This window comes from Dermacentor andersoni, chromosome 3 (assembly GCF_023375885.2).
Source record: "Dermacentor andersoni chromosome 3, qqDerAnde1_hic_scaffold, whole genome shotgun sequence".
NCBI classification, from domain to species: domain Eukaryota; kingdom Metazoa; phylum Arthropoda; class Arachnida; order Ixodida; family Ixodidae; genus Dermacentor; species Dermacentor andersoni.
The window spans coordinates 201,343,343-201,631,700 of NC_092816.1; the positions used below are offsets into that span (position 1 = coordinate 201,343,343).

General features: G+C 47.7%; 1 protein-coding gene across 1 annotated transcript; it reads right to left on the bottom strand.

Annotated features, from left to right (window-relative positions):
* Positions 1-28,698: 28,698 nt before the first annotated feature.
* LOC126524069 (uncharacterized oxidoreductase TM_0325-like) lies at positions 28,699-239,644 on the bottom strand. The gene is made up of 9 exons (XM_055067266.2): positions 239,494-239,644; positions 174,656-174,795; positions 157,467-157,559; positions 154,510-154,597; positions 142,405-142,445; positions 95,364-95,433; positions 83,845-83,881; positions 79,697-79,760; positions 28,699-29,011 (listed from the first exon to the last, which is right to left on the bottom strand). The coding sequence occupies exons 1-9, from the start codon at positions 239,642-239,644 to the stop codon at positions 28,823-28,825; spliced, it is 873 nt and encodes a 290-aa protein (XP_054923241.2). The 3' UTR covers positions 28,699-28,822.
* Between the last annotated feature and the right edge of the window lie 48,714 nt (positions 239,645-288,358).

Below are 288,358 nucleotides of genomic sequence, written 5' to 3' on the forward strand. Positions count from 1 at the left end.
GAGTTGCCAATTCTGGTTGGGTATTGTGGATCCGCGACCAAGGTAAGCCCGCAGGCTGCTATCTGTGCCGCGAGGGCCTTGTCCTTGGCCGTATCTTTGATGTAACCCCAATCTTGGTGGTGTGCGTTAAAGTCCCCTGCTATGATAACCGGATGATCGCCTGCAATTTTACATGCCTTCTGGAAGAGAGCGTTAAACGTCTCCCTTCTGTCGGCTGGCGAGCTGTACACGTTCAGAATGAAAACGGATTGGTTAAGTTTAGCGTTTTGGATGAGCTCGATCATGATGTGTTCGACTTTAAGTTCGGTCTAACGTCGGGACGTAAATGGGCGAGACTCTTTGAGACAAGCGCCGCTATTCCTCTTTTGACCTCCGAAAAGTGCGCTTCTGCAAGGTATTCGCTAACAGCGATCACATCGGTGAGTGTTTCCTGGAGGAGGATTACTGACGGCCTTTCGTTAGCAGAGCAGCTAAGTAGTTGTTGCAAAACAGCCTTCCTTTGGCGGAAGCTGGCGCAATCGCATTACCAGATAACTAGATTGCTTGAGTTAGCCATTTTACTTACGTAGTGGGGGCGTACCGAGCAGCGCAAGCTGTCTGTCGGATTCTAAAATTTGGAGCCTCGCAGTGTGCTCGTGCAGTTGGAGCTTGATGGGGCCAATTTAGGCAACTATGTCCGATCTTAGCTGGTCTAGCAGTTGCTCGATGCCCGAGACATTAAGCGTCTCCTCTTCTTCTTCTTCTTCGTGATTTGGGAGAGGGAAAATATGCTCAGTTCTGCAGCCCATATGGGAGCACGGCGCAGCGTAATGGGGAATGGGGGCGGGGAAAGAAAGATGAGAGGATAGAGGGGGAAAGGGAGAGTAGGTTTCAGGCAGCAGACGTCAGCATCATCCAGGGGCGATGGCCGGCGCTCGGGCAGAGGCCGTGCGAGGCCGGAGTCTATTGGCGATCTAGGAGCCCGTTTGTGTACACAGCGTCTCCTCGTCCATGGGCTCGGGGCTCGCCCTGCGTTTAGCGCCTCTGTTGAGAGAGGCGGCTGCTGCGGCAGCTTGGCCGCCTATCGCGCGTTCTCTCTGCTGCATTTCCTGCAATAATGACAATTTCAGATATTTCCTTTCTAAGAGACGCGTTTGCGCGCTCGAGTGATTGAATCTTGCCTAGCGTTTGCTCTTGGAGTTGCCCTTGTTGTTCGGGGCCACGCGTCTCACCTGTTTTGGCTGCCTTGTCCGCGCAGGTGGGTTGTGAGTTGATCCGGACCCGGGATCTGCTCTTGGATCTCGATCTAGAGCGTTCTGCGGTGGCGTTTCTGGGAGCGCCCGTAGTTAGCGTGGTGGCTGTAGCTGGGATTCCTCGACCCCCAGCGTTGCTCGTTGCGTTCTTCATCTTGTTGCCGCGTTTCCTTCCTCTTCTGTGTCGCCTCCTCACGACATAAGGAACTTGATAACTGTTTTTGCAGGTTCGGTCGCCGGTGAGGTGAGCGTCTCCGCAGAGCGCGCACTTGGGTTGCACACGTTTGTGTCCATTTGTGGTTTGCAAAGTTCCGCAATTTTCACACACTTTTTCAGTCCGTCTGGGGCAAACGTCGTGCCTGTGACCGACTCGTCCACAGTTGCGGCAAGTGTCTATTTGACTCTTGTACAGCGTGCAGCGTACCATGTTGGGGCCGGAGCGAACATAGTTGGGCACTTTCATGCCGTTGAACAGTATGGTCATGGTAGTCGACTCTTTTATGCGCCTGACTCCGAGCACCATCTGGTTTCCGTGTGTGACAAAAAGGCTTTGCAGTGCAGCTTCGGGCAGATCGGCATCGACGCCTCTGACCACGCCTCTACAGGTTTTACCCGGAGACGTAATGTAAGCCGCCATACGGTGCCGTTTATCCGCCAAGATGATCTCCCGGACTTGGGAGTATTCATTGGCCTTCGATTCGGAGGGTGTGCTTATAACAAAGATATTCTGCATTGCATTCGCACACGCGATATCCTCCTCGGCTGCCACCGGGGGCAGCTTGGCCGCCATTAAAATGGCGTTCGTGACTGATCTGACTGCACTTTCGCACGTCCTGCTAGAAAGTGGGATTTAGGCAGGCGTGGTTGCCTGGAGGCTGCGGCAACCATGGTTAGCTGGCTGGCTTGTTTGGCGCCAACACGGGCGCCTTTTCGCTTTGCCTTGCGCGTCTCGTTCTCGACGCAGGTTTTGTCCGCGTTCCGCTTTCTGTGAGCGGTAATCTAGTCGTTGGACTCGGCGTCTTCTTTGGAGATTTGCTCGCCCTCTACCATTCCCTCGTAAGGCATGGCGGAATGTTCTAGAACGTTCTTGAGGGTCGGCTAAGCGAGCGGCCGCGCCGTCCCGCCTTCCCGCGCTACGGCGGAGCCGATGTCCTGCTAAGCCAAAATAGGCTTAACCCTTGGTGTCGGAGAAAGGACCCACAAAAAAGGTTCCAGTGGACCTACCGTGATAGATGCGCCATCCTATTGCTCCTTGTAACTTCCCGGAGTCGTTCCAGTAGAAATTGTGAGGAAAAGGTACGTTGGAACAAGTAGGTCAACTTCGTTTGGCGGAGCTGATACAGATACGAGCGCACGTCACGTCGCCACCTAGCGTCCACCTCTTCAGGGCCATTCTCTTCATCGGCCCATTCAGCTAAACCGGGCGCAGAAGTTTGCCGCATTCTGCTACAACCACGCATAATAAATATACTCTAGTAGCGGCTGCAGCAGAGGCGCTGGTAAGCGGGCTGCCCGCGTGGCGGTCTGACAACCCCCCCCCCCCGCCCTCCCCCTGCTCCCACTGCTAGCATATAAGAAATTTTGGCATCTAATAAAACATCAACAAGTATCTGCGGATGAGGAGCTGTACAGGGCTGTTGCTGCAATATCAGCAGCGATATAACATATAAATTTATTAAAATGCACGTCTTATGGTATGACCAAAAGAGACTATTTACGGATTGACAGACTACTTCCCCTTGGCTAGCAAGTTCGCCAGGCTGGCCTTGACCTTCGTGTCATTTGTTCCGAAGGTGCTGCAAGTGTATGCTGCAAATAAGTGGATACAACAATGTGAGGCAAAAATAACAATTATGTATTATTTGTATGTTCATTAAGCAGCTTAATATATTTGCTGAAACCACTTAAGTCGGTACTCCATGGGGTTTAACTATGGCTGATGACTGCTTGTCAATGCAAATCAGTACTATTATACAATGCTTTGTTTTATGGTAGGATGAACTATTAAACAGTTACAATTGCTGCTGGTGCTGCAGCAACAGTATGTTCCTTTTATGACAAGTTCATATATGCCACATGATTGTACCTATCCCAAATAATCCCTATATCAATTGCTAACACAACGTTACCCTGAGCCTGTGCATTTTTGGCTGCTAACTAAATATGCCTGCGCAGAATTATATGGTCGGAAGAGTGACCACAGTATTGACAGTATCATGCCAAAGATTGTAATTTATCTCCCGGAATATACATTTCAAGGCATTTCTCATACTCCTAAATGAATGTATCATTGGCACTAACATCAATAGAACGCAAATGGATTCATTGTATCGATATGGTCACTTTCTTTATTATATATAGTGAGGCTTCTGGGCATGCTGACACGGTTGCAAGAAAGGTATACCACATGAGCACTATAAATACCGCGTGAGCACTTTCTATGTCAAGGCACGATAGATATGCACCACTTAAACTATAGCTAGAATGAATGCTATCACAGTAAATTGTTTAAGGTGGTCGCAAACATGAGTGCTTTTTGTAGAGTTTCGAGGTTCAGCATTATTAGTTATTGCAAAAATAATAAGTAAGACATGCCATGTGAGTATTCTTCACGTTTATTTATTCTTTTCAATAAATGACACCAATTTGACTCAATCTTTTTTTGACGTGGAACGTTTCAAGAATATGCTTAATAGAGAGATTCTATGGAAACTTTACATTGCGTATAACTAGATAGCCTATCTATGTTGACATTTTCCAATTCCCTGATCCTTTTCCAAGTCCTCCCTAGCTGTTTTCCTTAAAATTCCCTGGCGGTCTAGACACCGCTAGCTTAAGTGCAATAAAAGAAATATTGTGGTTCACTGCTTGCCAAGTTCTGCCAGTTCATAATATTTAGATAAAAGGAATAACACGTTAGTCACTTGACATGCAGTATTACATTCAACTGAATTGAATTCCTTGTTTAATAAAGCTGACAAGGGCATGGGCAAGTTCGTAATTGATGGCCGCACGAGCGCAGCATGAAAGACAAGGACACAGAAACACACGTAAAGCAAATGTAACAATGTGAGGGAAAACTATTCAATGAGTTATTTTTACGGTTCAATAGTAGTTTTATATATAATTTGCTCTCATCACCTTTGTCTCTAGTAAGTATGGCTTTCCTCTGACAAAAGACTACATGCGAATATGAATCAGTACCATTATAACGTTTCATCGTGTTACAGTATGATGAGCAGTTAGAGAACCGTAATGGTCGCTGGTGCCAGCAACCGTACGTTTCGTTTCAGGACACTTTCATATGACACACAGTGTGCTTATCAATATGAGGAAGAAACGCGAGAACCCCAAGCGACTCATATAGTATTAATTGCGGAAACAAAGATACCCGGCTGGACTGTTGCCATTTTTCGGCTGGTACTGTAATATGCCCATGCCGAACAACCATGCTCGGAATATTGACTGCAGTTTTGAACGATCACGTTAAAAAGTTCAACTTATTTCCGCTCATAGCAGTCTGCAATGTCTTTTCTTTAATACACCGACATGAATACATCATTTGCCGAACTTTCAGTAGAATTCACATTAATGTGTTGTGTTTATTGGGACACTTATAAACTTATCAGTGTTGATAAGGGTAGAACAAGTGTAACGTCTACAAAATTATTTTGATAATGTGTGAGTTATCTATTAGGCAAAGACCACCAAATGAATATTCTGGCTTTTCAGTGTGTCCAAGACCACGGCACTAAATGCAACAGTAATGAAAACTGGAGCACTTATTACGCAATGCAAGGGCTTCATACCATGCACGATTGTCAAAATGAGAATTAGCGCCAGCAGCTGCCGTTACAAGAAGCTGATAAAAAGTACATAACAGCACGTAAATCGCACAACGCCGTAGGATCGAAAGGTGCTTTGCTCTTTTCAAATTGCGCGGAAAATAACTCCTGCTGCTAAACTGTTCATAAAAGAGACCGGAATAAAAAATCTTCCTACTATCGTCGAACCCAATGCCTTGAGTTTGAAATGTGTAAAGGTGCTTGCGCAAGAGTCTAATTTACTGGTTGTAATTTTTCTGCTAAGTTGAGCAGCTGCAAGTGACTGAGCTGATGACTGGTTTCGTGCTCCGAAAGCTTTTGCGGTTGCATACGTTTATATTGGCTGCCAGGAGCCTCATAAACATCGCTACTTTTACCGTACGAAAACGACAGCGCACGCACTGCTTATACATGCCCCGCAAGCACGGCCATTCCTCTGAGTACCCTAGAATTTATTCAACTATACGTGTCTGTTTGAAAATTCATCAAGCTAACACAATTTCGAGGTATTTAGGTAAAAAGTACGTCACAAGAAGTTTAATAAACATGCGCCCAGCGTTCATGGCGGCCCGATCGAGCGCTTGGAAAGGAGAACTAAGACAATGGCTGCTCAAGACACACAATCCGCTTGGTAGCTGCTCAGTATCAAGGTGAAACATGGTGTATATTTTTATTTAAGCACAGAAACAATGACGTTAAAATCACCAAGCGTGAGTGATCGCTTGCCGTAAAACATTTCATATAGTAGAAGTGAGAACAATAGAGCGTTTTCAAATCATGTAAACGAAAAATCCACACTATGCTCGAGTCGCCTACACTACATGGAGCCGGTTCGCGCTACAAAATGAGCTCATTTAAACATGAGCTATTGAAGGAAAACGCCGTTGCTAAAACTTGCCGTTCAATGTAGTTGAAGTGTGATGCCACAAAGCAAACACGAATCGACAAACTCCAATATACAGGCGGACACTGGACACCGCTGCAAGATGCCTTGACGTATCTGGCGCAGTGTTGCCAGGTCGGACAACGCGGCGTAGCCCAAAGCTAAAGAAACTGTAGCGCAAATGTAGCCAAACACAAAAAAGAGCAAAACAAATTTGTAGCCAACTATAGCCATTGTTATTTTCAGTTTTATCTGTATATACATTTTCAGATTCAACTACGGTAATCCCTGTTTGTACAACGTCCCGTCGTAAAGAAATGTCCCTGATGCCGTGACCATAGAGTTTCTCACTACATTACCTAGAGGGAAATCTGGCGCTGCTGCGCTGTGGTATGCATGGGAATGCCGCTTTTCCAGTCAAGTCCTAGTCTCTCGAGCCAATTTCGCCCCATCAGCAGTGGGAGCTGTTTGCCGTGATCTTTGACAATGATAACTGGCAGTCGAAAAGACTGGTTTCCGGTCGAAACGAAAACGTTGCATTGCCCCTTCACTGGAATGGGTTCCCCAGTGTATGTTCTTAACGTGACTCGCGATGGCTCGCACTTGACATGAGGAAATGCGTTCAGCCTAACACTCTCAGGAATTAGGGTTACAGCAGCTCCCGTATCCATCTGCATGCAAATATCTTTCCCCTCTACATTTACTTTCACTTCATATCCAGAATGGACTGTATTAATAACATGGTACACATCTAATTCAGAGTCACTATCAGAGCAGTCCACCACGTTCGCAGTCGTTAGTTCTCTGCGCTTACTGGGACACATCTTCTGTAAATGTCCAATTTGTGAACAGCTGTGACACTGGACATTCTTATACCAGCAAACACTAGCGGTATGCGCTTTGCCACATCTTTCGCAGGCTCGCTTGCCGTCCTTGAACTTCCGAAGCTTCCATTTCATTTCGAGTTCCAGCGCTTACCGTTTGGGGTAGCCAGCGCGCCAGCCATTTTTCAGTCATTCATGGGTGAGGTGCTCAAGGGCATACCGCATGTGGGATGTTACATAGATGACGTCATCGTGTCGGGAAAAGACGTCACAGACGGCCAAAAGACGTTGGAACTAGTCTTGCGGCGGCTTAATGATTACAACGTGACTCTGAAAGAAGAAAAGTGTCGTTTTTTTCACTACACTGTGACTTATCTAGGTCACACTGTGTGCGCTGACGGTATCTATCCCACGGAAGAAAAGATAAAGGCGGTCACGGAAGCGCCAGAGCCCACTTGCCAAACTGAGCTAAAGGCTTATCTAGGCATGTTAAACATTTACGCAAAGTTTTTAAGCAACATTGCCTGCGTGGCAGAACCATTGTATCGTCTGTTGCGCAAGGGCGAAAAGTGGTTGTGGACACGGGAGTGTAGCGAAGCTTTTGCTGCTGCGAAGCAGTTACTTGTCAACAGTACTGTGCTCACTTTTTACGACGTAGCGAAACCAATTGCTCTGTCGTGTGATGCTTCGTCGTATGGGTTGGGTGCTGTTCTTTTCCATGAGACTGCAGAGGGACAAGAGAGGCCAGTGGCGTTTGCGTCCAGAACACTTACATCAGCTGAGAAGAACTATGCTCAGGGTGAGCGGGAAGCATTAGCACTGATGTTTGGGTTAAAAAAATTTCACCGCTACTTGTATGGAAGAGAGTTCACTCTTTACACAGACCATCAGCCACTGCTCGGAATATTAGGCCAAGACAAATCGGTGCCTCCACTCGCTGCAGCTCGAATGCAAAGATGGGCAATTAGGTTGGCAGCTTACAGGTATAAACTAAGATATCGGAAAGGAAGGAACGTTGAAGTGGCTGATGCTCTGTCCAGGCTACGACGGCCTTTTGTAGCGGCCGATGAGCCTCCCGAGTGTCTCTTGCTTTTTGACAGCATGCCATTAAAATCGGATGATGTTGCTAAAGCTACCAGACGTGATCCCACCTTGTCTCGCGTGACGCACTTCATTCTAAATGGCTGGCCTTCGCAGAGCTCCGAAGAGTTGAGACCGTTTTATTCACGTCGCGATGAGCTATCAGTAGAGCAAGAATGCATAACATGGGGTTCAAGGGTGATCATACCTGATAAGCTTCGGCTAATGGTCTTGGATCAATTGCATGAAGACAACCCGGGAGCTAGCCGCATGAAAGCGCTCGCAAGAAGTTTTGTGTGGTGGCCGGGTCTCGACCTGTCGATTGAGAGCTACGTTCGACAGTGTCGGGTGTGTCAGGCTGTTCAGAACGCGGCTTCACCGGTTCCTTTGCAACCATGGAATTATCCCAGAAAACCCTGGCAACGCGTACACGTCGACTATGCTGTAAAAGGCTGCCAGGCGTTGTTAGTCCTCATCGACGTGTTCTCGAAATGGATCAAGGTCTGGCCTGTGTCAACTACTGCTGACAAAACCATTGAGAAGTTACGTAGTGTGTTTGCCGCTTACGGTATGCCAGAGGTACTTGTGAGTGATAATGGACCACAGTTCATTTCTGAAGAGTTCTCAACGTTCTTGAGTGTGAATGGTGTAAGGCATGTTAAGACGCCGCCGTATCATGCGGCTTCTAACGGAGCAGCCGAGCGTTTAGTGCAGACAACGAAACAAGCCCTATTGAAGCAGGTCTTGCATGACGAACTTAGCTATAAGAAGCATTCCTTCTTGGAGCGTTTGGACAGCTATCTTATGAGTTATCGGAATACTCCACACAGTAGGACTGGCCAGACTCCGGCAGAATTATTTTTGAAGAGACAGCCACGGGTGAAGCTCTCTCTGCTAAAACCAGATTTTACGCACTCCATGCGGGAGCAGCAACAGCGCATGAAAGAACACAATGATGTGTCGCGTGGGGCTCCTCGATGTTTTGCTGTGGGGGACGCTGTATGGGTGAAAACTGTGCGAGGTGAAAGAGTGTCGTGGGAGGATGGTGTCGTGACACAGGTTGTTAGTCCCGTTACCTATCTGGTGAAAGTATCGCAGGCGGTGCGATTTACGCATGCGGACCACATCAGAGCCCGCTACGCAAGCCCGGGTTCCTCAAGCTCCTCGCCAGTACAAACTGCTCCTACAGCCTCGGAAGACGCAGCTCATCCGTCTGTTCCGATGTCTAGGGAGCCAGTCGCCACGCCACCTGTCGCGGTTCCAGGCGCGACAGAGTCTGCAAATCATCAGCTTCCAGTATCCGAATCGCCCACGCCCGGAACAGCTGCCCCCGGCTCTTCGAACCAGCCAGACCCTGCATCTACAGCCGAGCTGCAAACTCTTCGTCGTAGTGCACGTGTGCGACATCCCCCGAACAGATACCAATCCAGTGACTTTCGGAATTAATGTAAGGGGGAAGAAGTGTTATAGCGTGACGTCACATATCACTGCGGAGCAAGTGCGCGCATTCCTTTTGTACGGATCACGTGATCCCTTGTCTATATAAGTGCACTGTGAAATAAACGGTCATCCTTTTGCCTGTTGGAATGCTGCTTGTCCGCTTTATCGCAGCCGGTTTAATGTGACTTCGGATTGGCATCGTTCTCGTAGAGACAGGACACTTTGAAGACGCGCTTGGCAAGTACCGCTCCGTCTGTCACAATGATTCATTTTCTACTAAAACAGCACGTGAAAAGCTGTTTTAGATTTATTATTACGCGAAAACATGTTTTTTGGGTGTACGACTACATGTTACGTAAAAAGTATCAGCGGGCCGCTAAAGTTGGAGGACAGACGATAAGGTTCGCGCTAGCTTTGAAACAGTTGTTCGTCTGTCCTTGCTTTTCTTCCCTTGGTCATGCATTGTGGGTGAGTAAAGATGTAATATGCGTGAATGGAAAGATTTTATGAAGATTTTACTTTGAGAACGCGTTATTTGCGCAGCCATATCCACGTTTTAGACGAAGCCTCTTACAACACCAGCCAACACGAGCCTCGCAGACACATATACTGTCACTCCCATAACGGCACGGTGCCCCCTTAAGAAACTCCCATAGACGGTGGCGCCAGATTACCCTCTAGGTGTTATAATGAGAAACTCTATGGCCGTGACGGTCGACCCTTGACATCTACAACAGCTACATGGTGCTTGCACACAGAACACTTTTCTCTTGGCCCCGAAAACTCAACTCCTAGCGTATCGCTGCTGAGGGAGAACCTATAGGATTGAATGTCGGTGGAAACTCAAACAAAAAACTTGGAGGAGGCTTGGAGGACAACTGGGAAGAAAGTGTTGTGAGACGTTGATGGAAATGAACTGATCATGATTTATGGTGATAGAAACAGGCACGCTGTTCGAGACTGAAGTAGGGATTATAATTTTAAACTGGCAAAGAAAATCTCAAAGGCCAGCAAGTGGCGGGGCCTGACAATAAAACATTGGTACTTCCGATGTAGTCTATGAGACTACTGTAAGTCGGCTGCTTTTAAGTACAACATAATTATTGCTTAAAATTGCAGTTGCTATAATATTAGACACTTGCGCTTTATTCTATGCTTCGGAACTCAAAAGCGCACGTAGGGCTACGGCCACACGCTGAACTGCGTATCACGCGTAAAATCGTCGTTTCGTTTTCAATCCGATTGGTTTTGCTTTGACGTTTAAATACCAAGACACTTGGGCCGGAAACAATGAAAACACGTAACAATCACCGCAGAAGTACTTAACACTTCGGCAAACATGAATAGCAGGAACGTCAAATTGCTAGACAAAATACTTTGTCGCAATTACGGCCGCACTGTCGTCTGCCTCCCATAATGCCGGCGTATAATCATTATCGCGCTCACCTACCACCGCTTTGAGCATGGCTTTGAGCACGTTGCCAGTGAAAGACTACATCTTCACTGCATATAAAAAAATTCTGATAAAAAATGTTCCATGGCGTTTTCCGCGTTACCACTTCTTGATTACACACTCTGACTGGTAAATTTTCCCTTGCATAAAAAATAGGTACCATGAAAATTGCTTCTCAGCTCTTTAATATTAAGATTTAAGAGTGGAATGTGATAGCACTCAAAGATCCCTGACTGCTTCTCACGCTTCCCGGCAAATGCAGCGTACGCAACCATAATGTTTGCCTGCGAACGCTGGAGGCGAACAATATGCACGAAGGCGAGCTTTCTGGTTCTTTTTTTTTCCACTCGCACGGCAGGCGCCGCCGCTGCTGCGGAGGCGAGTGCCATCCGGATGGTGCTGCATGGAACTGAGCGGGGGGCGCCGCTCCTGTTTGGCAGTAACCGCTTGTCCTCGTTTTTTTTCCTGTGTCCCCTGTCCTGCTTCGAGCTGCACCACTCAGTCTCATGGAAAACCAACTAGCCCAAACCATCGCCCCCCTATAAGACGTCGAACGGCAGCTGGAAAAGGGGTACGTGTTCGAGGTGGGGCACGTGTTCGAGGTTTCGCGTAACAAACATGTTTTCTCGTATAATCAAATTACAATTCGACGTTACCATGTCTGTAGGTTGAGTGTAAGTCGTACTTTACGAATATTCTGACGCGTTTTACTTTGAAAAAATCGATTATTTCAGTAATGCATATGCGCCAGCCGAAGGGCCTACGTGGTTAGGGATCAATTTTCTCACTCGGACAACGGCGTCGACGCCGGATTTTCTGCGACATGGGGCCCTTAACGCCTGTCGCGTTAAAGTTCATTTCGCATGCAAAGGAAAATGGCTGTAAAGAGCTTACCGTGAGAAACGCGGAGTAGGTCGAAAACTGTGCCCAGCGCGATACCTCAAACAGATGCCTTCGCCCTGCACACTGGAGCGTGTCATCTACCTGTGCCTCCCTTCTTTCATGTCGGCGCCACGATCGCCCAACTATATTGCTCTCCGTTTCTCAGCATAACCACGTTAATTAGTACAGTGTACTGTGAAACACTCTCCACTCCCAGGTTCATCCCGATGCCCGGTGATTGGGTGTCGGCATGAAACAAAGATGAGAAGACATTGCTGGAGTAAATGTTAGCACGGTGAAGCGCGGTATAAATTTAAGTGCGTCAAGGATAAAATCATCGGCTCAAAGAACGATGCACTGAGGAAAGGGGGGGGGGGGGGTCATTTCGCAGACACGCACTGCCGCGCTGCTGGCTCAGCCAGCTAAAACATAGCCTTCACGATTTGTTTCTACTCTATGAGAGTCTCCTCTGGAGCGTGGATTAAGGTGCCACTCATAGCCCAAACAAAGCCAAGTCGCAGATTTTCAGTAGCCCAAATATAACCCCGTAGCCAACTCGCCCAAGTCGACGCCAAAAATTTTTTTCTGTAGCCCAATTTGGCTATATATAACCAAACCTGGCAACGCTGATCTGGCGCATTTTTTTAGAAATAAAATTCGTTCAGACGGTGCGCCGCCGGCGCTGCTATTGCGCATGCGCAAACGCTCAGGGTGACGACAGCCTGAGCACTCCGAGAAGTACGAGCGCCTCCTCGCTTTTTTTTGCCTCTCTCTCTCTCTTTCTCTCTCTCTGCCTGTCATGGGCGCGAAACGGTTCGGTTTCGCATTTTTCATTTTTTATTCATGAATGAAGAAAAATGCGTTGGCGCCCTTTATTACAAATGCAAGGGGCTACTGTATTGAGTTGGAACGTGCACTTGGATGAATGCACTGTTTGCAGAAGCCGTTACAAGGCCCGTGAGGTGCTTGCCTTATCGCCATCGACGATGAGCGGTACAGTGCATTTCTGATATCAAAGCGGCGCCACCTTTGCTCCGCCCTTGCGGCGCTCGGTTTCCATGTTGTCTGGACACAGCGCTGACACTCGACGAAAATATCTCGAATTCGCTGCTGCCTTCGAGACATTTAGTACATTAGCGTGCTTTAAAATGTGACTGCACTGAAATTCGCCTTTTATACAGCCTCCTCCAAGATACAATCAAACATATTAATTATGAAACAGTTTTATGACTCTTCCGAAGCTCATGATATTAGCGAAAAGTATGTCCGCCTCACCTAGGAAGTCATCTGCATAAACGTCATGTTTGTTGCGCCTAAAGCCTTTGTATAAAAAATCTGTATTGTAAAAAAAAAACATTCTCTATAGTGTGTTATGCGCAGAAATCATAAGAATCGCCAAGTATTGTAAGGCGAGACGACTTAGTGTTATTCACCAATGTATGGAAAGCTTAGCGTTGGCTGTACCGATTTTTATGCTGGTACTGGCTCCTAAAATAAAAAAACTAAGCATCATCCCGTTCCTAACGCGAGCATTTGATTGTTGGGTAACTTCATATTTCATAGCCTTATATTGCACAAATTAACGATTATAATGTCACTTTGATACCCAAGAATGTTGTTCTCGGAGGCGCATGATCACGATTTTGTCTAGCACATATACGCTACTGCTATAGCGAGAAGACGCGTGTTCTCGTCTGTATAGTGCACTACGACAAAAACCTATGCTGACTCAACTCCAGTTGACATCTGCACGGCGTGAGCAATGGTTCGTTCGGTACACGATATTTGTGATTAATCAAATGCATAAGTACTATGGCGCGAGCGGTTGAAGAGCATATATATATATATATATATATATATATATATATATATATATATATATATATATATATATATATATATATATATTTATATATATAGATATATGTATATATATATATATATGTATATATATATATATATATACATATGTATATATATATATATATGTATATATATTGCTACGGAACAGCCGCCACAGTGAGGCTGCACTGAGGAGAAAGAGGACGACGTGGGCCCGCTTGATATAGCGTCGCCATTTTGGCCTTCCGTTACTTCCCTGTAATTAAATTGGATATAGTATTGGGCTCCAGCTACACGTAACATTAATTTGGTGGAGGTTGACGTTCCCCGTACCCGTCATGGAGTTTCGCAGCGGTCGCAACGGCGACAGTGCAACTTCGGCTCCTGCTGGCGGCACTTCATCTACGCAACCGTCTCCGCCTGCAGCCCCGACCTACGTCGTCGTTTCCCCCCTCGAGATCCTGGTGTTTTCAACGGAGTCGGTGGCCCTGATGTTGACGACTGGCTTCGCTTATACGAACGTGTCAGTACCAGTCACAGCTGGGATCCGACTATTATGCTTGGGAACGTTCTTTTCTACCTTGACTTGCATGGTTCCAGGCTCACGAAGAGATCTCGAGCTGGGATCTCTTCAAAGAGAAGCTTCGCGAACTTTTTGGCAATCCGTTCGGTCGCCAAGTCAATGCGAAGAAAGCCCTTGCCACACGTGTACAGACGTCGACCGAGTCCTTCGTGTCGTACATTCTCGACGTCTTGGCCCTTTGTGCCAAGGCTGACCCGACCATGTCTGAGGACGATAAGGTTAATCACGTTGTCAAAGGCATTGCTGACGATGCCTTCAATTTACTGGTGTTCACGAACGTCACCAGCATCGATGCGATCCTCAAGGAGTGCCGCCGTCTTGAGCATGCTAAAAGCCGCCGGGTATCCCAGCACATCACGCGACTTCCCAACACAGGTGCTACATCATCCTGTGACGACCTCTTCCACCAGCCGTCGCGATGTGACAACTTGACCCGCATCATTCGTCGTGAGGTCGAAGCGGCACAACTGGCGGCCCCTTCATTCCCGTCACTTGATCATTCACCGGTAACAATCTCCTTGATCCAGGCCGTCGTCCGTCAAGAGTTGTCCAACATCTGCCTGCAATCCATTCGTTCCATACGCTCGGAAGCTCTTTCTTCCCACGCGTACCCACCGCGCTCTTCTTCTGCCCTTACGGACAGCGCAACCCCACCGAATGGCGAACAGTGGACGACAGGCCAATCTGCTTTATTTGCCGACGCATTGGACATGTCGCTTGCCACTGCCGTAGCCGCTGGACTTCTCCGATGCGCTATTCTCCTGATTACCACCCTCGCCCCTCTAGCGCGTCCTTTTCCTTCGCCCCTTCTATGCCCGCTCCATCATCTGACCCTGCGACACCTCTGACACTACCCCGCTACTCCCGCTCGCCTTCTCCCTCCCGTCGTCAATCTCGTTCACCCTTGTCACGCCGTGCTCCTTCTCCAACCTACTCGCCGCACCCCCGACCGGAAAACTAGACAGTGCAGCTTCTGGAGGTGAAGCTGCAAAGACGACATTGGCACGAAATCTTCGCTTCACCTTACCCACGAACAAGAATCTTTTAGACGTTCTCGTCGACAATGTTCCTGCGTGTGCGTTGATTGACACTGGGGCGCATGTGTCCATTATGAGTGCTGCTCTTCGCCGTCGGCTCAAGAAGGTTCTGACGCCCACCCCGAACCAAATTGTACAAGTCGCCGACGGAGGGACTGTCGCTATTGTTGGCATGTGCTCTGCGCGACTCACCATTGCTGAGAGACAAACCGTCATTCTCTTCACCGTCATCGAGCATTGCTCTCACGACCTCATTCTCGGTATGGATTTCCTTGCCCAGCATTCGGCCCTCATTGACTGTTCGGCCGGATCACTGCGCCTTGTCTTGCCTCTTCTTGCCGACCCTGTGGACCCGCCTCCAAGCCGTTTGAGCTGCATGGATTTTATTCGCCTACCGCCTCAATCTGTGACACACGTCGACTTGTTGTCTTCACCAGCTGCACCTGACGGTAATTACGTGGTCGCGCCAATTCCGGCAGTTATACTTACACACGGTGTTACCGTGCCGCACACTGTGCTGACAATTACTGGCAACCGCACCTGCCTTCCGCTTGTCAATTTCGCGCTAACCGCGCATGTTCTGCCTCAGGGGATTTCATTGGCTATAATTAGCGCTTTGCAGGATGATGAGATCGAGCCATTCACAGTGGAAGATCGTCACAGCTCAACCCATACGGTAACGTCATCGCACGGTACTGACGTCGACATTGAGAAGATGGTTTCCTCTGACCTTACACCTGTTCAAGCTGAATCCCTTTGCCGCGTTCTTGAAGGTTATCGCGACATTTTTGACTGACAATCGACCTTTAGGTCAAACGTCCGTCGTGACCCATCGCATAAACACTGGCAATGCGAACCCTATTCACCGACGTCCATATCGTGTTTCTGCGTCTGAACGAGCTGTTATCCTACAGGAAGTCAAAAAGATGCATGCAAAGGACATTTCGAGCCTTCCTCCAGTCCTTGGGCATCTCCCGTCGTACTTGTCGAAAAGAAAGATGGAACGTGGCGCTTTTGTTTAGATTATCGCCACCTGAACAAAATCACAAAAAAGGACGTGTACCCTTTGCCATGTATTGATGACGCTTAGACTGCTTGTACGGTGCCACCTATTTTTCTTCTATCGACTTAGGGTCCGGCTACGGGCAGATATCCGTCGACGACGTGGACCGAGAGAAGACTGCATTTATTACCCCTGACGGCCTTTATCAGTTGAAGGTGATTCCTTTCGGTCTCTGTAACGCGCCCGCCACCTTCGAAAGAATGATGGACTCTTTGCTTCAGGGGTTCAAGTGGTGCTATCTGGACGACGTCATCGTTTATTCGCCCACATTTGACACGCATCTAGACCGTCTTTCAGCGATTCTTGACGTGTTTCGCCGCGCCGGTCTCGAGTTGAACTCGTCAAAATGTCACTTCGCTCGCCGCCAAATCACCGTCCTTGGACACCTCGTGGACGCCAGACGCGTGCGACCTGATCCGGACAAAATTCGAGCCGTTACGAACTTTCCTGTTCCGAAGCCTACCAAGGACGGTCGTAGTTTCATAGGGCTGTGCTCATATTTCCGACGATTTGGGAAGGATTGTGCGACTATCCCACGTCCCCTTACCGACCTCTTGAAGATAGATGCCCCATTTTCTTGGGGACCTGACCATGCCGCATCTTTTTCGCAGCTCACTACTCTCCTTACCACGCCTCCAATTCTGGCCCACTTTGACCCGTCTGCCTCAACGGAAGTTCGAACTGATGCCAGTGGTCACGGCATAGGAGCAGTGTTAGCACAACGCCAGCGTGGACATGACCGCGTTATAGCCTATGCCAGCCGACTTCTATCACCCGCCGAGCGCAATTATTCAATCACAGAGCGCGAGTGCCTCGCTCTTGTGTGGGCTGTTGCGAAGTTTCGTCAATACTTGTACGGACACCCCTTCTGTGTCATCACTGATCACCACGCGCTCTGCTGGCTATCCTCACTCAAGGACCCCACGGGACAACTCGCTCGCTTTGCATTACGCCTACAAGAATATACCTTCTCCGTGGTATATAAGACGGGACGCTTGCACCAGGATGCCGATTGTTTGTCCCGCTACCCCGTCGACGAACCTGCTGATGCGGACGCCATCGCTTGCGTTTTCTCTGTCTCGCAGTTGCTTGAAATCGGCAACGAGCAACGCCGCGATCCTTTATTACGCGCCCTCATCGACTATCTGGAGTCAACGCCTGGCGACGCCTCTCTCCGGATGTTTCTCCTTAAGGAGGGGACATTATACCGCCGCAATCTCGATCCACACGGCCTTGACCTTCTGCTCGTAATTCCATCACACCTGCGTTCGACTGTCCTCCAACAACTTCACGACGCTCCATTGGCTGGACACTTGGGCGTCTCGCGCACATACGACCGTGTACGCCGTCGATTCTTCTGGATGGGTCTCGCCCGCTCCGTGCGGCGCTACGTTGCCGCTTGTGAGGCCTGTCAGCGCCGGAAGAAGCCCTCCACACCTCCAGCTGGATGTCTCCAGCCGATCGACATCCCACCGGAACAATTTTTCCGTGTTGGTCTTGACCGTCTTGGACCCTTTCCTCTCTCAGGCTCCGGAAATAAATGGGTCGCCGTCACTACTGATTATGCGACGCGGTACGCAATCACCAGAGCCCTTCCGACAAGTTGTGCTATTGACGTTGCTGACTTTCTGCTCTATGACATCATTTTAGTGCATGGTGCTCCGTGCCAATAACTCACTGACCGTGGCCGCAGCTTTCTGTCGGCAGTCATCGAGGACATCCTCCGCTCCTGCTCGACAAAGCACAAGTTCAGCACGTCCTACCACCCACAGACCAACGGCCTCACGGAGCGCCTCAACCGGACCATCACCAACATGCTTTCAAAGTACGTTGTGACCGACCACCACGACTGGGATCTTCACTTACCATATGTGACGTTCGCGTATAATTCATCGCGTCACGACACCGCCGGCTGTTCACCATTCTATCTCCTATATGGCCGAGAACCCGTGCTGCCCTTGGACACTTTGCTGCCCTCGGCCACACGTTCCGCCACTGAATACGCCCGCGACGCCATCGCACACGCCGACCACGCGCGCCAGCTCGCCCGCACCCGTCTCGAGGCTTCACAGGAGCATCAGAGACGCCTCTATGATTGCCACCATCGCGACGTGCACTTTACTCCGGGTTCTCTGGTGCTTCTCTGGTCCCCCATTCGACGTGTGGGCCTTTTACAAAAGCTGCTGTCGCGCTACACTGGCCCATACCGTGTGGTGCGACAACTGACCGATGTCACGCATGAAGTCATCCCCGCCGACCTGTCAGCGTCTTCGTCGGCTGCAAGTGACATCGTTCACGTGGCGAGACTAAAGCGATCCCAGACACCTTTCACCGCGGATGTGTAGATTAAGCACCGGGACGGTGCGTCTACCGCCGGGGGTGATGCTACGGAACAGCCGCCACAGTGAGGCTGCACTGAGGAGAAAGAGGACGACGTGGGCCCGCTTCATATAGCATCGCCATTTTGGCCTTCCGTTACTTCCCTGCAAATAAATTGTATATAGTATGGGGCTCCAGCTACGCGTAACAATATATATATATATATATATATATATATATATATATATATATATATATATATATATATATATATATATATATAATTAAGAAATAGAGTATGACGTACGTTGAATTATCACGGTATATTTCACTCATGTTTCGGGTGGTGGACCAGCTTTCCTCAAAGTAATACTTTGGTGCTAATAGAGTGAGCTTTAGAAGTCTAATTAAAATAAATTGCGGCGCTTGCTTGCTCGCAGAGAGATTAGTACCCTAAGAGATGTTACAATAGATTTACTCACGCTACACGCATACATAATACTTGATAACAACGACCTACTAAGTCACTCAAGTTAATCCGACGGTTGGTTTCCAGCTCTGTATTCAGCACAGCGGCCCAGTGATAATGGGTAGGCGGAAAACGCTTAGATACAATCAAACAATCATACATAGATAGATAACCCCCAGGAAGCGCGTCAAGTAAAAAGTAATGCTAGCACAATAACCTATGATTTGATCATTTCCGTGACTTTGACAAAGGCTGATCCACCAGCCGAAACATCAGTGAAATATGCTCTGCTAATTCAACATACGTCGTACTCTTTTTCTTCATTTTACTGCCGGGGGCAGTGTGACTTCCTAACACACACACACACCCACACACACACACACACACACACATATATATATATATATATATATATATATATATATATATATATATATATATATATATCGTATATAGTTTCTTTATTTCATTTATTAAACACAAGTAATTTCCCCTATGTTTTCCTTGGTGTCAGCTTTTGTTGTCTTCTCATGATAGGACTAATCAAAATCTGGACCCTCGGTTAACCCCCTCTCTTCTCGTTTCTATATATAGATATATATATATATATATATATATATATATATATATATAGGGTGTCCCTGCTAAAGTTAGGCAGAGTTAACAAATATTCGAATGCGCTTAAGCTGAGCCAAACCAAGAAGAAGAACAAGAAGAAACTTTAGTAAAGAATAGTCCGGCAGTTCTTGATGTGGTGGCCTCAGGTGACGGCTCGAAGTTCTTGGACTCGAGCGGCATCTTTGGCTTGCAGGACGGCCCAGAGCTGGTCTGCCAGCTCTGAACTTCTGATAGCCGCCTCCCAGCGGTGGCGACGCCTACGGAGAAGGTCCCCGGCGGCTCCCGCATCCGGGGCGGCGTCGGGAAGAACGGAGCTCGAGCCTTCTCCTACTCTTGCAAAAGCCGCGATTCTGGACGCGTCGCCAACGGAGCTGCTTTGATTACCGTTGTTGCCGGCACACTCCCAGAGCATGTGTCGCAGCGTTGCTCTGTGTACGCATGTTTTACACGCGTCTGTTGGATACAAACTCGGATAGCAGTGGTGTAAGATAGCGGGGCTAGGGTAGGTGTGTGTCTGGAGCAAGCGTAATGTTACGGCCTTGTTCCTGTTCAATTCATCGTGCGGTGGCGGGAATGTGCGTCTTTCAAGTCTGTAGTGTTGGGTGAGGTCTCTGAACGTGGTTAGGCGATCGCCCCACGCCCAGTGTGTTTCTTGTTGCTGTGTTTCTGTTGTAGTGTCCCGATCCGGTAGATCCGATGCCCCGCTCTCGGGGGCGGAGGCGGCCACATAATCAGCGGCGGCTCGGCGTGTGAGACCTCGAACCGTGGCGTGGGCCGCCTCGTTTCCCGCGAGCGGAACATCGGTGTGTGCCGGGGTCCAGAGGAGGAAGGCCGTAGCATTTTGGGGTTGCGAGGGCGAGTCGCCGTCGTCAGAAATTTGGAGTATGCGGGCCGCTTCCCGCGAGACACGACCACGCGCGAAGCCGCGGATTGCCGCTTGCGAGTCGCTGATCACGATCGCAGCGTTCGGCACCGCGACGAGTGCTAGGGCTATCGCGGCTTCTTCGGCCGCCTCCGTGTGTCCCGTGGTCACCGTGGCGCTCGCGAGGCACCTACCGGAGCGGTCTACAACCGCTATCGCGTGCGCGCTTCTCCCTCCTCTATATCGCGCCGCGTCTACGTACACCGCCTCGTTGCTGTTACCAAACTTCTTCTGAAGGTCGCTTGCTCGTTTGTTGCGCCTCCCGGCGTGGTGCGTCGGGTGCATGTTTTTGGGAAGCGGCGGGATGATCAGGCGGTCGCGAACAGAGGCGGGAACCGCCGTCTTTTCTCCATGCTGAGTGTGGTACGCGATGCTGAGCGACTCGAGGATGCATCGACCTGCCTTTGACCTTAATAATCGTTCGTATTGCGCAATGTCGTGCGCCTCGATTAACTCGTTGAGGGAGTTGTGAACTCCGAGCTCTTGAAACTTGTCGGTGCTCGCGTTGAGTGGAACGCCGACCGCCCTCTTGAAAGCCTTTCGGATCATGCATTCCCGATCCACCTCAGGTAGGGGGCAACATACGTTATGCGGCTTATCGCGTACGCCTGCACGAGACGGATCGCGCACTCTTCACGCATACCATTGCGTCTATTCGTGATGCGACGCAAGAGTCGGATCGTGTCATCTACCGAACGACGAAGTATTCGCACCGTCTCTCCGTTATGGCCGTTTGCCTGCAGGTGTAACCCTAGGATTCTAATTTTCTCTACGTGCGGTATGGGAGTACCATCTGCCAATGTAATGCGTATTTTGGAATATTCCCGTTCCTCTTCGCGCAGGGTTTTACGACCTCTCCTTGTGGGTTTGCAGAGTAAGAGTTCGGACTTGGTTGCCGAGCACTCGAGGCCCGTTCCACGCAAGTAATTCTGAACCGCATCTACTCCTGCCTGTCGCGTTCGCTCGACGTGACCGTCACATCCTCCTCCGGGAACCCAGAGGGTGATGTCATCCGCGTAGAGACTGTGATGTAATCCTTCTATTTCTGTTAATTTCTCGGGTAGACCGAGTAGAACTAAATTAAATAGTAATGGTGACATGACGGACCCTTGCGGCGTGCCGCACGGACCCGTCTCAAATTCCGGTGATTCCTCGTCGCCGACGACGACGCATGCGCGCCTACCCGTGAGGAAATCTCTAACGTAATTATACATTCTTTGGCCTAGTCCTAATGTTCTAATTGTTTTTAAGATCGATTCGTGCTTAACATTGTCAAACGCCTTTTTAATATCTAAGCCTAGAATTGCTTTAGTGGAGCTGGTAGTGTCGTCAACGATCTGGTGTTTAAGCTGAAGCAATACGTCCTGTGCTGAGCGGTTGCGGCGCAATCCTAGCATGGTGTGCGGGAACGCGTCATGATCTTCGAGAAAGTCGGTCACGCGGGTGAGAACTGCGTGTTCCATGACTTTCCCGACGCAAGACGTAAGCGAAATCGGTCTTAGATTATCGAGCGTAACTTGCTTGCCAGGTTTAGGAATCATGATAACGCGGGCCCGTTTCCACGCTTTGGGAAGGGAACCCTCTCGCCAGCACTCATTGACGTAGGCCGCGAGTCGGGAGATTGACTCGTCGTCTAGGTTTCGGAGAGTCTTGTTGATAACCCGGTCCGGGCCGGGCGCCAATCGAGTGTTGAGTTCGAACAAGACTAACCGAATTTCCGATTCGATAAATTCCGCGTCCAGTTTCTCGTTTGTGACGCCGTGGTACTCGGCGTGCTGGATGCTTTCGGCCTTCTTAAAGTAACGGTCACGTATTGCGTCGAGGAAGCTATCGCCTTTATAATCTCTTACGAGTCTACGAGTCTAATGGCCTTGAGCGGCCCGAGTCTCCTCCGGATCTAATAGGTGTCTAAAAAGGCGCCAAGCGCTCGCCCCGGTCATCTGCCTCTCGAGGCCGTTGCACGTGTCTTCCCATTGTGCCCTGCATACCTGAAGCGCGTGTTCTTCAATGCCTCTGTCTAACTGTGCTATTCGTTTGTGCAACGCCTTATTATGTCTTTGGCATTTCCATCTCTTTAGGAGGGCTCGCTTTGCTTCCCACATGCGTAGGAGCCTGCTGTCAATTATTTCGAGGTTCGCCTCGGGCGGAACGTCGCTCGTTGCTGCGCCTACGTCCCTTCTGAGCGTCTCACTCCACTCGTCTATGTCCGTAATCGGCTCGTCGCCTCACCCCGCTTCTTTTCGCTTCTTGCGGAACGTGTCCCACTTCACGAGTTTGAGCTGACGACCTTTGCCCTCACGGTTAGTACCACGACCGCTCGGGCCCGTGCCTATCGTGATCTCGATCAGCGCATGGTCCCTCCCCAAATCTTCCTGGGTATTTTGCCAGTGCGCTGTTGTTACATTTGAAACAAACGCAAGGTCTGGTAACGTATCGGCACTCACGCTGTTCCCTCTGCGTGTAGGATCGGCGGGATTCGCGATCAGTGCAAGCCTTTGGTCTTGCGAGTCTTCCCAAAGGTGTTTGCCCTTGGGTGTTTCTCGGGTGTAGCCCCAGGCTCCGCGGGGCGCGTTAAAGTCGCCCACAACAAGTAGAGGCTCGCCGCCGGAAGCCGCACGCGCGCCCCGCAGTAGGTCCCCGAATCTGTGCTGCAGCGTGGGTTTACTATACACGGTAAGGACGAAGAGTCCTCGGCCGCTCTTAGGAATTAATTCTACGAACACGTGAGGTATATTTACGCAGGCAAGTTCTCGCTGCGCCACAGTGACATTACGTCGAACGAGCACGGCGGCGACCGGCAACGGGAGCGGCGGGGGAGACGGCCGGCGTGGCACCATCGCCCACGGCCCAGCGCCACCAGCCACGCGGGGTGTAGCCCGTTTCCTTCTTTGCCTGTTCTCCGTCGCGGTCGCGTCTATGGCTTTGTAGCCAGCTAGTTTAACCGGATGGTTTGTCTCCTGTAAAATGATCACGTCCGGTTTCGTCTCGCGGCTGCGTATGAATTGCTGGAGATTACCCCGCTTCCTCCTGTAGCCCCGGCAGTTCCACTGCCAGATTGTGTATTGTTGTTTCCCAGTGTTAGTGTGCTTCGTTGCGTGTGTAGCCATGGTGATGCCTGTGTTTAATTTAACCCGTCACCATCGAGGCGACTTGGTTGCTGCTGCGGTTGCAGCTGCGGTTGCGTCTCTACGTCTGTGAGCGTGTTTTGCTGCTGCTGATTGTGTTGTTGCTGTCTAGCGTACGGCTTGCTCATTGTTCTGATTGGTCTGCCTGCAGCTGGCGACAGCCTCGTTTCTATTTCGTCTATGCGCGCCAAGTGCGCGGCGAACATTTGTGTTATTTGTTCAGAGAGCTTAGCTAGCGCGTTATTGAACATTTCGTTCATATGAGCCGTCTGTCTTGTAAAACGTTCCTCGAGGCTCTTCTCGATGTTGTCTACACGTTTCTGTAGTTTCTCATAACGGCCGCATCCCTGTTTGCTGTCGGGTCTTGCGGGATCTAGTGCGATCCTTTTCGCGGTAACTGGACGATCATCGCGTTCATCCGCCGTCTCCCTCGAGCTTCCCTCGTTGTCCGTGTCCATCCCGGCCGGCTCAGGTCGTGATGGAGTCGGTGATCGCGGTGCCGAGGACGGCGGCATCGTCGTTTGACGTTGCGATGGTTGCTGCGGTTGTGGAGCCTCGCCTTTCAATTTGATATTCTCCTCTCTAAGGAGCGCATTTTCGCGTTTAAGCTCGGCAATTATTGATTCTAATGGCTCTAAACGTTGTTTTAGGACTCGCTCTATCGCTCGCTCGAGCTCGTTCCCACCGCCGCCGCCGACGGTGGGCCCACCAGAGCGGCCCGCTGAAGCGCCTCCGCCGCTGGGAGAAGCGGCGACAGCCGCCCAGCTCACCTGTTGCCCAGTGCTCCTGTGACCTTGCTGCTGCCACGGCTGCTGCTGACTTTGTTGGTTGATGTGGCCCACAGCTGCGGTGCCCGGACCGCCGCCACCGCGCGTCATCGACGTGCTTCTCGGCCTCTGTGCTCGGTTGCGAGAGCGGGATCGAGATCGGGATTTTCCCGCACCGCCCTTCCCGCCGCCGCTAGTCGAGCGTCCTCTTCGGTTGTCGGTGACTGAATGACGGTCTATCTTTGGAAAATTGAGGTAGTAGCCGGCGTTGCCATTGCAGTCGCTGCTGCTGTTGTAACCGCTTCCGTACGTATGGTATGGTATGGTACTCCTTATGCGATGGCGCACACCCACTGTGGGGGATTGGCCAAGATTTGGGTGAAATTAGGCTATCTTTATTAAAAGACTGAAATTGGTAAAGCTAACTGGAGAAAATGAACAAAAATAAAATGTTTAACGTACGTTGCGGCTGCTTCTTCCTCTTCTTGTCTTTTTCGCTCTAGTTGGCGACGCTTGACTATGTATGGGGTCTTGTATCTCGCCTTGCACCTGCGGTCTCCCGTGAAGTGTCCCTTGCTGCACAGTCGACACTGCGGCTCGCATTGATGGTCAGGCGACGAATTGTTGCGTCCGCATCCACGCCAAATCTTGTCGTTGGGATTGGGGCACACGTCGGCGCGGTGTCCCAGCCTTCCGCACTCGTAGCACACGTCAATCTGCTTCCTGTAGAGGGAGCATCTGACGAGCATAGGTCCGTAATATACGTATCTCGGTACGTGGAATCCGTCGAACAAAACGATTATGTTGTCCGTGTTGCTCATGCGTTTCGCGTGCAGCACTCCGGGGTTGCGCTGCGTCACTAGATTAGCGATGACGTCTGCCGGGCTCTCGCTCTTGGAAATGATCCTAATCAGGCCCTTGGAAGTGTTCTCCGGGGCGGCTTGATAGGTATTCGCCTCAAACTCTCGGTCTCCGATGCAAAGCTTGCTAATTGCTCCGTAGCGTTTGGCTCTGTCTTCAGACGGTGTGCTGAGCACCACCACGTTCTGTTTAACGTTGAGGCAGATGCTATCTTCCCCGGCCGCTTCTCTGCCTACACCCGCCGCGTTACGTAGGCAGCAGTAAATGCGATCCGTCCCGTAATCGCGCACGTTGAAGCCGCCTCGGGGGCGTAAGACGATTTTGTAATCGTCCGGCGGTAACTCTGGCATTCGGCTTGCCATGGCAACCTGCTGCACTTGACGGGCGTACTTCCTTTTGCACTGCGCTGTGGTGACTCCCGTAGTCGATGTGGCTACCGTCCGTCGCTGCATGTGCACATGCTGGTTATGCGCCGACTCGGTCGCACCGTCGGCCTGTTTCTTCCTCTTGACATCGCACCACCCCGCTCCCTCGCCTAAATCTTCCGGCCTAATATCTGTTCCTTCTACCTGGACAACTTCCATTTAACGTCAGGAAAGGCGTGGCACTTTGCACGGTAGGCTTGGCACGCCCCGCCGCCGGGGCGGCCGGGAAATAGTGGCCTACGTGGAGATAGGCTTAGCTCGTCCCGCCTGCGTGGCGGGACAAAAGGCGTTGCTTATCGGCCAGAAGATGGGCCCACCTGGCGAAACTTGGTGTCGGAGGAGTCCTGAAGAGTCCGCCGATCGCTGGTAAGAAGAATTACCACGAGAAGCTCGATAATCCGCCAAAAACATAGCAAAATAGAGGAGCCGACACGAAGCACGCCTGCACTCTGTGGTCTTCTTCTAAAGTCGAGCCAAACCAAGGTAATGTTGTTTCTTGTCACTTAGGGATGCTCAAGCTATTTTTTCACTCCGCCTAATAAGATACTTAGTATTAATTATTCATTCAACTTCTCAAATATTATGCTGAGATGTAAAGTGTCCACGAAAAAATTGTAGAGCGACATGAAGAGCTACCGATACAGCTTTTTGTTGCGCAATAATTGCTTCGTAAACGTGTTTTTGTAAGCCTGAAGCAAGAATACACGCAAAGTGCCTTGGGCGAAAATTTTGCGTGCGTTAGCAGGCTTCTTTTACGCTCGGAAAAAGAATTATGTACCGCGTATTGGGCAACAGAAAGCTGTATCGGGAGTTCTTCATGGTGCTCTAAAATTTTCTCATTGACGCTTTTTCTTCTACATATACTTGAGAAGGTGAATAAATAATTAAGACAAATAATCTAATTACGCGGAATGAAAAAAAATATATATGAATATCTACATGCGACGGCAAACAACATTACCTTTGTTTTGTCCAGCTATGTGGAATTCCCATATTTTTAAACTCTTGCTAAAGCCAGCTGGGACACCCTGTAAACTGCTGCAGGAATAAAGCAATAAAGCACACCCACGAGTGTAGAATAATTCATATATATATATATACAGGTGATATATATGGCGCTCAGGCAACGGCCAGAGTCTTCGTCCTTCCTCAGGTTCCTGTCACCTTCTTCGTTCTCTTCACACTAACAATAGGTCATTTATGGCAAGCTTTAGAAAGTTCACACGCGCCTTACGAGACTGCAACTTAGAGTATGTTTACTGTGAGCTTAGGTAATTATTTAGCAATGATTCATTACCCACTCTTAAGTATCGCTGTAATGTAGAATTTGTACAGCCCCCAATATTGGCAATTGTCCATATAGTTTCTTTCCGTTAGGTAGCTACTGTGGCTTTAATTTCTCCGTGCTGCAAAGAATGTGCGCAAGGTTTAACAAAATAACACGTGACTAGGCAATAATCGTCGTCTACCTTGAGTGCCTTTCCTTTCTTTAGTGATGCGCTACAAAAGATCTACTCACGCTACACGCATACAGAAGACGTGATAATAACAAGCTACAGATTGACCCAAGTTGGTCCGATGGTTGGTTTGGAACTGGGCATTTAGCACAGCGGCCCGAAACGCTGCCCATGCGACCAAAAACTACCCAGGTAGTTTATGGTCGAATGGCTAGGGGGAAAACGGTTAGATACAAACAAACAATAATACATAGATAGATAGCCCCCAGGAAGTGTGTGAAGTAAACAAAGGATGTTAACACAATAACCTGCCATTCGTTCATTTCCGTGAATATTCTGGTTTCTGCGCTTTTGCGCCCAACAGCGTCACCTACGCAAATCCTCCGAGACCACAACAGCCACCGTTGCCGAATCTCTTCCGAGAAATTAAAAATAAGTTGGCTATTTCGATAACGTCTAAATGAGGTTTCGCCAATTTTATTCAAGAAAGAACATTTTCTGACCTAAGCGCTCTTTGTAGTTTTCCGGATGATGGAGATGTTTGTTGTACGCAACTTCTATTTTAAAACACAAGTGCAAAGCTTTGTACATTGACAAATCATTTAGAATTTTCTACTGGCGCGGTTGATTCCCGTGACGCCATAGGTGAACAAATTTAAGAATCATCGGCGCTTGATCGGCTCAATAAAAAGAGAAAAGTTCGTTCTTTAGAATTTTTTTGACGTCCTTAATGTTTCAGTCACAATAACTTTTTTTGCTCTTTCTTGTCAGTAGCTATAATTTCTGCTAGAAATAAGGGTAGACAATCAAATTAACTATTTTTTTTCAGGCGATTACTCCTGAAGTTGTAAAAAAGTCACTTTTTTGACGGTGCTCTGGCCTAAATTAAGCTTTAAGGCCCTCCCTTTAAGGATACTTGAGATAGCTCCCTGTTTGTACCAATATTTTAACTTGTAATCTAGAATGTTGAATTTGAGTAAATTTTGTTTGAGGCGAGAAAATGTTTAGAGAGTCCACAGCGAATCTCACGGGCAGGTGCCACGGAACTGTGAATTCACTGCAATACACGTGCGGGCGGCAGTTTAATTCTAGCCGTACGTATTCTATGCATAAAATATGGGCGCATGCTTTTTATGTGCGGTAAATAACGATAAAGTATCCCTTTACACTGTTTGAATGTTTATTCTCCGCCAACTACGTTTTTGGACGGCGGGTTTAGTAGCCGAACAGGAACCTTCTGGCACACGAGAGTTACGCGAGGATCGCTCTACATAGCACTAACTCATGGCGTGTACTGCCGAGCCTGTCTTCCCTGCAGACCAGAAATAAAAGGGTGTATACGTACCCATCCCACACCCACGTAGATGGGCGCTAGTGTGGACTAGCACCCTTGCACACTAAGTTTATTTTGCTGGGCACCCTTCGTCTTGGGCGCTATAATTGCACCCCAGCAGGGTGTACGCAGGGCGCTATAATTACACCCATATGTAGGGTGTATGCAAGAGCGTCCTTAGGGTGTCCGTCTGGCGACAAAGTGATTTACACCCTTAAGGGTGTTAAATGTTTATTGTGTAATCGAAGAAAGGAAACAGTTTGTGAGAAAATTCAGTCTTATTTCGTTCTGTACTATAGCACTAGTTTACTGTGCTCTCTGTTGCTAATCCTCGAAACTCGGAGACGTCGCCGGAGCCAGTTGCTTTGTTCTCGTGCAGTCCGCTATTCCTTGTGCCAAGGGTTCGCCCCCGTGAGGCTGGACAAGAGTGTCAGGCCCCCGTCCACGAGCATCGTGATCCCAGTGACGAACGAGGCATCCTCAGAAGCCAGGAAAGCGATGCAGCGAGCGACCTCCTGTGCTGTTCCGATTCGGCCTAGCGCATGTGCGCTGCTTGTCATCTTCTCGAGCTTCTGCACAAATTGTTCTTCAATGAAAATTAACCTGATGAAAATGAATGAACGCGCACATGAGTTGAGACACAATGCAGGCGCTGACCGTTAATTGAAGGATTTGAAACTAACGGGTTTTTCAAGCATGCGGGTGCATCACAACAAATATTTGGCGTTTAAATATACGAAAACTATAGCGCCGGGAAGTGAAAAGCCAGTCGCCTGAAATAAAAGAACAGGGGCACTTGACAATGCAGGAGCGCGAAATCTGTGTAATTACTTCAGCTCTCTTTCTCCTTCTCTCTTTCTGTTTTTTGGTCACAAGAGAGATGCTCGACTAAAATGTCCAACTGCCTTTATTCCAAATCCTACACCAGTGACAAAGAGAAGAAAACGAAGAAAGACAACATTAACCCGATGGAAACTTCTGAGACAATATTCGTCTCCTGCGGGTTATACTTAAAGCCTCCAATAAGCGAGTCTCTCTTTAACTGTTTCGCTCCTCACTCTTCAACACTAGGGTACGTGCCGTGACTAGGATGGAGTAAGTCTACCGTTTAGGCTCCTGGTGATGAACCAAACCTGGTGAAAAGCGTCACTTCCAGCGCATACATAGACAGGGGAGAGACAAAAAAGACGACGAAGACAAGCACTGACTTCCAACTGATTTTCATTTTCAGAAAAAAAAAACGTATACATCCTGAGACACCAAGACAAAAGCGCCACCTACAAAGCATCAACCCGACATGAATATGCATTCAAAATTCATGACTTAAGATGAACGAAAGCGCATGTGTGACCTCAGAAAAACCAGTTGTTTGTCTGTTAATGCAATTGATGGCTTAGTAACTGAGTCACCATCGGCAATCGCTTATTCGCATTATCGCATTAACAGACAAAGAAATGGTTTTCTGAAGTCGCACATGCGCTCTCGTTCATCTTCCGTTGCGAATTTTGAATGCATACTCATGTCTGGTTCACGCTTTGTAGGTGGCGCTTTTGTCTTGGTGTCTCAGCATATATACGTTTGTTTCTGAAAATAAAAATCAGTTGCAAGTCAGCGCTTGTCTTCGTCGTCCTTTTTGTCCCTCGTCTATGTATGCGCTCTAAGTGACGATTGATACCATGGAATACCAACTAGCCCGCACCCAAACCTTGCCTGGTGAAAAGCCGATAAGCTTTACAACGCAGACGAGGTTCTGCTGTTCGGTTCTGCATCGCACCCCCGAGTTTCACCACTGAACGACTTAAACAAAGGCATGGCACCATCATAGTTTCCTTACACAAATTTTCATCGACATGAAAGGGCTGATGTACGCTGCTATGATCTCAGCCGGTGAATGGACTAGCCCAACTCAGTCTTCTTTCTTTTACTTAAGAAGGCCGCACCCGGTGAGCTGGACAATAGAACATGTAGCCGATGCTGATCTAGATGACACATTCAGACACGCGGACCCAGTGTGATAATTCTGCAGCTCTAACTAAACCTTTAGCCGAATAACAGTTCTCAGAGGTACCACCAGCGTGTTGACATACCAAGAAGATAGTCTTGTGCGAACGCCAGGAATATTTCAATTGACACAACCGAAGCAACATGCCCAAGTATTTTCGCGAGGTATTCTAGGGTGGCCAGTTTTATGGTCAGCAATTCGAATCATTAATTCAATCGAGTCTTGAAGGCCGGCTCTTAGAAGTGAGCGTAGACAAAGTAGCTGTGTAACTACCTGGCTGGAAGAGCCGAAATTGTTATCTCAGGGTTACCAACACGAGCTACGCAACAGCCCTGTTAGGATTTGGTTTGCTCACGTTAATGCGGGATTCTTCGCGCAGTATTGTATTCACAGTTGCACCATTAGAATTGTCCTGGCCACCACTGAGGCGAATACAAAGTGGGGAAGAGTAACAACGAAGCCGATTGTTAACGAAACAAGTATATAATTAAACAAAGAAAAACACAGACAAACCAATTAACGAGATGCCATGACTAACAAAAACGTTCATACTGCTCTAGACGTTCTCACAATAAACTAAACAGTTATTTAAAACTGTAAGGTTCGTGACCGGTCAAAGTTACTTGACATGCGTTGCGGTGCAGCTGCAGGGTGTCGGTCGCGTGAGCATCCGTCGCTGCTTACTTCATTAGGAGTGGCTGCAGCATTAGGATGGCTACAGGAGGGGTGTGGTAGAAAAATTTTGCCTTGTGCACCATGTCGCCAGCATCCATGAATACCAGGGGGTGGAGGTAGGACCGTGTCCGGATCGTCGCTAAAGTCTTGAAGTTCGGGCCCGCAGCCCGACAGCCTCGCTTCCTCAGCCCGGCACTCCTAATGTCCTGAGGTTCGAACCAGCAGTCCGACAGCCTCGCTTCTTCCACCCCGCTCGCCGGGCTTCCTCTTGACAGAAACCTCCCGTTTTCTTTCATCTCTTCTTCTCCTCCTTCTTCCAGAACTCGTGTGCCTTCGTGACTGGCTGTTGGCTGCTGTCGTGACTGGCTGGCTGGTGACTGGCTGTTGGAACCTGTAGTACCTCTACAAGTTCTGGTGAGCTACATTCAAGGTCTCTTCTAGTCAGCTCCTGAGGTCGAGGACATATGCGTGTGTTTTTTTATTATCTTCCTTGCGCCCGTTTCTTGTCGAGAGATCTTTGAGTATGGACAGGGGTCCTCGTACTTGACGTCCGTATATCAGTTCAAATGGTGAAAAGCCAAGGCTCATTTGTGTAACCTCACCATACGCAGAAAGATGTGGGGCGAGATATGGATCCCAGGTTTTTGGTTTTTCTTTGCATAGCATCCGCAGCATCACATTAAGGGTGCTGTTAAAGCGCTCCATCATTCCATTGCACATCGGGTGATAAGGCGTGGAGCTCCGTTGCTTCATCGCGAGTAAATCATTTCTTTCTCTAATAAAGTGTGACGTAAAATACGATGCCTGGTCACGAAGAATCTCGCGTGGGAAGCCGATCCTTGAGAACATCTCAACCAGCCCTCCGATAACCGTTGCTCAATCAATCGAAGGTAAAGGAATGGCGTCCGTATTGCGAAATCCACAAGAGTGAGTATATACCGGTTGCCCTTACTCGATGTTGGACTCAAAGGGCCAATGATATCTACCGCGACCCGCTTGAATGTGGTATCAATAAGAGGCATTCATCCAAGCGGAGCCTTACCCACTCTATCCTGTGGAAATGTTCTTTGGCAGGCATCATGCGATCTGACAAATCGTTTAACGTCCTCTTGGACGCCAGGTCAATAAAATGATCCCAGGACACGTGTCATGTTTTTCCGAATGCCTTGCTGCCCAGAAAATGAGTTGTTATGCGCCATGTTAAGGACATCGAGGCGCAGGCACTTCGGTACCACTGCTTGTTCCATTACATTTCCCGGGAGCTTTTGACAGGATCGGTACAATACGCCCTTACCCACGTAAAACGAAGGGGCAGTTGCACCTTTTCCCAGAATATCTTTCAGACTTTATTTGTAAAAATTTCAAGTGTTGCGTCTTGCTGCTGTTTTGTTCGAAACATTTTTGTCGATAACTGCAAAGCTCCAACGTCTACTGGAGGATTCGAGATCTTGGCACCACCTATAGCTTTCAGAGAAACACCATCTTCTTTCAATGTGTTTATTCAGGTGCTGCACATGCTGGAAATGTAAACGAAGACGCTTTCCTGTTGGGATCTGGTTCCATGGTTTGGCGTGATCCAGCAGCGTTTGTAATGATCACATCATACAACAATCTACCCATGCACTTTGCGACCGAAAGACCGGAGAAGTAAGGTGATGAAAGGTTGACCTCCGCTTCCGGAATTTTAATGGAGATACCATCAGCCAGTAGTATAGACTCAGGGCCTAAGATTGCTGCGTCCAGTACGATAGCTCGCCGAACAACTATACTGTTGCTTCCTGATGATGATGATGTGTAGGGTTTTGTGGCGCAAGGGCCAGGTTTGGCCAAAGAGCGCCTTGACAAGTGGTAAAGTTGACGATGTATTATGGAAGATGAGATTTAGCTGTAAAGTGGCCTAAAATAGTCGCTGTAAAGTGCGTAAAATCTACTTGCTATAAAATTATGGCGATGACTAATGACGTATACTATGAACAATAAAATCGATCGTAAAAGAATGACACAGAATAGAAAATATATGAGATAATAAAAATACCTGGAGCACGGTTGCCTCACCGGAGCCCTTGAAACACAAGGGCCTTGAGGCACGTGCTATACAAAAGAACTATCACAGCGCCATCCTCCGAAGAGAGGAGACGCTACGAACATGTGAGGCTAACAACATGCAACACAACATCTTTCAGAAAACTTAGGACTGCATTGGTGTCAAATAGCGGTTCTGGGCCGAGTAACATTGCAGGATGAAGGGGGATCTGCTGCCGGTATGCTAGTGGAAAATGTTTCTTTCTCTCAGATTCGGCTGCCCGACACTCCAGGAGGACGTGGAGGACGGTCAGCCTCTCCCCGCATCTACCGCAGGTTGGAGGATCATTTTCAGTGAGTAAAAAGTTGTGTGCCAAATGTGTGTCCTATTCTGAGGCGACAGAATAGGACATCTGTTCGCCGTGATTTTGTTACGGAGGGCCAAGACCCTAAATGTGGCTTTATCACGTGCAGTTTGTTATTTACTTCTGCGTCCCACTTACGTTGCCAGTGATTTCGCAGTTTCCTTCTTAAAAAAGGCTTCAGGTCTGTGACAGGGACCGAAGCAGCAGGATTAACTGTATGCAATGAAATTGATGTGGCCATCTGGTCCACTAGAACGTTACCCTGGATGCCCCTATGGCCAGGCACCCAGCATATAATCACATGCTGGTTAGATACATATGCTTTACATAACACGGAATAGAGTTCAATTATAACAGGATTTTTGTGCTTACAGAACGATATCATAGCCTTCACAACACTTAGGGAGTCCGTAAAAATAACTGATTTTTTGAGTTTTGATTTCCTTATATGCTTCACTGTCGACAATATTGCGTAGGCCTCAGCCGTAAAGATACTAGTTTCCGGATGCAGTACGTCGGATTCCGAGAAGGATGGACCGACGGCTCCATAGGACACCCCGTCGTGTGACTTTGATGCGTCTGTGTAGAACTGCGTGCAGGAGTATTTGTGCTGGAGTTCCCGGAAATGCATTTGGATTTCAATCTCTGGAGCGTGTTTTGTAACTTGCATGAAGGATATATCACATTGTATCAGCTGCCACTCCCAAGGAGGTAGCAGCTTGGCTGGATGCATTAGGCGGAGCTCGAGGAGCGGAACATGCATTTCTTCACTAAGCTCCCTCACACGCAGCGAGAAAGGCTGTCTTACAGAGGGACGATTGCGAAAGAGTGTAGCATATGTCATATCATTAACGGTATTAAAACACAGATGTTGAGGATTTGAGTGGACTTTCAGAAAATATGTTTGGCTGATGTATGTTCTCTGCAGATGAAGTGACCACTCATCTGATTCTACATATAGACTTTGTATGGGACTCGTTCTGAAAGCGCCAGTGGCCAGTCGGATTCCTAGATGGTGGACTGGGTCTAGCATCTTTAGCGCGCTCGGGGCGGCAGAGGTATATGCTACAGCACCATAATCCAATCGAGACCGAATGAGGCTCTTGTATAGGTTCATTAAACATTTCCTGTCGCTACCCCATGTAGTCTGGGATAGAAGTTTCATTAAGCTCATTGTTTTTAGACATTTTTCTTTCAGATATTTAATGTGTGGAATGAAAGTGAGTCTGTTGTCAAGTATAATACCCAGGAAGTTGTGCTCTTTGTTGACAGGTATTTGGTGTCCAGACAGTTCTAAGGAAGGATCCGGAAACAGGCCTCTCTTTCTTGTAAAAAGAACGCAAGAGCTTTTGTGAGGGTTGATTTTAAATCCGTTTTTGTCTGCCCACTTGGAAATCTTGTTCAAGCCCTGCTGCACCTGTCTCTCGCATACTGAGAGGTTACAAGATTTGAAACCGATTTGAATGTCGTCAACGTAGACAGAATAAAAAATGGCAGGTGGTAGCGAAGCACGAAGCGTATTCATCTTCACGATGAAGAGCGTACAGCTCAGCACTCCTCCCTGTGGTACACCTGTTTCTTGTGTGAAAGGTCGCGACAATACGTTGCCGATTTTCACTCGGAAAATGCGATTCAGCAAATAGCTTTCAATTATTTTCAGCATATTGCCACAGATGCCCATTTCCGACAAGTCTCGCCAGATGCCGTAGCGCCATGTTGTGTCATATGCCTTCTCCATGTCAAGGAATATTGACATGAAAAACTGCTTATGTACAAATGCATCCCGAATATATCCTTCAATGCGTACAAGGTGATCTGTTGTCGACCGGCCTTCTCTGAAGCGACACTGATAGGGGTCAAGTATATTGTTGAGTTCAAGGAAATGAATGAGTCTGCGATTAATCATTTTTTCAAAAACCTTACACAGGCAGCTTGTAAGAGCTATCGGACGATAGCTTGCCGCCATGGATGGGTCTTTCCCCTGCTTCAAAACAGGGACCACATTTGCTTCTTTCCATGCAGTTGGAAAGTATCCTGCAGCCCAAATAGTGTTGAAAATTGTGAGTAGTGTAACTTGGGTGTCATTGTGTAGGTTTTTGATCATTTCATACATGATTCTGTCAGAACCCGGTGCGGAGCTCTTGCATGATCTCAAGGCAGCTCTGAACTCGGCAATACTAAAAGGACAGTTGTATGGTTCATTCTTTCGACATTTTCTTATGAGTGGCTTACATTCCTCTATTTGTTTCTATTTGAGAAAGGATTCTGAATAATTTCTTGGACTTGACACGCTCTCAAAGTGCTCCCCAAGTGAGTCTGCCTGATCTTGCAGTGTATCGCCCTGTGTATTTACCAGAGGGAGTGCGTACGTTGGTCGACCTCTTATTCTATTTACCCGGTTCCAGACTTTGGCCTCATCTGTAAACGAGTTAATACTCGATAAAAAGTTCTGCCAGCTTTCTCTTCTGGCCTGCCTGCGGGTTCTCCTGCCTTGAGATTTTACTTTCTTAAAGTTTATAAGATTCTCTGCAGTGGGGGAAGCGCGTAGCAGCCCCCACGCTTTGTTCTGTTTCTTACGAGCGATCCTACATTCGTCGTTCCACCACGGGACACGCCGTCTGCATGCCAAGCCACTTCCTTCAGATATGCATTTAGATGCGGCATCTATTATGAACGCTGTAAAATACTCCACAGCCGCATCAATTTCCAAAGAAGACATATCAGCCCATGAGACACAAGATAGAGTTCGAAATTTCTCCCAGTCGGCTGTATCTATCTTCCACCTAGGAGCTTGTGGGGGAAATTCATTTTCTTTAGATGTTCTTAGCAGTACGGGGAAGTGATCGCTCCCGTAAGGATTGCTCGTAACTTCCCATTTCAGTTCGGGCAGTATAGACGCGGAAACTATACTAAGATCTATTGACGAAAAGGTTCTGTTTGCAAGAGAGTATTATGTAGGTTCCTTCTTATTGAGAAGGCACGCTCCAGAAGAAAAAAGGAAATGTTCAACGAGACGACCTCGCGTATCGATGCGAGAGTCTCCCCACAAGCTGATGTGTGCATTGAAATCGCCAAGAACAGCATAAGGTTCTGGCAATTCATCTATGAAGGACTAAAATTCAGGTTTGTTTAATTTGTAATGTGGGGGTATATAAATCGAAGAAATAGTGATGAGTTTGTTTTGCAGGACAACTCGAACCGCCACTGCTTCGAGGGCCGTTCGTAGCTGTAAACGTTGACACGCTGTGCTTTCTTGAATTACAATGGCAACACCGCCCGATGATGCGATAGCATCGTCGCGATCTTTGCGAAAAGTAACGTGCTGTCGAAGAAAGTTTGTGTGTTTTGGTTTTAAGTGGGTTTCCTGTAAACACAGCACTTTTGGATTGTGTTTGTGGATGAGTTCTCGCAAATCATCAAGGTTTCTAAGGCGACCTCTGATGTTCCATTGAATGATATGTGTATCCATATTTAAAATAAATTGGTGCTGTGTTTACGGAAACGGAAGGGATGCCTTAGATTACAGAGCCCTTTCGAGGCCCTGTGATAGGGGTTTTGTTCTTTCTGGAGCGTTCGAGGGAGCCTCGCCGCTCCTTAGGCGCTTGGTGCGCCTTGAGGACAGGTGTAGTGTCCATTGCCTCTTGTGAGGCGCCGGACACGTGCTCTTGCGAGCGAGATGTTTCCCGAGAGAGTCCCGCCTTGGAGGGCAAGACTCCTGCACCCACCAGCCCGGATATCTATGGGCCTCCCTGAGGGATCTGGCTGCGCCGGCTGTTGCCAGCGCTGGAAGGGGCCGGGGAGGTTGGGGCAGCCTCGGCTGCGCCCACCTTCGGGGTCGATGGCCCCGTCTGCTGTGTTGGCGTAACAGCGTTAGCTGCAGCCGCCGAGGGGGCGGATGGCGTCACTGCCGCCTCACTGGGTGTGGGTCGGACAGCCGCCGGAGACCATTGTGGCGCTGCCCCCTGACGCGCCACATTGGCAAAGGTTTTCTTGGGCAGGTATGCTACCCGCCTGCGTGCCTCTTTGAACGATATATTTTCCTTAACTTTAATTGTCACAATTTCCTTTTCTTTTTTCCACGATGGGCAGGACCGCGAGTACGCGGCGTGCTCCCCATCACAGTTCGCACAGTGGAGAGAGTTTTCACATGTTTCAGATACGTGTTCGTGGGCGCTGCACTTCGCACAGGTCTGGCGGCCTCGGCAGTTCTGTGAGCTGTGGCCGAATCGCTGGCACTTAAAGCATCGTAGGGGATTTGGGATGTATGGTCTCACTCGGATTTTCACATACTCTGTCTCGATAGTGTCGGGTAGGTTGCTTGAGCCAAATGTAAGTATTAGGTGCATTGTATTGATTTCTTTTCCGTCACGTCTTATTTTAATTCTCTTAACATTGATCACGTTCTGATCATTCCAGCCCTCTAGAAGTTCAGCTTCAGATAATTCGAGCAGATCAGCATACGATACAACGCCACGGGTAGTATTCATGGTACGGTGTGGGGTCACTGTGACTGGAACACCCCCAAAAGATACAAGCTTGGACAGTTTTTCATATTGTTTCTGGTCGCGGAGCTCTAGGAGAAGATCTCCGCTAGCCATTTTCGATGCTTTGTATCCGGGACCGAAAACTTCTGTCAGAGATTTCGAGACAACGAAAGGTGAAATCATTCTCACCGTCTTCTCAGGCTTATCAGAGTGGATGACATGAAAGCTGGGAAAGTTCTGTGTACGATTGCCAAAAAACTTAAAGACATCTATGGTGCGCCCTCGTTTCTGAGGGCGATCAGGAAGTTTGGGGAAAGAAGTTTCCATGAAATATATAAAAATTCGGCAACAGCGCCGACCGCCCACCACGGAGCCCAACGAGGGGACGCGGCAGAGCTTGCATGCAAGTCTGCACGACGCCAGTCGTACGCCGCCACTATAACCAAATATGGTGTACCCAAGGTTGGATAGCCACACAGGGTTAACCCTTGCCGCCAAGAAGAAGGAAGTAAATAGAAGAGAGAAGGAGACTGGAAAGGTGGAAAGTAAGAGAAAGTCGAAGGCTGGGGGGAGAGAGAGACAGGAAAAGGCGACTACCGATTTCCCCCGGGTGGGTCAGTCCGGGGGTGCCGTCTACGTGAAGCAGAGGCCAAAGAAGTGTGTTGCCTCCGCCGAGGGGCCTTAAAGGTCCAAACACCCGGCATCGGCTCAACCCCCAGGATCCCCCTTTCCCCGGACACGGCTAAGCCGCGCACGGCTACACGCGGGAGGGTCCAACCCTCGTGTGCTCGGGTCCGTGGTGTCGCAACACACCAAACGCCTGCTGACGCAGACGCCCCTGCGGGGTACTGTTGCTGCCTGTATCTCCCAGCACCCACACAGTCTGTTCAAAAAGCTCCCGTTTTAACACTGGCGTGTCAAAACATTTCTTCCGCGGGACTCCCAAAGCAATGGACGAAGGCTCTTCATCTCACTGTCCGGTACCGCTTTCAATGTCTTCAATATCATCCTTTTGATGGCCAGGAGGTTTTAGCCAGCATACTGATGAGCGCTTGGCACCAGGTTCATTCCGCTTGCATCATGGTACGTCGTGTCCATATTTGCGGAAATATTCGCAATGTGGGCGTTTTATCTTCGTACGGAAATCGGACGTCTTGTGTCCCATCTTGTCACATATGAAGCAACGGACTAGCGACTTCACCGCTTGCTTATCCTCCGTGCCTTTTCCAGGTTTTTCGTTCAAGCTTCTCCTTGAACACCGGCGCATTACGCTGCCTCCGAGCCCCTAAATAGTGATCTACAACTTCCGAGGCCTCATCCACGGTCTTGTAGTTTCTCTCGCGAAGGAAAAGCGCCAAACGAGTATGGCAGTTGTTCAAGAATGGTTCTGCGACTATCAAGTCTCGAACGGCATTGAATGTCTTCCCTTGGTTTGCCATTTCCACCCAGTGGTAGAAGTAGCTGAACAGCCGAGTAGTATACTGCTTGCCGGTTTCTCAATAATGCGGTTTAATTTGCAGAAATCTTTCTGGTTAACCCTCTGCTGTAAAGCAAACCTTTTCGACAGGGCTAGTTTTGCTTTGTTATAATTCAGGGAGTCTTCGGGCGACAAACGACCAAATACTTTCCGTGTTTCTCCGCCGAGGCACAAGCAGAGATCAGTGGCCTTCTTTTATTTTGGCCAGCCCTGTCCCGTGGTTACATGTTCAAAGCGCTTTAAATATGCGTTGATGTCATCTCACGAATCACTGGTCAATGGGGCAAGATTATGTGGGTTGATGGAAGTTGAGACCTCTGCTTGGTTCGTATGACCTCAAGCATTCCCATTTCCTCTACTTTCTATAGCCTGCAAATTTTGTTCTTCTAAATTAGGCCGCTGTTCGACCGCCTCTTTTTAGGCAGCCCGATCCTCACGCGCCTTCGCATCCTCCTCACGCGCCTTAGCTACTTGCTTGAGCGCCCAATTTCTTAATTCCGGGCCCTGCAGACCCAAGCGCTCAACCAACGTAATAAGCTCTACTAACCTCATTTTCATCATTCTCCGTTCAAGCAGCTATATAAAAATGTTTCGTCCTGTCGCAGCGGACGCCGATTTGTTAGGATTTGGTTTGCTCATGTTAATGCGGAGTTGTTTGCTCAGTGGTGTATTTACACTTGCACGATTCGAATTGTTCTGGCCGCCTTTGAGACGAATAGACAGTAGAGAATAGACAAAACAAAGATGCCAATTGTTAACGTAGCATGTACGTACTTAAGACAGGGCAAAATACAAACACACTAAACGAGACGCCATGACTAACAAAAACGTTCATGTAGCTCTAAATGTTCTGACACGAACTAAACAATTGTTAAAGCAGTAAGGTCCGTGGCCGGTCACAATTAATTGTTAGGCGTTGCGGTGCAGCGGCAGGGCGTCGGTCGCGTGCGCGTGAGTCACTGCTTGCTTCTTTCGTATTAGCCGCAGCTAAGCAAAGGTGTCACAGAAGGGGAGTGGTAGAACATTGTTGCCTTCCGCGCCATATCACCAGGATCCGCGAACACCACAGGCTGGAGGTAGGACAGTCTGGACCGTCGCTGAAGTCTTGAAGCTCGGGCCCGCTGGTTGCGAGCTTCACGTCTCCGCCCGGCGCTCCTGACGTCTTGAGGTTTGATAGTATCGCTTCTTCCACGCCATATACCGGGCTTCTCGAAAGAAAAAAAAAACGTTCCGTATTCTTTCTTCTTTTCTTGTTCTCCCTCTTCCAGAACTCGTGTGCATTCGTGATTGGCTGATGACCGAGGTGCCGCGTCCTGCGAGCTCGCGCCGAATACCACTATAGTTTCTTTTCTTTTAGAGTCGCTGGCCGTCCGCCGCACCAGACACGCGCACATTAGTCTTTATACATGGCAAGCCCTTAAAGTGACAGATGGGTGAGTCGTTAAGGGTTCAATTCTTTTTAAACGGCGCTAAATGAAGGTACATATTAATGCTTGTGTTCAGAGCGTCATCTTAGGCTCATGTCTTTCTGCGGCGCCGTTTTGAAGAAATGAGCACTTGAACTGCCAAAGCAACGATACGGACAGACCTCGCCGATATTTAAGCATCACGTGAGCATAGCTTTAAAGCTATGAAAGGTAATTTTATCTTACCACTAGAACCGAGTGCAGAGATTACATGACTCATTTATAACTCACGTGACATGATTTAAGAACCTAAGCGCTGACAACAAGCAGCAATAATTAGGGCCTTGGTAGAAGAGCTTGTGATGAAGTTCGAAAAGTGATTACTTCTCGAGTGTGCGCCAAAGCAAGCAAGAAACGACGAAATTTTGGTTGTTCTAGCCTGTATCAGCTTGGAAGTAGGGAGCAGGATAAACACTGCCATCATACATTCTGACCAAAATTAGGCGTTATGAAAGTCAACCATGTCAAAAAGACAGGAGAACCATCTAGGGTCCGCCTCGGTGCAGACAGCCATGAATTCCCGGCCCATTTGTGTTTTATGTAAATCTTAGGACCGCGCGACCAAACCCTCCACTGCTAAGTTTATTTCAGAAGATAAAAAAAGGAAGGGTGGAAAAAATCGATGTTCCTTGAGTTGTGCCAGAACATTTCATCATGCGAAATTGCGTTGACTTGCCTGTGACAACTCTAAGGGATGACCCATAACACCAGCGTACAACCCGACCCCCCCCCCCGCTCTCTCAGATACAGACAGAAGAAACGAGAATTGAACACAGTTTGCAGTTGTCACCAGATATTTCGATGAGCATGATTTTTTTTTAAAATCTGCCCAAATGTGGCCAAGCTACAGCAAACCGACTTCTCCAAATTTTATTCGATGGAGGAAGTCAGCGCACGTTTTACAAATTGTGTATGTTAAAAAAAGTTACAAGGCAAGTTTCTGAATGAGAAAAAGACCATCGCTGGATTCGGAAGCATTCCGCTAGATAAAAATTATACAGAAAAGTACGGTGCAGACTGCCTTCAGTCATTATGAATTCCGTAGTATGTGAGTTCTCTCCACTGACTTATGATAGGCTTATGATAGCGTCCTTCAGAGCTCGATACTAAATAGCTTGCAGGCCATAGGCGTACAGGGCTATCTTCTGCGATTCATTTACTCACTTATCAGTGATCGTAAAATTCAAGTGCAGTTAGGAAGTATCATAAGCACCGAAAGGGCGGTATCGCGAGGTGTACCTTAGGGAAGTGTTCTTTCCCCGACGCCGTTTGTCGTTGTAATGGCTGGTCTTCTCGTTGAAGTGCAAAAACATTGCAGGCATATCCATATCTCGATATATGCGGACGACATTTCTAATTGGTTAATCGGATATCAACACAAGCGTTTAGCTCTGATAGCTCGAGAGGCATTACTTTCAGTTCAAAATTACCTTCAAGGTGTTGGGTTGACTCTCTCGGTGGAAAAATCTGGCTTCATCATGTTTCCAGGTAGAGGAAGACGGTATGCGCGGCTGAAGGTAGACCTTGATCAATCTTGCCTTCGTCAATTGAAGTACATTATTGTAGACGCCACTGTAGACGGTAGTCAATAATTGAAGTACATCATTGACTACCGTCTACAGTGGCGACGAGCTGTGGACTCTATTGTGACATCACTATCTCCGCATCTCAATGTGATTCGTAGAGTTGCAAGTGAGCAATGGGGAAATCACCCTTCTTCAATGATCAGGCTGCACGATGCACTAGCTACGAGTCGAATAATGTACCAGCTCTCTTTCATTTCCCCCTCACTATCACAGCTGGAACGACTTGAGGTTTTGCACAGAAAGGGCCTAAGGAGGGCTCTTGGCGTTCCGCAGACTGCTCCTAAAGATGCAGTACCTTATGAGTCTCTATCGAGACCTCTTAGCCTAGTCGCTTCACAAAGGTTATTGATGCAAATTGGCCGCCTCAAACAGACGATAGCCGGGCGAGCCCTTCTACAGAGCCTTCAAAAGAGATCTGAGTCCCGAGCGTACTTGGCTCTTAATACTCTTGGTTACCTGGGTCTTGACGCTAGAGGCCTAACTAAGAGGTTGAAACCACCTTGGTCTTTCGCGAGCCTCGATTGTTCGTTGACAATTCCTCACGTTCGCGCTAAGCGGAGTTCTCCTTCGGCGGCAACGCGTTCGCTCGTACTGGAACATCTTGAAACTGAATATGCACGTCATCGTCAAATTTTTACTGATGGCTCTGTGGACAAGGTCAGAGGTCATTCCCTCTTTGAAGTATAATTGGTCGGTTCACTTCACTGCAGTCGTGTCCTCCACAACGGCCGAAAGCGTTGCCATTGAGGCAGTTCTGAAGAAGCTACGATTTTGTATGTCCTCAACCTGTTGCCATCCTTACACATTCGAAATCCGCCCTTCAAAGGTTAGGTTAGGAGCAAGGGTTCCCTACTGATGCCTTATGTCTAAGCTCCCTACGCTCGGTGCACAATCTCCATATCAAAGTCTTCTCCATACGATTCCAATGGGTGCCTTCGCACATAGGTATCATAGGCAACGAGATGGCGGACAGCCGCGCCCATGGAGCGCTGTCTGGGAATCCATTGAGAAAAGTGCCTCAAGAGGACAAGAGACTCATCAGAGAAGCGGTGTCGTGCCACTTCAGGTCGTTGTGAAGCTCATCTCACAAGCCATGTGTGACCAAGGGTCTCAAAAGAAACCAAGCCACTTTACTGCTGCTCCGCATTCGCACGGGCTCTGCTCGTACCCCTGCGTGAATGTACAAGACTGGCCTGGCGTCGTCTCCATTATGTTCAACGTGTGGCGTGTGCGGTGACATAGAACATTACCTTATGTGCTGTACTCTGCATAACGCGGAAAGGAGTGTGTTATTCGGGTCCCTCAAGAAGACAGGAGTTCCTCATAGTTCTCTTCAGGACATTGTTTTCTCGCGCGGGAACCAGTTAGATAGGAAGGAGGTTTCTCGCCTTCTTTTAAAGTACGTGCAGGACACTGACTTGGCCTCCACATGGTGACCTTAGGAGTGACTATGTGTAGTTGTGAGGTCTGTGTCTGATATATATGGTTTATGTATTTTAAGTGTCGCTATGGTGGAGCAATTGCCGGCAGCAACTGAAGGCTAATCCAACCAGTAGCCTTCAACCACTCAAGTCAACTCAACTCCACTGAAACCCCCGGGCGATGGAATAAATATGCATGATCATGAAAAACATTTATCGGGTGTCTGGAGGATCCTTTGTTGTAGTCCGTCATGGAATAAGTATACTGTAACTCGACAAAGCTCACATAGTTCACAATTATATAGACAATCCCGCAGAATGCCCCAAAGCAAGCGGACATCGTCTTCTAACTAGTGTGGGGTTTGACTTCAGGGATTTAAATTTCACAGTACTGCCCGAATTCAAATAACTTCCCTCGGGAATGCACTCTGATTCTGCTAGGTCAATGAAGTGTATCGTGTTTGTATAAAGGTATAGCATAAATACGCGACATCAAAGCAGTAACAGGAAAAGAAAAAAAAATCAACCAGCTACCTCTAAAAAAATGCAACGTTCCAAACTCAGGACACTGCATATGCTGCGCATACTTTTGTGTTTTTCATTTGGTGGTGTAGCAGTTTGCTGCGCAGTCGGACCACACTCGCTATCATGTTGTGCATACCACAATACCTTCATCCGCCGCCGGCCTATATATTTAATTTGTACCGCCGGCCTTTATTATCTTAAGTTGTACAATGCTTGGACCAACACAAACGGCATAGCGTGCTGATCTTCTCCCACTGCAAATATTAACCGCCTGCTACACAGCAAGGGAAAGCACTATCAGAACAATAGAACGTATATAGACTAGTGCAGCGACATCAAACCGGTTATGCAGAAAAACCGGTTATCCGGTTATTCGATTCACCGGTTATGCGAATTTTAATTCCGGATAACTGGAGCGATCGGTTATTCGCTTAGTAGTAACCGGAAATTCGGATAGCTGGATATTCGGATACAATGGTCTTTGTTCATCTGTACTTGTGCCCAAATTACCTCTCTTTCTCCCTTCTATTAGATTTGTACTTATTTTTGCAACCGCTCGTGCGAGCCAGATATCCTGTCTCGTTAACCTGCTTACCTTTCGTTTTTAAGTTTACCTTTCTGAATTGCTGTGCTCGCAAAAACAGTACTACAGGTTTTCTCCCTGAAATTATTCCAAGCGCCAGCTATATTAGTCTAAGCGCCAGTCAATTTAATCCCAGCACCAAATAATTTATTATACGCACCACATATTTTAATCCTAATGAGAGTGAATTTATTCCAAAGTAAAGATGCATTTGCGGAAGTGTTATAACAGTTCAAAACAATGACTAAATGTTATAATTTTGCGCCGACCAAACATAACTGAAGAGCTTTCTTGATGTGCTTTGTCATGGGACTAAAGAAATGCCTTTCCCGCGCGATATATCATCGAAATATTGCACTTATATGGACATCATATTATGGTATAGTAGAATGGGGTAGTGTGTCGTCCGTACAGAAACAATGGGAGAACCGGGGACGCTTCTGCAATGGCGCCACCAGTAGGACACTGCGATCGACCAGCGTGGCTAGCGTGCGAAAGTTAAACATCGTGCGCAAAATTTTCTGCATTTCTAAACTAAAATGGTCTCAAAACAATTGAAATCAGTATAATTCACAAAACATAAACAGTACAAACTGCTAATACACATCAAAACGGGGTCTAAGCTTGCACGTTTCGAACCGCAGATAATGCACTATTCCTGATCGTCTGCTCAGTGCTTCGGTTGCAGAAGACAAGCAAACACTCGTCTACTCGTTCCATTCGTTATGCACGGATATGTTTTTAGTATTTCAAAACACACGGCGATAAGAAGCCCGGATTGAGCATGTGCACTTTGCCTGGTGGGTCGCATAGAATTCCTATCATGTTGCATCAACCAGAAAGGCGGTCACCAGGTTTCATCAAGAAAGCGCACACACACACACACATGCACGCACGCACGCACGCACGCACACACGCACGCACGCACACACACACACGCACGCACGCACACACACGCACGCACGCACACACACGCACACACACACACACACACACACACACACACACACACACACGCACACACACACGCACGCACACACACACACACACACAAATATATTTAACAAGACAGCGTTTCCCGTGCACATAAAGAATGTACGAACGCGGCTCGAAAAACCACAGCGAGCAATCAGAGGGCTATGCACGTACAGGCGCCGACAAAAGTGGTATATTCCACGCAGTGGGAGCCGGAGCAACGGCAAACTGCATCGCAACGCCATCTACAGGCAGCATCTGGGATCATGTCTGCCTATAATAAAGGGAGCCCATTGGCTGGTTCGATCCCAGATGCCGCCTGTAGATGGCGTCACGATGCAGTGTGCCGCTGCTCCGGCCCCCGGTGCGTGGAGTATACCACTTTTGTCGGCGCCTGTACATGCATTACTTCCACGACAACCATCACTGCCACTCCCGGAGGCCCTGTGTTGCACCATTACTTTTTTTCCTTTTGCCAGAATTGACTCCAAGCTGCAGCGACAGGTGGCGCTGCAGTAGACCGGCATGCAGCCTGTAGGATGGGCCACACAGCAACAAAGAAGGCCAAGCGGAAAGTCAGAGAGGCTGAAATAATCTCATGGGTGGCAGCAATGGTAAAGAAACCTGTCATGAGTAACTACTTAAGAGGAAAAAAACTAAATGAGGAAAGAAACCATTTATGATAACTCAAAGGGAAGCTCATTACTTTTCGAAGCGAGATCGGGATGCCTTAGAACGCGCACCTATAAAGCGAGATATAAAACGGAACAAGAAGCATGTGCTTGCTGCGGTAAAGCTAGGGAAACTATGCAGCGTGTTTTATTAGAATGCGAAGATGTCTACCCAGCGGTCGATTTAGGCACCACTGGCCTCCTTGAAGCCCTTAGGTTCAGCGGGAGCAGTGGCAAAGCAAACATGTCCGCAATAGGCATTAGTAAGAGCCGATTGGAGGATTGGTGATACAAAAGTAGGCAAACGACAAAAGACGGAGACGTACAAAAGGACAGTTCGCAATAGGGGATCCCAAAATGTGGGCGTGGTAGTTCATAGTGTTTTTTTTTCTTTTTTCATTGTTTAACCTAGGTAGGACATTAGGTAGCAACAGCTTGGTGGCGCCACCCACCGCCCCGTTCCAAAGGGGACGCTCATAACATCCATCCATCCATCCATCCTGATAATGGTTCTAGGACTTACTTTTGGAAATGAAAAAAAAAAATAAAATTATGTGATGTTACGTGCCAAAACCACTTTCTGATTATGAGGCGCGTCGTAATGGAGGACTCGGGAAATTTCGACCATCTGGGGTTTTTTAACGTGCACCTAACTCTAAGTACACGGGTGTTTTCGCATTTCGCGCCCATCGAAATGCGGCCGCCGTGGGTGGGATTCAATCCCGCGACCTCGTGCTCAGCAGCCCAACACCATAGCCCTTTTGGAAATGTGGTTTTCAAAACAGCGAACAGAGAGTACCAGTACAGGACCAGGAAATACCTCGGGTAAGAGAATATAAAAACCGTATTATATGGATAAACGAAGGCACTACATACATGGAAACACATGAAAAAAGAATATCAGTAAAGGGGAAGAGAAATGCTGCCATAATGAAGTACAGAGTGCTACGGGGATACAAAAGGTACGAGGTGTCCCGGGGTACGTGAATAGGTGTAATGGTTCCAGGACTTACTTTAGGAAATGCGGTTGTTTGCTTTAAATCAGGGTACAATCAGGACTCGATGGGAACAATACGTCAGCGGGACGCCTCGCATTGGGCGCTCACGGGAAGACTACAAACGAAGCTGTGCAGTGAGATATGGGCTGGGCTAGTTTCGAAGTGAGGGAAGCTCAGAGTAAAATTGATTATGAAAAACGACTGAAGAATATGGAAGAAAGTGGGAGTGGGAAAGTGGCTGGGAGAGTGTTGAGGTACCTTTACAGGAAAAACATTGATTCGCAGTGGAGGCAAAGAACTAGGAAGCTTACCAGCAAGTATGCGGCCTGTAGGGCGGGCGACACAGCAACAACAAGCGTCAAGCGGAAAGTTAGAGATAGTGAAATAATCTCACGAGTGGCGGCAATGGAAAAGAAATCTGGCACGAGCAACTACTTAGGAGGAAAAAACTAAACGAGGAAAGAAACAATTTCTGATAACTCAAAGGGAAGCTCATTACTTTTCGAAGTGAGATCGGGATACTTTAGAACACGCACCTATATTTTGAGATATAAGAATCAAGAAGCGTGTGCTTGCGGCGGTAAAGCTAGGGAAACGATGGAGCATGTTCTATTAGAATGTGAAGACGCCTGCCTAGTGGTCGATTTAGGCGCCACTGGCCTCCTTGAAGCCCTTGGGTTCAGCGAGAGCAGTGGGAAAGTAAACATGTCAGCAGTAGAGATTAGTAAGAGGCGATTGGAAGATTGGTGGAAGAAAAGTAGGGAAACGAGAAAAAACGGAGACACACAAAAGCGAAGCTCATAATAGGATATGGGGTAAGAAATTTTCGTTGTGGGTGTTCATAGTGTTTTTTTTTTTACTTAGGTGGGAGATTAGGCCGTATAATAGCAAGAACTTGGTGGCGCAACCCACCTAGGTAGGAAATTAGGCAGTATAATAGCAAGAGTTTGCTGGCGCAACCCACCGCCCCGTTCCAAAGGCAACACTGGCCTCCTTGAAGCCCTTGGCTTCAGTGAGAGTAGTGGAAAAGTAAACATGCCAGCATTAAAGACTAGTAAGAGGTGATTCGAAGATTGGTGGAAGTAGGGAAACGGCAAAAAACGGAGACGTACAAAAGCAAAGTTCGCAATAGGGTCTCAGAAAATTTGCTTGTGGGAGTTCATACTGATTTTTTCTTCTTTTTTAACCTAGGTAGGACATTAGGTTGTATAATAGCAAGACCTTGGTGACGCAACCCACCGCCCCGTTCGGAAGGGGACGCTCATAATATCCAGCCATCCATCCATCTATCCGTGCTCCAGCACCCCCGGCCATCATCGGAAAAAGACGCACGTTTTCACCGCCGTATGACACACGGCCTTATTCCGGTATGGTGGTTGTGGTGGTGGTAACAACTTTATTAACAATCCGGCCAATTTGTGGCCTGGGCCTAGGCTGCCCCCGAGGAGGTCCGGAGATCCTGTCTCCTCGCCGCCTCACGGGCTTGCTGGATGGCCCATAGTTGATTTTCGAGGTTTGAGCTGCGCAACGCGGCCGTTCATCGCGCCGCAGCTTCATCTGGGGAAACTGCATTCTCTTTGCATATAACCTCACATTCCCAGAGAATGTGTCTAAGAGATGCGTGAGCCATGCTGCATAGTTTGCAGTTATCATCTGAGTAGATGTCCGGATATATCCTCCTGAGATGGACGGGGTTGGGGAAGGTCTACCTTTGTAGCTGCCTCCAGTCTACCGCTTGGCTCCTGTCGAGTTTGGGGTTAGGGGGCGGATAAACCCGTCTTGAGTTTTGATAAAATTTTGTAATATCACAGTATCTGGTCATTGTGTCCCTCTCTGTCCATGCCTCCGTTGGATTTCCAACCCCAAGAGAGGATCCTTCTTCGCGGGCGCGGAATGTGAGACCTCGCGCTACGCGGTGGACCTCTTCGTTGAGGTTGGGTACGGGGGTGTCGGGGGACCTGTGAGCCGGGGGACCTGTGAGCCGGGAACCATATAATGTGTCGTTCCTCCGTCTCCTCAGAGGTGACATAGTTCGCGTTGGCTTTGAGTATAGCCTCAGCCTTTAGCGAAATTCTGCCTTGTGCATAGTTTCTGACCGCCGTCTGCGAGTCACTGAGTACGTATCAACTGGGGTTAACGATGGCTAGGGCTATCGCCACCTCTTCCGCTACCTCGGGGTTTTTTACACGTATGCTACAAGAACTGACCAATTGTTTCTCGGTATTGAGGACGGCCACTGCAAAAGCACGTCGATCCTCTTATTCTGCCGCGTCTCCGTACAGCGCTTCCTTCTCCCTACCGAAGGCTTGGAGTAAAGCCTTGGCTCTACTCTCTCTTCGACCCTGATTGAATTCGGGACTCATGTTTTTGGGTATATTAGCCACCTGCAGCTTTTCCCTGATCGCGCTTGGGAAGGATGTCGTGTCGCCGCGCTGCTTGCAATAACTTATCCCGAGTTTGTCCAGGATGATCCTACCCGTTCGTGTCTTCGCTAGTCTTTCGAGTTGCAAGATTTGGTGTGCCTAAATTAATTCTTGAAGCGTGTTGTGGACGCACAGCTGTAGTAGAAGTTCCGTGCTGGTGTTGTCTGGAAGGCCCAGTGTCATCTTGTGTGCTCTTCTAATGAGGGTGTTCAGTTTCGCATATTCGGCCGCGTACCAGTTGTGGTAGGCGGCCACATAGGTAATGTGGCTAATGACGAAGGAGTGTATGAGTCTGACGACGTTGGCCTCCCTCATACCCTGATGTCTGTTAGTGATTCTTCTGATGAGCCTCATCGTGTTCGTGATCTTAGTTTCCAAATGCCTGAGCGTTTCTCCATTGTTGCCGTTCGATTCTATGATGAGTCCGAGCACGTTAATCTGCTTTACCCTGGGTATTTCGTGTCCTTCTTTGGTGCGTATGCAAATTTCTTCGTATGCAGCATGCTGGATGTAAGCCTTGGGGGGTCTTCCCCTTAGCGTCGGGCGGTAGAGGAGAAGTTCCGATTTTCTTGGCGAGCAGACGAGACCGGTTCCGACGAGGTACTCTTCCACCACCTCGACCGCGGTCTGTAATCGCTGTTCGATTTCTCCGTCGCTTCCCTCGGACACCCAGATCGTAACGTCGTCCGCGTATATTGTGTGATGCACTCCCTCGATGGCGTTCAGGTGCTCGGGGAGGCCGATCGTAATGAGATTGAAGAGCATCGGCGAGATGACCGAGCCTTGAGGGGTGCCAACGCTGCCTATGTTCCTGTCTTCGGATGCGAGTTTGCCCAACGTCAAGGAGACTTTCCTGTTGGTGAGGAAATCCTGAACATAGCTGTACGCTCGGTTTCCTAGATTGAGCGCGGCAATGCTGCGTAGTATGGCTGCGTGAGCTGCATTGTCGAAGGCTTTCTTGAGGTCTAATCCTAGAATGGCCCTGGTACCTCTTGTCTTGTTGTCGGGTATCTGGCGCTTGATTTGCAACATTACATCCTGCGTGGAGAGATGAGCTCGAAACCCGAGCATGGTGTGTGGTACGCTTCCACGTCATCCAAGTGTGCGTTGATCCGGGTGAGGAAGGCGTGCTCCATCAACTTGCCGACGCACGACGTAAGGGATATTGGTCGAAGGTTGGCCAGATTTGGGGGTTTCCCTGGTTTGGGGATGAGCACCATTCTTGCTCTTTTCCTCTGGTCAGGGATGCATTCTCGGCTCCAGCAATCGTCAATGTACTTGGTCAGTTCGGAGATAGTCTCGTTGTCCAAGTTACGAACGGTCTTATTAGTTACGCCGTCCGGTCCAGGGGCCGACTTGCTGTTGAGCTTTTGCAAAGCGGCCCGGATTTCCGCCTCGCCAAAGTCTCTGTCCGGAGAGAAATAGGGATTTCCCGTGTATTCCCCGTGTTGAATAGTCAGGCTCTGCGGGGCGTATCTGTCACAGAGTTCGGAAACGATTTTTTCCTCGTCCTTGGTGTGTGTGTGTATTAGCTTGCGCATGGTTTCCCTATGTGTTGCCTCGGTCTTGGTCGGGTCTAGCAGGTGTCAGAGCAGGCGCCATGTGTGACCGGTGCCAATCTGTCCGTCCATCTCGTTGCAGATCTCATCCCATTGTTGTTTACTAAGAGTTTTGCAGTGTTCTTCTATTTGTTTGTTGAGTAACGCTATGCGTTTCCTCAACTTCCTATTGTGTCTGTTTCTGCCAGCTGGCTTGAAGCGATCGTTTGGCCTCCCACATGTGCACCAGGCGGTTCTCGATCTTCTCCACGGGAAGTTCTGGCGTCACGGTCTTTGTTACTTCATTGATGTCAGCCATCACTTTTTCGGCCCATTGTTGAATGTCTGTGATGGGCGCGTGCGTCATTCCGGCTCGATTCTTGAGGAACTGGTCCCAGTCCGTCCATTTGAAGGTTTTGTTGGGTTCGAACTTTAAATTCTCCAATAATTTCGTTTCGAGAATTCTGTGGTCACTACCAAGGTCTTCGAACGTGTTATTCCAACTCGCTCCTCTTGCGTCCTTCACTAATGTTAGATCGGGCGTGGTGTCTCTTGTCAGCCCTGTTCCCATTCTGGTGGGGGAGCTGGGGTCGGTGATGAAGGTCAGGCCTGTTTCCTGTATATCCTGCCATAAAGCCTTGCCTTTGGCTCTGGTATAGGCATAGTCCCACGTTCTGTGCGGGCGTTAAAATCTCCCCCAATTAGTAGGGGATGGGAGCCCGCAATGTCGGTGGCCCTACTAAAAAGGGTTAGAAAGCGCTGTCGTATGTGCGCTTGCTTGTTGTATAGATTGAGGATAAACGTGCTGCATTGGCTCTTGCTTTTAGGTATAATTTCTACGAATACTTGTTCAATCTGCGCTACCTTAATGTCGTGACGGACGACCACTAAGCTTTTCCTGACCAAAGGAGTTACCGCTTGGTTCTCCCCGGATGTGGGACCGATGGCTTGGTAACCGGGTAGTTTTGCTAACTCGTGTGTCTCTTGTAGCATTATTACATCGGTTTTCGATTTGCTTTTAAGGTGTTGTTGCAAAACTGCTTTTTTTGCGGCCTAACTCCTGCAATTCCACTGCCATATCGTCAGCGCGCCTCTTTTACCGTGCTTGCCTATTTTGGTCTTGTCGTGGGGTGGAGGTCTGAATGAACCCAGATGCTCCTGCGGTGTTTACAGGGGTGTCGTAGAATTGATTAGATGCGACCCCAGTTATGGGGGTCGCTGCGGTGGTAACTGGCTGCAGCTTGGCTACTCTAAGACTTAGGTTGGCCATGTTGCTTTCGAATTTGTCAAGTCTTGACATTATGGTCGAGACCGCCAGCGTGAGGTTGCCGACGGCTTGCGCTTGTTCTTTGAGTACACTTTGCATTTCTGTTAATTTCTGCCTTAGGTCTGCCAGTTGTGATCCGGTTTGGCTGCTAACGGCTGGAGCCTTTCTCTTAGGTGGCGGAGGGTTGTCGTCCTCCTCCAAGGTATTATGAGGAGTTATCGCAGCTGCACCTGCACTACAAGTACTCAGACAGGGAGATATATCCACCCTTCGACTATTGTTAAGTTCCTGGATTTCTCTCGTGAGGTGTGAGATTAATTCTCTCAACTGCGCATTTTCCCGTCTCATTTCTGCTATTTTTTTAGAAGCTGCAGTCTCCTCAGTTCCGCCGCGGCGCGACGAGCCTTTGACCGCGTCTGCCCAGCTCACGTTCTTGGTGGCCCCTTCTACCGCCGGGCCGCCTCCACTGCGGCGGGAACGCGAACGCGTACGGTTCCTGGATCTGGTTCGGGCCGGTCTGGGTGTGCGGCTCCGTGATCCGGACTTTCTGGTTCTCGAGCGGGCCCTCGAGCGTGAACGGGGCCTGGTCTCTCGGGAAGGGCGTCCAACTGATTCCCTCGTAGCCTCCGACGCTAGAAATTCTTCCTGTTGTCGATGTCTTTCCCGGTATGGTATAGTATGAACTTTATTTAGGTTCTGAGGGATCAGTCTGGAACTGATGCGGGTCGCTCCCACGTCGGTAAAGAGAGGCCGAGCCCGTCTGCCGTCACACGAGCCCTCTGGACAGCCCTGAGTTGGTCCGCCAGCACTTCACTGTGCAGTATCCGCTGCCACTACTTTTCACCTCGAGAACCATCACCGGCCAACGCCAAATAGCGCCAAAGTATGTGTTCTAAATCTAGCAAACCCCCACACTTACTACAATAGACTGAAACCCCGCAGTCCAAATTAATTTTATTCATCATGACCTTGTTAGGGTACGTCCGTGTCTGCATAAGCCTTAATGTAACCACCTGTGGCCTATTTAATTTAGTATGTGGCAGGGGGAATGCCTTGCGTCCTAAGTAATAGTGCTTGGTGAGTTCGTTGCAGGTTAACAGTTGGTCCCTGTACTCAGGAGCGGGAGAGCCAGCCCTTTCAGGGAGTACACGGCACACTAATCATCGTGCCCCCCTGTGCGCCACCTCGTTGAGGTTACGCGGGGCTCCCTCGACTGTCCCCTTGGGCGTTGGGAACCAAGTAACTGTACGCGAAGTGATATTTCTACCCTGCAGCAGTCTGTTAGCTAGTTCCGCAACAAGTCCTCTCGAGAAGGCTTTAATCGCAGATCGCGAGTCACTAAGCACCAAAACTTTTATTGAATCAATTAGTGCTAGAGCAATAGCCACCTGTTCGGCGACCCCCGGATGTTTGGTATAAATGGAAGTGGCATTTCTCACGCCCTCTTTGCCATCTACCACCACCGAATAAGCATTTTTCCCATCAATCCATGTAGCGTCAACAAACGAAGACTCCTCCTCCTGATCTATTGCCTCTCGCAACAAGGCCATAGCTGTCGGATGTGCACGGAGTGCACGGAATGTGCACGGGGTGCACATTCCGCGGAAACGGACGAATCATGACATTTGCCCTAAGGTTCACGTACAACTGGTGTAGGGGCGCACTATCGTGCGACACAGCAACCGATTCTTCAATTGACTTAAAATTATTCTAAAGTACGCTGAACCTCGGCAATTTAATCTAAAGTATTGTGCCAACCCAGTCGTAACAACATATCGTTTACCGTAGTCATAGGCAGACCAAGCGCAGCCTTGACAGCTTCTCTGAATAATGCTTCCAGTTTATTTTTCTCCCCCTATTCCAATTTAGCATAGCTGCCACACACGAGAAGTGACACATTATAAATGCGTGAACTAAGCGCATCGCACCTTCTTATCCTAAACCCCTATGCCTATTAGAGATCCTTCTTATAAGTCTTATGGCCTCCTCTGTCTCCTTGGTAATACGCTGAATGATTGTAATGTTCAACCCATTCGCTTCAGGTACAAAACCCAGGACCCTGATTGCTTCAACTTTGGTTGTCAACGACCATTGCCTAGTATGGATTCTAATGCGAGGCTTAACTTGCGGTACCCATCCCTTCGGCCTACGACCTAGCTTCTTAGATTTGAAGATCAGCAACTCCGACTATTTAGTGGAGCACTTGAGCCCCATGAGACCCAAATACTCCTCCAAAAGCGTTCCTACCTTCTGAAGCCTACCCTCATACTCTTCATCACTACCACCGACACTCCATATAGTAGCGTAATAGTAGCAGCCAATATCCTGGACAGTGTCCAGTGTATTAGCAAACTTCGACAACGCCAGATTGAATAACATAGGTGAAAGTACAGATCCAGGCCATGTACCACAGCAACCCAATTTAAATACTTCCGACTTTATCTCCTGAAACCTGAGACATGTCCTTATATATATAAGGAAAGCCTTGACAAAGTGCAAAAGCCGCTGCCCCATATTGAAGTCCGATAGCACCCGTAGAATGAAAGAATGCCGGATTTTATCGAAAGCTTTTTCCACATAAAGTCCAATTAGAGCCTCAGTATCCCTTGTCCTCCGGTCAAGGAGCTGATGATGAATCCTGATCATAGCGTCCTGAGTCAAGAGGCTCGGCCGAAGTCCTGTCATCGAGTGCGGAAAGACCACATTGCCCTCAACATAACGCGTTAGCCTATTTAAAATGACATTCTCAGCGACTTTCCCCAAACACGATGTCAGGGAAATGGGTCTGAGATTTTCAAGCCCTATGGCCTTCCCCGGTTTGGGTATCAGAACAGTAGTTGCCAGTTTCCACTCTTCCGGGAAAGAGCCTTCCTTCAATCGGCTATTGATATCCCGCGTAAGGAACTCAATTGACCCATCGTCTAAATTCCGTAACATTTTATTCGTAATGCGATCCGGCCCTGATGCGGATCGACCATTAAAATTCTTCAGCGCGATCCTTATATCACTTTCAGTAAATTCCTCATCCATAGCTGCATTTTCGTCCCGACTATATTCCAAAATCACGACAGGCGTACCACGCCAGGTCTCCAACGGAAGGTACCTCAGCCAAATCCTTCAGCAACTCCTGCTCCGTGGAGTCCCGACACGCCTGATGGACCAGCTCACCCATCACACTCATCTGATTAGATTTTGTGTTTGTCTCATCTAGTAAATGTCTGAGCAAACTCCAGGCGCCTCCCCTCCTAAAGCAACCATAAATAGAATTGCATCGTTCATCCCACTGCTGCTTGCACAGTACCCGACAATTGTATTCAATTTCCTGATTAACCACTGCTATACGCTTTCTAAGCCTTCTATTCAATATCCTACCCTTCCATCTCGCTAACATCGACTGCTTTGCTTCCAACAAATGCGCCCGGCGGCTATCCATGTGTTCCGTATGAATATCGCTCTGAACCTCTTTAGTGGACGCCTCAACGTCACTTTTAAGCTGACTAGTCCACTGTTCCAAGGTCAACTCATTTCCCTCATCTTTGATTCTCTGCGTTCTTCGTTTCCTAAAGGCATCCCCGTCAACCATCCTAAATATGCGCTCCTTTTTATTAGCCACTAGCAAATTATTCATAAGTATGTAAGGATCGCTACCAAAATATATATTAGAATTGGACCAGGACGAATCCGCAACCCCCCGAACAAAAGTGAGATCAGGTGTCGAATCTCTACATGACGACGTGCCAATCTGGTGGGATACGAAAGGTGTGTAATCCGAGGTAAATTCGTCTAGTACCTGCTGCCATACTCTCTCCCCCTTAATAGTGCCATAAACATACATCCGCGCATGTTATGGCGCATTGAAGTCCCCTCCAATAAGCAAGGGCGCATCCTTAGCCAGATTGGTTACCGTGATCAAGAGAGATTTCAAACGCTGCTTCGTGTCACGGGGGCTACTGTACAGGTTAAGCAGGTAAACGCTCCTCTGACATGACCCTTGCCGACTTAAAATTACCTCCATCATAATATATTCAATCTTGCAATCCGCCATGTGAAGATCATGTCTAATATACGCCAAACTCCTATTAATGAGAGTAGCGAGTCCTCTGCCCTGTTCATTATCCTTAACTTCCGCTTTGAAATCCGTTAAGGTCGCGTTATACGTCAGTGTTTCCTGTAACATGATAACTTCAGGTTTCACACCATGCGTTCTAATAAACTACTCCAGAGACGCTTTCTTATGATAGAACCTCCTGCAATTCCATTTCCAAATACTAAATGAACTATTTAATAGAGCCATCTTGACCACGGAAATTCGGTGAATTAATTTTGAGCTCCAGTCCACTCGGCGACTTACCCTGCTGGGCTCGCGGCCGAGTGCACTCCCGCTCCATAACAGGGACCACCGCCACGTTTAGATAAATATTAATTTTGCCTAATCTCTGATCCGTGATATTTTCCCGCTCTTCTATCAGCTCCAGTCTACTAATGCTCTTATTTACACTTTCTTGCAATGTCGCCATCATTGCTTTAAGCTCGGAACCGACTTTGCCCTGAATCCGCACCGTCGAGGATATATGGCCCTCTTTTTCGGAGCAGGCGTCTCCTCGTCCGCCATGTTCTCTTCTGCGACCTCCACAGACCTCGGTACTTCAACCGAGTCATCATGTTTCCTAGCCTGTCGTGATCAGTGTAACGGAGAAGAAAAAGAGGAAAGGTGGGGGGAGGAGAGGAACAAGAAGTGAGAATGAACAAGGATAGCTACCTTGTTATATTGACGTATCTCAGTTTTATTACAAATTTCGCGCTGCCAAGGAGAGGATTCGAACCAGTGTTGTGCACCTCATCCGCTTTGTTTCACCGAGTACCATTTGCGTGGACATTATGGAAATCTGCCCGGATGGCGACAGACACACGAGTGGGGCAATCCTTTTCCACGGAGGACGGTTCACTGTTGCGGGTGGGCACTGATCCCTTTTTCAAAACGCTCACGAACGACGTTTTGCTATGGTCGGTACAAGGTAACTGTGTACGACCAACATGAGTGAACAAGGACGAATATATGAGAGATTGCAAGGCATTTTTCATCATATAATGGAACTCGAGCAGAGAAACAGTGAAAACCCGCAACAAATACTAGAGCTCGTGATGAAAAAAGAGCTCCAGCATTCTCGGAGCCCGTCGTTGGAACCGGTAAAACCGTATATTTACTACGGTTCATCAGCTGCAAACACACAAGCTTGGTTGAGTTTTTTGAGTACGCGGGCGACCAAAATGATTGGCGACATGACCTTGACAAGGTTATGAGTATGTGCTTGTACCTAGGAGGCATAGCAAAAACCTGGCATGACTTGAGAATCACCCAAAGAGCGCACCGGGCGTGGGCTGAGGGGAGAGACAGTTTTTTGACGTCTTTCTCTAAGAATAAGCTCCAGAGCTCGGACAGCGCTATAGCCTTCGAATATAATTCCGGCACTCTGGTAGAATACTTTTCTGAGAAGAGAAGGCTTCTACATATTGCTGACCCCACGTTATCGGACTCGTCGCTCGTACCTCTGATTATATTACGATTGCCGAAGAGCATAGAGCACAAGGTGCAATTACGAACTCCACATACTCTTGATGACTTGCTAAAAAATATGAAATATTTAGGCGCTTTGCAACATCAAGAGAGTGCTTCTAATGGCTACAATACTTCATCCAATGAAGATTAAACACTGCGGTGTAAAAACGGGACCAAGTTGATATCGGGAGATCACCCTTTCTCATTTAACCACACCATCTTTCTTACCGATCGTGCCAAGCTGGCGCACATTTCTGTGCAAGCAAGTGTGAGGGACGTCAAGGCTTTAGTAGATATTGGAGCTTCGATAACAGTTGTAAACAACAGCGAAATTCTGGACTTAAGCATAGCGGAAGATTAACCTGTGGCTATGTATGCTTACGGCGGCAGGAAACAGACGTATAATGAGTGGGAGAAAGTGTTGATCACGGATAAAGGAAAACAAACAACTTAACTAAGGCTCTCGACTCAATAGTGTAAAACATCAGCTGCTCTTGTCTCGCCCAGTGATGCAACAGATACGACCTAACCTCTACTGGGATGGGGAAGTCACTACTTGAGATGACCGTCAAATGTCTTCGGTTTCACTAGTTGATCATCAACGAAAGGCCACTGTAGCAGCGGACGTTATGAAGCCATATCCAAAGATAATATGCGTCGGGGGCTATGTGAAGGCCACATCAAATTTTGAAGTACCATTTGAACTTCGCGACAAGACTGTAGTGAAACGTAAGGCTTACAATGTCGTGAGAGAAGAAACATTCGCAAGGAAGAAATACAGAAGATGCTTGACGCCGTTGTAATCCGCCCATCAACCTCTGCCTTCGCTTCTCCGATCACTATTGCTCCTAAAGGAGATGGCACATTTCGTCTCTGTACTGATTACATGCAGGTCAACAAACAGACTGTCTTATTTCCCTTTCCAATGCTACTTATCGACGGAATCATTAATGAAGCCGGCAGCTGTAAGATCTTTTCTCGCTTGGAGCTGTGCAAAGACTTCTGGTAACTTCCACTGTCAGAGGAGACTAAGGACTTTTCCGCCTTCGTGACACCACTCGACATATACAAATATAACAGGCTACCTTTTGGCTGGAACAACTCACCTGCATAGACCCAGAAGATGATGAACAATGTTCTAAAGCCATATATCGGAATTTTTTGTAATGTTTACATTGATGACATTATTGTGGATTCTAGGTCTGAGCAGGAGCACACCGAACATCTGGTGAAGGTCTTAAAATCACTCAGAAATGCCGATCTGAAGGTAAGTGAAAAAATAGTGATTTCTTTCAGCCCAAGGTCTTTTTCTCGGTAGAGCGTTCGACGGTGCTACCAAAAGTACCAAGCAAGAGTCTGTAGATCGAATTTCTACACTTAGGAAGCCGTACGACCTTCATTCGCTGCGAGTTTTTCTTGAACTAGCAGGCCACTTCAGGGCTTTCACCAAGGATATTGCAAAGATTACAAAGTGCCTGACCAAGTTGACAAAAAACGATGCTCCTTTTATTTGGCCCGATGTTTGTGAAGTAGCCTATCAAGAACTATTGCGCCGCATCTCGTATGACCCAGTACTAACTCTACCTGACTTCAGGCTGCCGTTCGAAATGAACAAAGATGCATCACATTATGATAGAGGGGCAGTGCTGTATCACAGGGAGTGCAGTTCTGCAATAAATCAATAACTTCGTGTCATAGGGTACTATTCCCACACCTTTGACACTTGTCAGCTACTCTACGACGGAGAAGAAGGCCCTTACCATCCTCATGGCAGTGCGATACTTTAGATCGTACATAGGCGGCAGAATATTCCAACTGTATACGGACCATCAGGCTCTGACCTATCTCCTCAGTCAGTCGGAGCCAAGAGGAAAGCTGGCGCGCTGGATAAACAAACTGCAGCAGTATGACTTTGAAGTCATCAACCGGGCAGGCAGCTGGTTGACGGATGCAGATGCGTTACACTGGCGGTCGAAGTTACACATGTAGTGTTAAACATGACGAAACTATGGGAAGGATCCGAAAGTCTACAGTTTGACAATGAAAGGTTTGTGGTGGCGGAGACTCGTTCCAAAAGTGCTCCACATGTACCATGACACTCCCGACTCTGGCGTTCATGATGGTTTCTGGCAAACCTATAATAAACTTCTACGGAGGTTCACATGGAAAAATATGAAGAGAGACATAGACAAATATGTTCGGTCATGTCACTTGTACCAGGTCATGATGGTGTGTGGTGTTTTATGGCGCAAGGGCCAGGTATGGCCAAAGATCGCCAAGCTCATGGTAATGAAATGAAAGTGAAGCAATAAATTACGATCAATGATTGTAATAGGGCTGTAAAGGGGCCTAAAAGACGGTCACTGTAAAATGTGTAAGAGCTACATGTAATAAAACTATGGCAATGACTATGAAGCGTGTGAAGGACGCGAAAGAAGCATTGTAAAAGGATCACAATTTGCTAAAATTGGTCATTTAGATAAAAAAAAAATTTGAAGCACTACTACCCTAACAGAGTCCTTGAACCGCAAGGACCTGAAGGTGTGTGCTGTCCAGTACTATAATAGTAGCATCCTCTAGAAAGAGGATGTGCTACGATAATATTGGGCTATTAACATGCAGAACCACATCATTCAAGAAACCTAGGACAGCTTTGGTGGTAAAAAGGGGTTCCTTACTAAGAAACATTACCGGGATCGAGAGGGATACAATACCGGTATGCTAGAGGAAAATGTTTCCTTCTTTGTCTTTCGGCTTCCCGACACTCCACGAGGACGTGGATGACGGTGAGCCTTTGACCACATCAACCACAAGAAAGCCTTAGGAGCTATGCAAAGGGGGAAGGCAGCTGGGGAGGATCAGGTAACAGCAGATTTGTTGAAGGATGGTGGTCAGATTGTTCTAGAGAAACTGGCCACCCTGTACATGCGATGCCTCATAACCTCGAGCGTACCGGAATCTTGGAAGAACGCTAACATAATCCTAATCCATAAGAAAGGGGACGCCAAAGACTTGAAAAATTATAGACCGATCAGCTTACTGTCCGTTGCCTACAAAGTATTTACTAAGGTAATCGCAAATAGAATCAGGAACACCTTAGACTTCTGTCAACCAAAGGACCAGGCAGGATTCCGTAAAGGCTACTCAACAATAGACCATATTCAACACTATCAATCAAGTGATAGAGAAATGTGCAGAATATAACCAACCCTTATATACAGCTTTCATTGATTACGAGAAAGCGTTTAATTCAGTCGAAACCTCAGCAGTCATGGAGGCATTACGGAATCAGGGTGTAGATGAGCCATATGTAAAAATACTGGAAGATATCTATAGCGGCTCCACAGCCACCGTAGTCCTCCACAAAGAAAGCAACAAAATCCCTATAAAGAAAGGCGTCAGACAGGGAGATACGATATCTCCAATGCTATTCACAGCATGTTTACAGGAGGTATTCAGAGGCCTGGAGTGGGAAGAATTGGGGATAAAAGGTTGATGGAGAATACCTTAGCAACTTGCGATTCGCTGATGATATTGCCTTGCTTAGTAACTCAGGAGACCAATTGCAATGCATGCTCACTGACCTGGAGAGGCAAAACAGAAGGGTGGGTCTGAAGATTAATCTGCAGAAAACTAAAGTATTGTTTAACAGTCTCGGAAGAAAGCAGCAGATTATGATAGGTAGCGAAGCACTGGAAGTGGTAAGGGAATACATCTACTTAGGGCAGGTAGTGACCACGGATCCGGATCATGAGACTGAAATAACCAGAAGAATAAGAGTGGGTTGGGGTGCGTTTGGCAGGCATTCTCAAATCATGAACAGCAGGTTGCCACTATCCCTCAAAAGGAAAGTGTACAACAGCTGTGTGTTACCAGTACTCACATATGGGGCAGAAACCTGGAGGCTTACGAAAAGGGTTCTGCTGAAACTGAGGACGACGCAACGAGCTATGGAAAGAACAATGATGGGTGTAACGTTAAGGGATGAGAAAAGAGCAGATTGGGTGAGGCAACAAACGCGGGTAAACGACATCTTAGTTGAAATCAAGAAAAAGAAATGGGCATGGGCCGGACATGTAATGAGGAGGGAAGATAACCGATGGTCACTAAGAGTTACGGACTGGATTCCAAGGGAAGGGAAGCGTAGCAGGGGGCGGCAGAAAGTTAGGTGGGCGCATGACATTAAGACGTTTGCAGGGACAACATGGCCACAATTAGTACATGACCGGGGTAGTTGGAGAAGTATGGGAGAGGCCTTTGCCCTGCAGTGGGCGTAACTAGGCTGATGATGATGATGATGACCACAGGCAGAAGGTTCGTTGCCAGCAAGCAGAAAATTGTGAGTGCCATATGTGTGTCCTATTCTGAGTCTACAGTATAGGACATCAGTCCGTCTTGTTCTTGTAACGGGGGTCCAGAAACCTTTCCTTGGGTTAATCAAATGGAGCTTATTATTTGTTTCATTTTCCCACATGCGTTGCCAGTAGCTTCGCAGTTTCGTTCGCAAAAAACACTTGAGGTCTGTGGCAGGAATAGCAGTGGTGGTATTATCAGCTTGAGGTCTAACTGATGTGGCCATTTGGTCAGCCAGCACAGTACCTTCGATGCATCTATGACCAGGGACCCAGCATATTGTCACATGCATACGAGACGAATAAATATTGCGCAAGAGAAAGTAAAGCTCGATGAAAACATTATTTTTGTGTTTTCTTAAGGACATTAGTGCTTTTACAACGCTTAACGAGTCCGTGAATATTATCGCTTTCTCTAGCTTTAATTCCTTTATGTGTTTCACCGCAGACAGTACTGCGTAGGCATCTGCAGTAAAGATGCTTGTATGTGGGTTCAGTACACCTGCTTCAGAGAAAAAGGGTCCAACAACCGCGTAAGACACACCAACATGCGATTTTCAAGCAACGGTGTAGAATTCCGGACAACAGTACTTCAATTGGAGTTCATGTAAATGCATTTGTGTTTCGAGTTCTGGTGCATATTTGTAGCTCTTACAAAAGATACATCACCTTCTATCACTTGCCAGTCCCAAGGCGGTAGCTGCTTCGCTGGAGGCATCAAGCGGGGTTCGAAGACTGGAACATCCATTTCCACGCTAAGCTGCCTCACACGGAGTGAGAAAGGCTGTCTCACAGAGGGTCGATTGCGGATGAGTGCAGAACCTGTCGAATCGTTACTAGTTTCATAACACGGATGTTCTGGATTAGAGTGCACTTGAAGGAAATATGTGAAGCTGGCGTAAGCTCCCTGCAGATTGAGTGGCCACTCATTCGATTCTACATATAAGGTTTGAATGGGGCTAGTTCTGAATGCGCCTGTGGCCAGACGGATACCCAGGCGGTGGAGGGGATCCAGCATCTTTAGTGCACTGGGGGCGGCATAGTTGTATACTATGGCGCCACAGTCTGACCATGATTCAATAAGGCTTTTGTAAATATTCATTATACACTTCCTATCGCTACCCCATGTTGTGTGTGATAGTATTTTGAGTAAGTCGATTGTTTTTAAACATTCAGCTTTGACATATCTTATATGTGGGATAAAAGTAAGCTTACAGTCAAGTATTATACCCAGAAATTTGTCTTCTTTGTTGACAGGTATTTCTTGTCCACACAGTTCCATGCACGGGTCTGGAACCAGGCCTCTCTGTCTTGTAAAGAGAACACGCGAACTTTTACGGGGTTGATTTTAAACCCACTTTCGTCTGCCCACTTAGATATCTTGTTCAATCCCTGCTATACTTGTCTTTCGCACACTGCAAGGTTACAGGATTTGAAACCTATTTGTATGTCATCTACGCAGACGGAATAAAATATAGCTGGTGGTAATGAAGCGCGGAGTGTATTCATCTTAACTATAAAGAGCGTGCACCTGAGCGCACCTCCATGGGGTAAACCTGTTTCCTGTATAAGTGGACGTGAGAATACATTCCCGACTTGCACACGGAAGGTACGATTCGACAGGTAACTTTCAATAGTATTCAGCATATTTCCACGGATGCCCATTCCCGACAAGTCTCGCAAGATCCCGTAACGCCATGCTGTGCCATACGCCTTCTCCATGTCGAGGAATATTGATAGGAAAAACTGTTTATGTACAAATGCATCACGGATCTTTCCTTCAATGCGCACAACATGAGCGGTTGTCGATCGTCCTTCTCTGAAGCCACACTAATTGGGATGGAGCATATTGGAGAGTTCAAGGAAATGTATGAGTCTGCGATTAACCATTTTTTCAAAAAGCTTACAAAAGACAATTTGTAAGCGCTATCGGACGGTAACTTGCCGCCAAGGAATGGTCTTTACCCTGCTTTAGAACAGGAACCACAATCGCTTCTTTCCATGTGGATGGGAGGTATCCCGCAGCCAAAATAGTGTTGAAAAGTGTGAGTAGTGTAACTTGTGTGTCAGTACGTAAGTTTCTGATCATGTCATTCATGACTCTGTCAGGTCCCGGTGCAGTGCTTTTGCATGTGTTCAATGCAGCTTTCAACTCGGCAATACTAAAAGGGCAGTTGTACGGTTCATGCTGTCGACATTTTCTTATGAGTGGCTTACATTCTTCTTCTTGTTTATATTTCAAAAAGGTTTGCGAATAATGGTTTGAACTCGATACACGCTAAAAATGCTCCCCAAGTGAGTCTGCCTCATCTTTCAGTGTATCACCTTGTGTGTTTACGAAAAGAAGTGAATATGGTTGTCGCCCTCTTATCCTATTTACCCTGTTCCAGACTTTGGCCTGATCTGTATACGAGTTGATACCCGATAAAAATCTCTGCCAACTCTCTCTTCTAGCCTGTCAGCGCGTTCTCCTGCTTGCGATTTTACTTGCTTAAAGTTAATCAGATTCTCCGCAGTGGGAGAGGCGCGTAGCAACCCCCACGCTTTGTTCTATTTCTTACGAGCGATCTTACAGTCGTCGTTCCACCACGGGACATGCCCTTTGCATGCCAAGCAATTTGTGATATGCATTTAGATGCGGCATCTATTATGAAGGCTGTATAATACTCCACAGCAACATCAATTCCTAACGAGGACATGTCATGCCATGAGATACTAGTGAGAGTTCGGAATTTCTCCCAATCAGCTTTATCAATCTTCCACCTAGGTGCCTATGGTGGATTTTCGTTTTCTTTAGGTGTTCGTAGCAGCATGGGGAAGTGGTCGCTTCCGTAAGGATACTTTGTAGCTTCCCTTTCGAGTTCAGGCAGAATAGAAGGAGAAACTATACTGAGATCAATTGAAGAAAAGGTTTTGTTTGCAAGACAGTAATATGTGGGTTCTGTGAGAAGGTTTATTGGTGGCGCCTAATGCGAAGGCACAGCGACCGGGAACGGCGAGGCAGCCCGAAGCACTGTCCAAACGGACGCCAGCAATCAACAGCGCGAGCGGAGACGAGCCGCGTGTTGGCGATGCGGCTGTGCCGCGAGGCGCGTCTTCTTCTTCACAATCTCCCCCCGGACAAAAAGAGCCATCCTGGCGCCTTAAGAATCGCGAGGTAGAGGGTCGTGGTAGGGCTTGAGACGCGAGACGTGGACAATATCACGTCCACGCCGGCGCAAGTCTTCAGGTGGTGACAGGGGCTCAATGAGAAAATTCACCGGGGACGTTTGTTCCAAGACTCGGTAAGGCCCTTCGAATTTTGGGACGAGTTTGGAGGAAAGCCCCGGCGTTTGGAAAGGGACCGACAACCACACAAGAACGCCTGGAGCGTAGGTGGTGTTTGGACGCGTGTCGATGCGGTTTTCTTTCTGGCGCTGCTGTTGCTCTGCCGTAAAGGAGCGCGCTAGCTGGCGGCATTCTGCGGCTTGTCGGGCGACGTCGGACACAGGTAGACACTCGGAGGCGTCAGGACGGTATGGAAGGAGCGTGTCGATGGTATGCGTGGGCTCGCGGCCATACAGGAGGAAGAAAGGTGAAAATCCCGTAGTGGCCTGGATTGCGGTGTTGTACGCGAACGTGATGAATGGAAGGATGCGGTCCCAGTTACCATGATCAGATGCCACGTACATAGAGAGCATATCACCAAGTGTGCGGTTAAATCGCTCTGTGAGCCCGTTAGTCTGTGGATGGTATGCCGTGCTTGTCCGATGAATAATGTGGCATTCCGAAAGCAAACTTTCGACGACTTCGGAGAGGAAGGCGCGACCTCGATCGCTGAGGAGTTCTCGAGGTGCGCCGTGTCGAAGCACGAAGCGATGTAGGACGAAAGAGGCTACATCCCGCGCTGTAGCACTTGGTAAGGCAGCAGTTTCGGCGTAGCGTGTCAAATGGTCAACAGCAACTACGATCCACCGATTGCCGTCTGGCGTCATAGGAAGCGGGCCGTATAGGTCGATGCCGACGCGATCGAAGGGTGCGGCAGGGCACGGGAGCGGCTGCAAGGCACCAGACGGGCGTAAAGGCGGCGATTTGCGGCGTTGACAGTCAAGACAGCACCGAACAAACTTGTGTACAAAATTGTACATGCCGCGCCAGTAGTAGCGGTGGCGAATTCGTTCGTACGTCTTGAAGACTCCGGCGTGGCCACACTGCGGATCGTTGTGGAAGGCGGCACATATTTGAGACCTTAAGCTGCGGGGAACCACCAGGAGCCACCGACGACCTTCAGGGGTGTAATTGCGTCGGTGCAGCAGCTGGTCGCGAATGGCAAAATGAACTGCTTGGCGTCGGAGGGTTCGGGATACAGGGATGGTCGACGATCCAGAAAGATAGTCGAAAAGAGAAGCGATCCACGGGTCACGACGTTGTGCGGTGACAAAGGAGTCCATGTCGAGAGATGACACGGAATGTGCGGAGGTTGTTCCGCAGGCCGAGTCTGGAGGTAAAGGTGAACGAGACAAGGCGTCTGCGTCGGAGTGTGTGCGTCCGCTGCGGTATACGACACGAATATCGTACTCCTGGATGCGTAGTGCCCAACGGGCTAGGCGGCCAGTGGGATCTTTCAAGTTGGCGAGCCAACAAAGCGCATGGTGATCTGTGACCAAGTCGAATGGGCGCCCGTACAGATATGGTCGAAACTTGCCAAGTGCCCATACTAAAGCCAAGCACTCTTTTTCGGTCACGCTGTAATTGGCCTCAGGCTTCGTCAGCGTGCGACTCGCATAGGCGACTACGTATTCGGGGTAGCCCGGCTTTCGTTGGGCGAGGACGGCGCCGAGACCAACCCCGCTGGCATCTGTATGTACTTCAGTTGCAGCTGACGGGTCGAAATGGCGAAGAATAGGTGGGGAGATGAGAAGACGACGCAGCGTCGCAAAGGCGGAGTCACATGCAGGGGACCAGCAGGAGAGGGCGGCGTCGCCGCGTAGAAGCTGAGTCAATGGCGCCATGATCGATGCGAAATTTCGAACAAAGCGCCGGAAATATGAGCATAGGCCCACGAAGCTTCGAAGTTCTTTGATGGTCTGAGGCTTCGGAAATTCAGCGATTGCTCGAAGTTTTGCAGGATCGGGTAGAACGCCATCCTTGGACACAACGTGGCCTAAAATGGTAAGCTCTCGCGCGGCGAAGCGGCACTTCTTGAGGTTGAGTTGAAGGCCAGCGTTCGTTAGACAGGTCAAAACTTGTCTGAGGCGGAGCAGGTGAGTAGGACAATACACTCGACGATGTAAACAATGCCGTGAATAAGCACACGTACAGTACAGGCTGCGTGCGGAGTGACGTGCTGCGCGCTTGCCGTACGAAGCGACAGTCCAGAAAGCGGCGTGGTTACCTTGCGCAGCGAACGGCACAGTTTGGCGGCTATCACAGAAACGGCTGCGCCGGTATCCACAAGAGCGAATGCAGGAACACCTTCTACACAAATTTCGACCACGTTAGCAGGAGAGGCGCGAGGACTTAGACAGTTCGAATGGGGCGCAGTTCTTGCCTCTTGAACTGCGACGTTCAGTTTTCCTGGTCAGGTGGTGCGGGTCGCCGACGCATTGGGGAGAGCGAGCGTCGGCGAGGGGATGGCGAGCGACGTGAAGGAAATTCTGGGATGTCAGCACGAGCGTACGGTTGGGGGGAAGGAGCGGCGTATTGGCGAAATGGCTGGCTGCCGTACTGGAAGGGCCGCGAGGCGTCGCCGAACGCTTGAGGGCGACGGCGGCAATATCGGGCGACGTGTCCGGGAGTGCAGCAAGAATAACAGATAGGTCGATTGTCGGGTGTCCTCCAAGGATTAGCTCGCGGTGTGGTCCAAGATGCAGCATGGGTTGCCGGTGGCAGCGGTTGGGACTGGGTCGCGAAAGACGACTGTGGAGGCCTGCGCACTGCCTGCGCGTACGTGAGAGGCGCGGCCACAGGCAAGACTGGCTGCGCATAGGTGAGAGGCGTGGCGACAGGCTGCACTGGTAGCGTAGAGTTGAGATTCGCGGCTGCAGGCGGCTGATGGTGTGCGGAAGGGACAACTTGGGCGACCTCTTCTGAAATGAGGGTGCGGAGCGTGTTTGGAATACGGGAGGTGGGCTCCTGAGTGAAGGGGACTAAAGAAAGTTGGCGGGCAACTTCCTCACGCACGAAGTCCTTGACCCGCTGAAGAAATGAGGATGGGTCGTACATGTTGTCAAGGCTCGCCAACAAGTCGTCGCTTCCCAGAGGACGCCGAGTCGAAGCCCGTTGCTTCCTTAACTCATCGTAACTTTGGCATAGGCTGACAACTTCAGACACAGTGCGCGGATTCCTGGCTAGGAGCATCTGGAATGCGCCGTCATCGATGCCTTTCAGTATATGGCGAATTCGCTCAGCTTCGGGCATTGCGGCGTTGACTCGTTTGCAAAGGTCCACGACGTCTTCGATGTAGCTTGTGAACGTTTCTGCCGTCTGCTGTGCTCGGGCGCGCAAGCGTTGTTCGGCGCGCAGCTTGCGAACAGCGGGTCGGCCGAACACTTCCGTAAAGGTTGTCTTGAAGAGTGACCATGTGGGTACGTCACTTTCGTGGTTGTGAAACCACAGTTGGGCAACACCAGCCAGATAAAAGATGACGTGCGTTAACTTGGCTGGATCATCCCACTTGTTGTGTGCGCTCACCCGTTCATATGACGCAAACCAGTCTTCTACGTCTTCGTCGTCTGCACCGCTGAAGATCTTGGGGTCCCGTTGTCGTGGAACGCCGGTGCAGGTGACGGACTGTGGCGTCGGTGCCGTTTGGGATGAGCTGTCGGTCATGGCGGGTGGTAGCGTTCTTGATCTTAGCTCCAGGGTTTCAAGCGACGGGGTTTGAGTCCCAGCACCTCCACCAATTGTGAGAAGGTTTATTGGTGGCGCCTAATGCGAAGGCACAGCGACCGGGAACGGCGAGGCAGCCCGAAGCACTGTCCAAACGGACGCCAGCAATCAACAGCGCGAGCGGAGACGAGCCGCGTGTTGGCGATGCGGCTGTGCCGCGAGGCGCGTCTTCTTCTTCACAGTTCCTTCTTATTTAGAAGGCACGCACCCGAAGAGAATAGGAACTGTTCCACAAGGCGACCTCGCGCATCTATACGAGACTCGCCCCACAGGCAGCTATGCGCATTGAAATCGCCAAGAACAATTTAAGGTTCTGGAAATTCATCTATAAAGTACTGAAATTCATGGTTGTTTAATTTGTAATGTGGGGGTATGTAAAGGGAGCAAACGGTAAGAGTTTGTTTAGGAGAACAACATGAACCGCCAGTGCTTCAAGGGGCGTTTGTATCTGTAAGCGCTAAAACGCAATGCTTTTCTGAATAACGATGGCAACAACGCCCGATGATGCGATAGCATCATCGCGATCTTTGCGAAACGTACTGCTGGAGAAAGATTGTGTGTTGTGATTATGGGTGTGTTTCCTGTAAACACATCACTTTTGGATTGTGGTTGTGAATGAGTTCTTGCACATCATTAATATTTCTAAGAAGACCTCTGACATTCCATTGAATAATTTCCGTATCCATATTGGAAGGACGTTAGTGCTGTGTGTACAGGAACATAAGTATTAATTAGAGAGATTTCAAGGATTAGATTACGGAGCTCTTTCGAGGTCCTGTAATTGGGGTTTTGCTCTTTCTGAAGCGTTCGAGGGAGCCTCGCCGCTCCTTAGGCGTTTGGTGCGCCTTGAGGGCAGGTGTAGTGTCCATTGCCTCTAGTGAGGCTCCGGACACGTGCTCTTGCGAGCGAGAAGTTACCAGAGAGAGTTCCGCATTGGAGGGCAAGACCCCTGCGCCCACCAGCCCGGAGGTCAATGGGGCTCCCTGAGGGATTTAGCTGCGCCGGCTGTTGCCAGCACCGGAAGGGGCCGGGGAGGTTGGGGCAGCCTCGGCTGCGCCCACCTTCGAGGTCGATGGTTCCTTCTGCTCGGTTGGCGGAGGAGCGCTAACTGCAACCGCCGTGGGGGCAGATGGCGTAACTGCCGACTCACTGCTTGTGGGTCGGACAGCCGCCGGAGGCCGTTGCGACGCTGCCCGCTGACGCGCCACTTCGGCAAAGCGTTTCTTTGGCAGGTATGCTACCCACCTGCGTGCCTCTTTGAACGATATATTCTCTTTTACTTTGACCGTTACAATTTCTTTTTCTTTCTTCCAGGAGGGGCACAACCGCGAATACGCGGCGTGATCCCATCACAGTTTACACAGTGGAGAGCATTTTCACAAGCTTCAGAGGTGTGTTCGTGGGCACTGCTTTTCGCACAAGTTTGCCGGCCTCGACAGCTCTGCGAACTGTGGCCGAAGCTCTGGCATTTGAAACATCGGAGTGGATTGGGCACGTACGGCCTAACACGGAGCTTGATGTACCCGGCCTCGATTGACCCGGGCAGGACACTTGAACCAAAGGTGATTATTAGGTGCTTGGTTTGGATCTCTTTACCATCTCGCCTCATCCTAATTCTTCTGACATTGATAATATTTTGCTCACTGAAGCCGTCCAGAAGTTCCGCTTTAGTAAGCTCAAGCAAATAATCATCCGACACAACATCACGGGTGGTATTCATTGTACGGTGCGGGGTTACGGTTATGTGGGTCTCCCCAAATGACACTTGTTTGGGTAGTTTCTCATATTGTTTCAGATCGCGGAGCTCCAAGAGGCCACCGTTTGCCATCCTCGACACCTTGTAACCTGGACCAAAAACATCAGTCAAGGACTTTGAGAAAAGGAATGGTGAAATGGTTCGCACTGCTTTGTTTGGCTTTTCAGACTGAATAACGTGGAAGCGGGGAAAATTCTGAATTTGTTGTCCAAAAAACTTGAAGACATCTTCGGTGCGCCCTCGTTTCTGAGGGCGATCAACAAGGGCGGGGAAAAAAGTTTCCATGAAAAAATGTACACATTCGGCAACAGCGCCGACCGCCCACCACGGAGCCCGACGAGGGGACGCGGCAGAGCTTGCACAAGTCTGCACGACGCCAGTCGTACGCCGTCACTATAACCGAATGGGGTGTACCCAAGGTTGGATAGCCACACAGGGTTAACCCTTGCTGCCAGGAGAAAGGAAGTCAATAGAAGAGAGAAGGAGACAGGAAAGGTCAAAAAGTGAGAGAAAAGGCCAAGATTCGAGGAGGGAGAGACAGGAAAAGGTGACTGCCATTGTCCTCCAGGTGGGTCAGTCTGGAGGTGCCGTCTATTTGAAGCCGAGGCCGAAGAGGTGTGTTGCCTCCGCCGGAGGGCCGTAAGGGTCCAAACACCCAGGATCAGCTCAACCCCCAGGATCCCCCTTTACCCAGACACGGCTAAGCCGCGCACGGCTATACGCGGGAGGGTTCAACCCTCATGTGCTCGGGTACGTGGTGTCGCAGCACACCAAACGCCTGCTGACGCAGACGCCCCTGCGGGTGGTGCCAGGCCCATAAGGCAAAGTACCGGGCATGGCCGGACGAACTCATGTTACCGCGTCACTCAGACGCACCTTTCGAAGTAGTGCATGTGGAGTTTGCCGAGTTGAAAAAGAAGAGCTAAGGTGTGCGCCACACAGTCATTTCTAGTGGCAATCGACCAATTAACAAGAATGGTAGCTGCACGCCCTGGAAAAGAGGATACAAATAGTGTTATTGCGCTTCTCCACCGAGCAATGTTTTCGAATTTGAAAGTCATAGTCTGTGACAACGGACGCGCTTTCATGAGCAAGAAGTTTGAGCAGTGGGCAGATAGTCGCGGGGTGATTCTGCGTCGCTGTTCTCCGTATCACCTCCAAGCCAATGGATTGGCAGAGAGAGTTATCCGTGATACGAAGCAGTTTATGTCCATGTACCCGAATTTCCGAGGAGGATGGAAGTGCTACCTAGAAGCAGCCGTTGCACACCATAACCGGACACATACCAGAAACCTTAGATGTAGCTCCCATTTTGCCGCGAATGGTGAAGTGCCGAAACTGTCCTCCGACCAGGAGCTTGGAATTTCCGACAAACTTCAGCTAATTGAACGAATCTAAACCACCGAGGAGCGCGGCAGGTATCGCGAAGCGATGAAACGCCAGTTCGACAAGAGGCATCGGGTACATATACCTGATATTAAGTTAAACGACTTTGTTCTTGTCTGGAAGAGACTACCAGGAACAGACGTAAAAATTCTTGGTTCGTTCCAGGTTGTGAATGCATGTGTGCAGCAAGGCGCACTCAAGACTGTTCGGTATATGAACAGGGGGCAATTAGATGTTGCAGCTGTAAGCAACTTCCTTCCGTATAACCCCAGGAGGGATGAGGCTTAAAAGAGGAGGAGGGTAAGGGATAAGAAGGAAAGTTGGGGGAGGAGAGGAAGAAGTGAGAATAAACAAGGATGGCTGCCTTGTCATATTGATGTATCTCAGTTCTATTACAATCAGGTCATGAAAAATGTAGCTATTAGATGCCTTAGCTAGCATGCATTGAAACAAAGGGGCATCCAGCAACAAACTGTTGATTGGTAAGCTGATAACAGGCTGAAAGGAGCGTCACGTGACATCTCATTTTGTTTTCTACGGGACCCGTTGACATGAATATCAAATGAACGAGCTTCGAACAATCTCTGCGATTACCACATAACGCACCTGAGATCACGTGGAAGAGCGTGTGACGGGATCTCACGTAACATTCGCCAGCATATTCCTGATTCTCATTCATATTGTCATGCATATCAAACGAGCGGGCGTCGAAGGAGTTCTGTGATAGTACCCACGAAGCGTATGCGAGATCACATGGTGAAGGATGTCACGGGACCTTGCGTAACTTTCGGAAGACCGCATGTGATGAAAAACAAAGTGACATGGGCGTCAAACGAACGGGAATCGCAAGAGCTATGCGATGGTACACACGTAGCGAACGTCAAATCACGTGGGAGACGTGGTCCCGTGACCTCACGCATCTTTCGCTGGCCCATGCCTCATTCCCAATCATACTGACGACGATATAGAAAGATGGAGCTTCGAATAAGGTCTGCGATGGCACGCACTTCGCTTACTTATTACCACGTGAAAAAAGCCACCTGACATCACGTAACCTTGACATCACGTAACCACCTCACGTAACCACCTGACATCACGTAATTACCAACCATGCTGACATGGATATCAAACTACCGGGAAAATTAAAAGCTATGTTGTGGTGTACACGTAGTTACGTAAAATAACGTGGGAAAGGGTGTCACGTGACCTGACGAACATTTCGCTAGCCCATGCATTATTCCCAACTATACTAACATGGATATCAAACGATCGGGGTTCAGCCAAGGTCTGCAATGGTATGCACTTCGCGTACTTTAGACCACGTGGAAAAGAGTCACGTGAGATCACGTAACTTTAGCCAGACAATGGGTAATTTCCAACCATGCCGATATGGATATCAAACGAACAGGAAAATTCAAAGCTATACAATGGTACACACGTAGTAAACGTCAAACCAGGTTGGAAAGGGTGTCACGTGACCTTACGTATCTTTCGCCAGGCTCATGGGTCATTACCAACTTTACTCACATCAGCCCACAAAATAATAATATTAGTATTACTAGTTATGGAAATATACAAACACACAAACAAAACTGAAAGAGAGCAAGCTGATAACTGCGACGGAGAGGGCCACTACGCCTGCCGAGTTTTTCGGGAGGAGGAAATGAAAAGAGAAGAGGAGAAGATAGAAATTTAAAAATAGTAGGAAAGAAAATACAAGAAAAGCAATTGACGGAGACACAGAAAACACAAAGGAATACGGGGAAACGTTACTCACTGGTGTAGTGGTGGGAACGTAGGTCACGTCGTGTCAACACACTGGTCAACGAAATGGCGAACCCGCAGAAAGGAGATCGAAGCTGTACCACTCCCTGCCATAGAGGGAGAGAACGTAGGACAAAGGAGAGTGGGATGGCACTGGTGCATAATCCCGTCACACACCCCCAACAGACAAATATTTTCATGTTGAGGAGCGTGACGATCAGGCACGTCGTCCCAGGCGCTTGGTATCCGTTGGAATCATAGCCGCGCACAGTGAAGCCTAACAACGTGCGTAATAACGTGCGCAATAAATGCACGGAAATTAAAAAGCCAGTGCGTCTTTCGCCACGCAACACCACGGAAACAGAGGGCCAAAAAAGTGCGCCACGTGACATCACGTAACTCTGCATTGAACTGAGTGCTCAACCGATTGATCTAGACTTCACGGCGATAGGAATTTACCTTGAAAGCCATGTGGTACCGATAGAAGAAATAAATTGGTAAAGCTTGCCATACTTTCTTTTGTTTCGTCGCACACACACACACACGAAACCTGAAATACTTACCAATTGTTGCTTCGGTCGTTGCTATTCACACATTAACGATGCTATCAAATTATTGTTATGGACTCGTTGATGGAAACGCTGGGCAGCTTTGTGCGTTATCACTGGACAAAATTTAAATTATGGGGTTATACGTGTCAAAACCACTTTCTGATTATGAGGCACGCCGAAGTGGGGTACTCCGGAAATTTCGACCACCTGGGGTTCTTTAACGTGCACCTAAATCTAAGTACACGGGTGGTTTCGCATTTCGCCCCCATCGAAATACGCCCGCCGGGGCCTGGATTCGATCCCGCGACCTCGTGCTCAGGAGCCTAACACCATAGCCACTGAGCAACCATGGCGTGTGGAAAAAAATTCTTACTATGTGAAAAGACGTACGCGCCTTTCGTACCCTGGGTGAGCAGAAACACGAATAGGCGTGATAGAACACAGCGGTCGCTTCCATATATTTTTTTTAAATATTCGCCATATGACTTTGATTCGAACAAGTTGAGTGCCAGTTTTCACCGGAATTCGCCACTCGACGGAACGGAATATGTGAACAGAATAAAATCGGCGAGAATTATCTTGGTATTATTTCTCTACTTCCAACAACGCAATGTTTGAACTCATGTGGCATTGTACTATATCTTTACTTATATTTTTGAAATAATTGTGTTCGTGATTTTTATCTATACGCGCTCTTAGCGATGCACTGAGGTACGCAAATAGCAAGAATGTGTCATATCATAGCATATTATGCACATGAAAAAGGCACAAGTCAGAGAATCTTCTCACCTGCATCACTACGCTTTCTCATGACAACTTTTTCGGGATTTCTCCACAGCACATGCGGCTCATTTGGGGCAACTTGCTAAGTTAACCAACGTGCTGTTTAGTGCCGTTTATGCAACGGTCAACCTCTCAGGCGCTACCGAACTTTAGCAAATATGTTTACCTAGCATGTCTATATCAATTTATTATCACTTACCACGACTGCCTGAGCTTCCTAACTACTTCACTTCTCAACAACGAAAACCTATTTCAGGGGTGAGGGTGATGTTTTCGAATGAAAGTGGAAGAAATAATAATAAGTTATATTAGCACACAATGCATTCGCGATGTCTGTAAACATTTCCCCTGAAGATCCTGACTAAATGTGCAGTAATTAGGTACAATGTAGCACAGCATCCTGATGAACGAGACTATTACAACTATTCGATAGCATAGTTAATGTGTGAACAGCAACTACTGAAACCACAATTTTCAAGCGTTTCAGTCATCCTGTCCGTGTGCGAGGAAAAAAAAAAGATGATGGCAAGCATCACCAATTCATCTCTTCTATCAGTACCACATCATTTTCATGATAAATTCAGCCCACCGTGATATCCACGGCAATCAAGTCAGCAGTTAATCATGTTCAACGCAGATTAACGTTAAGTCACGTAACGTGCGTTTCACCTCCGTTTTCGTTGTGTTGCGTGGCAAAAGTGACTCTGGCTCTTCGATTCCCATTCGTTAGTAACATACCAGTAGTTCTGTGAATCACCTAATGACTTGAGAAAGCCCCGTCAGGTCACATAACACTCCTTCTCACGTAGTCTGACGTGCCCTTCGTGGGAACTATCGCAAGGCCTCTTGGAAGCCAGTTCGTATGCTATCCATGTCGACATGGTTGAGAAGCATCTATGGGCCTGCGAAAATTACGTCAGGTCACGTGATGCCCTTCACCACCTGCTCTGAGGTTCGCTACGGGGGCAGCACGGCATAGGTTTCACGATCCCAGTTCGTTTCATATTCATGTCAGAGTACAGTAAACCCTCAGTTGTACGAACGTCGGTTTATCGAATATTTCAGAATAACAAACTTTTTAAAATCCCGGCAGTTTTCTTTTAGATTCTATGTAAAAATGTTTCACTTAAACGAATTTCGGAACAGTCAATATTTCAGTTTAACGAACTCACTCAGAGGACCAAGGCTTGCACTGCACTGCACTGCACTGCAGGCGCAACCGATGCCCGCCCTCATCAAACCACCGCTCCTGCGGTAATGTAGCGTCGCTGGCTCTACAGGGCCCCTGGGGCAAAGCGGTGGCGCGGAAAACAAACGGCAACGAGGCATGGCCTCCGAGATCGCCCGCACAAAACGAGTAAGCATGTAATCTCGGAGGCCATGAACACCGTAACATCGCTGGTGCTTACAATGCCGCCAGAGCAAAGCGGCGATCTGTCACACCACAAACCACGTGGTGTGTTTTTTTTTTCCGACCGGCTAGTCGTGGCATGGTCGCCGTCTCTCTTTCCAGTCTCGTCGGTTCCGCGTGTGCACACAAATGACCCACGTGGCGTGTTTTTAATTGATATGTACAGATTCTATTTCACACATTTCTAATACTCATTTCACACATTTCTAACGCTATGGATGCCGTGTCTATTGGTCCATAAATTGCACTTCAAACTTTTGACTCTGTATGCCATGTGTTATGTTCTTCTAGTGAATATTTAGTTTAGTGAACTTCTAGTTAAGTGAACTATTTCCTTCAGTCCCTTGAAGTTCACTCAAGTGAGAGTTCAGTATATTTGGAAATTCCCCATGGTCTGGTTAAAGTTACGTGACATAAAGAGTCACAAACAATGTGACTCTTTTCCACGTGGTCTGAAGTAGGCGACGTCCATACCATCGCAGATGAACTTCGAAGCCCCGTCGTATGATATCTATGTTAGTATGGCTGGGAATCACGCATGGGCTAGCAAAACATACGTGAGGTCACGTGAAACCCTTTCCCAGGTTGCTTGACGTTCACTACGTGTGTACCACCACATAGCTTTTGATTTTCCCGTTGGTTTGATATCCATGTCATCATGGTTGGTAATTACCCATGGTCTGGCTAAAGTTACGTGATGTCACGTGATTGTTTTCCACGTGGTCTGAAGTACGCGAAGTGAGAAGCATTGCAGACCTTGTTCGAAGCCCGATTATTTTGTATCCGTGTCAGTGTAGTTGGGAGTCATGCATGGGCTAGCGAAAGATAGTGAGCTCCCATGATTCCCTTTCCCATATGATTTAACGTTAACTACGTGTACACCTTCACAAAGCTTTTAATTTTCCCGGTCATTTGATATCAATGTCGACTTGGTTGGTTATTACCCATGGTCTGGCTAAGGTTACGTGATGTCAAGTGACTCTTTTCCACGTGGTCTGAAGTACGCGAACTGCGCACCATCTCACAACTTGTTCGAAGCCCGATCATTTAATATCCACGTCAGTATGATTGGGAATGACGCATGGGCCAGCGAAATATACGTGAGGTCAGGGGACAGCGTCTTCCACGTCAGGTTACATTCGCTGCGCGTGTACCACCGCATAGCTTTTGCGATTCCCGTTCGTTTGACGCCCACGTCACTGTTTTTTTGGGAATCACATGTGGACTTCCGAAAGTTACGCACGGTCACGTGACATCCTTCACTACCTGATCTAGCGTACGCTTCGTGGGTACTATCACAGACCTCCTTCGACGCCCGATCGTTTGATATCCATGTCAGTATGAATGAGAATCAGGAATATGCTTGCGAATGTTACGTGAGATCCACTAACACCCTCATCCACGTGATCTCAGATGCGTTACGTGGTTATAATGGCAGAGTTTGTGCGAAGCTCGTTCATTTGATATCCATGTCAATGAGGATTGTGGAAAGCAAAATGAGGAGAGGTCCCGTGACGCGCTTTTCAGCCTGTCTTTATCAGATTACGAATCAACAGTTTGTTGCTGGCTGCTCCTTTGTTTCGGTGCATGTCAGCAAAGCCATCAAATAGCTACTTTCTGCATGATCTGTTAACGGCGGTAATATAATGTACATATTAATGCGAAATTGCGATGATATATCGCGCGGTAAAGGCAGTTCTGTAGTCCCATGACAATGCTCTTTAAGAAAGCTCTTCAGTTATGTTTAGTCGACGCAAAATTATAACATTTCGTCATTATTTTGAACATCCTAGAATACCTCCGCAAATGCATCTTTGGATTAAATTATTTGGCACTGCCGGTAGTTGAATCAAATTCACAGGCGCTTGGACTAATATAGCTGGTGCTTGGGATAATTTGAGCGGAAAAATCAAGTAGATTACATCATTCGAAAATCCGGCTTACCGGTTATTCATAGCGAATATCCTCAATATCCGTTGAATAAAATCCGGATAACCGGATAACCGGCTTTCGAGACCAGGTTCATTTCCCTCCGCTTACACCGGATAGCCGGTTTGACGTATATTTGCAAGCACTGCTACAGAACGCTGCAAGTGCGCTAGAGGACGAAGAATGTCATTTAAGCTCCGCCTACAATTATTTAACGTAAGCATGAATTATGCTATCAGTTTCAACATGCTCGTATTAACGCGGGACAATGGGCGATGAATTTCGTGGGCTGCTCGCTCTTTTTGTTCAGGCCATTCACACCGAAGTGGAGCGTGTAAGCGGCCAAACGGATTTTCAACGCGGCGAGGCAATGAGTGCACTGCCGCAATTTGAGCTAAAGTAAGCGCACATGAAACAAACCTCCATCTTTTCCTGCGCGTTGTCTCCAGGGCGCATCGCAAAGGTTGTCTTGATCACACCAGGGCTGCGAAAAGTTTACAGATATTTGTTGATTTTTTTTTAATTCAATAACTCACTACAAAATTTAAGTTCAGTTGGTGGTTGCATTCACTCGTAGGGAAAGTGTTACATTTCATTCATCCTCATATGAACAAAAATGGGCTTTTATAACACTCAGTAATGACTGTAGGTTACATGGAGATAAACTTTGTTTTTGTAGGCTTTTTTTATCTACTTCTTCAAAAACTTTTATATCGGCTCAGAACTTATTTATTTATGCGTAAAAAGCGCACGCACTCAAACTTATAGACGACCTGTTTTCTGATCCACGTGTTACACCATTGGCAAACTGCTATTCTTCCCCTTCTTCCCCTTAAGCTAACCTAGAATGTAGTCCTATACTCCTTTCCTTTCTAACCTATACCATGCCCTTACTTTCAACGCTTCGGCTACTCCTTTTCGTTTACTGCTTGTTGCGGGGTCGTTGCCTTCTTCAGCTACTTCCTTCAAAAATTTTAGCAGCATAAGTTAGTGCTTACATAACGCCTAAATACATTTCTTTTCAGACGACGTAAGTACCCTGCCGGCAATGCCCTTGTATTGCCTGGAATATCCTCGGCACACTTTCAGTGCGAGCAGCATTTGTTTGGAGCGGCACTTGCTTTTCAGTATGATATGTGTATATCTTCTTTTTTATCGGTCACTGGGTATAGTCCAAAGTTTAGATGCCCTAATACGCAGTATGGTTTTAGAGAACTTCGGCCATTGAGTGTGTCCTCCTGGACTTGCACCACTGGCTATGTGCCAGTGAGTATGTGTCGCTCCTTCCCGTCCATTTGTGTGATTGGAAACGGGTCACTGCAATGGCTCTGCGCAGGTCTTTAAAGAATAAAACATAAAAGGTAGCGCGCAGAAGGAACCTCGCGACTCCACATTTCTCGTCAAGCTCTTTAAATAACCGCAGTCCACTTCTACATATTGCCAACTCTCTCTGTCTCATTACTTTCAATATTAAAATAATTGAATCGGATTGAATTGAATTTATTTTTATAACAATACAATGTATTGCAATTTAAGAAAAAAGCACACAGCAACTTGACGGGCCTTAAAACCCTGTCTGGAGCAGCAGCGGCAGGCACAGGCACTGATTCAGGACCGACAACACAAAGAATACATTACAATACGATACAATGTTGGCATCAATTTGTGCCTGCAAAATAGAATATTTCAATATAAGAAGAAACACTACGAACTACCAAGCAATCCGCACTTTATACATGAAAAAAAAAAAAGCACCAAATTGCACAAACCAACATGACACAGCAAATTTGGTGATGATCAAATTTCGCTGAAAAACTCATAAAAACGCGTAACAGGGCAGGAAGTGACATCGATTTTATTGCGCATGAGTGTCTTTAACAGGCATGGTAAGCGATGATGGAGCATTTTAAAAGCATAGTTGGTTCGAGGGCGTGGCACATGCCATTGTTCGGGTGATCGTGTGTTGTATTCTGTTCTGTTTCTAAATGCGTTAAGGATGTCTTGTATGACTAGTTTTGTTTCTCGTCTTTGCAGTAGGCTATTGACAGCCTGTAAATCTTACAGAGAGTGCGGCGTAAGTAATTTCAGCTGTTTGAAGAGGTGTCCAGAATGAGCATCTGCTGGAACAATACAGATGGTACGAATTACCTTTTTTCAAGCAGGAATAATCTGTATAAGTTGGTTGCAGGTGTGGTACTCCACACCAGACAGCTGTAGTGAATGTCACTCAGAGATCCTTTTATATGAGAAGTTTGATTTTGTGGGGCAGTCGTTTTAAATTGAACAGTGTTTCAGCCACTTGCGCGAGCTTTCCTGAAAGGAAGTCTATGTGATCAGTCCGTGACATATGGCCATGAAAAAACGCACCTAACGTTTTCGCAGACTGTGCAAGCTCAATTCTTGAAGAGTCCATTTATATGTCAGTCCCTAAGTGCAGTCGTTTATTCTTCGCTTAAAACAAAATCGCTTTTGTTTTATCAGTGTTAATTTTTAAGCCATTTTCCTGTAACTATGTATGTATTTTACCAAGGAAAGAATTTGCAGTCGAATTAGGTTTACAATATTGTTTGACGAAAAAAGCACGGTAGTATCATCTGCGTAAACGATATATTTTGGTTTCCACACGAAGAAGGTCATTTACACATACATTGAAAAAAATACGGCCGAATATGCTCCCTTGGGGAACTCCAACTTTTACTTGCTTGATTTAGGAGCAGACGCCGTTTATTTCGACAAGTTGACTCCACTGCTTTAAATGACATTGGGCTATATTTAATGTAATACCACGAATACCGTAGTAGTCCAGCTTCGTTAATAAAAGTTCATGATTAATAGAGTCAAACGCTTTGCTGTATTCGATTAGAACCCCAAGCGTAAGCAGCTTTAATGTAATGTTTATCAATATCAATTCTTTTTGTTCCAGTAGAGCAAGCTGGGTTGACCTCCCTTTTCGAAAATCATGCTGACAGTCACTTAACAGGCTGTGTTTTTCTAAGAAACTTGAAATATTCTGAAATATTATTTTCTGAAATCATTTTAAAATGTTGGAAGTATAGAGATAGGTCTGTAATTAGATAACTCAGTTGTATTAACCGTTTTAAACAGAGCAAGTACTTGAACGATCTGCATTTTGACAGGAAACACACCAGATATCAGACAGAAATTATAAACGTACGCTTAAACAAGTTCTACGATGCCTAAGACGTATTTTACAGCTGTCATCTGTATATCATCAATGTCACACGATATCGTATTACGTAACTCGGAAAATAAATTAACTCAGATTAATTACTAGGATATAGCAAAATGCTGTGAGGGCATCTGACCTGAACGTAGTGGTCCGCATTTCTATCAACACTTATGCCGCCTGCACTGATAAAATAATTATTAAAACAGTCCGCAGACTTCATTAGGAATACTAATGCCGTCTTTGAAGATCTCAATGCATGTATTTGAGGCCGACGCTCGATTTATCATAATGTTTCGTTTTTCCAAGTTCCTCAGTTTGTTTTTCAATGATAATTATTATCGCAAAGATAAACCATACACCAGCACCGGTTACACACTCATCATGGGAAGCATTTTAGTTCCGTTAACATCTTCAGTAATCTGAATAGGACGGTTACTCTGTCATTGTCCTGTTTTTTTTTTTCTGGAAATGAACTTCTAATACCGCGGGTTCGCTGCGACTTCATGACGCACATAAACGTACTCTTGAAATTTGTCTATTATAAGTACCAATCATTATCTTTCTTTTTCTTTTCCCTTAAATGTTGCGCATTATCTACACGATTATGCCATCAGGCTTCGGCTGTTATAAGTTTCAAACCATTCCTTTCGAGTAATCTGCAGTTTTGCTGACAAGGAGGACGTCACCACAAATGTGAAAGCTAATGTAATATATTTTGGTGCTCGCTTTCAAGCCTTAGCAATGTAACATCTCGAATACATCTTCAAGTCACGCAGTGGATCGGAGTAGGGAAAGTGTGGTATTTCTAACTACCTTTATTTATTTCTCCATAATTCATTTAAAGATTATAAAGCTTTGTAACCTGTAAATACTATGCAAGATATAGTATATGTATGCTGCCTCGGTAATATTATTACGCAAAGCCCCAATGAATACTCGAACACCCTACTAAATTAAACGCATTATCATAACCTATGAAGGTTACGTAACGGGGTTGATAATACTTGAGAGGCTTCTCGTTTATCTGAGTCACAACATGGATGTGCTCCTTTCTGGAGTATCTCTGCAAGTATTCAAAAGATCTATGATGTTCTAATCAATTGCAAGGACGAATTTCATCTAATCCTGACGCTGGAGATAACATTAAGCAGCCACCCAACGCTAAAGTTGTGAAGAAACAGCTTCCTCAATTCTGCCCCATGTTACCCGATTTTCTGGGCTGATTGAAGGGAACTTTTTTTTAGTATTCTGAATGCAAAAAAAAATAACAGTCTTTTGGGGCGACGGTTCATGAGAATGTAATATTTTCTTTATTATGGAGCACTTTAGACACAGTATATCTGGTATATGCGCGAAAGCGTAGTTTCATTTCACTTACTTGATCGCGTTCACCCGCACACCATATGGCGCGTTCTCTGAAAGACAGAGAAAGATATATGATGACGATTGCAGTTTCTCGTCTATAACTATACATACCCTAAATTTATTACCGATATTATCGATTACATCGGCGTCGAGAAAAGAGAGATTCGGAACATAGATGAACAGCTCACGTGTATCTGAACTTGAAAGAGAAATCCAAGACTCTTAGTTAGTTCTACGCATGTTATGCAAGAAGAGCTTTTTGAAAAAAAGAAAAGCCCCATTTTCTCGCGTCATCAATAATAAGCACCGCACTGAAACACAAGCTAGGAAATGCAAAAGGGATATAAAACAAAACGTTGTGGATTTCATAGGTTGTAGGAAACACGGCCAGAATTCACAAAGCAACTAATGAGGAAGTTACGGTGCAAGAAAGATTAAAAATATGCGTATTCACAAAGCTGAAAACGCTCGTAAGATCAGGAAGCTTACGATGCCCACCGCCATAAAAACCAGCGCTGTAGTCGAAGACAGACGTGTGTATACAACAGTAGCAGAGGTGTGAACTTCCGTTATGCGTCAAAAGGAAACTTAAGTTTATTTTTAAAATATCATTTGTCGCCGATGTTGCTAATGCAAGAAGGAAATTTTATGATAAGTGGTGTGGGATTCTCCTCCCGTGCTCTTGGGACAAAGGAACGACAACACAGTAGTGCAAACAATCACAAGTGCATTTATTGCACCTTTCATAGATCAATGCCTGCTAGCCAAGTTGCTATCCACAAAACATGCCGATGGGCGCGCGACAAATCTAGGAAGTCCGACTCACCGCGACCAGATAGCGAGCGAATATGTTCGCCCCCACGCTGGATCCCAACGCCTGGTCGTTCGCGCGTACGGTCACGCGAACGGTGGCGCGTTCGAACGAGGCATCACGAGACGATCTCGCAGACCATGCATCGGCGCAAGCGCGGCACCTCCGCGCCGCTTGACGACCTCGAACCAAAGAGGAAGCGTCTTGTCTTGCCCGCACCCAAGTAACCCCACCGCGAGGTGGCGTTAGCAGCGCAACACTCGCGCCATCTCTCGCACTGCGCTGCAACCACACCGACCGCCGCGAGCATCACGGCATCACGCAGGCCACGCGGCGAAGCCGGATTGGAGGAGACGGGAGCTATGCAGGAAAACAAGATAGCAGGGGACGCGTGAGAGTCACGCATCGCCACATCCCCCCAACCTTAAATCACTACATATTCCGGCCAAATATGTCACACGGTCTAACGTCAACGCGTGCTTCGCGAACATGATAGGACATGCAACAGTGGCCGCACCGAGGAAATGTCCCCACGCTGTCCATAACATGCGAGCAGACATTGTCCTTGGGGTACACCGCTGGCGTCCACTGGTCACAGCAGCAGCTCCGCCGACTCGACGGCATGATTCCAGGCCAGGACTCCGGAAACGGCGACGCAGTAGCCGGCACGAGCAAGCGTCGCTCGCGCCGATGCGCCCTGCTGGCGAGCCGTGGTAGCTGTCGGTGATCGCCGGCTCTTTTCTCCGCCGCCGAGGGTTGCGAGCTGGATACAGGTGGCCGCCGAAGTCGCTGCGCCGAACTCGCCCCAGCATCACCATTGCTCGGCGTGTCTCGATCGTAGTCCGGGGCAGCAGCGCAGACGATGTGCAGGTGACAGCAAAACAGGGGTGACTCCAATCACGCTGCGTACACTCAACACACTCGGCAAACACTAAAGTAGTGCAAGGGAGAGGAATTCTGCATGCGCATTGCCCATGTGGTACGATGTTCAACTCGGCTAGCAAAAGATCGGGCAGCTACTCAGATGCTAACTTCACGTGAACGAAGTTCGCTTCCTTGAGTCGAACAAGTAATTTCAATTCGTGCGAGGCTAACTAGAATGAGGAAAGCAAAGTGCAACACTTCAACGCCACGGTCCACCAGATTGTGTCCCTCCACGTGCGCCAGGCAGCTTCGTTAAGCCTTAGGGGTCAAGCGTCGCTACCCTGACAACAACCGGCATCCAAAAAACAACACCCAAAATGGGCGCAGAAAAGGCAGCCGCGAGGAGACCTCAGCTCTGTTAGGTGGTCCTACCCCGCTCGGTGCACACAGCATCCGAGTTGACGGCGCCCACCATCCCAGACGGTGTCGGAGCGCCCGGTGCCAGGCCGCAATACCAGCCAGCCCGTAGTGGCACCCATGGCCCGCGGCCACCCGGCTCCCAGAGCCACGACTTCATCAGAGTCAAAGAGATAGAAGAAGCTATTTACACAAGAAATTCGGACCACCCACGAGGCTTCCGTACTCACTCGCTTGAGGCTTGCCAATGCTCCGCGGGCGCTAAGCCTCGCTCTCCCAGGATGCAGACCGCGTGGCTCTCGTACCGACGAATGTTATGAAAAAATACACTTGCGAAAAGGCTTAGCATATTGACAAGTTCAAACACACTACAGCCACCGTCACCTCGCTCAAGAAAACACGCCGCCGACGCTAGCGATCAAAATCCACGATAGACCTACGCTTCATTTCAAACAAAGGTCTCGAACGAAGCAAAACTGTTAAAACTATAGTCCGATGCCCCAAGGGCCCCTCGTTGGGCAGCCAGGTGTGGGGTTCTCACACCCATGCTCTTGGGACAAAGGAACGACAACACAGTAGTGCAAACAATCACAAGGGCATTTATTGCACCTTTCATAGATCAATGCCTGCTAGCCGAGTTGCTATCCACAAAACGGGCGCGCGACAAATCTAGGAAGTCCGACTCACCGCGACCGGATAGCGAGCGAATACGTTCGCCCCCACGCTGGATCCGAACAGCTGGTCTTTCGCGCGTACGGTCACGCGAACGGTGGCGCGTTCGAACGAGGCCTCACGAGACGGTCTCGCAGACCATGGATCGGCGCAAGCGCGGTACGTCCGCGCCGCTTGACGACCTCGAACGAAAGAGGAAACGCCTTGCCTTGCCCGCACCCAAGTAACCCCGCCGCGAGGCGGCGTTAGGAGCGCAACACTCGCGCCATCTCTCCCACTATGATTCAACCACACCGACCGCCGCGAGCATCACGGCATCACGCAGGCGACGCGGCGAAGCCGGCCTACAGGAGACGGGAGCTATGGGGAAAACAAGATATCAGGGGACACGTGAGAGCCAAGCATCCCCACATCGGGCAGTAGTGTCAGTAAAATAATCATGCCGATATGGGCTCGTCGAGTTGCCCTTGCTAAGCAACCGAACGCGCTGCTCCAGCCTATTGGCTGGGATGCCAAAACTTGTATTCTAAGCATGAGAGGTGCTTTTTTTGTTGCAGACGCCAGAAAAAAAGCGTGCAGGGTAGCTTTACCTCGTGAGTGATCTAGGCATGCATCGCTGCAGAAAAAAAATGTTTTCAATGCTTTTTTTTGCCTTAATATTGTTACAGCTTACATAGGCGCATAAGTTCGAGCAAGTCGTGCTTGCGCAGGCTATCTAAAGACAACTGGGCTCCAAGTGCCGTCAAAGAGAATTCGCGAGGACGTAATTGCAAGTAACGCGGAATCTATCCATGATTATGAACCAATGTCGGTCAGTGATTTGACCTGTTTTCTGCATCACTAGCTGTGTTGTACGTTAACAATAAGTTTTCCCACGCTTACAGGTTCTACTTTTTCTGTTTGGGCGCTTGCGGTGCAAATATTTTTTTCAGGCAAGATGTAAAAACAAGCCTAAACATTCGAAATTATCAAAGCTTGTTACTGTAACAGAATTTTCTGTCAAATCTTGTATCATTAGTCAAAATCTGCCATTTATTTGCCTGTCTACGCATAGCGGGAATAAATTCTGTTGCCGTAATATCTGCACCCGCTTTTTGCGATGCTATTTAAGCAGTGAAAATTTACATGCATGTTGGTGGGCGGCAATTAAGTTATTGATACGAAAGCAGACATCACTGTGGTGGAACATTAAAGGAGAGAAATCGAATTAAATCACGTATGCGGTCATGGCGCGGATTGATCGATAGCAGAAAACGGTGCAATAGAACGCACCACTGCATGAATCATCCCGCAGCCAATTCTTAGGATGCAGAGCGTGCGAATTTACTTCTGGTTGAATGAGAATTTGCGAGGGGGCAATTCCTCTTAAATAAATTTATGCCATTTGTTTCCGCGAAAGGACAAACAATCAAGCTTTCATGTTACAACCTTAAGGGTAATCTAGAAAACATCACATAGCAGCCCATACAGCTCTAATGCAGAGATCATGACCTGAAACTCAATGTTTATTGATCGAAGTTGTTATTGAACCATTGGATGGTCCAGCGGAAAGTGAAAGCTGGATCTAATAGAGTGTGTCCCAATGCTCAGTACTTATGCATGCGCCTTTCCACTGACCTGCAGTTTTCTTCTGTATAACGCTCACCTTAGTTTTACGTGTAATGTTGATTGTTCCTTTACACAGCAAACAGTTTAAGCAGACTGCACAAGCAGCAAGAGCGGACAACGGCCAACACCGTATTTAGTTATCTAGAGAAACTTATACTCAATCTCTGGTTGCGATGAAGTGTAAGCAGCATGATGTGATGCAGTGACGTCAATCACGGGAATTCCGGACGTTTCAAAATAAGATGTGGCTGTGACTCTGTAGTGATGCCTGTTCCAGTGCTATTCCTCCACGTTCCGCCCTCTCTGTCCAGCCTTCTCAAGGGAAGAAACACCCAGTGAACTTTTTAATGCGGTTAGAACGATACTGGTTTGGGCTAGTTCATTAAAATTCATGATCATTGTTACTTGCGCACCGCTTGGAACGAGGAGTGGGAAACGGCAGACACAAGCGCGAACTTCCAAGTAGTTTTAATGGTAGAAAGTCAAGTGGTTTTATATAGCGAAGAATTATTTGACTCAACTTTTTAGTAGGTAGGTTCCTGTCTCGTCTCGCTTTAAGAATAATTAAATAATGACTCACACATGTGGGAATCGAACATCTGCCGTCCAACACAGCAGCCGAGTGCTCTAAGCAATAGGCCTCGACTGTTCTTGAGTTCTTCATTATTTGGACAACAATCGCAGGCATGCTTCTCGAGGTCCAAACCAACCAACTTTTTGAAACACTCGGCGGGTTCATCCCAGCATATGCCACTTTGTCCTCTTCGTTCTTCGTGATAGCTGGCGCTTTGGCACGCCCTGTTAACTACACTATGACAGGGACCGGCCCAGTAATCTCCTCGCAGCAGCTTACGCTACATAGAAAGTGCATGGCGTTGTACGGACTTCGTGACTTACTAAGTTAATCAAGTCTTAGACGTTCTTCGCCGAAGTACAAACGATATCATCGTTTAAACATACACCACGTGAAATAGATGTATGTACGTAAAATAGTGTAAAACCTCGTCGCTGATGAGGTCACAATACGTATTTCCATCGCTTATGTTCGTACACTACCCAACGACCTCCGCGTCACAGGCCCGCGTCGAGCGGCTGCCGCATAAATCACGTCATTGCTGTCATGCGGTTGTCTACAAGCTGGTTGTCGTCATACCACTGTCGTCACAAACACGTATGCTAGCGGGCCATAGACACAGCTGTTCAATCTGCAGAAACACATTGATCAACATGGCACGGTATTGCGCAAAGGCAAACAATGTGGATAACCAGGCATCGGCAAAATGCTTGGCATTATAGCTTCCCAGAATGCGTGGGATCAGCACATATTTTTTTCTTTCAACCGTTTGTTGAGCGCAATATCAACCTTGTCATTGGCACGACGGCGTCGAACCCAAATGATTTAAGCCCGTACTGTTGGTTACATACTCTTTGTTCCCGCTTGAATTCTGTTGCCCCTTCAGTGAACCGACTTAGAGCACTTCTCTCACCACTGTTTGATGTTGGTTAATATATAGTGTTGTTTGTGTGTTTTCTACTTTGCATATGGCTTTGTTGCTTTCTCGCATTGAGGCCACACCTCAGTTTAATAGCTACAGCGCGCTTACCCAGGCTTAAGACGCACCAGTTGGATGACATGAACCTAACCGATCATCATCATCATTATCAGCTTGGCTACGCCGACTGCAGGGCAAATGTCTCTCCAATACTATTGTAAATACCGCGGTCATGTGCAAATTGTGACCATGTTGTCCCTGCAAACTTTTTAACCTCATCCGTCCACCTAACTTTCTGCTGTCCCCTGCTACGCTTCCCTTCCCTTGGAATCCAGACCGTAACCTTTAATGACCATCGGTTATCTTCCCTCCTCATTATATGTCCTGCCCATGCCCATTTCTTTTTCTTGATTTCAACTAAGATGTTATTAACTCGCGTTTGTTCCCTCACCCAATCTGGTATTTTCTTATCCCTTAACATTACACCCATCCTTCTTCTTTCCATAGCTCGTTGCGTCGTCCTCAACTTAAGTAGAACCCTTTTCGTAAGCGTCCAGGTTTCTGCCACGTAGGTGAGTACTGTTAAGACACAGCTGTTATACACTGTTCTCTTGAGGGATAATGGCAACCTGCTATTCATGATCTTAGAATGCCTGCGAAACGCACCCCAGCCCATTCTTATTCTTATGATTATTTCAGCGTCATGATGCGGATCCGCGGTCACTACCTGCCTTGAGTAGATGTATTCCCTTACCATTTCCTGTGCCTCACTACCTATCAGAAATTGCTATTCTCTTCCGCGAGTGTTAAAGATTACTTTAGTTTTCTGAAGATTAATTTTTACACCCACCCTTCTGCTTTGCCTGTCCAAGTCAGTGAGCATGCATTGCAATTGTTCCCCTGAGTTACTAAGCAAGGCAATATGATCAGCGAAACGCAAGTTAGTAAGGTATTCTCCATTAACTCTTATCCCCAATTCTTCCCAATCCAGCTCTCTGAATACCTCCTAACCTGAAATACCTCCTGAATAACCTAACCGTTACAGTACATTAAAAGAGACCTGCACTAGGATTTGCTCCTGCAAATAGCCACGCGTAGCAAGCGGATCATGTTGTGGGAGGAAGTACTCAGCGGCTGGAATATCAGCCGGAAAATAAAACAGAAGCTCGCCCGTTCAGCCACTCGAGGGAACCCCGTGCAGCGAGAGACTCGAGGCCACACGCACCTATGCCGCTATGCAGTCCGTACCTCTTGCAACTTCACAGATTACGGCCCGTGACTTCGGTAAATTACCCAATGCGCAGCGCACCATAAGATCACAGGGAGTAAGCCGCACGTGAAAACGGACCAGAAAAAGAATGAAGGCGGGGTCGCGACGCCATCGTGATGCGGCCTTTTGGCTACGGTACGGAAGCAGGGGCGCTACAAGGTAAACCTATTCCAAGCTTCTCTATTCGAATGCTGCAATCAGTCCTCCATGATTGGTCGAAACATTTTCGGGCCACCTCCTCTTCTCCAGTCTCTCACGCGACGTCACGAAAACGGCGACAACGCCCCATCTGATATAATGTCTGCACGCTGCTTATGCATGATTAGACCGAATGAAAGAAAAATAATTATTTCTTATTCGATGCTCTTTTTTTGCCATATTACTCTCCCATTGATGAAACGTTTCCGGGCTGCGCCCGCTTCGCCTGTCTGTCACGCGACGTCACAAAAACAAGAAAACTCTTAGCGTCAAAGTGACGTGCACGTGGTAAAAGTCGCATTAACATTTCGAACAAAACAGATTTTTCTTATCAATAGCCGGGAGACTGCCCCGTTCCAAATGGAATAGAAGATGGCTGCCCGCCGTTTTCTCTGGCACTAGCTACTCCGAGCGTCCAGTGAGCATAGATTTATTTGCGTATAATAAACATTTTTCTAGGGCCGTATAACATTATCGAGCCCTTTCGGCACGTATGCGACATCACTTTGTCAGCTCTTATTTGCTGAGGACACGTTCATGCGGCATATTTAACGTTGCGCTGCACGCCACCGCAATTTTCTACCAACCACCACGAGCTAAGTAGGGGAAGCGGATTAATCGCAGACGCCGGCACTACCCTGTTAATCCGGTTATCTACTTTGACTCGGCCTTATTGAACGCCTCTCCATTTGAGCATACGCCTCGCTTCCTTTCAACCAATCCTATAAGAAAATCTGCAGAATCTAGGCTATTCTATTCGCCTTGAAAGAAAAAAATAGGGCCTCCTATAAACAAGGAGCGCGTTTGATTGCGCTTTTCTAACAACGCTGTGGGTTACCACCCGTTGTTGCGTCGGCGGTTATATAAGTTTGACGTCAGTAGATTGGAATAAAAACAGATTGGAATTGTTTTACGTTATAGGTAAAGTCTCTTGATAATTTGAAAGTAGCGACACTCTTCGAACTCTGCCGCCGCCGCGCGACCTCCTCGCCTCTTCCTCGCCCCTCGCGCGTTCGCCCGCGGGAACCAGTTTTGCCCCGATTTTCTGCACGACGATTGGTCTCCCTGCCGTTGACCTTGGAAACGCGCGGATCTTGAGTTTTGCTCATGTTTTTCTTTTTCGTTCGCGCCATTTTCCTCCTGAGCACGGCTGGCTCGGCGCTTTAGCTCGGCGTAGCGAACGTTGTACGCTGTGTTTCCTGCTCTATGTGCTACCGCTATGCCGGGCTGTTGCGCATATAACTGCCGCAAGAAGCCTGAAGATAGTTATGCCGTTTTTATGATACGACAAGGAAAGCGTGGCAGCTTGCGCAAGAAGCAGTGGCTGCATGACATTGGCCAAAATAACTTTGTTCCGACAAAGAACAGCGTTGTTTGCGAGCTGAGGTGTCTTTCTTATAGCTCGTAGCAAAGCATCCCGTAATGCTGCATTTTCCATTCTTCCGGCCTGATAACCAGCGTTTTTGTTGCGGTTGTACTCAGTATACTTAATATTCTCGGGCGGCTCGATCACCTCGCACGTTGCTAACTGTTGTTATTCAGTCGGAAGTGCAGCATTATAGATTCTGCTTCGCGCCCTGTAAAAAATTAGTGGCAAGTATGCCGGTGGTATTGCAGGCGATGAGCGTTAGCTAGTCAAGATTAAGTTTTTTTTTTAAGTTTTGAGGCGAAAGCCTTTAGATCTGTTTCAAGGTTGCGATGTAAACTGGAAGTATCACGTGACCCAAGGAGGCCAGAGGTGATCCAAAGCATGTCCACCCCTGTATAAGAGAATGATTACACAAGTTAATTAATGAATTATTAGTGATCGAGATAAGGTGGATTAGGGAGGATTAAGGTTAATCAGAGGGTATTAAAGAAGATAAAGGTGGATTAGGGTGCGTTAAGAAGGATTAAGGTGCATAAATAAAGATTAAGGTGTGTGGAGAAGGATTAAGGTGGATTATGGTGAAGGCTTGATGAAAGGGTATTAAGACCGATTAGGGTGGATTAGGGTTCATGAACAATGATTAGGGAGGATTAAGGTGGATAAAGGAATATTAATGTGTATTAAGGTGGATTAGGGTTCATAAAGGAGGATTAAGACCGACTAGGATGGATTAGCGTAGATTAAGGTGGATTATGTACCATGGAGCTGGATTAGCTCTGATAGAGGTGGATTAGAGTGTATTAAGGTAGATTTGGACTATAAAGCAGGATTAAGTTGGATTAATGTGCATGAATGGGGCTTAAGGTGGATGAAGGAGGATTAAGGTGGATTATGATGGATTAAGGTTGATAAAAGAGGATTAAGACTGTATAGGGTAGGCTAAGGTGCATTAGGGGCGATGTAGGTTCATTAGGTTGTATTAACGTGGATTGGGAGTATTAAGCTAGATTAAGGTGGATGAAGGAGCATTAAGGTGGATTAGAGTGGACTAAGATGAATTAGCGTTCATTGAGTATTAAGATCGGTTAGTCTACTATAACCCTCCTAATGCACATTAATCCACCGAATCCATATTCATCGACCTTAATCTACCTTCATTCACTTTTTTCCACCATTATCCACGAAAGTCCTCCTTAGTGCCCCTAATCCACCTTCATCGACCTTAATCTACTCTAACCCTCCTTAACTAACCCCAATGCTTCTTCGTTCACTTTAATCAACCCTAATCCACTATAATTGTCCTTAATTCACCTTAATCCACCCGAATCAACATTCATCTACCTTATTCCACCCTAATCCTCCTTCATTCACTTTAATTCATCCTATCCGACCATAATCCTCCTTAATGCACCTTAATCCGTGTTAATCCACCCTTATCGTCCTTCATGCACTTTAATCAACCCTAATCCTCTATAATCGTCCTTAATGCACCTCAACGCACCTTCATCCACCCTAATGCACCTTCATCGACCTTAATCCAACCTAGTCCTCCTTTATGCACCTTAATCCACCTTCATTCACCCTAATGCACCTTCATCGACTTTAATCCGCCGTAATCCTCCTTAATACACCCAAATTCATCTTAATCCAATCACTAATCAATCATTGCTTTGCTGATAATTAGGCATCTTATACGCGGCTCCACATGCTTTGGTTCGCTTCCCGCCTTCGGTCACGTGATATTTTTTGTACCTCACAAGGGGACCTTGAAACAGAGGTCTAAGGCTTTCGCTTAATAAGCCACACACAAAGGGATGTGTCACAAGCAATACTAGATCAGACGCACGAAGTGAAGCATCTGATCATGAGGCAGAAAAATTGTCCGGAGTATAGAATTCGCCTCAAAGCTCCCTTTAAATCGGTATACCCCGTTCATACGGCTTTAAGAAAAAGCCAACCTCCGCAAAAACGTTGCCTCCAGCACTATCGCTGCCGTTATTAGCATTTCTCAAAATTTTCAACCCCACTGGGGCGCGCAACTGGCCCAAAATAACACGCCTCCATAGAATCCTGCGGCCCATCCGCGGGAGCCCAGGAGGAATAGCGCGCCGTGCGCAGCCGGCGGGCGAGGAGAATTGAGGAGGAAAGCGTCGTGAGGAGGAGAGTGCCGCTGCTTTCAAATTATCAGAGGGCTTTAGTTATAGGGTGCCAGGCATGAAAGAAAAAGCGCTTGCGGACGCTAGTCGAGCGCAGAAATATAGAGTGTCTATAATTGAAGTGCAGCGCGCTTCTTGGTGGCATGGCGACAGGACATTTCGATTTCTTCATTTCTCTTCTAAGAATGAGCCAACGAACAAAACATCTTGCTACTAAACGTAATAAGTAAAACGCTCCTTAGGCGCTGCCATACATACTTTATTGGATAACCACATTTTTCAAGTCAGCAAGGCGAATGGCTTTTTAAGGGTTTAGGGGAAATACATCCTGGCGCCTCACTAACAACTACTAGACGATATCATGCACAGCATTCATATTGCCATTTAGGGGAGACTATATTCTGCTGCACTTTTGTTTCTATGTTATGAGTGCCAGCACATGCAGCAACAAAGCCGTTAGTGCCGGACCACCTGGCATTCGATGCGGGTACAGGACGCTGACCGATAAAAGTTGTGTTCTGTGCCCTCTTAAGTATAGCAAATTTGTGGTCGGCAGAAACACGGAAATGGCTGGTTCCTTGTTTTGCCACCTGTCATGATCACGTTCCAGTATTTTTTCGCCTTGATTATTTTTTTCAAGAAGAGCACTAAAGTTGACAGCGACTGAGGCTCACCAAACGCCGTGCATCTTGTCAGGTGGTCCAGCGCTGCTTTCGTCACGCTATATGGAGTCAAGTAGCGCACCTATAAGAAAAGAAATACGACAATATACTTAACTCAATAATTCCGCTGGTAATACGGCAAGAGAGGCAAGTGAGGCGGGACACTTCTTATAATGTGTATGCTTTTGTGAAACTAATACACCACACGACATGTCCGTTGTTCATATTGCCGTTAGGTGTCACGCGCCAGCGCTGAGAAAGAAGTGACTGGAACGCGCGCTCGGCAAGAGGTGCGTGCTGAAGAAGAAGAAGCAGGGGCTGAGGACGCCAGCTTGAGTTTTGTGTACGCCATCTTGTACAACTGTCTGTCTCGCCGACGCCGGGTACATCTTCAATTGTCTTTTCGTGACAAAACTGGTGGATCTGCTGGGTACGGTTCATACGATGCCAAAAACCCCTCCTGGTAGCAGGAGTACCCGCCCTATACTAGTGGACACCGCTGTTCATAGGGCCAGCAGTACAATTCAAGGATTACCTCCGGAGCTTGATCATCTCTCCGCAACGACATCGACACACTCACGGACCAGTATGGAAGGAACATCGACGTCTCTATCGACCATTACGCAAGGTACGGCCACAACGGCAACTCAGTACCTGCTGTAGAGTCTCAGAGTGCCGAATATGTTCCACGGGGATGTCTTCGAGGATGTAGAAGACTGGTTAGCCCATTTTGAGCGCGTTGCTGAGATAAACAAATGGAGCGATGCGGCGAAGTTGAGAAACGTCTACTTCAGCTTGGAGGACGGTGCTCGCACTTGGTACGAGAACCGAGAAAGGCTCCTGAAATCGTGGCTCGAGTTCCGCCGTGCCTTGCTGGCGACATACACCAATGCTGATCGCCGCGAACGAGCCGAACGAGGGCTCCAATCCCGCATTCATCTGCCGAATGAGAGCGTGACGTCATACGTAGAGGATATGACGCGCCTCTTCCGTCGGGTGGACCCTACCATGTCAGAGGAAAAGAAGCTGCGCCATTTAATGCGGGGAGTTAAAAAACAGCTATTTGCTGGCCTGGTTTGAAGGCCGCCGAAAATCATGGGTGAATTCTTAACCGAAGCCACCACGACGGAAAAGATGCTGCACCACCACTCAGCTTTCTACGAAAGACAAATGAACGCTACTTCACCTTCGGACCAGCGCTCAGCTACGTATGACAGGCACGCGAATGCTGCTTCACGGACGGACGCGGTTGCCTTTGGAAACCTGGACGTTTTCCGATACCTTATCGGCTCTGTGGTTCGTGATGAGCTTCAACGGCTCAGCTGCCCGCCACAGCCCACGCTGAGTTCCATTTCTGCCCTCGTGAGAAGTAAAGTGCAGCAAGCGATCCAAGGTCCCGTCCCAAGCAGCAATGCGCCGCCTGTCACTGCACAGTTACAGCGGCCGTCGTATGCGTAATTTTGGGGCGAGTCCTTCTCCGCGCTCCGACCCATTTCATCCCCGCCCCGTCTTACGCGGCGTCATACGTCCCGCCGCTCCCATCAGTGCAACCGATCAAGCGTATGGAGGATCGGCGCCCGCTCTGACGTCTGGCGTACCACGGACAGAATGCCTCTGTGCTATCACTGTGGAGAAGCCGGTCACGTATAGCGCGAGTGCCCGAGTGCCCATACCGCCGCCTCGGACTGCAAGGTTTTGCCGCGGATTCACTAAGGCCCAGATATGGTGAAAGGCCTAGCGCGATTGTGGAGAACCTGAACCAGCAAGGTATGCTACTGTTCCCGCGGAGGAAGTCGCACTCGCCGTTCCCCAGGCGGTCTTCCCCAGCTCCTAAAAGCCCTCCAATGGCAGTGCAGGGACGATCGCCAAGCCCTCACCGGGAAAACTAAGAACTGCGACCTTCGGGGGCAAGGCCGCTGATAATCGCCCTTCCGAAGACCTCCCATCGACGCAAACACGGTCTATTCAGCACGATTCAGCGACGACAGCAGCCGAACTCAGCGACAGACTCTCGCTAGACATACCTGTTATGCTCGACGGCCACCACGTTAGTGCGTTATTGGACACGAGTGCCGATTACTTGAAGTTGTGCCGAAAACTAGCGACGGAAGTTAGAAGAGTTATGACGCCTTGGTCTGGAACGCAAATTTGTACTGCTGGCGGGCATATCGTCACACCGATGGCCATGTGCACGCTCAGAGTACAAATTCGTGGGTGTCTGTTTCCAACCAGGTGCCTTAATTATAATCCGCGATTGTTCTCGGGACCTCATCTTGGGCGTCGACTTTCTGCGAGAGTATGGTGCCATTATAGACTTCGGGGAGCGCAGCGTGACTTTTTCGACAGAAAGAGCAGCGAACAGTCGCGACAATTGCCGACGTAACGCGCTTCAGATTTACGCCGACAGTGTAACTTTACCACCACGCGCAAGTGTCCTGGAAGCGGTCGTATACGACGATCTGCGTGACGGCGAAGCTGTTGCAGAGGGCAATTCATCCCTTATGCTGACTCATGGTGTATGTGCAGCCCGCAGTCTCATTATGCTTCAAGGTGGACATTCTGCGCTCCTCGTGACGAACTTCAGCCAGGCACATCGGCACCTGTTTCGTCGTACTACTATAGTTTTTGCTGAGCCCATAGCAGACGTCGCTGAATGTTTTGTGTCTATGACAAAGGACAACCCAGCTCAGACACTCAGCAATATCGACATGAATTCACACCTTTCGGAGGAAAAGCAAAAAGCGCTGCGCGAGTTGCTACTTCGGTTCAAGGACTGCTTCGCATACACTTCTAAGGTACGCCAGATGCCCATCACGACACACCGAATAATCACGTATGACGATTCTCGTCCCATACGACAACTGCCTTACCGCGTATCGGCGAAAGAGCGCAACGTGATTATTGCACAAGTGAAAGAAATGCTTGACAATGACGTCATACAACCATCCCAAAGCCATTGGTCGTCGCCGATGGTCCTCGTCAAAAAGAAAGACGGAACGATTCGGTTCTGTGTTGACTATAGAAAGTTGAATAACGTCACAAAAGAAAGACGTTTATCCGCTTCCACGGATCGATGATTCGTTAGATCGGCTGCGGCGAACCAGGTATTTTTCATCCATAGATTTGAAAAGTGGATATTGGCAAATTGAAGTTGACGAACGAGATCGCGAAAAAACTGCCTTTGTTACCCCGGATTGACTGTACGAATTTAATATACTTCCATTCGGCCTGTGTTCTGCACCGGCCACATTCCAGAAAATGATGGACACTGTTCTGACGGATCTGAAGTGGCACGGTTGTTTAGTGTACTTAGATTACGTCGTCGTGTTTGCGGCGATCTTCGAAGAACATCTGAAGCGTTTAGAGGCGGTACTTGAGGCGCTCCGCACCGTTAATCTCACAGTAAAGCCAGAAAAGTGTCACTTCGGTTACAAAGAGTTGAAGTTTCTCGGGCATGTCGTGAACGCCGACGGTGTCCAGCCTGACCCAGACAAAACATCTGCTGTTGCTGATTTTCCGACTCCTCGTGACAAGAAAGCAGTACGCCGCTTTCTCGGTCCGTGTGCGTACTATCGTCGCTTCATCGCTAATATCTCCCGGATCGCCGAACCACTCATACGCCTCACGCGAGAAGACACACCCTTCGATCGGACGGATGAGCAGGACGCAGCTTTCACGGAGTTACGGCAGCGCCTGCAGGATTCACCCGCTCTCGCTCACTTTGACGAGGACGCTTACACCGAGGTGCATACCAACGCAAGCAACATCGGTCTTGGCGCTGTCTCGTTCAATACCAAGAAGACGTCGAGGGAGTGATCGCTTACGCCAGTGGCACCCTTTCACGCGCCGAAATCAACTACTCCACTTCCGAGAAAGAGTGCCTAGCGGTTGTGTGGGCCATCATGAAATTTCGGCCTTATCTCTACGGTCGCCCTTTCAAGGTGGTGACAGAGCACCATTCCTTGTGTTGGTTAGCCCACCTACGAGACCCGTCCGGGCGACTTGCTCGATGGAGCCTCCGTCTGCAGGAGTTCGATGTTACCATCGTCTACAAATCGGGCCGCAAACACGAAGATGCGGACACGTTGTCGCGCGCTCTCGTCAAAACTTGCGATAAGGACATGGACGAAGACTGCGCATTGCTTGGGGCCCTCACCGCATCTGACCTGATCACACGGAAGCGCGAGGACGTCGAAATACGCCCTCTCATCGATCACCTAGAAGGCAAGAATGTTACAATCCCACGACACATTTCTCACAGTCTCTCGAGTTTATGCCTCCGAAAGGGTGTCCTCTACAAGAAAAACTCGAGTGCCAGTGACAAAAATTATCTATTGGTCGTACCTGCCAACCTCCGTGATGACATTCTCCTAGATTTCCATGATGAGCCCACGGCTGGACACTTGGAACTTTCACGTACTCTTGCAAGAGTACGCCAGACGTACTACTCGCCCAGACTTTCTATCACGATGAAGCGTTACGTGCAAAGCTGCCGTGAGTGTCAACGCAGGATATCACCGTTTTTGAAACCCGGGGGGTTAATCCAATCCATTTCACCACCTAGCGCGCCGTTTGATCAAATCGGCATGGATCTTCTGGGACCCTTTCCCTTGTCAGCCAGCGGAAACAAGTGGATTATAGTCGCCACAGACTATCTAACACGCTACCCCGAGACGAACGCTGTACAACGTGCCACGGCATACGAAGTAGCCTAGTTCTTTATCGATGATATAGTCCTAAGACATGGTGCCCCATCGCATGTCATCACCGACAGAGGAACTGCCTTTACGGCCCAACTGATAGAGGACATATCGAGGCTGAGCTGCACGCAGCATCGCAAGGCCACTGCCTATTATCCGCAGACCAATGGACTGACGGAATGGCTAAACAAAACCATTGGTGACATGCTGTCTCTGTATGTAGACGTCCAGCATAAAACATGTTATCAAGTCCTGCGGTACATTACATTCGCCTACACCACCACCATTCAGGAAACTACACGATTCACAACATTCCGTATTGCCCACGGGCGCGAGGTCCAGACCACGCTAGACGAAATGCTCCCGCACGACACCGACGCATCACTTACTTCCGACGCCGAGCAACTTACTCAACACGCAGAGGAAGCTCGTCAACTCACGCGCATACACATCACGACGCAGCAGAGTACAGACGCACGATACTACAACCTTCGACATCGGCGAGTCGAGTACCAGCCAGGTGACCAAGTCTGGGTGTGGACTCCAATCCGTCGCCAGGGTTTGTCTGAGAAGCTGCTTAGGAGATACTTTGGACACTACAAAGTGATACACCGCGTTAGTGAAGTGAACTATGAGGTCATTCCCGACGGTGCCACTTCGCCTCGGCGTCGACAGCACCACTCAGAGATAGTGCATGTTATTCGCCTCAAACCGTATTTCGCGCGTTAAGGCGGCGCCAACCCGATCTCGTACGACTTCCGCACTTCCTTTTTGTTTTAGTAAGCATCGTAGTTTAGTAAGCATCGGGTCGATGTTTTTCTTTTGGCGGGGAGAAAATGCCGCTAGGTGTCACGCGCCAGCGCTGAGAAAGAAGTGACTGGAACGCGCGCTCGGCAAGAGGTGGGCGCTGATGAAGAAGCAGGTGCTGAGGACGCCGGCTTGAGTTTTGTGTACGCAATCTTCTACAACTGTCTGTCTCGCCGACGCCGGATACATCTTCAATTGTCTTTTCGTGACGATATTGTTACGCCCGAACGAATACTTAGATATATTCAAACGGTAGGTGGAGACCACGCCACGCGGGAAGCGAGTTGGAGCCCAAGGCCACATGACTCGTTCTCTGAGGCGCCCGCTCCTAGACTGAGCAAGCGTCGGAATCGCTTGTTTTAGCAAATCATGCTCGTGCCACTTCTCGCGTGTTCGTCGTCGTGTTCTTTCACAGCGGGCTCGGATGCCGTGGCCTTGAGGAGCCGCTCAGGGTCCTCGGCGTTCGATCTAGCTCTGCGCTTAGGTATCGCGTCCCTCGGTTCTGGCTTCTGCTTTGGGGGCTTAGGTCAAATATCAGGTCGTATTTGCTTTGCTCAGCTTGTAGTTTTACGTTACTCTTTCTTTTTCTTGTGCGTTTTTATGTTAGTCTTGCTTGATGTCTGTATCAGCATCTGGCTACAGGGCTTCCCCGTGGTCAGCCTCGTTAGCTCCTCAGAAGCTGCTGCCTGAGCTTTTTGTTCGCAGTGCAGCCGGCAATGTTCCTGTGGCCATGGTACCTAGCGATGGCGGTACGATCAATATGAAAAACCCAAAGACGATTCAGGAAAATCACAGAAAGCCTCGCCTTACTTCCGACAGATAGAGGTCGGCCAGTACGGCAGAGGGGCTATACTATGCTGCTCGCCAGACCAGACGTGTGTCAAAGAACTGCTGAATTGTTCCACATTTGCTTCCCATCCGGTGAGCTCTTTCGTACCGCCAGATCTCGCGTGCTCTAGAAGCAATGTACAAGGGGTGGACGTCACATTAACCCCTGAGGAGGTTTTTGACATGTTCTCGGTGGCTGGACCCATCTCCGTCTGCCTGTGTAGTCGCGTGATTGACAATAAGGAGATAGCAACAGAGTCAGTCATAGTTATATGTGCTGGGACGATGCGGCCAAAGGAAATTAAGGTCTGGACCCTAATTTACAAGGTAGATGCTCTGGCTCCACGCATTCTACAATGTAACAAATGTTGGCGATTGGGTCACAGTGTCAGGGGCTGCATCTCTGCACCCCGCTGACATGCTTGTGGAGACAGCCACAATTTTAGTTATTGTTCCTTCAAAGAAGAGAAATGTTGTCGCTGTGGTGGTGGTGGTCACCCCGCCAACTACTCGAATTGTCCTGCAAGATCACAGGAAATTCAAATAATAGATGTAATTAAAACGAGACGTTGCTCACGCCGTGATGATGTTGTTGAGGTCCAGGGGAGATCTAAGGGATATGCAGGAGCGACAGCCCGTCAGCAAATGGTTGCAGGCTTAGCCCTTTCTGATTCTATTGGGACAGTGGCCGAAAAGGCGTTCTCAAAAGCTATGGAACGATTTACATCAAACCTGGCGGAGACTCTAGCTCAAGTGTTGACATCACGAATGATTCAGCTGTTCAGTCCTTTAGCGAGTTCTAGTGATAGCTCGCAAATTCTAAGACAGACGCTAACATCGAATGCTGAAATGCTAATGGATCCTTTATCAGTTATTGTAGAAGGCGCAGACAGTGCGAGGCCATCAACTTCAACTCAGCAGCCCGACAACGAATGCTTCTCTGGATCAGTGTCGGAAAACAATCAATATGTAGAAATGGACCTCCCGATGCTTAAACGCACAAGATCACCTAAGGATAATTAATCGATCTCCGTCCCACACTCAAAAACCAAAAAGTTTGTGAAAGATAGTCTTTCCAACTCTGATTCTCATCCTAACTCTTCCAGCTCTTTCCCTCAATAAAAACCCCCAATGTACAGTAAAAACAGTCTTTCGCAGAAAGATTTTTAAAAGACAGTATTTTAGAGCAAGTGGTTTATAAAGTAGGCATTATTTCATAATAAGTTATTTAAATGTATTACAGTGCAACTGCCGTTCCATTATTTCTGCGGCTACCGATTTATTATACGTTTGTTCACAACTTTCTCCCGACATTATTCTCTTGCAGGAAACTTGGCTCTCCAATGGCCAAGATTTTGATCTAAAAATTTTTGTTTATTTCGATTGGACCGCCCATCGAGAAGCGGGGAACTTGTTTTCTTGATAACAACTAAAATATGACACAAAGTAAAAATTTGCTACCAGTACATGTCTACGGAGTGTGAGATACTAGCAATACATGTAACTATTCCTGGTTGCTCCCCATTTTCATTAGTCAATACACATTTCCCACAGGCGTCCATGATGTTGGTTTCATTTGTACCGTTGGCAAACCTTGTAGGAGAGAAATTGTGATAGCCGGGGGCTTGAATTCGCATCATGTGTCTTGGGGTTTAAAAACAGACTCATGCGGAAAGCGATTGTTGGACCCTACAATTAATCAAAATTGTTGTTGCTTAAACACGAATTCAGCTACCTTTATTCAGTGTCTTTCGATATCAGCATTGGATCTAACATTTGCCAGTTCAGGAATTACCGTAACTTCCTGGTCTACTGTCGGCTCAGCCTCAAATAATGATTATCTACCTATTAGGTTTGATATTGTCTGCCCTCTTATTCCCCTGGAGTCTCCAACGCGGACTTTTGTCAATCACTAGAAATTTCAGAGTGTCTTAAAAACGGTCCTCAACTCCCAGAAAACAGTACCCAATGACATCAAAGCCATGAGGCTTTGCTCTGTATTAAGAAGTTCCTTTAAAAAGTCCCAATTTAATGTTAACATAAGTAAAAGTACATCCACCCCTTGGTGGAATTCGGACTGTACGCGGGATTATAGACGACGAAAAGCCGCGTGGAAGAAATTACTTTACAATCAGTGTCCGAGTAACTGGAGTGATTATAAATTCGCAGCTGCTGCGTTCAAGAGAACAGTATCGAATGCCAAATACGAGTATGACAAAAAACATCATGACTTCCTCTCTAAACCCAGCAATATAAAGGCTCTGTTCAGATTCCTTCCATACAGAAAATTCATACCGACACCAGCGAATACGGAATCGATAATTCTTTCACCACGCGAGATATCTGCTTCTTTAGAATTCATAGCAAAGGGCTTAGCACAACGCTTAACATCATGTTTGCCAAATAGGCTACTAAGGCCTCCCATCGCCGATGACATTGTGGAAGTCACAGTGTCAGAGCTTTCCAATGTCCTTAGATCTCTGCATGCCTCAGCTCCAAGGCCTGACGGCATTTCCAATGCCATGCTAAAAATGTTGTTTGAAATGTATTCTGATGACATTCTGAACACAGTGAACTATTCTCTAAAAACTGCTCAGAGTCCACCAGAATGCAGGACAGGCAAGATTATTCCACTGCTTAAAAAACAAGGAGCTGGCTACAACCTTGACAATATTAGGCCTATCTCTCTTACGTCAAATATGGTAAAACTAATTGAGGGAGTTTTACATGATTGTATGAGGCATCATATACCTGAAAATTCGTTACTGAGCCCAAGTCAAATAGGTTTCCGGCCCGGTCTCTCCATTTCGTGTGCGCATGTGTGCGCATAGAGAAGAAGTAAGTGCTTTAGTTACTCTTGACATAGCAAAAGCTTATGACAGCGTTGAGTGCTCTCTACTGCTGGACAGATTACACTCCTACAATTTTCCGAGGTATATAACTGCATGGATCTTGAATTTGTAAGAAACAGAAAATTTCTTTGTTCTCAAAACGGTTCTTCAAAAAAATTCGATCAGAAAAGAGGGGTGTCCCAGGGGGCTGTTCGGCCTCCTGTACTATATAACCTTTTAGTAAAGCAATGAAGGGGGCTAGTTGGTGAACGTTCATGGTTATATTGCGCTCAGTTTTACACAGAAGATATTACGGAAGGACAGGACGTGGACGGACGTAGCGCAAGTCCGTCCACGTCCGCTACGTCCGTCCACGTCCTGTCCTTCCGTAATATCGTCTTTGTAAAACTGAGCGCAATATAACCATGAACTATTTAACCTATTGATGACGTCAGTACCACTGCACCAGGATGTGAATCTCTATGTCTATGGAGATGACATTGCATTTTTCGTGACAGCTAGAGGCATCTATTCCCTTCACCTGTCTTTGCAAACGTACCTTTGTACTCTACAGACATGACTTCACAATCTTCATGTGTCAGTAAACGTAAACAAAAGGGCAGTCCTTGTTTTTCTGCTTTCCGGGCCGTTACAGTTATCATTAGTATAACCCACCGTGGTTGCTCAGTGGCTATTACAGCCAGACATAGGCAATTTTCTTTGAGCGAAGACAAGAAAGCCCTGTCAGTAACAAAATCTACAGATTTGTTTGTACCTAATTATTCTTGGAATCGGCATAGGGGTCCTAACCGGAAATTCGCAGGATCATTTAGTAGGCTGCGTCGCCTTTTTCCAACACCTTTTTTACTTGCACAGATGTGATCTGGCGGTATCCGCTCTAAGCTACCTCTGCAATGAATCGGAATCTATATATATTTTTTTTTATTATCATGTCGGCGGTTTTCTACTCATCGAAAACTATCTCTAAAAATTCCGCTTCAAAATTTAGGATTGCCTTTAAGCAGTACTGTTATACTCTCCCTTGAAGCAACAGTATTGGGATACAGCCACAAGAACGTTTGTCTAGCCGTTTATAATTTTGTATCTGGCACAAAAGAATGCCTTGTTAATGTTTCTTAGTTTCCCCCCAATTGATTTACTTCTACTTCACTTTAGAAAATTCCCAACGTAAAAGCACAAATTCACAGTTCAGATCTTACTAGTATTATTATTCAAATTTTAACTTACTCATGTTTAAGTATATCCTTTATATCATGTACTACAGTAGCAATTTTTTCATCTTATTTTCTTTTATGTTTCGATCAACGCAATGCTTACAATAGTATTGATCACTACTTTATTTGAAGTATTCAAACTTCATTTTTCTTCTTGGATTATATTTATATTTTCTTTGAAGTTTTAATTATTTATTAAGTAATTTATTTCACTTTTTCAATGATATGACCACCTGATTCGTGGCCTATCCCACATCGTGTGTTTGTGCCATTAATTGAGGCTTCATCATCACCATCATCATCATCACCAGCAGCATGCCAGCGCTCCCGTACTACCGCTCCCTGTGCGAAGGCGCTGACGGAACTATCCCCACTGCCAGTCAATGTGGTGATTTCGGTCTCAAGTTCTTTACCTCAATATACCGCGAAATCAAATCATGTATACAGCCACGCTGAAATATCGAATTATGGAGTATTGTTATCGTCCGACATTTCTTTCGCATGATTGGCATGTCAGGAGGTCGTCGCAAAGGCTTCGTCCGCAAACCCTTGACACAAGCTTGAGAGGGTGTGAACGCTGATCCTGAATTTATGAGGATGAGATAACGAAGACCAAGAAGTACGACTTGAGTCGGACAACATGAATAATGTCGGTAAGAGGGCCTTTAAACGCGAGAGGGCTATAAACGCAAAATGCTTTAGGGACCATCTAAGCGGCACAGCAGCTTCTCAAATAGGCTGATACGTACAGCCAGAGTCCATAATAGTATTAGGGAGGCAGAACGATAGCAAGAGTTTGTGCAGCAGCGGTTGTCCGAATAATTCTGGGACACCTGCGCCTGCACGTGTCACACACACGCAATTATAATAAGCTTGGCTTTTAAAAGAATATGAGGTGAATCTTTAACGCCTAGTATCGTGATCCTAAAGCCTTCATTACCGACTCATTCAAATAGGACAATAGCAATGTTATGTGGCCAAAATATAGCTGCTATATCGGGTGTACTTAGCCCTCCGTTATGAATCCCAACTTAGCATATGAACGATCTTACGAACCACAGTTACTCACTACCTGATGCCGATTTTTATGTAAACACAACAGGAAGATCCTGTTCCCTGGAAGCTTAGCATTGCTTTCTAGTTTCATGATACAGCAGCACTCAGCTCCATCTAAATGATATCAGGTGGGGAAAGCCGACGGCTATTAGTTGTAGTGTCTTCTTAATCACGACTAACAGAGTCTGATAATTAGGCAACCACGCTTTATCATGTGGAGATGTCGGAGGCAGTCAGATGAAACAGAAGCTTTTCTAGAAATGAGGCCTTGTTTAGAAACAAACATATCGAATTGAATTCGTTGCTATTGCCCTGGGAGTCCTACAATGTTACCGTTTATAGCTAATTAGCTTTAAAGGTATGTTGATGGTCACTCTGTAAGATGCAAATAAACACTCAGAAGCCACAGCGCATTTGCTGTTTTTTCACGATTGTGAAAAAACAGTGCAGCCCGAGTGCAGCCCGAACTGATTCTTCTGTGATTGGCTGAAAGACCTCGGTTGTGAAAAATACGTTGCGATTATAAGTATTCCGTTACAGACGGTCAATTATTTCTGTTCCCTTCAAGAGCCGTAGTGTAGATGTTTTACGAATTGTGCATTACGTTTTACCCCACTCGGACATCAGCAATAAAAGTTGATCAGTATGGTTTCCAGAAATGAAAAGATACTGAAATGCCTTTAATTAGAAAAAAATATAAAACTATTGTAATTTTGAAAATAAGTTTAGCACACTTCGCTTATTCCCAGACTTCAAGAAAGCGTTTGATACTAATAAACATTAAATATATAACTAAATTGTCGTTTTCTGCAATAAGACGTATCGCCTTGGAGCTTATTAACAGCTATTTATCGACCAGGGTACAGAGCACATCGGCAAACTGTATCCCATTTGCTTCTGGCCGAATATCCACATGTGTTTCACAGGGCTAAATTTTAGGGCTCATACTTTCGTACTTTATATTAATAATAGTATCAGTAAACCTAATTTAGCTGATAAAGTTCTGACTGCACATGAGACAAAGCTATTTTTCTCAAGTCACGACTTCTTGAACGCTCCAACGAATGCAAACGAATATTTGTCTGAACTGTGATTGTGGATAAATGCGAATGAGCTCCAGCTAAATGTGCAAAAACAAGATTTCCTGTCTTTAAGCCTAAAAATGAACTAATATTCGATCCCATCCTTACTTTCCGAAAGTAAAAATTGAACGTGTGACCTCTACACGTTTCCATGAAGTGGCCTTTAGGTAATAGTTAGCCTGGACTATCATATACCATGGTTCGCGGGTATTACTAATTACCCGCGTTCCATACTATCAAGTTCGGTCGGCCAGGCTAATACGTTAATTAAGGCTTCTTCTACCTACTCGGCAGAACGCGGGTAATATTATTTACCCTAGTTCCATAATATTGGCACGTGTACTTCTTTATCTTTGTCGGGGGACCACGTTTCACCGCCAAACAAATCTTATCCCACAGCGCAGGATGCGCATGTATGTATAGGAAGTTTCTGGAATGTTATCTACGGTTCCATCAGATGTCTGTCACCGAACCTTGTGTAATCTGATTGCATGTATGCGTGACGCAAATGATGTAGAACTTTGTGGAAGACAAGCGGGTCCCAGCGATTACTCTGGAACATTAGACGACTGATATATAAAACCCGACGCGCTTAACCTGCTGGTCACATTTTGACGACCGCCGAATCGGTTCGCTGCTGTCGACGTTCTTTAAGTGTACCCTGCCTTTGTGGGCACAGGTTCGCCCAATAAAAGTTAGTTTCGTCTTCCACAGTATTGCTACTGTGTTTTTATACATCACTACCACGTGACAATATCACGCTCAGTCGGCCAAGCTAATACATAAATTAGGGTTTCTTCTGCCTACTCTGCCAAAAAACAACTATATTGTACCCTTGTCCAGTCAGTTCTCCACAACTGCTTACTTGCTTCGGGTAAAGAACATACAGAAATGTAAACAGTTTATTTATCTTACAGAAAAAAAGCAATTAGCAATCGCTAATTTTCCTTACACATCGGGTACACGACAATACTAGCGACCACAGGAGCTTCTCAACGTATAGAAGTTTACAACACTCCTAAAGGCCATAGAGGCTGATTACTTGATCCACAGCAAACCTAACCTTACCTTTTGTTCACTTGCATGGCCTGATGTTGTTTATGAACTCCGATATGTTTCTCGCAGAACTCCTGAGGGTGGAACTAAGCATGGGCTTCAGACTTTTTAACACACCACGATAAATGTTTCGAATGCTAACTAAGAAATCAGAACGCCAGCACACAAGTTCCCAAGTAAGATATTGTACAAAAATACAAGTTATGAATCTACTACTAATGGCATAACATACTACTTCAACATATTGTCGTATTAACGTGGCAGATTATTCATTTCTTTAATTTTGTCTGTTCTCTGAGTTGTCTCTTTCACAGCTGTAATTTACAAATGGTTAGGTCGAAACACTTATATACGGCACATAATTGTAGATGTTTCTTGCTATCGCGGAGCATCGATTGCGATATCAAATTAGTAGAGAGCAAATCAAATAAGGACAGTACTTTTTATCGGCTGGATAAACATGGAATTATTCGCCTACTAACGGAATTACAAGCATGGCGTCTGCGCGTACGAGCAAACATGAACACACCCCGACACGCTCGATGAGTGATCAAAACGGTGATGTGAGCAAGCGCAGCAACAGCATCGAGCGAAGGGACCTTCGCACGGTCTATCACATCAATGCAAGAGCGGAGAGGTCGTAGCGCGCACAAAGATATAAGCCGCCTACAGAAGCCCTTACAAAATAAGGCGCGCGCGACCGCGCGCGGCCTTGCAAACTACGCACTTGTTTGTCGAGTCGAAGCCGCGACCGCCTTCCTTCCGCGCTGCCTCCCCGCTTTCCTTCATATCTGGCGCGTGAGACTGAGCCGCGAGCGTCAGTTCGCCTTGCTCCCGGTGGGGAAACGCACATTTGCTGCCGTAGCGCAATGCCGATCCCGCCTCCTCCCTCCCACCCTCCCTTCTGCCCACAGCCTTTCGCGCGACGAAATACGGCGCGTTTGCTCTCTGCTTTCTTACTTCGCGCGCGCCAGATTGAGACGAGGTCGTGCGCTTCGCTTGCGTGCTTTCGGTCGCGCACGCAGCGTATGGCGCGCGGCGACGGTGTTATCGCCTTTCAGTCTCATAGGGAACATCACGGCGACGTCAAAAATGCACCTGGAGGGTCCATATATTTGCTTTCGCAATAAAACATCAGTTGAAGGGAAACCTTGAAATTATTAGCTTTGAGTTACAGAGGGTCGATCATTTCTGGTAGCTTTATATAATAGTCATAGTGGAACCTTTTGAGGAACAGTGCCGCTATCATGTCAAAGACCACGTTCTTTAACCACTGAGTTATGTATTTGGTCGAGAAACCTCGGGTAAAAATGTAGCTTGTGACCACTATCTCTGTTTTAGGACATTAAATTATTTCTGTTGCCTTCAAGAGCCGCAGTATAGCTCTCTGAGGAATTTTGCCGCTACCATGTGAAAGACCACTTCCATGAATCACGGAGAAACGTTGTTAACGAAGAGAAATGAAACTGACAGGCCCGACTTTTTTAAAAGTATCACATCATAAGAAGCCATCGAACGAGGACACCATTGACAACAACGGTGACTTACATGTATATACCAATTGCATTAAAGAAATGATAAATAATCGAAATGAAAATGGATGAATAAACAACTGACCGCAAGTGGGGACCGATGCCCTGTGTTCGCATTGCACCTTGTATTTTTCTCTTTGTTGGATTTTTATGATATGAGAAACCTATCACCTCTTTTGACTACGAGAGGTGTGCAGGGCCATGCGAAAGAAAGCCATGAATGTATCCAGTCTCCCAGCAAGCAAAGCCTGTACGCCCTCGGCCTAGAAATGAAACCGACGCGGGCTTCAAAGTTGGCTGAGCAAGAACCAAGTTACTGAACCCTTTAAGTATTAGTGAAATACATTTTAGCATAGGGGTTAGTCAGTGTGAGATTAGGGACTTGACCTTTCTGTTATTTTGTGTCCCAGTTAAGGCGACTACAGCAAAGCGCAGGGCGAGCTCACACCTGCTGTATCGGCCAATAACCGGAAATGAGGCACGCATGTGGGTTCCGCGAAAAGGGGACGCGGGCAACACTCAAGCGTGAAGATGAAAGTTGGGGGGTGCTTGAGGTCACAGCCACCGCTAATGCCCGTGCACTTCTCAAATGTCCCGTCGACGGTCTCGGTGACGGAAATTGGGCGACGCGACGCTGCCCAGCCGGTTTGATGTTTGGCATCCGCGTGCGCCTGCTAAGAATGCCCGTGAAAATGGCGGTAGCTTTACCACTTAGCCGGCTACGGCCGAGGAATGTTTTTGTGTGCGATTGCCATCGGGTCACAATTATGGTGTTTGTATTTCAAGCGAACCAGCACAGAGCTGCACGGGAGACAGATTTCTCAGTACTGGCAGGGTAGCCCGCGTCCGGCGGATATGCAGTCAATAATCCGCGATTTCACGGAACATTCTCGGCAGCTTGCATGGCGGCCGTTTGCAGGTGAAAAGAGGGAAGACATCAGGGGCCGATACTCGCAGCCCAACGTAAGCGAGAGGCAGGTGGCACGTGTCTTTGAGAAATCCTATCCCCTGGCGTCTTCTAAAGAGTGCCACTGTTTCCACCAATGCCGTGTGCGGCACGAAGGTGGTTGTGCTATTGGTTACAATGATGTGAAATCGCATGTGTGATTGGCTGGTTTGCGAATCCTTTGTACAACTGCGGGCTTAAAAAGTCATGTTTGGTTGTGTGGAGGGCGCGGAGCTTCGGGCTTGGACTCGGACAGACGCTTCGGCGTTTGAATAAAACGTCACTTCGTCAGACAACGGCTCTTCCTTCGCGCTGCCACCGTGCACTCGAATCATCGAGGGGCGCCGACTTCGAACCTTCAACACCTTCCCTCCTTTACTAGCATTGAAGCTACAAGAGGACAAGGGAAAGGAAATTAACTGGCGTAGTCGACCCTAGGATCGGACAGCCCGCAGCGAGGAAGGTGCTTAAGTCCGGTGAAGCTGAATGGACGCTCATTGCAACCTGGACCTGCTGGTACGCTGTGAGAAGCAGTACTGGCATCGCGTACGAGCCTGCCAGACAACATTTGCGAGACAGGAGCTGAGCGGGACAAGAGCTGCTGCACGTCAAGGAGCGAGGGTAGACCCGAAGGACATCGTTGAGCGACAAAGGAGGTGCTGTGTTCTGCATCAGGAGCAAGGCAGCAAGGAACGTCGACGCGACTGAGCAAGGCAACGCCAGGGGTGATGCGGTGGAGCACTGGGAGCACCGAAGGACTACGTCACGACGAGCCTGGCAGGCAAGACTGACGCAGCTGACAGCAGCACCGGGCGACGCATCACGACAAGGTGAGGCTCATTTTGTGCTCTCTCGAGGTCCCTTTCACTCAATGCACTTGCGTTCAGGCACACTCTGGGAGATGGCGGATTCAGATGGAAACGCAATGGAAGGTGATGGTGTGAACGAATCGCATCGCACCCGCGAATTGATGCTTGAGATAGAGGCTTTAAAGCTCAAGCTAGAGCTGGAAAAGATGAGGTCATCGCGTGCCTCGTCAGAGGAACCGGAGAACAGGAATCAGCACACCGGAATGGCACGAAACGCGAAAGTGTTGAAAGCAGTCCTTGCCCCCATGCCCACTAATGAGCCAATGATTCCCGCCTGGTTCAAGAACGTGGACGCTCTTCTTGCGGCATTAAGTGTACCTGAGGAAATACAGGGCACTGTTATATTACCATTCTTATGACAAGATGCGAACATTCGTTGCCAATCAATCGGAGGCTGGAGTAATGCGCTACTCAGACCTAAAATCTAGAGTGTTGAAGGAACTAAGGATGGACTCCAAATGAGCCCCGCAGAATGTTTCTCGAATCAAGAGGGAAGCAGACGAGTCTTGGAGCCAAGTTGCGGCACGCCTGGAGACAATGTTCACGTACTACCTCAGAAGTAGAGAGGTGCTGACGTTTGAGTGCCTGCAGGAATTGCTGATAGCTGACAGGCTAAACCAGTTAATGCCAAGTGATCTCCGATCACTGGTCACCCAGCAGGTAGTAAAGGGCTGGTTGAAAGCCAAAGACATAGCAGAGTTAGCTGCGAATTTCGAAGAAAGTCTGGACATTAGCAGGCAAGGCAATTATCGCGGTACTCCATCAGGAAATGATAATTATAGGCCGCAAGCTAAACAAGCCGCTAGGTCGAGCTTCAGCCCTAATTCTGTGGTGTGTTTTGGATGTGGACAACGGGGGCACTTTAAAAGAGATTGTGACCCTTCACATAACACTACTGCCAACAAAGCAGGAGTTTGGCGCGTAGCTCCCCAGAATGCGACATCAGTTGCGAGCGTTGTCAAACCACCGCTACACATCGCCTTTGGAAACAACCCACTGACGGGTGACCCGAGAATAGATATTTTAGTGGGAGACAAACGCTGCGTCGCGCGCATTGATTCAGGTGCAGATATCACGGTGATCAGAGCGAATGCGGTATCGGCTGAGATTTCGGGTCAGAGCAGTGGCCGAATAAAGTTAACGGGTGCTTTTGGACAAGGTGTCACCGCGCACTTGATGTATGTGCCTCTCGCTCTTCCGTGCTCGTCGGGGAGCAGTACTCAGCGTGTGCCATTGCTTTGCGCAGTAACTCATCAGTTAACGACCAGCGCCGCAGTTTTACTCACTCCGGGAGATTACGAATGCCTTCGTCACTGCTGGCAAAAGCTACGGAATGATCTGAAGGAATGTGATTGGTGTGTAGATTTTAAAGCAAAGGAATTAGGATCGGAAAATCATTCTTCGCTGAGAGAGCAAGAACAGGTGACTCTGTGCTCTACCCGCAACGCTAACGCCGTGCAGCACGCATTTGAGGAACCATCGAGCAATGAGCCACAGGCGACTGACACAGAGAGTGGCGCAGGCACCTCATTAGGAGATGAAGGAGAGAGTGAAGAGGGCGCGCAGGCATTGGAGACGCGAGCTACTAATCCCATGTCAATTCAGGAGCAGCGGCAATCGGATAGCTGGGATGCTGTAGGGGTGGATAATGTATGCGACAGCGAGCAAGTTCGGCCAGCCACATAAAGTTCCTTCGCGAAAGAGCAGAAAGAAGAGTCACTGGCCGATGCTTGGCGCCAGGTGAAAGAGCGGTCGCACGGCATGGTTATCGATTGTCCGTTGCTTGATCACAGGGAACAAATAGATAGGAAACAGTGTCTCCAGTTAGCACTACCAAAGTCGCGCCGAGCCGGAGCGTTGGAGTTAGCGCACGACGGCCCTTGCGGTGGGCACTTCTCAGAAAAAAGGAGAAAAAAGCGCATTAAGGGGGAGTTCTTTTGGCAATCATTGGCGTCTGATGTGAAGCGCCATAGTTAGAATTGTGATCGGTGTCAGGTTCATGCGCGTAAGCTGAAAATCGATCGGGTGGCCATAACACCCCTGAACAGGCCGCAGACACCTTTTGAGGTAGTTTACCGCGAGTGCAGAGGTACCCTTGAGCCAGCTTCGTCACGGGGTCATAAATATGCTTTGAATGTAGTGGGATCAGATGTACATGCTCCAGACCCTAATAAGGTATGCGCTATTCAGCAGCTGGGACCGCCTAAGAGAAAACATGAACTGAGGAGTGTTCTAGGGCTTCTCAACTACTATCGAGACTATGTGCCTAACTATTCAAGACTCGTCTTGCCACTAACAGGGCTGACAAACAAAAGGGCTCCAAACACACTGCCGTGGATCTCGGAGGCGCAAGTTGCGTTCGACTGAGTTAAAAACGCCCTCGCGTCTATTCCTGGGTGGACAGCACCAGACCCCGGCAAAGGTTTTTGTTTGGCCACGGATGCATAGGAAATGGCAGTTGGCGCTCGCCTCTCCCAAAAAGTAGGTGAAACCGAGCGACCAATTGCATTTCTTAGTAAGAAGTTGAGCCCGTCGAAACAAAAGTGGTCCACAATTAAGCGGGAGGTGTTTGCAATTGTATGGGCACTAGAGACGTTGGGTACATGGCTATTCGGCACAAAGATCAAAATAATGTCTGACCATGATCCGCTGACTTTCCTGACTCGCGCGGCTCCCTTCAGTGATAGGCTGACGCGTTGGGCTTTGGCGATCCAAAAGTACGACATAGAAATTGTTCACATCAAGGGTGCGCTGAACAAGGCTGCTGATGCACTTTCGCGTCTCGGATGAACATTCGGGATGTGTCATATATTTGTTGAGTCAATAGGCTGTTATGTTTGACTCAGGCGCGTATATTAGTTGATCTTTAGCCATGAATTAGTGTGTATATCGAATCACCGTGCAGGATTGGTTTTTCATGTTCGAAGACAAGTGTTAAGTGTAGTTTTAAGGTAACTCTAAAAGCTGAATATTTTTGTTTATAATGTCGAAACGTCTTTGGTGGCGTGTCAAATAGTCACTCATTTGCTGGTGCGACCGATTGAGCTCAGGGTATGCTTACACAGATCCCGTCGCTCCCGTTGAGTGTGCTCTGGGGGACCTCGGGGTGCACAGAGTGGGTCTCATGTGTTGGGACAATCATGGTGCGGACTGGTGACCGCGAGAGACACAATACAACAGGATGATTGGGACTCCGTACTGTTCATGTGCCTTGTGTTAGAGGAGTCAAACCTACGCGAACCTATTCCTGATGACTGCAGCGCGGAGAGTGTCATAATTGTTTTTGCGTTGGTAGAATGGCGAGATCTTTGTTTACTGACGCGAGTGTCAGGTCTACTGTATTGGAAGCATTGTCATGTGTTCCTCTTCGCTATTACTACACGAGGTTATCCTTTCGTTTATGAAATAGAGATTGGTCTTGTGTGCGGAAGGGTTGATTTAATTTGTGGGCAAGTTTTTTTATATGTTTTTATCATGTTACGTGGACATCGAGTGTTCAGTAACAATCTTGAGGGGGGAGGAGTCAGTTTGAGATTAGGGACCCGAGCGCTACTGAGACGAATGGGAGGGGTGACTGCTTGTGCCGTGGTGCGATGCTGAGTTTGTACTTGGCGCTGCTGTAGGAGTAGGCGAGGGGTAAGGTAGCGCCGCGCACAAACCTTGTCCCCGGTGGGGTTGCCGAGGTCACAAAGGGAACATTGTGGCTGGAAGGCGTAGTCCGCTTGAGTGTCTTCTTTGTAGCATGTGGCGTATCAGTTGCAGGGTGGGACCGGGCAAACGACGGTGCGATGCGAGAGTGCCCCGCAAAGAGTGCAGAATTCAGCTTTCTTCTTGGGGATATGCCGTTTGTATTCGGTGCCTCGGCAGTGGACTTAAAACGGGACTTGCCTGTCGAAAACGATGATGCACCGAGTTCTTCTTACCGTTCCCACGATCTTCCACGATAGAAGGACAACGCTTGACTAGACTGGTCGTGATTGCTTCATCACCGTCATGCCATGGGATGTCGTGGATGATCACTGTAGTGGAGCCATCCGAAGATGGAGCGCAGGCTGCCGCAGGCTAGTTCTTGCCTCCTATCTAAAGGAATGTGATCTCGCAGTAGCGCTCGGCATTGTGCATCTTACGGGCGCTGTCGAAGACAATATCGCAGGCTGAGTCAGTCCTATAGGTATAGTCTTCGGTGTCAGTCGGAGGGAGGCCTGTAGCAGCGAGGATGGCGTCGCGAATTGGCATTTCTGCTATTACGGTGGGATCGAAGGCGTTTGATAGGCGAAGTACGACTTTAATGTCGTATTCAGGGAAATTCAGAAATCTAGGAGTGAGCAAGTGAAGGGCGGGTCGCAGTTGGCTCTGCTGCGACTGCGTGGCCGTGACGCGTGCTGGCTTATTTGGCTGGTGTTGGCTTTCCTTGTTCTTGTGGCTAAGAAGCCATCCGTATTCGGCTGTACAATCTTCGGGGGCAATTATTGTTCCTTCGACATCGACAACATCCATGACTATAGGGATGAGCACGAGAAACAACACGAGATACCGGTGTTGTCAAAAACGCGCGCTCGCAAGGCCAGCGGAGAGCTTGTCGTTGGGGTCAGCGAGGCCGTGGCTTGGCGTGGTAAGAGAATCGCCGAAAAAGGTGCTTGGTGTGCACCAAATACGATGAGAGTGGCCTCTACGCTGAACTGGGGCCTTATAACGTCAAACTATTACTATATGTTTATTCCAATCTCCTGACGTCAAATTTACGTAACCGCCAACACAATCATAGGACGATGACCCGCAGAGCTGCCTGAACAGCCCAATCAAATGCTCTCCTGACTTGTAGGAGGTCACTTTTGTTTGCTCTCTTAACAAATAAGATTGAATACATTGAGCGGGTTTTCTTATCTAATTGGCTGACAAGAGGCGGGGAGTCCACTCCTGTGGAGAGGATTTCGATGGGGCCGAGCCAGCGCACTGAAAATAGATAACCGGATGAACAGGGAAATGCCGGCTTCTGCAATTGGTCCACTTTCCTTTACATAGCTTGCGGTGGCTTGTCTGAAATTCTGGCAGGGTGCAATGGGCAGTTAAAGATGCTACTGAAGTGGATCCTCAGCAAAGAAGAGTTGGCAGAGCGACGTTGTAAACGGGCCGAAAGTGCTCAAAATGTTGGCGACGCAAAAAGTTTATTTAAGTGCAAATAAACACATGCTGTCCGGTAAGTGCGAGTAGCCAGTGCCTGAGTGATCGGCAGCTGCCATCTTCTATTGCTTTCGGAACGGAGCAGTCTCCGCCTATTTAAAAAGGAAATGCAGCTTTGTTGGCATATTATTGCATCTTTAACGCGCACCATCACTTTGACGCAATGAGTTATCGCGATTTTTTGACGTCGAGTGACACACACGTGAAGTGGGTGCAGCCTGAAACCTCTTGACCAATAGCAGAGGGTTAATGGCGAAAACGCGTCGAATCAGGAATAACTTCTTTGTTTGGCCGAATCTTTCATAATCAATGTGTCATCATCATCATCAGCCTGGTTACGCCCACTGCAGGGCAAAGGCCTCTCCCATACGTCTCCAACAACCCCGGTCATGTACTAATTGTGGCCATGTCGTCCCTGCAAACTTCTTATTCTCATCCACCCACCTAACTTTTTGCCACCCCCTGCTACGCTTCCCTTCCCTTGGAATCCAGTCCGTAACCCTTAATGACCATCGGTTATCTTCCCTCCTCACTACATGTCCTGCCCATGCCCATTTCTTTTTCTTGATTTCAACTAAGATGTCAATACCTCGCGTTTGTTCCCTCACCCAATCTGCTCTTTTCTTATTACTTAACGTTACACGCATCATTCTTTCCACAGCTCGTTGCGTCGTCCTCAGTTTAAGTAGAACCCTTTTCGTAAGCCTCCAGGTTTTTGTCCCGTAGGTGAGTACTGGTAAGCCACAGCTATATACACTTTCCTCTTCAGGGATAATGGCAACCTGATGTTCATGACCTGAGAATGCCTGTCAAACGCACCCCAGCCTATTCTTATTCTTCTGATTATTTCCGTTTCATGATCTGGATCCGCCGACCCTACCTGCCCTAAGTAGATGTATTCCCTTACCACTTCCAGTGCCTCGCTACCTATTGTAAATTGCTGTTCTCTTCCGAGACTGTTAAACATTAATTTAGTTTTCCGCAGATTGATTTTTAGATCCACCTTTCTGCTTTGCCTCTCCAGGTCAGTGAGCATGCGTTGCAGCTGGTCCCCTGAGTTACTAAGCAAGCAATATCATCAGCGAATTGCAAGTTACTAAGGTATTCTCCATTAACTCTTATCCCCAATTCTTCCCAATCCAGTTCTCTGAATACCTCCTGCAAACACGCTGTGAATAACATTGGGGAGATCGTATCTTCCTGCCTGACGCCTTTCTTTATTGAGATTTTGTCACTTTCTTTATGGAGGACTACGGTGGCCGTGGAGCCGCTATAGATATCTTTCAGTATTTCTACATACGGCTCGTCTACACCCTGATTCCGTAATGCCTCCATGACTGCTGAGGTTTCGACAGAATCAAACGCTTTTTCGTAATCAATGAAAGCTATATATAAGGGTTGGTTATAATCCGCACATTTCTCTATCACCTGATTGATAGTTTGAATATGTTCTACTGTTGAGTAGCCTTTGCGGAATCCTGCCTGGTCCTTTGCTTAACACATGTCTAAGGTGTTCCTGATTCCATTTGCGACTGCCTTGGTAAATAGTTTATAGGCAACTGACAGTAAGCTCATCGGTCTATAATTTTTCAAGTCTTTGGCGTCCCCTTTCTTATGGATTAGGATCATGTTAGCGTTCTTCCAAGATTCCGGTACGCTCGAGTCACGAGGCATTGCGTATACAGAGTGGCCAGTTTCTCTAGAACAATCTGCCCGCCATCCTTCAACAAATCTGCTGTTACCTGATCCTCCCCAGCTGCCTTCCCTCTTTACACAGCTCCCAAGGCTTTCTTTACTTCTTCCGGCATTCCCTGTGGGATTTCGATTTCCTCTACACTATTCTCTCTTCCATTATCGTCGGGGGTGCCACTGGTACTGTATAAATCTCTATAGAACTCCTCAGCCACATGAAATATCTCATCCATATTAGTAAGGATATTGCCGACTTTGTCTCTTAGCGCATACGTCTGATTCTTGCCAATGCCTAGTTTCTTCTTCACTGCTTTTAGGCATCCTCCGTTCCCGAGAGGATGTTCAATTCTATGCATATTATACTTCTTTATGTCAGCTGCCTTACGCTTGTTTATTAACTTCGAAAGTTCTGCCAGTTCTATTCTAGCTGTAGGGTTAGAGGCTTTCATACATTGGCGCTTCTTGATCAGATCTTTCGTCGCCTGCGATAGCTTACTGGTATCCTGTCTAACGGAGTTACCACCGACTTCTATGGCACAATCCTTAATGATGCCCACAAGATTGTCGTTCATTGTTTCAACACTAAGGTCCTCTTCCTGAGTTAAAGCCGAATACCTGATCTCTAGCTTGACCTGGAATTACTCTATTTTCCCTATTACCCCTAACTCATTGATCGGCTTCTTATGTACCAGTTTCTTCCGTTCCCTCCTCAGGTCTAGGCTAATTCGAGTTCTTACCATCCTATGGTCACTGCAGCGCACCTTGCTGAGCACGTCCACATCTTTTATGATGCCAAGGTTAGCGCAGAGTATGAAGTCTATTTCATTTCTAGTCTCGCCGTTCGGGCTTCTCCACGTCCACTTTCGTCTATCCCGCTTGCGGAAGAAAGTATTCATTATCCGCATATTATTCTGTTCCGCAAAATCTACTAATAACTCTCCCCTGCTATTCCTAGTGCCTATGCCATATTCCCCCATTGCCTTGTCTCCAGCCTGCTTCTTGCCTATCTTGGCATTGAAGTCGCCCATGAGTATAGTGTATTTTGTTTTCACTCTGCCCATCGCCGATTCCACGTCTTCATAGAAGCTTTTGATTTCCTGGTCATCATCACTGGATGTAGGGGCGTAGACCTGTACACCCTTCGTTTTGTTCCTCTTATTAAGTTTCACAACAAGACCTGCCACCCTCTCGTTAATGCTATAGAATTCGTGTATGTTACCAGCAATATTCTTATTAATCGGGAATCCGACTCCTAGTTCTCGTCTCTCCGCTAAGCCCCGGTAGCACAGGACGTCCCCGCTTTTTAGCACTGTATATGCTCCTTTTGGCCTCCTAACTTCACTCAGCCCTATTATATCCCGCTTATATATCTGCGCTTGGCCTGCAGAGAAGGGAGGCTTTGTTCCGGCCACAAAACCCTCCATGACTCAGTAATGTGCCTGAACGGTGGTCTCGTGCGGACGCTGTCCTCTCAGTGAGCGCATATTCTCCTCAGCTTTTAAGAAGTTCAATACTTACAAGCATTTGTCTCGCAAACCATACTTAGTTCAACGAAATTTTCCACGTCTTAATAATTTCTCTCGTCGTATTCGAGTGCTGATTGTCATGTTATCAGTTGTTAACGAAGCTTTCTCTCAAGGCTAAATATTTTAAGGCCCTTTGTCGTGTGCGTATCATGGCGACGCACGCTTATATGGCCTTCCGTTTCTCTACCGCGGGTGCGCCTTAAAACCCCGGCGCTGCAATTGTGCTTCAGAAACTTACCTTTCCGTCCTTCTTCTCCTCCCTTAAACTGGCTCGCTTAACTACTACACGCAGATACAAAGCAACAGCGCTCTCAAAATCCGGTGTACCACAGGGTTCGGTCCTGCGTCCAATATTATTTCTGATCTATATTAACGACATAGGAAACACTTTATCTTCTACTATAAGGTTATTCGCAGACGATTGTATCATCTACAGACAAATTAGTAACGCAGAAGACAAGCACTCATTACAGGTAGACCTCGACAAACTCGCATTTTGGTGTTGCCAGTGGCAAATGGAAATTAACGTTTCTAAAACTAAGGCCATAACGTTCACGAGAACACATAATCCAGGATTGAGCTACTACACGATTCAGGCAATCCCTGTTGAGAAAGTATCCACATTTAAATATCTTGGAGTTCATTTATCCTTTGATTTATCTTGGAACGAGCAGATTAATACCATAACCAGTAAGGCATCCAAAACACTCGGCTTCATTAAACGCAACTTATACTTAGCGAACTCTGCTACTAAGTTATTAGCATACACTACACTTGTTCATTCAAAGGTATGGTACGCATCCATTATTTGGAATCCGCATCAAACCTATCTGATCGAACAGCTCGAAGCAATACAAAATAAAGCAGCAAGATATATCACAAAAATATACTCGCGAAACTACAGTGTTACGGACATCAAGGAATCACGTTCCTTGCCCTCTCTTCAAAACCGCCGACTACTAACATTGTTATCACATTTTCACGCGCTTTATCATAGTAGATCCCCGTTCCGCGAATCTTACATCAATGCAGCTAATAGTATTTTTCAACGTTTTGATCACCCATTTAAATGTAACCCCTTTTTGCTCGCACTAATCTGTACCGTCATTCACCATTACTTTTGGCAATATATCATTGGAATAAACTACCGAGGGACATTGTATCTGTCATTAACCATGATGTTTTTGTTAACAAGTTGAAGGTTTTTCTAAATGTGTGATTATTTCTGTGTTGAGTGCTTACTTGCGTATGTTATTCTTTCTGTATATAGTTATGTCACTGTATATTACCAATGTTCTTTTTGTTTACACGTTTGTAAATGTAACTGGCTCCCCTCCCCCTATGTAATGCCCGAATGGGCCTTTAGGGTATATGAATAAAAAAAAATTCGAACCCATAGTTGAGATGAATACCTATATATATATATATATATATATATATATATATATATATATATATATATATATATATATATATGTGTGTGTGTGTGTGTGTGTGTGTGTGTGTGTGTGTGTGTGTGTGTGTGTGTGTGTGTGTGTGTGTGTAGCGTTGCTTTTGAGCAGCTTGCGAGACTGTGAGGCGATGACGGGCGACTTCTCAAGCTTGGGCGGCTAGGTCAATAGCATCGCGCGCGTAACCAGTGCTCGGTGATTGTACTGCGGAAGGTAGCAACGTGTCAAAGGGTAAGGTGGGGTCGCGGCCATACAACAGGTAAAATGGTGAAAATCCGGCAGTATCGTGACGGTACGAGCTGTATGCGAAAGTGATGTATGGTAAAGCGACGTCCCAGTCGCGGTGATCGTCGGAAACGTACATGGCCAGCATTTCAGTTAGCGTGCGGTTGAGTAGCTCGGTGAGGCCGTTCGTTTGAAGGTGGCGCGCGGTAGCAATCTGGTGTTCTGTAGAACAGGAGCGGAGCAGATCGGCGACGACCTTCGATAGAAAGTAGCGGCCGCGATCCGTCAGCAATTGGTGAGGGGCGCCATAGTGCAGGATGAAGGCGTATAGTAGAAAGTCGGCGACATCTGTAGCGGAGCTGGTTGGTAGTGCTCGTTCGATGGCATATCTGGTGGCATAATCGGTTGCTACTGCAATCCATTTGTTTCCTTTGATGGAAATTGGAAAGCGGCCTAGAAGGTCTAGGCCCACCCGGACGAAGGGCTCTGTAGGGATATCTATTGGTTGCAGGAAACCAGCGGGAGGCATAGCAGGCGTCTTCCGGCGCTGACACAGGTCGCAAGAAGCGACATAACGGCGCACAGAGCGATAAATGCCGGGCCAGAAGAAGCGTCGCCGCAGGCGGTCGTATGTACGAGTGATGCCCAGATGTCCAGCAGTAGGAGCGTCGTGAAGTTGCTGGAGCACGGCTAGTCGAATGTGCTTGGGAACGACTAGGAGGAGCTCCGGGCCGTCAGGGCGAACGCTACGACGGTATAAAGTTCCATCGCGCAAGGTGAACATCCGGAGGGACGGGTCATTGGGCGAGGAGCTTAGGCGTTCCATAAGTGTTCGAAGAACAGGATCTTTGCGCTGCTCGTTGCCAATATGGAGGAAGCCAGAGAGGGATAGAACACTGATGTCCGAGTCTGCATCGGTATCGTCCGGTTTATCCACGGGACTGCGGGACAGGCAGTCAGCGTCCTTATGCAGGCACCCTGATTTATACATAATAGAAAATGTATATTCTTGTAGACGCAAGGCGCAACGTGCAAGTCGTCCAGTTGGGTCCTTCAAAGAGGAGAGCCAGCAAAGGGCGTGATAATCGGTTACGACGCAGAAGCTCCGACCGAAAAGGTACGGCCGAAATTTCACGACCGCCCATACGAGCGCGAGACATTCTCTCTCAGTAATGGAGTAATTTCGCTCGGGCGTGGAAAGAAGGCGGCTAGCGTAAGCGATGATATGGTCTTGGCCCTGTTGACGCTGAGCGAGGACAGCGCCAATGCCATAACCACTCGCGTCAGTTCATACTTCAGTGGGCGCAGAAGGGTCAAAGTGCGACAGAATTGGGGAAGTTGTAAGCCGCTCAATCAAGGTAGAGAACGCTTTCTCCTGCAGTGGTCTCCAAGAGAAAGAGACGCCTTTCTTAAGAAGGTCAGTGAGAGGGTGAGCTATGTCGGCAAAATTTTTCACAAATCGCCGGAAATAAGAGCATAAGCCCAGAAAACTACGGACATGGTTTGTGGAACAAGGTACAGGAAAATTTCGCACGGCGTCAACTATCTGTGGATCAGGTTGGATTCCGGCGGTGTTTACGAGATGGCCGAGCATGTTAATTTCACGGCGACCGAAATGGCACTTGGAGGAGTTTGGCTGAAGGCCAGCCCTGCGAAACACGGAGAGTATGGTTGTGAGGCGCCGCAGATGCCTCTCAAAGTTCGGCGAAAACACAATCACATCGTCGAGGTAACAGAGGCATGTAGACCACTTCAAGCCGCGCAAGAGAGAGTCCATCATGCGCTCGAATGTAGCTGGCGCATTGCATAATCCAAAGGGCATGACTTTAAATTGGTACAGACCGTCCGGTGTGACGAAGGCGGTTTTCTCGCGGTCCATCTCATCGACGCTAATCTGCCAATAACCGGAGCGGAGGTCAATTGATGAAAAGTATTGGGATCCGTGAAAGCAGTCAAGAGCGTCATCAATGTGAGGCAGGGGATAAACATCCTTCTTTGTTATCCTGTTGAGGTGACGGTATTCAACGGAGAAGCGCCACGAGTTGTCTTTCTTCTTTACTAGGACAACTGGTGATGCCCACGGGATACTTGACGGTTCAATGATGTCCTTGTCCATCATCCTGTCTATCTATTTTTGTATGATGACCCTTTCTGTTGCCGAGACACGATATGGCCGCCTATGAATGTGGCTGGCGTCACCGGTGTTGATGCGATGCGTGACAACAGATGTCTGGCCAAGTGGACGGTCGTCCAAATTAAAGATGTCCCGATAAGATGACAGGAGGTGACGAAGAGCTGCTGTTTGCTCGGAAGGAAGGTCAGGGGCGATCATCTTAGAAACATCGTCCGTAGGCGTCGAGTACGGAGGAGTGGGTGACAATGGTCCGTTGGTACTGAGGAAGGATTCAGAGGTCAAAGAAGAAACCTCAAATTTTTCCAAAGGAGTGATATGTGCTATGGCGATACCGTGTGGCAGCACACGCGACGAAAATCCATAATTGAGGATGGGCATGCGAGTGCAGTTTTCGCGGATCTAGACTAAGGTGCTCGGGAAGGCAATATTACGCGACAAAACCACCTCAGTAAGCGGCGACACGACGTACTCGCCATCAGGTACGGGAGGACAGGGCGTCAGGAGGACATCTGTAGCCGCTTGTGGAGACAGCCTTGCAAACGCAGCAGAACATAAGCGGTCTGAAGCACAAGTTGTTGTGTCGGCAGGAAGCGGCAGATCGAACTGTACAACACCTGCGGAGCAGCCAATTTGGGCAGAGTGTTTCGAAAGGAAGCCGAGGCCGAGAATTAGGTCGTGCGGACAGTGTTCCAGGACGATAAATAGAACAACGGTATAATGTCCTCCAATGGTCACACGCGCTGTGCACATTCCAAGGACAGGTTAACTACTCCCTTTGGCGACTCGCACAGTGCCCAGTACGGCGGGTGTCAGAACCTTCTTGAGCCTTCGGCGGAGAGCACCGCTCATAACTGAAAGCTGTGCTCCTGTATCAACGAGAGATCTAACAGGAACGCCATCAACTTCTATGTCCAGTAGGTTTCCACATATAGGCAGGGTCAACAGAGGATTTGTGGACCGGGTCGTAGTTGCAGCTTCACCTCCGGGAGCTGCACCGCCTAGTCTCCCGAAGTGAAGCAACCCGTTGCAGAAGGGGACGAAGAGCGGTGAACGAGAGGCGAACGGGACCTACGACCTTGCGGAGACGGGGAGTGGCTAGATCTTGGTGGAGCACTGTCGGCGGTAATGTTCCTAGTCGGCGTATAGGGCGAGAAAGTGCGATTGTCTGGTACTTGGCGGTAGTGACTCGGAGACGACCACCGAGGAGGTGACGACCAGTGGTTGCGGCAATGACGGGCGATGTGTCCAATACCGGAACAATTAAAGCAGATGGGTTTATCATCCGCTGTGCGCCAGTCAGCTGGGTTGCGACGGGGTGGCCGGAAGCTTCGCGTCTGGGAGCGAGCGGCCGGAGAAATCTGGTAGGTGTTTGTATGGCGGACTGAGCAGAGAGATGGAATGCCCAAACTTGCTATTTCCTCCCGAACGACCGCTTGTATAAGGCAGATAGCGGGCACGCTTTGCCGACAGTCGGGACGAACTGGAGCCGGAGCCATGGCCCCAAGCTCACGGCGAACGATACGCGTGATATCTTCCGGTCCTGCGGGATGAACGAACTGCGGCGGGTCATCGCAAGAAGATGTCGCGGCGGTATTGGGCAATCGGTCGACAGTTTGAGCGCCGCGGCGGCCCTTCGCTTGTTCGAAGCGCCGGCACTCCTTTACAATTGCATCCACAGTGGCACAATCCCTACACATCAGGAGATTGAATGCATCATCTGGAATACCTTTCACTTTGTGACCAATCTTGTCTGCCTTGGTCATGTTGTCATCAGCCTTGCGACAGACGGCCAGCACATCCTGTATGTACAGTCGCGGACAGAATAATATGGACCACGGGATCTCCAAAAACGTTCCATTCCCGAGCAGCCTGTAGCAGTAACCAGTAAAACTGCCCACGACAACGTTGTTAGCATATTCTAGCCGAGGTCCAAAATGCAAATACCAGATTGCGTTGTGAGGTTGCGGAGATATTCAGCTTTTTCTTAGATTTCATGGTCCATAATATTCTGTCCGCGACTGTACATGACATAGGATTCTGTGGACGTCTGAGCGCGGCACGCAAGTTCTTTTTTTGTTGACGACTGACGACCGACAGGTCTGCCAAACAGGTCCCGCATTTTTTCTTTGCAGACATCCCAGCTCGTTAGGTCAGCTTCGTGTGTGTCGTACCATTGCTTCGCAGTTCCTCTTAGATACAATATCACGTTTGCTAGCATCATTGTTGGATCCCACCTGTTGTTGTCGCGCACTCACTCGTACATCGTAAGCCAGTCCTCGACGTCGGCGTTGTCCGTGCCACAAAATGTCCCTGGGTCCCGCGGATGAGTGAGGATGACCGTTGACACGGGCTGCTGAGGCGTTGTTGCTTGTGTCGGTTGATTTGCCATTGTGGCGGTAGGTAGATGATGTCCGCTGCGAAGTTCCGTGATTGTACCCCGCACCTTCCAGCAAAATGTTGCAGGAAGAAAGCAGGCCCACGAGTGTAAAGTAATGTATATTTACAACTGAGGTTAATGGCGTTCAGGCAACTGCCGGACTTCGTCTTCCTCTCGTCCAATCCAACTTCTTCCGTCCCTTCACCGTAACTATATATATATATATATATATATATATATATATATATATATATATATATATATATGTATGTATCTATACAGAAAATTATCAGTCATAGCACTCGTAGTACAGCCCTCGGGGCCGTTCTTTTTTCGAAAGTAGTCCTATTAGGGTTATTATAATTACACGAAGGTATTTCGCCCTCGTGAGCAGCAGTCTTTGAGATAGTTACTCGGGCTAGCTTCTCACACTATGCCTGCCGCGCTCGCACCTGTTTAAGCTTTTCCTAGACTCTAGAGCCGCTCGTGTTCCCTCTCACCGACGGGCGGCTATTTTTTCTAAGAAAGTATGCCTTCCAACCACATCCGTATGCCTTTTCAACCAAAAATCGAACATCGCAGACATCAGTCCCTTTTCACGTAAGTATGAGGCTCGGGGCAGGAGCTATGGCGCTTCAAAGTAACCTGGGGCCTTACGAACCAACCGATTGAGCTACCTTTCCGGGCAACATCCAAGGGTCACGAGATCAAATCACCTGTTCTCTTCCTTTCTCTTGTGTTCCTTCCTTTTCTCTTTTTCTTTCTCTTTTTTTTCTTTTTTGGGAGGCGAAGCTAAACCTCGGGGACCTGGAAGACCAACGACAACTCGTCGCCAGGGCCAAGAGGGCAGTCGAAGCCAGAGGGTTCCTTGACTAAGGAGCCTTCCCACCTTAGGGTGATACCCGTCCTCACTCGGGACACTGTTTCGTAACATAAACGTTTCTTGCTCTCTCTTCTTTTTGCTTCCCCATTTTTAATGTCTGTTCTTTTAGTTTATCACTCTACGGGAACCCTCTTAAATATATATATATATATATATATATATATTGTGGTGGTGACGGTGGTGACGTTCAAGAACACAGTAGCAATACTGTGATTAACGAAACTAGCGTTTTATTGGGCGAACCTGTGCCCACAAAAACAGGCCACAATTATAGCACAACGATAGCGGCGAACACGATCGGTGATCGTCGAAAATTCGATCAGCGGGCCAAGCGCGTCGGCTTTTATACAGCAGCCATCGACTGTTCCAGACTAATCGTTCGGACCCGCGTGCTTCCACAAAGTTCTACACCATTCGTGTCACGCGATGAAATCAGATAACACAAGGTTCGGCGACAACAGACAGCCGGGTAGAAGCATCGATAACTTTCCAGAAATTTCGGATACATGCACGCGCGTCCCGCGCTGTGCGATTACATTTGTTAGGCGGCGAAACGTGGTCGCCCGATAATGATAAGTACACGTGTCAATACTTCCCTCTTAAAAGCATCGACCCGATGCTGCATACAAACGAAAGTAATAAAGAAAAACACCCGTAGGAAAGAAAACAACAAAATAAGGAAGTTCGTCAGCGTCCGTAAAAGGGTTTCAGACGCACCACGTGGACCACTTCAGACCCTGCGCGGCGCCGCTGTGAATGCGAAATTCCGTCTGGCACGACCTCATAGTCCAGTGCGCCAATACGTCGAATGACCTTGTAGGGTCCGAAATAGCGGCGCAATAGTTTCTCACTCAGTCCTCGTCGGCGTATCGGTGTCCAAACCCAAACACGGTCGCGGGCTGGTACTCGACAAAGCGTCGTCGGAGGTTGTATTGTCGGCTGTCGGTCCTCTGTTGGTTCTTGATCCGTAGGCGGGCGAGCTGTCGGGCTTCTTCGGTGCGCTGGAGATAGCTAGCAACGTCAACATTCTCTTCGTCAGTGACGTGGGGCAGCATGGCGTTGAGCGTCGTAGTCCGGTTCCTGCCGTAAACCACATTAAACGGCGTGATCTGTGTTGTTTCTTGCACCGCCGTGTTGTAAGCGAAGGTTACATACGGCAGGACCGCGTCCCACGTCTTGTTCTCGACGTCGACGCACATTGCTAGCATGTCGGCGAGGGTCTTGTTCAGGCGCTCCGAGAGACCATTCGTCTGCGGATGGTAGGCAGTTGTCCTCCTGTGGCGTGTCTGGCTGTACTGCAGAATGGCTTGGGCGAGCTCTGCTGTAAAAGCCATTCCTCTGTCGGTGATGAGGACTTCTGGGGCACCATGTTGCAGCAGGATGTTCTCGACGAAAAATTCCGCCACTTCGGCTGCGCTGCCTTTTGGTAGAGCTTTAGTTTCAGCAAAGCGGGTGAGATAGTCCGTCGCCACGACGATCCACTTATTCCCGGATGTTGACATCGGAAACGGCCCCGGCAAATCCATCCCAATCTGCTGGAATAGTCGACGAGGAGGTTCGATCGGCTGTAGTAATCCTGCTGGCCTTGTCGGTGGTGTCTCGCGTCGTTGACAGACTCGGCATGTCTTGACGTAACGGACGATGTCGGCGGTGAGACGCGGCCAGTAATACCTTTCCTATATTCTCGACAGCGTCCGGGAGTATCCGAGGTGCCCAGCTGTTGCATCGTCGTGTAGGGCGTGCAGTACTCCTGGACGCAGCGCTGACGGTACAACAAGAAGGTAGCTGGCGCGGACTGGTGAGAAGTTCTTCTTCACGAGCAGGTTGTTTTGTAGCGTGAACGAAGACAACCCGCGCTTAAATGTCCTAGGGACAACGTCGGTGTTCCCTTCCAAATACTCGACGAGGCCGTTTAGCTCCGGGTCTGCTCATTGCTGTTTAGTGAAGTCTTCCGCGTTTATTATCCCAAGAAAGGCGTCGTCGTCCTCGTCGTATTGCGGCGGGGGATCGATGGGGGCGCGTGATAAGCAGTCGGCGTCGGAGTGTTTTCTTCCGGACTTGTATATTACCATGACGTCATATTCTTGTAGTCTGAGGCTCCACCGCGCCAGCCGTCCTGAAAGGTCGTTTAAGTTAGCTAGCCAACACAACGCGTGGTGGTCGCTGACGACTTTGAATGGCCTGCCATAGAGGTAAGGGCGGAATTTAGCTGTAGCCCAAATGATGCCGAGGCATTCCTTTTCAGTCGTAGAATAATTGCTTTCCGCTTTTGACAGCGACCGGCTAGTATACGATATCACGCGTTCAAGTCCTTCTTTCCTCTGGACTATGACGGCACCGAGGCCTAGGCTACTGGCGTCAGTGTGGATTTCGGTATCGCCGTCCTCGTCGAAGTGTGCAAGTACCGACGGCGACTGCATGCGTCGTTTGAGTTCTTGAAATGCCTTGGCCTGCGGCGTTTCCCACTTGAACTCGACATCACATTTGGTTAGATGTGTTAGCGGCTCCGCGATGCGTGAAAAGTCCTTGACAAAGCGCCTATAGTAGGCACACTTGCCAAGGAATCTGCGCACTGCCTTCTTGTCGGTTGGCTGCGGGAACTTTGCAATGGCAGCTGTCTTCTGTGGGTCGGGGCGTACTCCTGATTTGCTGATGACGTGGCCTAGGAATAAAAGCTCATCGTAAGCGAAGCGGCACTTTTCCGGCTTCAGAGTGAGCCCTGATGACTTGATGGCTTCTAACACTGTCGCAAGCCGCCTAAGGTGATCGTCGAAATTTCTGACGAAGACAACGACGTCATCCAAGTAAAGAAGACACGTCTGCCACTTCAATCCTGTTAACACCGTGTCCATGACGCGCTGAAACGTTGCAGGCGCCGAGCACAGTCTGAATGACATGACGTTGAACTCGTAGAGGCCGTCAGGCGTGATGAAGGCGGTCTTTTCACGATCTTTCTCGTCGACTTCTATTTACCACTAGCCAGACTTGAGGTCCATCGATGAGAAGTATTTAGCGTTGCAGAGTCGATCCAATGCGTCGTCTACCCGTGGAAGGGTGTACACATCCTTCTTCGTGATCTTGTTCGGTCGACGATAATCGACGCAGAAGCGTAGGGTCCCGTCCTTTTTCTTCCCCAGGACTACAGGAGAGGACCACGGGCCTTTCGACGGCTCGATGATGTCGTCGCGCAGCATTTCGTCGACGTGTTGCCTAATAGCTTCACGTTCTCGCGTCGAAACTCGGTAAGGGCTCTGGCGGAGTGGTAGAGCGCACTCTTCGGTTATTATGCGATGATTTGCAACTGGTTTTTCTCGAATCTTCGATGACGTCGAAAAGCAGTCGTTGTATCGTCGGAGAAGAGTTCTGATCTGTTGCTGCTTACTCATAGGAAGACTTGGGTTCACGTCGAAGTCTGGTTCGGGGACTATGCTCATCAGGGTAGATGCGGCTGAATCCGAGAGGACAAAGGCATTGCTGGTTTCCACAATTTCCTCGATGTAGGCGATTGTCGTGCCCTTGTTGATGTGCTTCATATCTTGGCTGAAGTTGGTTAGCATAACTTCCACTTGCCCTCCGTGGAGTCGAGCGATCCCTCTTGTGACGCAAATTTCACGGTCGAGCAGTAGATGTTGGTCGCACTCGATGACGCCTTCTACGTCAGCGGGTGTTTCGGTGCCCACGGAAGTAATAATGCTGGAGCGCGGAGGGATGCTCACTTGATCTTCGAGCACACTCAAGGCGTGGTGACTACTACAGCTCTCCGGCGGCATCGCTTGATCTTGCGACAGCGTTATCGATTTGGACTTCAGGTCGATGACTGCGCCATGTTGATTCAGGAAGTCCATGCCGAGAATGACGTCTCGTAAACACTGTTGGAGGATAACGAAGATGGCAGGGTAAGTCCGGTCATGAACGGTAATTCTTGCCGTGCAGATCCCAGTCGGCGTAATCAGGTGTCCTTCAGCGGTCCGAATTTGAGGGCCTTCCCATGCAGTCTTATCTTTCCTCAACTGGGCGGCGATGGGTCCACTTATGACGGAGTAATCGGCTCCTGTGTCGACTAAGGCGGTGACTGCGTGGCCGTCGAGAAGCACGTCGAGGTCGGTGGTTCTTTGTCTTGCGTTACAGTTCGGTCTTGGCGTCGGATCACGACTGCGTCGCGTAGACCTGTGGCTGGTATGTGACGTCGTCAGGTCGTCTTTCATCGTCGCATTCTTTGCTTCCATACTTCGTCGGGACGGGGGCGCGTCGTTATGTCGTCGAGGTAGTTTCTTCGGCGTCTTCGTCGGCGGCGGAGGATCTTCGTCAGTTCGACGAACAGCAACCGCACCTCCATCGGTTGCTGCTTTTAGTTTTCCGGATACGGGCTCGCTGACCGGCCCCCGGCTGGGCCATTGTATGAACGGCGCTGCGGCGACAGGTACCGACCTGGTGATGGCGAACGCGACGGTCGTCGAAAGCTCCACTGAGTAGCGGCGAGGTAGTCAGCGACATCGCAAGGGCGTTCACCTTGCTGTGGGCGCGGAGCGTTGACGGCGAAATCTCGCAGTCCCATCTCCCGGTTTGGGCATCGGCGGTACACATGGCCGGCTTCTCCGCAGTGGTAGCAGAGCGGGCGGTGGTCGGGGGCGCGCCAAACGTCAGTCTTCCTTGGAATGCCGCGTGGGTTGACGGGTTGGCGTGCTGGCGGTGGGGGTGGTGGTGGACGACGGAACTGTGTCGTCACTGGGCCTGGCCGTGGGCGTGGAGGGGGAACGTGACGGCGGGCTACAGCGGCGTATGTCATCGCTTGCGCCTGAGGCTGCGGCGATTCAGGGGCTACCCCGAGTTGTTGTTGGAGCTCCTCACGCACGGCGTCGGCAATTGAAGTCACTTGAGGCTGTGATGACGGGAACAGCTTCTGTAGCTCCTCCCGCACGACCGCTCGGGTAGTCTCGCACAGGTCGTCGGTGGCCAGTGACTGAACCCCCGCGTAGCTTGTCGAGTTCGGGCGGTGGTAAAATTGCCGGTTTCGCATCTCGAGTGTCTTCTCGATGCTTGTGGCCTCGCGAAGAAACTCGTTGATTGTCTTTGGTGGGCTTTGTACCATTCCGACAAAAAGTTCCTCCTTCACACCACGCATGAGTAGGCTGAGTTTCTTCTCCTCGGGCAATTCATTGTCGGCGTGGCAAAATAGACGGCTCGCTCCTTCCGTAAAGATGGCAACGTTCTTGTTTGGTAGCTGCACTCGGGCGTCCAGCATAGCTTCAGCCCTTTTCTTGCGCACGACGCTTGTAAAGGTGCGCAAGAAGTCGCTACGGAACAGATCCCACGCTGTCAAGGTCGACTCCCTGTTCTCAAACCACGTTCTGGCGGCGTCTTCTAAGGCGAAGTAGACATGCCACAGCTTGTCGTCGGCGTCCCAGTTGTTGAATGTCACAATTCATTCGTAGGTCTCCAGCCAGGATTCCGGGTCTTCAGTCGCTGCTCCATGGAAGGTCGGTGGGTACCGGGGTTGTTGTAGGATAACGGGGAACGCTGGGTCAGCCATTCGGGTTGTCTTGACCACAAACTTCTTTGTCGTCTCAGTTAGAAGTCCGTGCTCTGGGGGCAGTCCTTGCAGTCTGCGGCTAGCACACTGGCCTTGGGCGATATTGGTTTTGTCCTCGGGCTTCGAGCTTGGATCGCGGCTTTGCGGGGGCGTTCGGTAAATGAACGCACAAGCACCTCCACCAGATGTCACATGGTGGTGACGTTCAAGAACACAGTAGCAATACTGTGATTAACGAAACGAGCATTTTATTGGGCGAACATGTGCCCACAAAAACAGGCAACACTTATAGCACAATGATAGCGGCGAACACGGTCGGCGATCGTCGAAAATCCGATCAGCGGGTCAAGCGCGTCGGCTTTTATACAGCAGTCGTCGAATGTTCCAGACTAATCGTTCGGACCCGCGTGCCTTCCACAAAGTTCTACACCATTCGCGTCACGCGATGAAATCAGATAAGACAAGCTTCGGCGACAACAGACAGCCGGGTAGAAGCATCGATAACTTTCCAGAAACTTCGGATGCATGCAGGCGCGTCCCGCGCTGTGCGATAACATTTGGTAGGCGGCGAAACGTGGTCGCCCGATAAAGATATGTACACGTGTCTATATATGTATATATATATATATATTCTTTATATATGTATTCTTTATATATATTCTTTCTTATTCTTTATTCTTTATATTCTTTATATATATAAATATATATATATATATATATATATATATATATATATATATATATATATATATATATATATATATATATATATTCTTTATTATGTATGGCCACACATGTGCAGGTCATAAATGCCAGGTTCTCTAGCTGAGTGCCATCCGTGCGCGCTATAACCGAGCTCAGCTTGGTCCACCTTGACTGATCAAATAAGGCACCACTGTAGGTAAATGAGGCGTAGAACTCCTGTAGAGGCGGTAGAGTATCCGACTCGCGTGCAAGAGGACCGTGGTTGAAACTCCGGTGCCGCGCCATTCTCCACCGGAAAATACCAAAAAAAGGCCCGTGTGTTGAGAAAATTGCACAACAGGACTGGAGTGCTGCCTGATCCCGGTGACCAGAACCGGTAATGCACTCTCTCACCAGAGCAGGATTGGCCACCCTGGTGCAGTACTTGGCCACAACCTCCTACACGAATACAACAATCAAACCCCGGCCCTCACTCCCCCAGCAGCCGCGAAGCAACTGACCACGGTGGCGGTCGGATCTGTGACGCAGCAGAGGGTGCTAAGAATACCTGGCTCCGGACAGGCCTCCATTCCAATCTGAACCTGGCAACGTTTAACGTTAGGACGTTATCTTGTGAGGCGAGTCTAGCAGTGTTATTGTAGGATTAGAGGGGAGTAAATGGGATATAATAGGGCTCAGTGAGGTTAGGAGGACAAAAGAAGCATTAACAGTGCTAAAAAGCGGACACGTACTGTGCTACCGGGGCTTAGCCGAGAGACGAGAACTAGGAGACGGATTCCTGCTTAATAAGGATATAGCTGGTAACATACAGGTATTCTATAGCATTAACGAGAGGGTGGCAGGTCTTGTTGTGAAACTTAATAAGAGGTACAAATTGAAGGTAGTACACGTCTACGCCCCTATATCCAGTCATGATGACCAGGAAGTCGAAAGCTTCTATGAAGACGTGGAATCGGCGATGGGTAGACTGAAAACAAAATACACTATACTGATGGGCGATTTCAATGCCAAGGTAGGCAAGAAGCAGGCTGGAGACAAGGCAGTGGGGGAATATGGTATAGGCACTAGGAATAGCAGGGGAGAGTTATTAGTAGAGTTTGCGGAACAGAATAATATGCGGATAATGAATACCTTCTTCTGCAAGCGGGATAGCCGAAAGTGGGCGTGAAGGAGCCCGAACGGCGAGACTAGAAATGAAATAGACTTCATACTCTGCGCTAACCCTGGCATCATACAAGATGTGGACGTGCTCGGTAAGGTGCGCTGCAGTGACCATAGGATGGTAAGAACTCGGATTAGCCTAGACCTGAGGAGGGAACGGAAGAAACTGGTACATAAGAAGCCGATCAATGAGTTAGCGGTAAGAGGGAAAATAGAGGAATTCCAGGTCAAGCTACAGAACAGGTATTTGGCTTTAACTCGGGAAGAGGACCTTAGTGTTTAAGCAATGAACGACAATCTTATGGGCATCATTAAGGAGTGCGCAATAGAAGTCGGTGGTAACGCCGTTAGACAGGAGACCAAGAAGCTATCGCAGGAGACGAAAGATCTGATCAAGAAACGCCAATGTATGAAAGCCTCTAACCCTACAGCTAGAATAGAGCTGGCAGAACCTTCTAAGTTAATCAACAAGCGTAAGACAGCTGACATAAGGAACTATAATATGGATAGAATTGAACATGCTCTCAGGAACGGAGGAAGCCTAAAAGCAGTGAAGAAGAAACTAGGAATAGGCAAGAATCAGATGTATGCGTTAAGAGACAAAGCCGGCAATGTCGTTACTAATATGGATGAGATAATTCAAGCGGCTGAGGAGTTCTATAGATATTTATACAGTACCAGTAACACCCACGACGATAATGTGAGAGAGAATAGTCTAGAGGAACTTGAAATCCCACAAGTAACGCCGGAAGAAGTAAAGAACGCCTTGGGAGCTATGCAAAGGGGGAAGGCAGCTGCGGAGGATCAGGGAACAGCAGATTTGTTGAAGGATGGTGGGAACATTGTCCTAGAAATACTGGCCACCCTATATACACAATGCCTCATGACCTCGAATGTACCGGAATCTTGGAAGAACGCTAACATAATCCTAATCCATAAGAAAGGGGACGCCAAGGACTTGAAAAATTATAGACCGATCAGCTTACGGTCCGTTGCCTACAAAGTATTTACTAAGGTAATCGCAAATAGAATCAGGAATACCTTAGACTTCTGTCAACCAAAGGACCAGGCAGGATTCCGTAAAGGACACTCAACAAGAGACCATATTCACAATATCAATCAAGTGACAGAGAAATGTGCGGAAAATAACCAACCCTTATATATAGCCTTCATTGATTACAAAAAAGCGTTTGATTCAGTCGAAACCTCAGCAGTCATGAAGGCATTACGGAATCAGAGTGTAGATGAGCCATATGTAAAAATACTGAAAGATATCTATAGCGGCTCCACAGCCACCGTAGTCCTCCATAAAGAAAGCAACAAAACCCCAATAAAGAAAGGCGTCAGACAGGGAGATACGATATCTCCAATGCTATTCACAGCATGTTTACAGGAGGTATTCAGAGGCCTGGAGTGGGAAGAATTGGGGATAAAAGGTTGATGGAGAATACCTTAGCAACTTGCGATTCGCTGATGATATTGCCTTGCTTAGTAACTCAGGAGACCAGTTGCAGTGCATGCTAACTGACCTGGAGAGGCAAAGCAGAAGGGTGGGTCTGAAAATTTATCTGCAGAAAACTAAAGTAATGTTTAACAGTCTCGGAAGGAAACAGCAGTTTACAATGGGCAGCGAGGCACTGGGAGTGGTAAGGGAATACATCTACTTAGGGCAGGTAGTGACCATGGATCCGGATCATGAGATTGAAATAACCAGAAGAATAAGAATGGGCTGGGGTGCGTTTGGCAGGTATTCTCAAATCATGAACAGCAGGTTGCCACTATCCCTCAAGAGGAAAGTGTATAACAGCTGTGTGTTAGCAGTACTCACGTATGGGGCAGAAACCTGGAGGCCTATGAAAAGGGTTCTGCTGCAATTGAGGACGACGCGACGAGCTATGGAAAGAAGAATGATGGGTGTAACGTTAAGAGATAAGAAAAGAGCAGATTGGGTGAGGGAACAAACACGGGTAAATGACATCTTAGTATAAATCAAGAAAAAGAAATGGGCATGGGCCGGACATCTAATGAGGAGGGAAGATAACCGATGGTCATTAAGGGTTACGGACTGGATTCCAAGGAAAGGGAAGCGTAGGAGGGGGTGGCAGAAAGTTAGGTGGGCGGTTGACATCAAGACGTTTGCAGGGACAACATGGCCACAATTAGTACATGACCGGCGTAGTTTGAGAAGTATGAGAGAGGCCTTTGCCTTGCAGTGGGCGTAATCACGCTGCTGCTGCTGATGATGATGATTATATCTCAATTACTGCTCTTTAGGTCCTCCAATATCACTGCTAGACTCGCCTCTATAGAGAACGTTCTTGCGTTAACCGTTGCGAGGTTCATATTCCAATGGCGGCCTGTTCGCCATTGTGTACACGTCATGTGTACACGTCATTGTGTACACGTCATGTAAGATTGGGAGCTATCGCTGTTTTCTTAACGTCAAATGACAGGCAGGTGAAATGGGCGGGGTCCAAACAAGCATTTGACCAATCGCGAAGGGCTGATTGTGGAATTGCAATAGAACAGTTTGAAATAGGTTTAAGTCATAGCGCCCCGGATGTCTTCACGGAGGCGATTACGGTGGTGGTTGGGCTTTTGAAATTATAATTTCACCAGGAGGATTGAAGGAAGATAGCGCACGTACGATATGCATCCTGTCACTGGCGCCACCTGGCGGAAGTGCCCTCGTGACAGCTGTCGCTTTGTTTCATATTCCCCAGTATACTACTTATAGTGGCTAACACTACGCAGAAACGGTGCGATACTGCCCCGCCATCATGATGGACCCAAGTAGAAGACGTTTTACCGTTTTAGTGCTGAAATATAAATAGTGTCGTCGTTGTACCATGGGCGAAATAAAAGTCAGAGGTGCGTACGATTTTACAAAACGTAGTCAATGATGACGTCATAATGCGTGAATCTCTCGCTTACGCTCATTCATTATCTATGTAGAACGCAGCCATCGGCACGTAATAAGCGGGATTCAAAGAGTGTCACTAGAAATTCTGTTATCGGAGTCAGACGATCGACGATCGATCGTCTTGCTACTGTCGTCTCTAACATGCTCGCGTCACACGCCTAAAGGTATATCAAAATGTCTCGAGACTGGCTCTGTTTGGGAGAAAGAAATTTTACATGCGCATTCAGACACTTTCATGTTGAAAAGAGTCCTTGCACAGCAATTCAGTGCTCGAAATGTTCCTGCCAGTTTGTCAGCAAGATCTGGAATTCTTCGTTTATAGACGGATTTAGCGCCTTGTGTGATTAGCGCTTGATATAAGTAATATACTATAAATGACAACCTTCCAGCTGGATTTTTGTTTTAGATTAAAGTGAAATAAGCGTAAGCATGTCCTCACGAAGTATGTCTCTTTCACATTGACGGTCATCCCTAAAATCATAATTTAGGTGTACGGATACGATTCTGAGGTGAACCAAGAGTCGTCGCAGTAGAGAATCCGAACGTATCAATTGGTGACGAAAGGCTAGGCACTTTCGCAGCTCAACAAAGTGCTTGCTCAGCGTGTTTTTGGGCGCGAGGAGCATATTCTTGGTTGCTTATTGAACTTTTGTCCTCCTGGCGATGCAAAGTGTTACAAGGTGGACCTACACGGTACTGTTTACCCACTCAGATCTTGTGTCAGACAGTGTGTTAAGTATGCGTATCTGTTGTATCCGTATTTCGCTTTGCTTCCTATACGTAAATATGTTATGGATCCCCCCTAGGCTCAACGTATGGATCGAATGTGTTCTTATCATGATTTACTCTGTACTGTATGTAGAAAAACAACTTTAATTTAAATCAGCTCACTCCAGAACGTTGCTCGGTGGCCAGCTACCGAAAAACTACTCCGCATAACGTCAATTCGCATAGTGCGTGGCACCTGCTTTAGTGTCTCCTGAACAGGAAGGACTGGCTGAGGGGCCATGATGCAAAATAGTACTGCCTAGCTGCTCTGAAACGTAAACATCGTCGCGAAGAAAATTAAGCAAACACTGTAATTAACTCACGCCCTTTATAGTTTGGCTGCATCTCAGCCATAAGACTGCACTCATTCCCTTAAAATTTCAACTTGCAACCATTCAAATTTCATAGAGGAAACCGGGCAAACATTAATAAGGACTCTGACAAAGCCTCCAAAGAGTACTATAAGGAATTGCACTCACCCGATCTCAAAAATTTAGTCGCTGTCTACAAACCTTTGAGTTTCGCCTACCGTCACTCCAAAATGTTCCCGTTACCGTCGTTCCCAGGAAAGACTTGCTGCAACATGTACTTTGCCAGCAAAGCAAAACGAAATCCGTGTAACGCTGTCAAGTCATTGTATAGTAATTTACTGCAAAACCTGCGAATAGGCGATGCACGTTAAACTCTTCCAGCAGATTACACATAACAACACCTACATTCCCTGTGCGCCTTCTTCATTACGTGCCCCGTTGACTAATCCAAAAGACCGCGAAAAATATACCATAGGTTTTCTGCAAGGCTTTTAAGCACTGCAATACGTAGTTTAATACAAATGTTGTAATTTGACCTACACACATCATACTTCCGCACATAGCACCCTTAAGATATACCCCCTCCGCCCGCTATTTTAGTCCTTCCAGGAGAGCCGGCGAGCTTCTCCGAAAATTGTAAGACACGCATACGACGTTTTCAAGCGCTTCAATAAGTAAAATGCTGTGAAAGCAGCATCAAACTTACACATTTGTCTGTGCCTGAATCGCATATCGCGCACTTACAGTTCATTTCTTCAAATATATATCGTGGCTCATTAAGTTCTGACAGCGCGCAGGCAAACATTGCGCACAGCGCATAAACAATTCGAGTGCTTGCAAGTAGAACCTTTTGAAGCAGCTTTAACTAAAACGATATTTATGCTTTGCGCATTCTTCACTAATAAAACCCTTCCCTCTCTTCCACAATAAATCTGAATGTACGCTATGTGATGTGTCGAGTTTATTGAGGCGGGCCCGCGAGCCTTTTAGGTGGTTCGCAAAACAGGTGCAGAAGACTCTCAGGCGCTTCTGCAAACAAATATCTCGAAAGTCCACACAGAAAAATTCAGCGTTGACTTCTTGACCGCATATGGCCCATGAAATTCACAGTATTTGTGACCATACTCAAACTCTTCGAAGCATTTAGCCCCTTGTGATGGCGGACACACATATTACCATCCGCGTACCGCATTAGGAAGTAATAGATAGGCATTGAAATAGCTGCAAAGCTTGTAACCCATAAACTCAAAGCTTCTTCCGCACACCATTCCTTATATGCTAGTAATTCCCTCCAAATTTAAACTCTCGGCTACATTTAGTTCTTGCACAACACCCGTACGACATAATGTGTGCTGTAATAAACGGCCTGCGTACCGTAATAAAAGGAGTATTTATCAATGTTCACGTGGCGTCTAAACATTTGGCAAAATTTAAGCGTCCTTACTGAATGAAGTCTATAAAAAGTGCTAATTTTTTTATTCTATAAAAGTCTTGCACATTGTATCATGATTGGACAACATCTCCACCCCTTCCAGTCCAGAAAGTTGGTCAAAGAACGAAGGTGTGTTAGTTACACTAATCGTTAGACCATGATAGTCAAACTTCGCAAGCTGTCTATATTGTCAATCTTTTGTTTCACCATTGTTTCACATCATTTTCGCTTTCGCGTGCTTCGCATGGTGAGCATGCTTTAGGATTGTTTTCTTTTGTGGTTCTCGCAGGCTGCCGTTTAAATTCGACATCTCTGGAGCGCAGGTCGCTGTCGGCCCTACGACGACGAGCCCGTACACGAGCTAAATCTCGCTGACGCTCGCAGTAGGCAGCTTCTTAGGAGTACGCATTACTCGTGGTCTTCCCATAGTTGTAGCCGCGATGGAGTGTGCGGAACCACTAATCCAAAGCTCCGTATATTGGGCGCAATGCCCACCAATGGAGATGCGGGCGCTGTAATCATTTTGGCGATTGGTTGGATTGGTTTTACGATTGATGTCTTTGTGTTTGTTAATGAGGTTACAAGCATGTTCGGCTGTGATGGAGAGAAGGACGTCAGTGACGGTGTGCCGGCAGTCCGCCGTTGACGCTTGCGTTCGATTTCTCAAGTTGCTTCGGTTGCGTGATTAGCAGCATCCGCCCGGCATGGCCGCTTGCGATTCTTTAAAATTATATCGCTTCGAAATTAAATATGTCTATCACGTAAGACAATAAATGGCTCACACTCACTTTAGCAATGGCTCATACACCCGTAAACGTGGCCTCCCTATTACGACTACAGAAGAGAAGTGAAGTGGTGGTCACAACTTCATTTCGTCAAGAGAAAGGATTTGATTGACTTTAGTGGGCTTCCAGCGTGCGTGAGGTGGCCGTCAAATCAGTTCCTTCTTCCTTTTCGTTACCGACACATCCACATTGAAATCACCGACAACAACAACAGAGGTAGCGTCATCGCAGCTAATTTACGCAAAGTAGTAGCCATGAACCTTACGAGACTATGAGTGATTGAAATTTTGCTTGCTGACGTTGGTATGAGCTATTGCTCACGGGGGTATAAGCCATTGATGATGACCCTTTTCGACATGCTGTTCTGTATGTTGTATGCGTGATTGGAAAGAATATAAGCACTGTTCACTTCACTTTGCGGAGTGCTTGTAGCCTCTGTCTGACGGGGCCATGAGCCATTGCATTCTTTGCTTGCTTACGGGGGTATGAGCCATTGATGATGATAGTGTGAGTCATTGATGATGAAGCCTAGCCATGTACAGCTTCGCTGTAATTCTGCGCTGGAATGACGAGTGGAAACGAGCCAGCTATGGAAGAAGACAATGACGCTCGAGCGATTGCTGATTATGATAGTTTAGCAAATTTCGACAACGATGTCACAATGTCTGCATAAACAACTTCGCTGTAAATTATGTTGCACTTGAGGCTTTCGTTTATATTCACCCAAAGCGGCAGTGAAAGCCAATTGCTATAGAAAAGAGGCACTCCTTAAACATACCGGCAAGGATCCAGCGTAACTATCTTAAAATATAACAGCAAATAAACTGATAGCATTGAAAAATTCCTTATAAAAGCAACAAACGCTTGAAAAGGTGAAACTGAGGAGCAACGACAAGGAGACGTAGCATTCACAGACGCTTCTCGCACTAATCCCCTAAGAAGTCGTTTCTATGACTTCAGATCCTGCAATACATAACGTAAACGAATTGAAGGAAGCCACTGACATGATTGCTGCAACAAGACTCACCACTGTTGATGACGCAGCGCTGGAAATGTTGATAATGGTGCCTGAAAAAAATAGGGATTGTTAGGATATTGTACTGTAAACGCAAATGCGTACGCCGCGTCGCGTAATAGAAAGCGTGTTCAGCATGTTAATTTGCGGCAACATCTACAGGACAGATGATGAGAACGAGAGAAGAGGTCAAGAAAAGGCTAAAAAGACGGGCAGCGTATAGCAAATGTTTAGCATTCTGGCACGTTCGACTGGCACGTTAGCTTGACAAGACAAGAATGCATTATTTCCCCCTCACGGTTCTCAAATCAAGGCAAGGGCTAACTTAAGAAAAGTAACATTGCTGGGTACTAATGAATGATGCATTTCTAGCGCTTCGGAAAGAATAGAGAGACAAATGAAGAACAGCAGTGAGGTCAACCAGGCGAGCGTGCCTTTTGTTAACTTACACTGTGGGTAAGGTGAACCAGGAAGAAACGAAAAAAAAAACACAGAGTAAAAGAGAAAAGGATAGTAAAAGAAAACAATCAAACTATCCCAGATTTCTTGCATAATTTGTGCACCAATGTCTTAGAATGGCAACTTGAGCAAGTGCGCTGTAAATCTGTTAATAAGCGGGTCTTTGTCGCGACCGATTAAGTGATCCAGTATGCGATCACGAGAGCTTTGCGTTCAAGCTGTGCATCTCAGGTGGCAAATTTAGTTTTACATGACGTCATCCTGCATCACGACGCACCCCGCTAGCTCCTCACTGACCACGGCCCCACCTTCTTGTCCCGAGTATTTCAAGACGTACTTTTCTCCTGTTCTGCCGAGCACAATCTTTCCTCCGCCTTCCACCCGTAAACAAACGCACTGAAGGAGCAGCTCAATCACACGTTGGCAAAATTACTATGTACGTTCCCAACGGCCACAGTGATTGGGCCAGCACGTTATCTTCGTGACCTTCACCTATTATGCGTCCCGTTGCGAGACCGCTGGCTTTTCACCCTTTTGCCTTCTATTTGGCCGCCATCCTTCTTTGCCCTTCGACACACTGCTTCATTCCTCGACGAAAGCTCCCACCGCATACGCTCGAGGCGTCTTCGCCTGGGCTCCTGGACCAAGTTACGCTTTCATCATGGTCTGATTTCGTGTCGCTTCAGTGGGCCGATCCCTACTGTCGAGCTCTCATGGATCGCCTTAGTGGGTTCGACGAACCACCCAACAGCCGCTTGTGACGCCAACTTCGACAATTCCGCCTTCAAGATGGCGTGCTACTTCGCTACGTTTACCACCCAAGAGGTCACCGGCGGGTCCCAGTTCTGCCTCGCTGCCTTCGCCTGCGAGTATTAGAGGCACTTCGCGACGATGTATCGGCTGGCCACTTAGGCTTCCACAAGACTTATGACCCCATCAAGACCCGCTGCTTCTGGCCTGGCCTATCCACAACGGTGGCCAAATACATTGCCTCTTGTGCGTCATGTCAGCACCGCAAACGCTCGACATCCCCTCCTGCCGGTTTATTACAACCTCTCCCTTGCCCGGTCGGACCTTTTGAATTTCTTGGTATTGATTTGTATGGTCCCTTGCTGTTGACACCCTCCGGTCACCGTTGGATTGTGACCTCGGTTGACCATTTAACAAGATATGCCGAGACAGCCCCTCTGCGATCCAGTACTGCTTCTGAGGTAGCCGACTTCTTCTTGCGCTCCATCGTCTTGCGCCACGGGGCTCCTCGCGTTCTTCTCAGTGACCGTGGCAAGGCGTTCATTTCCCAAGTTCTCGAGGAAGTTCTTCGGGCTGCTAATACCGTCCACAAATCTACTTCTACCAATCATCCGCAAACCAACGTGGAAAAATGGCTCACTGGGGATGTCTATAGGCTGAAGGTGCCCAATGGGAGACAATGGAGGCTTCTTGCGGCGTTGTCAAAGTTTGCAGGCAGCGACGTAGCTTCGAACAGACCGATATAGTCCAGGCCACAAAAATTGACTGCGCACACGGTCGTAAGTACCGGAGACAGCCAAATGACCAGCGATTGGCACATAGTATAAGTGCGAGAGAACTGTCGAGCGCAGATGCTAGGAAACGACGAGAACCGGTTCAGCACCATGTGGATTCATATTGCGTCGGTATAAGGCCCCGTCCTGGAGAGCAAACATACGGAGGGAAACGTCCTGTTGTTCCGAGGTAAGACTTTCGATGATGGATCACGGATATGAATCACGACGCTGCTCGTCGGCGATGCGTGAGAAGTCAGAGATCGACAAAACGCAGGTTTCTGTGTCGGTTTCGGTGCAGTCAAGAGGGTCGACAGGATAGAGGGGGTGGCAGTCGGCGTCCTTATGCAGCCACCCAGATTTGTAGGACACGGAAAAGGTGTACTCTTGCACGCGTAAAGCCCAGCGGCCAAGACGGCCTGTCGGGTCTCTGAGTGAGAACAGCCAATATAAGGCATGATGGTCTGTCACAAACGTGACATGTCAACCGAACAGGTAAGAGCGGAACTTAGCAATGGAACAAAGGAGGCCCAATCATTCACGTTCTATTATGGAGTAGTTCCGCTCTGGTGCTTAAAGAAGATGGCTAACGTCCGCGATCACGCGATTGGTATCCCGCTGTCGTTGGGACAATATAGCGCCAATGCCATGGCCGCTAGCACCATGGCGAACTTCTGTATAGGCATGCAAATGAAAATGACCCAACTCGGGTGCATTGATAAGATGATCGATAAGCGTTGAAAATGCTGCAGCCTGGTCGGGTCCCTAACGAAAAGTGGCGCCCATTTTGAGGAGGTCTATGAGAGGACGAACGATTTCAGCAAAGTTCTGGATAAATCACCAAAAATGGGAACACAGCCCTAGGAAATTTCCCAACGGCACGAACTTTATCAGCTTCAGGCCGGACGCCAGCAGTGTCAAACAAGTGACCAAGTACTTGTATTTGGCGGTGGCCGAAATGACATTTTGCAGAATTCACTTGTAGGCCAGCTCGTCGACAAACAGCAAGGATAGCTGAGAGTGGGTGGAGCTGGCTCTCAAACGCAGGTGAAAAAACAACAACGTCAAGGTAGCAGAGGCATGTGGTCCATTTGAATCCACGCAGAAAATCAATCATGCGCTCGAATGTAGCAGGGGCATTGCACAGTCCCAAGGGCATCACTTTAAATTGGTAGAGACCATCTTCGGTGACGAAGGCGGTCTTCTCGCGATCTCGTTCATCCACTGTGATTTGCCAGTAGCCAGAGCGCAAATAAATCGACGAAAAATAACTGGCACCGTGTACGCTGTCTAGCACGTCATCAATACGCTCAAGCAGATACAGTCATTTTTGGTAATCTCATTGAGGTGACGGTAATCGATGCAAGATCGCCAGGTATTGTCCTTCTTTTTAACTAAAACCACACGTGACGCCCAATGACTGTAGCAAGACTCGATAATATCTTTGGAGCGCATTCTGTCCACATCCGTTTAGATAACCTGGTTTTCAGCCGCAGATACACGGTAGGGCCGCCGGTGTATAGCAGGTGCGTCACACCGGTGTGGGTTGGATGGGTGACGACACGAGTTCGACCTAGCGGCGATTGCCAAAATGAAACTGTCTTCACAGGACGTCAGAATGCGGCGAAGGGCGTCGGCGTAAGTAGGTCGTAGATCAGTAGCTAACATTGGCGTAAACTTGTTGCGTGAAGTAGGAGGGGCAGAAGTCGCAGAAGTGTTGAATAGTGGTTCCGGCTTAAGAACAACTACTCCACAGCCTTCCAAGGAGACATCACAGCGAGATATACACCCTCAGGAATCACTTGCAGACACGATCTAAAGTTCGGAGGAGGAAGCCACGCTCGAGTGCTGACAAGAGTTACAATTGAGCTTGGTAGTGCTGCTGTTTGATATGCCAGGAGGACGTCGCAAAGTGGGGACACCACGTAAGGACCATCTCGAAGTGGTGGAGTAGGTGACATGTGGATGTAACTCGCAGCATCAGGTTGCAGTCGAACAAATTCAGTAGAAGGAAGTCGGGACTTCTGGTCGTTGGTCGTGTCGGCAAAGTAATGGGGCAGTTCGAGGCAAAGGACGCCTGCTGCAGAGTAAAGAAGTGCTGAATGGGTCGTCAAAGTTGATTCCAGGAATCACTTCGTGGAGACACTTGGTCAGTGCAGTGAGCAGGACTCACACTGGACTGCCGGAAATGGTAACACGGGCGGCACACATTCCAATGACGGCTGTTGTACTGCCATTAGCTACTCGAACGGCTGGCAACTCGGCAGGTGCCAAAAATTTACGGAGACAGCTACGGTGATCTGATCCCCTAACCGACACCTGAGCGCAAGTATTGATGAGTGCTTGAACGGGTACGTCAACGAAAATTCCAACAAGGCTCGGTCAAGCAGCGGGGGTCAGCAGAGGTTTCGCAGTACGAGTCGTCAATGCAGCATCACCTCCGGGGGCTGCATTGCTTAGTTTGCCGAGAAGCGGGCCGCGTAGGACGGCGACGAGGGACGTCGAGGTTTAGGCGAACGGGACTGACGGCGTTGCGGCGAGGGCGAGCAGGTAGTGGTGTTTCCCCGAGACGGAAGGCCGGCATGGTATCATTGAGGGAGAGGGGACAGACGCCCAGGGTCGCGGTCGAAGTGGCGATCAGCATATGGTTGAGGCGATGAGTACCAGCGGCGAAGCAATTTGGCCTGTCATCCGGCGTTGGCCGCTCAGAGGGGTTCCGATATCGATTCGGGAACGACTGTCCAGGTGCAGTAGAGGCAATGACAGGAACGGTAGGGGTGGGACGTGGGCGGTTGGCAGAGTGGATGTCCATGTTTGCAATTTCTTGGCGGACAACAGCTTGAATGAGCGAAATGGTCGTGTTGTCATGCGTGTGGGGACAGTGAGAGCTTCGTAGCCAAGCCTCAAGTTCGCGACAGATGACCTGTGTCAAGCTTGGCGCTGTAGGCGGATACGGCGCCTGAGGGTCGTTGCAGGATGAAGTGGCAGCCGTATTCGGAAGTCGGTCGAAGCGTTGTACAATGCGTTTGCTCTTCGCTTCCTCCACATTCTGTCCACGTTCAACCTCCTGCAAAGCAGGAGGTTGAACGCATTGTCCACGATGCCCTTGAAGATGTGTCCAACCTTATCGGCCTCCAGCATGTGCGCGTCTGCTTTATGGCAGAGAGCCATAATGTCTTGAATACACGTGACGTACGAATCGGTTGACGTGTCGACACGACGCACTAGCTCTTGCTTGGCCTCCATTTGACGTCCCACAGGTCTGCCGAGAAGATCGCGTAGCTTTTCCTTGCAGGAGTCCCAGCTTCTAATGCCAGCTTCATGCGTCTTGAACGATACCTTCGCGGTTCTTCCGAAGTAAAAGATCACGTTGGCCAGCAAACGTGTGGCATCCCACTTGTGCTTACCGAGGTATTCATACGACGTCAGCCAGTCCTCGACGTTGACCTTGCCAGCGCCGATGAAGATTCCCGCGTGACGCATCTGTGTAAGCACTACCTCCGCTGGTGTCTGAGCGGCGGAGGCAGCGTCAGTAGCCATAACAGCGGAACCAATGTGACTCCCGCTTCGAAGAACCAGGGCCGGCTTGTGGCAAGAGTACTCGGCACCTCCACCAAAATGTTACAGGGAGGAAATACATGTATTTGCATTATATACGGTTATCAGGTTGTAGCTCAGTAGTCAGGGTAACGTCAACTACCGATCCTCGAACACTTCAACCCCCTCTTGACCTCCCAACGTACTTTTGTCCACAGCGGCACAAACTCGTACGTGGCAATATATATATAAAGTCATCTTGTGCTGCCAAGAGACGGAGAGAAGTATGAGTGTCTGCAAGTTGAGATGATCAAGGATCTTGCGTAAAGACACATCAGGGCGCTGTTCGGCGGAAATGTTGAAGAGTTGAAGGATGGACAAGAGCTGCAGTTGGTCAGAGCCGCGTTGAGTGGGTGTATGGGGTACCAGGACAGGAAGCCGGCATGCGCGTGCAAACGGCCAGACTTCTAAAACACAGAACATGTGTAGTCTTGATGCCGCAGTGCCTACCGGCCAACGCGGCCTACGCCGTCTTTCCGTACCGACACAAAGCAGATGGCACGGTTCAGTCGTCGTCAACTTTAAAACATGCTGCTATTAGGCGAGTTTCGGATCTGTCCCGCAAAGAATTATTGCTTTCCGCCCCGCACCAGGTAGGAGATTCTTTTGTCCTCGGGCATTTCCGGGCAGGCTTCCCGAAATACACGGGTCATCTCTTCGGTGAAGACGGCGATGGTCACAATGGGCAGTTGCACTCGGGCTGCTGGCAGTAGTTCGGTACTCTCTCTTCCAACAACGCTCGCAAACGTCTTTAGGAGGTTCTTTCTAAACAGGTCCCACGAACGGTCTACCATTTATCAAACCAATTCTTTGGCGGTGTCATCCAAGGAGAAGTACACATGAGCAGTTTGTCCTCAGAGATCCAGGCGTTGAAGTTTGAAACTCTGTAGAATGTCTTGAGCCAGCTTTCTGCGGGGTCGGATGAAACTCCGCGGCAGATAGTTGGCTCACTGTGTTTTTGCAGTGTGATGATTGCAGGCGATGCTCAGTCCGTCACGGTGACAGTTGAGTTTCCTATGCTCTTCGTGGTCGTACCGGTTAGAAGCCCGTGCTCCAGGTGCAAATTGTGCAGCCTGAGGCAAGTTCAACGGTCCGGGATAGCGTTGGCGCCCTCTTTACGCTTTTGACTCGGCTCTCAGTTGGACGAGCCCGTTCGGTACACGGACGAAAAAAGCGCCTCCACCAAATGTCACCTTGCGGTGACTGTGAAGAGCGCAGTGACAAAATTGTTATTAACCTGAAAGCAAGTAACACAGATATAACGACAATAGCGGAGAGCGCAGTCGGTGATAGTTGAAATCTCACTTGGGAGCAAAGTTTGTCGGCTTTATATATGAGTCGTCGAACGTTCCAGCGTAATCGCTGATGCCCCATGCCTTCCATAACTCATGTCGCGCAAACATATTTCTAATTAACAAATCTCTACCTATTACATAATCCATGTCGCGCATACAAAGTGATTACATAAAGTTCGGCGAGAACATACAGAACAGAAAGCATTAACGATAACATTCGAGTAAGTTCCAAATCACGTCGGCGCGTGTTGCATTGAGCGATAATTTTAACTTAGTAGATAAAATTCAGTCCCTGGAAAAAGTATAGATAAGTGCACACGTCAATATGAAGTGGCATTACTTTCGCGGGACAGCTTTGAGGTTTCCGACAACAGACAAGTTGCTATCGTAAGGCTTCAAAAACTACTTAACCGCCTAGTAAGTCAAAAGGGCTACTGCCCATAAACGATGACACCACACTGGAATACGTGCGAGCTGGTATCGCCAAAAAGGACTTTGAACTTCTTTCAGATCAAAGCAAGCTGTATTACATGACGCATAAAGAAGACACCCGAGAAGAAGCATTGACCACGTACGTGAGTACGTCTTTTAGACGTAGCCTTGCATGCTAAGCAATGCAGGTCTCTCAACGAGTGCCTTGAAAAGGGAGGCAACTTGTATGAAAACCTTGGGAAAGTACTTCTGCCCTTCAGGAAGTACGTAAAAGCGGTAATCGTCCATATAGAAAAGGCGTTCTTCTGGAGTTCTATGCCGATGCACAAGAAAGGCGCGTTATCTTCTCGTGTTTTGCCGAAGGCAACCTAATGGACATTCAGCTTCAAGAATGGAGGATGGTACGTGTCCCTTTAGCAGCTACGTGCGGCCCATGCCTGCTCTCCGCGACCATCCTTTACCAATGGGAAGCGAGCACCTAGGGCCATGGCACAAAGAGCGAACACACTGGCCGAGTCATCTTACCTAGATGGCCTGGTTATAAGTGCCGACATCGAAGAAGCGGCGCAAGAACTTTGTCAAGGGAAGGAACTTATGATAAATAAATAAAAAATGGAGTTTGACATGCCGAAACCGCGATTTCATTTTCATGCATGCTGTAGTGGGGAACTCCAAAATATTTTGGACGAACATGAGTTCTTTACCGTGCACGTAAATCTAAGTACATACGTGTTCCCGCATTTTGCCCCCATACAAATGCGGCCGAATAGGCTGGGATTCGATCCCACGACGTCGTGCTTAGCAGCCCAACACCATAGCCACTAAGCAACCACGGCAGCTGAGAAATTATGAAGGCGGCAGGAATTATTAGGAAAAAATGGACCATGATTTCACCTAACCTAATGTTCCCCGTGGAGGGCTAGGTAGAATCTCACAATAAATGACATAATAGTACTACACGAGAACTTTGTCGAAGGTTTTTGCTTAGTTTGGAACCTGGCAACAGTACATGTTCGTGTTTCTTTAGACAGCCTACTTGTATTCGTGAAAGCCAAGTTAGACACTAAACGCGTTATCTTACAGACGGCGTCGAGATTATTCGATGCATTTGGACTCGTTGCCCGAACACTATCGCCATAGGGATATTACTTCAAGAGCTGTATGCAGGAGGAATAAGCTGGGTGGAGACATTGTGCGACTACCTTAGGGAAGAATGACAAGGCTAGGTCCGACAGCTTCCGCCTCTTCAGGACATAATAGTTCCTCGCTTTCTTGATGGACGAGATAATCTATCCAGCAAGTTGCATGTCTTCGGCAACGCCAGCCCAGCTGCGTGCGGAGATGCGATTTACGCCGTCACGGACGTTCCTGAACTACCCCTGTCGCTTATCGCCAAGTTACGTGTGGCTCCTATTACAATAGCGGCTGTACCAGCTTTCGCACTTTGAGTGCATTGGTTGGCACAGGACTGCTGACCTGCATGAACTGCGCATTTGGTAACGTTCGTCTTCAGTACATCATGCGGAGAGCCTCTATTATTGTATTGTGAATTCCAGGAGACCACATTATGCAAGCAATTGGGGCCTGATTGCATTACGGAAACAATGCGCGCCACAGAACCATCCCGGTGGAGATACTACATTTCATCGGAGAATGCATTTGATCTGCTGACGCGTGGTGTAGCACTTGACAAAGGGATTTCCAGCTGCAAATGGTGGCATGGTCCTTACTGGCTAAATGTAGAAATGGAGAAGTACACATTACAACAGTTAGCCTCGATGGACGTTGATGACGCTATAAGAAGTGACGCAACAGCAGTTAATGCAGCAACGGCAGCGAAAGTCTTCAGTGCAATCATAGAAATTGAGCGCTTCAGCAAGCTTCAGTGCTTCTGGAGGATCACAGCATGGGTGCTAAGATTTACAGATCATTGCAGACAGAAAGAAAAAATTGCTCATCTAATGGCGACAGAGTTCCTTCATGCTGAACACTACTGGATTAACTGTGTCTTGAAGCCCGACTTTTCTACGTAATTGAGCTGCATAGCACGAGGACGAACAATGGAACTCACATCGCTCATCGCCCATCTCCGCCCATTCGTAGACATCGACGAAATTCTCAGAGTAGGCACATGGTTGTCCCTCATTAATCCACCCCAAAGAGTGAAGGCCCCAGTAATACTCCCAGCTATGTATTCTTACTGAACTGCGGTAGCCCTCAGAGCTCATCACCAGGTCTTGCATAGTGGAGTGTGCGACACGTTTACCCAGCTGAGAGTCGTGCTCAAATGGCAAAGCACGTATAACTGTCAGGATGGTTATACATAGGTGCCACCTGTGCAAATGGTTCGCCGCCACCGCCAACAATGCTCCAACCATACATTTACCAAGTATCCGGATAAGGACGACAAACCCTTATGAAGTTACTGGCGTGGGCTTCGCCCGCCCGCTCTTAGCATGGACACAAGGAGGAGATTTCCAGCGATATGTTGCACTTTTCATTTGTTTGGCGTCGCGAGTTCCCTTTGAGCCCGTTTGAAGCAAGACACCTCAGGCATTTCTATTCGGTATGCGGCATTTTGTCAAACAAAGAAGTCTCGCTAGCGCTCTCCGGACAATGCACGGATCAGAGTGGCATGGTCCGGTCAGTGAAATTTTCGCTGCGAATTTGTCAATATCTTATGGTGGTAAACATGACAGAAGGAACGTTTGAGTTATGAAAAGTCTTTGTTGGGCTTCAGCATGAAAGAAAAATATTTCTATCACCAACGAAAGGCACTATAAACGCGATATAAACTGTAGTAAACAACAAACTATGCACAGCAGCATTTATTCAAACTAGTCACTAATGTCTACACACTATGTGTAGGAACGTTCAAATTATTTACATTAAGTCGGCTGACATTGCCGCGTAGCCTGATTGTCGCTGTTTCCGACTAAAAGTCTTAAGCCCGCCGGTGCGGCGTGGATGGGATGCCGCTGTCTCCGACCTCCAGTGCACGATTGATATCGTCAGAAAGTCAGGACGGTAGGTCCTGCGGATCGTAGTCGCAGCGGCTCTCAGCAACGACGCCGTCAACCTGTAGCTAAGGTCTCCGGCAGGGTGCCCACTGGGCTCACGGGTCGCAGCCGTGCCCGCTTAAGCACAGCCTCCACACGACTGAAACCGACTTCACGCACCGTTTGTCCCATCTGGCCTCCAGGTCCTTCTCCTTCCCGTCGTCCCAGAGCATAGCTAGACTGCTATCTCCTGCTACGTGCCCTTTCGCAGTGTTGGCCACGTAGCTCAACGGGTATTATTTCATCTTTCATAAATTCAGTTCTTTTTTTCGTCCACTTCCTTATTTTCTTCCACGCACTTTTTCTTTTTCTCTTCTCGCACCTCCTGCTCTCTTGCTCCTCTGTTTTATCCTTTTCTCTGTTTCGTTTTACTTCATGACTCTAAGACACTCGGTCAAGCCTTACTCGACTATGAAATAATTGAGACAATGCTGACAGAGGACGAAGCGATCATCAACTCCCGGCATCTCTCTTTTGCTGAGACACAACGCAGAACCACGGCCTTTAGCGCCTACCGATATATTACTTGGACCATTGGTTCACTACCATACCATACGACACCATTGAAGTTAACTGGCTACTCGGGCCGAGCATATGTCATGCGTCGACACGCCTGCCTGACCTCCTGACAAGTTCTCAAAGCGATGACGAAAGCAATATCTTCTGCAACTCCGATCTGCTCATTTCGCAGCCACGTGAGCGGCCACTCAGGTGAAGGAAGGCGATGTCGTGAGCGTGCATTGACAGACATGACCCCGAAAACAATAGACGGCCGCAAAGGTCATGGAGGTTTTCAGAAGTTCAGACGGTCGTGTGCGCTCCTGCAAGTTGAAGCAACACGACAGTATGGTTAGAAGAAGGCCCATACAAAATCTGTACCCATTAGAACTCCGTGATTGTCTGCGCCGCCTGGCTCGGAATGTTTTCATCGCATGCGCCGTCCGGGTCAAGAAAACAAGAAGCATGTGGTTGAGCCCGTGGAGAGAAGAGGAACTATTTAAAGAACTGGCGGGCTTAATACTAGCAGAGCGTCACAGCAGTGTCATTAGAATGCATTTATTTAACCTATCGACAGGATCAAGTTCGTCTGCGACTACTATTATGCCATATTGCGCAAATATACACGCTAAATACTATTTGTAGGCATCCGTAGGCCCAATTATTCAGAAGTTTCGCTGTGCATCTGAGGCTAAAATATAATTTTTAGAGGCAACGCACCTCTTAAACGTCCGTTTTGGGAAATTTTTTTTATTATCTAGACAAAACAGCATTAGAGCTTGAGTAATTTGCAAGCTTTATATACTCCCAGGGCTAATACTCCCAGGGTTAATTCTAGTAGCAACACACAAATACCCCGGAATGTGGATAGGAAAACAGCGCCGTGGTAGCTCAATCGGTAGGGCATCGCTCGCGTAACACGAAGACGTGGGATCGTTCCCCACCGGTGGTAAGATGTTTTTTCATCCAATTTCATTTACCATTAATTTATCATTTCTTTATTTCAATTGTTGTGTACAAGTAGTTTCCCCTGTGTTCTCCCTGATGGCTTTGTTTGTTGGCTTCTTATGATATTATATATATGTGTGTGCGTTTGTGATCCGGAGAATCACGCTCACACCAACGGCGAGAATACGACTGGAGCTTTTATATAGTTGTAAAACACGGCAGCTGTTGGGTGACGGTGAGTCATAGATTACGCACCTTTGCTTTGACGCAAATGGGGTATAGCGTTCCGAATCATACAAAGCGTACCACGAAGGTTGACATTCCAAGCTCTGTCAAATTGCTCCAACGTTGCAGTGTCCGTGTATCCTTCCACCCTTAATGCAGCGTTGTTTACCTGAAGAAAAAAAGACAGTACGTTCACATAAACTGAACAGCAGGAATTAGCGCTGCACCTTGGTCACTACTTGCTTTGTTTGAGCTAATTAGGAAGCTATTAAGTTCGGTCTCTGTTGTTAAAATTATTTGTTCACTTAAGTAATGATGACGCTGAAGTTTATCAGGCCGGCGGGCTTCACATTTTTCTTTTTGTTTTGTTTTTTTTTGACAGAGAAAGATAGAAGACACGTTTGGTCTACTTGCGCCAATTAGGTGAAGAGAATATTTATCTTCTCATTTATTCATCAATAGAGCGATCTTCTTGTCAAACTCTTTGGAGGATGGAAGCGCGGCATACATATACAGGTCTGCAATTACATAGAGATTAGTAAAGTAAAATTGAAAATTAGTAATCAAAATGTTTTAACTAGGAACCTAGAGCGTAAAATAATTCAATCTGTTTTTATTCCAATCTCCTGATGTCGAAATTATTGCATAAAGTTGGGCCACTTGGTTAAGGTTCATTGTAAGGTTCGTAACAGCGCAGCACAAGATGCGGACAAAAGGACGGTAAAAGCAACCACATGGCGCTGACAGAACGCTGACACGGCCCTGACGCCAGCACCGTGTTGCAGTTTTTACCTTCCTTTCGTCTATCTTTTGTGTGGCGCTGTTACTAACCTTACAATGAGTCAGACTTACAGAACCACGGAAGCATGCATCGGACGGTAACTCGCAGCGTTGTTTGGAAAGCCTAATCAAGCGCTCTCATGGGCTATAGGAGGTCACTCCTTTTTTGGTTTGAAAGCGAATAGCATTGCCTACATAGAGTGGTTCTTCAGCGTGAAATGCTTTTAGCTCCCGTTGCCAGCGACCTACAAGACGTTAAAAAAGTATTGCTTAACAATTCTTCCTAATATTTGTTCAAAATATCTGTCATTCTGTAACTTTAGTGCGCTGATGTTTCATTTGGCATTTGCAATAGGCGACGTTCAAAAGCACATACAGGGCACCATACACATCATTGTCATCTTTTGCCACTCAGACACGGCTTACCGTGCTCTTCGAACGCCAGCAGTCCGTGAGTTCCGCAGTGCAGGTGTTGCGTAGCCTCTAGAAATGGCACTACACTGCATGACGCCTCCTTGAGACGATTTTCTTTTCTAGCTGGGCAGTGCCCTCTGTCATCCCGCCTTCCACCAGCTTTTTTCTTCAAGTTCGGCAGCGTCCATATGGCCAGTGCACAGCATGGCGTGGTGCGGAGTGATGCGGTGTGGTGCAGTGTGGTGTGTGGTGGCGCGTACCGTTGCGAACATGCACTACATCCATTTTAAGATTGTGCCTAATATCATTCCCAGCCAATCTGCTTTGCCGGTTGCCATTTCATGCTTAGATATAGTTTGGAAGCACACCGACCTCGAGCAGACGACGTGGGACGCTTTCATTCCGTGCGTAGCTTTCGTATACAACACGGCAGTGCAAGAAATAACGCAGATGCCGCCGTCCAAGCTGGTTTACGGAAGGAATCTGCCGACGATTCTCGACGCCATGCTTCCACATGTTACTGACGAAGAAAACCTCGGCGTCGCCGCGTTTCGACAGCACGCCGAAGAAGCACGACAACTCATCCAGCTGCTTATCAAGAACCAGCAAAGGAAGGACAGCCGACACTACAATTTTCGACGACAGTACATGGAATACCCTGGGACCGTGTTTGCGTTTGTACCCCGATTCGCCGACGAAGATTAATGAGAAACATTTTCGACGTTATTTCGGACCCTCCAAGATCAACTCACATTTTGGCGCACTGGTCTGTGAGGTCGTACCTGACGGCATTACGCAATAAATACGGCGTCGCCCACAATCTGAAGTAGTCCATATTGTGCACTTTAAGCCTTTCTACCAGCAATAACGTACTCTGTGACATTTTTTTTTACTACTTATGCTTTAATTTTTGGTCTTGTGTGTGGAGCATCCGAACTATGCTTCGTAAGAGCGAAGCATTGACACGTCTACGTGTTTATCTTTCTCTGTTGACTGCTTTTGACTGGCTGCAAAATGTTAAGCGTTATTGATTGGCGCAGGATGCGCCTGTACGTATCGATAGTTTCTCGAACGTTATCGGTGGTTCTATCTGTGCTATGTTCTAACTGAATGTTGCGCAATCTGATCGTATGTGAGACGCGGATTCACTAGTTCTTTCTGAAAGGCACGCTGTTCACAAGCGATATATCCAACTAGAAAATGTCTGCCACGTTTAAGTTTGATTCAATGAATACTAATTTTGGTACTTAATTGGCTCAGTGACTCACGAGTCCTTCTGCTGATAACAAGGTGGCGGATTTGACTGGCGGTGGCTGCGTTCACACGGTTGCCGAGTGCAAAACAGCACACGCGTAAAAAGCTTTCTCGCTGGTTGAAATATACAACGTCATCAAAGCTAAAGGAAGGATGCCATATACAGAGTGTAACACAGTCACTCACTCACAGTCACGAATGGTTGGCGAAATTGTTTCCTTATTCACAATAAACAATGAAGCAACTTCCGGAAACATTCCTACGGAGAAGTTATTCCCATTGCCTAAGAGCAGGTTTGCTCATCTTTGAAAAAGCGATGAGGTCGACAATGATATAGCCTAGTGCGGGCTGCTCGTTCTGGGCAGTGCTATATGCGAATGAATTTGTAAATACACCAGTACACACACGTTACCACGCCTTTTACTACGTAACATCATTCTTGAAAGACCGGGGCATTCTTTGACAAAGACGTGAAATATGATATCAGCAAACATTCTCTATCGTTACCCTTGACTAAGTACTATAGTTCCAACTATTATTTGTTAAAATACATATGCAAGCAGGCGCCAGACATTGTACATCGCACTCACTAGAATATCAAGTTTTCCGAAGTGCCTCACGGTCTTCTCCACAACAGCGGCGGCATCCTCGTCGACTGATATGTCTCCGGGTACAACGAGTACCTGGCAAGGAACGAGAACACAAAAAGAGCAGGTAAATGAGCAAGTGTTGTATCTACATTACATAACAACGAGAGTACCGCTCACCCTCCGGAATGCAGACCATTTGCAACGGTGCAATAATAGATGAATTTAGTGGAATTCTCGATGTTTCGTTTGTCCATTGGTTCGTTGCCGCGAAGGTAACTTTCAGAAAATCATGGAAGTAGACTATTTTTTACAGAAGGCCTTATTAACGCTTTACTGCACAGTTTCTCGTTTCCTCCAAAAATAATTTATTATGCTTCCCTACATTTAATTCCTTCCCTACAATTCCAATGCATGGAATTGTAGGGAAGAATAACAGTAGCTGAACTCCCATGGAAACTAACTTCAGCGAATTTCAGTGGTTTCAATTTGCAAAAAAAGGGTATGTTGAGTATTTGCAAGAAGGTGCAAATAAAGAAGAAGTAGAAGGTGAAAGATAGACTTAGTGCGATTCATACTCAGATGTTTATTTGCACGCGACAATCATTGATGCAACTATGATTTAATGGGTAACGAAAAGAAACAAATGCAGTTGCTTCTGAAACACAGGTGGTTCCCACACGTCTTGCAGTACGTCATGCAAATTCCCGTGCAGCCAGGAAACAATGCAGTGTTTTCGTGTTATTGTCAAAATTTAGAACATAGGAGCACAGACGTAAGTCTGTGCCCGTGGCGACGCGACACGGCATCATTCGGATGCACCACATCCTTTTGAAAAAGAAATTCGACCAGAAGACATCTTGCACACATATTGAATCGAAACTGACTTACACTCGTGGTTTTCGTCACTCCTGGAAAGGTAGCTGCTTTCACTATCTGTAGCGTGCTCGGCCATGAAATCGTCTGGGAGCCATTTCAATTTTCCGAAGAAAATAAACCATGTACACATTGTTGCATTTGCGCAACGTGACATCGTTCCGTCGCCAAGAGCAAACTATTCCTAGATAACACTGTTGTTTTTTAATGTACAGAGGCACAAGAATGTGGAGCTTAGCGTAAGGATTTTCTTGCGCTTAGTCAAACATATTTACAACTGACGAAACTTACCTGTATCACTGCTCGCGGGTGCGCAGCCTCCGCCACGTTTGTTTTGGCAGAAGATGAGAAGAATGAGCGCAGATAGCAGCCCAAGCGGCGCGTTTTTTAGACAAATATTGTGGAAATGCAACGTCTGCAGGCGGCTCCAAACGGACTTTGTTTCTGTTTTTAAGGCCGCTCATCGGAATATTGCGTAAATGCAACACGGTGCAGCAAAGGTTTAAAGGCAATGTGTATTTCGAGCATTTTTCACACTAACCCAATTGGTGTTTGCCAAATCCTCACTGCTTTTTATTATAAGATACTATTAACTTCACCCAATTTGGAAGTAATGGTACTGCACGTGCTCTTTTTATTCTTTTATAGAATAAGTTGATATATTTAGTGACAGATTTAAGCTATTTGTCTATTATTATCATCATGTTCCGTTTGTATACAACTGTGCACGTGGTACGGAACCGAGATTATCTAACAAAATGTCTGTGCCTCTTCCGTCACCTGGTCTGACCTCGATAGATTTTCTCCCATAGACGCAATATCGTGTACTTCTGCAATATTCAAAGCGCAGAAGTACATCGCAAATACCATAAGTACCAAGTAGTGGCTCATTATGAATTGTTTGAAATATTATTTTATTATAGAAACAGAGTTCTAATGAAATTTCGATGGTTCACTTCAAAAATATTATTTTTATTTTCAGAATACAGTTATAACCTTAGCAAAAATGAACCTGGGCTATAAGCAATGGTCATTATGTGTGGACACAGTACCCTCTAATTTTTCAAATGGTTAGATTTTTAGACATGTTTTTCGTTGTTGTTGTTAAGATTTGATAACATTTTGATCGTTTTAGCAGGAAAGGCGCGTAGTGAACACACCTCATACCTAACAGGCATCGAAATGTTATTCTGATAGAATGTGCGGAGCTTTTTCATGCTACTGTGGCACGCTAAAACGCGAAGACGCCGTGACATGCATTTTTTGGGGGAACTAAATAAACTAGAGGAATCTGGGATCTAATGCAAGCCATGCAAATGTTCTAAGCAATGCTGTTTATCTTACTAACTATGGCTCAGAGCTGAGAAACTGGCAAAATAAATGTATATTTTTTTTAAACGGGAACAGGAAGCCCAAGCAAGAGCGACCCTCCGTAATAAGTTCTTTATATTAAGGAAAAGATAATCACGGTCACTGACCAAGTCTGATGATATATCCGATGTTTCGGAACCGCGTATATGTTCCTTGTTCACTAATTTGGACAGGAAAATGGGAGAATTTCCTGTCACGGTAATTGTCCGATTTTCCTGTCCAACTCAGTGAACAAATAACTGTACGTGGTTCCGAAACGTCGGGTATTTCATGAGACTTGGTCAGTGACCATGATTATCTTAATTCCATGCCTGACCAGACGAACTTTCGCCGAACTTTTGGTTATGATGCTGTATAATAACTTGAATAACTCTTTCTCTACGCGGACGCTCGGTAAAGGAACATTACTGTTTATGCGTCTTTTCAACTTCATCGAAAAAGCGGCCGTAGAGGTACGGTCTAAATTTACCAAGCGCCCAGATTATTGTCAAGTTTTTCTTTCTTGTGGCAGAATATTTAATCGGTTGTGGTGAGAGTCCGGTTTTGTAAGAAATACTCAACGAATCCAGATTTGCACTGAGCGAGCACAACGCCGAGTCATACACCGCTGGCGTCGGTGTGTCTGAGCGGTAGGGTCAAAGGGGCGAAACATTGGCGGTGAGGTGAGGAGAAGACGCAAGTCCTTGAAGGCATCGGCACAAGCTGATGACCAACTGAATTTGTTCGAATCGCTCCCTAAAGGCCGGATCAAGGGTGCTGTGACAAAAGCAAAATTCCGACTGAAGCGGCGGAAGTATGAACAAAGGCAAATGAAGCTGCGTAGTTCTTTCAAGGAAGAAAGGGTTGAAAATTCAGTGACTGCACGGAGCTTGGGGACGTCAGGAATACCGTCTTTGAATACCACATGCCCAAGGAAGGTGAGCTGTCTGGGGCCAAAGTGGCATTTCTTCAGGCTGAGCTGAAGGCCAGCGCCAGCAAGACATTCCAAAACTTGCTCCAGTCGGCACAGGCGGGTGCAAGAGTTGGTGAACAGATAACATCATCTAGGGAACGCTGGCATGTTAGCCACTTGAGGTCATGCAGGACCTTGTCGATCATGCGCTCGAAAGTTGGGGGCGTTGCAAAACACGAATGGCATGACTCGACATTCACATAAGCCGTCTGGTGGGACAGAGGCCGTTTTACGTTGGTCGTCTGGCTCTATGGGGACTAGCCAATAACCGCTACGTAAGTCGACAGAATGGAAGAACTCCGCACCTTTAAGGCCGTCAAGGGTATCGTCAATTCTCGGTAAAGGGTAAACATGTTCGTAAACCTTCGTGAGTTATTTTGTTAAGTAGAGGGTAATCGACATAGAATTGAATCAATGCCTCTTCTTAACGAGAACTAGGGCTTCTGGAAGATTGCACGATGCCACGCTTGAATATATATTTTTTCGATGATACTTAGTCATCGAAAAAACAGCGCTACGATGCTTACACACGATATGGCTTTTGTCGCAGCAGCGGAATCGTGCCGATGTCGATGCAGAGTAACACGGTTGACGTTCGAACCACAGTAACATGTTGGAAGTCCAAAGAAGGGCGAAACGTGCCTCTGAGAAGTGGAACCTGGTTACGTAAGGAAGGAAGTGACGGTGTTGGCGATAGAGTGATTGATTACATCGAGAGACGCCAGCTCTTGGACAGGAGAACAGATCAGCGCGTATATTTCAATGTTGACGCAACATGCTGACATGTCAATGATGGTACAAGGGTCTACACTGAGAACGTATTCCCCACGAATTAATGTGCGGTGATATGGCAACTGGTTAGAGGAGGGAGGGGGGGGGGGTTGGACGAGTAGTTTGATGACGCCATGGCGAACCTCTAAGAAAGCGAAAGGCAGCAGGGAGCCTGTGCGGCGAATAATCATGGAAGAAGGCGCAAAAAGGGTGTCTGCATCAGCAACAATGTTGCAGGACAGCGCTTCAAGGGCAGAGAAGTATTGCAAAATGAAGATGGCTTCTTTAACGAATACTTTATCACCGCTTTCGTGAGCATCAGCAAACGGGGCATTGCCAAGTGCAGCACATTTCAATTAAGCGCAGAAACAACCATGAAGGCGTCATTAGCACAAAAGAGGTCCCAGCCTACAAGTCGTAGGAACATAAATAAAGTCGTGGGAACAAGGAGACAGCAAGAGAAAATCGACGACGCAGAGTAGGCCATCAATGACAACACGGGAATTGCATGCAGCCGCTGATGTGGTAAAGTCTGCGCTGGCAGTGCGAAGTGAAACATTTCACAATAGTCCCACAACTTTTGTTGAGAAAGCGTCAAATGGTGCATTGAGCGAAAGACCCGGCGTATATAGTGTGTAGCAGCTAAACGAAACCTAAAGACCCATTGGCAGTGACGCCACGTCTCGAGCACGCTTCGACAGAACACAACGGGTGAAAGAGAGTACCTGCGGCCGACTTAGCGCGCCAGGTATTGCCTGAGGGAAGAGGGCGTCGCCGCTACATCACGTCATCCTTGCTCTCGCAAGCCTGTGTTATCCGCGGTGTTCCTTGTCCGCGCAAGCTCTCACCAGCGTTAGAACTGTGCCTCGGGAAGGGCATTTCAAAACGGGCCAAGCGTCGTAACGCGCTCACATGCCCGCGAAGAGCTTAGAACTCGACGGAATGCTTAGCGGCATTCAATTGGACATTAATTATTTCGTATTCACACTCATAAAAAGTGGTTAGGTGTCCTTGATATCGTTTCATTTAGCAAGGGGCAAAGTCTGGCAAAAATGACAGAAACCGCTGCACCTGTGGCGACGAGGGCAGGTGCAGTGACGCCGTCCACGTGTACGTCGATGACATTCATAGGAGAGGGGCCTTGGTTTTTTGTCGACGACGCAACTCTTGCTTCGGCAACTGCACCAATTAGTTTTCCTGTTCGGGCTTAGGGGGGCGACAACACATCGGCGAAAGCGAGTGCCATCGAGGTAACTGTGAGCGGCGTGGTCACCAAGTGGTCAATGGTCTAAGTACGAGTATGTCTGGTCGCAATGCCGCGTCGCAGAGGACAACGGTTACGGTGAAACGTATGGGCTAGACTGGAAGCTCTGCCGATAGAGCGTCATGCTGCTTCGGCAGAATCGTGCGACATGACCAGGTGAACCACTCTAAAAACAAATTGGTTGATTGTCGGGTGTGCACCATTGTCCAATGCTTGATGGGTACCTCGGCTGAGTGAAGCGACAGGCTGGATGCAAGGGTCCAGCTCTCGGCAACGGTGCGAAAGTCTTGAGTGGTTGCCGCGCGACAATTCCGGCATAGGCGAAGGGCCCATTTACCTCGCCATAGGCAACGGGTATAGGCGCCGGCGGAAGCTTGCGGGCGCCTATACTTGGAAGCTTGGAAAATTTGCTGTTTTATTACATGCCGAAGGTGGTTGCCTGGCAGTGGATAGTAGCGAAAGTTGCCGAGCGACCTCCACGTGGATGAACTTTTTTATCTGGGAGAACAATGTATCAAGATGCGGAGCAGTGGCGATGCAGGATATGGCTTCGTCTGAAACAGTCGAGCGACGCGTGAGATGATGCTGCCTGCGGCGTCCGTCAAAGCTTTGACAAAGATGTATGACAGGAAGGACAGTGCGAGGGTTCTTACAGAGAAGAATATAAATTTAATCGTCCGAAATTGCTTTTCTGTTGTGGCGCACCTTCTCCGCCGCCGTCATTGCCGAGTTGGCGTGCTTAGAGAGGTCGACGATGTCATCTATATGGCTCGACTAACGTTTCATCAATTTGCTGGGACCGCACTCGTAGGCGTTGTTCTCCACAAAGCTGTGGCACGGTAGGTCGATCGGAAACCTACTTGAAATTTGGCTTAAGTAGGCCCACGTCCGAAGGTCAACTTCGTAGTTTTTAAACCATACATTGGCTGCACCCATTAAATATAAGAATACGTGATGGAGCTTCATGATTTCATGGTTTCATCCCATTCGTGATGGGTGATAGCGCTCTCATAGGATGACAGCCAGTCTTGGACGTCGTTCAACCATGAAGCAGAAGATACAGGATCTCGCTGACGCAGGGCACCCGCGCAAACATTGGCTGACTGAGACAGCGGTGTATGACGAGCGTCGACAGACATGATGGACGATAGAGTTCGCCTGCATAATTCCAGGGTAGGCGAAAACCGCAGCAACTTCCACCAACTCATTAAGTAAGTGAATGAATAGCAACAGCTTTAGAAGAATCAGGACCAGCAGTACCATTTACTTAATACCAATCAGGGCTCCAGAAGAGCGAGCACCAATACCAGCGGAGAGATGGCGATGTGGCTACAACGCATGCCCACAAGCGTGCAAGGGGACCAGAGGGAGTATAGGCTAAGTATTTTGTGCATTTAAGCAGAATAATTTACTCATCTGTGGCTCATGCGCCTAAGGGTTCATGCCAGCGGGAGTGAAGGAGCCCCCGGGAATCAGGCACAAGCGTTCGTTAGGGAACATTTGTGCAAAGCCATGTTTTCCTTCTTGATTACGGTAGAATGAAGCACACTAAATATTCCGCAGTTTGCCCGAAAGGCAAAGCATTGATCGCGATAGCACACTTGTGGACAGCTATACAAAATTATGATAGTAGTTTTATGGGCTCTATAAACTTGTAAACATAGGCATACTAACAAAATTAACAATCATAGTGTCACGCGGTGCGCTCCAGCAAACAATAAAGAATCTCAATCGATGTCCGCAGAAACTTGCTGTCAAAACGCTGCAGTAAGAAAACGCGGCAGCAGCAGCGAGCGGATTGACTTTCGTGCTGCGGCTCGCATCAACGCGAACTAAGTCGCGAAAATACAGCGCAGTGCGGACTCTTCACCCATCACAGATGGTTTTCTAGATACAGCGGCCTGGCCGGGACGCGTATACGGAAAACCTATCCCGTAGGCACCGAAGGGTCGGAGCTGCGCGCCTACTGGCTCTCGCCACAGCCACTTCCGCTAGCATGGCGGCACCCAGGGACGCGGCCTCCGACGTTGCCTCCGAGATTTAAGTTTCTTTGCGCTCCGACGCGGGGCTGCCGCCGCGGTGAACGCGATGCAGCGGTGGGCACTGACGCCCATTTGGTGATAGGAGCACGCATCACTTGCATTGTGGTGTATCTGATGCACGCGAAGCAACTTGAAATGCTTCAAGATGCCCCTGTGCAGCGTTGTGCAAGGGTTGCGTGCAGGCATTTGACAACACTACGCCTCGCTGCCGAAAGCCGCGTCGCTCCGTTTTCAACGACGCTGAAGAAGTATTCATGCGTAAAGCGGACACGCTCCAGCGGAAAAGAAGTAGACGGCGGGATGATCATAAAGCCATGTGGTGAGGCCACAGCGATAACGAAGACACTGTAAGTCTTTGTTGCAGTTCAAATTGCACATATCCGAGAACGTTAGTACGATCAGATAATAACGTCGCATACGTTACACGGAGTGCTCACTTGTCCAAAATAATTCGACGCCGCACAGAATGACTGAGTACGTACAACGCACTAGGAGAAGCGCGCATATATTTGCGGGTGTGCGTCCATGAGCCTTCAAAGCCTGCTTCACTCCATAAGCACTTTCCTGATGCCGCGCGTGCGGCTTTGCTCTTACGTCCGATTGTTCGTGGGATATGATTTTCTTACACCTGCTATGCGTGAAGTAGCGTGGCGAACACGCAATCGTCTCGCCTCTTATCGGAATAAAGCGTAGACCAAGGGGGAAACTCTAAAACACCGAGCTTGCTGAGATTCTTCAGTTATGAGAAAAAAGAAAAAAAACGAGAACGATAATTTATGATGGCTTCAACGCACGAAATATTGGTAATGCGGCAAACCATTCTGTGTGTTGCAGTGAAGAGAGTGAGAATTTGCGCGCTTATTCATTGTAAGGAAGTCTTTATTATAAGTTGGGAAACTGCACTGGGCCACGGTCTGGCCTTTATAATAATCTCAGGTGCTAACCTGGGGCGTCCACGCTGAAGCGCAGTCTCGTGCAGTGAAGCAAAGTGAGAATTTGCGCGCGTACGAAGTGTAAGCAGCATCTTACTATAAAAACTGGAAAGACAACTGAGCCATGGTTGTAATCTTTATTACTATCTGAGGTGCGCACTTGTGGCCTCTGTCTGCCGGTATTATTTTTCTTTCGCTTGCCATACAATTTCACCGGAGTACTTATAAGTATATATGGGGAAGCTTTTAAAGCACATTCACCAAAATGAAATGCGTATAAACTCTTAAACTGCGTCAAAGGACTGCACACAACCCTTGCGCAACGTTGCACACGCGCTTCCTGAAGCGTTGAAAGTTGCTTCACGTGCATCGGATACACCACAATGGAAGTGACGCGTGCTCCTTTCACCAAATGGGCGTCAGTTCCCACTGCTGCATCACGTTCAGCGCAGCGGCAGCCCAGCGTCTGAGCGTAAAGAAACTTTAAGCTCAGAGGAAACGTCGGAGGCGACGTCCCTGGGTGCCGCCATGCTAGCGGAAGTGGCCTGTGGCGAGAGCCAATAGGCGCGCAGCTTTGACACCCCGGCGAGTACGCGATATGTTTTCCGTATGCGCGGCGGTAGAACGCGCCTCTCCTCCGTACCCTCCTCGCGAAGCATAGCGCACGAGGGAAGGTGGCGCGCTTCCTCCCCACTTTCATCCCTTGCGGGCGTGACATTGAGCAGTAAGGCCCAACCACACGCGGTGAATCGTGCGCGCCTGGCTGCGCGTCACGCGTCTGCGAGGCCGTACGCGCCTATCCTACGCGTCTAGAGAGGGCAGACGCGCAGGAAACGCGCGCGTCAAGGAGGTCTTGATCTTGGGCGTTATTTTGAGCGTACGCGACGGAAGTGGTAGCTTGTGCACCGACGTCACGTGGGCCGCATGTACACTTCCGGCGGTTCGCAAAGGTTGTTGAAGTTTCAGAATCGTGCGGAGACGCCGGGAGTCGCTGCTGGCTTCGTGTCGATAGAGCACAGAGGCTATGGAGGCGATCAACAACGAAGCGCTGATCACCTGCGTTGAGGCTCGACCTGCGCTTTGGTAGCAGGCGAAACACAAGCGCCACTAGAACAAGCACTTGACAAGGTGGTCGTGGATCGTCATGCCCAACGCTGCCGAACAGGTGAGTGCTCGGAATTTTGTACGGGCGTCATAGCGGTGCAGTTTGGATCGCGATCGAGCCCGATCAGGGTCGGATTTTGTGATCACGATTGCCTGTACCGCGCAATCTGCGTAGAACCGATCGTGATCGAGAAATTTGATCGCGCTCGATCGCCATCGAAAGCCTAGCTGTGTGGCACTGGTATAAGCTGCCTCTCTCATCAGCCGACTCGCAAATGTCGAAAACGCGTTTCATCTGTGCAGATGACGTTATCACAGCGCTGCAGAAGTGATGGAAGTCCCTGGGGAATACGTTTCGGCGCCTGGGAAGACGTTTCAGAAAGAAAAGAGCCGCGCCGTGCCAGTCGACGTTCACGACGACGTCATCTGGCTGTTTTTCGACCAGATGATGTTTCTGCGCTACACAGTGGAGTGTAGACCGTAAGTTATCTTGAAGTTTCCATCTTAGCCGGTGTGTTAAAAATGAAACACGGGATTTTGGTGCTTTCCCTTTACCACGTTGACCGGCGATGCCGTATGTTTGTAATATAGCTGGCAATGCACCGCATTTATGGGAATCGACTCAAAATTGTGCTTACACGAGCAAGTCGACGCACAGTATGCATTATGTTCAGCTTTGTCTAATTGGCGATAAAATATTTGTGCTGCATCGCCGCTCCGATTATCGCATATTTCCTTAAATGTGATCCGTAAGGGGACATACAAACAGTACAAGAATAGCTTTGTATATTTATTTATTTAGGTACCCACAAAGCCAGTTTGGCATTGGGGAGCAGAGAAAGGAGAAATACAGGTACAAAATAACAAGTAAAATAGCACTTAAAAACCTAACCATAAAGCATAAGACAGAAGTACAGAGAATATCACATACAAATTAGCAGGATGAATAAAAAGAAAAGGGCTTGCATGATGCACACACAAAAACAAAACACAAAACATGCAAGTCGTTTTTTTTTATTCTGTGCACTGATCCTAAAAGGCAGCGTGCAAGTCAATGGCCAGTATTTAATTGAGTATTGAATGTTGCTATATTCACGTGTACCTTGGGCACTTCAATGCACAGTTTTAATTTTGCATTTTGTTGCTTGCCAGCAGTGTGCAAATCGGTGCTTCATCACAGACCCTCAAATATTACCTAGCTTTCTTAGGGATTCATTCAGTGTCATCATGCTGTAGGAATAAATGCGCCATAGTACTGACATTGTCAGCTGTGTAATTAATAATTCTTTTTGTGTCTGCTCAGCTGTGTCCTTACCTAATTATCAGCCTGCGGTTACTCTGCAGATCCCAGGTGCTGTGGTTACTGGTTTAAGCGAAGCTTTCACGATGTTTGTGGAGAACGCTGTTCCTGCTTAGGAAAATTTCCAAGGAGGACTCGATGATCCAGTTTAACACATTCGCACTAGGCAAAAAATGATTATTGAAATTTTACATGCCAAAACCACGATCTAGTTACACTATTTTAATTGGTATTTGCATTACGTCCAGTACTGGTCACTCGTGCAACACAGTAGCCAGTAGTCAGCTGGAATGACAATGGTTCAACGACTACATTAATATCAGTATGAGGTGAGCTATTTGGCAAGACAGTAGGAGCAGCGGTAGGAAAGTCCAGAGAAGAGGCAAAAAAAGCTTGGCTGTAAGAAACCTTCTGGAAGGGTTTGCTCGCTAAGGTCAGCTTTGCTGGGCCAAAACACCCTTTACAAGCCAAACACCCTTTACAAGATGGCAAGAAGGCAAACATTATTAGACGTCACTTCCTAAATACAAAAAAACAAATGCACTGACTACTACGTACACAGCTTCACACTGTGTTTAGACGTACATTCAGTTAAGAAAAACAGTTTAGAATGAGATGAAGTTTACAAACAAGTGAAAGGAAAACAAAGTTACAAGCCAAGAACGTTTCAAGTAGAAAAACTAGAACAGGAGAGAGCCTTACGCTAAATCAAGACCTAACAGTACTACTACGCTATGTTTAGAAAGTGCAAGCATAGGTCTTTCAACATGAAATTTATTAAGTGGTTTTACTGAGCAAATGTAGTGGAATGCTTCCTGCTAATTATTTAAAAACTGAAACATTCCAAATATTATAAACTGTTTTGAGTAGAAGTAATCACTAGGCTTTAGGCATGCAGATCTCATAAGAACTGCTTAAATACATCACAAGCAAAAACAGAAAAAGATACAAAAGCTACACTTATGCGCATGCAGAAACTGTTCTTTCTGGTTGTGTAGGCAAGCCACTTTTGTCCCTACAAAACTGATTCAGAGCTTCAGTGTACTCTAATAAAATCACACACTAAAACAAATGTGGACGGATTTGAGCCTTCATATATTTTTGCATCCAGACTGGCACATTATTTACACATTGACAGTATGTGCAAACCTAATTACGCTCACATGCAGGATGTCCGCCAACCTTCCACCAGTGCCCCCATCGAGTGAGGAGGAAAGTGCTGCAGACATCTTAACAAAAAATGTGCCAGTTTTCCGATCTGGCAACACTTGAAGTGCCATCACCGTCAAGTGAAGAGTCACAAGCGCCAGCATCGACTCTGTCTTCGGCGTCGCATGAGTCTGTGGAGTCTCAGGACATTTTGGAATCTCTTGAATCACTGATGTTTCAAGAAGTTCTGGTTCCTGAGGATTCTGAGGCACACCACAGCAGCCCGCAGTCAGAAGCATCGCTGGCTTAAGCAGGCAGTCGTAGGCTGGATACGTTAGGAAGCATTGCTTCTGAAGCAAAGTCAAGGGGGAGGAAAAGGAAAAAGAAAGATTAGAGTTAGTTAATATTGGAGGGATTAGGCAATGTTTCAAGTGCAATCAAAAGATGCAAACCACAGGATGACCTCGAACTTTTGCCGTCTCTCTGCTCAAACACATTAGAGAGGTCAGTGAGGATACGCATCTCGACTTGAAAATTAAGTTGATGCAAGTAGGAGAGTAATTCTAAGATTATTATTTTTTAATGTATACTTTTTGTATAATAAAGTCAAGAGACAATGAAACAAAAGGAAATCATTGATGAATTTAATTACTTTATATCGAAATGGAAAAAATAAGGAGGTAAATGAAAGTATATGAAAAGGTAGCTTCCCACTAATGGGAGACGAACCCACAACCTTTGAATTATGACTGCATTGCTTTACCAGTAGAGCTGCAGCAATGGCTATCCCTCTGCAAACTTTCTTGGGCCTGTATGTGCATGTACTGTATCTCACCCTCGTAGTGTTAGCCAGTGCTACTCGTGCAAGAACACTCCAAGAGCCTAATCTAGTACACATAAACATTCTGTGAAATTGATGGTGGAATAGCCTCCAGCTCGATTGGTTTTGGTTCTAGCTCCCACCAGTGGCAAGTTATATTTTGTCTACTTTCATTTCCCTTCTCCTTCTGATGTTGACATTACAAATAAAATGACAGTTATTTTCCTTTATGCTTTATATACGTTTCCTTGTCTGTTGTTGTCATGTCAAAGCCCCTCAGCTCTTCTTTTTTGTTCATTTTACATTGGGTTGTATCCATATTTTTGTGCGGTATTCAAGAATTTCATAAAGTTGATATCTGTGGGCCTGGTTGGCTGGCCATTGCTGCTGTAGAAATGTGTGAACATGTTTTAGCAACACACCTACGATAAAGAAGCACTGATTTGCAACTAAAAGTTTGTTGTTGCAAGGCAGATGTTTATCGCTTTCATCTGTATTTACTTATTCAGCCTGCCTTGTAGCAATGAACCTTTTTGAGTTCACCACCTGTGCATGTAGAGTTTGTGCATGCACTTAGAGGTGCCTGTACATGCCTGTAAATAAAAAGAAATGTAATGAACCTTCAACCAGACCCCATTGAAAATTTCGGTTATATGCTGCAAGTTGTAAAACCTGTCGGGGCGTTCTAGCAGCGCAAGCATTCTTCAAATTGTTTTGTTATTATTAGAAGAGGTAGCAGAAAGGGAAAATCTTGCCACCACATATCCAGGAGGCGAGGTTCACTGCCAACATCGACAACCTCTACCTCTCCCATAACTAAAATCCACAAGCCACATTCCTTGCATTTTTTTTTTCTTTGTGTTCCGTGGCTCAGTTCCAGAGTTGGTTTTGCATGTTTGCATTGGATGTTTGGCCAAAGTCTTTGTACGTAATCAGTGACATTGAAGGCAGTGTGTAAATGAGACATTTATACGTATGACCCTGCTTCTCTGGCAGGAAGCAGGGCTACCTGACGGGAGCCGTGAACAGCATGTAAGCTTTAAAAAATTTCTTAAGCTGAAAAAAAGGTTAGAAATTTCTGCGGCTGTCGTGCTGTTCTGCAGTTGTTTAATACTTTGCAGGCACGATCGCCACTATATGACTTACACACCACTGTAGAGTCTAGCCGCCTCAATCCCCACACAGTAAGTCAAGGCAACGTCTTTTATGTCTTACCGGGATGCCAAGTAGCTTGAATGCAAGTTGAAAAAAAATTTGTACGCATGTCTCAATTGTTTGAATACTAATTATGATGACATGATTTTTCTTGACAATGATCGACATGGCTGTAGGGGCCCTTTTTGGGGTGACATACGATCAAAATTCATTTGCGTAGGTTAGCTACCATCTTTGTTTAATACTACATGTGCAAGCATACCTCAGTGCATGTTTTACAGGTTGCGCAAGGTCAAAAGCACTGAGGCAGCTTTTGTGCGATGCCAGTCGATGGCAGTTTTTTTAGAGTTAGCCGTAACTGTTACACTGGTGATGCAGTAAGTGGAAACTTCCAGTCTCTGTGATCATGCGATCATTTTTTTCTTGTATTTCTTTTCACGCGCATTGTCAGTATCATCATTACTATTTCTCGTTTTGTATCAGCATTTCGGGTGCCATTTTTTTTTTATTGGTTTATGAGTTAATAAATAGTTAGTTGTGTATAATTCTGTATTCTGTGATTATTATTATATTATTATTATTATGTATTAGTATCTTTTATGCACGCTCATTGTCAGTCGTTTCCTTCTTTCTTTTGTTTTGCTTCAATGTTTTGTGACTCCTTCCTGATTTGGCTTCCAAAAGGCGGCGGGCAGTAATATGTAAATAAAATAAAATAAATGATACATTAAATGACAAAGAAATGGTGTTCTGTATTCCTCCAATCGCACAATATTACTCTAGGGGCAACTGTCCTTTACCAACCTCAATGCTACAGCAAGTCGTTCTCCAGGCTCCAGGGGTTTCTCGAATGTGGTGCTGCCGTGTGAGGTCCTCTGCTAAAAAGCTCAATAGCTTGTCCAAGAGTTGCGGCGCCTTGCGAAGGAACTTGTTGAAAAATCCGTGGTCATCCTGACGTATCCGTTGCATCTGTAAAAAATGGTGCATTATTGCCTGGCAGCAAGACCATGCCCTGCCCACATACACGCGCAGGTATCAGGAGCTGTACACTTTTCACTGACACACACGTATAGCCACTAGCCATCATTAATCTTACCCCCTGCTTTGTTTATGTGCTTGAATGCAAACAGTGGTTCGGCAAAACAGGAGAGCCAGTCAACGGTATATTAAAATCGTGCGGCCACTGCCAAGAAACTTCCGAAATTAGTCGCACAGAATTTTAACCTGCCCCCCAGGTCACAATTTAATTGCATTACACTTCATATTCTACAGTCACACTTCTGAGAGACAGAAAATATAGGAAATCGTATCTCGTCCACAAGCTTCATATAAGACAACCAACACGTGTAAAAAGGTGTTCTTGAATCTATGTGCTGTACTAATAGCACAAATATAACTAGCAGTCCTTAGCTTTTTGTGCGGGTGTGCTAATACCGAAAAGTAGGTTTAGAATCGAATCAAATGAAGAAAAAATAATCTGGATATCAAATAAAATATCGAATAGCAGAAAATGTATTACAAAACTTAATCCTTACAAATTTTGTGCAAGAAAAGAGGGTGCTACACAAGCTCTTTGTAAACAGTATGGTCTACTGTTAATAATGAAGGGAGCTCCAAATTAGTATTACAGATTGTCTGTTAAATAGAATCAAGCGCTTCTTCCCCTCTGAAGCTGAACAGTTAATGACCGTATGCCGTACGGCATACACGGGTTAGACGGACGGCGGTTGAAACGTCGTGAGGTGTCGTCACCACGTATTCAAGGTTCGTCCAGGTTGACAGCACCGATCGAAACGATAACGTGACGTACGCGAACAGGGGGAACGACAAGAGCAGGGTGTAGTTTGGAAAGCGCGAAAGCATAGGCAAAGATCGGGCTGATTAGCCGCCGGAAGCATACAGATAGCCCGATCTTTGCCTATGCTTTCGCGCTTTCCAAACTACACCCTGCTCTTGTCGTTCCCCCTGTTCGCGTACGTCACGTTATCGTTTCGATCGGTGCTGTCAACCTGGACGAACCTTGCACCGACGACGCGATGCTGTTCTGCGAATTGGGCATTCGCGCGCTGCGAGTACGATCTCCGCATTACTACTTTAACCCTTTCACTTATGCGCGCACTTAAAGACGCTGATAAGTAATTGCTGTCCTAACGAAGATAAGTCCCCACGTCCAAACACTGGCTCCTAGTTCTACCACTGTAGATCATCGAAAGGAAAGAAGTTACTCACAGCCGTAAAGTCCTTCTTCTTTACGCAGTTGAAAAACTGGCCGGACCCACCAACGTCGCCGCAGAGGCCGCAGACGCTTTCTGCGCTCCCGCCGCCTTTGCAAGAGCAGCAGCAGCAAAAGCTTCTTTCTCATGTGGTACATTGCGGGGAGAGAACGCTGATGCCGGCGAAGCAAGCGGCTAAGCAAGAGCTCCGCAGCAACGTCGTGCGTGGTCGCGCGCAGATGTCAGCTGCAGTTTTGAGCAAGCAGACGCTATCACGCGTGATGTTGACAATTGATGTAGCTTTTCTTGCCATAAGGATGTATAGATAGGAACAGCGTGCATTTCTCAACTTAAAAACAATGTACTAGCTCTAACATTGATAAACTAAATAAAAATGGCTGGCCATAATGAAATTAAAGATAAACTTTTCTCAAAGCCAAAGACGACCGTTTCCGCCATCGCTGGGCCGCTGGTCTGTCAGCACTGTGCTACGCGAAGCGAAGCTCGCACGTATGCGCGTATCGTGTGGCTGGTTGCCCTTCCCTTCATCACCCGCGTACGCGCACGCAGACGCGTACGCTTACGTGTACGCGTAGCGAGACGCGTATCCCGGGCTGCGTGTGGTTGGGCCTGTAGTCGCCGGATCACCCTCGCAAGCTTTCACTCGCACATACAGCCTACGGTGCGCGGTGACGATTTTAGCGACCTTGGACTTTGTACGAAACCTCTCAGCGACTCCGACGGCAGAAACGCGCCTGCAGTGTTCATACAACTGCTATCGCAATAAAACGTGATGGTCTTCGATAGTCCTGACATTGAACGTCCTTTAGTGAGCCTGTCGTCACTACACTCATGAATCGCGTTCAGCACCACGTCTATCACTAACACCGAGCGTGATTTAAAAACCAAGCTAATAAAAAACATCGTTCTAGGCTCAGATCGCGCATACTTAAGATTTGTTGCAGCGCTGCGCCCCATAAATAAATGCTTGTAATGTCCGTGTTCCCTAAGGGCACTTCTAGTATGGTAGCAGGTCCTTGATGCATACTGTAGAACCATGTCATTTATAATCACCGCGGAAAAATTATTCACAGCCCCAGAGATTTAAGTACAACATACAGGTCCACATACTTGCACCACTCAAGTAGCAGCAAGCATCCCTCTGAATATGTAGACACACGGGCTTTCAACACTCTTATCGCAGTGTTAATAAACAAAACGGTTCGGCACCGCTGCTCCATACCTTGTCGTTTGGAAGGCCATTTTCACAGCACGCCTTGGCAACGTTATCAAGTGGCGCTTTCCTCCTTGCCATGAGGGAAAGCGCGCAGCCAAGGGAAGCAAAGTGCAGGGCAGTACTTTCCCCAATGCCCGCTGACGCACCTACAAGAAAAAGACCACAATTTCAGGAGAACACTTAAACAAATTAGCGCGCTGACTGCTGTACACCTTCGTGCTATGTAAATTTCTAGGAGTTTACTTGAGCCCAAGTGTAAAAATATACCACTGTGCTCAGGTTTACACAATTAAAGACATCTTGAATACACTGTGAAGAATCGGAAGCTTCATGTTTTTGAGTGTGTGTTAATATGGCCGATTGCATAAAAAGCGTAATTTCCGTTGATAAAACTTTACTGTTCTCTATAAAAGTTAAGTGATGCAGTGTTATTGATTTTTGATTGATGATTGATTGAATTTGATTGATTATTGATTTCGATGTTATTTATTTTGATTATTGATTCCACTTCAATGGAAAAGTTTTTCCACGACGTAACTATGGTCCTTGGTATAAAACGAACAAAATACTATCATGCAATACGGCAAAAGTCGTGATGGCAGCTGTTTCCACTGCATGCTTTGCGTTGTTGTGGGCATGCGACATTGTTGCCGAGCAATAACTGTTTAAGGCGTCAGCATTCTTTGGCGAATGCCCCAGTCCCCTCAAGTGAAAAGTCAAATGTCTTGTACGTGCACAAAAATTCGTAATTTGCAAAGCTAAAGGACAACTGCAACGAAATGTTCGGCCGCGCAAATGACCCAGTTTCAGATAATTTAGAGGTGCAGTAGCCTCCGTGCAAGATTTTACGCTTGAAATACAGGTAAGTGCGTCAGATAGAACTCGCTGAAATTGATGTCTTTTCATATCAAAACTGAAAAAAAAACGCGCCCATTACCGCCCGGCGGAAGTGGCGTACAGTGAAGAATGTGGAGAACCAGTACCTGTGCTGTCTGCTTTCCTTGCTTGCATATATTGTGGGAATTTATAGGCTACACTTTGTCATCTGTACATGATCATCATCATGGGGGGTTCATATGGCGTTCTTCATCACCGCTTGTGGGGCTCGCTCTTGTGTGATCCGTGCTTTGGGCGTGGTCGGTTCGCCGCATCTCGGACGCGTAATAAACGTCGGGATAACTGCTGCATCACAACTGGTGGAGTGTGCTTTACGGTCCTCCGTCCTCTGACTTCCCGCTGAACCTCCTGGAACTTCGATCAGGTCGCCGATTGTGCCAGCTGCCCGCCAGTATGTCGCAGGACGAGCCAACGGGCAGTTCTACTTCAACCATCTCGGCCTCGGCTACCCCAGCCTCTCCATATTGGATTATCAGTGGGCACCAGCGTGATCTCCATCTATTTGCTGGACTTCGCGGTGAAGACGTCGAGGATTGGTTGGACAACTACAACCGAGTGAGTTCGGCTAACCGTTGGGACGACGCGTCCAAGCTACGTCACGTCGCCTTTTATCTCACTGGAGTAGCGAAGACTTGGTTTTTCAACCGTGAGGTTGATTTCACGAACTGGAGCGCTTTAAAACAGCAGCTCCGCCAAATCTTCGGCACACGGGCTGTTCGTTCCGCCCTCGCAAAAAACACGCTCGACACTCGCAAGCATCAACTCGGGGAATCTTATACGTCGTACATCGAGGATGTGCTTGCTCTTTGTCGACGCGTGAACACGGCCATGACCGAATCAGACAGGGTTCGCCATATCCTCAAAGGCATCGGAGCTGTCGCTTTAAATGTCTTAGCCATCAAAACCCCCGCTACCGTCGCTAATACCATCGCTACTTGCCAGCGCCTCGACGAACACGAATCAGTACGGTTACAGCCAGACACCACTGCAACCACTACCGCCGACGACCCCACGTTACGAGCAATGATCCGCGCAATAATTCGTGAAGAGCTACATTATCTTGGCTTCACCGCAGGGCCTATGTCTTCTTATGTATCGGATACCAATCTGCGAGGCGTTGTCAAGGAGGAATTGGCCTCCATGGCTGGTGCAGCGTACACGGACCCTCTAACCCCTCGGGCCTCACCAACGTACGCACAAGTAGCCGCAGTTACTCTAGTCATCGTTGCACCGATGCCTCAAAAACAAACGCCGGCCCACATGGCTTCCATGACTACCAGCGCACCTACCCAAACCAGCTATCCGCAGTGGCGTCCTCCCCGTCCCATCTGCTACTACTGCGGCTATCGTGGCCATATAGCACGTTTTTGTCGCAAGCGCCCGCAAGACGAGGGTCGCGGATATGGCGCCTACTTACGGGATGACCTTTCGCCCGGAGCCACATTCCAAGGTCTAGGGAGCCTGCATGATCAACGCCGTCCTTATGCTCCACCGCTCAGTCGCTCTCCATCACCTACTGTAGCATCCGAGACGGCTCCGACGTATCGTCCTGCGAGACGCCGCTCGCCATCACCCCTTCGCCGCTCCACGTCCCCACTTCGACCTGCTTCTCAATTCGGCGTGCGTCGTCCGGAAAACTGAATTATGCAGCTTTTGGAGGAAAGCTGCATCGAACGACAGGACAAATTCCTCCATCGCGTCCGTGCAATATGATATAGGTTGTAGTAGAAGGTGTACAAGTCGAAGCGTTGATAGACACTGGTGCTAGTGTTTCAGTTATTCACCGTGCATTGTGTTCGCGCCTCCAGAAAGTTACGACCCCCTATGATCGATCTACGCTACTCGCTGCTCAAGGAGCCGCCATTCGACCTACCGCCATGTGCACTGCTCGTATTTCCATTGACGGACTTCTGCATTACGTGCAATTTGCAGTGCTAAGTTCGCGTGCCCAACAGCTCATATTCGGATGGGATTTTCTTTCTACGTCCTCCGCCTCCATCTCCTGCGGGCAACGCGTTCTCCACATGACCGACACGACCTATTCGCTTCATGCAGATGGCGCACCACTTCACTTGCTTGCTGCAGAAAATACCGCGCTACCACCTCGCCATCAAAGCATTGTTACTATCATGTCTGATGTCATTGACTGCGGCGACGTGCACGTATTACCATCTGCAGGCTGTCTCGCAAGAGGGATAGCCTTTGCATCAGGGCTGGTTCAGTTTGATCATGGCTCTGCACTTCTCTGCGCTACAAGCTCGACATCCGAAAAGATTCTCATCCCTAAAGGCACTACATTGGCTTGCGCCACTGAATCGGAGTCTATCTCTGTTGTTTCCTTTAAGCAGCTTCCTCTGAAATTCCTTGTACTGGACAGGCCGGATCTCCTTCAGCTCTTGCAGCTGCCATCAGTTCCGACCTGACACCTTCGCAGTCACAACAGTTGCTTGCTTTGCTCCGAAAACATGAAGCTTCGTTTGACGCGCATTCATCTTCGTTGGGAAAAACTTCGGTTACAACGCATCGGATAGAGACTGATGGCACATCCATCGTGCGCCGTAGACCGTATCGCGTATGGCTAGCCGAGAGGAAAGTCATTGACGAGAACGTCACCGACATGCTCCAACGGAACATAATACACCAGTCTGCTAGCCCTTGGTCATCCGCCGTTGTTTTGGTTCGTAAAAAAGACGGCTCTGTTCGATTTTGTATCGACTACCGAGCACTTAACAACAACACACGCAAGGAAGTATACCCTATGCCGCGAATAGACGATGCCTTGGATTCCCTGAAGGATGCCTAGTACTTCTCCAGTCTCGATCTGCGTTCCGGCTGCTGGCAGATATCTATGCATGAGAATGATAAAAAGAAAACAGCGTTTTCGACGCCAGATGGGCTCTACGAGTTTAATGTCATACCTTTCGGCCTCTGCAATGCGCCCGCAACGTTCGAGCGCATGATTGACACCGTTCTTCGTGGCCTGAAGTGGAAGACTTGCTTGTGCTATCTGGATGATATTGTTTTCTCGTCAACCTTCTTTCAGCACCTGAAACGTCTGGATGAAGTTCTCACGTGCCTTGCCAACGCTGGACTTCAGCTAAACACCAAGAAACGCCATTTTGTGAGCAAGATGATCAAGGTATTAGGTCACATTGTGAGCAAAGACGGCATTCGTCCAGATCTTGACAATGTTTCGGCAGTTCTACACTTCCATCGTCCCGAAAAGACCAAAGATTTGCGCAGTTTCTTAGGCCTCGCTTCCTATTTTCGCCGATTCATACGAGACCGCCTCAATAGCGTCACCTCTGCACAAATTGCTGGGTTCTAAAGTTCCCTTTGTGTGGTCTCCCGAATGTGAATCAGCGTTCGCCCATCTGATGAGCGCTCTCACATCTGAACCAGTACTTCGCCATTTTGATGACGCTGATCCAACCCTCCTGCATACGGATGCTAGTGGTCACGGCATTGGTGGCATTCTCCTACAGCGAGACGACAGTTTAGGTGAGAGGGTCGTCGCGTACGCAAGTGGCGTTCTCACAAACGCCGACAACAATTACACCATCACGGAGCAGGAATACCTAGCTATCGTTTGGTCTGTGCAAAAGTTTCGACCTTATCTTCACGGCCGCCATTTCACCATAGTTACAGACCATCATGCATTATGCTGGCTTTCGACGCTGAAGAACTTGTCTGGACCACTTGGTCGGTGAATCCTTCTTATGCAAGAATACCACTTTACTATTACCTACAAGTGCGGAAAAAAACACCAGGATGCAGACGCGCTTTCTCGCTGTCCGCTTCCTATGACACCATGCAATGGACCTCCAACTAATCCGTGACAAGCTTTCGCACGACCCCTCTTCACATGCTTTCTGGTTGGCCACTGTAGAGGAGATGCCTACACACGACAACAGATTCTTCCAATCTCATCAACTTGCCGACTCTTACTGTCGGCGCATCATAGACCACCTTCAAGGAGTTTCGCGCCCGCCTAACGCCCGCCTTCGTCGACAGCTGACGCAATTTAAGATTGACAACTGCGTCCTGTACAGTCATGTCTATCACCCTGACGGTCAACGCTGGGTTCCTGTCCTGCCACGCGCTCTACGTGCTCATGTCCTGCAGGCTTCTCACAACGACATGACTGCTGGTCACCTTGGCTTCCAGAAAACCTATGACCGCATCAAAGGTCGCTTCTACTGGCCTGGTTTGTCCGCCAGTGCAGCGAGGTATGTGGCTTCCCGCGACCTAAGTCAGCGTCGAAAGCTCCCTACATCAGCTCCAAGCGGACAACTGCAACCAGTTCCGTGTCCGTCACAACCATTTGAAGTCGTTGGCATTGACCTGTATGGTCCTCTTCCTGTGACTCTCACCGGTAAACGATGGATTGTGACATCCGTTGACCACTTGATGCGCTATGCCGAAACAGCTTGTGTGAGTTCTGCATCAGCGTCTGAAGTTGCTGAATTCCTACTTGAAGCCTTAATACTGCGTCATGGTACTTTTCTCGTCCTCCTGAGCGACTGTGGAAAAGCATTCCTCTCGCAACTAGTAGACTAAATACTCAGAGCCTCAGGAACCACCCACAAGACTATCTCCATTTACCTTCCTCAAACCAACGGCCTAACAAAGCGATTTCATCGCACGCTGTCAGACATGCTAGCTATGTACATCGAACCAGATCACAGAAACTTGGACGCAATATTGCCATTCGTGACTTTTGCGTACAATACCACCGTTCAACGCATGACTGATTACTCGCCATTTTACCTTGTCTATGGTCGTTCGCCCTCTTCCTGTCTTGACGTCTCTTTCTTCGCGCCAACTGTCAATCGATGCCCATCCTCATGTGAAGAATATGTGTCCCGCATTCCCAGTTGTCACCAGCTCGCCCGCATCAACACCGAAGCACGGCAACAAGCCCGCAAGCAGCCTTACGACGCCTCTCACCGCGTCGTGTGCTTCCGCCGTGGCGAGAAAGTGCTACTTTGGACACCAGTTTGTACTCCTGGGTTGTGTGACAAGTTTCAGCTTCGGTTCATCGGCCCCTAGAAAGTCTTGGAGCAGAGCTCTCCGGTTAACTATCGCATGGCACCAGTTATTGTTCCAAATGACCGCCGCTGCCGCGCTGCTGAGGTTGGCCACGTTTCACGTATGAAGTCTTTCACGAGGCGTTCGCCGCCCCTTTGAATTGCGGCCAGGATGGCCGCTCTCGCGCGAGGGGACATTAGTGTGGGCATTTATAAGCTACACTTTGTCATCTGTACATGATCATCATCATGTGGGGTTCGTACGGCGTTGTTCTTTATCATCGCTTGTGGGGCTCGCTCTTGTGTGATCCGTGCTTTGGGCGTGGTCCGTTCGCCGCATCTCCGACGCGTAATAAACGTCGGGATAACTGTTGCATCACAATATATATACCGATGTATCTGCGAACAGGTCTCGCACGTCTGCTAGCCACAGGCGAAGTATGCTCCAAGTACAGAGCGATTTGTCTAACTTGTTCTCTATGTTGAACAGCAAGGCCTCGATGCGTTCGTTCACCTCTCGAAAAAGAGCGCATTGGGGTGGCCAAGCTAGTCCGGCTAAACGCGGACGCGATCCACGCGTAGCGCCGTTAAGCTACATCAGCAAAATTGGGCGCTCCAGTATGCTTCTAGTGTGGCTGGCGCGGGAATATAACATGCCCTATCGCACGCCCAAGCGCTTGGAACAGAACGTACTATGGCGATGGAAAGAAACGCGAACAGCAGAGCGCTTGGCCGAAGCATAACTGAAGGTATAGTGCGCGCCATCCAGTCATCAATCATTCACAGGCGGGCACATCCGGTTTGATCGCGCTGTGTGGTGGTGCGCCCCCTATCCTGCGATATTTTTGTTTCTGTTGTGCTTCTGTTTTATTTGAAAACGAGGAAAGGTGACACTAATGATTACAGCGCAAACTGTACTATCGCGATGAAAAGAAAAGCGAACCGTGGAAAGCGCCGCTTTTGGCACTGTCAGTGCTAGTGCGAGGATACTTTTCCAACTCTCATATGATTCGGCTGTCGCTAGGCGAATCTCTGATCTCAGTCGGCGCCACCGTAGCGCTAGAATCTTGTTCCCCTGGCGCTATCGCACCACGTGTGCGTCCTGATTGCCATAGATGACTTGCAGATGATAAGCTTTTCTTGCCAATATGCCCAGCAAGTAAAATGCGGCACGCTGTCATGCTGTCGCGATGCTTCTGTGCTTCGCAGAACTGAAGCGTAAATTCGAGACCATAGCAAATTTATTGGTCTAAGAAAGACATAAAGAACAACTGAAACAAAAGCTCAAGCTGGCACAAAGTCTGAGTAAATCACGAAGCACATTTGCTCGACAAAAACAGACTTTGCATTAATTAATATTTGGTGAAGTCTCCTTCGGCCAGGATGACGGATTCCATGCGCCTTGGCATAGAGGCAAACAGGTCTGTGGCTAGCTCAGTGCCGCGAAGCCTGTCCCACTCGGCGTGAACAGCAGCCCAAAGGGAATTCTTGTTCATTTTATGGAGCTGCAAACCCGACAAGCGTGATTTCGTAATTCCCCAGACATTCTCAATTGGATTTATGTCCGCTGCTTTTGCTGGCCACGAACGTTTATGGCTGGTAAAGTTCTCTAGAAGAGCCTCCACGGAGCGTGAAGTATGGATTGCAGAAAGATCATGCTGATAATAAAACAGCCCATCCTTGAATGGCCCATCCAAAGCAAAGGGCATGACAACCTGCTCGATTACATTACAGTATTCTGCTGCAGTGAAGCTTTCATCTAGCCGTATAAGGGGACCCAAGCGTTCGGCTGTGATGGCACCCTGCACATTCACGGAGCAGCACCCGCTGAAGCTTGTTCGCTTGAAGCAGGTGAGATCACAGCTGCATAAATTGAAAACGGAGAGTTAAGTTTGTGTTTACGCGCGTCAAAGTGGTATAATACGTTTAGCCCAATCGCTGCTGTATCCAAACATTTTTCTTGTATGTTGTAGCGAAGTAGGCACCTGGCACTAAACAGGGACTGCGCTGTGACTGTAACATAGCTTTTATTCATTCGCTCAGAATGCACCTCAAGCCGTTAATTCATGACATGCCAGCCACCAAAAAGTACCCAATCTTACTATAGAACACATGTCTGACTTTAAAACGCCCAAAATATATTATGTCCTTTAAATGATCGGTACTCGCACCATCATGTTTCATTCGTTGTAGAGCTATCCTCGTTAAATTTTGATACTACTATAACCACACTAGCACTAAGTGAACGAATTCAGGATCACAGATTTACAAAGAGCATCGCAATTAAAGAACACTAGGGTGCAAAGGCTTACCGATGATTGTCTTGACGCCAAACTTTCAGTCTCTCATGACCCTTTGGGGTAAATGTGCACTCATCTGTGAACATCACCTGGCCCCAATCCTCCACAGACCAGTCTTTGTGCGATTGTGCGAATTGTAGACGGGTGGCTTTGTGGCGATCCGAAAGCAAAGGCTTTCTTGAGGCTGTCCTGTGGAGGCCCGCTTCGTGGAGGCGCTGTCGAACCGCTTGAACGTCAATGTTTAGCCCGAGCTCGTTTTTGATCTGCGGGGCAGTTCAAAAAGCATTGTCTACGGTGGCCGCAATAATTAGCAGGTCTTGTTCCGCGGTTATGGAGCGCGGCCGCGAACCGTGAGGAATGTCCGAGAGTCTACCTTCAGTTTTGTAGGCTTTCAAAACTCTGTTGACTGTGGAAATCGCTCTTCCAGTAATATCCGCCATTCTTCTCTGGGGAATTCCTTGGCGGTACAGAGCGATCACTCCAATCTTGTCGGCGTCTGACGCACGCAGCAGGTTTTTATTTTCAAACTGAGGGGACTCAAGCCAATAGCTTTGCTCCTACGCTGTAGGATAATAGATAGCACATGTGCAGCTTCACTTCGAATCATCGTTTTTATTCTTGAAGCTTGTTCTATTTTTATTTCCATGATCACCACTGCCATGAGGCAGCGACGATCAAGCTCGCACTTAACGCTTCAATTCTGTTAAGCACACAAGCATCGCGACCGCATGAAAGCGTGCGGCATTTCAGCTTATCATTTGCCAGTCATGTCTGGCGCTACGTTGGCGCCGACTGAAAGCAGATATTCGCCTAGCGACAGCCAAAGCATATGAGAGTTGGACACGTATCTTCTCACTAGTGCTGGCTGTGCCAAAAGCCGTGCTTTCCGCGTTTCACGTTCCTTTTCATGGCGATAGTACAGTTTGCGCTGTCATCATTACTGTACCGTCACCTTTTGTCGTTTTCGAATAAAACAGAAGCAGAACAGAAACAAAAATATCGCAGGATAGGGGGCGCACCTTCGCACAGCGCGATCAAACCCGATGTACCCGGCTGTCAGTGGTGATGACTGGACAGCGCCCACTATACCTTCAGTTATGCTTCGGCCACGCGCTCCGCTGTTTGCATTTCTTTCCATCGCCATAGTACCTCGCGCTAGCTTGGCTGACCAGCAGCATGCTGTTCGGCAGCGCTGACGCGAGCGCGTTGCCTTTGAGCCTTCGACAAATAAAGAAGCGCTGGCTCGCCGCGCAGTTGTGCCCTAGCGCTGCGGTAACAACTGATCGCTGTGCTGCTGGGGGTCACGTTTAAAGCGCAGGGTAACATTTGAGCGACCTTAGCAACTCCGGCATGACATATACGACTTCACCGGCCGCTGCCTGGTACACTAAAGGCGCTGGACTTGTCAACCGATCAGACAACTACCGCCAAGTGTAGTAAAGGCTCATAAGTAACATAAACTCATCATGGCCTGGTTAGAGGGGTTCGGTGCTAAGCGCGCGTTAAAACCCCTTGATAATTCCAATGTAGCGACACTCTCCTCCCCGCGAAGCTTTCCTCATCGATTCTCCTCGCCAACTGGCTACGGGCGCTGTGTGCACGGCACGCTTTTTCTTCTGGGCTCCCGAGGACCAGCCGCAGCATTCTACGCAGGTGCGTTATTTTGGGCCAATTGCTGCCCCAGTGGTGTTGAAAATTTTGAGAAATGCTGATAACAGCATCGACAATGCTGATTACAACGTTTATGACGTGGTTCGTTTTTTGAAGCCCTGTGAAAGGCGTATACGGGTGTAAAAAATATCTTTGAGGCGAGTTCTCTATTCCAGACAATTTTCCTGCCAGATGATGAGATGTATTGCTTCGTGCGTCTGATCTAGTATTGCTTGTGGCACATCCATCTGCGTGTGGCTTATTAAACGGAAGCCTTAGATTTGTTTCAAGGTCATGTTGTCACGTACAGAAAACGTCACGTGACCAAAGAAAGACAGGGAGCGAACCAAATCATATCCTGTCATGTATAAGAGACGATTACTGATTAGCAAAATAATTAATTAGTGATTGTATTGTATTGAATAACTGTATTGTATTGAAGGGACTTCTGTCCACCAAAGGACCAGGCAGGATTCCGTAAAGGCTACTCAACAATAGACCATATTCACACTATCAATCAGGTGATAGAGAAATGTGCGGAATATAACCAACCCTTATATATAGCTTTCATTGATTACGAGAAAGCGTTTGATTCTGTCGAAACCTCAGCAGTCATGAAGGCATTAGAGAATCAGGATGTAGACGAGCCGTATGTAAAAATACTGAAAGATATCTATAGCGGCACCACTGCCACCGAAGTCCTCCATAAAGAAAGCAACAAAATATCAATAAAGAAAGGCGTCAGGCAGGAAGATACAATCTCCCAAATGCTATTCACAGCGTGTTTACAGGAGGTATTCAGAGACCTAGATTGGGAAGAATTGCGGATAAGAGTTAATGGAGAATACCTTAGTAACTTGGGATTCGCTGATGATATTGCCTTGCTTAGTAACTCAGGGGACCAACTGCAATGCATGCTCACTGACCTGAAGAGGCAAAGGAGGAGAACGGGTCTAAAAATTATTCTGCAGAAAACGAAAGTAATGTTTAACAGTCTCGGAAGAGAACAGCAGTTTACGATAGGTAGCGAGGCACTGGAAGTGGTAAGGGAATGCACCTACTTAGGGCAGGTAGTGACGGCGGATCCAGATCATGAAACGGAAATAATCAGACGAATAAGAATGGGCTGGAGCGCGTTTGGCAGGCATTCCGAGATCATGGACAGCAGGTTGTCATTATCCCTCAAGAGAAAAGTGTATAATAGCTGTGTCTTACTAGTATTCACCTACGGGGCAGAAACCTGGAGGCTTACGAAAAGGGATCTTCTTGAATTGAGGATGACGCAACGAGCTATGAAAAGAAGAATGATGGGTGTAACGTTAAGGGATAAGAAAAGAGCAGATTGGGTGAGGGAACAAACGCGAGTTAATGACATCTTAGTTGAAATGAAGAAAAAGAAATGGGTATGGGCAGGACATGTAATGAGGAGGGAAGATAACCGATGGTCATTAAGAGTTGCGGACTGGATTCCAAGGGAAGGGAAGCCTAGCAGGGGGCGGCAGAAAGTTAGGTGGACGGATGAGATGAAGAAGTTTTCAGGGACGAAATGCCCACAGTTAGTACATGAACGGGGTAGTTGGAGAAGTATGGGAGAGGCCTTTGCCCTGCAGTGGGTGCAACCAGGCTGCTGCTGCTAGTGCTGATGATGATCATGATTGTATTGTGATGAATGAAGCTGTATTAAGGAGGATTAAGGTGAACTAAGGTCGATGAAGGTGGATTAGGGTGAAATACGTTGCAGTGCTAATCATTACTGCCTACAGAACATTATCTGCATTACTACATCATGACCGCACTCATGTTTGGTTGCTAAACCTTCGTAATCAAAGCGCATCGATGCAATGATTTCGGCTCATGGTAAATAAATGAAAAAGCTTCGCCACAGAAGAAAGCTGCAGAAAGGTGGTTTTGAAAGATTCGCTATTAAAGCGGAGATTTCTGGCCTCCGCTTAGATGTCGATATCAACGGTAAGCGTGCGCGTTCATGTGAACAGCCCCCGCACATTGCCTGTGTCCGTGCGAAAACCAAATAATCCTCGCCCACTCATGCTGCGTGGAAGTGCAGTTCAAAGTAAATTCCAAAAATGCAAGATGTGCTTAGATATCGCCCAAGAGACGCGAGCGCGAAAGCCTTGTAAAGACAACTGTAATTCACCCTAATCCCCCTCCATCAACCCTAATCCACCTTAATGTACCCTAATCCACCTTAATCCTCCTTATTCCACCCTAATCGGTCCTAATCTTTCTTCATCAACCCTAATCCGCCTTAATCCCCCTAATCGACCCTTCATCCACCTTATTCCAAATTTATCCCTAATACGGCTTTATCCTTGTTCATGAAATTTAATCCTCCTTTATACAATAAAATCCACCTTAATCTCCTTAATCCATCCTAATGGGTCTTGATACCCTTTCATTAACCCTAATTCACCTTAATACACCCTAATAGACCTTAATCCATCCAACTCCACCCAATGCACCTCTGTCCTTGTTCATGCACCTTAATCCACTTTAATCCTCTTTAACACACCTTAATCCACCATAATACACCGAAATCAACCCTACTCCGCCCTGATCCAATTTAATTCAATCACAAATGTATTATTAATCAGCTTGGCTTATCATGAATCTCTTATACATGACTGGACATGCTTTGGGTCGCTTCTGGCGTTCCTTCCTGGGTCACGTGATATTTTATGATCACAACGCGACCTTCAAACATAGATGTCAATGCTTTTGTCTTAAAACATAAAAAAACGCATTGTGGACAAGCTAGCGTTCATCACCTGCAATACTACGGGTATACTTGTCACTAATTATTTCAGGGCCTGCATTCATTGTATGTCTCACGCACACATCGACGTAAGCTTAAAATAATAGCTCTTCTACAACCCGCTATTTATATTTTCGTCAATACAGGCAGGGGATCCTAACAATCGCGAAAAGTGCGATGGAGAGGCTGTACCTTCGCACATAAATGTTCATCTCGGAAAACGCAAACTATAGCGCTGCATTTGCGACTGAATAACAACAGTTGGCGCCGTACGAGGTGATGGAGTCCCAGCAGAATATTAAACACACTGTGGACTGCCCCATTTTTACGCAACGCACAAACTGCCGCAGCAAAAACGCTGGGGAGCAGGCCGGAGAAACAAAAAATGTGCAGCATTAGGGGATGCTTTGATAAGAGCAATAAGAAAGACACCTCACCTCGTAAACAACACTGTTCTTTGTCGGAACAAAGTTATTTCGGCCAATGTTATGCAGCCACTGCTTCCTGCGCAAGCCATCACGCTTTCCGTGTGGTATCCGAAAAACTGCATAACCATCTGCGAGCTACTTGCTGCAGTTGTATGCACAACAACACGGCAGAGCGCTAGCACAGAGAGCAGGAAACACAGCGTACAACTTTCGCTACACCGAGATAAAGCGCTGATGCCAGCTGAGCTGAAGAGAAAAATGGCGTGGACGAAAAATAAAAACAAGCAAAACGCAAGATCAGCGCGTTTCCAAGAGCAACTGCAGGAAGACCAATCGTCGTGCAGAAAAACGGGCGCTAGAGCGCTTCCCGCGGGGGGAGGGGGGAGGTGACGCACAAGGGGCGAGGAGGAGGCGAGGATGTCGCACGGCGGCGGCAGAGTTCAAAGAGTGGCGGTACTCTCAAAGGAGGAAATAACTTTCTTGAGTCCTGAGGGACCCTTCCCCACCTACTCTTGATTTAGTGGCCGGCAGGGGTCGCGGGCCGCACCCACGTTGGGATGAGAAGCCCATGAGCATCCGCCCTCTCGTGAGCCGTCTGGACTGCCCGGAGCTGGGTCTGGTGGTCGTCGCTTCGCAGGGCGTCCACCCAATCTTCTTTATTGAACACGGTGCCACTTAACGTGGGGCATTGCCAGAGCATGTGCGCTAGCGAGAAGTACAATTAGCAGCAATCCGGACATTGCAGCTCTACCTCTTGTGAATAAAGGCTCAGTCTGCCTCTCGAGGGGAACGACCCTGTCTGAAGCATTCTGAACATCGATGACTGGGGTTTAGTGAGCTTAGCGTGGGGGAGGGGGAAGGTCCTCCTCGACAGCTGATAGTGCGTTGTTATTTCGTTGAAGGTGAGCAGCTGGTCTCGGTGCTCCCCTCCCTCCCCGCCGCTTCGCTCGCCACGATCGCTGCTGTGCGTGAGTCCTCGCGCGCGGCCGTGCGCCCGCTCGTTGGCGTTGGGAAAGTCGGGGTGCACGTCTGCCCCCATGTGGGGCGGAAACAATTTGACGATGTGATGACCCGCGGCTCCTTCTTTGCCGAGGACGGCCGCCGCATCCCGCTATATCGAGCCCGAGGCGAATGCTCTGGCCGCCGATCGCGAACCTGTGCACACGTAAGGCCGTTCGGGGACCCTCATTGCCATGGCTGTTACCACCTGCTCGGCCACTTCGGACGTTACCCCCTTGACCGATGCCGCGTCAATGATCATCCAATCCCAGCGTATCGAGACGGCCACGTACCGGTCGCTGCGCCCGTACAGAGCTGAGTCTACAACTGCCGCCAGTCCCGGGCAGTTGGCGGCCGATTTCAGCAGTGCTCGGGCCCTCGCTTTTTGGCGCCCCTCGCTGAATTGCGGGTGGACGTTTCCCGGAAACGGTTCTACCTTGAAAGTGCTTCTGAACGCCGCGCTGAGCGCGACCTGACGTCTCTCAACTTATCGAGGAATTTTAGTGCGCGTAAACTTACGGTCAGAGAGCCCGTCCTGGAGCCGTGATGAAGCTTGCTACATTTCGTGCTGGCGGGATTGCCAGTTGGTTCATTGCGTTCTTGCATGGCTTGCCGCCGCATCTACACCATGGCCGCCTCGTCGCGTTCTCCTTCGTGGCAAATGCAGCATGTGGTTCCTGCTCGTTTCCGGCGCTTTGTCAGAAACGCTGTGTTCGTCTACATCGACGCATCCAATGTAGAGACACGCGAAGCGTCTTGAAGATGCTGTACTACCGCGGATGCTCACTAGAGAATATCGACCCTGAACACAACTTTGGTTTTCGCGCGCCATCGCGGCTTATAGTACTTATAGTCATCCCGCGAAAGCGTAAGTGACTGTGCTGAAAAGGATGAGCAAAATGAGAACAATGTAAAAGTGAGAGCCCGCGATTCAATACAAGTCCACTTGCCGAAGCGCTGGCTCCCGTTTTTATCTTGTTCCCGTTTCGCTCGTCGACTTGAATTCCCATCTCCCGTCTTCCCCGTGTTTCCGCTGTGGTGTTGAAATGTGTCTGCAATTTACATGCTTATTACTCGTTGCTGGTCTGCGTCGCATTTGCCTGCTGCGCCGTCGTTCACGCTCGCGCTCTGAAAGCTGGGTCAGGAAAGATGTGTTCGGCTTTCCTCTACTCAGCTTAATGTACTATACAGCCATCGCTCGTGTTCGAGTACGTATTCAAGTGCCCGACGGCCACACAACGCATTGGCATTCTCGCAGAACCTCAAATCACGTGCGCAACAGGAATAACCCACGTCGCACGCTCACAGAAACGCCCGTCATGTCGCATTTCATAAGCGAGCAATGCGCTTGGTTGCCTAAACACAACATGGTACAACTGAGAGATCAACAGTTGCGTAGGATTCGTCAATATTCGCCACATTCGCATCGCCAACGCTTTGCCCCCTTGTGCACGCATCGTCTGCATAGCCGCTAATTAATAGCTGCTAATAACAAAATTAGGCAATTACCAGTTCTGCGGCTTTGCCAAGATAACTTTGAGAGTGTACGCTAGGTATATATAGTTAATTTATGTCAACTGAAATTTCATTGCAGTTGGCCTTTAAAGCATTTATTCGCTTTAACAACGACCCCGCTCGCAGTACGCCGCGCATTGGCATTGCTTGCGAGCTGGCGCGTGGTGCACCGTGGGCTATGCGATGGCACGCACGCAGTCTTGCCCATACTTATACCAACATGTGCCGGGACATGAGTGAGTGAGTGAGTGAAGCAACTTTGTTATGAATGCCTGCAGAACGGTTAGCCTTCCCTGTTAGGGAGGCGTATCCATGACGTGGCCATGACGTCTACTTCGGCCGCGGCCGCACTACTCCCTTTGGTCGACCGCGCCTGCCCCTCTTTTGAGGTGGCATCCTCCCCCCGGTTTCGTTCGGTCGTTGCCTTTCGAGGGCCGCCGATATCTGATGGACTGCCTGGGCTTGGACATTTTGATCATAGCACCTCGTTGCGGCCTCTAGCCGCGGTGGGATCATTGTTATCGTTGCAGCTTCGTGCGGATTCTTAGCACCGCCCCAGAGGATGTGAGCTGCAGTGGCTCTTTCCTTTCGGCACACACAGCACAGGTCACTTACATAAACACTTGGACACACGTGCCTCATCAGCACCGGGGTGAATAACGACCCTGTTTGAAGCTGTCGATATAAAACCGCTTGCTTACGGGCCCAGCCCCGATGAGGTGGCGGCATAGTCCTTCTCTTTAGTCTGTACCACTCAACAATTTCATTGTAGGAAGTCACATTGTCCTTGGTTTCCCACCATGACGGGTCGACCGCAGTGGCAGCGGCACGGTTGGTTAGTCCTCGCGCCGCCGCGTTCACGGTCTCGTTGTGGTTTGCGTTGCCGCGATCCGACACATCACTGCTCATGTGGGCCGGAAACCACTTCATCACCACACACCGATTTTCACTCGCGAGATCGACCGCACGCAACACACGCGCGGCTTCACCACTCACCCTTGCTCTGGCGTAATTTCTCACTGCCGTCCTAGAATCACAGAGCACAGTCGTGCACTCGGGGTCGGCGATGGCCAGGGCAATGGCCACATCTTCGGCTCGATGCGCCTCTTGTGTCCGCACACTCACCGCTGTTTTCGTTGCACCGGTCGATGCCCCGACGACTGCAGCGGCGAATGCCTTTCTGTCATGTGGATATTCTGTGGTCATGTGGACAAACACGGCACCCGTGTCTTTGGCATGGAGATCGATGAGCGCCTTGGCCCTCGCCGCCCGCCGCTCTTTGTGGAACTCAGGGTTCATGTTTCTTGGCACTGGACATACCCGTAGCCACTTACTATTTGCGTCCGGTACAGACACTTCTGTATTTTCGTCTCCCCCTTCCTTTGACCCCAGGCCCAGGTCACGCAGCACCTGTCTGCCCGTTCTTGTTTCCGACAGCCGCGCGAGCTGAGCGGTCCTCTGCGCCTCGGCGATCTCCTCCAGGATGTTATGCACTCCCAGGGCCGGGAACTTGTCGGTGCTTGTGCAGTCGAGAAATCCGAGTGCAGCCTTGTACGCTTTGCGTATGAGCGCATTGATCTTATTTCGCTCGCACAGCCTCCATTTGTGGAAAGCAGCAACGTATGTAATGTGGCTTATAGCGAAGGATTCCACAAGCCGGGCGAGGCTTCCTTCCTTCATGCCTGCTGTTCTGTGTGACACCCTCTTGATGAGGCGAATGGTCGTGGTGACTTTGGCCGCGAGACGGTTAACCGTCTCGCCGTTGACTCGTTTTCGCTCAATCAGCATCCCCAGCAGTCGCATCTTCTCGACATCCGGGATCGTGTGACCGCCGCTCGTCTTGATCTTTATTGTCTCTTGCTCTCTCGCAGGTTGGTTGCCTGTCGTCTTCCTAGCTGCTATTTTCGAAGCTGCTATTTTTGCTTGGGGCGCAGACGAGCCCAGACCCGTCCAGCTGCTCCACGATAGCGTCAACCGCCTCTTGCAATGTATTCTCGATGTCTCCGTCGCTTCCTCCTGGAACCTAGAGCGTTATGTCGTCGGCATAGATGGTGTGTCGGACCCACGCGACTCGCGAGAGGCGCTCGGCCACCCCTATCACTACATGGTTGAAAAGTAATGGCGAGATGACCGAGCCCTGGGGGGTCCCCACGCTGCCGAGCTTCTTCTTTTGGAGCCGCAGGTCATCGGCGATGATTTCGGTAGTGCGCTCCGTCAAAATATCCTTGATGTACGCATATGTTCTCTTGCCCGTGTTTAGCCGTGAGACCTGGCCAAGGATCGCAGATTGTCTCACTTTGTCAAAAGCGCTCTGCATGTCAGAACCCAAGACTGCTCGCTTGTCTTTCATGTTGGTAGTGTCATCGAGGATTTCATGTTTTAGTTGTATCATGGCGTCCTGAGTTGCGAGCTTATTTCGGAACCCGATGACGGTGTTTGGGTCAAGCCCCGAATCTTCCAGGTACCTCTGCCACCTGTTCATGAGTACATGCTCCAACGCTTTGCCCACACAGGACGAAAGCGAGATCGGCCGGAGGTTCTCAATGTTGGGTGGCTTGCCCGGCTTGGGAATCATGATTGTCTTGGCTGATTTCCACTCCTAGGGTAGTGACCCGGCTCGCCAGCAAGTGTTGAAGTATGCCGTGAGGTTCTGGTTAAGATTTTTTAGCACTCTGTTTGTAACGCGGTCGAGACCAGCGGCGGACTTGCTGTTGACATCGTGCAGGGCAACCCTAGCTTACTTCCCATACTTCAATGTCTCGATCTAGCCACTCGTTTGCTTCGCCTAGGTAGTCCGGGTGCGTTTCTGTGGGATTGACCGGCAGGTACTTGTCGTCGAGGCGTTTTTTCACTTAGTCTTCTCCGCGCTCGGTCAGCGCCCTGTGGATGATCTTGGCCAGGTTGTGGTGCTGGTGAGACTTACTTGGTCGTGGTCGGATCCAAAAGATGCCTCAGCATACTCCATGTATTGCCGCAGTGCATCTGGCCGTCCGCTGCGTTACAAACCTCATTCCATTGCTGAGTGCATAGCACTCTGCTGTGGGACTCGATCTCGCGGTTGAGTTCGGCGACCTTCTTGCGTAGCTTTCTGTTTGTCCGCTGTCTTCCACCTCGACAGGATGGACTGCTTGGCTACAATGAGGTGGGCCAGGCGGCTGTCGACCCTGTGGACACGCTCATCCGTCTCGACTTCCTTGGTGGCCTTTTCTAGCTTATTTACAATCTCGGTGGACCACTCCTCAATGTCTGTAATTTCGGTCTGCTCCTCAGGTAACAATCCTCGAAACGCGTCCCAATCAGTAAATCTATGTTTCCGAAAGCTTCTGCAGACTTCGTCGTTACCACCGAGTGTGACAGCGACCTCCACAATGTAATGGTCACTGCTCAATTCGTGGCCCGTGTTTCGCCATTCAAAGTCCGCCATACCGCCGCCGTTACCCCTGACGAAAGTGAGATCTGGCGTTGTGTCTCGGGTTATCGAGTTGCCGATTCTTGTAGGGTATGCTGGGTCGGTGATTAGATTTAGTCCCAAGTCGGTAGCATCTTGCATTAAGTGCCTGCCCTTTGCCAATGTTTTGAGGTAACCCCAGGCTTGATTCGGCGCGTTAAAGTCCCCGCAGATTACCAGCCTGTTGTCGGGCCCCGCGACGTTGCACGCTTTGAGTAACAGTGCTTTGAATGTCTGCTTTCCGTGTGACGGGCTGATGTACACGTTTATCAGAAAAGTGCTTTCCTTCTGCTTTTTCCCGGTAACCACCTCTACCATGGTGTGCTCGATTGTGCTTTCGCTCAACAACTCGTGCTCGACGTACGCGATGCCTTTTCTCACCAAGGTGCAAACACAGCTGCCGTTACTGCCGGCCGTGGCCCGGAGGCTTGGCGGGCTGGCGTGGGACCGGTAACCGGAGAGCTTGACTTCCTCAATGAGGGTCTCTTGCAACATGATGATATCTGGCTTTCTTCATACTTGTTCTAAGTGTTGCTGAAATACAGCCTTTTTCCCAGCAAAACCGTCGGAATTCCAATGCCAGACCAGGCCTTTCACTGCTGTTGTGCTTGCGGTGGTTGATGTCCTAGCCACGTTTGCTGAAAGTTAGCAATTTGCGTCGCCAAATTCTGTACTGTGGTAGTCAATTGCTGGCACGTCTGTTCAATTGCTATGAAACGGTCGGTGGTTGTCTTGGTGAATGTCGTGCGAATACACTCTTCAAAGTGATTGAGCCTATCCTCAAGGTTGTCTACCCTATCGCTGAGTCTCCGCTCTTTAAGATTTTCAATCGCCCTTCTCTTGGGTGCCGGACCCACCGCGGCCGCGTTCTCTGTCCTCGGGTTCACCGCTACTTCTGGTTCATCCTCGGTCATTGCCATCTGCTGTGGCTGTGGCGATAACTGCTGTGCCTGCTGCTGCTGCTGTAGCTGGACCGTCATCATTCTCTTGATCTCTGCCATTTCCTTATTGATCTTATTGACTGTCGCCTCTAGTTCAGTGTTCTTCTTCCGCAACGCCTCGTTTGCTTCTCTTAGTGCCTTCATTGCCTCACATTCGTCTTTAAATTTCCCTCCGCCACTTTGCAATGGCGGTCACTGCTGCTGCTGTCACTGCTGCTGTTGCTGCTGCTGCTGTTGCTGCTGTTCTTTCTTGGCTGCCCCCAACTTTACTGCGTCTGCCCAGGCGACTCTTTCTTTGGATTGGGATCGGCGGTGGCGGCTCATGCTTCTGTTTCGACTTTCGCTGTTGTTCCCGCGCGAGCGTGGCTCATGGCGACCAGCTGTGCCGCTGGCTCCTGCTGAAGTCAGTAACGGTGGAAACTCTCCGAGTGCCAGTTGGTGCTGTACGCGCTGATCCGCCATCTTGCGCTCCCACTGCCTTTTCGTTACTGCGAAGGGAGTTTTGTATTTGTTCTTGCATTGTCTATCGGCCGTTGGGTGTTGTCCCCCACATAGCTTGCATTTAGGGTTACACTCATGGCCATCGACAGGGTTATTGGCCCCACATTTGAAGCACACTTTCATATTGGGGTTAGGACAAACGTCCCTTCTGTGGCCTATTTTGCCGCACTGTTTGCAGACATCGAAATGCTTGCGGTACAGGCTGCACCTCGTTAACACAGGGCCATAACATACATAATTTGGAACCTTTTCGCCTTCAAGAACTACAATTACGGTAGTCGTATTGCCAATTATTTGCGCCCCTCTTGCTAATGGATTTCTTGAGTTAACAACGTTCCGGTCAATCTCCGCCGGAGTATCTTCGATGGGAATGCCTCGAACGATCTCCTTGACCGTACCGTATGATGTGGTTTGGTACACGCCTACCTCGTGTATCTTGTCCCCGATGCGGATGGCCTGAATCTTGGCACAGGACAAAGCATACCCCTTATCGGGGGTACTCACCGCCTTGATATTCTGGTGTAGGTTGGGGCAGAAGGTATCCGCCGCACCGTCTTCTCTCGAAACCCTCGCAGCCACCATGATGGCTGAGGCAACGATCCCAGTCTGAGTTCTTGCGACGTTTAGGCCTCCCCGCGGCCTCACGATCACTTTGGTGTCCTCTCTCGGCAGCATGTCTGGCATTCTCGCTGCCCTTGTTGTCGATGCGATACCCGCCGTGGTTGCTAAGTGGCTATGGTGTTGGACTGCTGAGCACGAGGTCGCGGGATCGAATGCCGGCCACGGCGGCCGAATTTTGATGGGGGCGAAATGCGAAAACACCCGTTTACTTAGATTTAGGTGCACGTTAAAGAACCCCAGGTGGTCAAAATTTCCGGAGTCCTCTACTACGGCGTGCCTCATAATCAGAAAGTGGCTTTGGCACGTAAAACCCCATAATTTAATTTAATTTGTTGATGCGATGACTTTTCTGTGGACGTGGTCTCTTGTTTTAGGCCTCGACTGGAGAGTGGTATAGCCTTCGCTCGCCGGGGCTGTTATGCGCTGGCCCACTTGCCACCAGGCGATCCCAGTGTGGAACTCCTCAGGGGAAATCTCTTCCGCTTGCACCTCGACGCACATCTGGCCGGGTCCAGGGCTCAGTGTCGTCGGAGACGTGGCCGTCTCCATCTCGGACGCCATGTTGTATGGTTCCACGCCGGGGTCAGGCCCAATCCCGGCGGCCGCGAAGCAAGCCTAGGCTTAGCTCACCACCGCACCGACGCCGGCGAACAAGTTCCAGAAAACAGCGAAATACTTGCCTTACGTTGAAAGTTGGGTATCGGGCGATTCCCAGCGCCTTCACAAATACACTAGTAACAACTAAACTGCGATTTTAGTGAAAAGGCACTGCCAAATCGGTCATCGAAGAAGGAGCCAGTGCCAGCGTTCAACTAGAGAATCACTTCGTCTTCCTTTCTGCAGGGACATAAAAAATTTTCACTTCCAGCACAACCGATCTTTTGCCTCGCTTTATTGACTTCGTTTCCGAAAACAAAGATTTTTCTTATAAGGTGGTGGTGATACACGCTCAACAAATGAAGATAAGTGAAATGTGCATGACATATACATGAATACTAAACACAAAAATTCACAGTGAAATAACAAAAAGAAACGCTAGAAAACGCGAAGGTCGTTTCATGTACACAAACATATAAAAAAACAAGATTTTATATAACGCCCTCAAAGCCAAAATGCAGACGAGCTTCTGATATAAGCACTAAGATATTGCACAAAACTGGACGACGTGTATGACATGGTCATGACAAGTAAAGAAAGGGGAAACTCACTGGTAATGGCAAAAACAATGGTGCACAATATACCTAAAGAATGGAATAAAAGGCTAAGATTGTTTGATTGACAGCCACACACAAAAAAACAAGAGCCTACTGCTAAACCTGCACGAAAGTATATGAAATGCGTGACATGTTCATTACTAGTGAACAACATGAAAAAGACATGACAGAACAAAATTAAAATTTTACTAAAAACTCAAATACGCATTATTACATTATTTTACACTTGGCCACAACTTGAGTAACGGTGGCAATGGGGAACAGAAGTATAGTCGGCTTCTGCAGCAGCACATAGAGAACATTCGCAGAACTCCCTATTCCTCAATCAAAGACCAGGTAAAATAAGCCAACAACACGACTCTTCTTTCACCCCGAATGCAATGCTTAGCAGTAAAATTGCGTCACTTAAGGCACTAATCCGTACCTACAGGGCACTCCTGTGTGTAATAAACACGAACTGCAAAAATCTGCGTTTAGGACACTTGCAATGCTCATGCTTTCCAGAAGAAAAAAAAAAGCGTATCATGCCTACACATGAAGGTTTTTCGAACGGTTTTCCCATCGGCAATTAGTTAGATTACACACAAACACGAACAGTAATTTTTCAGCTGTTAGTACGTTTGTAGACCCTGACATGACGAAAAGCACGAAGGGCGGAACAGAAAGCTAAGCAAGTTACTGAAGTTGCACAATGAGACTTGGCAGAGAAAAACACAACTCATAGACAAGGTGGCAATCAGGAGGAACATCTGTTTGAGGGCTTTCTCTAGCGGTAAGAGGCAAGTGTAGCCCAATCAAGGCTCAACGACGTCCGGAGGCTCATAGAGCACACACATGGACTGGGATGTGTTCGTGTACTCTCAGCGTCAAATGAAACTTGAACAGCGGAGTCCGTGGCCCAAGCATAAGTGAAGGTGTAGTGCGCGCCGTCCAGTCATCACCACTGACAAGCGCGAACATCCGGTTTGGCCGCATGGCGCTCGTTTGGGAGTCGAAGAAACAGCCAAAGGCGCTGGGCACGCCCACGCCGGCCGCCGTCGCGGCTGCCAGCGATAGCGCACTGCGCAATTGTGCCGAATGAAAGAATGGATGCGGGCCCAAGCTTCAAACCGAATCTACAATGATGACGGTGCAAACTGCACTACGCGCACCGCTGTTCGCGCCGATGCACTTACGGTTTCGGTGAACTGTGCGACAATACTCGCCGTAAGCTGGGAATTTCAGCCTCTCTTTTATTTTTATTTTCTCCCTTTCACATGTAAGAACGAGAACAGAAGCGATAATATCTCACTATAGGAGGACCGCGCGGTGCGCCCAAAGCGGAAGTACATGCCTGTCAATGGTGATGACTGGTCAATGCGCACTATACCTTCACTTATGTTTGGCCCACGCACTCCGCTGTTCACGTTTCATTTGGCGCTGATAGTACATGCGCCTTCTGATGTCCTTGGGTCTGCACTCTCACCTGTTGTCTTTAGGCACCCGGAACAACCTTGCAGGGCGTGTCTTTGAGGTATTCGTGTACCACTGCACGATGCGCGAGTGGTACAAGTCGTGAAACGGGTGAAATATCGCGGAGCACAAGCACACAGCTAACGAGGACCACGGAACTGACGAAACTACCCACGCCGGTCAACGAACAGCAGCGCACGCTGTCCGATAACAGCAGATAACGAAACATGAAACATCATGCAACGGCCTAAGCTGGCGGCGAATCGCCGGGTGCGCGCGGGGACAGTCGAAGGTGAGCGTGTTGCCATATATGGCAAGGAGAGAGGAGTTGAGAGGAAGGGCGAAAGGGCACGCTTGCTGCATCGGCGAGCGCGCCCATCTAGGAGTTCATGCATGGGAAGTGGATTTGCTTTCCCGCCCTCCCGATGGACGGCGCCAATGACATCTGCACCAGAGCGGCCTAGTTTCCTAGGCCGGACCCAGTGGGAAATTAGAGTTGATGCGGCGCGCAGCGGTGGATGAAAGAAGCCGCGACAGCGAAGTGGCGTGAGGAAGAAAGCGGATAGGTGGCCAAAGCGTAACTGGCGGAACCATGAGGCAGAAAACGGAGGAGGGTATGGCGAAAGGGTGAGCAAATGGGAGTGCCGGTAACCACCAGGGATGCGGGGAGCACGGAAACAGCGCTGGCGTTGGCTTCGGACCCATTAAGCATGCGCTAATTCGCCTGCGGTGCCACTGCCACTGGAGAATGGGCTCCGTGGGACTCGCTGCCATGTTCAGCGACGCAATCGGTGTAAATGCTTCGTCTGCTGCTTCTGCTAAACGAGATATCCGAGCAGAGGCTCAGTGCCATCGCCTAAAGCACCCTATCGTTCTGAATCACATTCTTCGCCACAATATATCGCGAATTGTAAACACATAGACCAAGTTAAATGTATCTGGTAGCAAAGCTTCTATAAATGCCTATACGTTCAAAACATGGCGCTTCATAGGGCTTGCGACATCTGTGTGACGAGGGAACACTTCCGGCGGAAGATAAAAATAATTTTGTGCCATTTCTGTTAAAAACAGAATTCAAGTCACTTTCGATCTCAAAGTAGCAAAATTTGATCTGGAGGCCTGCCATCAGAGATGTATTTTTCAATGCCCCGCAATTAGCCTGGATGAGCGTTTCGAGCCTTCAGCGCGGTAAGAGATGCAACGAGATGAGCCGTATGGATATTGAAATCGCATGCCTGCATTAACATCGTTTATTTGCAGTGCAACGAAAGGTTTGGGTGTTCAGTGCTCGTCGCGTTTTAAGACGCCAAGCCCGCGGACCAGTGCAACCGCACGAAAACAGCCAAAGTAAACAATTATCTGGCGGTCGTAACTCACTACCTCGGCTAAAGACATCGTAAATTATTAAAACTTCAATTACGGTGATCTTGCTTAAGAAGACGTCGGCAATTATCACATGGTTTTAATCTCTGTCACTTTTCTAAATATTTGCCAATTATCGTTCCGCCTACAACTCTTTGAAATAGAGATATTGAACACAGGAGCTAGTACATTGAATTTCATAGTAAACATATTGGTCATTCGCAGATATTTTTGTCGTCAGCATTTGTTCTGTTGCGTGGCTGTTTCTTGAAATCTGAAACGATGTACCCGACTCCTTAAGTTATCAATTTGCGGTGAAATCTGTCAGTATGTTTGTTGAAAATGCAGCTGATAGACACGATAATAACACTATTTGTTAATTATAAACTATAAGGATGCTAGCGGAGGACAACAAAAAGGATTGGCGATATCTCACAACTGTACCCAGCTACGTCTGCTCATATCTACCATACAATGTGCATGTGCTCAGAAGACCTAAAAGCCACAAAAGAAGCAATAGTCACCCAAGTCTTTTACTGGTTGCATGTCATCTTGTAAGAGCAGATACATCTCGAGCTGTAATTTAACCTAAGTAGATATATAAATCAGTTATATGAGCTTCATTATGTGCACAAAATTGCCACGGGCCCATCACCAGGGACACGCGATTTCATGGCGCCACGTGAGCTTTGTACTACGACAAATTTGTCAAGTGTCGCAATGAAATAAAATAAAAAACATATACCCATTCACGGAGGAAGTGCACGGGTGACTCCAGAAAGAAATATAAGAGAAAGGCAGCGCCTGGGTGGGGGGACACACCGGCGATTCGGAGGAGGCAAGACGGCTAGGGCGCAGAGGTTGGACCTTGTCGGGTGCTTGGACCCAGGTTCATGTGTACTCTACCAAGACGCTTCTGGTCTTCTCAATGGCTGGTCGTCTCCCTACAACGACGTGACGCGAACCGTGCGAGGGAGATGGCTGTGATGTGAAGTCACGGGCCTGACGGGCGCCTGGACCAGGCTCGCAGCGCCCTCCACCCAGAGAGGTGTCTCCCCGACGACCTGTGGCGTCTCTTCCATTGTGTGAAGAAGCAGGCGGCGTTTGAACAACCAGAAAGCTGAAGGACTCGGCATCCTTCAGCGCCTTCTAGCGTCGGTACTCTCTCTTCGTCATCGGGGCCTTTTACAGAAGAAACTTACGCCCGGTTAACTTCCAACATTTTTCTTGAGAGCGTTTGTGCCCTTGTAAATGGCACTCTCAAATCATCGCGATAGCGTTGAGCCTTAATGATTTAAGCCGTAGAGTTTGTTGCATACTCCATCTTTCTGCATGAATTCGGTTGCAGGTTTAGTGAACTGGCGTAGAGGTTTTGTCCGAGCACTGTTTGGTGCTTCTTATTATAAAGTGTGGTCTTTGTGTGGTTGTTAATTTGCAGCTAACTTTGTTCATTTCTGATACCGACGCAACGCCTCTGGTGTTAAAACAATTAAAAAGACAATTCGCTACAATCAGGTGTCTTATTCGTATGCCACATGCTTGAAGTTCTTATGATCTTGGTGGTTTTTGATTTTCTTTCCTTTGTGATCACCAGCGACTTGCTTGCCTCGACGCGTATTCTAAGAAGTGTTTCTTCATCACCGAGGCTCGCAAAACTTAATTTACAAATAACTGCACAAGTTACTATTATGGTATACTTTCAGTTTTGTTCTGTTGTATATGATCTTATATTTATCTACTATGTATATTTCTTATACATTGAAACATATCCACCTAATCCACAGTGGGCACCCAAGTTATGTGTATGTCGCCTTGCTTTCTATTTTCTCTGGTGTTCTCTCAACCTAGCATTGGCGCAATGGCCTGTCTGCACCTGCAAAGGAAAGTGCCGAAGTGGCTAACGTTAGAGGTGAACGAGAGGAAAAAGAAAGAAGCCGAAAGATAGCTTGGCCATTATCCTGTATATAGAAAGGTTCGCGTACACTTTCAAAATATGCGACATCGCACTATGGTGTGAGAGTTGCTTTGGGCACCAGATTAACTGTGTAGCATCTTCGCTAAAGTAAACAAAAAACAAAAAGTCAGTCAAGATAGGAGCGGCAGCAGAAAGTTAATCACAGAAAATGTTTTATTTCGCCCCCAATAACATGGCTTATATTCTGTTCCAGTTATGTGGGAACAGATACGTTGCCCAGATAACCATTTTTTCCAATCTTACCTGAAGCAGACATAAGCGAAAGGTAAAAATCAAGACGAGGTATTCAGAATTGGCTGCCCATTGTGCATTGTGTGGATGTGTTTCATTGTACAAGAAACTACTGTGGTAGTTAATCTTCATCAGAAAGATAAAAAAAATAGAGTTATGTGTCAGTCAACCTTCTGTGACCTTCAGCGTTTATAGCGATCATTTCGTTCTGTATACGTGCAAAGCCATAGTGAGACTTTCCCTAAGTCAGTCATACCCGCGAAGGTAAATGATGAACACAAGCAAATTCCCAAGAACTTTAACGTGCCACTGGCTACTGTGGCGCCTGATGTAACTAATTCATGTATTTACTCAGGGTATATTTGCAGCCGGCACATAACCTCCCCTTACATGGTGACTTTTGTTGAGTCAAAGAAGCGTTCCTCAAGTCTTTTCTTTTGTTTGTGTATTTTGGCTTTCTATGCACAATGTGCATTGCATTGTTGCTGCTGCGTGTGTGTAGCTTGGTGCAATTTAGCTATCACCTGTTCTGCTTCCTTCTTTGTACTCATCATTCAGGGACTATTTTTGTTGCAACAAAATGCAGCTACCTGTGCTACGTATTTTTCCAGCATGTTTGCTTTATGGCAGGTTTTGTATTAGTGCTTATTGTAATGTCTCTAAATAGTTGGTGTCAGCTATTATACGTTGTCTTCAAAATGATGGCAATGTCAAAGAAAATGTGTAGTATAAATATTGCTGTACGTTTTTGTACTATTGTCAGTACTGAAGTATTTATGCGTTGTTGCGCACTGTATGAAGGACCAAAACTGATGCACCACTTTTTAGTGTGGTGTTTTTCGTATCAATTTTCACTCACGCAAGGAAACATACACGAGTTGTGTAGAAAAATTGCCAATGAAATGCAGCATAACGGAGGCAGCTGTTTTCACTGTTGAAAGCATTATCAATTGCCCACCAGCTGGTTTCTTTAAGCATTTTGGAATGAATAGATTATGTAATATAAGTTAGAATGTTGTTCTTGTCGCACTTTATTATCCGGGCTACCTTTGTGCATCAATATAACCCTAAGTTCTAAACGAAAGGATGTCTATTAGAATAGGGAAATATGTTTGTCTTAAACGTATTTTAACATATTACAGGATACATGTGATGTCCTGAATGTAACTTTTGCGTAAGTGGCATATATTTTGGAGTGATATTACGGACATTGCAGCGCCCCGCATATGAAGTTGCAAGGTCCATGTTGGATGTTTCTTTAAAGTTATTTTGGCTGGCCATTGATTTCAGTTTAATAGTCAAGAGAGCTACCTGATATTCAAGGCGATTCTCTGCTGACTGATTCAGTTGACACTTCAAGAAGACAATAATCAATGATGAAATATTCACTTTTTGTTCGTAACCTGCCACGTGATTTATGACAAGTTAACTCAGGATTCTTTGTTATTCTGTGTTGCCTTTTCACACTGGTCACTTTGAAAAATCCCCTTTCACTGTCGGAAGAGGGTTTCGCCTCAATTTGAAAAGCGGCTCAACAGTGCCAGCTAAGAGTGAAGCTACTTGAATAGATTAGTTACTGTGCTCTCTTTGCAAGAGTTCTGCGCCACGCACTATGGGTAACTTGAAACAATGCTGCAGTCATCCTACTAATCAAGAATAGTTACTCGAATCCCTCAACAGTGGCCATGGGAGCCTTCTTGTGTCGTCTGACTCATCTTGAATAGTTACCGGAATCCCACAGCCGTTATCTCGCAACCCTCTTTACAGGGTCCAGGGGAATACCAGAACACAGTGTACATGACTATTGTGTACGGAAATAAGTAAGCACATTGAATACAGCGCAACTATTCTTAGGACTCTCTGTCGAAAGACGTTTCGGGTGTCTCCCCCAAAGTGTGTCATATCTGTGAAGAGCTCAGACGCTTCGAAAGGAGTAAGGGATATTCTTCTTTAGAGCGCACTTCTGGTGCCCCAACTACTGGCACGCGTTGGCAAGCTTCGGCGTGCGCCTACAAGCGAACGCTTCGCTTCGCGTTGCTGGGAGGCAGAGGGCACGCAACCACTGGACAGAAGCTCTGACTGCTATGACGCTCGCCGCAGCTCGCTCCTCGTCTGCGGCGCACTGTTGCTGGACTATTTTGTCTTCATCTGTCAAAGTCCGGCCTAAAATAGCCTGCTCTAAACTAAGCTTGAAGCAATAAGAAAGTGACCTGTATGCGCTTTTAGGTATAAAAAGAACGTTTGACTAATGAATATACGCCTGCCGCAACAGTTTGTTTTTATTTTTGAAGTAACAATAGTGCACAAGATATCGACATCAACGCTCGCGCTCGCGCGTCGTCTGTCTGCAAGATCGCTTTGCAAACACCTGCAAGACCATGCCATATCATATCAAAAGCTCTTGTACCATTTCATTTTTTCGTAGCTCATTGCACAGCCAACTATGTAAGGAGTAGGCGTGCAAAGTATCACTGAAAGAATCTGTGTTGGAAATATTGTCACGTAGTAGGGACGGTAAAAAATTGTGCGAACTCAATCGCAACGATAGCGGCGAGCAATGTCGGCAATCGTCAAAAATCTCATCTGTGGGTCCAGCGCGTCGGTTTGCATACATCAGTCGTCGAAAGTTACAGCGTATTCGCTGGTGCCCGCGTGCGTTCCAGAAACTACTGCAAAATCGTGTCGCGTATGCAATCGAATTAACAAGGTTCATCGACAACAGACAGAACCATGCATAGCATTCGCGAAACATCCGATACGTTCAGGCGCATCCTGCACCGAGCGAGAATGTTTAACATTTTTTAGCCGGTGAAATACGGTCACCGGATACAGGTGAAGCATCCGTGTCAATATATTTATGCTTGCTGGTGCATGAAAGAAAAGTGAAAAAGTGGGTTCTGAGAAAATCAGCAAAAGAAGAGTTGAAACACCTGTAGCACTCACAAAAAAAAAAAAATCTAGAATAGCTAAAATTTATGTCATTTGTAGCTTGTCTCCCCCCGATTCTTGTTTCTGTCAAATCTAGCCAATGGAGCACCTCTATTATTCTAGGTTGTTTTGATGCATCAACACCGCATCTGGAGGCCTTCCCATTGAGTGTATTGATAAAAAGCATTTTCAGAGTGAAAGGGCCATGTTCTATTGTAACTGGTTTCCACATATCAAGTTTGTCTTTCTTGACATTAATGAAATGGCATACCCTCAGATAATACAAGCTTGAGAATTGGACGGTTTTAATAGGGGTCTTTCGTTGCCCTTTGCCAAGTCGTACTATTGAAGCGCTTATTCGAATGTGTGGGAGCAGCTCATTTGCATAATATAAGAAATATATAAACAGGTTATTTTCAATTGATACACTTCGTCACCACAAAAAAAAATTCAGTTTATGGTTTTGCGCCTCCCATGATGTTTTGACTGAGAAAGATATATTCAATTTGTTCTGCGAGGCATGCAATAATTGCTGTGGAATATTATTTTATTGCACAACAGTGGATACAGTAGCCAGCCATTATTAAAACTCAGAAGAAATTAATAGCACAATGCATATGATCAGGCACATAGCATATTATTGCCCTTTCTTTAATTGCACAAAAGCTACTGCACTCAAAATAGCATACTAGTACATAGTTAAAAAGCAGGATTTGATAGTAGGATAATAATCAATCATCCAAATGTTTATTGTAGTGACCAGGAAAAGCTAGAGGGCCTTTGTACTGGTGCACTTAACGAGCGCTACGTGAGACAAAATGTACAGAAAACATGAATGTGGTAGAGAAAAAAATGCAACATAGAGAAACAAATTGGGAAAAAAAGGAAACGAGGAAAAGTAAAAGGGAGTTAATCCTACGTGATTATCTACAGGTACACAAAACACAGGAAACGAACTCTGGAAGTGTTGTGGAGCCGATTCTTATAGAGCACAATCTTGCAACAAGGCCAGGCAACGAATGTGGGAATGCTACATGGTATACTGTTGCGGCACGAACAAATGCATATGATCAAGAAGCTTTAGGGAATGTATAATTTCATGGACCACGTTATTCAGGAACAAAAGGTGTGATTAATTAAGTCTTGAATCTAGAGGTGCGAGTTCAAGCATATTTGAAAAGGCTCAACTGTGGTCGCCTGAATGGCAAAAGTGGTGCTTTAAGAGAGATATAATTTTATTCTGGATGCATTCAATGAGGTCAGAATTAGATTTGCTCGTTGCACCCCCTCCTACAGAGGCATGCTCTAGTAGTTGGAGGCACACAGCAGAATTACAGAAACACAACAGGTGAGTGAAAATCATGCAATATACGGCATGCAATCCCAAGAGCGTGAAGGGCTTGTTGTGTAATTATTTATGGGAAGAGACGCTTAGCATTTCGTCGAAGTACACAGCAACATCTTTCATTTCATCGACCCTAAGGAACGGAGCATCACGTAGGGTGTATGAAAATTTCACGTGGTGCGTTTTCTGCATATAACTTAATGCCATAGTATAGTAAACATTCAAGCGTACTTATTGTTTCTGCACCAGTTTTAGAGTGAAAAAATGTATTTTTGGAAGTCGATGGTGTGGTGACGCTGTTGACAGTCTCAAATAGTTTTAAGTCGTCGGCACACAAAGTCATGGTGTTCATTTATCAAAATGCTCTTAGCACTAACAGAAAGCAAGGAATCCAGTATCGATTCAAACACTTTTGACGCACTGCAGAGGATAGATATAGGTCGGCAGTTAGTAGCTGCACATGTAGCACCTGATTTGTGCATGGGCAATCTCTATGATGCCTTCCGAGTGCTAGGAAACGTACTAGACTCTAGGGAACTATTGAAGATGCTTGAGAGAGCAGGGAACACGTATGCTTCCCTACGCCTTATCCCTTTCTGACGCCACTTTATCCCGTTGATTGAAATGTGCTTTCACCACATATCTTGCATCTTCAAATTCATAGAAAGTGTACAGCTGCAGAAAATATTAAGCATTTTCAATTGTTTACCCAGTTTTGTCAAGTTTACAAAATTTCGACTCCATGTGAAAACTCACTACACGAACACAAAATATGAGAACATGTACTATATCGTGTTTTGAAAAAATTGAAAAGCACTTATCCAGCCACTAGAAAATTATGCCTGGTGCATGACATTGCAAAAACAATGAAAGAAGTGAACTCGCTATAAACAACATACTGACACAAAGTAAAAACACCCAGCCGTCTACCTTCCCACTCATTTTGCTGAAACATTCTGCACCTTATTCAATATTGCAGCACAGTTCCAATAATAAGTGTTTCCCGCAGTTCCGGGACAGTAGACGCTTTTCCTTTCTTCTAGGCGACGTTGGTTCGCGGAAAAGGCATCTCGTTGCGGAGGGCGGCTGATGCGCTCCCTCTGTTGGCGTCTTCACAAGCGCGCCTCCGCAGGCGGCAACCCACAGGTCCGGGTTAGCAGGCGCTTATACTTTCTTCTATGCGACGTTCGTTCGAGGAACTTCTCCTGTAGAGCTTGACAGTTCGAGGAAAGGGTTCCTTTAAAGTCACACACACACAAAGGGGCCCGTAAGAACTGCGGGAGGCCAGCCAGACCGGCAACTCCTCGAAACAACCACAACAAATTCTGAATTCGCCCTACGTTTCGATGAGGCATGGTGGTCGAGCATCCTTATTGCACGGGGTGCTACGCGCCAACCGTAACAGCCTCTTCGGCGGGGGAGGAAAATCTCGACGCCTATGGGCCTGCAGCCACTGGGCGAGGGATCGGCATTCCAGTAGCAGAATTACTCTCAGGGGTGGCGAACCCCTGGTTCATGTGACGTGCCAAGGGAGACGATGCTTACAGCAGCATAGTTAGTGCAGGAAAGAACGAAGGTTTTATTGAGAGCGTGGCTTATGAAGACATGAAAGCAGCGCGCTGTACACACTGCGCATCACCGATGCGCATCCGCGCTGATATGTCGTCAATGTATACGCATCCGCGCTGATATGTCGTCAATGTATACCGGTGCACCAGGTAGGCCTTCGAATGCTTGACTGATGATATGTTGAAATTACTCCGGTGCGGACGAAATGCCGAAGGGCAGATGCGAAAACCGGTATCTCCCAAACGGTTAAGAGAAAGTGCGGATCTTAGATGTGCGCTCGTCAAGCGGTATCTGATGATAGCCGGAGTTCGCGTCAAGACAGCTCAAGTACGCGGCATTGGTTAAACGGGCTTCTAAATCCTCGCGCCTAGGAAGCGGGAAATGCTGCCGCTTTATGTACGTACTTGTTAACAGCTCTGGGGTCCATGCACACCCGTAGCATGCCATCTTTATTTTTTGCCAGAACTAAAGGACTGGCGCCGTCGGTAGGCCCGTTGACTTTAACAATTATACCAGCACGCACCATTCTTTCAAGTTCCTTCTTTAGAGGCTCTTCCAGTGCCAAAGGAACTCGTCGAGCTGGTTGCACGACTGGCACCGCTTCAGGTTGCAGGACCATGTTGTATGCCTGCTGCAAACAACCTAGGCCCTCGAAGACATGCCTGAAATTCTTGAGAAGTCCGTCGTTGGAAATCTTGTCTATGGCGCCCACTTTACGCTGGACCAGCCCTAGAGCCTTACTAGCTTCTAGCCCAAGTATGGCCAGACGACCATATTTCACAACAAAAAATGTGATCGTAGCAGAAGTATTACGAAGCCTTACTTCCTGCGTAGAGGTTCAATAGCACGCTATGGTACCACCGTTATACGCCCTCAGCACCAAATTCGTTGGCTTCAACTCTTCAGCTCCCCTCAGTTGGCGGTAAATTGACATAGGAAACGCTTGCCTGCGACCCCGTGTCCACTTTAAAGCTTATCGCGCGATTGCTAACTTGGGCTTTCACCGTCCAATCCCTTTCGTGACTAGATGTCGTGATCTCGTGAATGTCGAAGTCCTCGTTTTGCTTTTTTTTACTTCGCTGACTACCGCTGACACGCAACTACTTGCAAAGTGGTTCAGCTTGTGGCACACACGACACCTCTTTCCAAACGCTGGACATTGCATCGGTTTATGCCAGCGGTTGCATTTACGACAGTGAAATTGTTCTTTTCCTTGCTTCCGCTCTTCTGAGGGTTGCGTCGTGCTCCTCGATACGGCATCGACTCTGTCTTCCCGCTACGCCATACTTCGTTTCGCTGTGCTGCCGTCTCCGATGCTTTACACATTTCCCCTGCTTTTTGCGAAGTTAGTTGGCTGTTACGAAGCATTTTTTTCCCGTAGTCTAGGATCGCGCGTGCCAAATACGATCTGGTCCCTTATCATGCACTCTAAAAACTAGGAAGGGTATCGCAGGAGTGAAGCTGCCGGTTCACTCTTCAAAGCGTCGTTTTACTCTCGCAAAATGTCGAGGAGAGTGAAATGCATTGTTCACTCTGTCACCAAGGAGAGAGTGAAATGTGCTTTTCACTCTCCCCTTCAGAGCGAGAGAGTGAAAAGACTCTTGCGACAATAGAAAAGAGAGACTCTTGCGGCAATAGAAAACAAAACGTAGCACGTGCTTAGGATGTGTCACAAGTGGTGTTTGCGATACACCAGACTCATGACAGACCTATGACGTCTGAAAATGACCAATATTCTATTCATTAGCAGGAGTATTCTAACATTCATGAAAAACAAGGATGAACTGTGGTTTATTTGTTTTCTTGCTAAAATCTAAAAATTGAAGTTAGTTTAGCAGTTGACTGTTGCAGTCATTTGGATGTTTTGCATGCATTTCACTAGGAAGACTAAGAGCTAAGACTTTTTTATTGCCATGGCCTTGACTGTCTTGATGTTGTTTTGCACCATGCCCTTGTGTTGACTTTTGCATACGATATTTTTCAGGCACCCGCTTTATTTAACGCAAGAAGGCAGCTGCAAGGACACGAGGATGTGAAAGAGCCAGTGCAGCGCGACTTCACGTAGTGCAGAGGAGCCAATGCCAAAAAATCAAAATACATTGGCATGTTATTTGGACAAAAAAACTAGTATGTGGGTGTATTGGGTGGGTATATTGGGTGTACCATTTGACCAAATGTCAACAAAATCAAGATACAGTATGTTACACGAAGATGAAAATTCTCACGTGCTCCAGGCAGTCATCTTAACATGGTATATTTTGTAATGTCTGATTGGAAAGTCAAATCAAGTATGCTCTCTGGAGACAAACACATAGCAGCAAGTGTCATTGAAAAGTTAAAAATGTGTTTTAAGAAAGCTGATTAGTTCTGAGAAGTGACTGCTTTTTGTCTTGCCTCTCAACAGATATATCCATGTGATAAAAAAATAGTGGTACAATGAAATTGCATATTTGCTTAGCGACATCATACATACTTGCAATGAGCACGGTGCCTGTGTTTACTATAAAAAGCAACAGCCCATGCTTGGTTAGGTTAGGCCCACTACAACATGCAGGCATGGGTGATTGGCACTTCTTTTATTTCTGTGTCGTGAGGTTTATTGACGTGCGTATAGGTGCAGTGGCACACAGTATGGCTAGTACAAAAAAAGGGGGGGGGGGGGGCAGATATATGTAGCTCACTGTACACGACACAGGGCAAAGGAAATCCGTGTTCAGCAACTATGTTAAATGCCATGTACGTAAATTTTACAACGCTACTCGTTCGAAGCGCGCACAGGTGCATATTGAAGAAAAGTTTCCAGGGTAGATAATTTAGTTCGTAATTTACACTAATTTTGCTCTAACCACGAGACATAATAATTTGAATATACTGCACGGAAAAACCTAGAGCGAATTAAATTGTGTGTCAGCTTCGTGTGTATACATATAGTCTTTCCTATGCATTAGGTTTTTGCGTAATGCATTAACAGTTGACAGCCTATCTTATGATGTGTACTCTGTTTACATTACAGTTGTTTATTAGTTTACTCGTTTGTTTAGCGACTGATGAAATGCCGGCATATATATATTTTCAACATTTGACATAACCTTGTATGTTTTGCAGGGACAACCCAGGACGTGCATTTCTCAGCACCAAGTCAACTGCCAAAAGTGACTCAAACACAGGCCACCAGTAAGTGGACATCAGTTGCAATTTCACATTATGCAGCTGGCGGCTGCCTTGTACGGAGGCTTTTTTTCTTAATGAGATGGTGATGTCGTTCTAATGTACATTTTGACCACAAAGGTGCGATCATGTCTCACAGAGGCATATATGGTTGCTATTCTCTGCGAGGGACGTGTTCTCGTGTTCGTGAAGCATTTGTGTTTGGCAGTATTGTCGCCCAATGAGTCGGATATAAACACTAACTCGCCACTGCCGGCAAGTAGTTGCGAGAAACGCATTATGACGCTGTAAAGTTATTTCATTAATTCGAAGGAAAGTTTTGCAGCAGGAAAAAAGGTTGCTATTCCAGGTAAACATGTCTTTTTCTCACCGGTTATTTAGCCAAACTGTGGATGCATGAAATTCGTGACTTATGAATAGATTTTAATTTATTCTTTAGTAATGCTTCTAAAAGAGACTAGAAATAGCATGTGACTACCTCTGCAATCAGCAGACCATACACTTACAGTCATAAGTGGCAGTTCTATGCAGTCTCGCACTTTATATACCCTTTCCTTTCAGCAACATTGGAACTGGTGGCTGCGTTTTCAGAAGGAGAAGTGCACTTGACACTGTATATGTATGTGTGAATTCAGTTTTCTTTTTATGTGTCGGCTCACTGACAAACAGTGCAAAAATCTGTTGTACCATGAGCCTGACGACGCCTTCTGCTGCTAGAAATGCGGCACTTCGTATTTTATAGTACTGCATGACATTTAAATCAAAGCTACCACATAAAATGATCAAGAAAACTAACCGCTGTTATAGCTGTTTTCCTCAAAGAACGCTTGTCCTTTATGGGCTGTGTTAATCTGAGCTCTCCACCGATGTTTCAGTAGTATTATCCCTTAGTGAGTGAGAGATTGGGGGCAATTAATCGTGTTAGTGTTTAAGTGGTGTCCTAATTATGTGCATTTGTTCCAACAAAGTTGTCTAGATTACTTTATTGTGTAGTGTAAAGCTTATGAAACCATCAGCAACTACTGAATTGCTAACACGCATATGGATTTGTCACTATACAGGTGGAACTTGGCTGTACCACTGCAGTGCTGCGGAAATTGCCAGCACCAGCGGCTTTGCAACAGCTGTTTCGCAGCATGTCGGTATGTGTTAACTTATAATTATGTTGGGATGGGCTAGTATTATGGACCACTGCTACTCTGTATTGTGACAGATCCATATGATAAGGGATGTAATGGGCACAGCGAAAACCTTTGAATTTTTTACTATGGTACATAAACAGGCTCTCCTTTTCGTCACTGGAGCAGAAGAGAAGGGCATGCAGGCACTCCTGAATGTACATATATTTCAAAATATGAGAGACATATACACACACACACACACACACACACACACAATTAAACTAAAGGCAGGGACGTTCCATCTTTCATCTTGAATTGGGCAGCGCAAAAATACAACACAGACCACAGAGAAGCACACATGTTAACAGGCTTGATACACACGTTAGTTCAACAGATTTGATACTTCAAGTGTGCTATTTTACACAAGGGGGAAGGGAAAGGGGAGAAAATCTGAAAAAAAAGTGGAGTGGAAAAAAAGGAATCGTGCCAAAAATCATGAGAAGCATCGCACAGCCAGGATCACCAGCAGGACATCTAAAAAGCACTCTGATAAAATTACATACAGGACAACCTTACGTATAGTTTGTTTCAATCAACTCAGATCACATGCAGCCATTACTGCAATCAAGCTGTTTCCTTATGTCATATGAGGGAATGATGTGGGCCCAAAAAACTGTTTAGAGCTGAAGGATTATGTTCCATGCTAGCCTCATTGCCTGCTTTTTTATCATATTGTTATCAGCTGCTTATGTTAGGGACAAAAAGTAAGAGTACGGACTGTTTCCCGATTCGCCATTCCACACAACATGTCTTTGTGACTATATGTACATGCAGATGATCCATAGCTGAAAAATATTCAGTATAGTAGAATCTCATTACAAGATGCACTTGGTTGTAAGAGACATCTGAAAATGGTTTGGTTGGTTTTCCGATGTTTGCCACGTTAACAATACTGTATACAAGAGACACCTTTGTTACTAAGGATGACTTTTTAAGTATTCACTACTTCGAAGGGACACAACCCAGACACATTCACTTTGTGCACCATGTGTGCTCCGAAGGGCGTAAAGATCACGCAATCCTTACACAAGTCAATCGCGCATGTCTCTTTTAGCATGAACCAGAAAAGGAGGGCAACGAGGACAGTGCAGGGAAGAAAGTGTCGGCAGTTGAAGCTGACGTGCGTCTAAAAGCACCTCAAAGGTACTGCGAGCAACAAGGCTTGCAAAGTGAAGTGTTTAAATTCCAGAAGTTGGGAAGGAAGCTAACACAATCTACAGTCACTAAAAAGCTGTGAATGTCTTCTTTAAAGGGCCCCTAAACCAGCGAGGTTGAAATTTAGTTGCGGTGTTGCAGTTCTACACAATAAGGCAATGAACAGGTAGCCACGAGAATTTTTCGAAACGGTGCAGTAATAGTGGAGCTACGTGTGTTTGATTATCGAAAAGTAGTCCCCACTCATTTTACTCTTTCATCTGGTACACGCCATATGGACAGTATCGTCTTTTCCTTGCCTAGTACACCTCCAAATGTTACGGGACAGGCCAACACCAACGAGCTCTGTTGCTGCCGCGCTGGCCCGTCGTCCTGCGAGGGGTGGCGCTAATACAACGGAACTATATGGTGACTCGTGTTGAAGAGCCTCATAGGGAGACCCTTCTGTTGGCGTTTCTGTTCTTTGCCCCCATTGGCTGCCCACAATGGCATCGCGCGCAACGCGACGAGGAAGAAGGAGTGTGTGTATTTGCTTGCAGGCCTTGCCGGCAGTCGTACACTTTCGTTCGACCAATCGACAGCACCGGAAACTGGTGACATCATCAGAGACAGCCTGGTGACGTCAGGACAAACTGGGGGGTGCAGGATAGGTCCAGAGAGGCGCACGGGGTCATTTTCTTCATATTGTGGTACTCCGGCAGTGCTACGCACTCTGGCATTTGGCTTCGTCGATCGTGACGGCATTCTGATTTCGATACGCGTGTTTACTTGAAATGTTCAAAAAATGTCGAGAAGTGGTTTAGGGGCCCTTTAAGCCACCCTGAGCATTTATTCCTTCCGATATATCAAAACATACTTTAGTGATGATGCATAATAAAGTCATCTAGTCTGGCTCCTCAGTGTCTCAAAATTTTTGGTTTCGAGAGACATGTTTCCCGTGCCTCTTGAATATCTTGTGATGAGGCTTTACTGTAATATACACAAACAATTGTGTAACTCCTCCTGCAAGTATTATTCATTAAGCCCGGTCACTTATGTGCAAAGCTTGTGGTTAAGTCTTGAGGTCCGTACTTTTTAGAGCTATGTTTATTAATTCATGCTGTTCTTATTGGTTCTTCGATGCAGGAGACAATGCCTACGAAATTATTGGCCCTGATCATGAGAGCCCTCAAGGGGCAAACAACATCTCTGTTGCAGAAGTGAGCCCGATACCACTTGGAAGTTACCATGACAGATGACACGGCAGCAATAGATACAGAGACTGCCATGTCTGCTGCAGCTGCAACAGTGTACGAGGCAAGCAGCAGCGCGTCAGCATCAGCAGCAGTGTCAGAAGGAACCACACCAGGCCTGGTAGAGCAACATGTGTGCTATCACTGACTTTTTTTTGTAGTGGATACAACTCATTTACTCAACATACAAAAGCTTTTCACCACGACTGTGAGCCAGTGTTATTGTGCAGCAAGTGCAAGACTAAGTTAGGTGTTATAACACAGTACAAGCATCACTTTAATATTGCTACGGCACAATATGCGCGATCACGAAAGGCCAGCAGTGTGAAGACGACGACGACGATTAGAAGCTAGCGCGGGCTGTTGCCTCTTGGCCAAGCGCAGCGTATTTTCCTTGTAAATATATTTGTACATAGCTTTTCGTCTGCGTCTTCCTACGTAACATATCTGGTGGAGGTGGACGTTCCCTGTACCTCGTCACGGAGCTTCGCAGTGGACGGTACGTCGAGCCTTCCTTCATGGCTCCCGGCGACGACAACCCGACTCCGCCGGCTCCGACACCTGCTGCCACTTCGACGACCTACATCACTCTCCCCGCTCCCCGTGATCCTGGCGTATTCTCGGGCCAAGATGGGGAAGACGTCGATGACTGGATCAGCCTGTATGAACATGTCAGCCGCAATAACCGGTGGGACCCTACTATTATGCTCGCCAACGTAGTCTTTTACCTCGGTGGCACACCTCGAGTTTGGTATCGCACGCACGAAGATGAGCTCACCAGTTGGGATTCACTTAAGACACAGCTTCGAGACTTGTTCGGCAACCCCTACGGTCAACAACTTGCCGCGCAGAAGGCGCTTTCCGGCCGTGTGCAGACGTCAACAGAGCCCTATGTCACGTACATTCAGGACGTCTTGGCTCTGTGCCGCAAAGTTGACACCCACATGACTGAGTCAGACAAGGTTTCCCACATCCTCAAAGGCATTGCCGATGACGCCTTCAACTTGCTCGTTTGCAACAACGTAGCGACGGTGGATGCTGTTATAAGAGAGTGCCGCCGCCTGGAACTCGCCAAAAGCCGACGTATTGACCAGCAGTTTGCCCGTCTGCCCAACACCCCAGCGACATCTTCCTGTGCCGACGCTCCTCGTCCCAACAACACTGCCGATGTTACCAGGATCGTCCGGCGTGAGATCGAGGCCGCCTGTCCGGCTGCCTTCGACTCCAGTCCCACCAACACATCTGCAGTCACGGTCTCACTGATCCAGGCAGTTGTCCGCCAGGAGTTTGAAAACATGGGTCTTCACACCATCTGCTCGGCCCATCGCCCTAATACCCGCCCGGCTTCTTCGATTTCGCCCCGTCCCGCATCTTCTTACCCACCACGTTTCCGCAACCCATCTGAATGGCGCACTGCTGACGACAAGCCTATTTGTTTCCACTGCCATCGAATCGGGCACATTTCTCGGCACTGTCGTAGTCGCTGGAGTTCCCCGAGCCGGCCTACTTATACTGCCTACTCTCGCCCCTCAGGTGGCCCTTCTCGTCCCTATGCCGCACGCTCCGATAATGCCGCCACTGATTCTCCTGCAACGAACCGCCCCTATTCTCGTTCGCCTTCGCCCCAACGACGACAATCTCGCTCTCCCCAGCCCCGTCGCTCCTATTCGCCGACTCCCTTCGGACGCCGCTCCCAGCCGGAAAACTAGACGATGCAGCGCCTCGAGGTGACGCTGCATTGCTCCCTACGCCGCCAAATCCTCTACTGACTTTGCCCACTCATCTGAACCTTCTTGACGTGCAAGTCGACGGTGTTTCTGTGTCTGCTCTCATAGACACTGGGGCGCATTAGTCCGTAATGAGCGCTGACCTTCGTAACCGGCTCAAGAAAATTATCACGCCCGCCACGACGCCTGTTGTCCGTGTCGCCGATGGCGGAACAGCCCCCGTAATTGGTATGTGTACCGCCCGCGTCTCCTTCGCCGATCGCTCAACAATCGTGCTATTCACAGTCATCGCCCACTGTCCCCACGACATCATCCTCGGCTTAGACTTCCTTTCCGCACATTCTGCTCTCATCGATTGTTCCGCCAGTACTCTCCGCCTTGACCTGCCTGTTCTGGATCCTGCTGAACCACACCCCAGTCGCCTCAGTTCCGCCGACTTCGTTCGCTTGCCACCTTCGGCACTGACCTACGTTGACCTAGTGTCATCCCCACCAGTCCCCGACGGTCACTACATCGCGGCTCCTATGCAAGACGTCCTCCTTACACATGGGATCACAGTACCCCATACAGTTTTAGCTATTACGGCGAATTGCGTCTGCCTGCCAGTGGTCAACTTTGGCTTGACGACACAAGTGCTGCCACGTGGGATGTCTTTGGCCCAGCTTTGTTCATTCGAGGATCACTCAGTAGCATCCATTGCAGTAGACGACACTTCATCCGATACTCCTCTACCATCGCAGTCGGCAAATTGTACCATCGCTGACTTACGGAAAATGATTGCCCCCGACTTGCCCTCCGAGCACGCTCGTGAACTCTACCGCGTTCTGTTTTCCTACCACGATATTTTTGACTTTAACGATCGTCCTTTAGCCCAAACTACAGCTGTCAAACATCGCATTAATACCGGCGATGCCCCTCCTATTCATCGCCGCCCGTATCGAGTGTCACCAGCTGAGCGTCAAGTTATTCACGCAGAAGTTCGCAAAATGCTTGCCAAGAACATTATTGAACCATCATATAGTCCATGGGCGTCACCTGTAGTACTGGTCAAAAAGAAGGATGGCTCATGGCGCTTTTGCGTGGATTATCGGCACCTTAACAGGGTTACCAAAAAGGACGTGTATCCCCTACCTCGGATTGATGACGCCCTTGACTGCCTCCACGGTGCTCGCTATTTCTCTTCTATTGACCTTCGCTCCGGCTACTGGCAGATTGCCGTGGACGATCTCGACCGCGAGAAGACTGCTTTTGTCACACCCGACGGTCTTTATCAATTCAAAGTGGTGCCGTTTGGTCTATGTAACGCCCCTGCCACTTTTGAACGCATGATGGACTCCCTTCTTCACGGTTTCAAATGGTCCACGTGCCTGTGCTACTTGGACGACGTTATCGTATTCTCCCCAACGTTCGCTACGCACCTCGAGCGCCTCTCAGCAGTCCTGGACGTTTTTCGGCGAGCCGGTCTGCAACTCAACGCATCGAAGTGCCAATTCGGCCGCCGCCAGATTACCGTCCTTGGACATCTCGTTGACGCGAACGGAGTGCAACCGGACCCAGGCAAGATCCATGCTGTTACGCACTTCCCTGTTCCGAAGTGTGTCAAGGATGTGCGCAGCTTCATCGGCCTTTGTTCGTACTTCCGCCGTTTCGTGAGAAATTTCGCCGCCATAGCACGACCACTAACCGACCTTTTGAAAAAAGACGCTCCTTTCCAGTGGGGCGATAACGAGGCCTCTGCATTCTCTCATCTAATCGACATTCTCACAACGCCTCCCGTTTTGGCCCATTTCGATCCTTCTGCGCCTACCGAAGTCCGTACTGATGCCAGCGGTCACGGAATTGGAGCAGTACTGGCACAACGCCAGCGTGGCCACGACCGTGTTATCGCTTACGCCAGCAGGCTCCTCTCACCCGCGGAGCGCAACTATTCCATCACTGAGCGTGAGTGTCTGGCCCTAGTTTGGGCGGTTGCGAAATTCCGCCCATACTTATATGGCCGATCCTTTTCCGTTGTCACAGACCATCACGCGCTTTGCTGGTTATGCTCACTGAAAGATCCTACAGGAAGACTTGGTCGCTGGGCCTTACGCCTCCAAGAATATTCGTATACTGTCACCTATAAATCTGGCCGACTACACAAGGACGCTGACTGCCTGTCTCGCTACCCGGTCGACGAGCCTGACGACGCCGACAGTAGTAGCGCCAACGGCATTTTCTCTGTCTCTGCCTTCGGTAACATCGCCGATGAGCAGTACCGAGACCTATCGCTGCGAGCACTTATCGAGCGTCTGCGCTCTACACCTACCGACGCATCCGTTCGCCGATATGTCCTCCAGGGTGGCATTCTGTATCGAAGGAACTTCCTCCCTGACGGCTCTGACCTTCTTCTTGTCGTGCCAAAACAGCTACGACAGACTGTGCTCTTTGAGATGCATGACGCACCCACTTCAGGACATCTTGGGGTAACCCGCACGTACGACCGCGTCCGCCGCCGCTTCTATTGGCCTGGTCTCGCTCGCTCCGTTCGACGCTATGTTGCTGCCTGTGATCCCTGCCAGCGTCGGAAGACACCTCAGGTGCTACCTGCCGGTCATCTCCAGCCTATCACCGTCCCTGTGGAACCGTTCTTTCGTGTTGGATTAGACCTGCTCGGTCCCTTTCCCACGTCATCTTCTGGGAACAAATGGGTAGCCGTCGCGACTGATTACGCCACCCGATACGCTATCACTCGGGCTCTCCCTACCAGCTGCGCCAATGACGTCGCGGACTTTCTCTTGCGTGACATTATCTTGCTTCATGGCGCCCCGCGACAGCTGCTTACTGACCGTGGTCGAAACTTCCTCTCGAAAGTTATCGCTGACATTGTGCGTTCCTGCTCCATTCAACACAAACTGACTACTTCATACCATCCTCAAACCAATGGCCTGACAGAGCGGTTAAACCGTACTCTGACCGATATGCTGGCCAAGTACGTTTCCAAGGACCACCACGACTGGGACATTGCCCTTCCTTACGTAACATTTGCGTACAATTCTTCCCGGCACGACACCGCCGGATTTTCTCCCTTTTATCTACTGTACGGTCGCGAACCTACCTTGCCCCTAGACACGGCACTTCCTCCTGCTGCGGTCTCAACAAGCGAGTATGCGCGCGACGCCATCGCCCTCGCTGACCATGCACGCCAGCTTGCCCGTGCTCGACTGACGGCCTCACAGACCACTCAGCAGTGTCAGTACAACGCCCGCCATCGTGACGTACAGTTTTCACCTGGTGCGCTCGTGCTCCTGTGGTCGCCCTCTCGTCACGTCGGACTTTCAGAGAAGCTCCTTTCGCGATACACAGGGCCCTACCGCGTGCTGCGCCAGGTGACGCCTGTGACTTACGAAATTGCTCCTGTGGCCTCAACCTCGTCCTCTCCTGTGGCATCTAGTGATGTCGTACACGTCAGTAGGCTCAAGGCCTACTACACTGCTTCCGAGTCCGATCTTTAGTCGCTCCGGGACGGCGCTTTTGCAGCCGGGGGTAGTGCTACGGCACAATATGCGCGATCACGAAAGGCCAGCAGTGTGAAGACGACGACGACGATTAGAAGCTAGCGCGGGCTGTTGCCTCTTGGCCAAGCGCAGCGTATTTTCCTTGTAAATATATTTGTACATAGCTTTTCGTCTGCGTCTTCCTACGTAACAATATATGCAAATGCAAACATATTACAGTTGTTGCCTCCCCAGCCAGCCCACAGTGACAACAATGTGGAACACATGGTGGGACACACCTCTCCCCCATTACAAGATAGTAGAGACTGTCAGTGTTGTTGCTAGATTGACTGGTTTTTGTAGGCAACTAGAAGGACAACACAGGTGTCATAAGATTGTTGTTGATGTTGTTGTTGAAGAGGTAAAAAAGAAGTTTGATGCAGCTGAAGTGCCAACTGATATTGAGCAAATCAAAAGCAACCACCTGAGAAAGCAACACTATCGAAATATCGAAATTTGGGTATCTATGTGCCGCCAACTCTGGTAAGAATGGCATAGGACAGAAGTGTGATGAAAATCACACAGACACTGCTGTTGCATCACTGGCCACAGTGAGCAGCGACTTGTAGGGCAACAGGTAGGGTTTCAGTTGACTTGTAGAGTCAACTGAAACTAACATTATGATATAGTGTCATGCTCCCATGTGACCACTTTTCAAGTTATTTTGCAAGATACAGCTCAACCTCCAGAAACGAGACTGCAACTTGTCTGTAAAAAAGCTTTCACAAAAAATTATTCATAACACTATTAACATAGCAGTATCTTTTTTTTTGTGTCGGTTCGAGGTTCCCGGCTGTCCATTAATGCAAAAATTGAGGAAAAAAGGAACATGTGTCGTACTTACACCTTTTTAACAAGTACGAGGGGGACAGAACTTTTCTAGTTATGCATCTTCATCATACTATCAAGTTTTTAAATGGATTTTATAATTATTATTACCAGATATATCTGAGTGCATTGTATGCATGTAGCAGGTGTAAAATCAGGTCAGTTGGATCAGATGCCTTATCTGCAAGCGAGCCCTATATTCAAGAAATTTGAATTAAAATAGTTACGTTAGAGACGCAGTCTTTCAGCACTTTATTGCCTGTGGTTTAAGCATTGATCAATACTTTTGTGGGTGGCAATTTCAACCGGCACAGCACTGCGCTTTGCCACAGTCACATTTGTCTTCAAAGCGGTGTTTACCATTTGTGTTGATCTGTTCGTGTATGCATAGAGCAAGTTTTTAATTTATATTTTTCTGCATTCTTGTGCTTGCACTAAGCTTGTATAAGGCAGTTACAAAATGTGCGTCACTATAACGAACTGTTCTGTTGAGCTTACACTTGCAAATAATCGTGTTCAGATGGCCGCACTTCTATGTAGGTGCACCGCTAGCTTTGTGTATGTTCTCATGTTTGTATAAAGCTTATATAAGCCAGTTAGAAAATGTATGTCACTAAGCATTGTGATATTCTTTAAAGAACTGCTTGGTTGATTTTACACTTGTGAATTAGTATTGAGGCGGTGGTATTCCCATGTAGGCCCACTGCTAGCTTTTTGTGTCCTCACGTGTTTGTATTAGGTTCCAAAAGGGAGTTACAGTATGTACGTCACTAAGCGCTGTGATATTTTTTAAAGAACTGCTTTGTTGGTTTTACACCTGTGAGTAATAGTACTCGGGTGGCACTAGTCCTGTGTAGGTACACAGGGACCATTTGTATATATTATGCTCATGTAAAGCAGTTACAAAGTGTATGTCACTAATTACTGTGATATTTGTTGAATTGCTGTGATAGTTTTACACATGTGAATAATAGTGGTCAGGACACAGTACTTGCGGTGTATAGTTGAATTTATACACTGCCAAGACATGGGCTGTATACGTACCAAAAGAAATGTATGTCATTATATTGTTGTTATTATTACTGTTTGGATTTTATTAAACTGTAATAAAATTGTTTCTTGTATCTATTGAGGTATGGCAATTTGTCATGCAACCAAACTGAGGACCTGAACTTGTGCATACAAATAAACAGCTAATTTAAGAGTATACTGCTCATATTCTGCTAAACCAGTTTAACAAATCTTGTACTACAATGCTGGAAAAATGACAGAGCTGACTCGGATGTACAGAAAAGTTCGGCACTGGCTGAAGGACTGCCCCACACTGGAGTTCGTAATGTTGCGTTTATTGGAGTAGAACAGAAAGTGCACTTCTATTAAAAATGCGACAGTCGGTGCAGGAACATAAGGCAGACGAGCGGATGTGACATTTTTTTCAGGGCCCTCCATGCCTACTACTGCATTTCTAGTCTTCCTGTGCTCTGCGTATAAGCCCCTGTTCAGCCAAGGTTTTTACTCCATGACAGTTGTTCTACTGGGTTCGTAGCAATATTGAAGAAAAAAATTCAATGGTTTTCAAGGACTTTCGAGGCCCCGACACAGTAACTTCAAGGACCTCGTGCAATGTGTGTAGTAGTTTGGACAGGCAATAATTTGTTCAAGAACACCGTTAACCTTAATGCAAACAAAAGAAAACAAAACAAATCGCATTTCAGTGATTTCAAACATTTCAAAGACTGCTAATTTGCCTTTCACCGCCCACCACTAAACGCACACAAGGAAGCATTTCAAGAAAGCGCTCAAAGTTTTTCTGCAATAGCACATTTAACTACTTGGACCTGCAACATTTGCAGTTTTTGAATACTGTTTGGTTTGACAGTGTATGTCATGTCATCTGTTGCCTCAGCTTTTTTCACCATCAAATAAGCAATAGTCATTTCTAATTTCTTTTTATTGTGTCTGTTGCTCTCAATTTACTCTTCACGGCTTCTCTTCGAATGCCTCAACTGTTGAGCTTCCTGCTTCTGCTCCTCCAAGCACATTTGTCGCCGGTTCCATGTGCATAAAACTGGTATCTGCAGCTCCTTTGTAATTTCAACTTTAAGGATGTCGCTTTCCTTCTATTACCTCCAGAGACAATTTTCTGTGACATGCGAAAGAGTGTCACAGAAGGGAAAAAAAGCGCTTGGCAATGTCTGCTAAGTCTAGCCAAGTGTACAAGTTTAAGGACTTTCCAGTACTTCTAAAAATTCAAGGGTTTTCAATGCCTTGAAAATGGCATTTTAGAAATAAAGGATTTTCAAGGATCGCTACAAACCCTGGATTCTAGCACCTAAATAATTTTACAAGCTTATTTTGGCATGGAGTTAGGAAATTCATGCTTTCTAGCTAACGCTGCACTATCTCTGTACAGTGAAGCCACGAGAGCGCAACTATTTTGGAGTAAAGAAAAATACTGAAAGCTTTTAATACCACCCTTCTTTTTTTCTATGGAGCTTCGTATTGCCTAGTTAAGTTTACGAATGTGCCTGGTTTTGGCGGGCGTTTCTTCGACATTTTCTGGAAAAAGCAGATGTCTAGCCCCCGTATTCAGAAATGTATCTTAATACAAAGCTCATGCTTGACTTGATATAAACGACGCCTGGTGCGAACGTCCCCCAAGACGCTCACTGCCTTTCTTTTGGTGCGTTCACGACTTGCGCCGTTTAGATCAAGTCAAGCATGGGCTTCAAGTTATGATGCATTTCTGCATATGGGGGTAAGCGTGCACAATTCCGGGCAACGCACTGTGCCATTGACACTGAGAGAAAACGGGGAAAACAGAGTTAACCACTTATGCTCCTAAACTTTCGCGTACCTTTGGTGTGCGTGTATCGTGGAAGAAGAAACAGCGCAAACACAAGGACGAAAAAAAGCATCAACCACACCAGCGCTTCGTGGTGTGGCATGTTTTTGCGTCGTCCTTGTGTTGCGCTGTTTCTTCTAAAATGCTCAACCAACTAGCCGGCAAGTCCATCCTGTGCATATATAAATTGAACACACGCATGAATGTAGATGGTCTTCGAAGCTTTTAGAACGAGCACTGCCACAGGATACGAGCAGTGCACGCGTAACAAGTGGACACATTAGTCATTTAAACATGCGTGCCAATGCATTTGACGCGGCTATCGGCATAAGCAGTCTCCAAATGCTGGAATGCATGCGCTTCAAAACGCTAACGATCCGCTGCTAATGCAGGACAACAGCTCACAGCGGACTGAACCAAACTCTAAACTAATGCACTTGAAAAGAACGCCTACACGGCAGCGTGAGGCACGTCGAAATGCCTGGTACTGGCGTCGCAGTTGCTCACCAGTATACGCGCGAATTAAATTCACATACGTGGATGGTTGGCGCAATACTTTGTATCCCCGTATTTTGGAGAACATGGACTGGAGAAGCACTCGATCACGAGCTGAACGGCACATTTGTTATTTTCCTGCGGTGACGACAAGCCGTGAATAGTTCTCACGTTGTCGTCTACGTTGTCTTCCTTCGTTAGTCGTAGCAAGGAATGGAAATGATGCAAACGCACACGTATTCCAGTACACAACAGCACAGCACACTGCAGAGAAACCCCACCCTCCACAGCCGATTCATCAAATACGTTTGGTATATATATAAGCTCTAAAAGAACACGACTGGGCGTGGCGGCGCTGTGGTGTAATGGTTATGATGTGTGTTTTGAATTGTACAAATGCGAGTGTACGCGGGTTCGAATTCACATAATGTATAGTGCATTGTGATTCTTGATAAGTGTGTGATTCCCTTGACAATTGTGTTCTAATTAGATTGTGTGACTCCTGATTGTGAAATTTGCGAAGATATTTGCAGATAAGTGTTAATTCGCTTTTTTTTTCTCCTCAGTGGCGTTCGTGACGCATACGCATAGGCCGCTTCAGAGCAGTCACGCCTCACGGTAGGCAGCAAATAGCCAGTAAAAAATGACTTTAAAATCCTGCATAACTTTGCTCACGCCTATTCTGAAGGCCGCTTGGAATCGGGCTAGTGTCTCTGAGGAGCCGCCTAGGGAACAGTATATCAGCGGCCCTAATTTGATCTGATTTCCTGCCTGCATGCGTGACCAGGACTTGGCTAAGAGGGTATTGGGAAGAGTACTAGCACTCTGTTCTGAAGGAGTACAAGCACTCTGTTTGGGGGAGTAGAAGTACTCGGTCTGGCGGTGTACTATTAACCCTGCGGGGAGAGTATTAGCACTCTGCGGAAGAGTACTAGCACTCCCTGTGGGAAGAGTATTATCACTCTGCGGAAGAGTACTAGCAATCCCTCGCGGTGGAGTAACAAAACTCTGTCAGGAGGAGTTGACCTACTCTCTCTCAAAGAGGGTCGATCTACTCTCGAAAAGAGAGTGAAATATGGGACAAGCAGCTACTCCCTCAAAGAGAGTGCCCGGCACTCCCTTAGTTTTTAGAGTGTGGATTCTTGCGAAACGCCGCGCTGCTTCCTTTTTCAGGTCACGAACAAATTTTTCAAATAGTTCTCCCTCCGCTTGCTTTGTCGAACGGAATACACATCTCTCGAGCACTTCATTGCCCACTTCGGCACAATAGACATCAAACGTTCTCACCGCTGTACTGTAGTCGGTCTTGTCTTCATCCAGCGCGAACAAGGAAGTTGTTGACGTCCAGCGCGTCGTCACCCGCCTTGCTCAGCAGGAGGGCTGCCTTCGATGCTTCCGTTTTCGGCTGATACTTTGCCGCCGTGGCCTGCAGAAATAACTCAAATTTCTGCTTAAAACGCTTCCAGTTTTCCGTGACGTTACCCGTCAGCCGCAGTGGCTGTGGTGCCTTCAGCAGGTCCATAACGCGTTCTTCGCGAGTACGATTCCGCTCAGGCGTCGACAGGCAGCGGAGCAACTTCTGACACCATGGACACGTGTACTGATTATATCAGCGCGGATGCGCATCGGTGATGCGCAGTATGTACAGCGCGCTGAATTCATGCCTTTATAAGCCACTCTCTCAATAAAACCATCGTTCTTTCCTGCACTGACTCTGCTGCTGCAAGCGTCGTCTCCCTTAGCACGTTACACGAACCAAGGGTTCGTCACCTCTGAGAGTAATTCTGCTACTGGAATGCCGATCCCTCACCCAGTGGCTGCAGGCCCATAGGCGTCGGGATTTTCCTCCCCCGCCGTAGAGGCTCTTACGGTTGGCGCGTAGCACCCCGTACAATAAGGATGCTGGACCACCATGCCTCATCGAAACGAAGGGTGAATTCAGAATTTGTTGTGGTTGTCTCGAGGAGTTGCCGGTCTGGCTGGCATCCTGCAGTGCTTACAGGCCGCTTTGTGTGTGCGACTTTAAAGGAACCCATTCCTCGAACTTTCAAGCTCTACAGGAGAACTTCCTCGAACCAACGTCGCATAGAAGAAAGGATAAGCGCCTACTAATCCGGACCTGCGGGTTGCCACCTGCGGAGGCGCGCTTGTGAAGACGCCAACAGAGAGAGCGCATCAGCCGCCCTCCGCAGCTAGACACCTTTTCCGCGAACCAGAAGAAAGTAAAAGCGTTTACTATCCCGTACCTGCGGGTTGCCGCTACGGAGGCGGGCTCGTGAAAGGTCGCCGGATGTGTGGGTGCCTTCGCCAAGCACGTGGAACTCAGTGCATATCACGTGACGTTGACGTGCGCAAGATCCCCCCTACGACTTTAGCGGGCCTATTTAAACGGCCCCGCAATGCACTTTTTCAATCCATTCACTTCTGCTATTCTTTCACCAACCATTGAACAACCGTGCAAGTTTTGCATTAGAAGTCGTATTGTCCTTGCCTGGTCGCCATGTTCTACCGGATGCCGGCAGCCCGGCGACAACCTCACGCTACCCAATAGTAACGTCGGTCGCGCTTCGATAAACAGGCATCACAACAACTCGGCAGCGGTGGGGTACGCTACCCTGGAGAACGCAACACCACCCGCTCTGTGGTCACCGTTGTATCGTCCGGCTTGAAGCGCATGTGTTTACGCTCGGGGCTGTACCCCGTGCGCCACCGCGCGGCCAAGCTTTGCGGCTACAGTGACCCCGAAAACAACATTTGGTAGAGCATAAAACACAGGCACCGAATTTGCGACGTGAGAGCAACAAGATTCTGTCGTGACTCCTCGTCACTCGAAGTATAATACAACTGTACCAGTGAAGAATAATATAACCGGCATGTCTTTACATCTACATGTGCTAGCATAGCGACGTACAAAAGGACGGCTGAAAAATCGCAGTTGTGATAACCTTTGTCACCATCTACCCGGTAGATTCCTCGGAGTGGTTTATCAGTCCTCGTGGCGCTCTTGTGTATTTTCTGCTTGGTCCGGTCAGTGAAACTCGACTTGCAAACAAGTCGCGCAACTTTTCGTCTCTTGTTTGGGCAAGCAATCACTCCAGAACAGTGCCGGCCCCACAACCACAAAGCAGCGAGCATAAGGCCATTATCCTTCAAGATACACCAGGCTTTAAAAAAAAAAAAAAAAAGCCTCTGCTTTCCCATTCCTTTCGCGCGTCATCCCCCCCCCCCCCCCCCCGAACACTAAAAACAGCCATTTCTTGAAAACGTTAAAACGTGGTTACTAAAATCAGCTAATAATCAACTACAACTGCGCGATAAAATTAAGAATACCAACGTAAAAATGCCACGGAAATCCTAGTGAGCATGAGGCTTTTGTTACTCTAGGGGCAGCGGCTCAAACCGTCATTGCCATTAAGCTTACCCTTCTTGTAGCGAATATCGAATGTGTGCTGTTCAAGAGCCAAGCTCCAGCGCAGAAGACGACGACCGCTTTCGGAGACCTGGACTACAGCCATGTAAGAGTACAGTGGTCAGTCTCTATGGTGAACCATGAACCAGCGATATAGCAAGCTAGCTTCTGCACCGCCCAAACTACGCAGGCGCATTCCTTTTTGGTGCACTGTATGCCTCCTCACGAACTGAAAGCTTTCTACTAGCGTACAGTACAGGGTTTTCGTCTTCATCATCTCTCTTTTGACAAAGCACCACCCCCATACCCCGGTCGCTGGCATCACACTGAAGAATGAATAGCTTAGTGTAGTCGGGCGCGTTCAACACTGGCTGACTCGTTAGTGCTTTGTTCAGCATACCAAAAGCCTTTTCGTTTGCGTCATTCCACTTTACCGTTCGCGGTTCTGTTTTTGTGAGAGCATCTATTAAAGAACTTGTAATCTCGGAATAACGCGGGATATGTCTTTGATAATAACCAGCCGAACCAAGGAATGACCTGATGTCCCGCTTGGTGCGTGGTTGCGGGAAGTTGTCTGTTGCGGTCAGTTTAATCTCCGAGGGCCGACGATGGCCTTACCCTATTATATGACCTAGATAAGCTACCTCCGCGCGTCCTAATTGGCATTAGGGAGCCTTGACATTTAAGTTGGCCTCTCGCAGACGACACAACACGGTACGCAGGCGTTGCAAATCGTACGCCCATGATGAAGAAAAGAGTGCTATGTCATCGACATACGGAAGCCCAAAGTCCTTCATTTCTCGTAGCATCTGGTCCATAAGGCTAGAGAAACAATAAAGAGCATTCTTCAATCCAAAGCTCAGGGCTTTCGGCCGAAAGGTTCCCATGGGGGAAATAAACGCCGCAAGCCTGCTTGGCCGCTTTGTGAACGGAATCTGCCAGTACCCTGTGACTAAATCGAGCGTAGAGATAAAGTTAGCACTGCTCACTTTCTCAAGCCTTTCCTTGATATGCGGTATTAGGTAGGTCTGGTCGTTCGTGATTAAGTTGAGCCGGCGGTATTCTATACACGGTCGCGGCTCCTTTCCTGGGACCTCAACCAAGATAAGAGGTGAGGAATAATCACTCTCTTCTCGCTCGATTACACCTAGCTCTCTTGTTTATTTCAGCGGCCCTGACTTGACGCTGACGAGGTGAAACGCGATAAGCTTTCGAATGAACTGGGTCCGACTAGGTTAACTCGATGTCGTGAACAATCGCAGTGGTCCTGCCAGGTCTGTCTGAAAATATGTCTTTAAATTCAAACGCGAGTTTCCTCAGTTCGGCCCTTTTATTGGGATTTAACTCCGCCTGCTCTACTAGCTTGTCAATGGTCTCGTAAATATGTTTTGCCATCGTTACGGATGTTAACTGCGGAAAGTCAACAGGCATATCCTCAAGTTGGTTAAGGGACATGTTCACAATGGCCTCCCTCTCTCGGTAGGGTTTAAGTAGATTGGTGTTGTACACTTGTGGTGTCCTTCGTTTTCCTGGTACCGTGATTACGTAGTTTGTTTCAGATAATTTCTGAATTATGTCAACCGGTCCTTCCCATTGAACCTGTAGTTTGTTTTCCAATGAGGGTTTCAGGATCATTACCTTTTCCCCAACTTCAAACCGTCGAGTTCGAGCCGTCCTGTCATAGTAATGCTTAGAATTGCTTTGTGCCTTACACATTTCCTGCTCAGCAATCATTGTGGCAGGACTTATGTACGATAACTTTCTCCTGCATTCTGCCGCTAGAGACATTTCAGGCTTCGGCGCTTTCCTGACCTCTTCATTAGCTGGCGTACTTTCCGCATTATCCCCTATAGGGCTGTCCTGTTTGGTGCTGGTTGACGAATCCTCCGTTAAACCTGTTTCTTCCATCATTGGACATACGTACACTGCCTTGGCCATTAGCTCTCTTGCCTTGAAACGAGTTAGGGCTTGCAGTATTCCTTCACTAAATCTGATTCCCCTGCGTCGTAGCAAATCCTCGGATTTTTTAGAAAACAAATACGAATACTGCGGCGAAAGATGTGCCAAGACGGCGGCTCCATTGTCCAGTACTCCAAAACGGCCTTTGATACGAATCTTGGCCACAGGGAGACAAACACTGGGGGCCTCTACGGCTTGCCTTGTCGAAGCACAATCTCCCGTGAACTAGCCTTCGTCGACGTACGACGGATGCACCAAGTCCATTCTGGCTGCCGAGTCGTGAAGCACCCGACATGGTTTACCGTTTACCAGAAGGTCTGGAATTTACGGTTCCAGCAAGTTCAGGTTTTCCTCGTTATTGCTTATTGACGTCAACACTAGTTTGGGATGTCTGCACCCGACAGAGATATGCCTTGTTTGCTGGCAGTTGTAGCAAACTACTGGTTTCTTTGCCTCGAAAGCTTTCTTCTTCTGCATTTCTGCCCCCCGTTCGGGTGAGTCCTCCTTTCCCTCGCTGTCCTCCTCACTATTTCTCACCGAATCTAACCTTTCTTTAAGGTATATTGACTCGACTTTGACCATCGCTTTGGCTTGTCCGGTCTGTATTTATTCATCTCCTTTTTAGGAGCTTCATTGCCTTCCAACGCCCGGCGAATTACGTACTCCTCAGCGAGATAGGCCGCACTCGTGATAGTGTTCACGCCTGGCCTATCCTGAACCCAATACTTGATATTTTCTGGCAGCCGGTGGTAGAACTGTTCCAGAGCAAAGCACAGCGTTGTATTTTCGGCGTCACCGAGAACACCCTCTTCTCTGAGCTATTGCTTCAGGTTTACCTCCAAGGTGTATGGAAAATCTGAGTATGACTCACTTTTGGTCTTCTCGACTTCCCTGAATTTTCGCCTGAATGCTTTTGCGGATAACCTATACTTTTTAAGCAGCCTCGCTTTGACTCTATCGAAGTCCTCTGCTTCTTCTTTCCCCATGCTGACAATGATATCAGCTACATCACGTGGCAGTAACGTAAGCAAGCGTTGCGGCCACGTGTCTCTTGCGAACTTTGCCTTCTCACACACGCGCTGAAGCTGCACCAGAAAAAGACCTATGTCCCCTCCTACTGTGTAGGGTGCCATCAAGTCTGTCATTCTGCGTTCGTTTTCACGTGCCTCTGTGCTAGGTCTCTTAGTTTAATTCGGCAATATGGAGGCCCAACTCTCTGGCCAAGCTCAACAATTCCGGCTTCATTAGTTCCTTGAAGTTCATGGCTGCACGTAGTGCTGCTAACTCTTCACTCTATATCACCCTCGACGTACTCAAAACTTTCGTCAATGCCCTATTGTGAAAACCAGCTTCTTCCAGCGTGAAACCAGGGCGTGTTTTGGCACTGGATCGCACTGGATACGCTGGCGCTCACTAGGACTCACTGGGACACCAATGAGAACGCTGGATAAGAGCTGGGTCACACTGGAAGAGATGCTGGTTCCGCTGCCATGACGCTGGGGTGCACTGGTTTGTGCTGTACAGGCGCTCGTTCTCGCTGCAGTTTGCTGGTTCGCACTGGAAACTGCGCTGGTTGTGTTTGTGCCGTGCTGGTTCCAGTACGCAAGGACGAGCGTTGCTGAATATTAAATGCTTTATACAATTTCATCGCTTGATACTAGTCTCTTGTCCTAATTAACGTTACATCTTGGGGTCGTAACACCCTATTCCGTGTCGCAGCTTGAAACAAAGGTGCGTGAGCTGCCCTGTTTATTCATGGACATTTGACACTGAAGATCACTTTCGTTTTTGTTTTTGTTTTTTCCATTTTCACTTTTGACTGGGCGCATAGCTAAATTCTTGAACGAAACCACGCAAACGCAGAGGACGCTGCGCTTTTTAGTAGTTGGCACGTAACATATGACTGGGAGTTGTCGCCGTTCTCACAGTGTTGTGGAGTGGACATGAAATACAGAAGTCATTCAGACGCGCGCGAACAGACCCCGGGTTCGAAGCCTATCGCTGACTGATATTATCGCACCGATAACAAAGCTGAGGTGACTCGTGCGCTTCCACTTTCCCTATTGTACTAAAAAAATTATTAGGCTCAAATTAATACACACATTTTAGCTTTCACCAGCTACCCGCGCCGAGATCGGTCCCCACCGAAACGTAGGCCTAGCGTATCCGCCGAGTCCGTGTTCACGCTATCTGCGCGTCTAGGCTCAGGAATCAAGAATTCTAACAAGGAGAAATCACTCTATATTTCAGCTTTCGCATCGGGGTTCTGAAATAAACGATTTTTTAATGTTTACAGTGCCAGCACAAGAAGCGATGACCGCCGATGCGACGCGTCATAAACAAGGGGGCACGCTACAGCGCAGGCACCTGTCGTTACTGTCCCTTTCTTGACGCAGGCCTACCTTGTGTTGGTCTTTCAAAGCCTTCCCGCCTACCTTGCAAGCATCGAGGGCACAGTATATCGCCGCTTCACAGTTTCTGGCCAATTTTTCAATGGAACAAGGACAGAGGCTGCTACCTGGGCGCTGATTCCCGCCATTACTGATGCTCTCATCTGGCAACCTGGAGCCACCTTGTGCGCGGTCAACGCCGCTGGTCTATTAAACCCGCCTCCGTTCTGCTGCCAGTCGGGGCACGCTACCGCGCAGGCACCTGTCATGACTGTCCCTTTCTTGACGCAGGTTAGTTACTTACTTTATGCGGCTTCATTTCGCAGCAGCAACCCATTCTTGCTTGGGGTGTCGTGCCCCCCTGGAATGCATGGCTTTTTTCAACGTTTGGTTAAGCTGGTTTATTCGTATGCAAGTGCTGTTGTCATGGCTTTTGCGCTCATTTTGTCTTGGCACGTCGAACTTAATCCCGGTCCTGATCATAACACTGCACCGTCCCTTGAATCCATTTCTAATTCCTTGTCGCGACTTGAAGCATCGCATACTACCTTGTTATCGGAGGTAACAATGATCCGGGTTGCCCAAAGCAATATTGAGCACCTCGTCAACAGTCGTTCAAGTCGTGTTGATGCCTTAGAAACACTTGCTGAAAATAACCGTTACGCCACTTCTGAGTCAGTCTCCTCCCCTAATGCTGAAATTGCCAAACTTACTGCTGAAGTACAAGCCTTAGCCGGAAAGTGCGACGACTCAGAAAACCGTCAGCGCCGGTCAAATCAGCTATATTTTGGAATTCGGGATGAGAATGGAGAGAGCTGCGTGCGATCAGAGCCGCATGTTGTCTCATTTTGTGCTGGTAAGCTAGCCATTACGATTAACAGCAGTGATACTGAAAGGGCGCATAGATTAGGACGTTACCAGGTTGGAAAGAACCGTCCGATAGTTGCAAAGCTTGCAAGATTTAAGGATAAAAGTTCAATTCTTTCTGCAACATCAAAGCTGAAGGATACACCCTTTGTAGTTCGCGAAGATTACTCAGCACGTGTCAGAATAGCCCGCCAAAATCTTTTTGCACATGCGCAAGAGGCTCGGTCCACTTCCTTTAAAATTCGTTTTGACAAGCTAGCAATGAACAACAAATTATTCATTTACGACTATCTGACTGATACCGTTAGAGAACTAAATTCGTAGCGTTCACCACAAACTCGCTCGCTGTTATCCTGCCACACTACATGGCCACATTCACACCAGCCTAAAGTCCCAGTATACGACAGTATTTCATTCCTTCTGGGAAACTTACGAAGCTATCTTTCTAAAAAAGACCTAATAGAAGCCGTTATTGATGACAGTTCTGCCAGCATTCCAATATTTACAGAGTCATGGCTTACTACTGATGTAGACACTCAAGAACATTTGTCCAATGACGTGTTCAACGACTTGAGAATGGACAGGGTTGGTCGCAGGGGGGGTAGAGTTCTTTTACTGATTAAATGTGATCTGTCTTACTCCGCAATACCAATCAACAACGAACACGAAATTCTTTGCGTTAAAGTGTCGTTTCGTTTTTGCACAAATATTATTATCGCGTGCTACCGTGCGCCCGACTGCGATAAATATTTTACGAAGACTTACACAACTTGCTTTTGATTCATTTGCAACAATTCCCAAAAGTAACTTCATCCTCTGCGGTGATTTTAACCTTCCTTACATTAACTGGAATAAAATGACAGCATCTTCTCAGCTATCTAAAAAAATTTTTGATCTTGTTCTAACATTTAACTTCACACAAACGTTGTCTACGCCGACTCGCGGTGCCATTATTCTTGATTTAGTTTTGGTTTCCAACCCCGATGCTGTTCAATCATTAACGTGTATTGATGGCCTAAGTGATCACAAGATGGTGTTATTTGATCTGACCTTTCAGGTACCAACCAGTCAACCTTCAACAAAATATATCCGCGATTACCACAAAGCAGACTTCTCAAAAATAAATCAGGAATTACATGCTTTTTTTTGTGTCTTTTGAGCGTTGCGCTTCCTCGCGCAATGTAGAGAGCAATTGGCTACTTTATAAACAGAAGATATTGTGTCTTGTCGAGAAATATGTGCCACTTGTCCGCATTCGGGGCGATGTCGATAAACCATGGTTCACCAACTCCCTTAGGAAGCTCGAAAACAAAAAAAAGCGCCTTTTTCGGGCAGCTAAACACTCGGACTGCGATTCCAATTGGGAAAAGTATTTCGCATGCCTCCGCCAATACAATAATTTGTTAAGGCGATCAAAAAAGAAATTTTTTCATATCGACCTTCTTAGTATCCTTCGTGAAAACCTACAGAAATTTTGGAAACTTATACCCACAAACCGCAGTGCTTCTCACAATATAACATTGTCGTATCCTGATGGATCACCTGTCTCTACTGATCATCGATCCGATGTCATGAATTCTTGTTTCTCTTCCGTTTTCACTCAAGAACCCGCCTCAGGTAACAGTACGCTTCCTGACTGCAACTTTTCCTGCATGCCTTAAATTGACGTCACATCAGAGGGCATTTTGGCCCTAATGGATAATATCAAGGTCTCCAGGGCTTCCGGCCCGGATAACATTTTCGCAAAAGTGGTCAAAAGCACTAAGGTGCTTACTATTGAAATTCTACAAATCATCTTTACGTAGTCCATGGTGGAAATGGCTTCCCTGGTGTCTCTCAGCGCGCGGTCAGCAGTGTCATTCAAGGCCATCGGAGTATTCAGTGTCTTGAGGCCCAAGAGAAGGTCGTGGAGAGGCTGCAGTATATTGGCGCAGCGAGGATTGAAGCGGCGTAATACTTGGAGAAGTCAAGAATTTCGTGCGGTTGCCTAGTGGTGCATGGCTCAGGAAACTCACGGATGGCTGTGACGCGGGTCGGGAGTAGACGAATGTCAAATGCGGTGACGAGATGTTCGGGGAAATCTAACTCCGTAACACAGAACTCGCTCTTCAGACCATTACCAACAAGACCAAACTGGCCGATTCTTGCGAGCATTTATATGGAGCTTGTTAGCTTCGGCGGTGGTGCTGTAGAAGAGGATGTTATCAAGATAGACAAAGCAGCACGCCAAGCCACGAGATACCTGGTGAACGAAATGCTGAAGGGGTTGGGCCGCATTACGAAGACCGAAAGGCATGCGCAGGTATTCCAACACGCCGAAGGCAGTTGTAATGGTGGTCTTCGGAATATCTGAGGGTTCCACAGGAATCTGGTGATAGGCTTTCACCAGGTCGAACTTGGTAAAAATAGTGCACCCGTGCATTGCTGACGTAAAATCTTTAATGTGAGGTATTAGGTACCGGTCTGGGACAGTGGGCTTGTTGAAAGCATGGTAATCGCCGCAGGAGCGCCAGTCACCGGTCTTCTTGGTATATGGAGTGGCGAGGCCCAAGAGACAAAGTAGGGACGAAGGAATCTAAGGTGAAGCATGCGTTCAAACTCCTTTTTGGTGGCAGCTAGACAATGCGGCGCGAGGCCACTAGCTCGAGCAAACACAGGAGGGTCAGTCGTCACGATGATCTGTCACGCTCTGAGTGACCGAGGACTGAAAGGAGGGTATTCGGAAGACGTCCAGAAACTCGGCAAGGATGTCTGACCGAGGGTCGGGAGCGGCCATGGGCGCCTGGAGAAGTCGTAGTGGTGGAGCGCGACAGGAAGCGCCCAGGACTGTTAAGCATGTCTCGGAGTCCAAGATGCGACTCTGCCGCACGTGGATGACGAGCTCGTAGTGCCAATGAAACTCGGGTCTACTGATGGGCTGGCGCTCGGCCGAGATGACAAAGATGTCAAGAGTTACAGACATTTGGCCATAAGTCCGTATGGTCGATCCGTTGAGCACGGGGAGAAGAGGCAAGTCGGGAGGATGGTGGCGCTCAGCCAACGAAGGGGAAAGGACGCAAATCTTGGAGCCAGTGTCGACGAGGCAGCGGACATTGGTGCCATGGTCAGCGATGCGAAAAAAGCGACGGAATCTGTGGCTCGGAACAGCGGTCGCCGTCAGTGTTCCACCCTCCCGATTCCGGCGTAGGAGCAGGGCTGGTGACATTGGTTTGCGCAAGAGCCAGAGCGACGGTGGTACCAGAAAAGCGTAACAGGAGGAGAACGGCGTCCAGAATGACTGGGGCTGGAGCGGTAAGGGTCTGACGAAGAACACGGCCGGCGTGTTCGGATGATAGCGACCTCCGCTGTCAGTCACGCTACCTGCCGTGTGAGGTTCTCGTCAGCTTCGCGGAGATGCTTATAGCTGTAACCAGCGGCTACGTCGTGGGACGGAACATCAAATGAGCGATGAATTGTGGCCACTCCGTGGCCACAGTTCATAATCTTGTCGGCCTACTGAGTTAGAAATTCCAGCGTCGAGAATGAAGACGCGGTCAGGACCATGCGCACCTGCGGTGGAATGCGCTGCAGGAAAAGTTTCCGAAGAAGTTCGCTGGCTGTTGAAGGAACCAGGTTACCAGCCAAGGCTTGCATGCGACGCAATAAGCCGGTAGATATTCGGTCGCCGAGCTCTTCCAATGTAATAAGTTGCTGTAATGGTTGCTGCTCTCTTTCAGTTGTGCACTGGATGAGCGTCGCCTTAAGGTGGTGATAGGGGCGGTCGACGGTCGGAGAGCGTAGAACGTCGCGAACAATCGCAGTAGTATGAGGTGGAAGCGCTCCAACGATGTGGTCGAATACGGTCATCTGTGAACTGACGAGGTGGCGACGGAACAAGGACTCGATGGTAATGAAGCAAAGCTTCAAGTCCGACGACCAGAACTCAGGGAGCTTTGGAGAGGAGACCTCGGGATTGTGGGGTGGTGGCGCTGACGGCAGTACTTGATTGGGAGAATCCGAGGCCATGGCTTAGTGGATAGAAGGCGGACTGCGTACACAACGGGGTTTGAGCTCCTTGCGGCGGTAGGCACAGCGAAGCAGCTGAGGCACCCGGAGCGGAGAGCGATGAAGCGAAGTCCGGAGTCAAGAATTTGAGGGTGAAGAAAAAAACGAGACACACGCTGGTGTCTGGTGTGCACAAATTCTATTTTAACAAAGACTGCTCAGTCAGGCAGAAACGAGACCAGGCGCCACGTTCCTTCGAATTCGCCACCGCTAATACCACTGCTCGCGCCCCGTCAGCGTGCTGGGCGTGTCGTCGTCTTCTTTTGTGATCGGATCACTGTGGCACATAGTAGTGGGCTACAGCCTCATTTCCATAGCGATGGAAAGCAAAAGCGCGTGTGTGCCATGCATTGTGTGCTCGTTAGAGAACTTCAGGGGATCAAAGTTACTGCGGAGTATCCCACTGCGGCGAGTCCTAGAATAATATTCCTACTTTGGAGCGCAAACCAATAACATTATTTTTGTTTCTTTCAACTTCTTTAGCGGCTGGCAACTCATGAAAGACATGAGCGAAACCGCGTGTATCAGCGTGCCTTTAGGAAAGTATAAAACAGAACTGCCAGTACTTTCGTAGTACTTGTACAAATTTTCTTTGACGATACTTTTATGTGATCATACTTGATAGTTTTCAGGTGGCTTCGGCGCCTTCGGCATATTGGCACTTCACGAGTAAATATTTCACCGACGGTTACGATACTCCACAATCCCAAATTTGAGCGCAGTTCTGTACGTGTTTTCATTTCGTAATATATTGAGGCAAAATGTTTGAGAGAGACATGTTGCAGAGCCGGCAGTCGTTAAAAGGTCAAGTGCGTCGGCTTTTACCCGTGACTCGTCGAAAGTTCCTGCGTGATTGCTGGATATGCGTGGCTTCCAGAAAGTACTAAACAATTCGTGTCGCGCAAACAATCAGATTACAAAACAAAATGCAAGCCATGACAACCGAACAAGCGCGAACGAGTCAAAACCAAGCAAACGAAACCGATCTGACACGAGCAAAGGATAGTACGAAACGATTGGTCCAGCTTAGACCACATACGGGCACCCACGCATAGAGCGTTTGGACAAAAGAGCATGACAGCAGTTTCCCGCGTGGATGTCACTGAAGGGGCCGCCATCGCTACGAAACATTCATTTGAGGGATCGGCAACGGTTTGTGCACATGCGCGAGTAAGAGTGGGCGTGAGAGAGAAAATCTGGGGCTTTTGCTCCTTCAGTATATGAGTCTGCCTAGGCACTACGGAGGAGGTTTCTTAGCGCGTGTTCTATGCATTTGTCCCCTAGACATGCCGGCACTACGGCGTGCAATCGAATTTGTTTACGTTTCGCCGCTGGCTGCCCACGCGGTGAGGCAGTGGGCACGGACGCCGCATTTGGTGATCGCTGTGTCTGAAGGGTTCTGACTGGTGTTGTATAGGTCACGGGTCGCTTTTTTTCTTCGCGACAATAGATTGGATTTTTTTACAAGCACTGCTCCAGGAGGGTACGTTTAACCGACAAACGGAGGCCTGAAGAAAGCAGCTGAGGTAATAATAAAGCAGGCAGCGCACTATTTCCGGGGCACCCAAGTGGTAGCGGGGGAACCAAAGCTGGAAGCAGGGTTGCCCGTGGGTTATGGACGGGGAGACGGAAGCGTGCCAGGGGATGCTCCCATAAACAGTTGGCTGTCCGCTGTCGCGGACAGCCGATCTTATACACCCCTTGCACGCACAGGCCTCGGCAAGCGCAAACCCGCGGACCAGTCCAGGTTCTAGCTCTGGTGTCCCCGTTGCCGCTTTGGTGTCCTAGAGGCACCGCCAATAATGCAAAATTATGACACGTTGTTACAATTAGTAAAAAACACGATTAAATAAATACAATTACGTCCAGCCACCATTTTGCATTGCTAAATTCAGCATTACCGCGTCCCGCGACTTCTGCAACACCAGCCAGAACTTTGCCTTTTATGATACGTCGGACAGACTTTCTCGCGCCTGCGGCGCGGATTCTGAGTCAAGTCATCGTCACCTGCGGCCTTTCAGCCACTTGCGTTTAACCGCGGTTTCTAAGGCGCTCGCCGGAGTGTGAACGAACTCGACCCCACTCCGCAATGCCGGCACGCCTAGGGACAAACGCCTACAAGACGCGCTAAGAAACCTCCTCCGCAGTGCTGAGGCAGAGTCAAAAGCCCCGACTTTTTTTCTCGCGCCTGTGCGCAAACGGCTGGCGATTGCTCAAATGAACGTCTCGTGCTCTCATTGGTCTCCGCTATTCGCTGCTCGCGTCTCTGATTTCTCGCTGTGCTCGTTCCCTAGGTTATGCCACCACCGCCACCGTCGCTTGCCGCAGGAACGGGCGCCTAAGAGCGGTGCATTAAAAATTCCTACGTCCAACTAATGCCGATTTCAAGTGCCAGTTCTACTGTATAGCCTGTTGTACGCTATTATTAAAGAGGGCTTCGCTTTATCGAGGTTTCCTCTTTTACTTAACCATGCTGATAAGCGTTTATTCCTGAAGTATTTCACAACTCTTTCGAATATACCCCTCTTACACTTCACTCCCAGCAGCAATATATTACCACACCTGCCGAGAACTTCAATTGACCGTCTCACGGGCTCGCACTCTTTCGTTTTCTTCTTTGTTTGATGCGTGCGCAGAATCAGAATGAAACAGCCTTTCCCGCCAAATCACTGCAGTCAGCTTTCCCACAAGTTTAATTACAAATGTAGCTGATCGGCTTTTTCGTTACTGACATAATCAAGTCCTATTGTAAGCCACTCCTTACGTAAACCTCTTTGGAGGGCCTAAGAAAATAAAGTGATGAGATGTATGTCACGTGCAATGTGGTCCTACCTGTGATCAGAGCCACCTTTCCCTTCAAGCCCATCATCATTTGTCCTACTATGCGCAGGCCTTCAGTGTCTCGAAGCTGCAGCGAGGCAAGCGACGCACCGCTAAGCTGCACGATGGTGTCCAATGACGTGGAACCGCTCGCGGTGGCCATCTGCCGGAAGTTTAATTTTCCTCTCCCACTACAGTTTCATGGGCGCTATTGCCAACCTGTCACTCTTTCTATTGCCGGCAGCTGCTAACATGCCTTCAAGTCACAAAATTGACAGGATATGCCCAATGAACGGGAAATTCACATATGTAGGTGCGTTTGGCATGGGCTTGAAAGCCTCGTGTGGGCTCCATTCGTACATGAGAAAGCAAGTGTGACGACGCGAGAAAGTACATGGTTTTTCATCCAATGTATAAAAGCGGCTTAAGCAACATTACAGCGAAATAAATACCTAAGTCAATTAGTTTTGGACAATTATGATGAAATAAAAGCACAGCGATGGATACAGCAGGGCTGCGCAGTGTACTCTTCAGCTGGTGTCCCATCCTTGCACTGTGTTTGCACAACTGCAATGACGTACTGACAAGAGATTATTCCTATGAGGCAGCTAGACATATTTCTCATACACTCCTTTCGTGATGGCTCAACAGCACCCTTGTCACGAGCGAACCACAAGTGAAAATTGAACGTGCTCGGTAACAATGTAAGAAGTACCCGTTTTTCTCACGCATATTTTTCCGCCAGTGTTACCGGGTCCGCGCACCTACGGATGCGTAGGTAGTGTAGGACAGGTCGTACCTGAACATAGATATCTTCTCCAGACAAATATCGGTTCTCTACCAGCTCCACAAAAATAAGCAATGGTGTCTATGAAGGCGAGAATAGTGAGCCAAGTGGGCGCAGGCTGGTGTGCGTCTTGTAGGTTCGAACCACTGTTCCACGCGAGGCCCGGCAAACGCAGAGCACACGGGCGCGAACATTCGCGCGCCGCAAGCGTACTGTCTAGTCACTGTCTGCTGTCAAGTCTAGCCTCTACTGCTGTCATCTCCCTCTCGAGACGTCGCGGCAAAAATACAAACGTAAACGAAATCACACATTACAGAACACGAGTCCTGTATTGCCTGCGTGAAGTAAAATCTTAGAGCCTGCTGCTAACGACTTGTGCTGCACTGTGAAATTTATAATGAAGGTGGCACTCTCAAACTAGAGCAAGAAAGGGGAGCCAAATCACAGATCTCTGTAATCTTCCCCTCATGACTCTACAGACTTTTCTGAGTTTTCATTATTGCGTTGGCGTTGCTAGAGGAAGAATCAGAGTAATTGGAGATGCGAAATGCGCTTCAAGAGATGACTTAAAGCGAATTCTGGCGTTACCTTGGTTTCTCAAAATGAACAGGGCGTTTAAATTCTCCGTCTGACGCACCGACACCCGGGGGCCCAGTCGGACATAGAGGTGGGACGACATGTTTCCTCTTGAAATGTGTACCACGGTTGCCGTCGTTTTTTTTTCCCGCTGTGAGCGACACCACCTAGCCACCATGCTGATAAAGGATTAGTAATAAACAGCAGTAGTCATACCTATTACCTTTCCAGAATGTGTTTAAGGTTGAGCAGAAAAAAAATCCTTTACATGTAAAGTAATTATATGTTAGAGGACCAGAAACATTTGCTTTTGTAGTAAATTGTACCCAAGGACACAACCGAGGCCCTTCAACTTCTGGGGAGTTCACGGCTTGCTGATTGGCTACTCTCTACCTGCCGTTCTCAGACATTCTTCCGACCAAATGAGAAGAAGAAGAAGATCGAGGGACCCTGGCTGCTGCTTCACATGCACTCCGTAGTTTTCGGGATTTTTTACCCGTCTAACCCAATTGGACCGTCCAAATTTTGGTCGGAACCGACGCCGGAAGCGGAACGGACCACGAGGACACCATTTTCGAGCCGGTGGGTCCGCTATTTTTGGATTTACACGAGCTTGAAGATTCCCTACGTGGCCGACAGAAGCTAGGCCCATTAGGCCTAACACGGTAGCGGGGCTCCGCGGCCCTCCCAGCCTCGGCAAGCGGCAGAGGAGCCTGGAGCGATTTCCCGAGCCATCAACCCCAACCTAGCACACCTACAACCCCAAGTTTCGACAAGTTTCATGGCGGAAACACACGAAATTATGGATGAAGATTTCAGCGACGCCGCCGGGGAGACCCTCGCCCACGGAGCAGCGGTAACTACTCAAGCCCTGAAAGGCAGCACCCCAGCGACACCAATGTCACAAGAAAATCAAGGCAAGGACACAGACACGGATTGGGAGATCGCCATATCCAAGCGGCAAAGAAAACGACAACGTAGCGGAAAAGCAGAACTTTTGGCGGGAAAGAAGCTAGGGAATGAAAATTCCCTAGACTCGACGAAGAGCACAGATGGCGCACAAGCTGTGGCCAAGCAAGGAGAGGGAGAGAGAGCGCCGAGGAGGAGACTGCCTCCGCTCCCCAGAGATGATTTAAAGATAGTCCTCCGGCCGAAGGGACTGGCAGTGAAAAACCTGCAGACACACCAAGTGGCGCGAGCGGTGGTTGCGGCCACCGGACATGGATGCAGGGCTGAAGACCTCATCATCCGGCTCCGCACGGGCTCAAACATCATCATAATTAGTACAGACAACGAAAGTGCTGCTCAGCAAGTCAGGCGCATCACGCAACTGAAGATTGGTGAGCACAGCTACGAAGTCAACGCGCACGTGGCGGCGCCGGAGGGAACGCTGCGCGGGGTCATTCACGGGGTGGACCCGGGGACCCCCGCCGAAGAACTCAAGACAAACTTACGAACACGCACGCAAGGGGTGAAGATTTTAGCGGCGAGAATGCTAGGCCGATCTAGCACAGCTGTTATCACCTTTGATGGCCCCATCCTCCCCAAGCAAGTTTTGTACTACGGGGGAGAGATGTGGTGTTATTCATATAGACCAACGCGGCAAGTTTGCTATATTTGTTGCCAGCAAGGTCACCGGTCGGACGTTTACCCGACCCGCGGAATCAGAGCTTGCAAGCAATGTGGCCAGAAAGATCCGGAAGAACATCATCAATGTACACCCAAGTGTCTGCTGTGTGGGGGCTCCCACGCGGCGGGCACAAAGGACTGCAAACAACGCCTAAAGTCGACAAACGAACTACGATGGGGACCCCAGGGCCAACAGCGGCGGGGACGCAGCAGGAGCAGAAGCGGAGCAAGGCGACCGCGCTGGTTCCGGAATGAAGATCAAGAGCGACGGAGCGACTACGGGAGTGAATCCAGGAGCCGCAGCCGAGGGCGCAGCCACAGTCAAGGCCAGGGCCGAAGCCGGGAGAGGGACGAGTCCTACCCACCCCTGGGCGGCGCGGGCCAGCAGACCTGGTCGAAGCCAAATCAGCAGAGGAAAAGCGGAGGAGTTAAGGTGAGCTGGGGAGCCGGCCCTCCCAAAACGCTTCTTGCTCCGCACAAAAACATAACCAATAACACAAGCATGCAGACAGAAAATGAGAAGAGGCTTTGTGCCGAAAACAGTAATCTTAAAAAGCAGCTTGAGCTCTGCCGCGAAGAAACCCGGCAGCTCAGGAAAAGAATAGACGACCTAATTCAGGAAATGCAAGAGATGAGAAAGGCAGGTTTCTCACCAGTTAGGGCGCCATCACCGCCGCAGCAACATATAGAGAGCACGCAAACTAGCGAGGGGAACACCTCAATTGAAGACCTCAAAGCTTTCATGCAGCAAATGCAGCAGCTAAATCAAAAGATAGCCCTGCAAGACCAGAGCTTCCGCAACTACGTAAAGAATCAAACTACACAGAGAACAGTAAACGACGCCAGAGACCGCCTCTACAACGAGCGCAGGTTTGGATCAGAATCCCAGGGAACAAATAACAACACCAATACATCAACATGGCAGGACCAAACCAACTAGAGATTTGGTAGTGGAACTGCAGGAGCTACAAGCGCAAGCAAGGGCTCCTGCAACAGTTCATTAACACTAGAGGAAATCCACCAGATTTAATACTACTACAGGAAACAAATTGCATCCCAACCCTAAAAGGATATACGTGTCAGGAAAATGGACGAACAGCGACTTTAATAGGCAACAAAATAACAACCATAACACATAAGGAACTAGAAGATACACAGCTAGAACATATCGTGACCGAAGTGATTCCAAAACGGAAAAAGAAAGCTAGGAGCACTTTCGTAATCAATCTATATAGCCCACCTAAAAACAGAGGAAATTTCATTAAGCTTTTTGCGGAAGCGAAGAAGCTTGCAGGGCGAAACACCCTAATAATAGCAGGAGACTTCAATGCGAAGAGTCCGCAGTGGGGCAGTAGAATCGAAGACAAGAAAGGGCGCAGTATCTGCACAGCTGCAGAAAACATAGGCTGCGAGCTACTCACAGATGAAAGCCAGCCCACCAGACAGGGCAATAGCGTAAGCGTGGACACGTGTCCCGACCTAACCTTTGTCAGGGGCGCTAAGCAAGTCGAATGGGAGAACTTGCAAGAAAACCTCGGCAGCGACCACTACATCATCAGGGTCAGCACAGAGGCAGAAATCATCAGGAGGAAGATTGGCAAGGCAAGTCTAACAGACTGGGATGCCTTTCGAGTCCACTGTAAACAGCTAAAAGGGGACATAACCTCGGCAGAGGATTGGAGCCATCAACTCAGACAAATAAGAGATCTCTACACAAAAGAAGTTGAACGAACAGAACAAGCACCAGAAGTGGACCAACGACTCCTCAGGCTATGGGAGGCACGACGAGGCCTAACCAAGCGGTGGAAGCGTCAGAAGCTAAATAGAAAGCTTAAGAAGAAAATTGCCGAAATAACTCAGCAAGCAGAGGAGTATGCAACGCAGCTGGCAAGGCAGGGGTGGCAGCAGTTTAGTACCTCACTGAATGGCACCCTAAGCACAGCCAGAACATGGCATATCCTCAGAACACTCATGAATCCGAGCAAGAGCAAGGCGGAAAGCAGCAAATCCATTCAGAGATTAGTCCACCAGTATGAAGGAACAGAAGAACAACTGCTCCAAGCAGTACGGGAAAAATGCTACGGAAAGATCTCGGTAGAAGGCTACCGAGGCGACTACCAGGGTGAAGAAAATTCAACTACAGACCGACCCATCACAAGAGGAGAGGTCGTCGAGGCTGTAAGGGCTACAACGAAGAACACAGCAGCAGGGGCGGACAAAATCCGAAACTCGCTAATTCGAAACCTCAGCGACGAAGCAATTGATCAGCTCACCCTCTACCTCAACAAACTATGGGAGGAAGGCAAAGTACCAGCGGAGTGGAAACACGCCGTAGTGGTGATGATTCCCAAACCCGGCAAAAAACTCCAAATTAAAAATCTCAGACCAATTTCGCTTACATCATGCCTAGGCAAGCTGTACGAAAGAATAGTAACCCGAAGAATCCAAACGCAGCTTGAGGACGGAGGATGGTACCCCAACACCATGTTCGGCTTCAGGGCAAACTTGTCTACCCAAGATATCTTGCTACAGCTAAAGGAAGAGGTACTCGAGACAATGCCGAAACACGGGGAAAAGGTGGTCATGGCCATCGACATCAAGGGAGCCTTTGACAACGTGTCCCACGCCGCCATTATGGAGGGGATCAACACCACTAATTGCGGGAAGAAAGTTCATGACTATATCAGAAGCTTCCTAACCGACAGAACAGCGACAGTAGGCCTGGGAGACCTACGGAGTGACGCCTTTCAAACGCCATGCAAGGGCACTCCGCAGGGCTCAGTAATCTCGCCAGTACTCTTCAACATAGCGATGGTCAACCTTACCAAGAAACTTAGCAAAATCCAAGGAATCAGTCATGCAATGTACGCGGACGACATAACGATCTGGACTACTCAAGGCTCACTAGGGGATAAACAAGAGGCACTACAAGAAGCTGCCACCTGCATCGAAGAATACACAAAGCAAAGAGGCCTCAGATGCTCCATGATGAAATCTGAACTCCTCAGGGTGGGCAGACACCCCACTGATGCCCCGCTCGAAGTAAGGCTAGAAGGACAGAACATCCCGGAACAAAAGATGATTAGAATCCTCGGCATGTGGCTGCAAGGAAGCCGGAAATGCAGCCACACAATCTGCCTGCTAAACAAAGCAGCAGGACAGGTGGGCCGAATGATTAGCAGAGTGGCACACAAGCGATATGGCATGAAAGAGGAGGACACACTCAGGTTGGTCAACAGCCTGATAGTCAGCCGGGTCACATACTCACTGCCGTACCATGCAATCACCAAAACCGAAAAAGAGCAAGTGGAGATCATCCTCCGGAAAGCGTATAAAACAGCTCTCCACCTCCCAAGGAACACATCCAACGACAAACTCAGGCAACTTGGAATCAGCCACACTTTTGAAGAACTAAGGGAATGCCAGCTCAACGCACAAGTATGAAGACTCAGCAATACAACAACAGGAAGGGCGCTCCTGACAAAGCTAGGTCGGGAAGTAGAAAAACCACAAAGTAGCAGGGTCACAATACCAGACCCACTAAGAAAGAAACTACGAATAAAACCTATCCCTCGCAACATGGACCCAAACCTCCATGCGAGTAGGAGACAGGCTAGGGCAGAGTTTTACGAAAAGACGATGGGACATCGGGACAATACAGTCTATACCGATGCGTCCCTATACTCACAAGCACACAAAAACAACGCGGCAGCGGTAGTAATAAATAATCAAGGAGAATTAATCACAGGACTCACGGCCGAGGTGGCTAACATAACCGAGGCAGAGGAAATTACTGTCGCACTGGCAGCGGAAGAAGGTTATAGAACAGGAATATCCCTCAATATTCTAACAGATTCACAAGAGGCGTGCCGGAGCTATATAAGAGGCAGAATTAGTAGCACGGCGCTCAAGATCCTCAGCAGAGTTCCAATCGCTGAGGGACGACCCACACATAACATTATCTGGATACCAAGCCACGCAGGGATCAGGGGCAACGAAGGGGCGGACAGCCTAGCTCGAGGGATGACCAGCCGAGCAGGAACGTCAACCGCCCCAGAGGGGCCACGGATCAACTGCGGGAACAGCTATTCAGAGCTATTAAACCTCTATAAGGGGCTAAGATATCAATATCCCCCACCACATAAAGCATTAACAAAGGAGGAGGCCGCAGGATGGCGGAGACTGCAAACGGGCACCTTCCCAAACTTGCACATACTAAGTAGGATGTTCCCCACGCAGTATAGCGCAACCTGTCCGTGGTGTGGAGCTAAACCAACATTATACCACATTACATGGGAGTGTACAAGAAACCAGGCATTCCACAAACACAAAACACCAAGTGCGGAGCAATGGGAGAGCTGGCTCACCAGCCGCGAGCTAGAGGCTCAAAGAGCTCTAATAGCGCACGCGTGCGAGGCGGCCCGGCTCAGTGGAGCCCTGGACTAGGGGCCCATCCATGGCTGAAGAGGACCCAAGCTTCAAGAATGAAGACTTCGGCGTCGACCCGCTAAAACCTTAAAAGACTCAATAAAGTTTTCCATTCCATTCCATTCCGACCAAATACTTTGTGACGTTGCAGTGACTGAACGCGTTTCCTTGCGAACAAAGATCTCCGATCGAGCCCTGCGATCCGCTGTAGCAGATGCTGTAGGAAGCGTTCTGCCTAGTATTTTGTCTTGGTCTACTGAGCAGCTACAGTTTGGTGAATACACTTTGAACTTGATAGCGTTGTGAGAGTTGTGCTCACCTAAGAAGTCTTGGCAGTAGTGAAGTTGAAAGCAATACCTTGAATTCACAGTTAAGCACACGTGCACTCTAGCCGAAGAAGTCACTGGTGTTGTGTGTCACTGGGACATCGTTGCCAGTGTAGGAGGCGTTGTCTGCTAGCCATGCTCTGTTATTGAATACTCGCGTAGAATAGCGTAAGCGTATCGTATTCTGTTATTCTTTTCTCGAAAAAAAAACTGCTGTAGCACATGAGTTCACTACGATTTCTTCGCTTTACGTACGGCTGTCAGTGGCTCGCAGCATGAAACCATATTCATTTTACTTATCCTTTATGTCACGCGGGGGACTTCAGGAGAACTTGCGAGTTTCAGGCAGGCACATTTTTGAGATAGGACACTCGATGTCCGCCGTTGTCAACGGTCTGAGAGAGCCAGAAGTCGTGGCTGCTCGAACTGCGAGGAAGCCACTACTGCGGAGGAAGTTGCAACAGCACTCGCGTGCACTAGCACCCAAGCCATCTTCATAGTAAGCGACAGCCAAGCCGCCGTCCGCAACTACGGCCGAAGCAGGATATCGCAAAAGGCCCACAAAATTATTTCCCAAGAAAATCTAGGCCGGAACATCGCCTTAATGTGGGCTACCACGCATACAGGCATGCCAAGAAACGAGGTCGCGCACGCGCTCGCCCAAGCGTCACTTATCCGGGCAGCGATGATGCCACAGGCCGAGAGCATAACCAAGGACACGATCTCGACCTACCACGAGACCACGGAGCATTACAGAATGAGTAGACGAGTCTATCCACCGCCAGATAGATAAACTCGGCAGAGGCTAGCGCGTGGAGACGCCTGCAAGCGAAATACCACCTTGCCCCGTGGGGGAATACCTGACACAAACAAGAGAGGAAATCGATGCAATATCCAAATTCTGCGGTGCCACTGGCAAACTTAACCACGTCCCGTGGGAATGCGAGTATTCACCGGCATACGAGCAGTATGAAAGCGAAGAAGCGTGGAAGACCACGCTACATAGCTCCGGCCCTAATCTCCAAAGCCAAGCTATCCGCTTGGCAGCTGAGGCTGTATCATGTTTCGTATACTAGTCCTTAGCTTGCGGTGACGACCACCCTCCCGGACGCCTGTGGGCGGAACCGGAGGTGTGGTGCGTCACCTACTGGGTGGAAATAAAGTTCTTTTTCTCTCTCTCCACATTACGACAGAATGCGGCAGCGTTTAAGGGTGTCTCTAAGTTTGCAGGCCGAAATAACCTCGCGGCGCTGGCATATGACAATTGAGTAGCCGCAAATGAAACCGGCTGTGCGACAAGCAAGTTGTGTGCTGTGATGGCATCTCCGGCCGTCACTTATCCATGCTGCTTTCCTCGCCGCATAGCACGTCTCGAACGTAAACCGAAATAAACTCGTGCTCCGTTTGCTAGTGAAGCAATTTGTGCACAATACGCAATACAATTATCCGGCCTTTTCACGAAAATACCGCGATCAAAACCACTACAAACCTTCATCTCAAGGCGCGCTAAGGTTGCGTTGGTTGTTCAACTGCTTCTTCTATCTAATCATGCATAGTGCGCTCGTGACAGCCGTGTTTGCGCAAGCGCAACAGTATTTTTGGAAACCGTCAATTGGTACTATTGCATTTAAGAAGCCGCCTGCGGCGAGAAAATTCGGCAATTATCTACTAAAGCCTATGCATTCTTTGCCACCACAAAGGCCATGGGTGGACGCGCATAAGCTAGGAGGAGCAAGTAAGCGAAACGAATAACAACTAATAAGACTACCCAATAACGAAGTCACAGCAAAGCCAAACAATGCTTACGCATTAGTAGACAATTTTCAAAATTTCTGTAGCTTTTCTTTATCCATCTGCCGTATGTTTTTGTTTAGACAACTTCCCGTTTTCTTTCCTATGTGGCAGGGACTTCTAATAGACGTCAAATATGGGCTAATTAACTTTCATATTGGCATCAGCTGTTGCTTTTGTTTTATGGGGAGTCATCTTTGGTGAATCTCTTCTTCATTTTTTTTTACTTCAGATTCAATTTGTCACTAATAAAATGCACAGTAATTCATACCTAGAAGCAGGAAGACACTGGCGCAGCGGTAATGAAGGGTACTTTTCTAGTAAACAGGACACTCTAATACAGCTTTATGCGCACAAGACGACGAAAGAGAACAGGCTAACGCTGGGATGACTTCGTATGCCATGGAATGAAGGAGTTTTTCCATGCAGCACAGTCGTCGGGTCGCCGAGTATAAACAGAGTGGACTTGATGTAGATGCGACGTCTCTGTGGGTGGTATCAGCCTCGTCACGCGGTGATTATGCCATTACGTTGTGTGTCGTGAGTGTGAAAATTGCAGTGGTGTGTCAATAACTTTGCCAGACTGATCTCTCGGTGACGTGAAAACTGCTTAAATTGAAAAGCGCCAACAGCCTACAGTTTCAACGGTAGCGATAGGCCTACTTGTGCTTAAGGCAGCCCATTGCTTCGACGTGACTGTGTCGCCTGTGTAGATTCCCTATCCCGATGTTCAATGTGTTTCAGCTTGCCGTACGTCAACGTAAAATTAATGTTTACCCTGCGTCCTGCGTTCTACGCACTGTGCCTGTACATGTAACAGTGATGCCCCACTTGTTGACAACCGCACATTCTCATGGGCTAAACATTGAGGCACTGCCGCTAACTCTCGGAAACTGATCCTGCTGAAACTATTAATTTCAACTTAGCATCGTGCACGTAGACACGCGTAGTGCATTGCATAGCCGTAGGATGTTGGAAAAGGAGAATGTTTTCTTACTACCACGTTCTTCATGTTCAGGAGCGTAATGTTCGTCTAAGAAAATTGGGTGCGCGTATTGATCCCTGTCATACTGCTTGAAATAAAAATGTTAATTAGCCGAATTTATGTCTGTCCAAAATCAAGGAAGGGGCTGACAGATGGAAAACAGGAACCACCCAAACAGTGACCTTCAAAAAGCCTACACCGCTGCAACCAAACTTTATCGATCCGAGGTCCTCAAGCCCCGCACGAGGATCACAAGAACAACGCCTCTTCTTACTACTAAATTCTAAAACACACTCCCAAACGTGAATAACATCCTCCATAACTATTACCCAATTCTCACCAGCATCCAGAAACTTAAGATATTTGCCGACCCGCCCAGAGTAGCCTACAGACGCAACATTAATTATAAAGATATTCTTGTGCATGCCAAACTAAGGACAAAGACGAACTTGGAAACCGGGCGCTGTGGCCGCCCCAGATGCTCTACATGCAAACATATTTAATCTACCACTACAGTAAAAAGTACAGTGTCGAGTTACGCACATAAGGTAACTTCGGGTTTCACCTGCACGTCAAGCAACGTAGTCTACTGTCTAGAATGTGCCGCTTGTAGCAAACAATACATAGGTGAGAGAGAGAGAGAGACAACTTTATCGAGCCGAGCTCGACATCTTTTTAGGCGCCGTCGATGGAAGTTGTTCCCTCTTCACGGGACTCATATGCTTCCCTCGCCGCCTGGCCCTTGGAGCTCAGGACGAGCTGGTCTTCCAGGGCGGGGCTGGTTAGCAAGGTCTCCCATCACTCGGTAAGGGTGGATGAGGGATGGGGTCGGGTAGTGGGGCAGCTAAGAGGGGATGGGGATAGCCTTGACGAAATCGCATACTCCAATGGCGTGTTGGAGCATGCCTAACTGAGTTTTGCAGAAAATACGTTCCTTATCGTACTTTTCTGGGTACATCTTGTTTGGAAGGTAAGGGTGCGGTAAGGATCCTGCCTGTATCTGCCTGTAGATCGCTTGCTTTTCTCTGCTAAGCGATTCGTGAGGATCGGAGTAACGGCTCCTCTCCGTGTTGTAATGGTTGGTAATGTTCCTATAACTAATTATGGACTGCGACTCACCTTCCTCTACCCGGTGTTCCATTTCTCAGGCAAACTGGCGGACAAGTCCGTTTCCCTCCAGCCCAGAGTGAGCCGGTGTCCATATCAACTCCACTTTCCTTTCAGGTACGTCACGTTTACTCTTAAGAATATCTAGTGCCGCCAGAGGCACCCACCCCTTTCTGTAGCTGTTATACGCCTTTTGCGAGTAAGTGACAATTCTTCCCACCTTTGGCTGCGCGAGTGTAGCGCTATCGCGGCCTCTTCTGCCACCTGCGGAAAAGACGTCTTGATGGAGGCGCAGGTTACGAGCACATCCCGCGTCGTAACTGCCAGCGTGGCTTTCGATGAAAACTTGACTAACGACGCGTCTGCCAAGAGAGTGACCCCCTCTTCCTCTTCTACTATTTGACCCAAAGTCTCCGTCAAGGCCGCTATACGAGCCGCTTTGTGGCCGTCGTTACGACCCGACCTCATGTTTCGAGGCAGCGGTAACTGGAAATACGATTCATAGAAGGCTCAACAGTCACCGCGCGGACATAAAAAACAATTTACCTAAAGAAGTAGCCAGTCACTTTAATGAACATGGCCATATATTCGACAAAGCAAGGCTCTATATACTGCAAACAAATTTCCGTTCACCTCGCAAAAGGAAGTATACAGAATCATACCGCATACACAAGTTTAATTGCCTACACCCGACGGGAATTAGTTTGGCACGTGGCAACTTAGAATCTTTAAGAGCGGTAACTTAAATCTGAAACTGTCATTTCGTCAACCAAGGCACAAAACACATTATGCCACCAGGTGACCTTAATTCTTAACCTCACCCATTCTTCCATTTCGAAAACCTTTTTTCCTGCCTACTACGCAATTTAATATACTCTAGCATACTTTTACGTTTCTATCAAATGTACCACCCCCTTTTCCCATGTACACCTGCCCCCACCCGTTTGTGCGCACGTCACCTTCCTATTTGTTATTCCGGTTTCGGCTCCCCCCCTATCTTTTCTTTTTTTGTCTGTTTCTTATTACATATTTTTTAAACACCCTCACCAACACATTCCAAACTCCCAGACGTATGCATAACGTCTTCAGCGCCTCAGCCACACACAGTATCGCCATTTTTTTATCCCGCTTAACGATACCTACCTTGAGCTAGTGGGGCTTATGTCCTTTGAAAGACCATGCCGCTGCATTCCAGTTACCCTATGCATTGCGCCCCAGACTTCTTACCGCCATCTCAAATCCTTCAACATTACTCGACGCATTGCTGCCTTGCTACTAAAGTCACTCTTTCAACTCATGTTTTTTGGGTCGTTTTTGTTACTCGCGCTCTGACCGCCTGACCGGTTCTTCTAAAGCCACAGGAACATGCCGCCAACGACACTCCTGAATGGTCACTAACCTCTCGCTTCCCCAGCGCCCTCCCATGCCCCCTTCATTTTTTTCTTTTTCTTGTTCTTTCGTTCTTTCCCTTGGTGTCCCCCCTCCCCTTTTTTTCTCTCCTTTTCTTTCTTTTCTTTTCTTCCCGCCTTCCAACCACTCTCCCGCTCTTGTCCCCTCGTCTTGGGAACCAGGGTCACAAACGTCAGGCGACAGCGCTCACTATCTTTGAAGTGTCTCCCTTTATAACCAACCACCACCGACAACAACCGCACGTGACATCACTGCACTAACCCTTTAAAACTCACATGCCGAGGATGAGGCCTTTGACGAAGATAGGTCCTCCTATCGAAACGTTGCCCAGCCTTTCTGAGGCACCTTATCCCTGTTTGCAAACTTTGTACCACCGAATTTATGTCTCTGTGTTTTGCTGCGAAATGAAAGATATCCCAGGCGCAAGGAAACGCTGCTTGTTTTCATTTCCTTTCGCGCGGCCTCCCTAAGCCACTAAAACAGCCATTTTGAAAAAGCTCCACAAAGTGATTACTAAAGTCAGCTAACAATCAACTTCAACCATCCAATAACAAAAACACGCCCGAAAAGACATACCAAGAGAAAAATGACTCGTAAGCCAAAGTGTGCATGAGGCTTTCACTACACGAAGGACAACGACCCAGACCATCGGCATTACCGTTAAGTTTGTCCTTCTTGTAGCGAAACTGCTCCAAACCACAGTAAATCGTGTCACACGGTACGGATATGCCAAAAGTCTTTTGAAAGAACCGTGATTCTCTGCCGGTATAAAGTGTCCCGCGTGTTCTAGCTCTGCCTTTCCGAACTAACAATTCGCCTACGCGACGCGTGATTCCCAAGTCGCCACAGAAAAAGAAAACGAAGGCGGATTTTTGAACCACGGAATTCGTGACTGCGATCGGAAACGGTCAATGGGACAAATGTCTCGTGTTGAGTTGCTCGTTTGGTGAATGCAACCAGGCAGTAGGAACACCTCGAATGTGAAGCGTGCTGAGCTGCACTGCCTGTTTGAACTCTCACTTAAACGAATTCAGAGAGCGACTTTCAAAAAAAAAAAAGCTATACTCGATTTGCGCGCAAAAAACGAAAACTTAGAACAAGAATGTTGCTTCTCCGTTCAACAAAGAAAATTTATACAACGGTAACCGATACCCGCTCTACAGTGTAAGCATTAAATTAAGAAACTTAGGCCAGTCTCCGCGAACCTCCAATATCTATAAATGGTTAGCTACAAAATCTGCGCGACCACTAGCCAATGCCACCACAAGACTTGCTCCACACTTTCATTAGTGTAACTGACTAGTACAAGGACGCAAAGAAACGCAGAGCCCAGCACGAACATTTATATTTCCGCAATTGCATTCCACCACACCGCAAAAGCGAAAACAAGTCGTCACATTGACAAGGACTTGTCCTAAAAAAACACAGACGTCTGTAATTCCATTGCATGGCCTCGCAATGACATGCCGTCACTTTAGTAGTTTTTGTGTAAATTCTAGAACTGCATTTCTCGATAAAAAAGAACATCCTATATTTATGATTCTTCATTATTAGACCTTTTGAAGTGAAATTATATGAAAGTATATTATTGAAAGTATATATATATATATATATATATATATATATATATATATATATATTAGTGAAAGTATACCTATTGAACTGTTAGGTAGGTACAAATCAGTGGTGGAATGCTTGTTAAAGCGCTATAAAAACGGTTTTATTTTTGTTAATGAATGTTGGTGCAAGCTGCCCCAGGTGTGCGCGCTCGGCACGCCTCCGTATCGTAGCTCGGTTGGCTTCGGGGGATGAAAAAGAAATCTCGGCTTTTTGCCGTCTACGTGTTGTTCTTGAGGACCGCGGCCTATTAACGCGACAGCGTTAAGGAGCTCGTGTCGCAGAAAAGCCGATGTCGTCGGCGTCGGTGTCGGCAGCGTTGGCCGTGAGCGATAAATCCCGTAGGCACTTCATAAATAAAAACAACTTGCAAGATGGGCGGGTGGGAATCGAACCAGGGTCTCCGGAGTGTGAGACGGAGACGCTACTGCTCAGCCGCGAGTTTTTTTTTGTTTTTATTGCCGGCTTTGACATACACAAACAATACACAAAAAAGCAAACATGTCAACAAGGATTTTGCTGGCACAACATATCAAAATTTTGTCAATGCTGCAAACTTATCTAGCATGTCAATCCATGTTGGTTGTTCAGGGAGTGCCCGATGGACATCCCTGAACCGTACTACAGATTCAATGAAGTGATCACGTGTAGGTCGCGAATTGACATCAGCATTGTTGAACTGCGTTCTAGCTTTCCACAAACTGTGGAGGCCCAGGAGCATTATAGCGTCATAGGGAAAAGCCTCCGTTTCTACCGATAAGAATCTTATTCCATGTGGATCTGAAGGTAACTCTTTCTTTAAAGTCCTTTGTAGCACATCCCAGAAAAATATGGGGTCCCAGCAATCTAGAAACGCATGGTCTATTGTTATACATTCATGTTTTAACTGATAATGTGTTAGTGTGTAGTTTAAAGAAAAACGTTTTAACCGAAGGGTGTACTGGCATTCTCTTAACCCTTTTGAGGACATCTCCAGGGCCTCCACGATTTGACATACGGTAAATCGGTACAGGGAGCATAGTGTCAATAAGGTCCTTATACAGTATTTTCCTAGTAATATTGGCGAGATACTGCACAGAAAACCGCTCATGCAACATCCTGTACGCAAGCACGACTTCTCGCAGGTAACCTTTAACGGCCCCATGCATTGCTTCACACGAGCATACAACAAACCCTGGAAGGTGACGACATAAAAGCACTTGCATGACTGTGCGAAGGAACTCAGCCACGAGTTCGCTGCTTCAAAGCGGTACGAAAGCGGCTCTAGTGAATGCGGTGTTGCCTTAGAAACGAGCCGTAGAAAGTTATACTGCGGTGTATATCGGTAATTATGAGCCTGTAACTTACAGAAGTCGCAGTTGCACGAGTAGCGAAGTACGTTTCCGCTACATTTCTTCTGCGCTCTGCGCACACGCAGAGCCGTCTTGCGGCAAACACAGAAGACCCCCTCCTCGCAATGTGCGGCGCTGCCCAGACACGTGGCGCGCCACTCGCCCGCTTCTCACCTTCGGGCCGCGCGGGGACCGGTTCGAGGATGCCTCACTACCCTTGCGTTTAATAAGTTTTCTCGCTCTCTCCCCTTCAAACTTCCAGCGTGCGTCACTCGAACTCTCGTGTTTAGGCGACGCGGCTCCTTTTTCCGCTCACAGCGCGATTCCTAGGTGCAGCGTCCGACGCGGGACGCCTCTGACGTGATCGTTGCGCCGTAGCACGTCTGGTGGGAAAGCGTCCCCTGCGATGTGTGCCGAGCTGCTTCCGAGGAGTCATGCGTCTGCGTGGTGCTCCCAAGCGAGATAGAGGACGATCCCATCGAGGCGTCAGCCCCATGATCGAGTCGGCCTTCGTGGCGCGTCGCGGCCCGGCTGACCGTGCCGATCACGACGTTTGGCAGGCGTAGATCGTTTCTCCCTCCGAGACACCCAGTTCTTTGGTTCGTTCCACTTGCTCAGGCGCACGTTTCGTTGCCGCGCTGCACGCTGCGTTGCTCGGCGCTCACCGCGTGATTGGTTGGTGCAAAGTCCGACGCGGGGCGCCTCGTAAGTGATCGCTGCGCCGTAGCGCATTGTCTTACACCCCTTGACGGGTCGACGGGAAAGCTATCGCGTTCCACTCTTGAAGGCGAAGCTTAAGGGTCTTCCAATTTTTGAATATGTCACCGACGTTACCACATTGGGAACCTGCATTATTTGTTCAGGTTGTGCAGGTTGTCCACGAAAAAATCTAGACGTATACAAGTAAGGATGCGTTGCCTATGCAATTGCATGGTCTTCCGGTTCAGAAAGAAAGTGAAAAAGCAAAAACAAATGTGTATGCCTTTATGCTTTTCGCACGACGTTCTAAAACGAAACAATTAATATTTAACGTTATTGCATTCATGGGATATTACACTTATAGGCTTATAGACTTATTTACTTATAAACCCCTGTCGTGTTTGAAATCGCGCGCACTGCTTCAGGCAATACTACGGCATGCCAGTTATCTTTACTGGCTCGATTCGTAAAGCTTGAGTTTGCGCGCAGCGCGCCACTCGGTCATTGTTGCTTCTCGTGTTAAAAATTCATTCCACAATGCAAATTACTCGTGCCCTCCAGCAAATTCGAGAAGTGCACCACATTACACGAGTCAAAAGCATGCTCACGTTAGCGTTTGCCGTTCGCGCCAACATCACGGCGGGCAATGAACACAGGGGCTCTATAAAGTAAAGCTATTCCAAACTTTTCTATTCCAATTCTGCAATCAGCCCTCCGCAATTGGTCACAAACTTTTTTAACCACCCCCACTTCGCTTGTCTGTCACGTGACGTCACGAAAACCGCGATACCTCTCCATCTGGTATGACGTCTACACACTGATTAAGCATGATTGCACCGAACAAAAGAAAAATAGTTATTTCTGATTCGACGCCTTTTCGCCGTTAGACCTCGACTATTGGTCGAAAGCTTTAGGGCTGCACCCACTTCACCTGCCTGTCACGCGACGTCAGAAAACCGCGAAAACTCACCACGTCAACGTGACGTGTACGCGTTAAAAATGCAATAATATGCCGAACAAAAGTGAATTTTTCTCTGAATAGCCGCAGGCTGCCCCGTTCCGAAAGGAATAACAGATGGCTGCCGCCGATCGCTCAGGCACTGGCTACTCGCCCCTGCCGGAGAGCATGAGTTTATTTGCGTGTAATAAAACTTTCTGCGTGACCGTGTAACGTTTTCAAGAACTTTCGGTACGTTTACGACCTCGTTCTGCCAACTCTTCTTTGCTGAGGATAGGTTTTAGCGTCTTTCTTAATCGTCCGTTGCATGCCGCCGCGATTGCCGACGAGCCACTACAAGCTAAGTAAGAGAAAGCGGACCAATCGCAGACGCCGGAAGCACCCTCTTAATTCGGTTATCGATATTCAGTGCAGTGGCTCGGCCCCATCGAATCCCTCTCCACTTGAGCTGCTCCTCGCTTCTTGTGAGCCAATTAAATAAGAGAAGCCGCTCAGTGCAGGTAATGCTGTTCGTTTTACAAGCAAACAAAAGTGACCTCCTATGAACGAGAGAAGCATTTGATTGGTCTGGTCAGACAACCCTGCTGGTGACGGCCCGATGCTTGCGTGGGTGGTTACGCAAATTTGACGTCAGGAGATTGGAACAAAAGCATATTGGAATAGTTTTACGTTATACGGCCCCAGGACACGGAGCGGAAATACTGTACAACTGGTTTAGCCAAACACTGTAGTTGAGCGAAAGTATGCAGAATCAAGGTAAACAAGACGCCGAAGAGGCTCGATTCTGTGTTGCAGGTCCTGTTGAGTTCATCTGCTCAATGAATTCGGCTCTCTCCTTTTACGCGTTGGTTGAAAACGTGTAAATATATGGACGGAATTGTGTGGATACTTCGCTCATACTTTGCGGAGGGACAGGACGAGAACTAGAAAGGAGTGAACTGCCTGGACATGCGTTGTCGTCACGGCCAAAATTTAAACAAAAACTGAAAACTTAAGTACTAGAGACAGAGGCAAAGGCAGCACTATCAAAACTAAGCGACACTAAGTGATGACACGGTAGGAACGTGTAGCAAACCTCGACAACGACATAAACACATGACACTAATGCTGGCATTTGATATCGAACTAATGCAATCGGTAACTCCTGACGTTCATTCTATTTATTTTTATTTTTGAAAGAACTGCTATTGCTCAGCTGTTGCAAAAATCCACTAATCTGTTAATGTGCGAAGCCTCAATATTACTTCTATTGTTGGTTGGTTGGTTTGTCGCGGCAGAATTGCGGAGGGGATTAGCAAGGGGGTGTACCGACACGAGTAATTGTGTATGGCCATATGGAAACTCAATCAAACCTAAAGCAACATACGTAATAAAGGGAAATATTTGTGCGAAATCAAGCACAAAATTAGCGAGATATGCCTTGCAGACGTGTGTTATCTCACATGGATGCAGCAATCTTTCGCAAATATTGGGTGGGCCAAAGTGCTCGTTTGTAAACACGCGTGCCCTGGAATGCCGACGTTCTCTCTAAGCCTCGATTATAAGGAAGGATGCACCTTTCATAATCTTATTGGTGCAGAAAAGAATGATAATATATAGCCGATTAGTGGCATAGCCCAGGACATTGAACAGTTGTGCGCAAGCCGAATCGACGAAAACTTGGTTCTTTTTTTACCCACTTGAATATGACAACAGTGGTTGCCTTCAGTAATACAGAAATTCCTGTTGTACAGCAGGATTTTTCTGTAGTAACTAGAGATTCCTGATGGAGCGACTGACTTTACTTATGTACAACAGACATTTCTTGTTGTGACTACAGAAGTACACTCTGTCGTATGTCTGTTGTTGCAACAGAGAGCTGAAGCTCTACAACAAACATTTGTAGTACTACAGAAAGAATTGTTATCACAACAGGCACCCTGTTGTCGCAACAGAAATGTTCCTGAAGTAACCCGACAAACGCCTGTAGTGCTACAGAGAGCTGTTGAAATACTACAGAAACCTATTGTGGCAACAGGCCCCGAATCGTCACAACAAAAATGTTCCCGAAGTAAAGCGACCAACTTCTGTTGTACTACAGAAAAATGTTGTTGTACGATAGAAACCTATCGTTGCAGCAGGCCCCCAATTGTCATAACAGAAGTGTTCCTGAAGTAATGCGACAAACTTCTGTTGTGCTACAGAGAACTGTTGTTGTACGACAGAAATGTATCGTCGCAGCATGAACCCAAAGATGACAGCAGAACTGCACTGAAATTATGCGATGCGACAAGCTTCTGTAGTGCCCAGTTGAAAAAGACAACAGGAATTCCTGTTGCAACTACAGACATTTATGTTGTACGACAGAAGTTCCTGACGTTTCTGTAGTTGACAGACAATTCTGAAGTTACGACAGAAATTCTGATGTCGCAACAGAAGCATTCTATCGCGAAGACCAAGAGTTCTGAAGTCGCAACAGAAACGTTCTGTCGCGACAACAAGAGTTCTGAAGTAGGAACAACAGCTTTCTATCGTTACAGCGACTCTGACGCTTCGACACCAATTCGGACGTCGCAACAGGAACATTCGGTTGCGACGGACAAAAGTTCTGAAGTCGCAACAGAAGCGCTTTGCGTCGCGGCTCTTTAATATTGTATGTCAGTTTCGCATCGGTGGTGTACACTGTACTTCTTTCTTGCGCGGTATTCAATCGTGCTTCTCTGAAGCCGGCAATACTCATAGCACCGACACCGGTATTAAAGTCGACGTAGCCAATTGTTATAATTGTGCCGTGACGACGCGGCACCAGCAACGCCCTACTGGCCTCCTCAAAATTGGCCGCTGATCAAAATCATATCATCTGTGGGAATGACTGCGTATCCGTTTTGTTTTATTTGGTAAAATGTGGCATACAGGTCTGCGGACTTACATGTGCGGTTACACTGACACATTAGTTAATTTACCAGAAATACTGCACAAGCTTATGCGAAGCGGAAAAGAAGTTTTGGGTTATTCCACAAAGTTGTGTAAAAAGCTGTCTCACTCGGTCTCATTAATATGGTACAGCGCTGCCGTGAGAAGCCAGTATGCTGTCAGAATGAAGACTCATCCACGAGTGTTTATGTAGGCATTTTGCATTGAACACACGAATTATATGCGCGCTCAAAAGTGTAAAGAGCGAGAGACAACTGTCGAAATTAGCAGTAACAACCCTAACAGTGTTCCGGTCACCTTTGCCAATTTGTGAATTTCATATTCAATATAGATTTCGTACAGCAAAATCGATGTTCTAGCAGTCCACGATGTAGCTGTCGATGGTAACAACACTTTTCCTCTTCTAGAGATGCGGCATTTGACGCGGTGGAGTGAAAGCACCCCTTCGGTTTTAATATACAAAAGTAAACAGCAACGCAGACAGCGATTTTTACTGTTGACATAGCCAAAATGTACTCGGACAGACATGTTCGGCGCGGTGGCATGTTCGGCGTGGTTAAAATGAAGCTTTTCTGGCTTCCTGAGCGTTCGGAAGACGACTACATTCGAGATGCGCTCCAGGCTTACGGGAAAGTCAAGTCTATATCAGCAGAAAGCTGGAGAATATCGGAGATGGAACAAATGCGCACGCTAAATCGCGACGTGGTGTTGGCTCTTGCCGGTGGAGTCGGCGTGGAGGACGTTCCACATCTACTACCTGTTTGCGGAGTGCAGAGCCTTGTATTAATTCCAGGCCGGCCTCTGCTTTGTCTGCGTGGCAACAAAGTGGGGCACATTCGTTGCAACTGCAGAACCCCACGTTGTGAAGCCTGCCGGCACTTTGGCCACACAGCTGAAGAATGTGTCGTACCATACGCCGATAAGTTACGACACAGAACAAGGCCTCCGGATGAAAGCATGCAAGATCATATAATGGATATTACGGAGGTTCTTGACGCGACTGAAGACGTTCCCTCTTCCACGGAAACGAGCTGTGCCAGTAAAACCCCTCTACATGTTAAAGACAATGGCATCGCAGAACTGCCCATGAAAAAGAAAAGTAGCGAAGAGAAAGATGACCAACCGAAGCAAATAACCCAAAGAAGCACCCGCTACCACGGAGCCAGTTGCTGCACAGCAAGCGAATGAGGGAACCGGAGATGACTCATCTGATACACCCAAGCATCTCGACACGGGCGCTATGCTGGCAGAGGACAGACGAAGTAACACGGATACTTCAATTCCGAAGAGACGTGCGACTAACAGATCGGAATCAAGCACGGACAGCGAGGCGACCAGTAACATAAGAAAAGCACGTCGCCACAAAACATTGAAACACTCAGGAAAGTGCCGACGATCACGGTCCAGAAGGCCTGGTGGGGGTTCGGAGGGAGCCTCAACGTTGCCCTCTAGGACCGATCACATAGATCATTAGGTCCAAATAGTTGGTGGCCACCATGGCCCTGTCCCAGCAACTTCTCTTCGCAACTTTGAATGTACGAGGCTTTAGGTCTTTGCAGAAACAGGCGCAGCTTCGCCGGTTTTTGTCTGGGAAGCGACTCGACATCGTCGAGACGGAGATTGAGAGTGATGACGAGATAGAAAGAGCTTGGGGACCTTTTCTGTCTGAGTATAATGTTTGCGTTTCACGCGCTCTTGGTTTATTCGCGGGCTTTTTCCTTTTTCTGAAAAAAGAGCCTACTTTGTTCAGCATTTAGTTACCATGTCGACACTGAAGGTGAATATATATGTTGTGATCTTGTGTTGCAGGGTGGGCCATGGCGAATAGTCAACGTCTATGCATATAATGACGCTGAAAAGCGAATTATTCTTTTTTTATTTTATTTCATATTACCCCTAAAGGTAACTCTTAACTCTTACCGAAGTTACCGAATGGATTCCTAGGGAAGGGAAGCGTAGCAGAGGGCGGCAGAAAGTTAGGTGGGCGGATGAGATTAAGAAGTTTGCAGGGACAACATGGCCACAATTAGTACATGGCCGGGATAGTTGGAGAAGTATGGGAGAGGGCTTTGCCCTGCAGTGGGCGTAACCAGGCTGATGATGATGATGATGATGATGATGATGATGATGATGATGATGATGATGACCCCTAAAGGCCCCCGAAGGGGTATTACATAGGGGGTACCGATACATGAAAAAATGTGAGCTTTGCGCGTTACCAAAACAAAACTGAGGTACAAAAGAGTTACACAAAATTTTTACAAACGAAAACACAAAAGTTATACAAAAGTACGATATCTAGCAAAATACACAAGTAAAAGAATATACGAAATACATTAGTGAAGTGAAACTCAGATAGGAAATACAAAACTGTCTGAGAAAATAAATTAAGGGAATTAAATAGACACCATGTAAAAGAAGTAAAACGGGGTGTTGCTCGAAACTGCGTCAGTTGTCACGTTAACAAATTAATGAGACATGAATACACTTGTACAATGTGCACGCAGAACGGTAAGACAAATGATCAAAACAATATACACACTGAACAACGTATGAAGAAACGGTACATGATGGATATTTACACGTAACTATTGCGTAAAAGTTCCTGAAAGGTTGCGAAATCGGTTTGAGTAGGAATGTGTGATGGTAGGTTGTTCCATGCAACAATTGTTCGGGGAACGAAGGAGTTAGCATAGTTAGCTGAGCGACAACTGATGCGTTTTATCTTGAAGATATGGTCTGTGCGTGGAAAGAAGGCTGTCGCTGGTTCGAAGATACGGTGAAGGTGCGGATGATGATAAAGTTTGTGCAGCAGTGAGAGGCGGGTAATTCTGCGGCGATGAGATAAGTCGCCAAGCTGAGCGTGAGCTTTTAGTGATGAAATGCTAGTATAGGGTGAATAATCAGAAAAAAATGAAACGGGCCGCGCGCTTTTGCAGTGATTCGATTTCTTGGCTGATATATGTTTGAAAAGGACCCCAGATAGCTGATGCCTACTCGATTTTGGGGCGTATTAATGTGATGTATGCTAGTCTGCGTAGTTTAGCTGGAGCATGCTTAAGGTTGCGTTTGAGGAGGCCTAAAGAGCGGTTAGCTGATGCCAACGTCAGGCGGATGTGATGATGCCACGTTAGATCAGTCTGTAAGTGAACACCAAAGTACTTATATGAAGTTGTAAGTTCCATTATGTTGTTAGATATTACATACGATGTTGGAATACGGTGGTTGCGCCTAGTAAATGATAATAACTTCGTTTTAGCTGTATTAAGATCCATCAACCATGTTGAACACCATGTGTTATTAGCGTTAAGATCGGTTCGAAGAATGTCTGTCATTGTCGCATGAAATTAATCGATATATTACGTAGTCATCGGCAAAAAGTCTGATGAGGGAAGACACACAGTTAGGCAGGTCATTAATATAGATTAAAAAATGTAAAGGGCCAGGATCGCTGCCCTGCGGAAAACCGGAGGTTACTTGGATATAAGAGGAATTACTGTTGTTAACAGACGTATATTGTACTCTGGATGAGAGGAATTCCTTAATCTATCCAATAACGGTTGGGTGTATGTTAAGGTTCATTAGCTTCAGTACTAGTCTATGGTGAGCAATGCGATCGAAAGCTTTCGAGAAATCCAGGAAGATAGCATCAACTGGAAACCCTAGGTCTAGGTATGAATGTATGTCATGTAAAAAGCCGGCTAACTGTGTTTCGCATGAATAACCACGACGAAAGCCATGTTGGTAATCAACAATTATTTTGTGCTCTTCTAAGTAGTTAATGATTGCAGTATACAAGATGTGTTCAAGTAATTTACAAATAGTACTAGTTAAGGAGATGGGACGGTAATTTAATGGGTGAGTTCGGTCTCCGGACTTAAAAATGGGTATTACTTTTGCCACCTTCCAATCGTGCGGAAATGTGTTAGGTGATAAAGACTGCGAGAAGAGTGCACATAATATAGGGGATAAACTAGGTGACAAATGTTTTAACACTTTATTATTAATGCCAGCGTGATCAGAGGCGGAAGAAACTTTAAGTTTATTTAGTAAAGAAGAAATACCTGCTTCGCTAACAATTATTTCTGGCATTGATATGTTAATGAGATTGACAAGGGTTGGTGAAGATATGGTGTCTTCCTGTGTAAATACAGATGAAAATGCGCTATTCAATAAATCAGCACATTCCGACTGGTGGACCATATCACCGTGCTCATAAACTAGTGTTAAATCGGGATAGGTCTTCTGGTAGTGAGCATAGAATATAGGTCATGGGCAAAGAAATGTCGTTTAGATGATTTTAGCAGTGACTGATATTGCTTATCGCAGGTCTTATAACGGTGCCAGGAATCTGAGTCGCGGGCTTTATCGGCTTTACGATATAAACGCCTTTTCTTATTATTAAGGCGCCGAAGCTTTACGGTAAACTACGGGGCTGTCGGGGTGCAGACTATTTTTGTTAGAGGGACGAATCGATTAATTAGTTCAGTAAGAATGGTTTTAAGTTCAGCCCAGTTATGTTCGATGGGTTGAAATTGGCATCTATTGAGGAAATGCAACGAGAAGTCAGATAGCGCGGAGGTTATGCTGTCAAAATCCACTCTATCGTAACATCGGATGTACTTATCAGAGCACGGACGTCTTGGAAAGGAAACTGGAAGACTACCTGTTATGATATCATGATCAGATAGCCCATCTTGATGAGTTAAGTCAAAGCACACGTCAGGATCAGTGGTTAATACTAGATCTAAAATATTAGCGGATGTAGCCGAAGATCGCGTGGGACGGGTGATAAGCTGTGTTAAAGAAAAGTCTAGACATGACTGCAGGAAACTGTGGGCCTCAGATAGGTAGGTTGCTGTTGAAAGGTTCGCCCAATCAACTTCGGGGAAATTAAAATCACCGAAAATTAGTACTAAAGATTTTGAAAAACCAATAGTAATGATTTCAAGGTGCCGTTGGAATTCACGAGACAACGTATTGCCCATGTCAGGAGGTCGATAAAAAGCACCAATGATTATCAGACCTGCTTTATGTTTTATCGAAACCCACAGACACTCTAAAAAAGTGTCAAGGTGAATACGTGTGGCGAAAGGATTTTTTTGCACTGCCACCAAAACGCCACCACCTATTCGATTTGTCCTGTCACATCGAAAGTAGTTAAATGAAGTGCAGCTTTCCAGAATGCAGGTATCGGGGACAGTATCGGTAAGCCATGTTTCAGTTAGTATCACTATCGATGCTGAACATGAGTCAATGATGGATGATAGCTGTACTGTTTTAGAAATGACACTTTATATGTTTGTGTAAAGAAAAGGAATGCGGTCTTGGGCGTCATTCTTCCTCGATATCGGTTCAGTGGATTGATGGTTAGTGTGATCACATGACACTCGTCATTCTGTAGCTACTTCAGACACTCGCTTCGCGCATTTCTGATCGCTATCCCAGATATAAACGTCATTATTAATAAACAACTTGTTGAACACGAGTCGCACACGATCGCCTTTCTTTCGTATTGTTTTCGAAAGTAGCAGAAGATTGCGACGTTTATTTCGTACTGTTTCAGAGTTGTCATGGGAAATGCTAAAAGGTTTATCTTTTAGTTTGTAATCACAGCCAAGTAGTGCATCAATTTCTTTGTCATTTGAAAACTTTGCAATAATCGGTCGCTTTTTATCGTTAGAGAAACTACCTAATCTGTGCGCTCTTGCTATTGAGGACACTTTCATACCAAGATGATTGTCGCAAAGTTCCTGAACCAGGCGCTCAGAAGTTTCCTATCGTTCGTTCTGTTCAGAGTCAGAAATCCCGTAAAATAGTAAATTGCACCTGCGGGAGCGGTTTTCTAAATCGTCGACCTTATTCAGAAGATGCTCAATTCGTGAGTTGGAAGGGAGTGCGTATTAGCCTCCCCTGACAAAAGCCCTGAAGTTATCTTTCGCTCGAAATCATCGACTTGATTCTGCATTTTGGAAAAGCGTTCTTCGCAGTTAAGTGCTACTTTCTCAGAAACATTGGACGTAATTTTAGTTTCAAGTTCAGAAACACGTCGACTTAGTTGGTCTAGGTCACTTTTTATGCCGATATGGATTTGTAGTACCTTATTAACAGATTCTAAAATACCTATACTATTAGAATCTAGTCTCTGAACAGTGCTGAATACAAAATCAAGTTTTTCTTCTTATGGTTTAGTCATGGGACCTGGGTTTGCCTCTACGTCTCCCCCAAGCAGCAAAAGGTGCCATAGATGCAAGACACAATCACAAAACCACTTCATTGAATCGGGTGGCCACGACACCGCTAAGAACAACACATCATTGTTACGAAAAGAAAAAGCACCATTTAGGCTCACCTGCACAAGCATGAAAAGTGAGCGTGGCATCACAGCTGCGGTGTCGTGGCCCGAAGTGCTGTCGAAATGGGTGTGCTTTAGCACTGTGCTTGTCGTAGATAAGGTTCCATGTTGCCAGCCGAGCAATGCAGTCGTATCCAGAACTGGCGGTTGATCCGGTGACGGACTCGACGATTGACTGCGCATCCAACGTAAACCTTTCAGCTCGGCGTCTTCATTAGGTACGGTATTTTCCGATGGATAGCCCAGGCGCTGCAGTGCGACGGCCGATGGTGAACCGAGCATCGCCATCAACACCTGCACAAGCATGAAAAGTGAGCGTGGCATCACAGCTGCGGTGTCGTGGACTATCTATTGGACTGTAATTGTTGCATTGTTTTAATGGGAGATTTCAATTGCGTATGTGATCCGAGCGATCGAAGCGGCATTAACACTTAGCGGTACAGGAGTGGTGAAGTTTTTTCTAACATAATAGAAAATGCAGGGCTTGTTGATATAGGAGTGTCGGGACAGGGAGCTCGCTCTTATACGCGAATTCAAGGCTGTTCCTACGTCGGCCTTGATCAGATTTATGTTTCTTCATCACTCCTCTCTCGAGGACTATCCTGTATTACTATGCCAGTTTCGTTCTCCGATCATTGTATGGTTATCGCAAGGATTCGTGAAAAATCTCTAACTAATCTCCGACCACAGTGGGCACTCTGAAGCTAAACTCTGAGCTCCTAAATGATCAGGAATTTAATAATTGCGTGCGCATGGCCCTAACAAATTCTCTTTCCACTGACATGCCATTATTTGCTGCTTCGGAACTATTTAAACAAGATGTTCGTACAGTGGCCATAGAAATTGGATCGGTCAAATCATTCTATAGAAAGAATGAAGAAAAAGTGCTTCTTCAGAGCCTATGTAACATTTATGAGATGGAATGCGAAATGCCAGGCACTTACAGTGTTGACATAGAAAATCTTAAATGTGAATTACAAAAGTATGATGCACTGCGTTACACAGGTGCGCGAGTTCGATCTCGAAATAGGCGTGCTCTGCAGTCTGAGCAGCAAACACGTCAAGCTTTACTTGACGAGCGACGTCACGGTATTTCCAAAGTAGTTCCGGAAATATACTCTGAAGGTAGTCTTCTAACAAATACGAATGACATAGTTTCTCAGTTCGAAACTTAATACACTGCGCTCTTTAGTGCCCCTCCGGACGATCGCGATGCAAAAGTTTTAGACAATTTTGTATCTGTTTTGTATATCAGGAGCACGAATGAACTCCTCATAAAGTTTAGGCTTATGGTTTGGCTCATGGTGCTATACGCCAGAACAGTTCGCAGGCGTTAAGTGGACTGATGTCCACTTAAAGCACTCCAAACGCACGCCACTAAACAGCATGCCAAATTATCTTGGCGTGCAGTTAGACGCATAAAAATTAAGCGCACACTATTGGAAAGAGCACGTTTCGGCTCTACAAGTTACGCCCAGACATTCGTCCCACAACGACTTCTATTTTTGGGAAGGCCGAAGCCTGCAGTAAGTTCTTGGCAACAAAAATGTACTATGTATTGCAAGTTATTCATTGTGCTAGGCTATACATCCAACGCTTTCACCGTATGTTTGCAACCTTCGTGTGGTCTTCAACTTTTGAGCCACGAGGCGAAACAATATTTTTAGGCCTGTTACATCTTTATGTGCGGCAAATAGTGTCTCGTTTCTTCTTTTTTCGTGATACTTCGCATCCTATAATTCGGTCATACATGCAAGTCGCACTTGTTAATGCGTTACCTGATTTAGTTGTTTCTTCAAATTGTTCTTCGCGTTTTTGCTTGTAGGGGTTCATGCAAGAAGTTTACTTTGCGGTTCGTTTCCTGACAGTTCGGTTTTCCACTGAATACTTGTACTCTGTGTCGCGCAAAACGTTGTACATAGATTTATTGTCCATGCTGTTTCCGCCTCCATTTTACCGATCACTATGCTATAAATGACCAGGTCACGATGTACTAAAGCGAGTTCGCAAAATGTATTTATCTCCTTGCTGCAAAACATTCTTTTATAAACTTCATAGTGCAACCATACCGGTAAAAACATGGCTACAAAAAAGCGTATCTTTGTCTCTTCTGTCAACTGTCACCTTTGTAACATTGTAACATTGTTTTGTTAGCCGCACCGACGCCATCCTATTCTGGGATGTCCTCCAACCGACTTTAGAGAAAGACTTTGAGATTAACGCTCATACTGTGGGATACCTGCTGCCAACCTCTGATAATAGTGCACCTTTCGATACGTTTTTTTTCTCATGGGAACGAACAGTTTGTGGAAAACGCGAATGATGGACCGAAACGCCGAAACGGTGGTACCTACAAGGGTACATTTTATCCAAATGACCCTGCACCTAAAACATGTTTATGATGGAATCGGTATACAACCGGACTGGTACCCTATTCTGGTGAGGTGCTTATCCTTACCACCCTTCTAAAGGGAAACCAACGTTTCTACTCACGGTATGAACGCTGCCTTTTCTGTCTCTGACTTTCATTGTACTCTCCATTCGCTGACTATGCAGAACTGGTGAATGTCGGGTTGACTGTTGCTATAATCATCTTCATCATCATCAGCCTGGTTATGCCCACTGCAGGGCAAAGGCCTCTCCCATACTTCTCCAACTACCGCGGTCATGTACTAATTGTGGCCATGTTGTCCCTGCAAACTTCTTAATCTCATCCGCCCACCTAACTTTCTGCCGCCCTCTACTACGCTTTCCTTCCGTTGGAATCCATTCCGTAACTCTTAATGACCATCGGTTATCTTCCCTCCTCATTACGTGTCCTGCCCATGCCCATTTCTTTTTCTTGATTTCAACTAAAATATCATTAACTCGCGTTTGTTCCCTCACCCAATCTGCTATTTTCTTATCCCTTAACGTTACACCTATCATTCTTCTTTCCATAGCTCGTTGCGTCGTCCTCAATTTAAGTAGAACCCTTTTCGTAAGCCTCCAGGTTTCTGCCCCGTACGTGAGTACTGGTAAGACACAGCTGTTATAAACTTTTCTCTTGAGGGATAATGGCAACCTGCTGTTCATGATCTTACAATGCCTGCCAAACGCAACCCAGCCCATTCTTATTTTTCTGATTATTTCAGTCTCATGATCCGGATCCGCAGTCACTACCTGTCCTAAGTAGATGTATTCCCTTACCTCTTCCAGTGCCTTACTACCTATTGTAAACTGCTGTTCCCTTCCGAGACTGTTAAACATTACTTTAGTTTTCTGCAGATTAATTTTTAGACCCACCCTTCGGCTTTGCCTCTCCAGGTCAGTGAGCATGCATTGCAGTTGGTCCCCTGAGTTACTAAGCAAGCAATATCATCAGCGAATCGCAAGTTACGGTATTCTCCATTAACTCTTATCCCCAATTCTTCCCTATCCAGGTCGCTGAATACCTCCTAATAGCACGCTGTGAATAGCATTGGAGAGATGGTATCTCCCTGCCTGACGCCTTTCTTTATTGGGATTTTGTCGCTTTCTTTATGGAGGACTACGGTGGCTGTGGAGCCGCTATAGATATCTTTCAGTATTTTTACATTTTTCCTCTACCTTAATCCCCCCTAATTCTCTTTAATATGCTTTAATCATTGTTCATGCACCTAATCCTTGTTCATAGGCTATAATCCACCTTAATCGCCTAAATCCACCGCAATACATCTTAATTTTCCTTCATCCACCTTAACAGACCTTAAGATTTATTCATGCACCTTCATCCACATTAATACACCCTAATAAATCTTAGTCCTCGCTAATCCACCTTAATTCAATCACTAATGAAATATTAATTAACATTGGCAATCATTTATCTCTTATACACGGCTGGGCACGCTGTGAGTTGTTTCTGGCCTTTCTGGGTCGCGTGATACTTTCTGTTGACAACGCACGCGACCTTGAAACAGCGATACGAAGAGTGTCGCCTTAAAAATGAAAAAAAAAAAAAACGAATGTGGATAAGCTAGCGCTCATCACCACCACTTCCACAGATATACTTGCTGCTAATTTTTAGGGGCCTGCATTCATTATATGACTGACGCACACATCGACGTAAGCTGAATATAATAGCTCCTTTACAAGCCGCTATTTTGAATTTCAGTAAAACAAACAAGATATCCTAACAATAATGAGAAGTGCGATCGAGAGGCTGCATCATCACTCAGAATTCTTCACAGCGGAAAACAACCTATAGTGCTGCATTTCCGATTAAATAAGAACAGTTGGCGATGTGCGAGGTGATGGAGTCCCACCAGACTATTAGGCATAACGAGAACAACCCGATTTTTATGCAACGTACAAATTGCCGCGGCAAAGACGCTGGTGGGTAAGCGAGAAGAATAAAGAAATGCAGCATTAGGGGATGCCTAGATACGAGCAATAAAAAAAGACGTCTCACCTCGCAAAGAGGCGAGACAGTGGAATCTGTGATGGAAGGTGGAATCTGTTAAATATTTCGGAATTATTTACAACGCCTCTCTCAACTGGCGCCCACACATAGACCATGGGACTGGAAAAGGTACCCGTGCAACTGGCATATTGCGTAGGCTGAGCAGTCGTGGAACAGGATTGAGAAGAGATACACTCCTAATGATATATCCTATGTACGTTCGGTCTGTATTAGAATTTGGTCACATACTATTCTCTGGAACTCCAGCCCACATGTCCCGTCCTCTAATCCTCTTAGAAAGAGAAGCATTATGTCTGTGTTTAGGTCTTCCTAAATTTGTTGCAAATTCTATTCTTTATCTAGAATCCCGTGTTCCTCCTCTTTCGACCAGGTTCCGGCTTTTGACAGTGCAGACGTTCTTAAGGATTTATGAATCACCGCTGCGACATCCCCGAGCAATCTTTATTTCACAACCTGCGTTGTTTTTCGATGTAAACTGGCCGCGACTACATACTCCGCCAATTACATTCGTGCAAAAATTACTTGACTCTTGGGCCTGCGCATATGCGATATACTTCTATTTCCCGACAGAGCTGTTGCAACGGATATTCAATTCGATGAGATTTTTCCTAATAATGCAAAACTGCTTCAACACCGTATTCTAGACGGTATATTACAAGATCATCTGAAGAACCTTTACACAAACATTGTAATTGCGACAGATGATTCAAAATGTGAAGAAAAGTCAGGTGTAGGAATATTTTGCCCGATTCTTGATTGGACATTTTCGCTTCTGCTGCCAGATTTGATACCGATATTTTTAGCCGAATTCATGCCTGTGGTGCTGGCATTCCGCAAATTGGGACCATGAATTAAGTCAGCCGTGATAGTCACTTATTCGTTATCATTGTGCTCATCCCTTACTGCTTCTTGTGATTCTCGTGTGATGAAGACGTTTCAATCATTGGTACCTGGGTATTTGAGAAGCATGCGTTGAATTTGGGTGCCTGGCCATAAAGGACTAATTATAAATGAAATTGCAGACTCTCTAGCCAAGGCATCGATAAGTGGCCCGATTCTCCCTTACTGCCCCTTAACTGCTGATGTTAGTACTGCTAGATTTTGCAGGAGTGTCATTATACATTCAGTATTAGGCTCTGCAATTACCAACTCTGTGGATTACTGACACCTCCTATACCCTTGGCACAGAGATTGTTGCCCAACACGGAAAATTTAACTGTCCGTCACGAGCCTGCGCTGCCGTATACCTGCGTTGAACCTGCCGTATACCTGCTTCCAACTCTCCAGACTCGCACGACCCATGTCTCACGAACGAGCTCGAAGAGCTTAGGCGTGCCAATGATAGTCTTAGGAACGAAAACGCTCTGTTCAAGCAGGAAATTATTCGGCTAGCCGCCGAGATGGCCGAAATGCTAAGGTTGGCGCTCACACCGCCAGCTTCTCAGCCTGCCACACGCTCTTCGGCCATGGGCACGGTGGAGGCGGGCCCCTCCCAAGACGGTTGCAGTGAAGCGTCGCGCCCTGGATGACTCAAGGGGAGACGAAACGGTATAACTACTCTCTGTGCTCAACAATACCATCTCCAACATACAGACAGGTCTCTCTTACATACAAGAAATGATCGCGCACCCTCAGCTGGGCCTAGTCGCCCTCAGCGCGAGAATACTTAGGCTGGAGGGGACCAGCCACGGATCTTTGCCAAGCACATCTACAGCAGAAGTACCAAACTTGCACAGCGTCATTGCCCCACCGACGGAGGGCGTCATTCTGAATGCGGCACTTGCGCGATCCATCCCCAAGCCCAAGCATGGATAACGGAACTAACGTCATAACAATGTGGAAGTGGAATTGTGCAGGGTTCGTCAGCAAACGGACGACCCTGCGACAATACATAAAAGCGTAAAGGACAAGCCCCAAGTAATCGCCTTGCAAGAGACGATCACATTATCACCCATCAAGCTCAAAGGTTTCCTAAAGGTGGCTTCCGCTGAAGGAGGAGGGGGGGTCGCTATTCTGGTCAGTAAAAGGTTCACTAGCCTTCAGCGAGACCTTGGTCCCGCGGACAATGGGGTCGAGTACGTCATGGATGAACTCCTTTCGACCCCGCTAAGCAGCGCATAAGAAGAAACTGTATCTTCCTATTCAATGTTTACTGCATGCGCAGCGTTCACAGAGTCAGGGTGGGTGGTATTCTCAAGAAGGCTGTGCATTTGACCGGTGGTCCACCTCTAGTCATCATGGGGGTTTTAATGCCCAGCATCAGGCATGGGGTTATTCGACCAATGCGAAGAAGGGTAGAGACATATGGGACGCGGCAACAAAGGAATAACTTACGCTTATAACCGATAAAGACTTTCCAAGCAGGAGAGGAAACTCGGTGTACCGAGATACGACTCCAACTTTTACCTTTGTCAAGGACCTGGAAAACGTCAAGTGGACCAACACAGCCATGGATCTCGGTAGCAATCATTGCATCATCGAAGCGGTGAACAAGGCTGCCCGTAACAAAATGAGGACCTTTCACTTCACTGACTGGGACTTGTTCCGAGCGAACCGCTCCGAGCGCGTCCTCAAGCAGGATATGGACCTAGACTCTTGGTGCGACTAGATAAAAAAGGATGCGGCTAGAGCCACCAATGAGGTTACAACCGATCTGGAGGTGGACAGGATGGAGAGTAGGCTCGCGTATCTGTGGGAAGCCAAGCAGGCACTGGTCGCGAGATAGAAGACTCAGCGCAATAACAGAAGACTACGCAAGAAAATTTCCAATATAAACTACATGATAGAGGCTCACTGCAAGGTGCTGTGCAAGCAGCAATGGGACTAGCTGTGCGACTCGGTGGAGGGCCAGCTCAAGAACGGTAAAAGCTAGAGTCTCCTCAGGCACTTACTGCATGATGGCAACACTAAGTCCAATGAGAAGAGAGCTTTGGCGAAAGCTGTCCATTTGGCCACCGGCTCGACTCCAGATGTCACGAGGCAGCTCATGGACAAGCACCTGATGGCCATGGACGATACGGTGCCCCCCCTCCAGTTTCCCGAGTACGAAGGGCGTGACGTGCCATCTATGGACGCGGATTTTACCGTGGCTGAGGTCAAGCGGGTTCTCGCATCCCTCCACGGCTGATCTGCCCCTGGGCCCGACGGGGCCACCAACAAAATGCTCAAGCATCTCGACGACGACTCCATCGAGTTTCTTATACACAATATGAAGGAAATATGGTGCAGCGGCCTCATTCCCAAGAGCTGGAAAGCAGCCTACACAGAACTCACACCCAAGCCAGGTAAGGTGCCGAGCATCGACAATCTAAGGCCCAGCTGCCTGACGTCGTGTGTTGGCAAGATGGCCGAGCACGCCATGCTTAACCGCCTCACTGACTATCTCGAATCTAACGAATACTATACACACAACATTATTCGCTTTCGGTCGAGGCTCTCGACACAGGACGCCATCAGACTGATCAAGCACCAGATCACTGACTCTACCTCCGCCGACACTAAGGCAAATCTCGGCTCGGTTCTGGAAAAAAACTTTTGACAACATATCGAACGCGTTTATTCTCAAGAGCCTGACAGAGTTTAATTTAACGTCGGCAAGCGGGCGTACAATTTCGTGCGCTAGTTCCTTTCCTCGAGGCCCACTAGACTCATGATTGACGAGTTTCTGACCCACGAAATTCAGCTTCGGCCAATGGGAACCCATCAGGGAACGGTGATCTCACCGACGCTGTTCATCATCATCATCATCATCATCATCATCAGCCTGATTACGCCCACTGCAGGGCAAAGGCCTCTCCCATACTTCTCCAACTGCCCCGGTCATGTACTAATTGTCGCCATGTTGACCCTCCAAACTTCCTAATCTCATCTGCCCACCTAACTTTCTGTCGCCCCCTGCTACGCTTCCCTTCCCTCGGAATCCAGTCCGTAACCCTTAATGACCATCGGTTATCTTCCCTCCTCATTACATGTCCTGCCCATGCCCATTTCTTTTTCTTGATTTCAACTAAGATGTCATTAACGCGCGTTTGTTCCCTCACCCAATCTGCTCTTTTCTTATCCCTTAACGTTACACCTATCATTCTTCTTTCCATAGCTCGTTGCGTCGTCCTCAATTTAAGTAGAACCCTTTTCGTAAGCCTCCAGGTTTCTGCCCCGTACGTGAGTACTGGTAAGACACAGCTGTTATACACTTTTCTCTTGAGGGATAATGGCAACCTGCTGTTCATGATCTGCGAATGCCTGCCAAACGCACCCCAGCCCATTCTTATTCTTCTGATTATTTCATTCTCATGATCTGGATCAGCAGTCACTACCTGTCCTAGGTAGATGTATTCTCTTACCACTTCCAGTGCCTCGCTACCTATCGTAAACTGCTGTTCCCTTCCGAGACTGTTAAACATTACTTTAGTTTTCTGCAGATTCATTTTTAGTCCCACCCTTCTGCTCTGCCTCTCCAAATCAGTGAGCATGCATTGCAGTTGGTCCCCTGAGTTACTAAGCAAGGCAATATCATCAGCGAAGCGCAAGTTACTAAGGTATTCTCCATTTACTCTTATCCCCAATTCTTCCCAATCCAGGTCTCTGAATACCTCCTGTAAACACGCTGTGAATAGCATTGGAGAGATCGTATCTCCCTGCCTGACGCCTTTCTTTATTGGGATTTTGTTGCTTTCTTTATGGAGGAGTACAGTGGCTGTGGAGCCGCTATAGATATCTTTCAGTATTTTTACATACGGCTCGTCTACACCCTGATTCCGCAATGCCTCCATGACTGCTGAGGTTTCGACTGAATCAAACGCTTTCTCGTAATCAATGAATGCTATATATAATGGTTGGTTATATTCCGCACATTTCTCTATCACCTGATTGATAGTGTGAATATGATCTATTGTTGAGTAGCCTTTACGGAATCCTGCCTGGTCCTTTGGTTGACAAAAGTCTAAGGTGTTCCGGATTCTATTTGCAATTACCTTAGTAAATACTTTGTAGGCAACGGACAGTAAGCTGATCGGTCTATAATTTTTCAAGTCTTTGGCGTCGCCTTTCTTATGGATTAGGATTATGTTAGCGTTCTTCTAAGATTCCGGTGCGCTCGAGGTCTTGAGGCATTGTGTATACAGGGTGGCCAGTTTTTCTAGAACAATCTGCCCACCATCCTTCAGCAAATCTGCTGTTACCTGATCCTCCCCAGCTGCCTTCCCCCTTGGCATAGCTCCCAAGGCTTTCTTTACTTCTTCCGGCGTTACTTCTGGGATATCGAATTCCTCTAGATTATTCTCTCTTCCATTATCATCGTGGGTGCCACTCGTACTGTATAAATCTCTATAGAACTCCTCAGCCACATGAACTATCTCATCCATATTAGTAATGACATTGCCGGCTTTGTCTCTTAACGCATACATCTGATTCTTGCCAATTCCTAGTTTCTTCTTCACTGCTTTTAGGCTTCCTCCGTTCCTGAGAGCTTGTTCAATTCCATCCATGTTATACTTCCTTATGTCAGCTGTCTTACGCTTGTTGATTAACTTCGAAAGTTCTGCCAGTTCTATTCTAGCTGTAGGGTTAGAGGCTTTCATACATTGGCGTTTCTTGATCAGATCTTTCGTCTCCTGCGATAGCTTACTGGTATCCTGTCTAACGGAGTTACCACCAACTTCTATTGCACACTCCTTAATGATGCCCACAAGATTGTCGTTCATTGCTTCAACACTAAGGTCCTCTTCGTGACTTAAAGCCGAATACCTGTTCTGTAGCTTGATCTGGAATTCCTCTATTTTCCCTCTTAGCGCTAACTCATTGATCGGCTTCTTATGTACCAGTTTCCTCCGTTCCCTCCTCAGGTCTAGGCTAATTCGAGTTCTTACCATCCTGTGGTCACTGCAGCGCACCTTACCGAGCACGTCCACATCTTGTATGATGCCAGGGTTAGCGCAGAGTATGAAATCTATTTCACTTCTAGTCTCGCCGTTCGGGCTCCTCCATGTCCACTTTCGGTTATTCCGCTTGCGGAAGAAGGTATTCATTATTCTCATATTATTCTGTTCTGCAAACTCTACTAATAACTCCCCCCTGCTATTCCTAGTGCCTATGCCATATTCCCCCACTGCCTTGTCTCCAGCATGCTTCTTGCCTACCTTGGCATTGAAATCGCCCATCAGTATAGTGTATTTTGTTTTCACTCTACCCATCGCCGATTCCACGTCTTCATAGAAGCTTTCGACTTCCTGGTCATCATGACTGGATGTAGGGGCGTAGACCTGTACAACCTTCATTTTGTACCTCTTATTAAGTTTCACAACAAGACATGCCACCCTCTCGTTAATGCTATAGAATTCCTGTATGTTACCAGCTATATTCTTATTAATCAGGAATCCGACTCCTAGTTCTCGTCTCTCCGCTAAGCCCCGGTAGCACAGGACGTGCCCGCTCCTTAACACTGTATATGCTTCTTTTGGCCTCCTAACTTCGCTGAGCCCTATTATATCCCATTTACTGCCCTCTAATTCTTCCAATAGCACTGCTAGACTCGCCTCACTAGATAATGTTCTTGCGTTAAACGTTGCCAGGTTCATATTCCAATGGCGGCCTGTCCGGAGCCAGGGATTCTTAGCACCCTCTGCAGCGTCGCAGGTCTGACCGCCGCCGTGGTCAGTTGCTTCGCAGCTGCTGGGGACTGAGGGCCGGGGTTTGATTGTTGTGTTCATATAGGAGGTTGTGGCCGAGTACTGCACCAGGGTGGCCAATCCTGCTCTGGTGAGGGAGTGCGTTACCGGTTCTGGTTACCGGCATCAGGCCACACTCCAGGCCTGTTTATGCAATTTTTATCAACACGCGGATTTCTTTTTTTTTTTTAATCCGGTGGAAAATTGCGTGGTACCGGGATTCGAACCACGGACCTCTTGCACGCGAGGCGGGTGTTCTACCTCTAGCCCCAGCCAACGTCTCCCTTATCAACCTGTCGAGGGCCTTGAACAAGATCCCGAACGTTAACCACACGATCTACGCGGACGACATCAACATCGGGTGCCCCAGCGGATGTGAGGGTCAGGTCGAGGGTGCTTTGCAAGAGGCTATTAATGTGATGGAGCGGTATCTTATCCTCACCGGGCTAGGTTGCTCGCCAGCTAAATCCGAGCTCTTGCTCTACAAGAAGAGGCCCAGAGGTAGTTCTCACTAGTCGTGGAAGCCAGCAACAGAGAGCCACATTACGTTATTCACCGGTAAGGGCTCCCCAGTACCACGGGAAGGAATGTTTATCGAGTCGAACGGGGTCAATGGAGCCACCCTCAAATGCATTTGTTCCAAGACCGAAAGCGCTTTGGCCTGATCCGAAGAATCGCCAACAGGTACCGCTGAATCAGGGAGGACAATCTGATCCAGATTATCCACGCCTTCTTGCTATGCCACCTCGCTTATTCAGGGGCTATGCACAACTGCCTCGTTCCGCAGCGCCACAAGATCAATGCCCTAATCAGAAGAGTCTTCAAGCTTGCACTCGGCCTTCCCGACCGAACGCACAAAAAAGACCTCCGCAATTTGAGAATTCACAACACGTTCGAAGAAATCGTTGAAGCCCAAGAGTATTCCCGCTTTGTCAGACTCTCCGGTGCCGCAGTGGGCGGAGCCATACTTGGCAAGCTGGGATGTAAGCCCATGGTCGTCCGTCCCGACGCTGTGAAGCTGCCCAATGATGTAAGATCCAAGATTTACATACACCGGATACCATGCAATGTGAATCCCACCTACAACGAAGGACGAAGACGACCCAGGGGTAAAGCTCTACTCGCCAGTGCCCGCTTGAACAAGGACCGAACATTCTTCGTAGTCGCTGCTTCGGAGCTTCAAGAAGAAGCCTTCCTCAGTGGTCATCGACTGTGATTCCAAAGCCCTTAGCTGCGCTACCATCCACACTTCTAGTTCCAGCGTTGCAGAGCAGGTTGCTATTGCTCTTGCATTGACGGACAGGGTACATGACACAATTTATTCAGATTCCAAGGCCTCTGTCAGGGTCTTTCAGACGAAAATGGCGGCTCCCCGGGCCCTACGTATAATCCAAAGCGCTAAAGACATCAAAACATCCCCCTTAGGCGTGGTTCCCTGAGCACCTTGGAACCATTGAGGGTGCCTCGATCAACCCCAACGAGGAGGCGCACTCGGCTGCACGAGGTTTGACTGACTGTACGCTGGGTAACGCATCTTCTCCTGGGCGACCCGAGCCTCTCTGCTAGTACAACAATATTTGGAAACAATTATCTTTCAAGAAGACTCCTGCCTTTGCCGCACTCCTCGCTCTGCAGGGCCCAGGCAGTCACTCTCACACTTCTGCAAACAAGCCACCTCTGGTGGCTTGTTTGCAGATCTGGTTACCCGAGCCCCGTGGCGCTGCACACAATGTACCCCGAACGGTTCCCAAGCCCAGACTGCTCTCTTTGGGGTGATTATGCGGACTTCGAGCATGTCCTGTGGGGCTGCGCCTCTGCCGGCCCCCATTTCACCCAAGAGGAAATGATGAAGCTTATTAGGGCCCAGAACCAGACCTCTCAAATCCTGGCAGTCAGAGGGCCGTCAGGTTTCACCAGATGGTCCCCGAGTGGGCCTAGTCAGGTGACCTTAAGTTTGCTCCTGTCAACTGAGGACCAAAGAAAGTTGTTTCACTCACTCACTGACAGATCAATAACCTATTGTAAATTCTGCATTGATGAACACGCTATACAAACTTTAATACTGTCTAGATGGCCTAAAGTACAGAAAATTTGAATTTGCACAATTAAGCATAAAAATAATTAGGTAAGTAAGCGCACTTAAAATTATACTGCGGCCAACTGAAGATAAGAACAATATGCCGCTATTATCCTATGAATGAAACGTGCTACTGTATTTTTTAAGTCCTTTTTTATTTATTTGTAACACCCGGTAGTTAGAAATATAAGCAAAGAAAATAAACTTCATTGCCATAGATTGCTAGTTCAGAAGGTTTAAGCACGACGCTGCAGCACAAGTGGGAATGGGCCAGTGGGGTTCAGGTGCGCTGAATTTCATAAGATGCTCAAGTGAAAAGTCCTGAACACTGCGACACTAAACACGCAGTCCATGCATACGATCTGGTTACCAGCAAGTGAAACATTTTACTACGAACTGAACTAAAAATTTAGAGGACGCTTAAGCTTCGCCTTGAAGAGTGCACCGCGATAGCATTCAAAGTTCACTGACTGCTCCTCACGCTTCCCGGCAACTGCAGCGTATGTAATTGTAATATTTAGCGGGAAACGCTCGCGGCGAACGCTATGAACGAAGGCTGGCTTTTAGGTCGAAACGCGGCCTCTTGCATGGCCGCGATGCCGCGGAGGCGAGCGCCATGTTGAAGTGTTTCAAGGAAGCGGACGTGCCGCTCTGTGGACTCAGACGTTTACGTGCCGGTATACGCAAATGGCAGACGCTGTCTCCCGTCTCTGCATTTTAGAAACGATTGAAAAGGGGTTTCTTTGATTTTTCGCGTAACAGGATCATGTTTTCTTGTATATTCAAATTAGAATGCGAAAGTCATCATGTCTGTAGGTGGTGTGCCAGTCGTACTTTACGATTTCTCCATGTATTCTAACTTGAAAAATTCAATTAGTTTAATGAGTTCCTTGAGTCACATGAACGGCCTGGATATGTGCGACTTGAAGATATTGATACATGCATATTTCGTATTTCGTGGGGACGGCGGACACGGGCGCCTCGACAAAGACGACGAACGCTCTTTGGCTCTCGAGCTGTCGGCTGAACTGGCCAGCGCTGCAGTTATCCTTTGTAAATATACTTTGTAAACAATCTCCAATTCTTAATCCTTCGTTCGCGTAACATTTTGGTGGAGGGTGCCATTCCCTGTCCTCGCCACTGAGCTCCGCAGCCGCCGCATTGTCCTGCTTTCCGCTATGGCTCCTGGTGACGACACCTCGTCTGCTTCTACTCCTGCGACCCCGACAGCAACGTACGTTACGGTTACCAATCCCCGCGGTCATGGCATATTCTCCGGCCAAGATAACGTCGACGTTGAGGACTGGCTCAGCCTGTATGAGCGCGTTAGCCGAAACAACCACTGGGACCCTATCATTACGCTAGCGAATGTCCTATTCTACTTGGACGGAACTCCTCGTGTCTTGCTCGGGACACTTCAAAACGAGATCGCCAGCTACGATGCTTTCATGGAGAAGCTCAGCGACCTATTTGAAAATGCGACCAGTCGGCAGCTGGCTGCTGAAAAGAGCTTGCTACCCGAGTTCAGCCTTCTACCGAATAGTGTATCTCGTACATACAAGACGTGCTCGCTCTTTACCGGAATGTCGACGAGAAAATGGCCGAGGTTGACAAAGTCTCCCACGCACTCAAAAAGTTTGTGGACGACGCGTTCAACTTGTTAGTCTCCAATAATGTGTCCACCATCGACGTCATTGTCAAGGGATGCCGCCGCATTAAGCTCGCCAAAAGCCGCCGCGTCATTCCACAGCTCTCCCGGCTCCCTATCACGGCTTTGAGGTCGTCTTGCGTCGACCTCACTACTTCACCAGCCTTAAATGAGCACGTCACACCTATTGTTTGCCGCATGCTCAACGCTACAAGTACTGCGCCGTTCCATCCACGCCCAGTTGGCCCCACCATTGACCAACCAGCCCCAGCATTCTCTCTCATTCAGGCAGTTGTGCGGCAAGAATTTGCAAACCTAGGTTTTCCTGCTGCCTACTCCGTCTCCCGACCTGACGCCCGACCGGTGCTGAAAGCTACGCCTTAGAGCGACCTGTATTCTCCTCCTAGATACCGCAATCCTTCCGAATGGAGAACTCCGGACAACAAGCCCATTTGCTTCCGTTGCCCCCACATTGGCCACGGCGCTCGCCACTGCCGCACTTCCTGGACGTCGCCGTATTGGAAAACCTTTTCCCCGTCTCCCCATCCATATGCCGATCCGCGCCGTTACTCACCTCGCTGTATGCCTCCTACCTCTGACGTATCCGCCGATGACAGTGGTCCTGCTCGCTCGCCGTCACCTCAGCGCCGTCAGTCCCCGTCGCCCTAGCCACGCCGCTATTCATCGCCTACCAATTATAGACCCTCCCGGACAAAAAACTAGACAATGCAGCTCCTCGTGGTAGTGCTGCTTTAACTTCGTCGTGCCAAAATGTTCCATTGACGCTCCCAACGAACAAGAACTTACTTGATGTTCACGTCGACGGTGTACCTTTGACGGCGTTAGTAGATACTGGAGCCCAGGTGTCGATAATGAGTTGTAACCTCCGTCGTCGACTGAAGAAGGTTCTCAAGCCTGCTACTACACGAGGCGTACGCGTGGCCGATGGCAGCACTGTTAACGTCACTGGAATGTGCACTTCCCGTATAAGTATCGCTGACCGCCACGTTCCTCTTCTTTTTATAGTGCTGACCAATTGTCCGCATAACTCGACCCGACTTTCTTACGGTGCATTGAGCTTTTTTCCACTGCAGGTACCTTTTGCCTCAAACTTCCTCTGCTCGCGCATATTCGTGCCGAACTGCCGAACAACATTAGTACGACCGCCTTCGTCCGCCTGCCGCCTAACGCCTTGACTTTCATGGATTTGCTATCATCTTTTCCTGTGCCTGATGACAATTAGGTGGCCACACCTGTTCCTGATGTCCATTTTACGCGCAATATCACTGTGCCCCACTCCGTCGTCCCCGTCACCGATAACTGGGCATGCGTTCCTCGATGTTTGCAGTACACGTCTGCTCAGCTTCTTCACCATGTCCACAGGATGCTATTTGCCCTGACGCAACATTTCATCCCATGGTTGTTGCGGACCTATTGCCTGAACAAGCAGCAGCGCTGTATCGGCTTTTGGTTTCCTACCACGACATCTTCGACCTCAACAATCGCAGATTGGGCCGAATTTTGACGAAACGACTTCGGACGCTGCATGCCGGACGCCAACCCGGGTCGCCAGATTCTCTGCGACACGGGGTCCTTAACGCTATCGCGTTACAATAGGCTGGCGCTTCCGTAATCGATAGGGGAAGTAAGCAAGAAATGGCAACCCACAGAGCAAGTTGGTTGGAGATTTTGCTAGCCACAATCCTAAAGTGGGCGTAGTGAATGTTCACAACGGCACACATCAAGACAGTGTACAGCACCACGGCATACTGTGCACCGGTCTATATGGACGCTGCCCAGCTAGAAGAAGAAAACCAGTTGAAAGCGGCATCACAGACAGCGAAAGACACCAAGAAAGCAATGTGCACTGCCCAGCTACAAGAAGAAAAGTGCCTGAAGGAGGTGCCACTCAAAGAGAATACGGAAAATCCGTGCCACGGAACTCACGGACCACTGGCGCTCAAAAGAGCGCAGTCAACCCTGGCTCATCGTTAAAAGTTGACAATGAAGTGCTTGGTGCCCTGTGCCTGCGTTGTGAACGTCGCTATTACAAATGACAAAGAAAACTTCAGCGTGCTAGAAGTTGCAGCTTCAGTGATATTGTGAACAAACATTAAGAACAACTCGGAAAGAATATTCTTTTGTAACTTGTTTTCGCAGTAACTAGCTTATGTAATGGGGTTCCGTACAAAGCGTTGAGGGCCAGAGGCCGCATTTTTTAAAGGTTTGGCTTGTTTCCCGTGGGATCTCGTTTTGTTCTCGCAACTTGCGCGGATGCTCTCGTTTGAGTTCCCAGATAACGGCTCTGGCTTTTGGCTCACGTTAGACGACAACGGAAGCTAAAAGCGTTTCATACTTGCAAAAAAAAGAAAAAAATTGCGGTTAAACGAAAGCCTAGCGCGTTACCTGCCTTCTGTAACAAAAACAATCGAAGCTAAGCAGAAATGTTCTACTTCTTCTTGTGCTTTATTACGCTGTTATCGGGCTGCAATATTCTACGACACGAGCCCGGTGTGAATCACGAGGCAAAGAATAGGTCTAATACAAAGGAAGACCCTTCGGCGATGACGTCGTGCTAGCGTCACATCCCATGCGGCTCATCTTAGTCATCCAAGAATTGTATGTCCGGCTCAGGACCAAGCTCCTCCTCCAAAGCGTTCTTGCTTGCGAGTTGAAGGCCCAACGCCCTTATAAATTGATGCATGTCGTCTTGCTGCTGTGAAAGCTGGCCGCAAGGTCGCGCTAGATTCAATTGTCCAGCTGTAGCTACAGGAAAGAGAAGCGTAAAAAAGATTTTTCTAAACTAGTTGAAGTGTGCTTTAGAAAAACAAGTTCAATTAAAGAGAAATTACTAATGAAAACGCGCAAAAATGAAAGCGTTACTTGGCCAATTAAAAATATTTGAAGCAATAATTAAGGTCACGTTTTTCTAAGCTAGTTCAAGTGTGTTTTACAAAGCAAGTTTAATTATAGCGAATTTATAAAAGAAACTGCGCAAGAATCATCAAGGAGTTACTTGCGCAATGAAAAATATTTGCGTGCTGTAATTAAGGCTCCTGTTTAAGCTAGTTGAAGTGTGTTCCAGGAAAACAAGCCTTACTGAAGCCATATTACTAATGAAAATGCGTAATAATTAAGGAGTTTTCGGGCAATTAAAAGTACTTTCACATAATAATGAAAGCCTCAAACCATGCCAAGATGCACAAATCTTAGTAATGTACTACATGCCAACACTGCTAATCTGCATTATATCTCCCGCTTACGACTTCGATATCGCTGCTAAGACCATCAGCTTTGTATATTTCTCTTTCCGTGGTGTTAATGAAAAATAAAGCCGGCCTGTTTCACTTTCATAAATCTTTTTCTGGCTTAGGGCTCACGAAAACGTGTGCTCCCGCATATAAACCAATGAAGGTTTTACGTAGAGGTTGCTGAAATACAGTGAAAAATTATAAACTGTTCTTGTGCCGAAGGTGCACTTTGAAACTTAGTAACTTCAAACCTTTGAGCGTTTAGACACTAACCTTTCTCAGGCTCCGGTTTATGCTTCTCAGCGGACCGTCGAGCTAACTCAGAAGAGGCTTCGACTGCGACATGGCCGCGTGCGCCGTCACCGTTTGCAGTTTCTTCAGCATCGTCCCTGTTTTCATCGCTCTGCTGGATTGCAGTCAACTTCTGCACCAGGTTCTCCAAGAGCACAAGACGAACCAAGTCCATGTCACGCTTGCCATTCCTTATTGCATGTATTTTCTCCAGGGCCGCGGTGAGAAGAAACTTGATGCGCATGACCGCGCCTGCAAGTGTTGCACGGAGCTGGAGGCCCTACAAAAACACACTGCATGCGCTGTTTTTCCTCGATAGTGTAATCACTCGCTCACTCTTAAAAGTAGTCAGTGACGGTAAGTTTCCAGCCAGAGCTGTTCTAACAGTCGCCAATAATTGCTCCAGTTCCACGCTTTTATAGCAACGATTCAGGATACGTGACCGCAGTGTGATCGGAAATGCGGAAATGCCCGAAGTTCATTCCACTCAATTACTGCGAAAGAAAGCAGATTTCTCTGCGAGGCTATGTGGCGTTCGCATCTAGTAATGTGCTACGATAATTATCTTTATTTTCAGTCACGGTAAGCGGCCGATTGCGGTAAAAAACACCAACAGGGCGGCTAAGAGTGTGTAACGTGAATATTTAAGCTGAGGCGTGGCCTAGCCGTTTTCACTCCCCGATGTCGACAAATCACTTGGGGGATTGAAGACCGCGCTTCTTCCATGGCATTTCAGCGTAAGAAAAGTTTTGTATCGTTTTTGTTTAAGTTACTAGGCTACCCTCCGGTTCTCGAGCGCTTACCGGTTTTCAAAACATACAATGGCGCTGCCGAAGGCGTTAGGACGCCGACGGAATGATAATAGAATTACACTTCAGATAATAATGACAGGCGTCTATGGCAGCGTGAGGGCGACAACGCCAAGATAATGGAATGACGACTGTATGAGAGACTACATGGCGTGACGACGAGGACGTTATGGCGGCACGTAACCGTTGCGAATGTTAAACTCTTTAAAGAACGTACGTTATCATTAGCACGTAAACAAAAGCAACCCAGTAGGGTTGCAGCAGGCAGTGTAATGACAACGCTATTTATTTACGTACGTAATGCATCTCTGTTTTGTCACAAACAGCATTCAAAAACTTTATAATATTCGCACCGTGCACGTAATCTGGTAAGAAAGGACTATCTTGCTGTATAATCAGTGACAACATGCAGGACATTTCGAATACAGTTGCGTCTTGCGCAAAGCAATAAAACATTCATAGCAATTACGCGTTGATAAATCGTAACCAACAACATAATATACGCTTGTCACCAACCTCGGAAACATTGCACACGAGTGCTCTCAGTCGTTTAAATAGGCAACGTGAGCTAAGCGAAGCAAGAAAACTACCGCCGTCTTCGCAGCACCTTCGAACAACTGGGAGCAAAGTCCGTACAATGTTTTCGATAAACTGATTTAACTTTTCCTTAAGAAACATTTACCTTTCCTTATCTGTTTTCCGGCTAGAGCTGTCTTCGACACCGCGATCCTGTTGTTCTGAACTGCTGTTCCTTCTGTTCCCCCGTGAGTGGCTCGTTAACTTCGTTTTCTTCTTCTTCTGCCTGGCGCAAGGTTTCTCTGAGTGCTGCGTTTTCGCGATTTGTGAAGAGCGCAGGCGCCAACTACTGCATGCACAATGTTACGTTTATTATGGTTTTTGACGACCTTGACCGAAATTTTTCAACTCGAAGTCGTCGACAGTTATTGGACTTAAGGTAGCTCAGAATAAAAAAAAAATGAGCGCCTATCATTGAGAAAGCCCTTCTTTCGAATTCCGCGCTTGCCTATACGTACGAACACTACGTGTTTCTTTTTTCCTGGCATGTCTCTTTACTTAGAAACTACCTCCTTGTAGTGCTCAAAACATAGGTGCTTTTAGGTTGCAATTATGGTGATCGCCTCCACAAATGACCCCAACTCCCTATGCGGGATACGAAATAAATCAGCAGTAGAGGGAAAAAAGGAAGACTATGATTTACTTAGCCTAAACACTGCGTGCAAAGGTTACGGGTCCTGAAGTTGGTGATATAATTATAGAATACTCCCTATTATTGGGAAAAACACATTGCGGCTCATGGCCATACCATTCAGATAGGATAAAGCCTAAGAATGAGCGTCATTTGTCAATCATGATTCCGAGACGTCAAAAAAAAGAAAAACCTAAAGGAAGGCTCAAGAGAAGTTGGCTTGAACCGCGTCAGTGCTATGCAGGAAATTCTTCCCACATTGCTCGTGGTGACCAGCATGCCGAGATTGCCACTCAAAGCAACGACGTACCAAACATGATTGGCATGCTTTTGCGTGCTTATTCTGTAAAAGTCATTGCGCAGGCTTTGAATGACGAAATAGAAAAAAGGGGAGCAGTGGCTCGATATGTGGCAGCGTGGCCCACGTCAACAAGCCTTCCGTTAATAAGTTTTCAAAATCGTTTCTTGCCACAACCATTACACCGACATTCCGCGGGAATTGTTGCCGTTTCCATTACCGTGACGTTTCCCGTAAAGTACAAGTGCTATAAGGGAACGCGGCTCGCGCACCACTTATTGTTTCAAGTGCGAAGGCAAGCGTGCCATAGCCGAGAACGGATGCCGATGGTGACATCCAGCCGCGCCGTCTACCCGCGCGCCCAGTGCAAGGCCGATTCAAACGGGTCGCGAAGCTCTGGACTGAAAGTGATTCCCATCTGACTGGCACCGGCATCGAGAAGACTTGTTCTGAGAGCGGTGATTGTGGTGCGACGAGCTGATGAGGGAGAAACAAAGATTGTTCAAGATAAAAAGCTCCTAATAAAAAATAGCACAGGACGTCATTTCAATCAAAGAAAATAAAATTACCAACAAAGTTTATTTAGATGCAGCGAGGGAGGAAAAGGCAATGATCTTTAACTTGGTAATAGCAATAACTACCTCTTTTTAGGCGCAAGCATAGAAAGGTGGGTCTACCCGGCAATGGCTTTGTAGGGCGCGGCCGGTGCGGGCCCTATGTTAGAAGTGATCTGCGCGTACAGAATTTAGATCCGTCGAGGAAAATAGCTTCGTGTGCGCTGTGTTCTCGCCGCTTAGTTCGCACTGAAGCTTGATGCAGCACGAAGGTAGTTTTCCTAGCCCCTGCTGCCATTCTTTCTCACGCCAGGGAATGTGTTCACGTTTGCCTCTGCGCGTGTGGCACCATGCTTGTTCATTCAGCTAGTAGGCCAATGTTTACAAACTTTCATGGCCGATTAATCTACTAGCCTTACTTCGTATAGCTCACTAGTGACTTATTATCATGATCGATGCTTCGCCGTGCTGGCGAAATGGCGGTATTTTTTTAATTTTTTACTTTTACAATCCAACGTTAATCACGAACAAAGTCACTTTTAAGGAGGCCATCAACATTCAGCACGAGGAGCGCCGTGTGCTGTTGGATGTGCCCGATCGCAGCCCCAAAAATTTTGCTTATTCCAAGCACTGTTGGATTCGATGTTATGCGAAGCATTTTGAAGGCAGCTGTCTATATAGAATTGCTTGGGGCTCCGCACAGCGTTACCAGGTTCACCACTGT

What these genes read in the sequence shown, in the direction of transcription:
- LOC126524069 (XM_055067266.2), bottom strand. Translation starts at nt 239,644, where the DNA reads ATGGCCACCGCGAGCGGTTCCACGTCATTGGACACCATCGTGCAGCTT. An exon ending in GACAAGATGCACGGCGTTTG is followed by an intron (nt 83,882 to 95,363) that starts GTGAGCCTCAGT and finishes TCTGTCTTTCAG; the next exon opens with AGAACGCGCCATATGGTGTG. An exon ending in ACGCGCAGGAAAAGATGGAG is followed by an intron (nt 29,012 to 79,696) that starts GTTTGTTTCATG and finishes CAATTTGTGCAG; the next exon opens with AAGCTCGAGAAGATGACAAG.